The 245,714-nt window shown below is 34.8% G+C and overlaps 17 protein-coding genes, 3 long non-coding RNA genes and 1 pseudogene across 30 annotated transcripts; 11 read left to right on the top strand and 10 right to left on the bottom strand.

The window, feature by feature from the left end:
• The first annotated feature begins 22,367 nt into the window (after window positions 1–22,367).
• On the top strand, window positions 22,368–23,029 carry LOC147398649 (uncharacterized). The gene is made up of 2 exons (XR_015179767.1): window positions 22,368–22,533; window positions 22,819–23,029. It is a non-coding gene; the product is annotated as an uncharacterized LOC147398649 (long non-coding RNA).
• Window positions 23,030–24,298: 1,269 nt separating this feature from the next.
• LOC147398648 (uncharacterized) lies at window positions 24,299–24,884 on the top strand. The gene is made up of 2 exons (XR_015179779.1): window positions 24,299–24,578; window positions 24,667–24,884. It is a non-coding gene; the product is annotated as an uncharacterized LOC147398648 (long non-coding RNA).
• An 11,800-nt stretch (window positions 24,885–36,684) lies between these two features.
• Window positions 36,685–45,779, top strand: LOC147398647 (phosphopantothenoylcysteine decarboxylase HAL3-like). The gene is made up of 3 exons (XM_086447909.1): window positions 36,685–37,034; window positions 41,982–42,362; window positions 45,409–45,779. The coding sequence occupies exons 2-3, from the start codon at window positions 42,018–42,020 to the stop codon at window positions 45,694–45,696; spliced, it is 633 nt and encodes a 210-aa protein (XP_086304035.1). The 5' UTR covers window positions 36,685–37,034; window positions 41,982–42,017; the 3' UTR covers window positions 45,697–45,779.
• A 1,037-nt stretch (window positions 45,780–46,816) lies between these two features.
• LOC147398646 (adenine/guanine permease AZG2 pseudogene) lies at window positions 46,817–48,592 on the bottom strand (annotated as a pseudogene).
• Window positions 48,593–54,129: 5,537 nt separating this feature from the next.
• On the top strand, window positions 54,130–55,888 carry AZG2 (Xanthine/uracil permease family protein). The gene has a single exon (XM_086447908.1). It carries the CDS (start codon window positions 54,156–54,158, stop codon window positions 55,797–55,799), a length of 1,644 nt encoding a protein of 547 aa, XP_086304034.1. The 5' UTR covers window positions 54,130–54,155; the 3' UTR covers window positions 55,800–55,888.
• A 2,785-nt stretch (window positions 55,889–58,673) lies between these two features.
• On the top strand, window positions 58,674–67,794 carry LOC147398644 (two-component response regulator ORR26-like). Of its 4 annotated transcripts, none has more exons than XR_015179968.1 (6): window positions 58,674–59,068; window positions 62,474–62,626; window positions 62,952–63,341; window positions 63,495–63,571; window positions 64,636–65,892; window positions 67,677–67,794. XR_015179968.1 is itself a non-coding variant. In XM_086447907.1 (6 exons), exons 1-6 carry the CDS (start codon window positions 58,942–58,944, stop codon window positions 65,687–65,689), a joined length of 1,719 nt encoding a protein of 572 aa, XP_086304033.1. In that variant the 5' UTR covers window positions 58,674–58,941; the 3' UTR covers window positions 65,690–65,991. The 4 variants fall into 4 exon arrangements, 2 of the variants coding, with proteins under 2 accessions (XP_086304033.1, XP_086304032.1); XR_015179969.1 differs by lacking the exon at window positions 67,677–67,794 and adding an exon at window positions 65,998–67,646; XM_086447907.1 differs by lacking the exon at window positions 67,677–67,794 and having other exon boundaries at window positions 64,636–65,599; window positions 65,682–65,991.
• Window positions 67,795–67,895: 101 nt separating this feature from the next.
• Window positions 67,896–72,438, bottom strand: LOC147398643 (protein WVD2-like 7). Its single transcript, XM_086447905.1, has 9 exons — window positions 72,116–72,438; window positions 70,991–71,527; window positions 70,294–70,902; window positions 70,150–70,208; window positions 69,853–69,927; window positions 69,354–69,456; window positions 69,158–69,229; window positions 68,746–68,856; window positions 67,896–68,488 (listed from the first exon to the last, which is right to left on the bottom strand). The coding sequence occupies exons 1-9, from the start codon at window positions 72,185–72,187 to the stop codon at window positions 68,264–68,266; spliced, it is 1,863 nt and encodes a 620-aa protein (XP_086304031.1). The 5' UTR covers window positions 72,188–72,438; the 3' UTR covers window positions 67,896–68,263.
• A 2,636-nt stretch (window positions 72,439–75,074) lies between these two features.
• LOC147398642 (Galactose oxidase/kelch repeat superfamily protein) lies at window positions 75,075–91,420 on the bottom strand. The gene is made up of 20 exons (XM_086447904.1): window positions 91,181–91,420; window positions 90,866–90,952; window positions 90,673–90,741; window positions 90,344–90,476; window positions 89,924–89,970; window positions 89,750–89,836; window positions 89,518–89,579; window positions 88,120–88,162; window positions 87,931–88,011; window positions 86,882–86,998; window positions 85,870–85,975; window positions 85,273–85,336; window positions 83,492–83,534; window positions 82,437–82,682; window positions 82,180–82,341; window positions 80,686–80,811; window positions 79,147–79,299; window positions 76,819–76,905; window positions 75,566–75,634; window positions 75,075–75,472 (listed from the first exon to the last, which is right to left on the bottom strand). The coding sequence occupies exons 1-20, from the start codon at window positions 91,310–91,312 to the stop codon at window positions 75,365–75,367; spliced, it is 2,022 nt and encodes a 673-aa protein (XP_086304030.1). The 5' UTR covers window positions 91,313–91,420; the 3' UTR covers window positions 75,075–75,364.
• Window positions 91,421–92,420: 1,000 nt separating this feature from the next.
• LOC147398641 (peptidyl serine alpha-galactosyltransferase) lies at window positions 92,421–99,854 on the bottom strand. The gene is made up of 8 exons (XM_086447903.1): window positions 99,330–99,854; window positions 97,609–97,779; window positions 96,755–96,998; window positions 96,464–96,664; window positions 95,246–95,721; window positions 94,286–94,450; window positions 93,931–94,174; window positions 92,421–93,450 (listed from the first exon to the last, which is right to left on the bottom strand). The coding sequence occupies exons 1-8, from the start codon at window positions 99,638–99,640 to the stop codon at window positions 92,836–92,838; spliced, it is 2,427 nt and encodes an 808-aa protein (XP_086304029.1). The 5' UTR covers window positions 99,641–99,854; the 3' UTR covers window positions 92,421–92,835.
• A 6,685-nt stretch (window positions 99,855–106,539) lies between these two features.
• LOC147398640 (C2H2-like zinc finger protein) lies at window positions 106,540–117,348 on the top strand. Its single transcript, XM_086447902.1, has 10 exons — window positions 106,540–106,753; window positions 111,267–111,292; window positions 111,970–112,054; window positions 112,162–112,371; window positions 113,862–113,981; window positions 114,510–114,567; window positions 114,662–114,735; window positions 115,723–115,811; window positions 115,898–115,970; window positions 117,011–117,348. Exons 1-9 carry the CDS (start codon window positions 106,643–106,645, stop codon window positions 115,965–115,967), a joined length of 843 nt encoding a protein of 280 aa, XP_086304028.1. The 5' UTR covers window positions 106,540–106,642; the 3' UTR covers window positions 115,968–115,970; window positions 117,011–117,348.
• Window positions 117,349–119,293: 1,945 nt separating this feature from the next.
• Window positions 119,294–131,875, top strand: EMB2423 (telomere length regulation TEL2 family protein). Its single transcript, XM_086447899.1, has 13 exons — window positions 119,294–119,514; window positions 119,791–119,819; window positions 119,970–120,072; window positions 120,265–120,442; window positions 121,564–121,761; window positions 122,087–122,247; window positions 124,763–125,039; window positions 126,339–126,553; window positions 126,791–126,889; window positions 126,972–127,501; window positions 127,925–128,694; window positions 129,199–129,397; window positions 131,337–131,875. The coding sequence occupies exons 1-13, from the start codon at window positions 119,340–119,342 to the stop codon at window positions 131,499–131,501; spliced, it is 3,099 nt and encodes a 1,032-aa protein (XP_086304025.1). The 5' UTR covers window positions 119,294–119,339; the 3' UTR covers window positions 131,502–131,875.
• A 1,686-nt stretch (window positions 131,876–133,561) lies between these two features.
• Window positions 133,562–135,090, bottom strand: LOC147398638 (small heat shock protein, chloroplastic-like). The gene is made up of 2 exons (XM_086447900.1): window positions 134,742–135,090; window positions 133,562–134,246 (listed from the first exon to the last, which is right to left on the bottom strand). Exons 1-2 carry the CDS (start codon window positions 134,992–134,994, stop codon window positions 133,780–133,782), a joined length of 720 nt encoding a protein of 239 aa, XP_086304026.1. The 5' UTR covers window positions 134,995–135,090; the 3' UTR covers window positions 133,562–133,779.
• A 3,503-nt stretch (window positions 135,091–138,593) lies between these two features.
• Window positions 138,594–142,875, top strand: LOC147398637 (small ribosomal subunit protein bS21c-like). Of its 4 annotated transcripts, none has more exons than XM_086447896.1 (2): window positions 138,594–139,129; window positions 142,854–142,875. In XM_086447896.1, the coding sequence occupies exons 1-2, from the start codon at window positions 138,624–138,626 to the stop codon at window positions 142,858–142,860; spliced, it is 513 nt and encodes a 170-aa protein (XP_086304022.1). In that variant the 5' UTR covers window positions 138,594–138,623; the 3' UTR covers window positions 142,861–142,875. The 4 variants fall into 4 exon arrangements, with proteins under 4 accessions (XP_086304022.1, XP_086304020.1, XP_086304021.1 ...); XM_086447894.1 differs by lacking the exon at window positions 142,854–142,875 and adding an exon at window positions 141,624–142,833; XM_086447895.1 differs by lacking the exon at window positions 142,854–142,875 and adding an exon at window positions 141,383–141,589.
• Window positions 142,876–145,418: 2,543 nt separating this feature from the next.
• Window positions 145,419–149,920, top strand: LOC147398636 (26S proteasome non-ATPase regulatory subunit 6 homolog). Its single transcript, XM_086447892.1, has 8 exons — window positions 145,419–145,609; window positions 145,710–145,824; window positions 147,450–147,540; window positions 147,645–147,790; window positions 147,891–148,110; window positions 148,181–148,289; window positions 149,063–149,231; window positions 149,449–149,920. Exons 1-8 carry the CDS (start codon window positions 145,474–145,476, stop codon window positions 149,621–149,623), a joined length of 1,161 nt encoding a protein of 386 aa, XP_086304018.1. The 5' UTR covers window positions 145,419–145,473; the 3' UTR covers window positions 149,624–149,920.
• Window positions 149,921–151,239: 1,319 nt separating this feature from the next.
• Window positions 151,240–155,437, bottom strand: LOC147398635 (Myb domain protein). Of its 2 annotated transcripts, none has more exons than XM_086447897.1 (4): window positions 155,246–155,437; window positions 152,604–152,711; window positions 151,774–151,838; window positions 151,240–151,648 (listed from the first exon to the last, which is right to left on the bottom strand). In XM_086447897.1, exons 1-4 carry the CDS (start codon window positions 155,369–155,371, stop codon window positions 151,498–151,500), a joined length of 450 nt encoding a protein of 149 aa, XP_086304023.1. In that variant the 5' UTR covers window positions 155,372–155,437; the 3' UTR covers window positions 151,240–151,497. The 2 variants fall into 2 exon arrangements, with proteins under 2 accessions (XP_086304023.1, XP_086304024.1); XM_086447898.1 differs by having other exon boundaries at window positions 151,240–151,645; window positions 155,246–155,413.
• A 10,195-nt stretch (window positions 155,438–165,632) lies between these two features.
• Window positions 165,633–175,130, top strand: LOC147398634 (zinc finger (C3HC4-type RING finger) family protein). The gene is made up of 8 exons (XM_086446749.1): window positions 165,633–165,933; window positions 166,480–168,009; window positions 173,384–173,717; window positions 173,810–173,895; window positions 174,031–174,149; window positions 174,272–174,321; window positions 174,420–174,494; window positions 174,599–175,130. Exons 1-8 carry the CDS (start codon window positions 165,810–165,812, stop codon window positions 174,999–175,001), a joined length of 2,721 nt encoding a protein of 906 aa, XP_086302875.1. The 5' UTR covers window positions 165,633–165,809; the 3' UTR covers window positions 175,002–175,130.
• A 2,892-nt stretch (window positions 175,131–178,022) lies between these two features.
• On the top strand, window positions 178,023–180,257 carry LOC147398633 (uncharacterized). Its single transcript, XR_015179966.1, has 2 exons — window positions 178,023–178,461; window positions 179,752–180,257. It is a non-coding gene; the product is annotated as an uncharacterized LOC147398633 (long non-coding RNA).
• Window positions 180,258–186,076: 5,819 nt separating this feature from the next.
• LOC147398632 (putative carboxylesterase 11) lies at window positions 186,077–189,359 on the bottom strand. Its single transcript, XM_086447891.1, has 2 exons — window positions 188,396–189,359; window positions 186,077–186,889 (listed from the first exon to the last, which is right to left on the bottom strand). Exons 1-2 carry the CDS (start codon window positions 189,262–189,264, stop codon window positions 186,352–186,354), a joined length of 1,407 nt encoding a protein of 468 aa, XP_086304017.1. The 5' UTR covers window positions 189,265–189,359; the 3' UTR covers window positions 186,077–186,351.
• A 7,014-nt stretch (window positions 189,360–196,373) lies between these two features.
• Window positions 196,374–204,302, bottom strand: LOC147398631 (serine/threonine protein phosphatase 2A 57 kDa regulatory subunit B' theta isoform-like). Of its 4 annotated transcripts, none has more exons than XR_015179965.1 (4): window positions 204,008–204,302; window positions 202,048–203,780; window positions 197,973–198,403; window positions 196,374–197,881 (listed from the first exon to the last, which is right to left on the bottom strand). XR_015179965.1 is itself a non-coding variant. In XM_086447889.1 (4 exons), exons 2-3 carry the CDS (start codon window positions 203,275–203,277, stop codon window positions 198,044–198,046), a joined length of 1,590 nt encoding a protein of 529 aa, XP_086304015.1. In that variant the 5' UTR covers window positions 203,278–203,780; window positions 204,008–204,302; the 3' UTR covers window positions 196,374–197,881; window positions 198,032–198,043. The 4 variants fall into 4 exon arrangements, 3 of the variants coding, with proteins under 3 accessions (XP_086304015.1, XP_086304014.1, XP_086304016.1); XM_086447889.1 differs by having other exon boundaries at window positions 198,032–198,403; XM_086447888.1 differs by having other exon boundaries at window positions 196,374–198,403.
• Window positions 204,303–209,595: 5,293 nt separating this feature from the next.
• LOC147398630 (Zincin-like metalloproteases family protein) lies at window positions 209,596–226,048 on the bottom strand. The gene is made up of 20 exons (XM_086447887.1): window positions 225,803–226,048; window positions 225,336–225,457; window positions 225,091–225,254; window positions 224,329–224,419; window positions 223,725–223,904; window positions 222,236–222,316; window positions 219,469–219,549; window positions 218,808–218,900; window positions 216,573–216,653; window positions 216,340–216,502; window positions 216,111–216,231; window positions 215,920–215,992; window positions 214,102–214,209; window positions 213,439–213,536; window positions 213,302–213,347; window positions 212,404–212,500; window positions 211,146–211,219; window positions 210,946–211,050; window positions 210,014–210,094; window positions 209,596–209,893 (listed from the first exon to the last, which is right to left on the bottom strand). The coding sequence occupies exons 1-20, from the start codon at window positions 225,924–225,926 to the stop codon at window positions 209,783–209,785; spliced, it is 2,094 nt and encodes a 697-aa protein (XP_086304013.1). The 5' UTR covers window positions 225,927–226,048; the 3' UTR covers window positions 209,596–209,782.
• Window positions 226,049–228,140: 2,092 nt separating this feature from the next.
• LOC147398629 (AUGMIN subunit 6-like) lies at window positions 228,141–241,435 on the bottom strand. Its single transcript, XM_086447885.1, has 13 exons — window positions 241,185–241,435; window positions 241,051–241,107; window positions 240,830–240,924; window positions 239,285–239,435; window positions 238,540–238,665; window positions 238,248–238,407; window positions 232,696–232,756; window positions 232,284–232,602; window positions 231,984–232,109; window positions 231,336–231,497; window positions 230,969–231,218; window positions 228,923–229,411; window positions 228,141–228,679 (listed from the first exon to the last, which is right to left on the bottom strand). The coding sequence occupies exons 1-13, from the start codon at window positions 241,398–241,400 to the stop codon at window positions 228,639–228,641; spliced, it is 2,253 nt and encodes a 750-aa protein (XP_086304011.1). The 5' UTR covers window positions 241,401–241,435; the 3' UTR covers window positions 228,141–228,638.
• Window positions 241,436–245,714: the final 4,279 nt, after the last annotated feature.

The raw sequence follows: 245,714 nt of genomic DNA, 5'->3' as shown, positions 1-245,714 counted from the left end.
TCTGGACGAAAGATTAGATTAAATTGGATCAGGGATTTGATTTCAGGTTTAATTTGGATCAATGAATTACAATACCAACGTGGCTTACATATTAAATATATACAGAGAAATTAAGAACAATCGAACAGGGTTCCGTACATTTTCCTCCGCTTAAAACCTTGCTTCTGTCTCCCGAACAGCCCACGCGGATGATGGAGACGAAGGCTTCTTCTCTTAATCCGAATCGAATGAGTAAAAGGAGAACAAATCGTAATCTTGAAGGTTCTCTCCATTACCTTCTCCACAACGACCCCGATTTGGAAATCGAATCCTCTGTGCGCTCCACCATTGTTGCCTAGCAGAAGCTCGATTCGAAACCCTAACTCTCGCGAAAGTGACTCTAATAAAGATGCCAAATGCCTCGGAATTGATCTCCATCTCTCCCTCTCTCTCTCTCTCGTTACTGTAACTTTTGGCTGGGTACCTATTTGGGCTTTTTATTGGGAAAAATAGAAAATTAGAAAGTGAGGTTTGGAAAATTGTAACGAACCTCTTGGTTCGGAGTAATTTGAAAATATGCTGAACTATGACGTTCAAAAAGTAGAAACGAACCTCTTGGCTCGGTAATCTGAACGGAGTAATTTGAAAATATGATGAACTATAACGTTCTAAAAGTAGAAACGAACCTCTTGGTTCGGAGTAATTTGAAAATAATGACAGTTTTGGACTGGTTTGATTTGATTTGGATCAAGTTGTGATTTGGTTCCAGGTTTAGAGAATGGAGAACCGATCAATTTGGTTCATATAGAATCAAACTAAATTTACAATCAAACCTTATATAATAAATAAATATATTTATATATTTATTATGAATTATTTTCTTGGTTAGGACAGACAAATGATTATATTAAGGACATTTTGCAAAATAATTCCATAGGTTTAGGTTTATTGCAAAATCGTGTCACTTATTTTTTTAATATGAAAAAGGTCAAAATGTCACAGTAATGTGCGTGAATTGACTAAAATACATGTTATTAACTTTTCAATATTTTCAAATTCCCCCTTGTCTTCAACACTCTAGATTGAACCAAAGAGAGTGAAGAACCATATCCATCTCTTTCTTCACCACATTTGATATCTTGGATTGTTTGGAACATCCTCAAAAAATGAAGAAAAACATGGTAGAATCAGCTCCTTATCACGTTCTACCAATCCCTAATCTTCTTTTTCCTCAAGAAGCGAATAAGAAGAGGTTTTTCATGCAAGAGTTCTTTCACTTTTCTACTTTTTCAAACAAAATACCAAGATTAATTGTGTTTTGAAACAAATGAATTTGTTTACTCCATCTTCTAGTTTCTTTTGTATTTTGGTTGAAGATGAGTTCCAAATGAAATTGAGGTTCAACAATTTATAACTATACATTGAGGTTGTACGCATCAAACATATAAAATCGTCGAACTTTGATTGTAACTAAATTTATCTGAAATTTGTCGAAATTATTTTTAAAGATTAAAACACCATCTTCAAACATTGCAAAGTTTGGCTCAAATAATGATCTCAACATTACAAAACATTATAACACTCATTTAAACAATTTCAATAGTTGTTTACAATTATGCTTAGGCTCATATAAAATTTTAAACCCCAAAAAACTATAAATCTAGTTAAAAATTTATTGCCACCTCAACTTTTACTTATTACAATTATTTTAATTATTTTTCAGTGGGTGTAATAAGTAAAAGTTGGGGTGCCAATAGCAGCTCTCAAAATATATTCAATGGGTGGCACATTTTATGCACATGTATTTCAAAATTTAAGTTGATAATATTGTAATAGTTGATGTTCAATTGATTGACATACGTCAAGGTCTTGCTTTTAAGTGTTGAGCCTCACTTACTCCAAATTTATTGTCAAAAATAATTCAAGTAAGGGTTTCTTTTACTCATTTTTTATTTTGTAAAGAAGGATTTTACAATAAATCAATTCGCCAATTGTGCATACATTTAGAGTGATTTTAGAAAATCAATTAGTAAAATTAGTATTGAACCTCATCAATTTTAAGTTTCGAAAAAAGCCTATGGCATAATCATAAGTTTCATACAAACCTAGGACATAATGTTTAGATTTCATACAAAATTTTGCATTATTATGATTATTTGTATTTTTGGTATAAATAAATAAAAAAAAAATTGCTTCCACATTAATAACCAACTTCGAGATTCAATTTCAATGTTAGAACCATTGTCAAACCTTAACTCTATGGATGAACTCCAACACTTGATACGTCAAATCAATACATAGATGAGTTGATTGTAAGTTGTGATGATCTAATTTTTATTTTTTACTTTTACTTTTGGTGCATGAGCAATTAACATTGAAAGATTTGAGGTAATTTTCCTATCGTTTTCCACATTCTCTATAGAAGTTATTATACATGAACAATCCCAATCATAATCACCGATTTGCAGGGATACCTTTAATCAAGGAAAAGAAAATAAAGAAACTAATTGTATATGACAACACATTACAGAATGAGATTGAGGTGTTTAAGGAAACTTTCCAACTGTTGTAGAGGGAATCTTGGATTTACTAGTCATGTCTGAGTCACTATGAGTTGTCACTGAGTCAATTGATTTGATGACCGAGTCAACTGGTTTATCACACGCCTGCAAGCTAAGAGGCCGAGAACGGACCATAAGCTTGGATTTTAGACTATGAAACCGAGCTGGAGCTAGACCTTTAGTTAAAATGTCGGCAACTTGATCGATTGTGGTGATGTATCGAAGGTCAAGTTCATTGCGAACAACTTTCTCGCCGACATAATGGTAATCGACTTCTAAATGCTTCGTTCTTGCATGAAAAACAGGATTGGAAGCTAAGGAAATGGAACTGACATTATCACACCAAATCAGCAGCAGTGAGTGCAAGTTGCCGATATTCAGACTCTGTGCTTGATCGGGAAACGGTGGATTGTTTCTTAGAGCTCCAAGAAATGAGGTTGCTACCAAGGTAGATGCAATATCCACCAGTTGATCAACGATCTACAGGGTTACCGACATAATCAGCATCAGAATATGCTTCTAGTTTTAAGTTTCCAGGTTGAAACAACAATCCTTCATTGATTGATCCTTTAACATATCGAAGGATACGTTTAACCGCTGTCCAATGCGAGGTTGTTGGTCGATGCATATGTTGGCAAACTTGATTGACAGCAAAGGTGAGATCAGGACGAGTTAAGGTAAGATATTGCAGAGCTCCTACAACACTTCGATACTCAGTTGGATCATCAAGAGGTTCCCCATCAAATGGTTCCTTCTTTTTGCCACTTGTAGCAGGGGTGCTGTATGGTTTAGCATGCTCCATATGAAGACGTTTCAATAGATCAATGGCATATTTGGTTTGTGTTAGGTAAAGTCCCTCTTTTGCAAATTGAGCTTCGAGACCAAGAAAATAGTTCAAGCGACCTAGATCCTTCATAGCAAAATTCTTGCCAAGATCAGAAATAAGTTGTGAAATCTGAGCGATATTATTTCCAGTGATGAGAATATCATCAACATAAATCAAGAGAATGATAAACTCTTCATCTTTATGATAAATAAAGAGAGAATAATCCGCTTTTGACTCAATGAAGCCAATTGTCTGTAGATAATCAGAAAAGCGTTGAAACCAAGCACGAGGTGCTTGTTTCAAGCCATAAATCGATTTTTTTGAAGCCGACACACATGAGAAGGAAAATTAGGATCTTCGAATCCCTTGGGTTGGCGCATATAAACTTCTTCATTAAGAATGTTGTGAAGGAACGCATTTTGAACATCGAGTTGTCGGATGGGCCAATTTTGATGAATAGCCAATGCAAAAACCGTACGTATAGTGGTATGTTTCACCACGGGACTTAAGGTCTCTGTGTAGTCCAACCCTTCTTGTTGGTGAAAACCATTTGCAACTAGTCGGGCTTTAAATCGCTCCACAGATCCGTCAGATTTTCGCTTAAGTTTGAAGACCCATTTATTAGGGAGCACGTGCATATGAGGCTTCGGAGGAACAAGAGACCATGTCCCTGATTGTTGAAGAGCACTAAATTCTGCACACATAGCCTTCCTCCATTCAGGTTGCTTAATGGCCTGACTATAACAAGTTGGTTCAAGATGATTGTCATTAGTAACAGCAGCAAGTGCATAACGGGGGTTAGGTTTGCATTTTCCAGTTTGGGTTCTAGTTACCATGGGATGTCTATGTACTTCATTTTGGTTGGGTACTTGTGGTTGAGAAGAGATGGGAATAGTGGAAGCTGAAGAAAGTATAGGAGAGGTGTTGTCATCAATAGGTGAGTGGGTCACGTGGTTAAAAGAAGATGAAAAGATTTCTTCAGAGTGAGCATGTTGATTTTGAAAAGATGAAGAGTGTGAAGGGGTTAAAAATACTGGTGAAGACGCTTCCATAGGCTGATGTGACATGGGCGAAACCTGCATATATTTAAATGGAAAAGTAGACTCATTAAAAATCACATGTCGTGATAGATAAACCCGTTGATTTTCCATATCAAGGCATCGATATCCTTGATGTTGAAGAGAATACCCAAGAAATACACAATGTTTTGATCGAAACTGAAGTTTATTTTTGTTGTAAGGTCGGAGATAAGGAAAACATGAACATCCAAACACACGAAGGGTGGAGTAATTTGGAGACTTGTTAAACAACTTTTCATATGGTGAAACATAGTTGAGTTGTTTTGTTAGAAGGCGATTAATTAAATAGACAGCAGTATTAAATGCTTCAACCCAATATTGAGGTGGCATACCGACTTGAGCTAATAAAGTAATTCCCATGTCTGCAATATGACGATGTTTTCTTTCTGAAACACCATTTTGTTCAGGTGTGTGTGGACATGAGAGACGATGAGAAATGCCATGTTGAGTAAGAAATGATTGAAAAGGGATACTTTGGTATTCACCTCCACCGTCAGTTTGTAGAGATTTTATTGTACAAAGAGATTGAATTGGACATGAAAGAAGATTCTCAACTTTTGCTTTAAATTTAACAAAGTAATTCAAAACTTCATGTTTAAACCGCATTGGAAATATCCAAGTATATTTAAAAAAATCATCAACAAATACAACATAGTACTTGGACCCTTTTATGGAGTAATGCGGAGATGTCCAAATATCCGAATGTACTAACTCTAATGGCATAGAAGAAATTGAATTTGATGAAGAAAAAGGTAATTTAGTACTCTTCCCTAAGGGACAAGAGTCACAAAAGACATTATTCTTAACAGATCCTTTTATGAGTAGAGACTTGGTTAACGCCAAATGGTGCAAGATTGGAAAAGCGGGGTGACCCAAACGTTGATGCCATATGGGAGTGGCAACTCGTTCACCAATAAAAGCAAAGGAACATTTATTTGGAAAACCTCGGGGAAGTCGAAGGGGATACAACCCATTGTCACTCTTGCCGTGGAAAAGCGTCTTCTCCGTTTTGGTGTCCTTCACAAAAAAATCATCAACACGAAAAACAAAGTAACAATCATTATCACGTGAGAATTGATGAACGGAAAGTAGATTTGAGGAAATAGATGGGCAATGTAAGACATTATTAAGACGAAAAGGATAAGAATTATGATGGAAAAAAGTATAACCAATATGACTAATCGGCAAACCTATACCATTCCCTACTGCAACTTGGTCTGTACCATGATATTCATCATGCAAAGCTAGGTTAGAGAGATCTGAAGTAATGTGAGTAGAGGCACCACTGTCTGTGACCCACATTTGTTCATTTGATTGAGTACTCTGCGAGGCCACCATGGCAGCCAATTTCTTCGTCAGAACACGTCCTTCATAAGAGTAGTCCATCCTATGACAACAATTAATGCAGAGTGCCCTGATTTACCACATATTTGGCATGTTGGACGAGCTTGATTTGGAGATTGCTGTGGTACAGAAGATCAGAAAGATCCCTTTTGATGTGATGAAGGCTTGGGGTTAGGATTTCCCACGTTGGAAGGACCTATTTCGAGTTGTGGAAAGAGCTGTTGTGGTCTGTTCGGTGTGAAGAGTAATTTGTTCTTCAAGACGCATTTCAACACTTAATAATAATCCAATAAGGTCATCAAGAGATATTAGTGTATCTCTAGCTTGTACCGAGTTAACCGTGGCTTCGTAGGCAGGTCCAACACCATTAAGAATGAGTGTGATGAAGTCATCATCATCAATAGGCTTTCTAGCAAGAGCAAGATTGTCGGCAATATTGCTCATTTTGTCGACATAGTCATTAATAGACAAATCTCCTCGCTTTGTAGTTTGCAACTAATTCTTTAGTTGCATGATACGTGTTCTGGATTGTGAAGCATAACCCTTTTCAAGAGATCTCCACACATCTCGAGATGTAGAGAGACGCGCAACAGTAGAGAGAACGCTAGGGGTAAGTGTAGCGTTGATCCAACTCAGAAGAAGCTGATCTTGTTGGTGCCATAACAAATAGCTTGGATCAACTGTTGGAACTTCATTCCCGTTTTGATCAACGAGAAATTTATTTGGACAGGGCTTTGTTCCATCGACAAAGCCAAGCTAGTTGTTGCTTTTAAGGACTGGAAGAAATTGTGCTAGCCAAATAACATAGTTTGTTCGATCAAGCTTGATCGAAACAAGATGTGAAATATTTGGGATAGGTGAAGAAGCAGCCATGAGAAAGAAGATTTCAAAAAAAAAATATTTATCAAAGTCACTAGAGGTATGGCTCTGATACCATGAAAGATTTGAGGCAATTTTCCTGTCGTTTTCCACATTCTCTATAGAAGTTATTATACATGAACAATCCCAATCATAATCACTGATTTGCAGGGATACCTTTAATCAAGGAAAAGAAAATAAAGAAACTAATTGTATATGACAACACATTACAGAATGAGATTGAGGTGTTTAAGGAAACTTTCCAACTGCTGTATGAGGTGTTTAAGGAAACTTTCCAACTGCTCTAGAGGGAATCTTGGATTTACTAGTCATGTCTGAGTCACTATGAGTTGTCACTGAGTCAATTGATTTGATGACCGAGTCAACTAGTTTATCAAACATTTTCCATAATCAACAATGGTTTGACTAATTTTTCATTGCCTATTCACCATTGTTATTTTGTGTTTATGTTGTTATAAATAGTTGGCAGTTTATTTATTTATTTAGTTTTGAGGAGAGAGGAGAGGGGGCGGGGGGGCTATGTTGTTGTAAATAGGGAAAATGATCTCCTTGATGCATTGTTCTCAAATTGTTAAAATTTCAAGGACATGTCTAAAGAGCATAGAGATAATTTCAAAGCAACATGTTTTGGTCATTTTTTGAAATGACAAACTTGAAGTCAGTTTAAACGTTTATTACGGTTTTGCTATTTAAGCATAAACCAATGCTCACATTTTGTATTAGTGGGGTAGATAGGAAATTTAAAGTAGTTGGTATAGCTAGTATTTTAAGGTAGAAATGTATTGAAAATTGTGAAATTCCTGTCAAGGATGTGCCAGAGGGCCATAAGACCTTTAGGGAAAGTTTTTTTTTCCCAAAATTACAATGAGTCTATAAGGATGATATTAGTCGAGCCTTGGAAAGTAGTGACCTTGGTGGTTTTAAAACTCAGTTTCATGTCTCGTCTAGTCTAAGCCCAATACCGAGTCGTCTCGGACGAGTTTTCCGATACATTTGAGATGTCTCGTGAGACAAATCAAAAAATTAAACATGAGTCTAAATCTCGGTCAAAAAATGACTTTGTGATTTGGTCTCGTTCAGCTCCAATACTGAGTTAACTCGGACAATACGTCTCGGTCTCAGACGAGTTTAAAAACCATGCATTGGCCCTGAAGATCACGTTAGACTATCCCTTTTGTTTATACTGAATACATTTTTGTTACCAAATGGCAATGAAGCGGTGCAACTTCAATATGTAGACTTAGTTGATGACTAAGATGCTTTTAATAACTTTCCATGGGGGGTGGTAGTTTAAAAAGACCTCGTCGTTGTTGCAATGATAACAACTTCAGAGGTCATTGACAAAAAGACCTATAATATATATTGATGCGTTTACCCCTTACAGGTAATTCACTACATTTTTTTATGAATTTATAGTTTAGAAATGAATTGTGTGCTGAAGCTTTATAAATATTCAAATTTCTTTTATGTAACAGGTTTGGGTATATGAATGCATACCCGACTTAAGGCCCAAGCTCAATGAAGGACATACATGACCACTAACTATTAAACGGTTGCCGAAAATTTTCTACCACCTTGAATCTGTACAAGGATCATTTGAAAACGAGGAACTTCATGTATCATGAAAAAAAATGTAACTTACATTTAAATTGTAAATAAAAAACATGAATGTTGACTGGGAATCAATCATTGTACACAGGTACTTGCAGATATAGAACTCACTGAAGATGTTTGTGGTAAAGAAATTGTTAAGGATGTGTTGGATTTTGACTGCTCAAAAATTGATACAAAGATAATTAAAGATTACCATATACCAAAACATTTAAAGTGGAGAAAGTTTAGTTAAATTAATATTATTATTTAAAATTTGTTCTCATTTTTCTAAGTTAAGTTATTTTCATTACATTGCTAATAATTATATTACCCATATTTTAAGAAGGAAAATAAGAGCATGGTAAAAAAATAAAACGTGACAAAGGAAAGTAAGTTTGTGAAATAATCATAATAGCAAAGACAACACAATCGCACAAACACACAAGAACAATCATTATTTTCTCATAAGTTATACAGCTCTAGATATCTTTATTTATACAATTGATAGTTACCAAAACATGTAAAACTCCTCAAAACCAAGGCCTACAAGGTGTACCTTCCCCTCTGTCTTCCTCCCCAAAAGCTCGTTTAACGGAATCTCATCATCATTGTCAGAATACTAAGCCAATGTACCAGTCAGAGATAGATCAAAATCGGGGATTAGAATCTCGCCACGATATTCACCACTACATCAGGCTAACCCATATCACATATCTGTGATACCATGGATAAACGAGTTGGGATGTCACCAAGATCGCTTGGAGGAGCAGAAGATTTGATGATGTTCATGTCATAACAAGAAGATCTGCTATGGTAAGCGTTGCCTTCAAGACTGAGTCAAAAACAGGACCTTTAAAGTCAAATGTAGCCATACGAGGAGGAGAATTCTCCATTCTTCTAGGAAATCGACATTTTACCTCTCTAGATGTGCTCGAGAGATGGGATTGGCCCCCAAAAGTATCATTAGCAGAGCTTGAAGGGTCATTAAGAGGAGAAGATTGTGACTGGATGTGGTCACGGCACATAGGCCTAGGCTCCCTCTCCTTCCGTTCATATTTCACACCTTTGCCCTTTTCTTAATGGCGGTCGTGGGTCCCCCGGAAGACACTTCAAATGAGTGTTGGAATCAAGGACCTCATCTTCCAAAAAAACATGCTCATTACATATCATAGCAGCATAATGACGATATTCTGATAATACTCTTTAGGTAAGAACGAGATGAAGAGCTAAATAGGTCGTTGCACTTCTTATTAGGATAAAACAAAGATGATTCAGACGGACGAATAAGTTGATGCATGGGAAAAGACGAGTATGATCTCAAAGCCTCGCTTACAGAAGGCGCCGTGCGAAAACCATCGGCATTCCTTGGTCAAATCCGAACTGACATGCAAACCGATCCGGATTATATGATAAGGGAAACCATATGCCTTTAACGGAGCTAACTACCAAAGAAGGTGCAATGTAAAGCAAAAATGTAATCTCAGTCCACTCTAAGGAATCCCTCGCACAAAGATTGATCGATGCACTAGTATCCAGATACACATCAGTTGAAGATATACCTTTAAGTGTGCATCTATATGGACAAGCTACAAACGAAGGGTATGAATCTAAATGCAGGGCCAAGTCGATGTGACTTTTTGTGTTGAGCCATCGCCAGGCCCTAGAATTATCAATAGTAGCGATTAAGCCAAAACTCAAAACACATCCTCTTCTAACAAACTTGTCAAAATAAACCAGCAGGGACGCATATGGTTTGAAATGCTCCCACAACCTTCAATTTCCTTGATGCAATCAAGGCATCAACCAAACCCACACGATCTAACAATTCGTGTTTGCAATTGTCACCCACTCTCCCCATAGGTCAAAAGGATGGGCATATGAGACCAAATTCGTTTGGGAGGCGGAGAATTCATTGCAAGCAAGGGGAAAGCATGTGGTCAAAGAAGGATGAGGAATCACTTCACCCCCGTCACCTTCGTAGGAGAGAAAATTCCAATCGTGTTTGGAAGGAGGTTTTCCAAAATGAGTAGAAGAAACATGATCGAAGAAATTGTCGTTACAACTAAAGGCATTCTTCATGATCTTGTTCGAAAGATTGAAGAAGGAAAGGAAAGCCTACCTCTTGTTTGTCAAAGAGGGGACCCACTCTTCGTGTGACGTAGGATACTTATAGACATGGGGTAAATGAAATTAGTCTTAACAACTCATCAAACTCTAAAGCTACATACACCAAGCCACCATAAGTATACTTATCTATTAAGAATATAAGGTGTCGTGCCTATCCTTCAAAGCACGAGTATTCAGGTCGCTCTCATTAACCCACACTCTTGCTTGGGGACTTATGCCCGATACTTTCGTAGAAAAACATTTCGCAAAATGAATGCACTATTTGCATCCTATGTAAGGCGTCGTACGCCTCCTCACAACCCAAAGAGATAGTGAGTCTTATTCAGAGACCTGTTTGCCCCCTATACTTTAGAAAATTTATATCAAGTATACATCATGTGTATCCTATTTAAGGGCGTTGTGCGCCTCCTTATAATTCAAATGATTGTGCGTCTTATATTAATAAGAGAAAATCATATGTTTTCGAAAGAGAAATAAGGGAGTTTTAAAAATAAAGAATAGGATAAAAAATTTTGACATTTCTAAAAGGTATTTCAATTAGAAAGAGAAATTGACCAATTTTAAAAATATCATTAGGAAATTTTTTAAACAATTTAGAAAAAGGAAAGGTAAAAGCTTTATTTTTCAAAAGAATTTTTGTTCTTCGAGTACTAGTATTGAAATATCTTCTTCTCAAATTTCCATACTTGTCATATTTTCCCTTTCTGGTCTAAAGTTCTTTAAGAAGTATCGGTGTTACCTTTTTTCTTATTTTTCCAAAACTTTGTTGTTTCCCTTTGGAAAACGTTCAAGTTTCTCATTTTATGATTTAAAAAAATAGTACTCCTTTTATGTTATAATGTCTTTTCAAAAGTTTCAAAAATTCCCATTCTTGATATTTCAAAGGTTTCGTTGTTTCTCTTTTCAAAGATGGTAGATTTCTCTTTTATAATAGTCCAACGTTCTTTCAGAAGTGTTATTGTGTAACCATTTCTTTGCTTTTAAAATGCTTTAAAGCATTCGAATTCTCTTTCTTAGTCCCAAATGTTTTTCAATTATCAAAATTATGTTTTATTATCTTTCAAAAAATGCTTTATTATCTCCCTTTTAAAATCATTCGATTTTCTTCGTCTAAGATTTTCAAAAATGGTAGATTTGTTATTCGAGTTCCAACGTTTTTCAAAAGTGTCACTATGTTCTTTACTTTTAAAAACCTTTTTCTTTTCCTTTTTCCAAATCGTTTAAAAAATTCCCTAATGAGATTTTCAAAATTGGCCGATTTCCCTTTCTAGTTGAAACAACTTTCTAAAATTTTGTTGTCTCTCTTTTGAAAAGGAAATGAGTTTCTCTTTTCAAAATTGGTTGGTTTTTCCTCTTTAAATTCTTTCAAGTTCCCTCTTAGATTTTCGAAAATTTTGGACATGTGTTTCTAGTTCTTACGCTCTTTAAAAGTTCTAGTATTTCTCACTTTTAAGCATTCGAATTCTCTTTCTAAGTCCCAATTTTTTGTCAAATGTCAAAATTATGTTTTATTATCTTTCAATAAATGCTTTGTTATTTCCTTTTTTGAAAGCATTCAGTTTTCTCCTTCTAAGATTTTCAAAAATGGTAGATTCGCTATTTGAGTTCCAACATTTTTCAAAAGTGTCAATGTTTCCCATTCTTTACTTTTAAAAAGCTTTTACCTTTCCTTTTTCTAAATTGTTTAAAAAATTTCCTAATGAGATTTTCAAAATTGGTCGATTTTCCTTTCTAGTTGAAATACCTTTCAGAAATGTTAATTTTTTCCTATCTCCCTTTCTTCATTTTTAAAGCTCACTTATTTCCCTTTCGAAAACATTTAATTTTTTCCTGTTGATATTTTCTAAAATGATAGAGTTCTCCTTTGATATTCTAACTAACAATCTTTCTAAAGTGTTTTTTTGTCACCCCTTCTTTATTTTCCAAAAGAATTTTTATTCTCCAAGTACTAGCATTCAAGTATCTCCTTCTCAATTCCCATACTTGTTAGTCCCTTCTAGTTTAAAGTTCTTTAAGAAGTGTTGGTGTTACCTTTTTTTCTTATTTTTCCAAAACTTTGTTGTTTTCCTTCCCTTTGGAAAACGTTCAACTTTCTCATTTTATAATTAAAAAAAAAAAAAATGAGTACTCCTTTAGTGTTCGAATGTCTTTTCAAAAGTTTCAAAAAATTCTCATTGTTCATATTTCAAAGGTTTCATTGTTTCTCTTTTCAAAGCAATTGAGTTTCTTCTTGTAAAATTTTCGAAATGGTAGATTTCCGTTTTATAGTCCAACGTTGTATTAAAAGTGTTTTTGTGTTACCATTTCCTTGTTTTTAAAAAGCTTTTATTTCTTCTCTTTTAAATTTATTCAAGTTGCACCAAAATTTTGAGTTTCAACGTCCTTTCAAAAGTTTCCCCTTACCCAATTTCCATTTTTCAAAAGTTATTTTGTTCCTCCTCTTGGTCACAATGTTTTTTAAAATTGTCAAAGATATGTTTCATCATGTTGCAAAGAATTTTTCATTTCCCTTTTTAAAGCATTCACTTTTACCCTTCAAAAATGGTAGATTGTCTGTCTATTCTAGCATTTTTAGAAGTTTTAATTTTACCCAATGCGATCTAGGATCTTCGACACCACCTCTTTAGATTCCTTAAGTTTCTTATATCTCTGTTTCAGTGCTTTGGGATTATTTATTTATTTAAAAAAAAAAAAACAGAAGTTTTACAATTGACAAGGAAAAGTCTTATTGTCTTAGTCTGCCCCATACCATACACAACATACACTCACACATGACACACACGCAATAGCAGCAACACAATGGGACCAGTAATTTTGGCCTCATACATACATGAACCTTTGGTACCTTTCCCTTCTTTCCCTTATATTTGATTGGTTGGTAAACATTCTTCAAAAAATACTTCTATTACAATTGCTTTTGGCATATAACCAATTCTAAAAAACAAAATCAATTCAACCAATAATGATTTCTGCAAGCCCATACAAGAGAGATTCTTTTTTCTAAAAAAAAAAAATGAAAGTGGTAGCCCCTCATGTTTAAAAGAATACATATTTGATAGGTTCATATTTAACAGAATGTTAAACCAATTATAGGTATAATACTTCAAAACAGAATATTAAACTAATATAAATTGGTTTTTTAAATTGGTAAGCATGAAAATTAAAAGGTAGATCACCTTATTTCAAACTCGATATTATCTAGTTTTTCGGTATGACTTGTGCCCTAAAATTACGTTGCTCACAAATGTACGAGATTTCGATAGCAATCCTGATTCTTGAGCGATACCGATGGAAATTTAAAGGATTGTTGTTTTGGGAGGGATAGAGGCTGCTGATGAACTGTTGCTTTCTATGTTTTGTTATGCTTCTCCAGACTGAAGATGATCAGCGTTGCCATAACATCATGTGTTTCTGTTGTTTCCACACCAAACTGGAGATTGATAATTTTTTCACACATCTGGAGAACAAAAGTTGTTTCTAATTAATAAAAAGTAATAAAGGGACAGCTTATATTGTAACAATAAAACCATTTGCCACTGAAATAATTTTAAATTACAACAGCACTACCAGTGAAAGAGTTTTACTCTTATGCCTTTTTACAAGCTATATACAATTGGAATGATTTTGGTCAGACCTTTCTAAAGGATCCATTTTACAGTTTTATCTGTAAATACCATTTTGATGACACCTTGACCATGTCTCTGATTACCCAAATAACATGCAAGTTATTACGACACCATGAACAGTCCCCCATTAAGCTATTAGCTCAATCCCATCAAAAGCCATAGAAGAGAAATTAAGTCAATTTTGTTGACAAGGAGCACTTCATCTAAGAAGTAATCGATACAAACTTAAGTGTGCAAATCTTTCGAAAATTTAGTGGGGAGTCGGTACTTGTGGAAAAGCATGTATTAACATGGAAAAGCAAGCAAAGATAAGTAAATACACTTACCTGCAAATTCCCATATTATTTATCATCCCACCTTTGAAATAATTGAAGAACTATCTTGTAAAAGGAACTTTTATATGACATTTATTCACCCTAAATTTGGAGGATTCCCATATCTTTCAGCACAAGGAATGAATATGAACTTTTAAAGATCAACATAAACATAGAGTCCAAATAATTACTACAAAAATGCAATGAATTCTAAAAATGAAGGTAAAAACGCACAAACATTTGTAGGATATAGCAACACTTATAAGTACTGCAAATCTGTAAGTGAACCAAGTTGTGCAATCAGTTGACCAAACAAACCCACATTTCCAAGATCACTAAAACAAGACCTGTGAAGATAATCACATTCACCATAAGCATTTAATATTGCAAAAGTTATGGACAACCTCCTTTATTTCCTTTAAAGGTTGGAACCAAAAGGAAGAATCATCAATTGAAGGAACTATGGACTCATTCGAACCCGTTGAAAATACTAGGTCAGACAGTATGTAATGACCTGAAAATCCTAAAATGTATCTCAAGAAAAGAATTTTAGATCCGTGCATTGATTTAAAAGTATGGATTTTTAATTTTTATTATTTGAGGAAAATTAACTTCACCAATAGATTTAGAAGGATCGAGAAACATACTTTAGCCTGTAAGCACGCATAAATCTGAAGTCGATTGAAAAAATTATCAAATCCTCGAGTTTCGCATTAGATATTTTTCCAACAGGTAAACGACACCTTAGAGATGTAATTTAAGGAAACTGATTATACCATTAGATTCGTGTCGAAAAATCACCTGAAATAGAATATAAGTTTGTCCAATTCGGCATTCGGGAAAAATAATTCCCAAAATCACAAATATGTCCCAACTTAAGTTATATAAATATCTAAATTCTATTAAAAAAAATCATATTTTTCTTATTCTTCTCTCCAAACAAATTTCAACTCTTTTCCCTAGATATTTAAAACTCAGATCTACGCCAAACGAGAATAATCCGAGCTTAGCCGCAGGAAGGAAAGTTGTTCCTCTCGCCGAGGGTTACGCGTGGACGCAAAAAAATTCGATTTTCGTCGGAAGAAAAATTTAGAGATTGACCGGAGGCGATTTTAAACTCTGTTTAACCATTGAAAATAGCTTGAAGTAGGTTGCCGTCCCTTCTACCTTCTAGTTATGCGATAATTTCATAGAAAATCCATGTTATTGTCGATAAATCGATCGTTTCATTAAGTTTATACATATTTGAATGATTTGAATCATGTTTGCATGCTTATTTATGATTGGTTTTAGTTCATTTGATGTAATATAAGCATTTTATAGTTGGTATAATATTTGGATCGATTTTGGCCAAGTTTCGACGAAAATTCAAAAATTCGAAAAGTATCCGAATATTAAGTTTGATTCTAATTTTTTTTTTGTTGCTTCCATATAGTATGTATACCCATTTCCTACCTATATTTCATTAAAAATAGTTAAGTATTACTTTAAGTTCTTTAATAAATAAATAAATAAATAAAAAGAAAGAAATAACCCGTTTAAATTTTGACTTTGAAAAAAATCATTTTTTCAACACTTAGTCAAATTTTCACAAATTTCCAGCTTTTACGTCTTATGATTTTATCTTCATTTCCGAGTCTTTCAACTCAACCAAAACCATCGAATGGAATTGGTTGATGCTCTATGGATTTCAAATTTCTTTAAAGGTAAAATTGCTTTGATAGATATGTAGGAAATTAGATGATAGATTGATCGATTTAATTGATGGATGGATAGAGAGAACGTATGTTCTCGACTGATTGATGGGACAGTTCCTCTAGTTCTACGTAGTGGTCATGCCACGTAAAACGTGATAGATAGATGGAGGGATGAAATGGTTAATGGATGAAAATGACAAATAACTGTCACTGGAGGGCACTACCATACTTTGTTTGTATTTTCGATTAAAAGAAATGATATATTATATACAAAATAAACTATTTTGTTTACCAATAAAAATTTGTAGAAAACTCATAAAGAGTGACGTGTTGCTATGTATCCAGAAGCGGCGCGTCAATCTAGGATTGCACTAGATGTCATATGTTTTTCGATAGTATAGGATACCTTAGAGCATATTACAACTTATGAGATCCGGGAATTTCTCCTACTTATTTCTTGGGGAACGTTGTATGTAAAGGCGGTCTCTGTATAGTGTAGAGTTAGGCGGGGTTCACATGCATTACCTCTTGATAAGCTTCGACGCGAGGGGTCTCCTGCGCTAGTTAGTGATCACTTTTAGTCTGTAGTTGTCAAACTGTCGACCTCACCGTTAGTTGAACTCAATATTGGGTTCTTGGTCAACGGCCAGTCTGAACCGGATAAATGGTCATCCAATCATGGTATGTTAGACCGGCCACAAAATCAGATTATAACGATGGGATTCCACATCGGAGGTTAAGTTTGGAATATCGTATTGCCATAGCCAAGGCGGTTATATCGGCGTGTTCCTCTGCTCTCTTATCGATTACACCGTCATGTTCTTATTATGTATCTTTTCCTTATTTTGTAATAATTGATAGATGTTTTCATTTAAAAGACGCATATGCTACTTTAAATGATTGAAAATGATAGATTAAAGTTATTATAACTGTTTACTAAGTATGCTTAGACATTTATCGTATATTACATTATGAAAACTTGCATCATTTAATTGTTCTGATGATTACTCATGCATGTATGACTCGTTGTTAGAACAACGTTCATCCTGCTGAGTAACATTCCCTTGTTACTCACCCTATCCTTCACCTTTCAGATTATTCAGCTCTTGAGAAGCCGCTATTTAAGGAGTCTTTTGAGGATGTCCCCGAAGTGGATCAGATTGATGTCTTGCCGTCGCCATGTCTTTAAGGACTAGTAGAGGATCCTAGCGATTTTTGGTTGTAGATAAGAAACATTTTAGTCTTAGAAATTTTTGTAATTCCATATATTATGAGACTGATGACTTGAATGATATCAGTGTTTGATGATTGTTTCCGCTTACTTTAGACTCTCGTATAGACGTTAGTTAAATGTTTATTCCGCGGCGTATATTTTCTTTTCATAAGTATTATTATTTGTGAATATGCTATCAGGTTGTGTGATTGATTACCTCACACCTCGAGATTCTGACTGATGAATCATAAGGATTCGTGTTGGGATTTCGGGGCGTGACACAGTAATAGAGACTTAGAATCGCATATCGATTTTTATCCACCTAGGGAGCTCGACGAACATGGTGTACCTCAATCTCTAGTTGGTACAAAAACAACAATTACGAAAGATGAAGATAATGACTGGTTTATGGACTTGAATCTTGATGATTTGCAGGATTCTCTTACACTATTTGGAGCAATGCCTACGTTAGATCAATCATATCACGATTCTCAAGCCCCGATTCTCCGCATATGAAGCCTTACTAGTCTAACATGCTATATAGGAAGATTTGAATCAGATTCTTTTGTTTTTCCCCATCTTAGAACAGATGGGGTCTACAAAATTCCGTAAAGCAAGACAGGATAGGTAGCAATGAAGATTAATTGCAATCCCATTTATAAAAAACTTTTAAGAATGCAAACATATATACAACATAATTTCTTTTAGAGAGAATAACCCAATAACCACAGTTCTGGTTATGAATGGGTACTTGAAGAGCTTCACACATCCCAAATAAATGAAGTCCAAGATCAAGTCACTTAATAAAGCAACTCTTCTTTCAACACTTTTGTATTGTTCTATGCTTTCGCTTTTCGTAAGGCATATCCATAGAACCTCCTTTATTTCCTTTAATCTGATTAACAGATTTTATATCTATCAAAAAAGAAAAAGAAAAAAGAACTTCAAAAGGGATGCCAAACTCATGTCAAACACCACACTATTTTAACTATACATGCTTGGTCCATTATGTGTCCTATTTCATCTAGTAATTAACACTTTTAACATAATTCATGCATGCCAACATCTCCTCAAGTGGAAAATCCAAGTTTCTTGTAAATATCATTCAAGAAAGCAGTGATATTAGATGGAAAAAGGATGGCAGCATAAAAGAGGATACATAAATGGCACTATTAATCATAATTGGTGCAGAGATCTATATTTTGTGAAGTTCTTCACCATATCCTTGGCTTCAGCTATTCAAATGTTTCATCAAAAATGAAATATGAATGGATCAAGAATTCATCATATTTTGATTAATTATAAAACTAAAACTTAATCCTACAAAGAATTCTGGTAATTTTGGTGAGGTAAAAACTAGAGCAATCTATAAAGAAGAAGAAAGGAATTATAATATGTGCAACATGATTTAAAATAACTGCACTGATGGGAAGTGATTGCATTGATGCCAACAACAAAGACATAGAAACTACTAATCAAAAAACAAAAAACTCTCAAATCTACCACATCTCAAATCAATTACACAGAATCTGAAGTTTCAAAATTATACCTACTAATTGAGTAATATTGTTTATCTCGATCTCTAAAACCACGGAATTTAGCTCAAATTCAAGCAACTTCTATTGAAAATCTCCCCCAAATGTCCTACAGCAAACGTAGCTCATTCTGCGATTTGGATCATAAATCTATCGAATTCGACAGGGAAAAGAAATAGAAGAAATCTTATTATAAGAATCATACCTCATTCTGCGATTTGGATTCTCTAAACCTCAAAGAGCTACGAAATCTACGATTTCGATTCTCAAAACTTCAGAGAATGTGAAAAGGAGATGTGAAGGGCAGATTTCAATTCTCAAAACTCTGGAAAATGTGAAGAGGAACTTGATACAGAGAGAGAGAGAGAGAGAGAGAGAGAGAGAGAGAGACAATGATTTGGATTCTCAAAACCTCAAAGAACTACGAAATCTGTGATTTCGATTCTCAAAACTACAGAAAATGTGAAGAAGAACTTGATACAGAGAGAGAGAGTGAGTGGTTTTCACAAATCTGTTGATACAGGAGAAAGAAGTTTTTTTTTTGCGAAATTTCGATTTATGGCACGCAGGTTGTTTTCTATAGTGGCGCCTATTTTGGCCGCCACTAAAAATGGGTCGCTAAAAGATGCTATTTTTGTTGTGAAGGTTGTTCCAGAATATCTTCAAGCCTCTTGACCTCCTAGAGACCTTCATTGTCAGGGATGTGAATCCAAAGCTCAGATGCTTGGGTGGAGGACAGTGTGTCATCTAGAGCCTTCATGGCCTCTTGGAGCTTAAACCGAAGAGCTAAGGATCCCTGAGAAATGCAGATGGGTCAAGCCTGTGGAGGGCACATTTATTCTAAACACAGATGGGTCCTTCAGAGGCAATATGGGTGGTGATGGAGCCATCATCAGAGATAGCAGAGGTAATGTGGTGAAAGCACTGGCTGAGGTGACTCAAGGCAAGACAATCCTCTTCCATGAATTGCAAGCAATCCTCGAGGCCATGATTATGGCTGGAGAGGAACTCATTCAAGCCCTAGAGGTCAGGCCTGACTGCCAAGTGGGCATTGCCTGTATCAAAGGGAAATGTATAACTCCTTGGAAAGAAGAAAGGTTAGTGAAAGAAATTAAGACCAAGGCCGGCCTCTTCCAAAGCATTGGCTTCAAGTTCACATTTAGAGAATGCAACCGAGTTGCAGACTTCCTTGCTTCATTTCTCCCTTCTATTGGTAGGGTTATTCTCACCCATACGGATATCCCTAGTTATCTTATGAACATTATTTGTAAGGATGCCTCCCAGCACAACTATGATAGATTGTAATCCCTTCTGTTCTGGTTGGGGGTCTACCTAACCCCCCTTCAATCTTTAAAAAAAAAAAAATGACAAGAAGAGGACTTTTTTAGTTGGTTTAAAAACATAGATTTCCTTTAAATTAGTACGAACCTTCCTAGGATTAGTACAAATTTTTTTTGTGCTAAGTTGATGAACCAATAAAATGTTGCCACGTGTATTGAAAAAACACTTAAAAATCCAAACTCTTCACTATTCAGAAAAATTTTCTCCAACAACCAATCACGCTTGTTTTTTTTTTTTTTTCAATACACGTGTCATGCCATTGGTTCATCAGCTTAGCACATAAATTTCTTAACAACAAATTCGTACTCGATTTTTTATAAAGATGTTTTTTTTTTCTTGGGAATCCCTAACATTTTAACCATCTATTAATGAAGAGCCTCAACCCATGGAATTTTCGACAAGAAAAAACAATCCTCAATAGGGAGCAAGAATTTTTAAGGTTTATTTAAGAGTCACGATCCAAAGTGGTGTCCTGTTCCTATAACAACATAAGGTATTTATGTCATGCATTTTGGTTCGAGATTAAACACATTAGGCTACGTGTCATGTAGAAAGTGGCTTGGTTAGGAGGCGATGTATTTTAAACTCCTACCAAAACTTGCCACGTGATTCTTATTTAAATCCTAGCACTTTTCTAGACTTAACCTATAGTTTAGGTTCTCTGTCAACATGATCACTGCTGGGGTCTAAGGAAAAAACAAATTGTTTAGTACATGGTTCGTAATATTCCACAAACTCAATACTAATCATACAAAGAACTGGTTTGGTGCTTACCAATGCACTATTCCATCTACTCAGAAGAAATTTGATAACATAGATTTAGAGGACGACAATTTGCACTCATTGAAATGGCTCATTTCACTCTCTTTCTTGCGGTACCCACCATAACTTTAAAATAACTATCTGCATACACCTATTTAATATACTTGAACCTAAATTGCTTATTTCACCCACCCAAAGGTATCAAACCATTTATTCTTCTTCTTCTTCGCATCTAAAAAGATTTCAATGAGAATTTTAAGTTTTGATCTTACTTTTTTTTCTTCTCATAAACACATTCAATCAAGTCAAATTCATTCACATGAAAAAGTTATGTTCGATAGGTACCCTACCGAACCTATTTTGTAATGTTCAATAGGTACCTATCGAATTTACTAAAACAAGTTGGTCTGAACCTACAAAACATAACTGCCAAAAAATCTTTAAGTTCTTTGATTCAAAAGAACGTGGGTTTTTTAGTAAGTGCATTATAAATGTATTTATTATGTAAAAGAGTAATATACCTTTTTTTTACTAAAAGACAAAATGGGCATGAGTACTATTGGAAAAAAAATGTAGTTGATAATACTAACATCCATTACTAATAATACCCATGCCCTTTTTGTCTTTTAGTGAAAAGACAAGGGTATATTGGTATTTTATATAATAAATGCTAATGGCATTTAATTTTTGAATTTAAATTCCTTATTTTTAATAAATATTTTGGCAATCAATGCCAACATAATAAATGCACTTATCAAAGAGAGAGTTATTGACAAAATGCAAACCTAGCTGTTGCATTTTAATTACAAAATCTCCCTTGGAGTTCTGACAACTCTAAGGGAACCTTACTTTATGAAGTTTGTTGCCTAGCAAACCTTGGAGTCGTGATCCACGTCAAAAAATTCAAATTATTGCGATTAATTTGTTGCTTAACATACCTTGGAATAGACTCTAATCACATCAATTTTTGGCATCCAGAAATATAATCTTATGACACTGGGTTATATAGGGCAACATTCTAAGAACTTCAAAAAAAAAAAGTTAATTTTCACCGTTGAATTTTAGTTCTAAATTTGGGAGTTTAAATTTGTAATAAAATTGTGACTGATAGGTCTACCCAATAAATCTCTCTTCATTAAAAGCGTAATAAATGCATTTACATTTTACCTTACCATTAATCAAATATAATTTTTCATTTTTGGTAGATTTGCCTTCCATATCTAGGCCAAATCTTCATAAATTCACTATGGTTGGTATAATACAAATTTGCTGTTAAGAAATTTCGGTGCTAAGCTTATGGACAAATGGAATGACACCACTTGTATTAAAAATAATACAACCAATTACGCTTGCTTTTTTCAATACACATGGCGTCGTTCCATTTGTCCATCAGCTTAGCACAAAAATTTCTTAACAACAAATTCGTACTCACTTCTAATTTCTACTATATATTTCAATGTAGAGCAATTGAAACAAATCACACAAAACTGTTCTCCCTTCTTTTAACTCTTAATTACTTGCTTTAGGAAAGAAAAATAGAGAAAGATGAAGGTTGTTGCTAGCTTGGTTTTCTTTATGATTTTGATGATGTTGTCGTCGGATACTGTTCGTGGTGGTACGACTAGCCTTCCTGAACAAGACAAAACATGTCCATATAGTATGTTTTTTTATTTTATTTTCCTTATTAAAGTTGTATGAGATTATTATTGAATAATGCTGAAGCGACCTTAAGATTGTACCTCCAATCATACATCCTGATGTGAAAGTTGTCAAACTATAGATGCTTTTCACTGAGATACAAGTTAAAAAATCTATGGTTCCTACACACTTTCACTTCAGGATGTGCGATATGAGGGACAAACTTGAGGTCACTCCAGCACAACTAATCATTATTATTAAGTTTTTAATCTTAATTTTTATTTTATTTTTTCTAATTGTGCAGCTTGCAAGGGATGTAAACGTTGTATGTGTATTAGAAAACAAGGGCAAACACAATGTTTTTGTTGCAAAATCAATACAGCAGTGGAGGCAATGATTGGTCATGATGTACCTATTGATAATCATCATGATTAAGAAATCAATATATTTGTCTGAATTTCATCCATCTATATAATAAAATCAATAATAATAAAGTTGAGTTTTCTCTTCCATGATCTTGATCTGTCTATGTTGCTATGTTTGCTTTTTTTTTTTTTTTTGTTTAATATATATTTTAAGTGGGTCTCGCACTAATAAAGGGAACATGGTTTTTCTATTGCCACACCAATCCATAGGTAAATCATCAAATAATCATATTGAGGTGGCGGTAGCCAAAGTTGGTGTGGGAATAGAAGCTCTCCTTTTAAAGTAGTAATGGATGGGGAAATCCCAATCAGCATCTAGGGATGTAAATTTTTATTCGAAACCCGTTACCCGAACCCAAAAAGAGGACATAACCCGAACTAGACTGAAATTAAGCCTGAAACTGAACCCAAATTGCTAATAACCCAAAAAATTCAAAAAAAATTTAAATATTCCCCCGACCCTACTTTCTATCTCTATGGATATACAATTGGCAATCAAAGAAAATGTTCTTTACATATATATATATATAGATGATTTGTTCATTTGACAACAAAGGAACTATTTTATTGTAATAAATAATTATCAAATAGAAAAAAAAAACTCTATCTTAATATTTGATACTTTATAAAATAGGTAACAAAATACTTATTTTATAGTAATTACCAATACAAAAATGTTTCTATTTTTATATTTTTATACTTTATACAATAGAATAACAATTTTTCTTTCTTTATATATATACATATATGTGTGTGGTTTGTAACATTGAGAATAAAGGTTTTTTGTAATAAATAATTACCAAATAGAAAAAAAAAAGTTTCTATCTTTACAATTTTTTACTTTATATAACAAGAATCACAATAATTATTTGATAGTTGTAATCACGAGATTTTCGAGTTCGAAAATCTCTATTTGAATTTGAAGTTGTCATCATTCTTTTTTAGAAAAGGGTGTGAATGAGCATCCGTAGAGTACTTTAAAAATTCGTTTTTATTAGTAGTGACTCTCGCACGATAAGCGTATTGATCCACCTAAGATCTAGGTAAAGGAGTTTATGTTAAGGAATAGGTAAGATGTTAGGCACCCTATTTCCACTTGAACTGATTTAACTCGTATAAGATGAGATAACACAGATAAGTCAACTTGGTATCCTTGGGAAGCCAGAAACTGTATTTTAAAACCATAATCTGGTATGGGTACACATTTAATTCACTCTAAATAAAAAATAATTATCAATTTTTGGTATGTTTACCTACCATAGTCTGCTATGGGTACATTTAATTCACTCTAAATAAAAAATAATTATCAATTTTTGGTATGTTTACCTACCATATCTTGGCTAAATCTTCATAAATCCACTATAGTTAACGTGCACACAAGAAATCTTCAAATGTTAGAAATCCAAGAAATTTTATTCTCATTTCATTTATGATTCCACTTCAAATTTCTACTATAAATTTCAATGTAGATCAATTCAACCAAATCACTCAAATTGTTCCCCCTTCTTCTTCTTCAAAGAAAGAACGATGAAAGTTGTTGCTAGTCTGATTTTCTTTCTGGTTTTGATCGGGGTGTCGTTGGACACTGTTCGTGGTGGCACGATTGACCGTCCTCACCTCGTTGGAGATTGTTCATACAGTATGTTTTTTTTTCCTTATTTAAATTGGAAGACTATTGTTATTATTATTAAGTTGATAATCTTAATTTTTGTTTTCTAATTGTGCAGCTTGTGGCGATTGTAAACGTTGTATGTGCTACGTAAAACAAATGCAAAAGCAATGTTTTTGTTGCGAGTCCAACACATTAGAGAAGGCAATGATTGATCATGATGTACTTATTTATAATCATCATCATGATTAAGAAATAAATATATTTGTCTGAAATTTCATTGTTCCATGTAGTAAAAAATAAAAATAATAAAGTAAAGTTTCTCCATCCATGATCTATCTAATCTATATGTAGCTCTGTCACAATTTTTATTTATTTTTTCATTTTTTTACATGGATCTCGCACTAATAAAGGGAACGTGGTTTTTCTTAAAACTCACAATCGCCCCCCTCCCTCCCTTCTCAAAACCCATCTCATTCCCCAACAATTTATTATCGATGGGGTCTTAATGGGTTGGGTAAGAAACTACCAAATGGATTCATTAGGTATTTTTTTAAAGAATAATCTTGAAGTGACCTCAAGATTGTACCTCATAAGTCATATCTCACTTTCCTGATGTGGAACTGTGACACGTGCGAAAAAACATCTAGCACGACTTCCACACTAGGAAAGTGAGATTTGAGGTCACTCCAGCATGACTCTTTAATTTTTTAAATAGTATGCATTTTGAGAACATGTGAGAGACAATGAACGTGAGCCTTTCTTTTGGCTCACTATCTCATGGATGTTTGTCCAACTCTTTGATGAATCTACTATCAAAATCCCAACCAGCATAGAGAGTTATTGATCTCATTGAAAACAGACTTACCGATTGAAAGAAATAAAGAGACAAAAGTAAAGGTTTGGATTGGATTTGGAAAATTATTTGAAAATTGAAATATCACTATTCAAATTACCGAGCGGATCCTCTACAGTTATTTTTTCCTATAGTTCCTTGTGGAATTCCCACAGTGGAGAGGCCATGATGAAATAAAAAACTAATACATCAAGGGCTTAGATCTGAGTTTAAAAAAAAAAAACCTCTTCTTTAACTTGATCAAAGACTTTAAAAATGAACTGTCATTGAACTCCAAAGATTTTAACAGAGGGAATTCGATGTTGCTACCATGTGGCGCTCTCTCAACTGCCTAACTACACTACAAGGAACTACAAAAAAAAACTACAGAGGATCCGCTCCCTTTAAAATCCTGGCTCCGCCCTTGCTCACCTTGATCTATCATGAGAAAATAAATTAACAAAATGACCAAAATAACCTCATCTTCAATATCTTGCTAGAAAACCTAAAAAATTTATCCAAAAGATCCACATTGGCTTCAATCACTTTAACATCTAAAGTTTTTCAAAAAAAAAATCTTCAACCTATTGCCAAAATCTTCAACCTTTGAAAAGTAGGAGGTATATCTCTGTCAACTCTATAAAAAAAAAAATCATAAGTTATCACATGTATGTAGAGCATAAAATTTTATGAACTCTCACATTTTTTTGAAAAAAATAAATTCAAAATTTAAAGGTGGGCCAAAAACACTGATTTGTTTTGGGTTTTATTTTTCAAACCCAATCTGGACCACTAAATGAAGAGGGCTTAGGAGTCATTCGAACCAACATGGCTCAAAATAGTGAGTTTGCTTTGTCCAAAGACCCACTCTATGTTACTCAATTCATTGCTACTAGTCCAAACCACAAATAGTTATGAATCGAACCAAGTCGCAATACAATTCGTATTGTGTTTGTAAAATATCAGGCGGATCCACTGAATTTGATTTGGTTCAGCGAACCAAACAATTTTTGATTGGTTTAGTGAACCAAACCAATAGTGCTTAAAATGGATTAGGTTCGGACCAAAATGAGTATATCCAAATCTAGATTTGGATTCAAATTTGAATCAGACTCAGATCATATTAATTTAAACCATATTCAAACCATTTTTCTTTCCCTAAATCTAGAACCGGATCTGACCTGGCCGAATTACTTAATTTGAGTGCATTGGTCGGATAATTTTGAACCGTTCAACATTTTTTTGTTATATTTGTTTTCTACCTGCTATACTATTCTATTTATAAGAGTTCACATTATATTTAAGTTGTGGAAAAAAGATATCTTGAAAAACATAAAAATATAATTTTCAAAACAATATATCATTTGAATCTAGGAGGATATTGGGATGGATCTGGATCCAACTCAAGTCAATGAACATCAACCCATATTCGACCCATTTTTATTTTGGTCTACTCTAGGGTCCAAACCTAGCAAATTCATATTCAGATCACTCGGATTTTAGATAGAATCTGACCCATTTTATGCCCAACAAACTAATTTATTAGATTTTTTTTTTCATTGTTTATATTTACAATTATACCTTTACTCTGTTTGTTTTTTACACAATAAATGCTAAGAACATTTTAATTTTTGAATTTAAATGTCTTATTTATAATAAATACTATAGTTTTTCACACCTTGTCCCATAATAATACCAACATTGTCCCTAAGTTAACTGCCCATTGGGTCTAGGGTTTTGTTCTTGGGCTTTTACCCCCCAAAAGGCCTTGATACCACGTAAAGTCGGTTTGCCCCTTATGAATACTTCAAGCACCACACTCCTGGGCGATATAGGACTACACCTTTCACTCTTGTGTCGTGCTACCTCTAGGAATGGGTTACTACATTCACCCCTTAGTAAGGCACGCGCCCACGTGTGCATGAGGCGATCCCCCCACCACGCAAGCATTATGCTCTGATACCATTTGTCACATCTCGACCCACAACAGTACCAATATTGTCCCTGAGTTAACCGCCCCAATGGGACCAAGGTTTTGTTTTTGGGCTTTTACACCCAAAAGGCCTCGGTACCATATAGGGTCGGTTTGCCCCTTATGAATATTTCAAGCACCGCACTCCAGGGCGATGTGGGACTAAACCCCTTACCCCGTGTCGTGCTACCTCTAAGAGCGGGTTATTACATTAGCAATCAATGCCAATATAACAAATGCATTTATTAAAGAGAGAGTTACCCTGCATAATATAGACCTAAGTGTTGAATTTTAATTACAAAAACTCCCTTGGAGTTTTGATTACTCCAAGGAACCTTACTTTATGAAGTTTGTTACCCGCCAAACCTCACTTTATCAAGTTTGGTACCTAGCAAACGTTGCAGTTGGGATCCACGTCGAAAAATTCAAATTGTTGCGATTAATTTGTTGCTTAATATACCTTGGAATGGATTCTGACTGCATTAATTTGTGGATCCAAAAAACATGATAAGATGATATAGGGTTATAAAGGGCAACATTCTAAGAACTTCGGAAAAAAATAAAAATAAAAAAATTAATTTTCACTGTTGAATTTTAGTTTTAAATTTAGGAGTTTAGTAGCAATCCATTTTCAAAATGTACAATCAAACTCAAAAACGTCTTTCTTTTTAAAAAATAAAAATTCTTTGAAATCTGAGTTTTTCCATAAAATCTGGAAGTCTTTGGTGTTGGATTGCTAATTTGATAATCCATGTGGACCCAACGACTCTTAGTAAGATTTGAAATCTTTCTAAGTTAGTCATGCTAGACTAATTCATATGGTAAGGTTTGTTCAATTTTGTAACAAAACTGTGACAGATAAGTCTGCCCCAGTAAATCCCTCTTCATTAAAAGCACAATAAAGGCATTTACATTGCACCCTATCATTAACAAAAAACAATTTTTCATTTTTGGTATATTTGCTTTCCATATGTAGGCCAAATGTTCATAAATTCACTATGGTTAGAATAGTACGAATTTGCTGTTAAGAAATTTCAATGCTAAGCTGATGGACAATTAGAATGCCACGCGTATTGAAAAAGTAAGCATGATCGGTTGGTGGTGTGATTAGCTTAGCAAATTTGTACTTACTTCTGATTTCTTCTTTATATTTCAATGTTGAGAAATTGAACCAAATCACTCAAAACTATTCTCCCTTCTTCTAACTCTTAATTACTTGCTCTAGCTAAGAAAAATAGAGAAAGATGAATGTTGTTGCTAGCTTTGTTTTCTTTCTGGTTTTGATGATGTTGTCGTCGGATACTGTTCGTGGTGGTACTACTAGCCATCCCGACCAAGACAAACCATGTTCATATGGTATGTTTTTTATTTTATTTTCCTTATTAAAGTTGTATTAGATTATTATTGAATAATGCTGAACTGACTTCAAGATTGTGCCTCAAATTGCACATCCTGACGCGAAAGTATGTAGGAATCATGATACAAGTAAAAAATTATATGATTCCTACACACTTACACGTCAGATGTGCGATATGAGGTACAATCTTAAGGTCACTCCAGCACGACTCATTATCATTATTAAGCTTTTAATCTTAATTTTTATTTTTTTTTATTTTTTCTAATTGTGCAGCTTGTCTGGGATGTAACCGTTGTACGTGTATCTTCGGAAGAGAAGGGGAAACAAAATGTTTTTGTTGCAACACCAATACAGCAGTGGAGGCAATGATTGATCATGATGTACCTATTGATGATCATCATGATTAAGAAATCAATATATCTATCTGAATTTCATCCATCTATATAATAAAATTAATAATAATAAAGTTGAGATTTCTCTTCCATGATCTTGATCTGTCTATGTTGCTCTGTTTGCATTTTTTTTTTTAAGTGAGTCTCGCACTAATAAAGGGAACATGGTTTTTCTTTCGAGTCTTGATAATATGGCTCGTCAGGTGGCATACTCAATCGACTCCTTGATGTGACAAATCCGGAACCATAGATCTATACGTCTCAGGAGACACGATTGCACTTCCCCATAAAAAGTGTATCCCAAGGCATACAGATCTACAGTTCCTGAACTTCTCCACGTCAAGTGGCATACTCAATTGACTCACTGATGTGGACAAGTTCGAAAACCGTAGATCTCTCTGTCTCAGGATACACTTTTTTTTAAAATGGGGAAGTGCAATTATGCATACTAAGACGTACAAATCTGTAGTCCCGAACTTGTCATGTTAGTGAGTCGATTGAGTATGCCACCTGGTGAGTCATTTTATCAGGACTCATTGATTTTTGAGGAGGAGAGGCCAAATGTCAATCTAAAACAGAAGGAGTCGTGATAATATGACTCGCCAAGTGGCATACTCAGTCAACTCCCTACGTGGATAAGTTCGGGAACCGTAGATCTATAAGCCTCAGGATACACTTTTTATGGGGAAGTGCAATCGTGTATCCTGAGACGTATAGATCTACAGTTCCGGATTTGTCATGTCAAGGAATCGATTGAGAAAGAAAGAAAAAAAAAAAAGTACAAGCTTGGAAAACTGTTTGCAAATTGAAATATCACTTTTCAAAATGATAGCAAACCCCACTCTAATATGTCATGACTCATGAGAAATTAAATTAACAAAATGACCAAAATAACCGCATCTTCAATAATTTTCTAGAAAACCTAAACTTAATATCTGAAGGATCCATTGGCTTCAACCACTTTAACATCTAGGGTTAAAAAAATGTGTTCAAACTATGGCCAAAAACCGATTATTTTGTCTACAACATCTGGGGAAAAAATAATTTAACGTCTTCAAACGACATTTGAGTCTACGTCATGGGATCAATATTCTAAGTGGGAATCGTCATAGGGATAACTTAAATTGACCTAATTTTTTTCGGGGGAATGACGGCAAAGATCAAAATTTAAAACTATGTACAAAAAAGTCTCCTCTTAAAAAATATGAACTCTTTAGTACCCAAATATTATTCTAATAAGGACTTTTGAAGTTAAAATACTGGAATTAGTCTTTTATGAGGTTTGAAGAAACATGGTTTGAATGTCCATCGAATCCACTCCAAAAATCGTGAGTCAAATCAAATTAATTAATTTTATGAATATTTAAAAATATTTTTTATATATATTTTAAAATAATAAAATATTTATTCTTGTCCTCCATAATTATCATATATAACCTACTAATTTGGTCAAGTTTTTTACCTAACTCTATGCATTTTTGTGTTAGCTCTACAAGTTGAATTGATTCCATCGAGTTTTGGGCCAAGTCACTAAAAATCCAATCGAATGAAATGCAAAGCACAAAATTTGATTTTTTGAGTTGACTCAATTGGATTTGAAAATGACTTGGCTCAAACTTGGAGGAATCAACTTCTTGAGTGAACTTGATCGAGTAAGATAAAAAATACATCGAGTTAGGTCAAATTTTGACTGAATTATTTGTTCATTAATATTTTTGTGAAAAATAAATATTTTATTTATTAAAAATTATTTTTGAAATAGTATAAATTTTATTCGACACATTTGAGTTGATTTGCGAGTTTATGAGTTGATTCGATTCGATGGACATTCAAGTTGAGTTTTAAAACCTGGGAGTACCTCAAATATTCACCAAAAAGGCATGGGTAAGCTCTCAAACAAATATATTTTTTCAAACCTAGTTGAAAGGTAGGTAATTCTGGTATAACTTCAAAAAGTCCTTAAGAGTCCGTATTTTTTTAAGAGAGGACTTTTTGGTACATAATTTCAAAATTTTGGTATTTGCCGTCATTGTCCTAATTTTTTTCCTTACAATCTCGCACGTATAAAAGATGACCTATGACAAGCTCTTTCGATCGATAACCCATGGATCTTTAGCCCATCAGTAGTTAGTGTACCAACATATGAAAATTTAGTTTAATTAGTGATTTCTTATCTTTGGATTCAAACATGAAGAAAAATAGTGGAATCTGTCTGATCTAAAACCTACTTTAGTAAAAGGCTTAAAATATTCGGACCTATAAGCAGTTAATGCCTATGGGTCGTGAGTTCGACACCTAGTATGAGCATTAATTCCTCAAGGGCCACCCGCGAGGGTCCACCCTCACTTACCTGGTGTGTGTGATGTGTGGGTGTTGCATGTGCCCCAAGACTAATCTTTGGACAAGACCATGGTTTATGGACAGGTCAAAGCCCAAATACAAGCCTGGTCCATTGTCTACAAGGATACTTGAGTATAAATAAATAAAAACAAAAAAGGGTTGAAATATATGATTAGAAATCACCAATAAGACAAATGTTTGGTATATAAATCCATGAAAGGATATGCGGGTTAATGGCCCAACAAATTACCTACTGGTCAGTCATGCCAAACCCACAAGAATAGGACTTTTTTGAGTTGGTTTAAAAACACATATTTCCTATAAATTAGTACGGACCTTCTTGGATTAGTAAAAAAAATTTGAGTATGCATTTGTTGTTAAGAAATTTTTGTGTTAAGGTGATGAACCAATAGGATGTTGTCATGGGTATTTAAAAAGCACTTAAAATCCCAACTCTTCACTTTCAGAAAATTTCTCTCCAACAAACCAATCATGATTGTTTTTTTCAGTACATGTGGCATCATTCCATTGGTTTATCAGCTTAGCACATAAATTTCTTAACAATAAATTCATACTCAAATTTTTCTAAGGATGTTTTTTTTTCCTTAGGAGTCCCTTACATTTCAACCATCTCTTAATGATGAGCCTCGACCCATGGTATTTTCGACAAGAAAAAACAGTCCTCAATAGGGAGCAAGAATTTTTAAGGTTTATTTAAGAGTCGTGATCCAAAGCGGTGTCCTGTTCCTATAACAACATAAGGTATTTATGTGGGGCATTTTGATTGGAGATTAAACACATCAGGCTACGTGTCATGTAGAAAGTGGCTTGGTTAGGAGCCGATGTATTTTAAGCTCCTACCAAAACATGCCACGTAGACATCGTTCTTGTTCTATAAGAACGGGACATTGTACTTGGTCCTGATTCTAATTTAAATCCTAGCACTTTTTGAGACGTAACCCATAGTTGAGGTTCTCCATCAACATGATCACTACTGGGGTCTAAGGAAAAAAACAAATTGTTTAGTACATGGTTTGTAATATTCCACAAACTCAGTACTAATCATACAAAGAACTTGGTCGGTGCTTACCAATGCACTGTCCCATCTATTCGAAACAAGTTTGGTAACATAGGTTTAGGGGTGCTATTTGTACTCATTGAAATGGCTCATTTCACCCACTTTCTTGTGATACCCACTATAACTTTAAAATAACTATCTACACATACCTATTAAATATACATGAACCTAAATTGCTTATTTCACTTACTCAAAGGTATCAAATCATTTTTTTTTTCGCATCTAGAAATGTTTCAATGAGAGTTTTAAGCTTTGATCTTACTTTTTATTTATTTATTATTATTATCATAAACACTTTTAATCAAGTCAAAGCCATTCACACGAGAACATTTTGTTCGATAAGTACCTATCAAATCGATTTTGTAATGTTCGGTAGGTACCCATCGAATTTGTTAGGTAGGTATTTATTGGATTATTAAAACAAATTTGGTATGAACCTACCGAATAAAACTGTCAAAAAATCTTCTAGTTTTTCGATTTAAAATCATTGTTTTAAGGTTTTAACAACAATTCTCCATCTTCCTTAATGATTAAATGCAAAAAAAAAAAAGCAAAAGAAATTTCAAAGAAATCCTAAAACCTAATCTCCATTAATTATCACAAAACTCAGAAGGAAATGAAGAAGAAGAAGAAGAGGAGGAGGAGGAAGAAGAAAAAAGTGGGTTTTTTTATTTTTGTTTGGTATGTATTTTTTTTTAGTACAAAAACCACTTGAGTGTATTGAGCCATTTCGGTGTGTGCAAATAGCCGCCCCCATAGGTTATTATGTTCATGAACAAATTTTGTACCACAGGTCTTGATGTAGTTTACTTTTTTTTTTTTTTTCTAAAGAGTGATGCTAAATGCACACTATTTTTGCTTATAGTGAAAAAAAAACAAACTTTCTAATTTGATCACCTTGTGACATTCCAAAACATGATCCGTTGCAATGGAGTTGTGAGGACAAAGTTATATGAACTTAAAAAAAAAATTAAAATAGTTATTTTTCACTATTGAATTTTATTTTTAAATGTGGGTGCTTGGTGGCCTTCCATTTTCAACACATTAGATCAAGTTCAAAAAATAATATTTTTTTAATTCTTTTTTTTTTTAATATGAAAATTTTCATAAAATCTAAAAGGTTGTGTTGTTAGATTGTCAATGTGACAATCAATGTGGGCCCAACGACCTTTTTTAAGATTTGAAATCTAAAAATAGTAAATATGTAGGCAGTGGGCAAGAGAGAGAAGTTCTCTCTATTTTTGATATCATTGCGCGATGTGTCAAACATTTGTTGGGTGTAAGCCAACACGTCATAGGAGGTTGGCTAAAAACAGCGTACATTTAGTGGGTGTTTGCTTCCGTTTCAAAACGCAACGTTTCGCACTTTTGCATTAATAATCTGCGTTTTTTTTACTGTGATTACCGTTTAATAAAAAAAAAAAAATTGCAAAAAAACGGCGTCACGTTTTTGCGTTTTTAAACACAAATATTGAAAGCGGCTATCAATCGCTTTTCCAAATTGCGTTTGCGGGAGATTTTTTTTACCCAAAAAATAGCTCGTGAGAAATTATCGAAATGTCCCTCATACTTCGATGAATTTACAAGTCATATCCTCATCGATTTTTTACTCCTTTCTTCTCTACAGAGGCTCTCACACCCTAACAGTAACCCTCACAGCAGCCATTACCGTTTTATTGGTAGCTTCGATCGACGACGATAAGCAGTTACCGTTTCTAATCGACGGCAAGCACGCGATCGAAGATAAACATTGATGATTTCGTTGGTAGCTCCAACGACAAACTTAGACAACCCTTCGACAACAACCATTACCATTTTCGTTGGTAGCTCCGATCAATGACAAACATTGATGATTTCTGATCGACGGCAAAGCGATAAAATCAAAATCCTAATGTAGTTTGAATCGAATCAAATATTATCGGGTATTCTAGATTCTTGGTGGTGTTGATGCTTTAAGTCACAATTGTTTTAACACAATGTTGTTGTAGTTGTAGTTGCTTTGTTAAAAATAAAAATAAATATATCAATCAGGTTCTTTGTTTGGGAATAATTCTGTTCGTAGTGAAGGTTTTGTTAAATTTGTGTTGAATTTTATTTGATGAAGTAAAATTTTGGTTTAGGTTCAATCCAAACCCAAGACCCTTATAGTTGTGCAATTGCCTCAAGCCCAAGTTTGACTAGTGGGCCTAGAATCTGCATAATTAGGGTTTAATTAGGACTTTTTTTGAGTTTAATTAGGTGTTATTAATAAGTCAGGCACGTGTGTTAATTTTTGTAGGAGTTTTTAATTTTATTTTGGAGGAATGGATAAGTTTATAAATTGGGATGTACTCATTATATTTTGTAGTTGAATGAGAATTTTTTTTGGGTTCAAAACCTTGTATGCCAAGAGAGATTCTTCATTGAGTGATGTGAGAATCTTTAGTCTCTATAGTTGCAAACTTGCAGGGCATGTTGATGTACACAAAAATTTGCCTGATTTTTTCAGTCAATGTGTTTCTAACTTGCAATAGTTTTTAAAGTTCAATGGTTGATCTGAAAAGACAATAAAAATTTTAAGTGCTGATTTGACTGAAGTGACTTTAACATGTGATTCTCAATACAATCTTGAAGGTGTTCGGGATTTGAGTTTGTGAAAGAAGGACAATCTGAATTTGCTAGTGAATACGTCTTACGTAAGTATTTGCTTCCTTGTTGTTTCTTCATCTTTACTTGATTGAGAACTTAAGTTGCTTTTCGTCTTGTGAATCTAGTAAACTTTCTTGTTTGACAATGTCATTAGGGTCCTAGTTATGATACATGCTTTGTACGGTTCTATTATTAGATGAGCTATAATTTGGATATTTTAAGGAGTTGTTTCATGCAATTATGAATAGGGGTATTCTGGTAATTTTTGATGCATTCTAGGTGCATTATGTTGAATTGCCTATCATGCAGGTATTTTGTTTATTAGAAAATTTTCATATGTCCATTTTTAAGAGGAGATGTTGCCGAAATTTCTATAGAATTATAAAAATTTTATAATTTTTTAAAGAATTATAAATTTTTTAAAATTAAAAATAATAATTTTTTTTATATTTTAAGATAAATTTTTTAAAATTTATATATATATATATATAGGGTCCCGTTCGGCACCCTAAGTTTTACCACACACTTTAACAAACGCGTTTTGTCCTACATGGGTTAGAAATTTCGGAATGAGCTGATTTTTGGTGAGGATGATCTCTATGGTGAGGAGATCATCCTCACCAAAAATCAGCTCATTCCAAAACTTCTAACCCCATCAAAAATGATTACAAAAAAATGGACGGTCCACGATTTTTCAACTTGTAAACATGGGGCTAAACATTTCGGAATGGGCTGATTTTTGGGGAGGATGATCTTCTAATCATAGAGATCATCCTCACCAAAAATCAGCCCATTCCAAAACTTCTAACCCATGTAAGACAAAAAACGTTTGTTAAAGTGTGTGGTAAAACTTAGGGTGCTGAACATTTCCCATATATATATATATATATATATGTATTTATTTATTTATAATGGTATTTTGATCATTTTACCTTAATACAGTAGATTTCAGAAATTGTATCAAACAACAATTACCAGATTCTGGTAAATAACACAGCACTTTTGTAAAGCTCTATCAAACAAGCTTTTCAGTGTTTCAGTTTTTGACAACAGATTCAAGAAGCTATATCAAACGGGCTTTAACATTTCTCTTTTTCAAATATTATTACACTTTAAAAAAAATGTATGTGGGTACTTGCCTACCATCTTGGACAGATTGCAATCCGATACTTAAAAAAAAAAAAATCCTTGCTCTCCATTAGGTTCATTTCCAAATTTTCTTTCATTCCTATGTTTATGCAGGAAAAGAGAGGGGGAGAAGTCTTCTTCAATCTACTCTTCTAACGATTTCAAGATAATAATTTGTTTTGCTTGTAATCATCCCTTCTATCATTGGATTCCTTTGATCAACTCCTCTAACCGAATTTATGAGCCAACCTAAATTAAAAATAATAAAATATTTAAAAATGGAGGGGTAATTTCTTCATTTAATAATTATAAACTAAAAGGTCACTAAGTCAAGATTAATGATTTTCAAACTAGAAAATCTTCACTTGCTCAACACTCGGTTATGAAAGATGTGAAATCGTGCTACCTATTAACTATGTCTCCTCAGAGAGGCCTTTGAGAGCGTTAAATAGCGAGTTACAGTCGCTTGATGCCCACTCATGTATGGGACTTTGAACTCACATTCTGGATAAATCAAATGTGCACTTTCATCTTTACCTTTATCGTTGGGCCAACTTTTATTAGTTACACCCAATTAAACACAAATAAAAGCAGATTTGTAAACCCTAGAGACCTGAAAAACCCAAAGAGATGAACTCAAGGGCTTCATTCTAAGCGATTCCAACGAACATCCAATAGATTCGAGGGCTCCATTCAAACATCCAAGAGATTTGAAGGGCTCCATTCATGTTTTTTTTCTCTCAAATACCCAAGGAGGTACGTTCTAGTGTTTGAAAACTTTATCAGATTTTTTTTTGGAATTTTGAGTTTGGGGTTAGAATTTTCTGAATCTGAAATGGTAATTTCTTGATGAATTGGCTTTGTTTGATCTGAATTGTTGATACGTGAATGATTTTTTGTTTGTTTTTGGCATTTAGTTTTTGTTGGTTTGTTCTTGATTTGAAATGATAATCTCACATAGTCACATCATGTGTTGTCGATCTGATTGGTGTGATCCTTATTTGAAATCTAAGTCTTTCATTCATGTGTGATTTCTTAGGTAGGGTTCATTATGGACATTTTTAATCTATGAATTTGAGCTTTTGTTGTAAGGATTCAGTAAAAGCCCATATTTTCTGTCCAAATATCTTAGCTAGGGCTCATTATTGAGATTTTTAAACTATAAATATACTTTTTTTCTTAGAAGGATTTAGTAGAAACCCGGATTTTTCTGTCCAAATATTTCAGCCGCATCAAGATTCTCCTTTGAATTGTAGAACTGTTAGCTAAGTTCATTGTCAACATTTTTAAACTGCAAATAAAGCTTTCTCTGTCCAAATATTTCAGCCATTTCAAGCCTCTCCTTTGAATTGTGGGTCTCTGAGTTGGGTTAGTGGGTGGTCAACCACCCATATTGTGAAATGCATTAAAAAAATTTGGTGTAGCTTAGACTGTCCCATTCACTTTTAAATTTTGGTCGTTCGATCGTCTGAGCATTTGGCAATGTGTTTGGGAAACCTCTTCGAATTGTCACTGTACTTTTTCTCATTGATCCATTATGCTAAATGTCAACCCTCATTTCTTGGATTTTTTTTTTCATTTATTAATTCATGGGTGATATGATTTAGTTGAAAAGCTTCACGGTTAATTGGTAATTAGTCGATAGTATATGGAATTCAAGCTTTACAGTAAAGTCTAGATGGTTTGACACCACTGAACTAGCTTAGGCTTTAGTTCCCACTGAACTAGATGGATTCTTTTCCTTTCAAGGTTGGATGTGGGAGTAAAAATAAGGAGTACCTCTAGACTAACTCTCTCTCTCGCTATATATATATATATATATATAGAATGATAGATAGATCTCTAGGAAAATGTGTTAGCTTTGTTGTATTGTTGGCATAGGACTTGAAGGTCATTGTTAGCAAAGGAGTTGGCTTTGTTAGATATAGTTTCTTTGGGATTTTTCCAAGTTGGGTAGAAAAAATAAATAGCTTGAAATTGAGGTTGAATAAGTTAAAAATAGTTTATCCGGTAAGTTTATAGCTTTGGCTTGATGTTGAAGGAAGAGCCTCTAGACCTTTAGGCAATCTGTTTTTTATTTTTTATAGTTGTACGGTTAATTACTACATAGTTGTTATAATAATTTTTTATATTGTTATTATTGTAGTTGCTAGATGGATAGAGAGGAAGAATTGGATGATTTGCTTGATGATATTAATTGTTTTCATATTTCTGTTCAAGAGTGGGATCGAAGGCACCGTATGGCTGCACACATGGTTTGTCTTGTGGCTGCCTTTGTGGTTAAGCAATCTGAGCATATAAACTCAAAAGATTACTTGGGAATAGAGGATTCAATTAGAGAGGTTGCATTGGCAATCAACAAAGAGAATGAAATTCTTCAAAAAGGAGTTGAACTTCTTCAGAGGAGTTGAGCACGCGTTTATATGGAGGAGGATATTTTTGATGAGTTGGTTAGGTTAGGAATTGATTCAGAATTACTCGATCGTACCTACTCTTTCCTCATCGAAAAACCAGGAAGGATAAGGGTGTTTTTTGGTATCCCATATGAGAGACGTGTGTTATACCTGAAGATGATGCTGAATTGTGTTGGAGATTCTTAAGTTGTTTGCTTATGTCATTGATATGACATATTAGATGTTTTTGGTAAAGTAATTTTGTTTGATTAGTTTTTTTTTGTGATGTAACTGAATTATATAACATTGGAGATGTTACTTTGGGAATGCTTTTTTGGATATATAGACTACTTTTTGAAATAATTGGTTGGAAGTCAATATATATGCTACTTTTTCTTTATTGGAAGTCGTTATATAAGTTTTAAAATTTTATTTTCATAAATGTTGGTATGATATTTGGTTGGAAGATGAATATTTATCATGTTCTTTATACAAATCTTAGATGTTTATATTTTATACCATTGTAGAGGTAGAACTTTGTTTTCTTTGGACTAAGAAGGGTATAATAGTCATTTGACTCAAAATAGTATCTCTTCTCTTATGACTAGTCGATAACCAAACAGGAGAAACTTAAATTATTCTGTTCTTTCTCTTGTCAATCCTAATAGGGTGGAGAGACACTAGGTTTCTCTTCTCTTAATGAGTTTATTTTCTCCTCTTCTCTCAATCCGAACATAATGTAAATTTCTACTGCACCCTTCTACAAATCTCCTCCAAAAGCAAATTGTGTTTAACAATTTCTAGGGTTTTTGGTGGAGCTTGGATTTGGCAAAAGCAGAGTAAGTATAAAACCCGAGATGTATCTTCTCTGGTCTTTGCGATCACTATGTTTTGTTTGTTTATCACTTGATCTGTTCAGATTCTTTCAACATCTTCTCCAATAAACAAATAATGGAAATGGGTCCAAGGGTTAAGGTTAAAATATTTAAATTTTGGTAACTTGGGTTTCTGGTATATATTCTCAAATGGTTTCGATTTCTGTTTTCCTTGTTTTTCTATTAGTATTATGGTTTAATTAATTGTTCTATGCTTTTTCAAGAAAAAAAAATTCACTTTTGAATGTGAATCAAAGTTCATGGTTCAGTTTTAATGGACATTATAGCTGTTTCAGTATGAAGATGGGTTGTAAGTTAAATGAGGGTCAAATAAGTACGTTTTATTTTTGTTTTGTTTTGTTTCATTTTATTTTAGAAAAAAATTGAATTTGAAATTTAAATTCAAGTTTGAAAATACCGTTTGAAATTTTAATTTTAAAACACTATAATGGCTGTTATTTTCAATAAGCATTAAAATATAGTCATCTTTTACATTTTATACCATTAGTTTTGAAGATGTTATGGTAAATAGATGTTGTTATAATACTGTTATTTTCGGACTAAAAAGGAGTGGGTGGGCAAACGGCCCCGTGGGGGGTACATAGAGTTTAGGTTGCAAGGTTGATGTGTTGGAAGAAGAAGATGAAGTCGTTATGTTTGTCTGGTCATTGTTTTGAATGGGCATTGATTATAAAACACATTGACGGGCCACCTCGTGATTGGGGCATTGTAGTCAATCACATTGCTCGTATGATCTTGTCTATGTACCATCAAAACTCACTTGCTCTTTGAAATACACATGGGCAATTGCAATCCACACGATCTTATGTGAAGTAGCGTTTGCTCTTCAATAGGTGGAACACCCCTTATCATAGCTAGAATATCATACCAGTGTGGTCATTGTATCCATAAAATAAGTCACTTACTTTGGGACAAGTAGTAACTTATGGGCAATGTTTCCACATGTCATTGTAATTATCCATTGGGTATTTTAGAAATACACTCATGTTAAATTGGTGATATTAGGTTTGCCCTTTCAAAATGCAAGACCAGGTGATTAGGTTTACCCCCCTTGACTGTAAGTCATCGTTGCTTTTTTTGGATGATTTAATAGTGAAATTTTACTCTAGTAATTCAAGTATTTGAAAAAAATAATAATAATAAAAATTTAACCGTTAAATCATCAAGAAAACGCAACATGTAAGTCAAGGGGGTATACGTAATCTTGCATTTTGCAGGGGGGTAAACCTAATATTACCAACCAACGAGTTTAGGGCACAGTGGCCAAGGCATCCCTCTAAAAAAGGGTGAGGTATTGAGTTCAAGACCCCTCGTTGGTCACCCACAGGGATTTATCCTTGCTTACCTGGTATGTGTTGTTTTTGGGGTATTGTATGTACCCGGGGGGGTACTCTAAGAGGCCAGTTGTCTCACCCGTGCTAGTTAGGCCTATGGATCTGGAACCCCCGTCATAAAAATAAATAAATAAAAGACCGTTATCATAAGCTTTGCACTGCTTCGATTATGGTTTCATTCCCAACATGTCAACAATATATATATATATATATATATGGGAGCGGTTCGGCAGCCCTAAAGTTTGCCAAGTTTTGTGCCAAACATTTTTTGTAAATCACTTTTGATGGGGTTAGAAGTTTTGGAATAGGCTGATTTTTTGTGAGGATGATCTCTACGGTGAAGAGATCATCTTCACCAAAAATCAGCTCATTTTGAAACTTATAACCCTTGTTTACAAGTTGAAGAATCGTGGACCGTCTAATTTTTGTAAATCACTTTTGATGGGGTTAAAAGTTTTGGAATAGGCTGATATTTGGTGAGGATGATCTCCTCATCATAGAGGTCATCCTCACAAAAAATCAGCTCATTCCAAAGCTTTGATCCCATATTTTGAAAAATGTTTGGTAGAAAACTTGGCAAACTTTAGGGCTGCTGAACCGCCCCCATATATATATATGTACATGTCCTAGTCATTATTAATTAATTATCGAGCCTATATATCTTTTACCTTTTCCGTGTATAGAGTCAGCTTGAGTCAAAATTTTGTTCTTTTATATGAATCAGCTGCAACTACAATCCACACTACACATTCCTCCCAATTACGGATTAAGTTCATTTGTAGAATCCTGGGTTGCTCTACAAGATGGTTTTCCAAATTAGTTCATACATTAAAACTATTATTTTCTTACTGTTTTTCAAAGTCTTAGAAGTAACTGATTGCTATGATTTTTCATTTTCAAATGGGAAGTATTGGAAAATCTTCATTTTTTTCTATTGTGTATTTTCGCAAGTTTCTAAATTGCAATAAGATATCACCTTTGCAATAAGAACACTACAGTATAAAGTACAATATATTATATATTTTCTAAGCATATGTGATTGATCTACTATTAAGAATATCCCTATCTTTGTTTCTCCAGGTGTCCAAGAGTGGTGGTGTTCTTTCTGAGTAGGTTATGGATTGTATGGAACCTGTTAATTCAGAAAAAGAACCTTTACAAAATAATACAGTGCCAAGGAAACCCCGGATTCTTTTAGCTGCCAGTGGAAGTGTAGCTGCAATAAAATTTGGAAGTCTGTGCCACAGTTTTTCCGAATGGGCAGAAGTTAAAGCAGTTGCCACAAAGTCATCTTTACACTTTATCGATAAAGCATCCCTTCCTAAGGATGTACTTTTTTACACTGACGAGGATGAGTGGTCCAGTTGGAACAAAATTGGAGACAGTGTACTTCACATTGAGCTTCGCAAATGGGCTGATGTCATGATTATTGCCCCCTTATCAGCAAACACACTTGGCAAGGTAAATTTCTTAGTCCTTCTTTTGTGTGTTCTGTACCATCTTAACAAGCATAATTTAAAAAAGAAAGAAAGAAGGAAACTACAAACATTGTATAAATTCTCAAAAGATTAAAATAAAAAGAATTAAGGAAAAACAGTGTGGGCTTGTTGTAGGGTTTTTGAGGTTGGATGACCATTGATACGAGTCAGGTACTTAGAAACTCAATTTTAGGTCTGTGGACATACAATATACTAATTTGAGCCATCTTGCGAATACAATATGAATCGACTAAGGAAGGAAAGTAACACTTTTGATATGGTATTGTATGTTTGACAAGTCATTGACAATTAATAGTGACAAAAAGTAGAAATATAGATACCTAGGTTTAGGATTGCAACCCACCATAGCTACTAATGTGGTTCAACTTATTCAATGTGAGAGCACTCTAATGAGTTGTCATGCATGTCCCCATATGATTTGTTTATCCCACAGTATAGATTTCTGAATTGCATGTGCAGCTTAACCATTGCCTTAATGTTATTGGCTGTTTTGTCAGAAAATGAGTCAAGTTGTGTGAAAACCAGGTTCTGGTTTTCCCTCCTAAATTGAGTCAGTTCAGCCTACTTGGACTCACCTTAACGAGGTCTGCAGCCTGGCCTGAGTGTTTTTTTTTTTCTTGGTAAGCTGTACTTGAACCCACAACCTAAAAGATGCTTTGCAATGTGTCAAACCAACTGAGCTATGGGTCTAAGCCCTGTTGCCTAGTCATGCACATCCCCTTGTGATTCATTTTCAAACCACCCCCCCCCCCCCCCCCCCCGGATTCATTTTCAAACCACCCCCCCATGTGGAACTTCCCCATTGCCATATGTTAGTCATCGATGGGTGAAATTCATGACCCTTCAGAAACATCACATGCTAAGTCTGATTTAGAGGAAGCGTGTGAATCAATAGATTCGATTGATAAACTAGCATAGCTTGAAATAAAATAAAGCAAAGAGCTAAATTTAATTAAGGGAGAAAAGAGAATTGAATTTCATTTTTGAAACTCCTTATATAGATAACTCTATCATAACAACTTAGAAAACCTTCTAAAAAATTAAGAAGTAAGTTTCATAATCTATTTATAACATAATAGCAACTTTTTAATCCTACTATAACTTGATTTGGATACTTATAAGCACTTTTAATTATAACCTAAAAAATAAAAACGAATTCAGAAAAAATAAATTAGAAACTAACAAAGAATGCTCCTAAAGTAACACTATGAAATAGAAATCCTATTAGAACTAGAAAATAGAAATCCTATTAGAACTAGAAAATAGAAACAAATTCTACTAGAATTAGGAAATTACTTAAGACTTTCTAACTAGAATTGTAGATGTCCTACATTAGGCACCTGTTCTTAAAGAGAACTCGTTCTCAAGTTGTTCTTGAAAACTTTTTTTCTTCCTGTTCTTCATGCATCTCACACTCTAATTCACTTGCAGTGATATCCAATCTTCAAACTCACTTTATTGTGGCAGGTCTTCCGGTTTCGAAAAGGTGAAAAGTGAGTGCGTGCATGGGGAGGGGGGTGAATCAACGTCATAGGAGGTTTTTTTGGTGGGTTGAGGGGTGGGATAGGAATCGATTTGATCCAGAAATATATTCTTAAATGTTGATTTTTGGAGGATATTAGGTGTTGAGTTTTTTTTTGGGAGGGTGTAGTAGGATAAGGAAGGGTATGGGAGGGTTGAGCAAGCGTGTAAGAGTGTTGTAGAGGTGGGACTACAAGGTGGAGGGAATGGGGGTTGTGTGTGGGTTGCCACACAGTTAGATTTGCCCAATTATGGGTTTGGCAAGGTGTTTTGGGGTTGGGGAATGGGATTATTGGAACAATTTTGATGGGATGGTGGTGGAGGATAAGTTTGAGGGTTTGGGGAAACATGGGATGCAATTTGGGTAAGATTGAAATTTTGGGCAGAATTTTGAAAATCGGTAGGTTTGGCCTCACTAATTGGTACGCTAGGAGCTGAATTGAGGGAGGGAATGGTAGGATCCTTAGGGTCTTTGTCTCCAAGGGTTTTCTTACCTTTCTCCTTCTCAATGATGTTGAGAATCCCATGCCTTGAACAAGGGATTCCAATTTAACCATAATTCTTGCTTCAAACTTTTCAAATCGAGCTTTAAATTGAGCTTTTACATAAGGTTTTGTGACAAAATCACCTTCACCAACTATTTTGTGGATTTTAGTAAGAACTCTGATACCTCTTAACTTAGTTGAAGCGCTTGAATCAATAGATTCGGTTGATAAACAAGTAATAGCTTGAAATAAAATAAAGCAAAGAGTTAGAAAGTAATTAAGAGAGAAACGAGAATTGAATTGATATGTTGGAATTGATTAAATTTCGTTTTTGAAGCTCTTTATATAGATAACTCCATCATAAGATTCATAACAACTTAGAAATCTTCTAAAATACTAAAAAATAACTTTCTTAATCTATCTTTGACTTAATAGCAACTTTCTAATCTTATTATAATTCAATTTGGACACTTATAAGCACTTTTAATTATAACCTAAATAATGAAAACAAATTTAGAAAAAGATAAAAACTAAACAATAATTAGAAACTAACAAAGAATAGTACTCCTAAAGTAACTATGAAATAGAAATCCTACTAGAACTAGAAAATAGAAATCCTATTAGAACTAGAAATAAAAACAAATCATACTAGAATAAGAAAACTTCTTAGGACTCTCTAACTAATATTGTAGATGTTTTACATCAAAGTCTAAGAATTTTATCAAATTTGTAGCCAAAAAAACTGAGTTGAATTGAACAGGTGGATATAACTTTTAGACCTGTAAAAGCATCCATCGATACCTATCTAATTCCTCCCATGTTCTTTTCTAGAATTTTATGCTACATTGTGATGTTCTTTACCATCTTTTTTCTTCCATAACTGGTTTTACCCCTCTGTGAGCCTGTTTATTTTATGGTTGCAATGAATCTTGAAATTTTCAGGCATGGAAGGTTGATTCATTTTATACTTTTATATTTCCATGTTTTGATTTCCTTCCCTAGATTGCTGGGGGGATGTGTGACAACCTGCTGACATGCGTTGTGCGAGCATGGGACTTCGGTAAACCGCTCTTTGTCGCACCCGCCATGAATACCTTCATGTGGAGTAACCCTTTCACGGAGCGACATCTTGATGTCATCAGCAAGCTGGGAATTTCTCTGATCCCTCCCATGACAAAGAGATTAGCTTGTGGGGACTACGGCAATGGTGCAATGGCTGAACCGTCTCTCATCTACAATACCGTGATCTCAAATCTCAGTTTCAAAACCACTTGTAACGGTTTTCAGTAATTAGTGTTCTTGGTTGGTCTTCTGATGATGTAACCACAACAATATTATTCTGATATATACAGTTTACAATATTTGTTTTTGTGGCTTCTAGTTCATCTCAAGTTGCATTCTAATTCACATTCATTACTTTTTAAAGTTATTTTCTTGTGTTACTGAGGCACTGTGTTAAGAGTTGAGCTGAGGTCCACATGTTGCATTGCACGTACTCAGGATGCACATGGTATCCCATTGATCTGGACTAGATCCGCAGAGACGTAGCTGTGGACCCCATCTCTATAACAATTTCCTTTGCATTAATATAAGTTATCGTTGCACCAGTACCATTTTCTGTTTTTGCACGCAATAATGGGATCTTCGGTGTGCATTATGTGCATATGTTCATGGATTTGATCAAGCCAATCGATGGCCCCTTCTATCAAATTTCAAATTAGATGATATTGTTTAAAAATATTGAAAGCTTTATTTTACCATTTTTTTAGATAGGATGAACTAGATTTTGTTTCTCAATTTTACATTAACTAAAAGTAGATTTGAGATATTTTGTCAAGTATTTGTCGATATTATCCATTGGCCAACTATCATTTTATGTGTCGACCCCAATATTTGCATAGAAGGAAATTAAGAATAGCGGTCAAATATCATTAATACTTAGCCCTCACAGACAAAATCCTGGCTTCCCCCCTAATACCTGCCATTCGCTTTGTTGTTCTCTCATATATCATATCTACATGGCATGTGTGGATTGTAGGTCGTTTACTGTTATCGTCATCGTTGTTGAATATTTATTCTAGAAGTGGTCGGGTTGCTATGGGGTCTTGGGTAAGATGATACAAAAATAAGGACTGAAAATAGTAACTTAGCCTTTTTTTTTTCTCACACCATGTAAAGAGAGCACAATGGAAAGCTGTAAACCATTGTAGGTAGGAACAAAAGTTCCAAGGAAAACCTTATATGTTGTAAAGATACAACATATTTTCTTAATTTTCTTTTTCTAGGAATTTTTTTGAATAAAATTTCAAGCTTGTCAGCAGTTGATATTGGTCTCTTTTTATTGAAAATCTACCAAACAGAAATTATTTAGAGTAATCAGACGTAAATTTTAACAAATTCTCTGTGATATCTGAAGACTTGGATTTGAATCAAATTTATTCCACTTGTGCAATATTGTGATTTTGTTAGAGAACCACATGTACCAAACAGAAGAAATATCTAGATAATTACAATGATTATAGACTCAAACTACATCTATCAAACAATCTCTGCCTTTTGGATCAGAGGTAGTTCTAGCAGATCGAAGATGCTTGATTTTGAACATCACCCCCTCCCCTTCTCATATTAAACCATCTTACTGACCCCATAACATAATCATACAAGTGAAGAGCCACATAGAGCCCAATCCCTCCAATAATCCCATATGTTATAGAATAAGTAAGTGGCATTAGCAACATAGTAATAAAAGCAGGGACACCTTCCTTAACATTAACCCACTCTATATCCTTCACCACCTTAACCATCAACACCCCAACCATAACAAGAGAAGGCCCAATGGCCCATGGAGGAACATTGACCAAAAGAGGAGTAAAGAACAATGACAAGAAGAAAAAAAAGCCGACGATCAGAGCTGTTAATCCTGTTCGACCTCCTTCTCTAATCCCCGCCGACGATTCTACAAATGTCGCAATCGGTGATGTCCCGAGTGCCGATCCTACGATTGAAGAGCTTGCATCAACCATGAATGCTAAGTACTCACCTTCAAAACCTCCCTTTTCATTAATAAACCCAGCAATTTCAGCCATAGAATACAATGTACCTGTGGTTGCAAACACTTCTACATACAACAATGTGAACAAAGCTACCCAAACCTCACTCTTGTTGAAGTCAGTAAAGCTAATAGCCCCAGCTGTGCTTTTAATTGTATGAAAATCTATGATTTTCTTGAAGTAATTATAATTTTTGTCACCAAGAGGGGTACTAGGAAAAACTGTTACATTAGTGCCCCTAAACCAAGAAACTAATGTGACAAAAACAAGCCCATAGATCATACTACCTTTAACATCATTCATTAAACCATAAGACATGATTAGGAAGCCGACTACACCAAGCCAGAACGTTGGACTCTGAAGCTTACCATCGATACACTCACCAGTAACCGGGTTCGTGCTGGAGCACGCTGCGAGGTCCACCAATGTCGAAGAACTTGGCCCAACGAGGCCTAATCCTACATGTGCCTGAAGGCCTGTAAATGCAATGAAAAGCCCAATACCTGCAGCACTGGCAAGTCGAATAGAACGAGGTATCAGTCGAGCGAGCTTTGCACGTAGCCCAACTCCAGCTATTACGAGAAACGCAACACCTTCGACTAAAACTATCGCTAGTGCCGTCTGGTATGTCATGGGCCCGGATCCATGAAAGCCCACTAAGTTGTAGGTTAAGTAGGCATTAACCCCCATGCCAGGGGCCAGTGCTAGGGGCAAGTTTGCTAAGACACCCATTGCAAAACACCCAATCATAGAAGACAAGGCCGTGGCCACTATAAGGTCACTTTTTATTTGATCTAGGCAGTTTTGGTACCCTACATTTGGTTTGAATTTGCAACTTGGGTCTGGGTTTTGTTCTAGTGTGGTAGGGGTGCAATCAGAGATAGTGCACGTCCCACCGGAATCTGCGAGGATGGTCGCATTAACGGTGATGATGTAGGCCATCGTAAGAAATGTAGCGGTGCCCGCGCATACCTCCCTAGTAAAAGAGCTGTTTCTTTCATCTAATTTGAAGTATTTTCCAACCTTGCTATTAGAAACTGCATCATTCAAACCTTTCTCCATTCTTCTCCATTTCTCTCCCAATCTTGAGTAAAACTCACTACCCATCTTCTCTCTCTATCCCTATATCTATCTATCTGCACATACATATAAGTATTTTAGGGCTATTTAGTACTATTTCATGTCAGATTTGGTCATATAAATTTTGGCAATATGAGTTGTTTTGGGTGGAAAAAACTTTCCATTTATACTTTTATTGCTTAACAAATTTAATTTCTGTCATCGGTGGTTTAAGTTCAAAAAATATTAATGAGTTTTGATCCAATACTATACTGATGATCCTACCGAGTAACAAATAAATAAGTCATCCACATGGTTAGTTCTCATTTGTTATCAATTTCCTATGAAATACACTTCAACCAATGAAAATGAGACACAAGGGATCTGTACCATTGACTCAATAAGAACTTTTGTATTGGATCAAAGGCTGTGTGATTGCGCCTTAATTGAAAAAGATTCGAATAGCATAGTTTTAGGAAAGAATAATGCTGAAGTAACATTAAAATATACATCGTGACGGACATTTCTGATGTGGATGTGTGTTAGAACCGTAGATATTTTTCATCAAGATATGAGTGACATCTCGATGAAAGCATCTATGGTTCTGGCACACATTCACGCCAGAAATGTCCCCCACTATATACATTTCAATGTTACTCCAGTGCGATTCTTTAGGAAAATACTATCCTCCAACCAATGTTTTAGAACTCTGACCGATCATTGACCCATTTGATTGACCTAATCGATTCAAAGTGGTCCGACCCATAGGTCAAATCCATCGGACCCAAAAATAAAATATTAAGTAACTATTTTTATTTCTTCCTAAAATCAAGCAACTTCAACTTTAAAAACATGATCCAATGCCATAACATGTAATTTAAAGATCTTAATAACTAAAAATATTAAAAAGAGTATTTTTCACCGTTGGATTTGGATTTAAATTTGAAATTTAAGGATTAGTCGTTGTCCATTTCAAAGTATGGATCAACCCGAAATTATATTTTAAATATGGTCTAAAGTATGAATTTTAGAATGTTGTAGTGTTATTTTTCCAACATGACAATCTATGTGTGCCTATTAAATAAAACATTTCTAATTTTGATCATTTTCCATTAGTTTATAATACAAGGGGCATCTCGAATAGCTTGGTTAAATTGGTAGAACCGATCGGGCTAATTGATTCTTACAAAATTGGGTTTTTTCAGTTGACTCGATTAGTAGAAGTTGACGGGTCTGATCCGATCAGTCGGAACGGCCAGTCCAGCCCAATTTTTAAAACACTGCGTAGAACAATTGCACGAGACTGGTAGGTGTTAATAACCTTGAGATTCCCAACTTTGATAGATCCCTAGAAATAAGGAACTAATCCCTAGACTATAGAAAAGTAAAATTCTTTTATTTTGTGGGTGATTTAGATATACCCCTCCACTTTTTCTTTAATATTTGAAATGCCCATCATTTCAAACTGATGAATACCCCCTTGAAAGCTAATAGTTTTCTATTAGAGTGGAAAAAATAAGTTGAAGATGACAGATTGAAGACGATGTCGATTTGTCCTAAAGGTTGAATAGAATGAAGATTGCCGATTTTTGGGTCGAGGTTGAAGACAAGAATATTTTTTGTTATTTTCTATTGTCATCACTTTGAAAACATAAGGAGATATCTCAAATATTCACCAAAATATGGAGGGGTATGTAAAATAATGAAGATCAATTGATTTTCTTAGATGATTATATAGAAATTAACAGAAGATGGTAAAGCTTATCTAATGGAATCATAATCTAATCAAATCCCTAATTTTATTCTAATCTTAATTTATCATAATCTAATCAAATTCTTAATATTAGTCTAATCCTAATTCTAATAGAAAATGATTTGGTGTATCATGATACACCTTATTACCATGTATCATACCTAATACTCTAACAGGGTAGGTCCACATCAACCTTTTATAATTATATGACATAAATATCCCCTATTTGCTCTCAATTGAATTAGAAATGAATAATTATAGTGTTAGATGAAAAAAAAAACATCCAACCCTAGTAAGTTTTCACCATCCATATATCGAAAATCGGATACTTTGGAAAGTTCTTTCGCCTTTATTTTATTTATTTTGTAATCTGTGAAATTTTTTTTTTTTTTCAAGTGAGGATTATTTAAAAAACAAACAAATAAAGAGCATTTCATGAAAAGATTGTGAACATTAGAGTTCTAGGAAAAAAAAAAAAAGGATTTCTTAGAAGATTGAAGAATATTGAGTTCTTCACGATGAATATTATTAGAATTTCCATAAAACTTAGTTTTTAATGAAATTGAAAATTGAAGATTGAAATAGAATTTTCTCAACTTTCAAACTCAACATGTGAATGATACTTGGGTTTGGGTTTGGATTTGGGTTTTGTGACATTTGTCGACCATATAAAGGGAAATATTTATGTCAAATTAATGTTAGGTTGATAGGATGATAGTCCGTTACTTTAAACTTGTCATGCAATAAGAGGAAAGTCTGGTCAATCGAGATGGTTTTGGTCTGAATTTTTTAAATTTTGTTTGAGGTGTCCACAATGATTGGTGACTTACATGATTTTTGACACACATTTTAAGCTAAGAATCGGTTTAAACGGACCAAAACAAGAGAGCTACTATTGTCACACCAACTTTACTAATCCCACACCAACTTCCTATATAATTAATAAAGAATTATACACAGTTGGTGTGGTGTTAGTAAAAAATGGTGTGGTGTTAGCAACTCTCCAAAACAATTGGAGAAGGCTTTTCATTAAGTTGAAAGTACAGAACTACTTCTATGTTAAAAGCAAACCAATCAATAACAAACTTTGAATTGGAATAGGTTTGGGCCCACCTTGAAAACTTGTTTAGAGATATTCCTTCCTGTTTTGGTGAATATTTGATATACCTTCCTATGTTTTCAAATTGATGACATGCCCCTTGATAACTTTTTTCTTCTTCTTATAAACTATTGCTAAATGACCTAAATGGATCTTCAATCTCTAAACATTTAAAAAAAAATCGGATTTTCTTTCAAAATTTGTCATCTTCGAATAAATATTAGAATTATAGAAGCGGATTCATTGTGATGGCTAAAAGTTTAGTTTGTAGTGGGGATTTTAAAAAGACTAATGATGTTTTTACTTGAATTTTTTCATTCTGTTTGTACTCAGCTGATGTGGCAAGGGGACAGAACCGTTAATACTTTCCTTGTGTATCCCGAAGAAAATGATTTATGGTTATGTGTCCTTGCCACGTCAGTTGAGCATAGACCAAGTGAAAAAATAGTCAAAAAATCACGACTCGTTTAAGAAGTATCGGCTACAAATTTAGCCACGATTTTAGGGCTAGCAATGAGTCGGATAATATCTGTTTACCCAACTCATCCTACCTAAGTTATTCAGGTATGGGTACAAATTTTTTTATCCGTTTAAGAATTCAGGTAAATTTATCCGTAAGTATTTTTATCCGAATATTTTAGGATCGCATATGGATATATGCATAATTCAAAATTAAGGTTTTTCCATCATCTTCATAATGAGGTATATATATCCAACTTGGATGTCTACTTGAAATTTGGATACAAGTCAGATACAGATATCCTTTAAACGAGTGGATAAATAGTCGGATGTGGATGTACTTTGTATAAGTGGGTAAAAAATAGGATATAGATAACCGGATATAGAGTTGGATAAGGAAACAGAAATAGTTTCATCCGACCCACACCCAACCCATTGCCAACCCTACATGGCTTAGTGGGAATGAAAATGTGATATGGCGACCAAAAGTGTTGTGCAGCTAAAGGTCAAATTTCTTGTAGTGCAAAAGACTTAACTAAACTTGGTCTTAAGTATTGTCTTGTAAAATTTTCTTTAGTTTGATTAGTACATATTAATTACATTACACTCTAGAAAACATTTATTTGTTTGATTAGTAAACATTTTTCTTATGAAGGAACCCTCCTCATTACAAGACACGTGATATTTTAAATTTATTTCACACCCCTAAATTTGGAATACCGTACCACATGTAATCTAATGGAGAAAGTTTCTTCAAAACTTTGAAGCAAACTGCCCCTCTTCAAAATTTTAAAGTGGGCTACCCGCTTCAAAGTTTTTTTTTTTTCTAATTCTATTAAATTGATATTTCACTCTTTTAAGTGTAAGAATTTAATCCATCTCTAGTTTTAGAGAGATTCTATTGCCACACCAACTTTTGATAATGCCATCCCAATTCATATATAAATCACAAAAGATTTGGCATACATCTTGGGGTGGTGTTAACAAAAGTTGGTGTGGCAATAGAAGCTCTCTACTTTTTATCTATTAACTTCATATCATCCCCAAATAGTATTTGAATGGATCTCTCCTCGAATATGATTAGTTAACCCATCATTAACTAATGTTTAAAAAAAAATTTAAAAAAAGTGAATCCTAAATCTAGTTGGCCTAATTTTAAAACCATGGTTCACTCAAATCCAAGAAAGGTGTGAATTTAAATTTCTTAAATATATGAAGTTTATTTATATTTTTTGTATATGAAATTGGATTTGGGTTCTCATATTGAGATCGATCATATGGTAAAACCGATCCAATAAGTACCCAATCCGTTTCTTATTGGAATGATTCCAAATCCAATCTGATCCTTATTGCATCGGTTCCAGATCGAAACCAATTCGATCTAGAACCGGTCCATTGACATCCCTAGAGTTAAGACATGCACACCTATAAGATTCGTGCTAGAGTAACATTGAAATGTACATAGATTCTCACATTTCTGATGTCGAGGTGCACACAATGTGAGAATCAATGTACATTTTAGTGTTACTTGACCTTCATTGCCTATACGATAATGGGTGAAATGATGGCAAACGAATACAAAACCCTTAAAAGAAGAGCTTTGTCCCTCCTATTAGAAAACAAAATAATAACACAATCCTTCATCTCTCAACAAATGCCTGCATATTAGACTTTCCTTTTCTGCTCTCTTTTACCTTTTTTTCTTCCCCAACTCTCAAAAGAAGAACCCTTAAACCCACAACACATAAAATATCACATCTTCACGCATGCAAGAAGTAAATTTGTATATAAAACTGCCCATTAACCTATAGTGTTAGAAGTACTAAATCTATAATATATAAAATATAAGAAGGAATCTTACAAGTAACGAGGAGGCATGCAAGTTTTCGAACTAAGACTAGTGATCCAATAGTCGTTCTCCAATAGAATCAAACAATAATGGTTCCTTCATTCCTTTGTGTCTCAATTTCATTGGATAAAGTGTACTACATTGGGTATTGGTAGCCAATGAAAACTTGCCATGTGGGCAACTTTGTTGTTACTTGATAGGATCACTAGTATTGGATCAATAGTCTTGAACAAATTCAATGAGCTTTATCTTTAAAGCCACCCCTAGTTTTGATATAAAGGAATTAAATTTGTTATCCTCATAGCTAGATATGGAAAGATTTTCCTCCCCAAACAAAAAAAACTCAATATTGTTCAATTTAGATGGACCAAATCACACATGAAATAGTACTGAGTAGCCCTATAAAGATATGGAGAATCTCTCTTCATAATTCTATATAACAGTGTATTTGTGAATGAGAGAGAGAGAAGACAAAAAGGGATGGGTGGTGAGCTTTGTTCAAAGTTGGGAGATGGGTTTTGTAAAATCTTAGGAGAGAAATGGAGAAATATGGAGAAGGGTTTGAATGATAGTGTCTCTAAGAGTAAAGTTGGAAAATACTTCAAATTAGATACTAGAAAGAGCTCTTTTACAAGAGAAATACGTGCCGGTACTGCTACATTTCTTACGATGGCATACATCATCACCATTAATGCGACCATCCTTGCAGAATCCGGTGGGACGTGCACCATCGATGATTGCACCACCTCATCCACACTACATCAAAAACCAGACCCAGATTGCAAATTCAAACCAAATGTAGGCTACCAAAACTGCCTAGACAAAACCAAAAGTGACCTTATAGTGGCCACTGCCTTGTCTTCTATGATTGGGTGTTTTGCTATGGGAGTCTTAGCAAACTTGCCTCTAGCCTTAGCCCCAGGCATGGGGGTTAATGCCTACATTGCCTATAACTTAGTGGGCTTTCACGGATCCGGGCCCATGACTTACCAGACAGCATTAGCCCTAGTTTTAGTCGAAGGTGTTGCATTTCTTGCAATAGCTGGGTTCGGGTTACGTGCAAAGCTCGCTCGACTGATACCTCGTTCTATTCGACTTGCCAGTGCAGCAGGTATTGGGCTTTTCATCGCCTTTACAGGTCTTCAGGCCCATGTAGGAGTGGGCCTCATTGGCCCAAATTCTTCAACGTTGGTGGATCTCGCTGCGTGCTCCAGCACAAACCCAATTACTGGTGAGTGTATCGATGGCAAGCTGCAGAGTCCGACGTTCTGGCTTGGTGTAGTCGGCTTTTTAATAATGTCTTACGGCTTAATGAATAATATTAAGGGTAGTATGGTCTATGGGCTTGTTTTTGTTACATTAGTTTCTTGGTTTAGGGGCACTAATGTAACAGTTTTTCCTAGTACACCTCTTGGTGACAAAAATTACAATTACTTCAAGAAAATCATAGATTTTCATACAATTAAAAGCACAGCTGGGGCCATTAGCTTTGCTGACTTCAACAAGAGTGAGGTTTGGGTAGCTTTGATCACATTGTTGTATGTAGAAGTGTTTGCAACCACAGGTACATTGTACTCTATGGCTGAAATTGGAGGGTTTATTAATGAAAATGGAGGTTTTGAAGGTGAGTACTTAGCCTTCATGATTGATGCAAGTTCTACAATCGTAGGTTCGGCACTCGGGATGTCACCAATGGCAACATTTGTAGAATCATCAGCTGGGATCAAAGAAGGTGGTCGAACGGGATTAACAGCTATGATCGTCGGATTCTATTTCTTCTTGTCATTGTTCTTTACTCCTTTATTGGTTAGTGTTCCTCCATGGGCTATTGGGCCTTCTCTTGTTATGGTTGGAGTGTTGATGGTTAAGGTGGTGAAGGATATAGAGTGGGTTAATGTTAAGGAAGGTGTCCCTGCTTTTGTTACTATGTTGCTCATGCCACTTACTTATTCTATAACATATGGACTTATGGGAGGGCTTGGGCTTTATGTGGCTCTTCACTTGTTTGATTATGGTGTGGGATCAGTAAGATGGTTGATGAAGATGAGGAGAGTTGTGGGTGGTGTTCATAATCAAGTGTCTGCTGCTGGTACTACATCTGATCCAACGACTGAGATTGTTTGATTGATGTAGTTTTGTACTCCTTTCTAGATTTTTATTTTGTTTAAGGCTTTGTTTGGTTCACAGTGGTGTTTTGAATTTTTGTTTTTATATGGGAATTTTGAAAGCCTGGAATCCATTCTTTTATATATATATATATATATATATATATATATATATATATATATATATATCACAAAAAAAATGAAAAACTATTTTTATTCATTTAAAAATATTAAAAGCCGCTTCAAACATTTATAATTTTATTTGACTCATCAATTGGACTCACATATTTTAGAGTTGACTTGGCTCGATGGATGTCAAGTCAATCATTTGAGTTTTAGGAGCGAATTCGAATATTTTGAAAGTAAGACGTGGAGAAAGATTACTCTCAAAGTATCATTCGAACAGAAAGAGCTGGTCATTAATTAATAAACAAATCTATGTTTTAGAACTTGAAAACTTAAAGATTGACATGGGTATGTCGAAAAGATATTTATTAAATCAATTAATTATTTAAAAATAATTTTGATATTTTGAAATTTAGAAATATACTTATTATTCATTTAGGAAAAAAAACACATTAAATATGACACATAACTCTATCAGGTTCTTAAACCAACTAGGACAAATTTTAATGTTGAGTCAACTCAAGGAAAGCTATGAGAAGAAGAATTAACATTAGCACTATATATTAAGAATTGTGATGAATGCATGCGGTAAATCATACGCAGTATGTATGTTGTTGACGTGACAAACCACAAAACCATTGATCGTTTTTTTCGGGATGCACAAGGAAAAAGATCTGATGTTCTGTGCCCTTGCCACATCAACCACGTGCAAATCGTGTATGATTTACTTCATGCATTCATGATTATTAATAAATTAATCCAAGAGTCATGATAATCTGTCTTGCCCATGTGGCATACTCAAAATACTCTCCTCACATGGCATGTGTTAGAATCATAGATTTTATACTTCGGGATACATATCTGTACATCGTCATAAATATGTGCAGTTGTGTATCTCAAGGAAAAAAAGACTTATGATTCTAACACATGTCACATCAGAAAAATACTTTTAATATGCCACGTGGAAAAGTTAGAAATCATTACTATTAATCCAAAGCAACTCTTCCATTTAGGATGTGTTTGTTCAAAATTCTAATCATCCAACTTCTCTTTAAGTAACTCCAAAAGAAGATGATAGTGGGAATTTCTTTTAGGGCCATTGAGAAGCTTTTGAAACCCTTACTTTACTACTTTTTAAAAAGCAAAATCCGCTCCAGACACTGTTGTATGAAGTTGAGACATCAAAAAGGTAATAAAATCAAATTCTCTATTAAATTAAACTTAGGACCACTTCTTTATAACCATGATTACCATTAAATTATACTAGATAGGATGAATCACAAAAATAAAAAATAAAAAATAATAATGGGGTATAAACATGCATAATAGTCCTCTACATTAAATTTCACTCTAGGTTCAACTTGCCTTTTGATCAACGAGTTTTGATTTTATCAAAATCAGCACTGCCACACTTTTGAGTCCCGAAAGAAGCAACACGGGAGATGGATACATAGGAACTCACAAAACACAAGGGTATTCCAGTGAAAATCGCCATAAAATGAAGAATCATGATAATCTGACTACCCCAAGTGGCAAACTCAATCGACTACCTAATGTGATAAGTTTGGGAACCATAGATTTGCGTTTATCGGGAAATACGATTTTCTCGAGATACATTTTTTATGGGGAAGTGCTGTCATGTATCTCGAGGAGTGTATATCTATAGTTCCTGAACTTGTCACGTCAGGGTAGTCGATTGAGTTTGCCACGTGGGGTAGTCAGATTATCACAATTCTAAAATGAATTTCCACGGACATCGATTGTAGAGCATAATAGTGTGTTATAATTCTAAAGATTCAGTGATTAGCATTTTGCACCATTATCACCATGTGTTTCTAATGTATTGGTCAAGTTCGTATCACTAACAATTAATTTGTTCTAAAATACTAATCAAACATATTAAGGTTAATTATCATTTTTTTAAATATTATAAAAAAATCTTTATTAAACCTTGTCATAATGACTTTTCTGACGTATAATCTACATCGTCATTGTTAAGTAAGGCAAAAGCGCACTTATGTTCCAATTTGTAATTTAATTATACTTATAACTTTGGTTCCTTTATGATTGTGACTTGGCAATAATTCAATGGAAACCAAGTAGTTATCCGAAAAAAAAAAAAAAAAAGAATCACCCCCTAACTTCATATAGTTTAAGAATGCTTGAAGTCTAGAGCTATTGAACCACTTGATGGGTCACACTAGATAAAATACCAACCAAGTCTCTACTAAAGTACACAAGTGAGATGCTTTAAACATGAATAGACATCCAACGACTCATGATCTTGAAGTGGGCAAATTAAGAAAAAAAAAATGAATAATCCATACTTCCACTTCTATTATTTTAAGGTTTCTTTAAATCAAATTCCCTCTTTTAGTGAGTACTAAGTACATTCCACATTCCTTAACCATAATTATTATCAATCCTAAATTTCTCACATTGCATACAACAACCTCTTAGACGACAACACGTTCGTAGCCTCTTTGATTAAAGTCATTTAAACATGATTTATTAAGGACTAAGATCTTTATCGAAAACGCATTTCATTACTACTTGTAATATTAATAAATTGTGTGGCGACATGTATACGATGTAAATGATTTGATGATGACATTAGTCAAGATGTTGATTTGACGACAAATTGACAAGTGTCGATCAAGTTGTGTCGTATTTTATTATCGTGTCGTATACTATCATTATATCTTTGCCCTTATGCTTATATAAGCCAATCTTTTTTAAAAGGATTTGGCACTTCTCTTGCATTATTTTCAGTGCTAACATCTCGACTTTAGACTCTTTTTCCCCATTTTCACCGAAGTTACTTGAGCACTTAAGAGTGGTGAAGACTAACGTGCGCCGTAGGCACTGTTAACTATGCGGCGCCAATACCTGTAATTCAACTTCACTTCTTCGCGCAAACCCAAATAACTTACTTTTAAAAACTCACTCACTCGCTCGCTCTCATTCTTCTCGAACTCAAAACCCTAGCTATTGCTTCCTCGTTGAGAAATTTGAGATTTTCGATTGATTTTTCGATGGAGAATAGATTTGCTACTCCTCGAATCGATTCATTTCCAGCTGGTCTTCGTGTTCTTGTCGTTGATGATGATCCAACTTGGCTGAAAATCCTTGAAAAAATGCTTAAAAGGTGTTCTTACGAAGGTACTTTTATATTACAATCTCTGTCTGTGTGTTTGTGTTTAAATTGGTGAGTTTTGTTGGATTTGTTCTCGTTTTCGATGTTTTATCGCTAAATGATAGTTCTCAGCTCATATAATTGATTAGATCAATTTGATTTGACTGAAGGAAGAAAAGAAAAATGACTTCTAAGGCTAGAAATTTGATGCTGTAGTTTCTGCTTATGTTCTAATGGAGGAACAGGATTCGTTTAGCTGAACCCAAATCTTTGGGATAAGGATTTGTTATTTTGATTTAGTTTCTGCTTATGTTGATTTTTGTGATTTTGTTTCATGTAAATTATGCGCTTTTAGTATTTAGTGTAAATGTTTGATTTGAAGTTGCGTCAGCTGTAAACATATGTAAGGCGCTTGTAGCTCCACTTTTGAATTTTTATAATTGGTCTTTTCTAGAAGGAATCATCTTTAATTGAGCGATAATGCAACTTTGGAATGAAGGAATATTGAAAAGTTGACGGAAGATGAATAGTGTAGTATTACTGTGATAGCTACTGAATGGAAAGATTGTGATAGAGAGCATTGTAGTAAAGTCTTGTTTTTTTTTTTTTTAATCTTTTTTTTATAGGACAATGATGGACTACCTGTGTAGGACACTGCATTCAACACTGAGTTGGACAGTCCAGCCGTTGTTTTTTAACTTGTATCTCGAAGAAAACAAATCTATGGTTATTTGTGCGCTGTCACGTCAGCTTAGTGTTGAACATAGTGTCCAACGCAAGCAATGTAGCACGACTCTTTTTTATATTCAGGAATAGTAACTGATTCAATAAATCTATGGAGTCATTGAAGTAATTCACTTATTTTGTTATTAATCAACGATCTTATATAACTAGAATGACCCTCACGAATTGCGGATAATGGAAAATTGTTGATGGTGCCTTGCTAAGTTGGTAAAGTAAATGTTGATACCAGGGGTGGGGCCAGGATTTTTATGTAGGGGAGGGGGGGCAAACTTTGATAAGGTTGAAGAACTAGAAGATGAATGGATTTGGGGAGAAAATTCAAGTATTTTTTTAGAGATTATAGAAAAGGACATCTAGGTCATTTATCATTAGTCTATGAGAGAAGAACCAAGTGTCCAAGTCAATGGGTAAATTCATCGGTTTCATAACACAAGTATCTCTGATATTCATCAAAGCTTACATGCCCATTGACTTTCGTTTTCTCTAATAGAACGATGCAAAATGACATTATTACCCTCATATTCAATGTGATAAAAAAAAACCTTTTGATTTATCTTCTTGAAACCAGTCACATTCAACCCCTCGGGAAAAAGTTTTTACAAATCTTCTTCAACCTTTAAATCTAAATAATAAGATACGATTATTAAAGTAGAAGATAATGAGATTTTTTATAGAAAATTGTAGAATTTTCTACAAGGGATTAAGGCAATTTTCAAAATGGTGGATTGAAGATGAGATTAAATAGATTTAAAATTAATTTATTTTAGAGGTAGATGAGGTTGAAAATGTCCTGTTTTAGGGAAAAAAATTAAGGTTTTATGGTTACATGTTGAAATTGGGGGTATTTTAGTAATTTTTGTTAGTCTATAAACTAAGGACAAGGTCAAAGGGTATGTCATCACTTGAAAACACAGGGATGTAAATATTCACTAATTTGTTAGAAGGGTGTCTCAGCCATCCAAAATATTAAAGGGGGAGGAGTTGGACAGCAAATCAACAAGGTCATAGGGGGGCATACCATCAGTTTGAAAACATCAAAACATATCTAATTTCATCAAAACTTATAAGGGTGTGTCTCAATGATCCAAAAATTGGAGGGGGGGGGGGGGGGGGGGATACAGTGAGACGGGTTTCCCATGAGTTAAAAAACACAGGGTCATCTAAAACTAACATCAACACGTAAAGGGGTACTTAAGAATATACCAAAAATTGAAGGGGGGGGGGGGGGGGCAATTGCTCCCCCTGGCTCCACCCCTGGTTGATACCATGACCTGGGTTCAAAACCCACTTTCACTCACTAATTACTAAGAGAGATGCTATTGGCACCCCAACTTTTACTTATTACACACCAATTAAAAATAAAGAAAATAATTAAATGGTTGAGAATAAAAAAAAAATTTCTGGTGCCAATAGAATCTCTCTCTCATTTTTTTCCCTAGATATTTATTTTTTGGGCTTAAGATTATATATGAGCCTAATCATAATAGTAAACAATTGCTGAAATTGTTTGAACGAGTGTTATAATATTTTGTAATGTTGAGATAATAATTTGAGCCAAACCTTTGTAATGTTTGAATGGTGTGTTTTAATCTTTAATTGGGGTGTGATAAATAATTTAAGAAATTGTGGTGTAATAAGAAAAAGTTGGGATGCCAATAGCAGCTCTCATTACTAACCACAAACCTGCTTGCTTATCAAAAAGGAAAACAGGGAAGGGGGGAATCATTGGTATTGTATTCTAAAAATAAGAATAATTCAGTTGGATAGACCTTGTCGATGTTAACCAAGGGTTGGTCTTATTTAATTTTGGATAGTAATTTTTGTATGGTACCAAATGATCCTAAATTCATTTTATAACATTTAACTATTAGCATACATGATTTTTCCTATCATCTTACTACTACTATTCTCAACTTAAAACTTTCCTGTGAATTATATTTTAAGCTTATGCAGCATTTCCAGGAATTACAATGTTCAACAATGCAGTTCAATGATAAATGGCTGCTCGCTAATAGCAGAAATTGTATAGCTTATGGCTAGTTTGTGGGCTGTTGCCTTTGGAGTCTAATCACATGTAGCATGGTTTCAAGCTGAGCTATACAATTTTCCATGTTTAGGATGAGCAGGACTATGTTTAGAGCTTGCATGTAATAACTTTTTATAATTTCACTTCAAATAAAAAAGTTTCCCTATGTCAGTGGACTAAAGTTGGAGAGAGTACTTGCTTGAAGTACAAGGTGTGAACAGTGGGAAACCGCATATTTCCAACATCATTGAGAGGATAAGATTAAGCACCAGTAAATATTTTGACAATATGTTCAAAGTAGAACAAAGAGGGAAAATGTGAGTTTTCGTTATTGGATTCGAACAAGTTTGCAACTAGCAAAGTCATCCAAGTGATGGTGCAAGCCCTTCAAATTTTGATTTTATGTCATAGATTTTGTCAATCCTGTACTATCCGATGGCGATTGCATCCTTAATTTATATTTAGGGTGAATTTCATATCCCCTCGTTACATGGAACTTTGTTCAGTGAATGGATCTGAATATTGTGACATGGGGCCCATTTGTTTCTTTTCTTCAAAATACTTGCACTTCACTGTTCACTTTCCACTAACCATGAGACAATACATTGATGTCCATATTTCTGATACTTTCCCATTTTTTTGTTGCTTTTTTGGGTTGCAGTGACTACGTGCTTTTTAGCTAGAGATGCTCTGGGCATGCTTCGTGAAAGAAAAGGTGGATTCGACATTGTAATTAGTGATGTAAACATGCCTGACATGGATGGTTTCAAACTCCTTGAACATGTTGGACTTGAAATGAATCTACCTGTTATCAGTCAGTCTCTATACAACCTTTGAAATTCTGGCTTATTCTCACTTTTTTTCTAGGTCAGGATCCGATAACTCATGGGAAAAAAAAATAATACATGATCTCAACCGTTTATCACAAAATCCAATGGTGAGATTATCCTCGAGATAAGTATCTCTGAGATGTGTGTAATGGGGATATGTATCAATCTCAGCCATTGGATTCTGTGTTTATACTGTAGAGATCATGTGTTTTCTCATGACTCACTGGAACCCGACCCTTTTTTTTTTCTTTCTTTTATATTCCTTGAAACTTTAATTTTTGACTGGATGCACTTTATGGATCTGTCCAGTGATGTCTGTTGATGGGGAAACAAGTAGGGTGATGAAAGGTGTTCAACATGGTGCATGTGATTATCTTCTTAAGCCCGTACGAATGAAAGAACTTCAAAATATATGGCAGCATGTATTTAGAAAGAAATTACACGAGGGGAAAGACATTGAAAGCCACGAATGCAATGAAGATATTCAGAAAATTAGTAATAGATTAGATAAATTTGATGATGGCCTCTTACTAACCAGAAGTGATTTAATCTCAACAAAGAAAAGAAAAGATACGGAAAACCAAGAGTATGATGACCATGATTTTAGTGATTCTTCAGCTGCAAAGAAGGCTAGAGTAGTTTGGTCTGTAGACCTTCATCAGAAATTTGTCAACGCCGTAGATCAGATTGGGTTCGACAGTGAGTTTTAGTGGACTTCCTTTTGATCTTCTGTGTCCTCATATTAATTAATCTTTCTCAGAAGTGTAGCTGTTTTATCTTGAAATTAGATATTATGATTTGTGTCTCTGATAAAGCTTGTAAGATATATGATCAAAACTATTTTTTGTGCAGAAGCTGGTCCTAAGAAAATACTCGACTTGATGAATGTTCCATGGTTGACAAGAGAAAATGTGGCTAGCCACTTGCAGGTAGATATCTCTATAAAGTAGTTGACTGATGTTGTTGCTAAACAAAGTGTGATACACTGTTCTGTATCTCTTTTAAATCAAACATGAATTTTGCTCGAATTTCATATGAAAGTTAAGTCTTGTTCATGTGGACTACAAAAATTTCCTTCCGTATTTAAGATAAAAATTTATTGGTTAGAAGTTCATCATGCTTCAGTAGATTGCAGCCCCAGGTTTCCTTGACATGTTGTAATCATTATAATTATAATTTGTTCCTGGATCAATTTGATAGCTGATACTGGAGACTTTTTAAATCAGGCCTCTTGGTAGACTGTGGTTCTCAAGATGCAAGTATAGACTCAATAAAATGAATTAAAAAAAAAAAAAAACATAAATACTTTTTCTGTAATTTCCCAAAATACATGTATACCGTATCATCTGTTTTCTTTTAAAATGAAGATCTGTGCTGCTCAACATGTAAGTGGTGAATAGTGGCTCTGCTGGAAGAACCAGAATCCATTACAGGATACGTGCCCAACCAAGGGCAAGAAGCTCATATCAAGTGAAAGATAAGTATGCTGCACGCATCAACAAACAAAGAACCCTCTCTATTCCTAAACTGAAACTATAAAGTGAGGTTCATAGCAATTTGTCAGTCCACTTGGAATTTACTCTTTGTGATACTCATTAATGTCTTCTTTATTGTAAAGGAACTTATTGAAAAGCAAAATAAACACTCTAACAAGAATAAAAGATAAGTCGTTTAATCAAATTCCTCCCATATAAATACTAAATCATCAAAGCAGTGTCCTCTAAACTCTGGGATGATGGACATCAAGAATGACCTCTAACATAGCCTTGACCAGCAACAAAGACCTTAACACGAGACAAGATTAGGAAGATTGGTGTACTTAGAAATACAGTATTATTTCTCTGGAACATAAAATTATTTTTTATCATTCACCACAATTATGTAGAAAGTGAAACCATGCACATCCCAGCTCCTTGAGCAAATTAAACACACATTTTTTCAATTTCCATGCATGTTTGAGGCAATCTCTTTGAGAAAGATCGGCATTGTGCAGAAATATCGCCTCTACTGGAGTAGGATGCAGAAGCAAAATGAACCCAAGACTTCTTCTGGTGCAATAAAGCAACAAGATTTCACTTCTAAGGATCCTCCTCCCAGCTTTGGCCTGCAGAGCTCAATCATGATGCACCAAAACAATTCAACTAGCTGCAGCTTTGGATTCTCTGGCAGTAAAATACCTGTCCCAAGTTTCAGCCCGGAAATCCAGGAAAATGATTTGGAGAGCATTGTTACATTCTTGCCCGTATCAGAATCCAAACCCGCTTTGACTGATGATGGTCCTTATCCCCAGAAGGTGAGTAGTGGTTCTGGAATGAGCCTCACTAATTCTTTTGGGTCACTGAGGCCAGATGTCAGTTATACATCGTTTGTATCCAATATCCCACAGAACAACTCTTGGGGTGGAGAAATTCCGATGATGCAGTTCCCACAACAACCGAAAGAAGAGCCCAAGACAAATGGATTCGTACATCTGGTACTGCCCGGCACACATCATGACATACAAGCAGATAAAGCAGCCCCCTCTGAAATCAAGCCTCCTTATAATGAATCCAAAAGCAACCATGTCAGAGATTTGTCTTCAACAGGAAGCACAATAGACTCATTTTCTGTTCAAGCCAAGATTGATATTGTAAATCCTGAAGCTTTTGGGGACAGGTCCACAATTACCCAGTCGATGAATCTGAAAAATCACAGCTTTGATCAGAACTTCATACGTAATTGGGAATCTCACGAACAACCAAGAAGTGGACCTCCTTTGGTGTCTTCGCGTGAGGCCTTACAACTCTGTTCACTTCAAGATTATGGTTACATCGAAAATATTGGGCTTAACAACTTAGAATCTTTGGACTACCATGATCTGGAGTACATTACTGAATTTCCAAGCCACGTGTACGATGGACTGAGTTTCAACTCTGACTCTCTCTGCGTCTCAATGGAGTACCCAATTATGGATCAAGGTCTATTCATAGCTTGACCCCCACTGACTTGAGTCTTCTCTAGAGATCAATAATTAATGAATGATATTGCTCTTTGTACTAGGTGATTGATCATCCATACTCTGTGCCTATGCTACATGGACTGGGATGTGTCATCTTTCTAACAGATTTAGATAGATGTTGAAACGTGTACACTAGTTGATGCTTTGAGATGAGGCCTTATTGGCAGATTGCATAGTCCTATGTGGCATCCCACAATACATGACACCTGGCAGATCATACAAGTTCCCTGACATGACGGTAGTTGAATGAAGGTACATCCACGGCATCTAAGCATATCAAGCATGTTGCTTTAATCTCCAAGTTTCAAATTGGAACTGCATAGTTAATGAAATTATAATTTTTTTTTATTACACAAGGTACATCCACGGCATCTAAGCATATCAAGCATGTTGCTTTAATCTCCAAGTTTCAAATTGGAACTGCATAGTTAATGAAATTATAATTTTTTTTTATTACACACGCATACACATTATGCGTGCTTGTAGAAAAAATGTGCATATATACAACTTCCCCTTGAGTACATGTAAATCATCCGTTATTTTCTGGAATTTCTAATTCAGGATTAGCCGCTTAACTTCTTTCTCGTTCTCAAGACAGAGATTTAAAATAGCAAAAGTGACGTTCGCACCAGCTATACCTTCATGTTTGCAATGTCTTTACTGCAATTTGATAGTGTATTTATATAGGTTTTGCCTCTTGACTTACTTTGTTGCAAGTTGGGAAACTTCCGTGGGGTCAGAGCATGCAACCGTAGGGATTAGTCCACATCCTGAAAGAGATGAGGGATACCCAACATTATAAATAATAATATTTAAAAAAAAAAAAAGGTTATAAAAAATGGTGTATTTTGATAGTTTAATATCAATTATGATGCACCATACAATATAAAATTGAACTAAGTGTGGGTAGCAGTCCATAGTTAAGTCCTTGGCTCTCTTTCTTAAGGCAGATCTTCTTGACTTCCTTTATAGTCCTCTTTCTTTTTCAATAAATTTATCACTTATAAAAAAAGGAACAAATAAGAATATTATGCAAATGCCAGCGAGCTTAGTTAGTAAAGTATTTGGGTGATGAGACCATAGACCTAAGTTCAATTCTTGCTATAACCTAGTAGTTACTGATCTCATTGAAAATAGACTTACCAAACAGAAATAGAAAATAATAATAATAATGATAATGTTAGATGAAGAAGACTAATATGAGAATGGCCCTTTAGTAACAGTACAAAAGGCCATTATACGGGAATAATGATTAATGATAGTGATTATAAACTACTTGTAACCTAAAGGGAAAACTAAACCTAATATTTCGGCTTTATATCAAGCATTGTTAATGTCACATTGAGAGAGAGAGAGAGAGAGAATGATGTAGGACATCTACATGTAGAACAGATTGCCCTTCAGAAGAGAATTTTCATAACCAAATCAACCCACCTAGATCTGGCCGAGTTGACTCAACTTGACCAAGTCAAATTTACTTGACCAAGTCAAATTTGTTTGACCAGCCTAGTTCAAGTTGACCAAGTTGGGTCCTTACTTAACTCAATTTTGATTTCAGTCGTACATGTTTAGTTTATTTCAGTATTAAGTAATTTAGAAGTTGTTTAGTTAATTTTTTATTTCAACTTTAGGAAATTTCTATTTTGTCTAGTTTCTCATTTGTTTAGTTTCTAATTTCATTTTTTAAGTTATAATTATAAGTGTCCAAATTGAATTATAATCGATTTAGAAAGTTGTTATTCTACTATAGATAGATTAGAAAGTTGCTTTTTAGTATATCAAAAGGTTTCTAAGTTGTTGTGATAAAATTATCTATAAAAGGAGCTTCATAAATGAAATTCAATCAATTCATTACACAACAATTCATTCAATAAGTTTTCAGTTTAGCTATTTCTCTTGTTTCAATTTATTTTTTCTGGTTTCTCTTCTTTTCCAAGCTTGAATCTATTGATTCAAATTGGTTGTTTTGTGTACCATCGAACACAATCTCTCAATTTATTTTAAATCTATTGATTCACACACTTCTACTACATCAGAGAAGGAGATTGTTCTTTGCACCAAGTGATCTGAATTCAAGTCTGGAATGCCAGTGGAAGTAATTCCCCGACAATTCAAGGGAATGGCTCCAGTAGAAACATAACCATCATTAGAGGTGAGTCTTTAATCTTTATTAGCCGTAAAGACGATAAAAGCTTACATCCACATCATGGGTAAAATGTTTAATCTTGATCATTTCTTACTTACAGGTAAAACACTTCAGAAACTTCATAAATTTGGAAAATTACTAAATGATAACAAGCCAAATACATGACAACTTCAGGCCATTTTCTCTTCAAGAGAGAAAAAAGAAAAAAGAAAAAAAGAATACAACTCGACAGTGACAATACAATAATAGCTCGATGCAACTGTTCCACAATGCTTAAATGCACCCATTACCAAAAACAGATAAGAGATTCCTACAAAGATATATACCCACTAAACAGATGCCACCTTCTCTGCAATTTATCGAAACCCATGTCTTTTTCGAAGGTAAATCAATCACCAGTAGGGACGCATAATGAGTTCTTTAACTGTGTTGCTCTGCTCCATTACAATCTCAGATGCGAGACACGTTGTTTATTTTTCAACTCTGGATCTTTGAAGAAGCATCATTCTCACGGGCTTTCTTCTTAGGTAGTGAAATGACAGAACGAGTTGGGGTTCGGGTTGTCTTCTCCATAGCATGCTTGGAGCCATCACTCTTTGCTGAAGGCCTCCTAGGAGGCAGAGGGCTTGGGCTTGTGTCCTGAACTGTGCTGGGACAGGGCTTCCTTCCAAGCTTGGGGGATCGAGGTCGCGTCAATGGAATCTGTAAATCATGATCGACACTTGAAAAAAAAAACATATACAGACAGACAGATGAACTGAAAAGTACGAAAGCACAAGTAAGATACTACGCACAAACATTTGAGTTCATATTTCTTGAGGACCTAATATTTCACAACCTAAGTGGGTAGTAGTAATAGACTCCAAACATTATAGCAGATTACTCCTTTAATGGTTTCAGCATAATCAATTAAAAAGCCCGACTTTATTGTAAGGGTTTACATGATGAAATAGACATACCTTCTTTTTCTGATTCTTTGGTGATTCTGATTGGCGATAAAAATCTGGCATTGGCTTGGCCTTGAAGCCAAGGCTCTGCCGCAATTTTTGAAGTTCAGTTACAGCTTTGTCCTGCACAACAGGAAGATCCAATTATAATGTGGGTGTGACTTAAAAGAACTCCATTTTCAGTTACATGCAGCTCCCCACCCCCACCACCCAACAAAAAAAAGAAAGTTGAGGAAATTTTGGCCTAATCGGGGCATTTTGGCCAAACCACCGAACGTTTTGATTTGTAGGTCTATACAATTGATTGCCCTGGTCTCGGCATTAGTTGTCTCGCCAGGTCTTCCAACCATGCTCATAAAGTGTCATCCAGTAGCGATCCCAAAGTTAATCACATCAGGACTAAAATAAGGCTTGGTATAAACACCTTAGATTTTGCTTGAAACTGCATTTTTTGTGCATCCTTAGCATTGAATTTCTCTTCTAGCTTCTGAAAGTACTGTGAAAGCAAATGACGAAGTAAGTCAATGAAGTTAAAATAATAATAAAAAATCTATTAACATAAATGAAAAAAACCCATTGATTTCTCAGCTGAAAAAGGAATTACAGAGTTAGACCTTTACCTCTTTTCGTTTTGCTGCTCTTTCATCACTCCTGAAGACAAAAGAAGAACATACACTAGGGGACCATGCTTTGTTCCCAGAAGTGCTTGAAGACTTGGAACGACTGCCACACAAACAATTGTCAGAACTTGTAGTTGTTGTTAAGTGGACCCTGGATAAACATGGTGAGGAGGAACCAAAAGTAGTATTTACTTTACTTCCATCTCCAAGTTGGCAAAGAAAATCTCCTAGGCCAACTTGATGATCCTAATCAAATGGTAACATATGGTGCTCAAGTAGCACACTTTGGTCACCCACTGCATGTGTAGGTTAATCAGAAGGCGATTTGGGTGGATGCATCTTCTAATATTATAGAGTTAGTCTTCGGAGTGAATGAGGTTTCCTAGGATCAGTATCCATCTCCATGTCTAACCGTGAAACACGCCTATATTCAAGTTACACAATTCTGTAGTTTAAACATGAAGCACGTTATGATGATTTAAGTAACAAAGCTTCTTACTCGACAGAGAGGGATTGCCATTTCAAATCCACTTTACTGCTCCCATGGACTGTATGTCCAAGTGGTGTTCCGGTCCTGTAATGATGAACAATGAGACAATAAGTACAAACATTTTTGCACGGTTAGCGTAGAATAAGGAACTCTACATCATATTTAAACATATTCATACAAACTCTACTTCAATGCCTAAGCAGAAGAAATAGTTCTAGATAGAATTGAATGGTGAAATAGGATCTGTGTTGCCAACCCCATATAGTTGGGTTAAGGCATTGGTGATGATGATGATGATGATGTTACCTTCTACGTTCTGACTGAGGAGTAACTGGAGGAAGCTTTGGTACCCCATTCACAGATGCCTGCAGTAAGCAAATGAAATTCATTTTAGCACACTAGGAATGATAAATTCTGCTTAATGTGAACAACATTCATAACAATGCGCACCCTAGATGGAGTTCTTAGAGGAGTTGAGCAGTCTTTAGATGTCTTAGTCAAACTGGCAGAAACTCTTGAATTCCCAATTTTCTGTGTAATTGATGACGATTTTTTATTGGTTTCGCTACGAGATGGGGACGGAGCGAAATTGATTGACATATGAAGCGATTTTGGAGCTGATTGCTTTGTATCCACCGAGTCTTTTGCCATCTTTTTACTGTTTGGGGTGGGATTATTTTCCTTCCATGGAGTTCGGGGTCTGGCAGGAGTTGAACAGTCTTTAGATGTCTTTGTCGAACTAGCAGAAACTCTCAAGTCCCCAATTTTCTGCGTAGGTGAGGATGATGATTTATTGGTTTCATTACCACGAGATGGAGATGCAGCGAAATTGATTGACATATGAAACGATTTTGTAGCTGATTTCTTTTTATCCACCGAGTCTTTTGCAGTCTTCTTACTGTTTGGGGTAGGATTATTTTCCTTTCGGGGAGTTCGGGGTCTGGCTGAGGTAGATGGGAGCTTGGAAGCTCTATTGTAAACCGATGATTTTGCAGAAGAAATGCTTGGTTTCGTCTTGGTTGTTGAAGCCGGAGACTCCTGATTAGTAGCAAAACTCTCCTGGAATAGTACCTCACACCCGTAAGGTTCTAATGAAATTAAAATCGTAGAATGGAAAACAAGAACCAGGGCACTATTAAAAAAATACCTTTAAAGGAGGCTTTTCAATGCGCTTTGTTGTGGTCATCTTCTCAACGTCTTCGGGCAGATTCGGTAACTCGACCGGTTCAGAGTTCTCCACAAGAACCTCATGTTTTTCTGCCTGATTTACTTCTTCCATCGTTTCCGCATTAGAATTACACTCATTGGCATCGGTGGTGAAACTCGTCTCAGGATTGGGGACCTCCACGTTCCCTTGTTGATCATTGGCCACATGGCAGTGTGATTCATCCAAATTTAAATCTGGGGTACCACCAATGTGAACATCATCTGTTTCTGGTTCAGTGACATTATTAGCTGAGGCATTTGCTTGATCGAGCAAGGCCGCAGCCTTCTTTTCGGCAATTCTTTTGTAATGGGCTTCAAAGTAAGCTTTCTTCTGAGCGACAGAGCCAGGTTTGGAGGATTTCTTGACCTCTTCTAAGTACCTGTTCTGATTGAAGGAGGACCATTTCTCCCAAGCTAAGGACTCTGACATGAACCTTCCGAAGGAGATTGATTCTCCTAGCACATGAATTGGGTTCCCCTGTAACACAAACATTTCTCAAGTTCTGAGAGAAGAACCTCCAATTCCAATTCCTAGTAAGATCAACCTCAGAAAAATATAATTATTATAAATAAATAAAAAAAACTTTTTAGAGGATATCTTATGAGCCATAAGGTTTTGTTGTGAACATAATGAAGTTAAGAGACACCAAGTTATAACAACCATTAAAACCTTAGGTAACAGAAAACAAAGTAGAATAGAGAAAGAGACACTGATTAGATAAACCCAACAAAAGCAAAACTAAAGAAGAAAAACAAGATTTTGAGAACCTATCAAAAGCTGCATTTTGGAATTTGAAAACCCTAATCAAGAAAATGAGAAAAGAAAGAAAGATGCAAAAGAAAACATAAAGAATCAGAAATTGAGAAACCCATCAAAGAAAGGTGGAGGAAAATAGGAGGAAAGGCCATGGGCAGCCTCAAGAATGAAAATCGTAGTAGAAAGAGATAAATCTCAAAACCCATTAAACATTCCACCAAATCAAGAAAAACCCATTAACATAAACATGAAATAGAAAGATGGGTAGTAGGTATTTTCTCAACAAAAAAAGAAAAATCTTCAACTGACCTCTTTGGTTTCTTCATGGGAAGTGTCAGAAACATGAGAGAATGTCTGCATGAGACAAGCTGATTCACCCATGTCTCTCTCTCTGCACAAGAGAAACCAATAACTCTTATTATTTTGGACTCTCTCTTCACCTTCTGTATTTCTCCCTTGAATCTCAAAAAGAAAATTCCTTCCTTGAATCCCTAAAAAAACATTCACACTTTGAAATTTGAATCTTCAAGCACTGGGTCCTTGTTGTGGCCAGAGAGAGAGAGAGAGAGAGAGAAAGATGAGAAGTGCAGAAAAAGGAAAGCTTTATGTGGCTTCTTTGTTGTGATCAGAGGTGGGGGGATGGATCTCTTTCCATCTTTGAAAATCACTAAACTTTTCTACTTGCGTGTTGGTGTGGGTCCCACTAACGTCTATTTTTTCTCTGATTTCTATCTAAAACATTTCAAATTTGTGGCCCATCTCTCTTGGTGGATCTAACGTAGATGATTTTCAACCATTGATTTAGAGTCAAGTCAATATTTAGAAATCACCAATAACGTTTAGTGTGGGCCAAACCCATAAGATTGGTTGGACTGAATGCTTTCGACACGTGGCATAACGACACCTTTTTAAACCTTCTCAAATGTTGAGGGTGAATGATATTTAATAGGTTAGATACTCTCTATAGAGAGAATCTCTCTTTTCTCTCTCTCTCTCCTATAATTGAATGATTAATTTGAATTTGAAAAGAAAGGAGGAAAGAGGCCGACAAAGCTGTCTTAATTGTGGAGAGCTAGAGATAGTATAGACGATTTAAAAGGCTTTTAGTCTGCGTGAACGTTGGTGAAATGTAACCAAAACGAAATAAATAATAAATAATTCCTATAAATTAAAGATTTTAGGTGAATTTTGAGAATATTTTTTAAGGAAAAAAGATGAGGAAAAACCCAAAGAGGTCATTGTATTGGAAGGTGGGGTACTTATGTTATTTATAGAGAACTTCTATTGTCACTCCAACTTTTCATATAACACTCCAATTATAGGATTAAATAAATGTCTACCAACGGAGTTACTTTTAAATTGGTATTTTACGTATACATATTGGATTGAATCGTAATAAGAAAGTTAGTGTGACAATAGAAATTCTCCATTAATATTACTTGCATTATTATTTGAGTTGTGCTCATATCGCACATCTTGACTTGAAAGTGTGTAGAAATCACATATGTTTTTTGCCTTGTATCTCAATGAATAGCATTTTTTCACATTAGAATGTGTGATATGAGATACAATCTTGAGGTCCGTTCAGCATTATTCTTATTATTTTCCAAAGAAAAATGTTGGAATGACATAAACGAAGACACAAAGGTGACAAAATGGTGTGGTGTTGTGCACATTACCGTAGATGCTTTTCAAAAAAGCATCTACGGTAATGTGCACAACACCACACCATTTTGTCTGAAAAGCATCTACGGTAATGTGCACAACACCACACCATTTTGTCACCTTTGTGTCTCGGTTTGTGTCACCTCAGCACAACTCTTTTCCAAATGATTCTAAATGATCCGGTGGTCACATATTGACCATCTTATATGGGTACCAAACAGATAAGAAGAGAGACCTTCACATCCTTTGGAGATTCTATAGACAGTCATGTCTCTTAACAAAGATTGAAAAGTGGTATTTTCTTTTCAATATTCATGATTAACTTTTTCTCAACAATGAAAACATATGAGAGAGAGAGAGAGAGAGAGAGAGATTGATTTTGCTTTTGATGTAACACAAAGAATCATCAATGAGATCTTAAAAGGGTAGTTAGAAAGGAGAGAGGGTAGAGATGTAGCAACTTGAACTACCTCTTGTTAAAACATCTCCATAACAAATGGGAGCTGCTACGGGTAGTTAGTACTTTGTAGTCCTCTCACGTTTTATTTTGTTTACCATCCATTACTAACACGTGCATCGCACATGATGTTATTGGCAATTTGGCTTTGTTAACACACTACATACACTACTTAAGCTCACCTACTACAGCAACCAGTACCTGTCTCGATAAGATTATTTCCAATGAATGATGTAAGGTCGGTCCCACCAAAAATAAGTTTGATTGCTGATTCTGATTGCTCAAAATCTAATGTCTGGAAATCAACATTGAGAATTATGCCCAAATTCATGGACAGAAGTCACTTGCAACTGATTTTAGGTGTATGTACCAAAAGGTGGGTCCATCATCATCATTGAATATATGTTGAACTATTAATTATAGTGAAAGATGTACGATGATGATTTACACAGAATAATGGGCTTTGGACCACTCAATCATTTCCCCTACAAGCAAAATATTAAAACAAAACATGAGAATTCTAGAAATAAAACCATAGATCACTGTTGCCATACCCCAACTCCAGCAGAGGTTGGGACCATGGTGGTTTGGTCCCCCCACCACCGAGTCCAGTTTGAACCAAACAATCCTTCACCGAGTCAAATTGATACAACATATTTAACCCAAAGAAATTAACTTGATTTTCTAAATAATTGTTTTTTTTTTTTTTTTGAATTAATAGATGCATAAAATATCATTTAATATCCACCACAAACATTTAGTTTTTAAAAAAATTATACATACATGGAAGAAAGAAAAGAAAAACTGATCCAATTCACAGAGGCAAACTAGGACAACTTTCCAAGTCAACTCAAACTCAGGCCAAGTTGTAAAGCTAACTCGTAAGATCCCCAGGTTTTAAAAGTTGAACCTGATAGCAAGATTTGGTACCAAATAAAAAAGAATAATGATGAATGCACGCGGTTGGGTACGCGACTGATGTGGCAAGGGTACAGAACCGCACATCTTTTTCCTGTGTATCTCGATGAAAAGGATCTATGGTTCTATGCCCTTGCCATGTCAGCCGCATACCGTACCCAACAACCGCATACCAAGTCCACGTGCTTTCATCACGACTCAATAAAAAAACATGCATTCCAGCTCACATGGATAAGTGTCAAAAATTACCATAACACCCTCATGTGCTAACTCACATTGCCCAATAAAGTAGTTGCTTAGTATTCCTCATGATATACAAAAATCTGCTCATCTAAGGATAGCATATTGATTTTAAAACAAAACGGCTTATAATATTAGAAGACGCCATAGTTTGAATAATTTAACTAAGCTAAATTGTGGCCCCACCTGCACACAATGTGCCACACTGACCTGAGGACGTTATTGGTGTGTGGGGGAACATGGGTGTGTAGACATCCATATTTTAAAAACTGATGAAGCTACCTTTGTGAAGCATGTGCCCTGTTTTTCTTGATGCCTCTCTTTCTTGAACTGGTCTCAGGCCCCTCGGCTTCTTCAGCCTTCTGCTCAGTCTCTAGTATGGCCAGCTGAAATCACATGGAAGGTAAACATATTATTCAAGTAAAACCCTAAATAATTAATAAGTCATAAACTCTTGAAAGATTGAACTGAAAGATCACCTCATCAAGGATTGGTTTTAGCTCTTTGTATCGAGATTCAGCAAGATCAAAGCCATCCTTACGGAGCTCCTACAGTTCCGATGTAAAACAAGATTAGATAAGAGAATAAAGCTTGACAATAACCATTTATCACTCTCTTTTTTCTCAAAATCCCATTAACACAATTGGTACAGATAGGTAAGAAAATATTTCATTACTTTTCGAGGATGTTGTACTTGTTTCCCTTCAATCCGGAAGATGTGATGATGTGATGATGATCAAGGAAGTAGGCCTTCTAAAATGTGTCATATCAAGTTATAGAGAATGGATGGCCAAATTCTAAAATCCCAACAACCTAGATCTCACTAATTTCTAAGAGGCATAACTCTTACTCAAATACTTGCTTGAGAAGAATGTTGTCAGCAGATGATCTTAGTTTTGTAGCTTTGCGAGCTCAGTGAGGCCCTCTCTCGCAAGCCCTCTTTATCTTGTTTTGTTTTGGCTGTTTTTGCAACCCTAGTACTAACATCTCATTTTAACCAATCAAAAAGAAAGGTAGTCCAACAAAGACTTCTAAATCCTCTGTTGATACAAGGCTTTCTTACAACATAGGCTGCTAACATGGTGAATATGGATGAATACCTAGCTTGGCAACTTTGACATCACCCTTGTCCTCTCCTTGCACATGACCTACCACGTAAAGTATTTTTTCCCCTATAAAAGACATCTCTTTGAATTATAAATATCTATACTGAAAGAGAAACAAATCTTCTTTTTTATTCTGCCACTTGGCTGGTGACAATTGGGCTGAAACTTGCAATAGGAAGAGGGGGTGAGGTGCTCCACCAGGTGGACCCCTTTGGTCCCACCAAACCACGCTGCCATACGTTAAAATCCATTATTCTCAGGGATGAAGGTCATGGTATCTGGCCAGAGTTTCATGCCTCTTATAGTTTACAGTTTTGTTTTGATTACAATTTATGAATATGACAAAGAAAGATGAACATACCAGATCCCTGAAAAGAACAGTATAGTATTGCACTAATTCTTCAGACGATAGTTTATACAACTAAGAATCGCAGATTTTTGTTAATGGCAAAGAAGAATGGTACAACTAGAATAAAAGGTTCAAGTTTCATGACTTCACAAGTTTAATATTCAGAAAAGCTTCAAAATGCAAGCTATCAGACAATTAGACAACTCTACAAATTACAGGAATGATAATATGGCATAGTTATATAACGGGCTTCAAATCTTCAAGAGGGAAAACTCACCTTTCCAGTGTGTTGAGTGTGTTCATGCGCAGCCATTTGCCAGTACAAATTTGTTCGTTTGTAAAAATCCCTCAAAGATTCTCCAGGCTTCAGAAAAGATGTACAGGACAAACAATTAATTGACTATAAGCCATAGGTATCATAATAAATACAGATTCCACATCTGAAAGCAGGTGCAACTGGGAATACATGCTCAAATAGGCACCCCCATGGGTAATACCATTTTCCCAATCAATATATGGAGATCTTGGCATAAAGACCCAAACCCTAGGAGCAGGAATTAACATGTTACTTCCAACCCAGGATTGTATTAAAAGTAAACCACAAATAAACACATCACCCACTACATGTAATCCATGACTAGCATCATTCAGTATTCACAGAACATGATCAAAAGTAATAAAGAATTAATAAACAACTCATTTGTGACCAGTTTGTCGAAAGACATTTTCAGAAAACCTATGCATAGAGACTTGCAAAATGCCAGCACCTTATTATATAAGCACAAAAGACTCATGAGGCATAAAGCTCATCCACTAAGATTTGAAAGAAAGATTCCCCTGCCTTCACCTATTTTAAGTCTCAAGTCATAGGGGTGTAACTTACCTGCTTATGTTAGTGGTGGCGTGGGGCGTAACTTACAGCCTTGAGGCTTACATCACATGCTTTAGGCAATTGAAATATGACTCGCTTCATTTATCTAATTCACCTACCAATAACTTGTAACTATATGCGTCATCAAATAAAAAACTTGTAACTATATGATATAAACATATGGTACAAGCTGTTTGCAAAATGCATCTAACATGAGACTGTTTAGTGTCAAATCTAATTTCCATCCAAACTTTCTCTCAGATGATGGATACGTTGCCACAAACAAATGTGGCAATGAGAGAGAGAGAGAGACTTCTAGTACTTTGTTGACACCAGGAAGCATTGAAAGGAAAACCATATTGGCGTGGGAAAGCAGGCTAATCTGGTGGGAAAAAAGGATCTATAATGCCGTAGTAACAAAAATGATACGAGGGGAAGCTTCTGAATGCATGCTGTAGCACATCTATCAATACAATGAGTAATGACAAAGGCTAATATTCAACAAGACAATAGAAATATTGAATGCTACTGAGCATTCACTAAGGTCCGATTAATACAACATGCATCTGACTTCCTTTAATCCTATTTGATGTTTTGACACTAATTTGATGCCTTCTGGATCTTTCTTTTTTTTTTTTTTTTTTTTGAGTGTAAATTTTATAAAAAAAGAGGGAGAAGATGCAGAAGGAGGCTGAGGAAGCCCCCAAGCAAGAAACCTAAAAAAATGCAAAACAAGCCACAAAACAAAAAAGAACAAAAGAAGCACTAAGAATCACATAAAGAGTCCCATCTGAACACAAAATCATCGAAAGAGGACCCCGAGAATTCATTGATCAACTTCGACCAAAGGTAGAGCAGCCCCAAAATCTCCATAAACACAGCGTGAGAAGTACTTTCCTTGCTCTGGAATACCCTCATATTTCTCTCCCTCCAAGACCCCAAGTAATAGCCAAAGGAAGAATAGCCCAAAGGTATCGTTTTCTATGAGAGAAGATATTTAAAGTCCATCCTTCCAAAAGCGAGAAGAATGATTGAGGGAGAATCCAAACCATACGAAAAAGGGAGAGAAACTCAGACCAAATACCCCGGGAAAAAAAACAGTGGATTAGGGTGTGATTAACAAATTCCTCATCCTTCAAGCATAAGGGGCAGAAGTTTGGAGTGATCCAACTACGCTTTATCAAATTATCCAAGGTAAGAATCTTCCATAAGGAAAACAAGCCAGACAAATTAGGAAACCTTGGAAGGGACTAAAGCCAACCAAAAGATGGGTTCCAAAATAAAATTATCGAACGAAGGGAGAAGAAATTTGTAGAAGGAGTGAACTGAGTATCTCTTGTCCTTAGCTAATATCCATTCCCTCCTGTCTTGCGCATCCACCCTGAATTGGACAGAATTCAAAAGATATTGGAAAGATGTTATCTCACAGTCATTGAAATTCCTTCTGAAACCCAGGTCCCACGAAGTGATACTTCCATTGCGAATCGGACATTGCTAAACCAAACAATTCTTTTTCAATGAACAACCGAACAATTCTGACATAACGTTTTCCAGGTCCTTAAAGTTTATCAAAAATAATTTACATAGTCTCTGATTTAGCATGACCATATAAAGTTATACAATTGCAGTAGTTTATTAACAAGAGCATGTTTCACGAATGTTACCAGAAGTATAATCAAGCAATAGAACTCTCCATTAAACAGAATTTCCAACTAAGTCGTAAACCGGAAATACCATGGGAGTCCTCTGTGAATCTGAAAGGCCAAGATTTGCTCTGATCTGCTCAATCCTGGCTCGTTTCTCCTTCCTGCGAAGATTCTTTGCCTCACCCTTTAATATGGCAACAGCATCTCCCATTGCAAGTGATTTTGCTCCATTGTTCCTAGTCTTTTCATGTATGGCCATGAAAAAATTAAGAAAAATCAATTGAACTAACCTAGCTGATTTCAAGAAATTTTGAAAATTCATAGCAGAACTATATAATAATATGGTTATAAAGATAGAGATAAAACTTCAAAGTTAATCGGATCAGCAAAGCTTTTCAAGCTGTTTGCCTTTGTTGATAGATAAATGCAGATTCTATTAATGTGGTCAAGATGACGAACAAAGAAGATACAGAAAAAGAGGACCAAGCCTTACAAGGGGTTTATGTGACAGACCCAAGCCATTTGCCTTTACCCTTTTAGGTTCAACATGCAAATTTCAAGATAGACTTTGATGATGATTATACAATATATAACTTATCAGGGGAAAAAAGAAAGATACATCAACTTGATGTCCCGGCATGCATAGCCATAATGAGGACACGATTCTGAATGCTCAATTTCTGTCATGTAAATAAAAAAATGTAGCCTGGATAGCTTTCTACCCAGAAAATATAAGGTTTTGGGTTAGATCCATCTTATGAACCAAAAAAAGATATACTCCAAATCTGCACCCATCCATCTATAACGATTATAGGACTCTCAATAAGCCTAAAGCAAGACCTTAGAAAATTGGATTCTGCACCTATACAAGCAGAATGACCTGACAAACATTGATTATTTGTGTTCAAGATAGTATGTTCGCCATTTTTTCATGCACCACCATTGGCGTACAGTAATTATGCAAGGCCTTTATTTCATTTCCAATAATCCAATAAAGAGTTGCACACGATCAAGATGTCAAAAAATGTCAGACTATTTTAGGCTTAAAAACAATTGTTATTTCCCATTGCCATTACATGACAAACAAACACAATCTAAGGCCGGCTATCATTGAGAAGGTTTCTTTCTCTTCTGAGTCAGCTTTGAAAAAATCCTTCCTTCCTGGGAAGGCAGAAGGCATTGGAAGAAATCCACTTGTTTGGTAAAAAACAGTATTGAAACTGAATAAATAAAAACGCTAAAGTTGAATTAATGAAAAGCAAAGTAAGATCGTTTTTCTTCCTTTCTACTGTGGTAAATTATTCTTTCACAAGTAAACTGGAATCAAGCTTCCTACTCAAAAGCCGGGACCTTCAAATTTGAATGACTCGTGCAAAAGGTTGAACACCAGATAGCTTTTAAGTTTGAAGAAAGCAACTAAAATGGAATCAAATTGAAAATATGATCCTGCCCTGCAACACACTGCTGCATCTTTTTATGGTCGTGGCATTTCCAAGTACAGACAATGGATAAACAAGCACATCGCTACCAAGGAAAAATGTATCATTTCCACACCGCATAATACAGAAAATATAATAAAAATGCATTCATGCATGCTGTGGCTGTGCCTTGAAAGTGAGGGAGGTACCTCCACATCGTCGTCATCATCATCTGTCTCCTCACTGCCGCTTCCGCTATTGCTTTGTTCACCATCAGAATCATCCTCTTCATCATCCTCATCTTCCGAAACTTCTAGCCACTCAGATTCAGATGCCTGTCATATAGAATGACAAGAAATCAAATACTGATGCTCCCCATGCCCCAACCAAATTCAATACATTGCTTGCGGGAAAAATGGAGAACAGGTTTGTGAAATATGATAATGATGGACTTCCAGGTTGCTAAGCTCCAAAAAGAGCTTAATACTTATTCAAAACACCAAGTTTATAGCAATAGGGCTTAGTTCTAAGAAGCAGGGTGGAAGAATCATGGTTCAAAATTTCATTCTAAAGAATGCTCCAGTCAAGGATAATAAAAAAACTTCAAGACAAAACACACATTCTGAATATTTTCAAACATTAATCGAATCCAGTATTTAAGAGATAAATATTATTTTAGAAAAAGGCATATTTAATTTATGTCAAATATATAACACTTTTTCACGTTTATATGCACTGAAAAATATTGATATGACGAGAATATACTAAGTTAGATTCCATTAAAGTATGTTTAATGTTTCAATACGCTATCAAATACCCGTATAAGCAAAATGTATACATAAATTGGAGAAACTTCTCAGTACCATATATTTGCCAAGATTCAAAATTTCACGTCAAGGTAATGTTCCTATCAAGGAAAAGATGTGGCATAGCCCAATCGGCGCAATCAAGACCCAAGCTAGGATTGGTTATGGCTTGGTCACGGCCTGGGCTAGGATTGGTCATGGCTTGATCATAGCCTCAGCATAGCTTTGGTTGGTCTGGCCACTTGCTAGGACAGCCTGTGCATGGCCATGGAATTGGCTGGAGTGGGTCTGCCTTTACTGGTTAAACAGGTCTGTCATGAAGACCATGATGAAAAACGCTTAAAACAACAATGGAAAATCAAAAACCATCATGATTTCGGTATCTAAGGGGTGATCCGAATATTCATTGGTCAATGAGCCTGTTAGTCAATCATATGGATACAAAATAAACTTGAAGAAGCTTAGTTACCCAACTTGGGAAGTACAGAATCAAGTGTTAATATAATTGCCAACAAGATTTGAGGGACAGTATATACTTTTTCATGAAGATTCAAAAGAAAAAAATGCTTGTCAATATATTTATATTCGATTGCATTTTTTTAGTATTTGAGTGCACTTTCAAGAACTTCGGTAAAAATTACAGGAAAGTCGATTTTTCTGGTTTCATGTTGGTTTGTCTCGGAATGTTTACCGTGACATTCCTCTAAATCATTTATTCCATAAATGTTCAAAATCTGGAATGTATCGGGCAACAGTTTGAAATAAAACAAAATGAATAAATAATTTGAAGGTGATCAGTGCTCTTCATCAAGACTTTCTTTTAGCTCTTTGGCATCTAAAATAACCAAGAAAAACTATGAGCATCTTAAGCCTATCAGGAAGTGAAATGTAACAAACCGGTATGACACACTTCCACTCATCAAGTTTGCTGAGATTTAGAGTGTACAGATCATCAAGCGTAATTTCTTGATCTCTGACTTCCATCATGCCCCCATAGATGTACAATGTATCTCTTCCTACCACCATGCAAGAATTAATGCGTCCACAAGGCTTCACTACCTAATAGTTGCAATATTTTCACAAATCAGATACAAAAGAGAATAAAGGCATGCACACACACACACACAAAATCATGTTCCATCCAGTGCACTAACCTCAGGTGTAATGCATGTTTGTGGATCTGAATTAACATTACGTTCTTTAGGTTTTCCATCACAAAAAACTAGGTTCCTCGTCATATGATGAGTTATTTCGTCAGTACCACTTTCCATATCTGGTGCTTCATCATAACTTTCAGAGTACTCATCTCTTTCGTCCGTTTCTTGCTTTTCCAAACCACTTTGAGTATTATTATTTTCGAAAGAGCAGCTATCAGATTGTTGGTCTGACCTCTTTTTTATCTATGGGAAAAATTCAATCAGAACAGAAACAAAAAAGTCAGTGCAAGTAAGCAGAAGAGGATTGGTATGAAATTAGAAAAGCATAAAACCAAGAGGCATATAAAGGGGCCTTTTACATGGATAACCCTGGCTTTCAGCATGCCTGTAAAATTGTCCCTGAATCTCCCCCTGCATTGTCAGGATTCTTTGAAGATCTCACTTACCAATAACAAACCATGAATACAGCTCAAAACTCAAATAATAAGGTCAACTTGGCATGGAAAGAGGCAATTTCAACCTTGAAACTCCCACAAGTGAAAAGAATTAAAGAACATGTAATTATGGAAGATCAAATGTTAAAGGTTCTAAAAGAGCAAGAGCAGACCACAAAGGACTTGGATTGAAGTGAAGAAAATGGATATGACCAAACCTGGATTGATACAAGACATGGCTTTAGAGTTTAGATAGAAAGAAATGAACATGATTCTTCCAACCAAACATTGTGGTGATGATTGTGACCTTTTACCATCACATGTGAAAGTCACACGGTCAAAATTATCTTTTTCCATGCTTAAAGTAGGCACTAGTGTCACAGAATTTTCAATTCCCTTCATGAATAGGCCTGGTTAGGAGAAGATCTACAAGGAGTCTGAATGATGTAGGAGGAGATAGGAAAAATCCTTAAACAAGGCAAAATATACAGTACAGCCAACAAGGGTAACCTAAAAATCTAAACACACCTGGGAAAAACTGTCAGCATTGTAAACAAAAGGTTGATCAGATATTTTAAATAGTGTCCATTCAGTTAATACATTTATTCACAGGAATACCTTATCTTTAGTTGATTTCCCCTTCCGAAGCTCCAGTGGGTACCTAAACCCAAAGTAAGAATGAGACATACTTTCCAAGGAACAAGAACAACAGATTAAGCATTAACTCGTCATAAAAAATAAAAAATAAATAAAAAGAGATTAAGCATTTATTTCTCATATGCAGATTGTCTTTTTCCATTTTATGAAAGCCGCCCAGCTATGGTATAATAAATTTAAAAACATAGGACAAACAAAAAATTGAAAATGTGTAATTATGTTCTAACCAATACAAGCAATAACAAGTTAGCCATTTCGATAGGCAAAATTGAAAATCTGTACTTGTTCATACCAATACAACAAGAAAGCCTTATCCCAAAGATTTCATATCAGCTAAATGAGTCATGTTCCTCCATTCCATTCATTCTAAAGCCAAGTCTTGTGTTACTGAAAGTGAGTTCGTAGCCCAAACCATCTCAGCTGACTTTCTCTTAGTTTACCACCTATTGGATATTTGGAGCTACTCCTGCAGTTTCCTGAAAACTTTCGTTTCTAATTTTATCTTTCCTAATGTGTATAAATTTGTCAACTGTACATTTTGTATTGTTCTGCCCTTTTAATGGGTATCATGATGCCCCACAAGAATTGTTTGTTTGCCCATGCATGTCTGGGAGAGGTTATCAATTTGAACATCCATCAGCAGGTATCTGGAAATTCTTGTATTATATGCTTGCTCACTCAAGAAGCAAGCATATATTACGTACTAAGTATGTAAAAAATTAGATCCATAAAATGGTTGCTCCAGTGTTCTTTCTACTGCTACAATCATTATCATCATGAGATTTTTTTTACTTTCAACTGTATCTGGAGTCAGATCTTTGGGCACGTCATGTATCTTCATATTTTTTCATACTTCATCCATCCATGTCATTTTCAGCGTTCCTCTTGCCTTTTTAGTTCAAATTGAACCAAAAGACTCATCAATGCTGTTGTTGTTGATATTCTTTGTAAATGCCTACACCATCTTAAACAACTTTCTTTTATTATATCTCCTAGAGAAGAGACTCCTAAATTCCCTCAAATATGCTATTTCTGATTTTGTTTTCCTAGTCTTACCACTCTTCCATCTAAACATACACATCATTGTTATCTATAATTTAAATCATTTAACTTTAACAGCTTAACTCCAGGTTGCTTATTAATTTGGGAAGGGCAAAAATGCAACATGAAATAATTAATGACTAAACTCCAGAAAGATAATTTATCATTGCATTCATTTTAACTATATGTTGCCAGAAAGATAATCAGCCAACATAGTTTAAAAAAATAGCAAATGTTGCCTGCATCATCAACCATAAAGTAGAAAAGAAAGAAGCAAAACAGAAAGGGGGAAAAGTGCAACTGCAATGCACCATCTGAGACTTTGTGAAACAATCGTGATTTTTCTTGAGTAGCAAACCTTTTTCCATCAATGAAAATGACATTTTATTATATGAAAAGAGAAAAAAAATATCTGGGGAATAATGTCAAGAACATACGAGGTATTTCAATATAAAAGAGTCCATTTCCTTATTTGTACTCCTAAGAGGGTGTCTCTACAACATTCTCTGTTATTATTGATAAAAATAGAAGTTTCTTAAGTTGGCAGAGTTGACAAAACCAACAGTTATTGAAAAGTTTGCTTCATTGAGTGCCAAGAAGTAAAGCAGATGTGCATCCAGTCAGTGGAAAAATAAGACAATATTGAAATACACTTGGAAAGCAACTAATTTCTTGATGAATAACAAGAAAATGGAACACACCATCGATGGCTGTCTAATTGGAACCCATAAAGCTCATTCAAGAACAAACTCATCATAACATCTCCTGCACAACACAATATAAAGCTACTATGAGGAAAAACAATCATGATAGCAGAGATCTCAACCCTCTAAATAGAAATTTTAAACAATTCTGGTCCAACACTGAAGAAGCCCTAAAATTAAAAATAAAAATTGTGTGCATGTGTTCAAAAGCATGCGTATACATTTTGCAAGATTTACATCTCTTTGTTGTTGGTTGGTCTTCTCAACCCCCCCATTGTTCTTTTCAATAAATTCATCTTTACGGATCAAAAAAAAAAGATTTCCATCTTTTGAGGAAGTAACTAATCTTCCGAGTTCTAGCGGACAAAAAAGTGTGCATTATCATTCAGGAATAAGGCTTTAAATGAGCCTTTCATCACTTATATATTGCATGCATGTATGACATGTCTTAGATTTTCTTGGCTTCTAGAAGTTGGGTCTGTTAGAAGCTAAAACCGAATTGTTGGAACCCAAGCTTACAGAAGAGATATATTTGGAAAAGAAGCGCCCAAGTTTAAATAATCATGCATTTGGTACAAAATATGCATAACTAACCTTCAACTTCCATGTCTACCACACCTCCAAACAGCAAAGCCCGCTTTTTATGTACACACATAGAAAATCCAGCACGAGGTCCAGGAGGCATCCCACTCTTCTTTACCTATTCACAAAAGGAAAATATAATTCCATCAATGGAAAGTGATATTAGGATCAGAAATCTTGCATGACTAGGCCATGTGCATAAGAGAAGCAACTCGTATAGAACGTAGAAAGTCTCTTTTTTAGGTAAGTAAAAAGAAGGGGGTCGAGGTGACTCCCAATGGGGAGTACAATAAGAAACAAGACAAACTAGAAAGACCAAAGGAGTAAGGTATGCTCCCAAATTGTAAAGAGCATTTGAAGTAGGATGCCAAAAAGGTAAATAGAATTTTGTATCAAGGAGAACTGATTTTTTGTGAAAATTTTACCTCTTCCAAACAACCAAATGTTTTCTCATCCTTTTCACTAAACCAGATGAAACAAAATATGCACCCCCGATGAAAAAAAATGAAGCGTAACAAGTCAAGCCATTTTATCAGCTGGAAAGATTCAAAATTAACAGGAAAAATCTATTTGCCAATACGAGCTAATATTGTGTAATTTGAGCAAATAATGAGAAGATGTGGTAAGTTTGTAAGCTTAGCATTCCTAATCATGCATGCAATGATTAAACGGACGGAAAAAGTAATTAACATTTTTTCTCGATGATATAGAAGATGAAAACAAACATACAAAGAAAAAAGTTCATTGAGAGAGAGAGGCCGTCACAAATTCCTTTTTCTGAATGTAATAACATCATATTAACATAGCCCAAGACATTAAACGCATAAAAGTTCATTGAAGACAATAAAAGGATATATTCCCTACATTGTCTTGCAAGTTGGCTGTGTTCACCACCATGATAAAATTTTCTATTTAATTCATTTCTGTTTCACACAGGAAATCATTTTAAATTGAGCACCCTTCAGAATTCAGTGAAAGCCGAACAGCAGAGAAGAATTAATCAAAAAATTAAAATTAGTCAAACCTTGTTCCATTCCCAAGACCTTGGATCAAGCGACCATATGTCTGAATGAACAATGCCTTTCTCAGAGCTATTCTTATCAGACGTTATTTCTTTGGAGTAGCCCCCATATAAAAATATCTGCACCACAAAGAAATTCCAGTTAAGCCAATAAAAAAAAACAATCCAATAAAGAAGAACATTAGAAATTGTTCTTCCAAGAGAAATTCAAGAAGATAAACCAGATATAGAAATTTGTAGAAAAGAAGATTATATAAGCATGTTAATGAATACAATTTTTTCTTTTTCTCTTTTTCCTTTCCTTTTGATAAGTTGTTAAATATAAAAGGGAGACATCTAATAGAAGATTTTTAAGCGGCCAAGCTAATGGCAAGCATTTGCATTAGCCTGTCCTAGACCTCACACTTAGTTTTCTCACTAACATTCAGATCATTAGAACACATGAAAACTACAATCCAATGTTTAAATAAACACCACCTGCCAAAATGATGCATTTTCCACTCTTAATGATACCAATATCCTAAAATAGCCTGTCCTAGAATCTCACACTTGGTGTTCTCACGAACATTGAGGTAATTACAACCCATAGAAACTACAACCCAAAGCTGTTTTTTTTTTTTTTTTTAATCGATAAAGATAATTTTATTGAAAAAGAAAGAGAACATGAGGGGTCGAGGAGACCAACCCAATACAACAAAGCAAACAAATCAAAAGAAAAATGAACAAATAACAACAGAGAACCCCAAACAACTGTTACACAAGCGACAAAGAACAGACCCTATCCCATCTAACCACAAAATCTTCAAAGAAATAACATTTTCCTCTAAAAATGATACTGATATCCTAAAATATTTTTTTTCCAAATACTCAGTCCAAGCCCCCTGGTGGTTAACTAGTCAGCGCCAATTTACAACATATAACACATCTTCAACAAACCTAGTGCATCGACAAAAAATTGTACAAGTTAAAAGTTCAAAACCTAGAACCAAAACAATCCAATAATCAAAAGAATAAGAGCATAATGCAACAACATGGAGTCCTGACTAACTCACCTCATCTTGAAAAACAAAAAACTGGAAACCACTCCTGGGACTTGGCCACAAGCATCCAGGCCTGGGTTTTATTTCTTGCCACTACAAAGTTCCATTGCACTAAATTAACAAAACATATAGAAGAAAAATCAAACGGAAAATCAATTGCACACTGTTAGGTGATCTACCATAAGAGCCAAGGACATTCACCTTGTATTGATCCAGATCGAATACATGCAAATCATTAAAATATCTGCATAAATAACGCATAAAGATCCATCAACTTTTGAACTTCAAAGAGAAATCCTGTTCAGCACAACATTTTTTTTCCTGATAACTTGCAAAAAAGAACCAATTATATTTACTTTTATTTTTGGAAAAAAAAAAAAAAAACACATGAAAGAAAATTAAAACTTAATAAGATTAAACAATAGAATTGAGGACATGTAATGCAATAGCAACCAAATTTGGCAGCACAACTGGAAAAATACCAAATGGCATCCCCTTCCACTTGCAACTTACATAACTAGTTTTAGTTTCATCCAAATTCTGAGACCCTTCGCTTGAATGATTTGAGATAAAAATTTATTATTCATGAACTAAAATATCATCCTAACTCTTTACAATTGGTTTGTATAATTTCTTTTCTACATATATCTTACTATATTTAAAACAAATCTCACATGAAAGGTCAAACTTCTTTGGCAGATACTAATCAGATAAAGAAAAAAAAACGTCTTTGGCAGATAACATCCAAATCACAATGATCTAGACCCTACTTCAATGTCTCAATACAATTAATATGGCTCATCTGACAATACCTCAACAAAAGAGCAAAGTTGCACAAGTGCCCCACATTGATAACTGACGGGCAATGATATGACCTAAGATATTGAAGTACAGTGAAACTGCCACTTCGAAGCTCCATAATACCAAGCACCTTCAATGCTAGATTGGTCAGAACTCTTGGTTAATGCATGAGTTCATCATAAATAAAATGACAAAATTGAATAAAGCATAATTCGGTAATATCATTGAGGTCAAATATAATATCCTGTGTAAAACCAGATTGAAGGATAACTTCCCTCGTAAAGCAATTTTAACAGAAAATGTGGAAGAGAAGCCTAGAGTCAAATGGCTCAAAGAAAATCTAAGAAACCAAGTTCTTTTATGCTAGAAGAAGACCAGTGACACTCATGCCTTCTTGGTCAACAAAATACTTAAGGAACCCCCCCCCCCCCGGGCAAAATTGTCTCCTTAACCTAGATAGTAATAACAGTGTAGATGGAGGTATTATTGACCAGAGGAAAAAAATTAATAAGAATAATAATAATGCAATGATCCAGAAAAATACACATATTTGTAGGTCATGAGAGCCTAGGGAGCACTGGACATACCAATGTCAAGAAAAGATAGAACTATACCTATATGCATCAAATAAACTTGTAAACATTTAAAGAACATTGAACCACACATAAACATGTTATATGTTATTTTTTAGGAAGCCACATATTACATAGCAGGGTTTAGAATTACAACACAGAACCTATAAAAAAATTAAGAAACTTTTTATAAAAATTGATGCTTGATAAGGACCAAAAAAATTACCTCACTTCTCTAAGAGTGTCATAGAAGCCACCAAAAACAATAATCTTATGCTTGTACAACACCTGTAACATGTGACAAAAGGAATATAAACAAATAAGATATGAAATTGAAAAAGGAATTATCGAAGTCATATGGTACTCAAAATCAGAGTGAAGATTTCCTTAGGAAATATATCACAAATACAAGTACTAGAAAGTATGTTTCACAAGATGACAAAAATACCAGAAAGTACCATGCGATGACCTGAACGTGGACTCGGACACCCTTTTAAGTTTAGTTGCTCCCACTGATTTGTTTTCAGGTCTAGCATCCAAAAGTCCTGAAACAAAGAAAAGCCACTGGCAACATTGGAGGTCTGTTCTTCATAGAATAAAACCAAAAAAAGAAGAAGAATGCAATTGATTACCTTGTAATGGTGAAACCGCTCCTGATTCGGAGAAGTAAACTCACCACCTGAAATTATTTTAAAAAATTATTAAAAAAAAGTGGTAAAGTCCTAGTGTAACCCTCTCAATGCATAAGGAACATAGTGAAAAAATTCTCTGATTTTCTGAAAAAGTCGTGGTAAATTCAGATTCCTTCAATTGGCAATATAATCCCAACTTATTCGCAAAGCTTTGAAAAATATATTTCTTATATTATATTAAATATGAAAATTTGTAATTTTATTTAATATAATGCGTAATATATAAAATATACATTTTAATTAACCATAAGCAATAGTATTTTTTTCAGATCTGTTCCTTGACTTTCCCGAATCCCAACTTTGACATTATGAGAAAGAATAGCAAAATCAATTAATGAGCACGTATTCTGATTAATTTACCAAAGATATAAAGATAGTTTTTCCAAGCAACAGCCTGGTGAGCACTACGAGGTGGAGGACTGTTAGGGCTTGATATCAACTTCCACTCCTGCTTATCAACATCATACCGGTAAAGATCACCATACACAAATGTCTGCATCAACAGAATTCAGTACAAGTTAGCAAAATCTACATTTGGGTTTTCCTGAGAAACAATAACAAATCAAAACCATCGTCGGAATTTTACCATGAAAAAACAATAATAAACTAAAATTTCCATCCAGGTCTTTCCAAAAACCAATAAAAAAACAAAACATTTATGATCCTTCCACAGATTATAAACTCCTAACCTTGTTACCGTTGTAGAATTCGCCTCCGTACAGGATCAATTCTGTCTCTTTCAATGGATTAATCGTAAGCTACACAGTTTTTGTACATAATTATAAAACAATTCTTTCAGTTACAGCAGAAATATTCAAATCCAATTAAAAAAATGAACTTTACTTCGAATTACTTGAAAGAACTAAGAAGTAGAGACCATACTGAACAATTCGATCGAGGAGAAGGTTTCGGGACATTTTCTTCAACATGAACTTCCTTCTTCTTGGCTTCTTCTTTTTGTATACTCATCTGTAATCGAAGCAAAACCCAAAACACCGAATTATAAATCTCCATTAACTAAATTACAATTTTTCCACTCCAAACCTTAACAATACCATTAAAAGATCTCAAATTTCAATAATTGTTCCCCAAAATTAAGCAATTGATCAAAAAGGATGGTACAATGGATCGAAACTAGGGGTCTGAATTTTGTTTACGATTGATTGATTTTCGATCAATTACAAAAAGGAGTGATACCAAGATGGCGTCAATGTCGTCTTCTTCGGAGATCTTTTTGTTCTCTCTGCGAGCTTTCTTCTCCTCCGCTTTCGCTGTTTTTCTCTCTGTCTTCTCTTTGCCTTTCCCAGGCTTCTTCGTTTTCTTCCCCATTTTTTTGCTCTGTGTGCGAGTGTTCGAGAGTTTAGGGTTTAAGCAAGCTTTTCTAGGGTTCTACGTATTAGCTTTATTAACTGTTATGGAGGTTGGCGGGTGAGGGAGGTAGGGCATCTGGGCATGACATGGTACGGGTCAAACCCGAAAACGACCGACTCATACCCGGTTTCGATTGTCAAAGTTCGAACATGACCCGTTTTGAAGTATGGAAAAATTCTATTACCACACCAAGCGTTTATCATAGATAGCTGCTATTGCCACCTAACTTTGGCTAATGCCGCACCAATTCCTATGTAAATCACCTCAGAATTGCATAGAGTTGGGTTGGCATTAGTAATTTTGATGTGCCAATAGCAGCTCTCTTATTATAACACACCAAACACAAAATCAAACTATTTTCATTACGGCTTTTATTCCTTGAAAAACTGTTGAAGTGACTGTGCAGGACATTGCGTTCAACACTAAGCTGGCGTGGAGGTTTGCACAAAATCACAAACACTTTTCTTCGAGGCACGAGTGAAAAGCATCTATGGGTTTTCAGTGTTGAGCTGATGTGGAGATGTACAAGAAATCATAGATGCTTTCTTCGAGATACAAGTGAAAAGCATATATGATTTGGTACACACCACCACGTCAACTCAATGTCGAACGTAGTGTCCAGCACAGTCACTCCAGCTCAACTCTTCTTCTGTTTTTTCCTCTTAGAACAGTGAGAGGGAAAAAGGTTGGGAATGATTTAACTTCCTACATGGTCAACACTAGGGGCTTTCTAATATATTGGTTTGGTTCCTATCATTTAGCATTAGAACACCACTACGTCTCTAAGTTCAAACTCTAAAAAGAGCAACATTAGCAGGGAGAAACCCATGAGAGAAAGACAAAATGTCGTAAAATAATGTCAATCGTCAATGGTTTCGGTTATATTAGTAGATGCTATTTGAAACATTCATTTTTTATCCATATCAACATTTCTTATAGAAGTTATTATGTCGACAATAATGTCCACACACACAATCTATCATTAAGAACCCATCTTAAGAGGTGGACAAATAAATGATAGGCTAAATCGAGGATGGTAGATTCCAATACGAGGACATGATACATGGAAGAGAAAACACCACTAAAGTTTTTTTTATTTGGGTGGAATCTTCTCTTATTTCTCCTACAAGACAAACGAAGGGTTATAACAAGACATGAAAAATGTCGTAAAAAGGGTACAAGCCTGATCCAAACTCAAAAATTAACATTGTACATCAATGGGCATTTAGAACTCAGTAATACTACAACTCTTCAGACTATTGGTTTGAGTGCCAAACTAATATCGAAACAACAACAACGTGAGTTGAGGACATGATCTCTCATCATTTTTATTCCACTGTGTTCCAATTGCTCAAAAGCTTCATACTGACTATATTTTCTTCTTTCTCAAAAGGACCAAGGTTGATCCATCATCTTCCTAAGAACATTTGAATTTCCTCCAGACTTTTAACATTTTAAGGACAATCAGCACTATAAATATGTCAGTTGTGTACATTTGTATTTAATAATCCAGAATAAGATGTTCTTCTCTTATTTCTATAAGCTTTACTCTTGATCTTCTCCCGTTTCCGGGCATTAAAAACCACTGACATGACCGCTAAGAAGACCATGGCAAAGAAAACCCATAAAGCAATCATCCAAAACTTCAAAGAACTAAAGAAATGGTCCGCCGCAGTAGCAATGTTTGGCACGGGATTACTTTTGACATCATCAAATCTGCCAATTTTACGTGTCAAAATTGGTTCCTCTTCAATATCCTTGTTCAAGGTAGTTTTGATACGAGCATCGGTGCAATTCCTCCTCTCGTGATGCAAATGGAGAGCTTCATTTATCGTCCTTGCACATTCGATGCTCAGTTGGTCCCTCTGCAAGATGTTCTCGTCAGTTGAATCAAGTGTGGAAGGATTGGGTGGGTCCGGGAACTTAGACCAACACGTATTGATCAAGTCAACGTGCCTCCAATTGGCTTTATCGAAGCTCCAGTTTCCAACACTAAACTCCAACCCATAGTGGAACACCCGATACTTGACGCCAGGTTCGGGGATGTAGCCAGGATATATCAATATCTCTCTGTTTATGAGATGCCTCAAATTCAACTGCATGAGAAACAGCAAGAAAACAATTCTTAAATATTATAGAGCTGCTTTCAGCACCCCAACTTTTATTTATTACACCCTAATTTCTTAAATTATTTACCGCACCTTACTTAAAGATTAAAACACACCATTTGAATATTACAAAAAGTTTGGTTCAAGTTATTACCTAAACATTACAAAGCATTATATCACATTCAAACAACTTCGACAGTTTTTTACAATTAGGATTAGGCTCATATAAAATCCTAAATCTAACTAATGGAACTCTAAAAAACAACAACAACAACAACAAAAAGTAAAATTTTCTATTACCACCCCAACTTTTACTTATTCTTAGTCATTGACTCTTTTTTTATTTGAGGTGTAATAAGTAAAAGTCAGGGTGCCAATAGCAGTTCTTAAATATTAGATTAGATGTGGAAGAACTGATGTTAAATAATACATTGCAAATAAGCATCAACTTCTCTATAAACAACGTACCTCCGCCGCACCAAACGAATAACCATACATCTCACTGATCCATCCAGCTTCGTAGATATCCCCAGTTATATCTTTTGAATAATGAGCTTTGTCAGCCCGGACTTCCTCAGTTTTATGCAGCCATAGTAAAGCAAACTTACGAAGATCATCTATGTGCATAATGATCACACCACCAACCTTGTCGCAAGCATTGGGATGGCGGGTATGGAGTTTTGCAAGCTCATTGTCGCATCCAATAAGGTAGCTAACATTCATAAAGAGAAATAAGACTTGTAGCTCTTTTACGCAGATATACATAATATATACATACATAAGTATGCTTGTAGAGAGAGAGAGAGAATCATTTTTGTCTTACTCATAAGGGGTTGAAACTGGTCGGCCACGTGCTGCATTGAACTCCCACGGTGTAATTGGACCTCTCAATATCATGTCAGCATCAAGAATAACTATGAATTCTGCGTCGATATCCGCGTGATTAAGCCAATGAAGAACAGCTGCTGGTTTATTAATTGCTGGGTACCTGAAGTAGCAGAAACGAAAACAAGGTGTTTATTTTTCTTTTTTTTCTTTTTTGTGTTTTGCTAGAAGGTGGCATGTGCAAACACACATGTATCAGAAGGGTTTATTTGTAATTTAAAAAATTAGTTAAAGGGTTTTTGAAGATTACACAGTAAAAAGGTTAATTTTGTAATTTTGGAAAATAACCAAGAAGATTATAGCGCTGTGGAATTGCAATTTTCTTGGTTTTTGACAAAAATAACCCTAAGTAAATTAAATTTAAATATAAAGGTGGGGACATTTGAGATACAAATTTTGGAGTCAAACCACTTCTACCAGGCCTTCTCTCATTATAACATTAAAGATTTATATGAATGTAATTAATCTTTTATTTACTATTAGGTCAGCATGGGACTGAACCCATGAACACAATTCGCATACAAACTCCACCCAGTCCAACTGAGCCATGAGCTTTAGCTTTTACAAAATCATAAAAGAATCAGCCTGACAGGTTTTTTGTAAGGGTAAAGATCATGTCAGGTACACGCACCCCAAGGATTAGCCCAGCACTCTAAGAGGCCTGGATGCCTCGGTTTAACAAAAAAAGATCACGTCAGGCAACAAAGTTTTCACTTAGAGCTAGCATGCTAATATTACAACTATAGCATTATCTTAAGGTGGAAAACAAAAAAGAGTCAGAGGTTCGAGACCTGAATAAGCAAATTTTATTCACATAGGCTTGGAAGAAAGTACTAAAGTGAACGAATGCTTCGTCTATAACAGAAAAGATTCATAGAAATTAGGAAAATTGTGTTACCAATCGCCTGTTAGTGGATGTCGGCTCATTGATGGAACGTTATGAGTAGGAGCTAGATCATGGCCAGTATATCGCTTCAAGTCTTGCTCCGTACAGCTCAGAAGCCTTGTGATATTGCCAGGCTGGCGGCTCAAGTGGAAACTGTGGACAAGTCCTACGGTTTGCCAATCAAAATATGGGGTACACTCGGTGGAGAAAATAGTATGGATTTTCGGATGCAGCATTCCCGGTTCATCAAAAGCCGGTTGATCTACCTCAATTTTCTCACTTTGCGTACTGTCACGAGTTACAAATTTTGGCTGAGTGAGTTGAGAAAAAGTTTTGCTCTTTAGAAAGCTCAAGTATTTTGACCATGTCGGCTTAGGGCACCCACTTGACACATGGTGTAATAGAAGACCCTCATTTAAAGTGTTAATACATTCTATGCTCAAAAATAGGGCCCGTCTTTTGTTTGGATCAGTTTCCATCAACTGCACCTGCATAAGAATAAAGCATATTAAGTTTAGTTATATCAAATGGAGAACCAAACTTCCATAGTGTTAAAACCTGAGTATTTGGCTCCACTATGCCTCTGCTATACTTTATATGAGCCTAATCATAATTGTGAACAACTACTAAATTGTCCGAAATGAGTGTTAAAATGTTTTGTAATGTTGAGATAATAATTTGAGCCAAATCTTTGTAATGTTTGAATAGTGTGTTTTAATCTTTAGTCGGGGGTGTAATAAATAGGGGACCGACTAGTTGCACACCACTAGTTGTTGGTTGCACACAACCCTTAAAAAAATGGTTATTTTTATAACCTATATTTTAACCTACTAATTGCACCTCATTACAGTGACCTAGGGTTTAAGGCTTATTCACCTTCTCCTGACTTCATCTTCTCAACTCTATAAATTGTAATGTAAACATGCTTGCTATATAACTAAGAATTTCTTGCAATAACTATTGAACCAACAATAATTTTTGTAGGCATAATTGAAGAACAAGGAAAATATAAACAATGAAGGAGTGAAACATTTTCTTTATTATTTTTGGAGTGCAATCATCCAAATGGAGTGCAAAGGGAAAATTTTAGGTGATGGAGTGCAATGGGTAGTAGGTGGTGTGCAATTAGTCGGTCCCAATAAATAATTTAAGAAATTTGGGTGTAATAAGTAAAAGTTGGGGTGCCAATCGCAGATCTCTCTTTTTTAATTCTTATAGTCTTCTACATACCTCTCTAGGATAAGGAGGCTCTGGGAAGAGTCGACCACAGTCATAAACAATTCCATCCTCATGGTGATCTAATTTACTGAAAGACCAATTCCCAACCTGAAATGGCAAACCATAGTGAAAAAGTATAGGCTCAACTCCTTCCCTAGGGGTATAACCCGGGTAGATCATCAAATCATCATTAATCTTGTGGCGAAGCCCCACCTGACCAAGCAGACCACAACCAAATAAAGATCTAGCATTGCACACCAACATCATAATTTTCAAAAATAGAAGAAAATTAAATACACTCACTTCTGCTGCACCGAATGAGTATCCATACATTTCGCTGATCCAACCCCTTCCATAGATGTCACCAGTTAAATTTGTTGCCCAGTGGGCACGGTCCTCCCGTACTTCTTCCGTCTTTGAAAGCCACATAGGTGCCAATACTCTAAGGTCGTCAATATGCATGGCTAAAAGCCCACCAACCTTGTCACATAATTCTGGGTGCTTTGTGTGTAGTTTGGCAAGAATATTATCACATCCAACCAAGTATCTGAACAAGTGGTTTAAATTATAGAAAGATTATATTCGACAAGTACAAGTGTATAACTCTATTGAGTTTATTTATGTCATGTACATACATACATCTATGATAACCTAAATGCCAATCTTTAGGGTATGACAAATTAACTCTCTGAATGTGGGTCGGATTCTGACTCTCAAACTTGATCAATACAATACAGTCATGAGCTCTCCAATGATGCCCAGATTCCCTTCTAATGATAGTGCAGCATTAAGGAAACCTCCAGCTTTGGAAGTTAAAAATCTCAGAGGGAATGAATACTTAGCCTAAGACTTAAAAAAGATTAAAAAAAGGGTTCCAAATAAGCTGGTTGTGAGTACTTATAAAAAAAATCAAAAATAAAATAAAATAAATTGTTTGTTGGTTTATCAAGACAAGAAGATTACTTCATATTCTGACCAATATTGACACAAGACAAGCAACTATCTAGCTTTCAATTCAACAAGAAAATAGTGTCAAACATAAAAAAGACATGATCTACTAAACAACCAAGACAACAAAATAATAATAACAACTGAACACTTAATTAACAAAATGCAATTATAGTACCCATAAACTAAAGAGAAGCAAATCTTCATACCCATAGTATGCAGCAACGGGCTTGCCTTTCTCCACACCAAGCTCCCAAGGTATAATTGGACCACGGATGATCATGTCGGCATCCAAAATCACAACCCAATCGACATTATTCACTTCTTTGCTATGTTTAAGCCAGTGGACAACTCCTGCAGGCTTATTAATAGCAGGATACCTGCCAAAAGCCCAAAACAAATAAAAGACTTCACGCAAGAGTTACAAAGAAAATTTTGGTTTGAGAATTTTTTTGAAAGAAAAAGAACGTAATTACAAATTTCTTGATCTGCTTTCCTTCAATCAAATATACAATTTTTTTTTGGTTTGTTTTGGTATCTGGTTTTAGGTGCATATATAGTGTTAATTTGCTGTTAGAGAGTGGTTTGCCTAATATCAGCACATATAAATGAATTACAAAATCAAGAACCCAACAACAACACAAACAAGTTAAAAGGAATATTTTGTTAGACAATAATGCTGTGATATGGGCATAGATTGAGCATACCAAAGATGATGATGCTGAGATGGATGAGTAGAAAGACAAAAGAAAGATGAGACTCCGCATGTGCCACATAGGAGGCTTAACAGACTATTTAGAAGGAATGTGCAAGTTGAAAGCAAACAAGCACCCATTTGGTGATCCAATCCAATCCAATGCAACAGCAATAACCCATTTCTTAGCATAATAAATAATTGAAATTTTGGAGAAACACACAGTCATGAACCAAAATTTGAGCAAATAAATAACACAAAACAAGAGAAACAAAAATAAAAACCAAGAAATTAAAAACCCATTTGAGATCATACAAAAATTAAACTTAGTTATAATAGAATGAAGTATTTGTAATTTTTTTTTTTTTTTTAAAGTGACAAATTAACTTACCTCTATCAATTTCCTCCAATATTTCAATTGTGCATTGATATCGTTTTAATGAGCAAACAACTCGAAATAGTTTCACTCTTATTTTAATGAGTAAAAACTTGTAGTTCTTGAGTTTTGATTTTATCTTTCTATCTATAAGGAGAAAAAAGAATTTTATACACGACATAAATCTTTGCAATATACAATTTAGTGTGTTGTACCGCACAATATATGCTTGTGGAGATTAAAATGATAAATGAATGAAAATTATCTAAAGTGAGAAACACAAGGAAAAAAAAATAAAAAAAATCTTTCATCGTTGCTTCACATGAATACAAAATTTTCAGACATAAGTGAAAAATATATTCCTCAAAGCTAACTACGGCTTAACTGACGTCACTACTGATATCAGGTGGAGTGTAGTCATGTTCTGGCCTACGTGCGCAGGAGCGCACTTACGTTTTCTACGCGGGGAAATGTGAGTCTGTTTTGTCCACTTTCTCCATCCCCCTCTATCAAAATGATCAAAAAGGAACTGAAAGTACTTCTTATTCCCGTGTTCGATCTCTTCCATCTCGCCAATCCAACGCAATGGCAATAACCCATTTCTTAGCATAATAAATAATTGAAATTTTGGCCAAACACACTATCATGAACTAAAATTTGAGCAAATAAATAGCAAAAAATGAGAGAAACACAAATAAAAACCAAGAAATTGAAAACCCATTTCAGATCATACAAAAACTGAATTACAATACATAATTAACCAATAACAAAGAAAATTTATCAAACAAATTAACAGAACAACTCAATTAAGAACATATAAAACAACTAAAAAATATATAATTAAAAACAAAAAAAAATACCAATCTCCAGTCTTGGGATGTTTGCTCATTGAAGGAACCTCTAGAGTGGGAGCCAAGTCCATCCCTTTGTATCTCTTCTTCTCCTCATCCGTACAACTAAGAAGCCTTGTTATGGGTCCGGGTTGCTTGGCTTTTTTGAAGCTGTGAACAAGTCCAACGGTCTGCCAATCGAAGTAATCTTGGCACTCTACAGAGAACAATGTGTGGATCCTCCATGGAGCCTTCTGAGTTGATTCCAGACTCAACCCACAAATACCCAATCCCAAAAACAAAACCAAAACCAGATATCTCTCCATGAGAGCTGGTTTCATGGTTAAATTTCAAAAGGGTTTCGGTGCACAGATCTGAATTTCATGGTTTTGTTGGTGAGACAGAGAAGTGGAGAAGACGAATTTGAAGATTATGGGTCAAATTTGATTATTTTAAGATTAAAATGGATTTTAATAATATTTTAAACGTTTTCTTTGTTTGATCGTCGATGTCTCCAAGTTCCGAATTGTGAATTTTTTTCTTCAACGTCGCTGACACAAACTTTTGGTTATTTCAGATTTTTCAGTATTAGATTATACTTACAAGATATTTGTATAAGCTACTTTTACCCCAATAAGAACAAATCTCAACCGCTCGATTTAGTGACTATTTTCTCAATTTGGTAAGATCATCATGAGTGATGGATAAATATAGTTATATTGATGTTGACTTGATTAAGAGGTGACCATATATGGATTGTCGAACGATCTAGAGATTTAATGTTTAATTAATTTTGTTATTTATGGACTGGATGGTGCTGGAAGCATTTTAATATTATACTACTGTATCAAGCATCTTATAAAAAAAATTATTCATTTATAGATTTTAAATAAGTCAACTTAAAAAAATAAATTGAAAATTAAGGAAAAGATGAGTGTTGAAACGAATACGTATTCTACATGTTTGTGAAGGGATTTATTGCTACGTGGCAACTTTGCTTTGGCCACCTATCCTTAGTTAATACTCCCAAATACAGAAGAGGTTAGCAATAATTAATATAAATTTACTCGAAAATAATTGATATATGTTTAAAAAAAAAAAAAAAAAAAAAGGTTATTTTTGAAAAGAGATTTATCCGACCTAACTATTACATTTTAGTTAAATTGATCCACATTAATTGGAGGCATTCAAAAACATGATCTGATGTCTAAATGACAAAATTCCAAGAACTTTGAAGAAACAAAAATTGGAAAAAAAAAAAAAAAGTTAATTTTCTTAGTTGATTTTTAATTTTAAATTTGGAAGTTTAGTAGCCATCCTTTTCCAGCATCTTCGATCAAGTTCAAAAAGGTTTTTTTTGAACTTATTTTCTTTAAAATCCAAGTACTACCATAAAATCTAGAATGATGTGTGTTGGATTGTCAATTTGAGAATTCATTTGGGCTTGATGATTCTTAGTAAGATTTGAAATCTTAATAAGTTAGTCATGCTAGCCTGATTCACAAAATAGGGCTTGTTTGATAACAAACTCAATAAAGTAAAGGGGTTTATATAATAATAAAATTGCAATAAATAAGTCTACTCGATAAATCTCTTATTTTTTTAACATGAGATTACTGTGTCCAAAGAAGTTATTTCCTAATTACGTCTCCTAAATACTCCCAAATGATAACTTTTGGATCTCATTTCTATCATAAGTGCATCCAAGAGATGTTCTTATGAAAGATGTGTTTTAACACATTCCCAAACAAGGCCTTAACCCACCAAAAGCTTCAAACATGGCAACACCATTTTGTGATCCATGGTTTTAAATCCTTATTTTACGACTCGTCTTCCTCATGAATGATCAAGATGACTTGGGCAAGTTATTTTTTCTTCGAACAATTTCTGATTAACTGAAAAGAAAGACGATAAAAGACTTAGATGTGGAAAAAGAGGTTGAACAAGAATTGAAGACCAAAATTGTGAAAGAAAAAAAAAACAAAGGTGTGTAAGGAGAAGAATTAATTAAAGAGCAAAATTGGCAAATAAATAATAAATAAATTAACACCATGGCTTCCTTTTTCAAGAATTAAAGAAAATAATGGTCAACATTTTTTTCCAAGAATATTAACTACTGCCCAAAATGATCATCAAAGTCAAATTAAATGATTTTCAAACTACAACCACTCAAAGGTGTGCCTAACTACATACCATGCATCTAGTGAACAAGGATTTATCATCTTTATGCAAGTCAATTCAGCAAATAATTAGTTCCACTTAACCCAAGTAGCTCAAAGTATACAAAGTTGGGTTGGAAAATCTTTAATATTATGTGATTAACAAAATGCCAAAATGTAAATACCATTATTATTTTAAAATAATAAAAATTATTTTAATTTTGATTCATTTTTTATTATTTTTAAATATATGCATGGTAAAGTGGAAAAATGGTCATGTGTGAGCCCAAAATTGTGGCACGCCTTGATTTTAAGATATTTCAAAGTCTTATTTTCATTTTGATATTTATTTGCTTTTACTCAGATAATTGGCGAATTTACTATTTTAGGACTTATTTTGATACAAAGTTGAAAGTATACGGTAACTACGAAAAAAGTAACTATGAAAAAAATAATTTTAAAAAGAGAATTTCAATTTGATTTATATATATATGTGTATGTGGGTGTGTGGGAATCTTATAAATGATGAAAGTGTTTTTCATACTGAAAATTCTTCAAAGCATCTTGGGGTTACCATTCGATTATGTAATCTCAAAAAGTGATTCGAAAGAGCTATGTTTTAATCTATACTATTCTTGAATGATTTGATTATCCATCCTTCAAAGTTGTGGAAGTAGTAGTTTTTTTCCTTCTTTTTAAGTCTCAGATCAACAATTTCTCGATCAAGAAATCAATGGATTTGGTTTATTGATCAAAAGATATAACATTTGTGACCTTCAAATATAATATTATCTTAAAAATTACGAACAAAACTATATTTAGGTTTAAGGGTTAATTATATTATATCATGTTGAAAATGGATACCTTTATGAATTTGAAAAAAGTTGGCATAATGCTAGAACAAAGCACAATTTGGTAAAAATAAACAAATATTAAAGCTGATATATGATCACTCCGATAAATATTTTCAAAATCATGATTGTGGAGGGATAAAATCGTCTCCCATCCGAATCGTTTATTCGCACCATTAACACTCATTTCAATGTAGACATGTGGTATCATTTGAAAATGACTCTATCTTATTAGAGAAGAATCTCAATTTAAAATGATTATTTCCCTTTTATATAATTACTAATCTAGATAAGGGGTAATTGAGTCAATTGTAATTTAATTATGATTATGACTCTTTTTATGATTTTTCTATTTAAAGGTCTTGAGGTCATTGTAGAAAAGGGAGGAAAAAATAGAGAGATGGTGAAGAGGCCATGTAATATGAGATTTATAGTGAAACGACTCCCTGAACTTGTGGGCGTAAGCATGTTTGTCAAATCACGTAAAAAATCATTATCTTCTTTATTTTTACCATGTTCTTTCTATTATTTTATAGATTTAAATGATGAAATCATGATCAAGGTCGATTTATCATAAAACCGACACATACATTGATTGTTGGACCCATTTTGGTATAAAACCTTACATGCAATAATAAGGATTTTGGACCATCGTACATGCAACACTAATGTAGAGAAATGTTAGTGGTAACTAGGAAAGATAACATATGAAATGCGTACAAGCATTGAATATAAATTATATTAACAAATAAATCAATGAAAAGTTGATTGGAATGAGTTGATCACTAACAATAAAGATTAATGAAAATGTTGATAACGAACAAGATTAGAAAAACAAAGCATTGACAATGAGAGCTAGACTTGCTAGAAATTGAGGGGAATAAGAAACTATTTGGAGAGTAATAAAATGAGCCGAGGAAAGGGATATACATAAGAAATATTTGTTGTAAAAAATGGTCAATATAACAGTAGTTCGATTTCGTTATTTGTTACATTACAGATCCCAATCACTTATTTCGTTCTTTAGACCAACAAATTATATGCAATTTTTTTTTTTTAATCTAAAATTTACATCCTTTCATGTTTCAGCCACAACTTAATGTACATTGGAGTAGAGCTTGTGAAATAAACGAAACAATAAAGAAAATAGAATAGCACACAAACACAAGGATTTGCGTGGTTCCACGGTGTGCCTACATTTGCGGATCAGATCAAAATCTAATCATGCTATATTCTTTTAAATTTACAATCCTGGAGATCTCTAAAAAAAATGAGAAGAGGAAAATGTTTCTCCCTTTTCCATAAAGGAAAATCCTATAGGACTTTTCCCAATACAATACATATATATACCTTTGGAACATTGTCCTTGAACCCCAACGTGGGTCTAGTTGAGAAGCCTAATAATTCAAGTCAAGTCTACTCAGCATTAGAAAAGCTACTATTTGATTTTTTTTATTTTTTATTTTTTAACTCTTACACATCATAGTTAGGTTCAAAATATGGATAACTTGAGGAAATTTTTCATAAAATATAATTTTATATTTATTTAATCTAAAATCTTGTATGTAAATAAAATTATTATTCTTTAGAATGCTAAAACTAACAAGAGATTATTTATAGGAAAAATTACTTAATAGACCTTGTGGGAGAGATTTCTTTCTAAACGATCCTTAACTTTTGGGCTGTGACTTGATAGTCCATTTAGTAAACTTTTTATTTCTTAGTAGTCCTTGTAGCTCATCTCTCCTTAAGATATTTTTGTAATACCCAAACTGCATTTTTCTCATCTTATTCACATATTTAGATTTTTCAACGTTGATTGCAATCATTTTTGACATTTTTTTACTGTGAACAATGATTGGTGAATCATATAATTCTAATGTTGAACGAATACGCCAGAGACAACGGAGTACACAAAGCTAAGCCATGTCGAGGCAATTGAGTTGGTTGATGTATTTTTTGATTTAGTTTGATAATTTATAATAAAAAATGACGAAGTTAGGATTCCAAAGCTTTCATTGTAATTTTTTATTCGAATGTCTGTTTTGCAATTATAATATATGTATTTTGGTTATTTTGAGAAGATTATTCAGTAACGAAGTCGAAAAAATTATATATATATATATATATTTTGAATCACATTTACAATGTCAAGCTCACCACTTTTTATTGTCAAGTTAAACACTTTATCATTGAGTTCGACATTTTTAGGAGCTGTTGTGGCTGATATATTCTTTGTTATAACTCAGTAATAAAAAATTGTTGGATTCAACCATTTTTAGTGTCGAGTTTGACAATTTATTATTATTGAGTATAAACTGTAGAACTCAATAATTAAAAAATAAAAAATCAAACTTGACAAATTTTAAAATGATTATTTTTAATAAAATTTTCAAACTTAACAATAAAACTTGGTGAGCTCGAAAATGAAAATGTTGAAGTCAATAATGAAAAGTGGTGAACTTGACACTATAAAAGAGATTTGATTTGATTTTATTATTATTTTTTTTCATTTTTTCAACTTTGTTACTAGATAAATCTTCTTAAAATACCTAAAATTCCCATGTTATAGTTGTGAAACGAACACTCGAATCATAAGTTACGACGAAATCTTCAAAAATGTTAGAATTCCAACTTCGTCAAATTTTTACAAATAATTAGAATAGATCGAAAAATACATCTAAATGTTCAAGATTAGGAGTTTATCATCTTCGTTCACAGTAAAAAATCATTGAAAATAATTGTAATAACCCTTTAAGAACCTGAGTATGTGAAGAAGATAAGTAAAAAGTAGTTTGGATGCTCAAAATAATATAAGGAGAGACGAGGCTGAGGGACTATTAAGAAAGAAAAAGGTTTACCAAATAGACTGCCAAGTTACTGTCCAAAAGTTAGGGATTACTCATAAAGAAGCCCCTCCCACACAGTGTATTAAGTAATTTTCCCTTATTTACAGGATAATTTGTTAGTAAAATAATTGTATTACATGTGTGAATTGTAAAATTAATGCTAGAAATATATTATGAGGTATCTTCATACTCATTGTTGAAGCATTGTCCTTGAAGATTTAAGGTTGGCTAAACACGTATTCCTTTATTCTAATTGGGATTGTAATGTGCCTTTGTTGAATGCGTCCAAATCATCTCAATTGATTTTCTCTTGACTTAACCTTTGGAGCTATTTGTATTTTTTATATAAGGATTGGGATCCGTTGATTCTTAAGAATGACTCGTTTAAAAATCATGATCTCAACTCTATAAATACAAAATCCAATGGTTGAGATAGTATCTTGATAACACAATCCCGAGGATAAATCTCAATCATTGAATTTTGCATTTAAATGGTTGAGATCATGCGTTTTTTTTTTCATAACTTATTCTTAGGAGTCAAGGGATCCTAATCCTTTATAGAATGTAGTTATTAATTCTAATTTCACCTTTCCTAATATTTCCCCTCATCCATATCAATATTTAAAAGTTTCTTTAAATGGGCTTATGGAAACCCTTTAGTACTTTGCTACCATCTAATTGGAGAAGAGTTGCCCAAACCTACTTAAAGACCTTTTTTAGATATTAAGCCCACTTTCCTTCAAAAGTCACAGAACCCTTGATGTCTTAGTTCTTCTCTTATTGATCTTACATCAAATTTATCAATATTGCACATTAGTTAGTCACTTGTAATTTTTCTTTTTTCATCTTTTTTTCCTTGAATTATAAACAAACTTCTTTTTCATCTTCCTTTTATATTAACCCTAGCCTTATCTACCACCCCAATCCTTGTGTTTGACCTATGAACTCCCTAGTTTTAGAATTTGTCTACAATCATCCCTAATTGCACTCCAATTTGTTACTTTACACCTTGATGTGTAGAGATCTTTATTTACATATATTTTACACATTTAAGAAATACATTCTTGTATTTCCTTAACCATTTTGAGTGTGCATAGTAAGGACGTAACACATAGTAAGTAATTTGTTTCTTTAAGCATCCATCTTCACGATTTTGGTAAATATTAAAGATCACTATTAAGAGTATGAAAATTGTGGTTTGGTTTTAATTGTTTCTCAGAAGAAATGTAAGGGTTTTGGCTAAAGATGAAGGCAAGGACATTTATGCAATTTTTTAATAGTCTTCCAGAGTAAACCAGAGACAAGGGGCATGTTAGACATCCACCAAACATGGAGGGGCATGTCTAAATTTCCCATATTAAAATGTCCAAAACTCCAATTTCCAAAGCCATCACCTAAAAATCTATAGTGGAAAGAAGGAAAATTGCAATAAAACGCAGAGCAGGAGAGCTGGAGAAAGTCGAAGAATTTTTAATCTTCGAAGGATGAAGAAATCTATAGCGATCAGCTTTCTTCTCCTCTCCTGTCTATCTCTCTGCCTCTTTTTCCAGAGAGGACGAGCTTCTTCGCCCCCTTCTGTTCTACATAGAAATCAGGTATTTACAGAGAGAACCTTTTGTTTTAGATCTATATAGTTTCTTCTTTTTATCCAATAATTTATTGGGTTCATTTTTTTGATCTCTGGGCGTCCTTTACGAGTTATGGTTAGTTATATAGACCTGTTTGGAGCCTGCCCATCTATTTTTTTTCTCATAAATTTGAGCAGAAGTGGTGAAGAAGCAATGACAGAAATAAGTTGAAAGGGGTAGTGGGAATCTTCAATTTTCAACTACAAAAACTTGAAATTTGATATAAAAAAAATGTGGTTTAAAGAAATGGGTTGTTCACGAAGTTACAAAATTTGTTGGGTTTTTTTTAAATATTTTTATAGATTTTTTTATTTTTATTTTTATAGATACAGATGATTTTATTAAAAAAAGCAAAGAAACTATCACGACAAAGAACAAACCCTATCCCATCTCGCCACAAAATCCTCAAAGAAGACCCCCTTAAATTCCTCATAAAGTTTGCTCCAAGTGAAAAGAAGTTCCAAGATCGATAATACCAATCGATCTAATGAAGAACCACATGCCCTAACAATTCGCAAAAGGGACCAAGAACCACAAAATTCGTTTTGAAGACGTAAACGAACTTCCCCAAGCTAGCCAAGACTCCAAGATCAACTTAACCGAGTAAGGAAAGTAACATGCTAAACTGAAAAGGGATAAGAAATGCGACCAAATGTGGTGGGCCACTTGACAATGAATAAGTAAATGGTCCACCGTTTCCGCCTGAAATCTATACATACAACATTGATTCGGAAAAATAAATCCTCTTTTAATTAACTGATCCATAGTTGGAAGTCTTCCTAAAGCTGCCATCTATAGAAAGACTGAGGTCTTAGGAGGGGTTTTACCACCCCAGACTAAAAAATTGGGGAAAGACGAAGCGCTCCTAGGAGTGATACCAGCATACAAAGCTTTCACCGAGAATTTCCCCTTCCTCGTGCTGCTCCACAATCTCTGATCATCTGAGGAATCCCTTATATAGCTATTCTCCACCAAGCAAACTAATCTCCCTAACCACCTCCCAATCATTAAAAGTTCTTCTAAAGCCAAAGTCCTAGTTTGTCACCCCATTTATGAAGTTGTTGACAAGAGAAATAACTTGATTTTTTTCAAGGACAGAACAAAAAGATCTGGGAAAAGGTTTTTAAGAGGACTTTCCCCACACCACCAATCCTTCCAAAAACACACCTTACTCCCATTCCCAACTTTAAATTTCACTTTTTTCTTGAATAATGGAAGTCTTCTAAGGATACCCTTCCACATCCCACACCCTGTAGCACCTCTAGCCAGCCCACTCTCCTACCTATTCCTACTCACACCAAATTTATCCACAATAACTTTCCTCCAAAGACTCTCCCCCTCCTCCCCAAACCTCCAAAACCATTTCCCCAATAATGCCGAATTCATAGAACCAAAGTTTTGAATACCCAATCCCCCATTTTTCTTAGGCAAACAAAGCTTCCTCCAACTCACCCAATGATGTTTCTTCACCCCCTTTTTGCCGTGCCACAAGAAATCTTGACAAATTCTCTCTAATTGCACTTCGACACTTCTCGACACGGAGAACAAAGAAAAAGTGTAGATTTGAATGCTGGCCAAAACACTTTTAATGAGAGTGATTTTTCCTCCTTTAGATAAAAATTTAGCTTTCCAAGAACTTAATCTCTTGCCCATCCTTTTGAGCACTGGATTTCAAATATCTTTGCTAGTGTACCCCATTCCTAATGGAAGGCCCAGATATGTAGAAGGAAGAACCCCCAACTGGAACCCCATTGAAGTTGCCGCTACTCCCCCCTTCCACCTCTCCAACCATGAACAATTTACTTTTGCGAATGTTCACCAGAATACTGGAAATTGCTTCAAAGCACCCAAGAATGCCACTTAAGAAACTCAATTGTCTCGGCGAATAATCCAAAAAAATCAAGGTGTCATCTGCAAACTGGAGATGCGAAATCGCAATGCCACCCACCTTAGCGGAGAAACCTGACAACTCACCTTTGTCCGTCGCCTTATACAACATTCTCCCCAAAGCCTCCATGACTATCACAAACAAGAAAGGCGACAACGGATCACTTTGACGAAGCCCCCTCGAGCTCTTGAAATACCCTGTTAGAGATCCGTTAACCAAGATCGAAAAAGTTGAAGTGGGTGATGATGGATTAGTTTGATCTTCTACATACGTTTAACCTCAACGACAACGAACAGGATAAGTGGGAATGGACAAGGGCTAAGGATTTGAGATTTTCTGTCAGGTCTTTCTTTAAATGGCTTTCTTTCGAAGCTGAGCGACCCTTATTGGGCTCAATCACTTGGTCCAGGTTAGTTCCGTCTAAAATATCTTTTTTTGTTTGGTTGGCCGCCCTTGGTAAGATTCTTACGCTGGATAATTTGATTGTGCGGGGTTGGATCATTCCCAATGGCTGTCCATTATGCTTGAGTGATGGAGAATCTGTTGATCATACTTTAGTCCATTGTTCTTTTTCTTATAATATTTGGTCAATCTTCCTTGGTATGTTCGGTATGAACTGGGTCCTCCCTCGTAAGTTTTCTTCGGTGTTAGTTGAATGGACCAATAACGCTTTCCACATCAGAAAAAGGATCCTATGGGCTATGCTTCCCTCGGCTATTGCTTGGGGAGTCTGGAACGAGAGAAACAACAGAGTGTTCAACAACAAGAGCAGTACCACTCGTGCAAGATTCTTGGAAATTTTGGGTCTATTATACATTTGGTCGAAGCAGAATATAGAGTTCGCGGGGACTACCTTCGACGATTTTGTTTTTAGATGGGACTCTTTATGTAATCAGTGATGTTGTTTTTGTTTTTTGTTTTTTCTTTGATTTGCTGTTTTTTGCTTGTTGTTTGTTCTTGAGGCTCTCTCGGCCTCTCTCTTTGTAGTTCTCCTTCTTTTGCTCAATATATTATACTTTTCAAAAAAAAAATGATGGATTAGTTTGATAGATGTCAAATAGAAAGTTATGGGTGATGATGGATTAGGTTGTTTTTTAGAATAATTGGTATAGTTTTTTTATATTATGTGGGATTTTTATTTTTTATTTTTTGTTGGGTCTCTTAGTTTGATAGATTTCAAAGAGAAAGTTATGGGTGATGATGAATTGGGTTGTATTTCAGAGTAATTGGTATGATAGTTGTATATCATGTGTGTTGTGTATGTGAACACCTTTGTGAAGTTCACTTGGTAATTTGATCAAACACCTATTGGGTATTTCACAAAACACTTTGTATGCCACACCTTCCAAGACCTTGTTTGATAATGACAATGAAGGATAATCCAACTAGTTGTAGCAAATGCAAAGAAGATAAACAACCATACAAAGAAAAAAGTAAGAACACAATACCCACAACACGAGATTTTACGTGGTTCACCCAAATGCTACGTTCAAGGAGGTATGGGCGTTGGAGCTTGATTTCACTATGAAGAAAACGGGGCAAATTGATATAAGGAACGCACCTCTATCTCTTAGTTTCACCTTTTTCTAGATCTCAATCTTCCTAAACTTCTCAACCTCTCCTCTCTTGGGTTTTCTCTCTTTCTCTACTCTCTTTACTAGAAAAGACTTAGACTTGAAGTTAGACTTCTTACAACAAAAGAAAACAAAACCCCTTTTAGAAGCACCACATAGTGGGCCACTTACATAAGTTACAAGCCCAACCCAAATAACCTTGGACCGACCCAAAAAATACACACATTTGAACCAGGCTTAACATGTTTTGAGCCATACTTCAACAATGTGGGGCTAATTCAACTCCATGAATTATTAATTTGCCTTCTATGTGAGAGTTTTGGAAGGTGAACCACTAAAAGCAATTGTATTTGTTGAATCAAGTTGTGTAAAACAAACATATATAAACATGAAAGGTGGTTTGACCTCCGGCTTTTTTCGTCAAGTAAGATGAGGATTGGTTGACCTGATCATGATCTATTATTTTCCAAAACAGAATTTACAATCATTAGATTCATACTCAATGGAAAAACCATTATTGAGTAACCATATCCATGGGTATCTGCATGTTGGTGTTTATCTTTACATGCCCCAATACTCTCTTAATCTTACGGTTTGCTTATTAATGCTTGAAGTGGGAGTTAGTTCAAATTTGTTTAACGAGGAAGTTTTATTTGTATAAGCATTGCGGATAATTCGTCCTTCTATTTACTCATTGATTACTCTTCGTGTCGGTCACCTCATCCCCAGTTTTTTTTTTCTTTTTAAAAAAAAAATTGATTGCATTGTTATCTTATTGATGATCATTTACTACTGTAGGGCGCTCAATTAGAGTTACTGATTGGTATTATCAAACTGTATTGGTGGAAATGTTTGGTATAGTTTTATTCTTATAGTCCTTAGTTTCCACATTCCTTACTCTTGTTTGGAAGTACTCCATCCTTTATCTTGTCTCCCTGACCTCCGGATTTTGTTCTCTTGTGATGTTAATGAAATTGATTCTCCCCAACATAACATTGTCATTTGTCTTATGGTACAGGAGTTTCAAGAAGCCGTAGGTGCAAGGTAACGTGATATCCAAAATTTATATATGGCTGAAAAATTGTAATGATTATTGTTAATCAGTATTTTCCAGAAACTTTTGATGGATTCACTACTAGTGAGGTTTTGATGTTGAGGTATGTTTCCTAATAAACGAAGATTTAGAGAAAAAAAGAAAAGGACATGAAGGAGGAGTTAAGAAGAGACTTTAATAAATATGTTTAAAGGCTATAGCTGGTTAATTGACACCTTACTCGATATTGCCAACAACTTCAGAATGAATTCTTCCCATAGTGATTAGTTGCTGTTAACCATCCAACTACTCCAAAAGACCGATCTGTTGGAGAGGGAGAGAACTATGAATATAAGAGGGTTATGGGGCTTAACAGGGGTATGACTCACCCGAGAGTGGAGGAATATATACACTCAACACTCCCCCTCACCCAGAAGGGTGGAAAGAATCGAACCCGTTACCCATATGACCTAGCTCTCTGATACCATGTTAACCAACCAACTACTCCAAAGACCGTTCTGTTGGAGAGGGGGAGAACTATGAATATAAGTTGGTCACGGGGCTTAATTGGGGTATGTCACACCCGAGAGTAGAGGAAAATATACTATCAACACTTGCATTAGAAGTTGCATAGAATTCTCTTCTCAATAAATATCCATGTTTATATTTAAATTATTTTATCATTCAGAACCCTTAAGCAAGACCAAGAGCATGCTCATGAAGTACATTGTTCCAGAGAAAGGAGTAGGGCAGCATGGGAAATTATTGAGAAGGTATCCAGAAATTGATGATTTCTTGGAAGTAACCATTTCAATACATCTAATCCATCAGTTCAATGTTGTCCATTTTTTTACTTAAACTTATCAATATTTTTGTGCAGTATCTGATGCCCTTTGTGGAGCAAGAGAAGTATCAAATTTCTCCAAGGTGTAGACTTCATGCTGACAATGATCTGTTCAGAGATCAGGAGCAGCACAAAAACCATGTGGATATAAATGAATGGCAATGTGGATACTGTAAGAAAAGTTTCCGTGCAGAGAAATTTCTTGACCAGCATTTTGATAACCGACACTACAATTTACTGAATGTTGTACGTGGATTCTACTTCCCTGTTTTGTGTCCCAGCATTTACTTTTTGATTTCTTTTCTCTTCTGTTTGAGAAAATATTAGTTAGTTGAAAGCTCATGGATATGTAAAGAGAGCATCTGACCTCCTACTCAATTAGGATAAGAAGATTGACACTCTACTTTGTGTACCATCTTCATTCTATATAAGTAAATGTGCACATGTTCTTTCTTTCCTAAAAAAATGCAGACTTAATAATTAGTTGAGGGCCCTAACATTATATTTAAATGGGTTTATATCACCAATGGAGAAATTATTATTTATTTTTGGGATTGCAAAGGAATGTTTTTGGTTAAATCTTTCTACCATTCTTCGGTTCTGTCGTCTAGATCCTCCTTCCCTGCTCCAATTATTTGGGGTTCCAAAGCTCTTTCAAAGGTGCCATTTTTTTTTCATCTGGACGGCTATTTTAAGTATGATTCCCACTGTGAACATCCTCATATCTTGGGGTATCACTTTTGTGGACTTTTGTTTCCTTTGCAAAGCCAATGATGAACTTTGCAAATCCTACCTTCATTGTAGTTTTTCAGATCCATTTGGTCAAATTTCCTTGGTCTCATGTGCAGCGATTCGGTTTTCCTAAACTCAGTTCGTCACTTTTTCCAAAGTTGGAGTTCACATGCTGTCAGATTTTGCAAGAAAATTCAGTCGGGCTTCCTTCCTTTTCCAGTGTGTTGGGATATTGGGTAGGGGTCTTTGATGGAGAGGATCTTGATTTCAATGAATTCATTATCAATGTTTTGGTACAATTGGATCATGAATTTAGGGTCTTTTTCTTCAAGGACTTTATGTCTAGGTGGTATTTTGTTTGCAGTGAGGTGTCCTAGTTGTTTTTTTCATGGCTTGTGCCATGTTTTTATTTTTATTTTTAGTTTTCTGTCAGTGTTTCTTTGGATGGTCTTCTTGACCTCCTTCTTTGTATTCGTGCCCTTATCTTTTTATCGATTAAATTTTCTTTACTCGTCAAAAAAAGGGGAAAAAAAAACTAAACAAAGAGAACGAAGATGGAAAGAGGATTAAAAACAGAAGCAAAAGTAAATTCTAAAGGGGTTACCAAAGAAAAATGTGATCCAAAGAGTGAAACTGCTGTAACTGTCAGGAAGTGGTTTAACACTTTGCAAAGCAACTTTGAGGTCGTGGGTTTAAGTCCAGCTTACCCATCAAAAGAAAAAATTGTCAAACTTTTTCCTCTATTTGTAACACTTCAGTGGCTGAAACATTTCTATTGACTAGCAGTCTTGATTCAAAATCCTTCTCTCTTCTGTCATTGGTTTTATGCATACTAATTCACATATTCTTCTAACCTTTGCCCCAGTTCTTTGTTCTTGATTTGGATTCATACTTTTTCCTGTTTAAATTTTTGGTTCTAGTCTAAACTTCACTTCTTTTGGATTTCTCACTATTGCAATAAGTTTTATGGACATTCTTACATGAATAACTCTTGCTGGATTCAGAGTCACAGCAAATGCTTGGCAGATTTATGTGGGGCTTTGCATTGTGACCTTGTGATGGAGTTCAAGGCCAAGACCAAATGCAATCCCGCAGCTGCTTCAAGGAATCGTCATCTATGTGAGGTTTGCCTCTGATTACTATATCCCTTGTAATATCAAGTACTATGATTTGGCATAATTCTATGTTGATCCCTTAACCTTTTAGTAATTTCACTTACCTCCCTGGTTAGAAATGTTGTTAATGTTCCAGTTCTATTGGACCATTTTCACCCTCTCATTTCATATTTTCATTGTAAAAAAATTAAATTAAAAAAAAAATGACCAGGCTGAATAAAACTTTACTTTGGTGGTTCCTCTGTTCCCAAATCTTAATGGAATTTTGGTGGTTCCTCTCCTTTTTCAACTCTTAAAAAAAGGGTAAAATAATAAAATATATATTTTAAAACTGTTTTATTGACCAAAAATAGACGAAAGAGATCTAAGTGAATCCGTTTCATAACTTTAGGGAGGTAAGTGCAATTGTCAAAATGTTGAGGGGTCAATATGGAATATGGAATTATGTCAAACTATAAGGGATCAGAGAATAATTTACCTTATCAAGTATTGATCGCTATGTTTGCCTTCTGTTTATATTCTGTCGTTTTGATACAGAGCCTTGCTGATAACTGTTTTCCCATCAGTGAGGGTCCTTCAGCAAGCCGTCTTCATGGTAAAACTTCATTTTTTTTTATCTTTCCATTATCAAAACTCATTGTTGTTCGTCATTATTATATGATACATTTCTAGTGATTTTGTATTGGCAGAACTGTTCTTACGCCAATTCTGTGATGCCCACACTTGCACTGGAGGGAAAAAACCCTTTACCAGAGGAGGCAGAGTAAGTCTCTTTCATCATTTATCAGAAAAAAAAAGAGTCAACTTTCCTACTTCGATAAGTTTTAGTGCTCTGGGTAAGTGTTGTTAACCGACCATGAACCAACTACTCGAAAAGAACAATCTATTGGATTGGAGGTGAACGATGAATATAAGAGGGTCAAGGGACTTAACTAGGGTATGACACATCCGAGAGTGGAGGAAAATATACACTCAACACTCCCCCTCACCCATTAGGGTGGAAAGAATCGAACCCGTGACCTATACTAACCTAGCGCTCTAATACCATGTTAACCAACCAACTATTCCAAAAGACTGACCTGTTGGAGAGGGGGAGAACTATGAATATAAGAGGGTCACGGGACTTAACTGGGGTGTGACACACCCAAGAGGAGGAAAATTTACACCCAACAAGTGTAAATTACTGTTAAAAGGAAACCTGGGGTAAATTTTTTGGAATTCACATTTTGCCTGGTCATGTAAGTATGTGCACATGCAAGTGGTTTGAGACCCATTTTTCCACCATTACATGAATTAAATTCTAGGTGGAGAGTCTATGATCACTTTTCTTGACGGGTGAAAGCTGATATGAACTCACTTTCAACAACAAAAGACTTTGTTCAGTACCGAATAGAATGGAGGAACAGGATTTGTTTAGCCAACCCAAATCTTTGGCATAAGCCTTTGTGGTGGTGATGGTTTTATGTAAATGTGATATAAATGGGAGTCAACCATACTGTTCAGAGCTCCCAATCCCGTTTACCAGTCAGACAGTCAAGGCTGGTCCATATTTTAAAACACTGAGATTAACCATCTAAGTAAAACTTTATCTTTTGGGTGGTTTGAAGAAGTATAGGGGATAATCTAGAAGAAAATAAAAAAAGATTTTTCCAAGGGTACTTTCGTAATCTCACCCCTAAGTCACATGACTGATACCATCGAGGAAGCTTTTCTTGATTGTTTGTATGCCACTGTGGTTTCATCTGTGCAGAAGCATACGAACATGTTCTACATGGCCATCTCCATATTGACTTTGATGCTGTTGCCTATATTCTATCTTATTGTCTACCTATACCAGAGGTACCTATTCTCCACCTTTGTTTTTTCACCTCACTTCAGATTTGCTTACTTAATGTCGTAGTGATACTTGTGCTTGCACATTGCAGGGAAATGAAAAGAGGCATCCAAGATCTGAAGCGCATCTCACAAAGTAGACACAAGACAAAACCCTCATAATTGGTATTCATTTGCTTGACTCGATCACGCCTTGTTTAACCATTTTTTGAAGCCAATGTTTCTGCCTTTCTGATTGATTGGGATTTTGTGCTTGAAGTAATAATACCTGATATAGGTAACGAAGGTGACAGGCGGATTCAGAGTGGGGGCAAGTGCCCCCACAAGAGTTTTCAAATTCTATGGATTAATGTGCTATTGCAACAGATTTTAGCGGCGGATAAAGAAATTTGCCACTATTGCCCCCAGAAATTTTTTTTCCACTCTTAGTTGCCCCCACAACTATTTTTTTCACTCTTAATTGTCCCCATAATTTTTTTCTACTCTCGGTTACCCCCACATGAGCAAAATCCTGGCTCCGCCCCTGCAAGGTGATCAAAACATCTAGTTAGACCCAGTTAGCTGACTCCTTTTGATGGCTTGTGGCCAAATCTATAAAATAAAACATAATGGTGGGTCCCACTCTCTTTGTCTCATCCATAAAAAACGTATCTCAAGGACATGTTTTACCTTATCTCTTCTTCCTCTTTCAAAAATATCCCTTACTTTATTCTCCTTCTTCTTTTACTCTCTTCCAATATTACACCTCCAACTTTATTGTCTTTCCTCTTCTCCCCCATTTCCTAATAGTACCTCTCCAACTTTATTAATCTTCCTCTTTTAATTCCTTATCTTTATTAAAGGTATCGGGCCATGCTGTTATACTCTTATGAAGCTTTGTTTGACTTGTTTGAACCACATGTACTAGTAACTCGTATCCGTTCTGGCTTAAACCATGAAATAATCATCTTTTCTTTCTCACTCACTTGGCACTTTTGTTGTAATTTATGAACCATTCTCATGGTTACCGATGTCAAGAAATTATGGTGGACATTTTGAAGAAAATAAAAAATATATATTGAGGCAAAAACCCTTGACTAGAATTGTCTTTTGCATGTTCTACTTGATTGCTTAAATTTCACTTTCCAGATGCTTCAATAATCTTTTTGATGACTAGAATTACTTGGTCTTGCTCCATTCATGAACGAATTGTTTATTTGGCGTAGGTTACTCTTTTGGAATCAATGTTGTTTGTCCAGATAAAAGGCAGGGGATATGCTGGAAGAACATGGATCTACTTGGTTCGTGAGTATCTCATGTCATAATTTGAAGCTTGCTTATTCAGGGTGGAAAGGCCGTCTTTTCTTCCTTCTCTTGTCAAACCATTGTTTCCTTTTAAGAATTGGTCTTCGAAGGTTAAATTAGAATGATTTGCATTAAAAATGCATTTCGAAATGCCAAACCCAGTTCTTGGTGCCACATTGAGGCTCTATTGGCAAGAAAAAGATCAAAGATGTATACTAATTTTTTCTGAATAATAATAATGTTTTGATTTTGTGATTGAGAGGTGCCTTTTGAATCTTTTTTATGCACATTTCATTTTACACGACTATGGGTGTCAGAAACTATAACAGGCATGTAACATGACAATTTCCATTTCAGAATGCTTGGGAAAGTAAGGTTTGACAAAATATTAAGGTTAAACATCGTATCTAAATTCCAGAGGTCTTCTCATAAGCTCTCATGTTTCAGATCTTCTGTACAAACTATTTATATTTATATTGAATAATAATTTAAATTATGGGTTAGAATCCTTATTACTCAACAGGTGGTTGTTGGTGCAGCCTCACTAAACATTCGCTTCCAAAGTGGGTTGGTGGATTTTTGTTGTTGTTGCATTTGTTACAACTCATCTGCACTTGTTCTTGATTTCAGCTTGTACAGAATATGTACCACGATTATATGAGGACACATTTTTAAATGCCCACAGTTCAATTTATTTACTGAAATCATGCTTATTGGATGGTTACTGTTGAGGCTAGAAAGTCCGAGGGAGTTATATATGCATTTTGTGTGGGCAAGAAAAAGAAGAGATACCTAGTCCAAAGCCATGATATTGCATGTTACTGCGCTGTCTGTACAACTCGGACTTGGGGTCATCTCAATCTTGAAGGTGACCAAGTGAAATACTTATCATGTATCGTTCATAATGTTGACTTGTTTGAAATTCAAGCCATCAATCTGGTCTGATGTTTTGAAAGCCATCTTGGTCTTGACTAAGCAAAATGGTTATTGTGAATTATCCATCGTTTTGTGTCGTCTGGATGTTAACTGTTTGGTAATCTACTGTATAAAATTTGCTAAATAAGTTCAGGGATCCCTAATATTTTAGAACTTTATTTGATGGAGAGCTTAAATTTGTCCATTTTTTTTTTTTTCAGATTTTTCTCTTTAAAAAGAAAAAGAAAAAAAGACGAAAAAAAAGTTCGACTCGTTTCAAAACGAGATGATTCTTCTTAGTCATCCCGGTGTCCATGGCTGTCAAGTGATGAGATGAGAATCGGGGTTTTAATTTTAAATCCCTAACTTGAGAGTCATGCAGCGGTTACCATGAAGGTGTGGGCTATTGCCACCCACTTTTTTGTTCGCTACCCCTATTGTACTTGTGGGTGTATGCAGTTAGTTTCATCAATCGATTTATTTTAAAACAAACCGTAACCTATCAAATCGTTCGATGATTTTGGTAAATGCATATTGAATATTTTCAAAAAGATTCAGTAATAACATATCAAACGCTTTTTTGTATTGGATCTCGTGCAAGGAATTATTTGGTATGTAACTACCAACCTAAGAATGATAAATTTGAAAGAAACATGTTGAAAAAAAATACACTATCATTTAGTAGGAACATACTGAACAATTATTTAAATGGGTTTCCTATATGAAAAAATGCATTCGATATGTACTATCAAAATAGTGCTGATTAATTCGGTTTTGATCTACTGAAGGTATTGAAAATTTTGAAAAAAAATTAATAAATGATGTAAACGATAAAGGTAACCTCGATTTTTAACATGGTTCATTTGCAAAACAATTAAAAATATTTTAAAAAACAAAAGATGATTAAAATAAATAATAAAAACTCACTTCCATATATCATAATGCTTAATTATATCAAACAATGCTAAAAAAATATCAGATTTTAATGAATAGTATCCTCACAAATGGATCAAAACACGATTGTTTGATGAATCTTTGAAGAAAAATCGATTGATTATATGAATTCGACTAAATTTTTATAGGATTTAATATGCTTCGAATAAGTAGGAGAAAAAAGTTGCGTTTGTTTATTTATCAAAAAAAAAAGTTGTGTTTGTTGAGGGAGTGTTTGGTGGGTGTAAGCAGTAAAACATTATTGCCATTTAGAGTTTAAGTGGGTGTAGAGAGTAAAAAAGTGGGTGCAAATAGCGCACCCATACTATGAGCAAGGGAGACAAACTACTCTTCCTGTTTCGCAAATTTGCTGGTGTGACCGTGTGAACATTTGCAGTAACAATGGAGGAGACAACGAGCCAAAGAACTAGAAGAAGAGAACTCGAAACCAAAATCATTGAAAAGGTTGGAAATACGATATCAGCCATTAACGATGCGAAGCACGTCGACCAAGTCATCTGCGCTCTTCACTCCCTCGCTGTTCTTCTTTTCCCTCTCGATTCATCTCTTCTATCAGGTTATCCGTACTTCAAACCCTAATCACTTGAACTTCATCTTTTTCCCTAGGGTTTTCGTATTTTTGTTCATATTAACTTCAGATTATTCTTTTGTTAGATTCAAACATGTTTATGCAAATTAGTCTTTGATCATATTGGTTTGAAATTTAAGGTGTTTCATGTACTAAAAATTCATGCTTTTTGCTGTCTGAGTTGTTGTTGTTGTTGTTTTATTTTTTTTTACTGCAAAGTTTTCTTTGAGAATTTCACTAATTCATCGTTTGTTCGAATTGCAGGTAGCATTGATCACCGCTACAGAGACCAGGTTTGTCTTTATTTATTTATTTATTTTTTTTTTCTTTTAATATTATATCTTCTGTTAGAAAATTTTCGTTTTAGTTTCAATTACTGGACTCCTGACTCATTTTTGCATAAATTCGACACTGAAGTACATCAATTTTCCGAAATTCTTCAGTTCCTCTCCGTCGGTGTTTGTTCAGCTATGGAACGTGATGAGTGGAGGCAGGTTTTCTATCAAGGAGCTGCATTTCCAACACTGGCTAGGGTTTTAATATATCGTAAGTTTTTGTAAAACATATTTATGCATTTTATTGGTTTCTTTGTAATTTGGATAATTCTCCTTCATTTAATCAAACTTTGGAAGAATTACATTGGAAAAATAAGAAAATAAAAAAAATAAAAAATCTAATTGTTGGACATTTTGTAAAATTTTGTGCTCTTGCTAATAGTATTTGTTATTGCTCATGCAGATGTTGCTACCAATTGGTTAGCTTGTTTTCCTTTTTCGGCACGGACACATATTTATGATTCTTTCTTTGTTAACGGGCCTTCGATTGAGGTTGTCCAGGCTTTAGTTCCTGGTCTTCTGCAAAATGGAAGTAGAAACGAAGATGTTGACCTTAACGCCGTCTGCTCCAATGCAGAAAGGTATCTTGCAAGTACTATATAAATGTTTATTGGTTATTGGATATATTTTCTTTTTCTCCCTTTGAAATTGGATTGCAAAGACTGGTTTATTTGGATAGAATGTGGATAGAATATAGTTTTTTTTAATGACTATGTGACAAAATTACACAAACTGAGATATATACTCATGTATCGATCGTGCCTTTGTCAATTGTTAACAGTAGATTAAAATAGTTGAACATGGAAGACAAAAAATTTAAAAAATCATTATTAGTTAATTGTTAAAATAAACATATTAAATTACAAAATAATGTTTGTGATTTATCTGTAGCATGTTTTTGATTTGATGATATGATCATTGCTCACTAATCTTCGCAGATTTGAAGATCTCATGGTTAACAGAAAATATATACTTGATTGTTGCTAATATTTTATGTAGTGACTGGATTCTTGATGGTCTCAGAACCCATCATTTTAGAATAGACATCATTGTCTTGCGTTAGTAAGTAGGCAACCGTGTATACAGGTGTATCGGAGTGCCTAACACCTTCCCCAAGTCACAACTGAACCTCCGAACTTAATATCTGATTTATAAAATTTTCATTGGAGTCAACTCGTCAGTGAAATCAATCCGACTAGCCATTCACACCTAGTTAAGTTGATGAATTTGGCAACCCTATATCATGTTGCAGTCAAAACGTCAAGAATCCGGTCTCTACATTTTGTTTTCAAAATTTGAAGATAGAACATTTGTATCATGGCTAAATTCATAATCTCAATAACATTACTTATGTTCCAGATTAACAATTTTTTATATATGTTTCTATTCCACTAGCGCTTTTATAGAATTGGATATTTATTACCATAAGGTGTTAATACATGCACAAAGCGAAATACATTTTATAAAATGAAGATCACATCATATTCTCTTCTCTTTTGTATGTCGGTATGCTTGGTGTCCTTCCTTGTTTTTTTCCCATTTCTCCGTCTTCAATGAAATTGTATACCTTTATGAAAATGGAGTTAAAGGGTTCTCTTCTTTATTTGGTTTTTTTTCCTTGATATATGATATATTGCTTTGTAATATTTACTTACAAAGTGTCATCTTTTGATGGACCATTTTCTCCCTACTTTCATGACAGATTATTGGTACTTTGTTTGCTTGAAAATGATGGAGTACTTCAGATGGCCAGGGAATTTGGTGATTCTTCTAGATCTGAAGAACGAAATAGTGAGAGGCTCAATCCTGACAGTTTGATCTTCATATCTAGGGTTGCACAGTTGCTTTCATCTATTCCTGATAAATCACGGATGGATGCTCCAGCTGCACTTTATTCACAGTATCCTCGATGCTTTTGTTTAAAGTATTGCTTGAAAATTTACAACACTGGATTTTCTTGGAAAATTGAACTAAAATTTGATTCAACCATCTTTAAATGTTTTTTTTTTTTTTTTGATAGGCTGACCATCTTTAAATGTTTTACCTTTGTGTCTTAAAATTATCCTCAATTCACTCAAAATGGTTATATTCATTTATAATAATTAATAATACATTCAAACGTCTTTGCAAAGAATTTCATGATCCATTTTGCATACTTTATTCAACACCCTTGTATCACTTTTCTTATTCGTGATTTAGTGTTGTTCTTCACAGAAATATTTTAGCTTGTTCTTCAAGCAGATTATTGTTCAGCTTCTTGCTGGGGCAGAAGAAAGGGCTCTAGAACTATGTGATAAAACAGATGAACAGGGCAGCAGTGTTATGGATGGAACCTTCCTATTTATTGGGGAAACATTTGCTCGCATTTGTCGGCGTGGGTCTGCAGGTAATTATGTATATAGGGTGGCGTTCGGCTCACAATCTTATTCTCACAAAAGTCTCACAACACGTTTGTCCTATGTGGCTTAAAAGTTTCGGATTGGGCTGATTTTTTGTGAAGATGATCTCTATGGCGAGGAGATCATCGTCACCAAAAATCAGCCGAATCTGAAACTTCTAAGTCCATCAAAAGTGGTTTTAGAATTGTGAACGATCGATTTTTTACCACAAAGTTTGTAAACCACTTTTGATGGACTTAGAAGTTTCAAATTCGGCTGATTTTTGGTGAGGAGGATCTCCTCACTAGAGAGATCATCCCCACAAAAAAACAGCCCAATTCATAACTTTTAAGCCACATAGGACAAAACATATTGTGAGAATAAGGTTGTTAACCGAGTGCCACCCATATATATTTATATATATAGCAGGGAGATTGAAATATGATGTTCCACTTTAAAGTATTTCTGCTTGCATGAAATTGTTTTATGAGAACATGGAAGACATAGATGGAATGACTACTGTTCTCTTTGCTTCACTTTAATTTGATACAGACAGACCATTAGGGTATTGAACTATTGATAACCTAAACTGTGCTTCTTTCATCCAGAATGGGTATGACGTGCCTGAAATCAAAGCCTGAAGTCCATTTTGTCATTTCCTTCCTCTCGTGCTATTTTATTTTACGTTTTGTTAGTTTTCTTGGGGAGGATTTTTTCTTATTTCTTGCTGCGAGGCTATTTCCTATTTGTTTTTAATTTATAATCGATGACTAGTAACTATTTTTTGAGACGTGACAATGTCCTTTGTATTGTTGTATTTTCATTCCTTATATGTCTGTCAGCTTTAACTCTTATACTTAGATTTACAAGGTACTTTGTATTCCAAGAACATGGATTAGGAATGATCCTTTTGAATACAACTTGACTCATTCCATGAAATATTATTCTATCCTATAACTAGCCAAAACTTCACATTGTTATTATGTGTCATTTGGGGATACAAGTACCTCATTTGAAATTCGTTATCAATGTTAGGCATATTATCTTTTGGTAGCAAACATGTACGTCAAAAAAGAAGGATGAACATTCAGTTACAAACATAAATGCAAGATAGACTTTTTTGTTTTTAGAAGAAGTGAATGATAAAAATACGAAGGCTTTAAGGTTGTTTTGGGGGAGAGTTTGACCACATAATGTAAGCTAGTCGTTTTAGATGGTCATGTTAAAAAACTGAAGGAGAATGGGTGAAAATAATAGAAACCAAATAATATAGTGGTGGAATCTGAAAGAAATAAAAATGATATCTTTTACAAATAAATTGATAAAGGAAAAAAATATGGAACTTAGAGGAAAATACTACAATGAAGTGGGATGAAGTAACCCAGCATATTAAGGAAGTAGTGAAAGCGGTTATTGGCTAGCTAAGTTATTTAGTAATATTTTGAAGACTAAGAAAAAGGCCAAATGAATTAAGTGTCGTTGTACCAATATATAAGAATGATGGAGTCATTAAATAGGGGATCAAACTTATGATTCACACTATGAAATTAAGGAATAAATGATGGGACATATATTAGAATAAGAAACAAAGATATTAGATAACTAACCTGGTTTAATGCCGGGGAAGTCAACCTTAGAGGGATCTTGCTACTTAGAAAAATGATGAAGAAGTTTAGAGAAACGATGGAATATCTCCACATGATTTTTATTGACTTAGAGGAAGCATAAGATAGAATACCTGAAGAGTTAATATGTGGGTATTGGGAAAGAAGTAGTTGAAAATTGATATAATAAATTATTACTAAAAGGTGGTTTTTTTCTTTCCAATTTGTTTCCTCAGTCCTAGCATTTTGGAGCCAGATAATATAAGTTTTGTTTATTTAAGGTTTCCCAATTTGGCTTCTGATTAGACTGGTAGAGTATTAATTTACAGCTTAGTCCTCAAGTCTGAAGAGATAATATGATGCTTCTTCGCCAAAGAAAAGGGGAGAGTGAGAGTGGCTCTCATTACTCCTGTTACTTGTAAAGTAATACCTTTATAATTTAATTTTTCGAAATACTCTTTCATTTTCGAAGTTCAAGAAGATCACTGCATTTAAACCTTTCCTTGATTAGAAGAAACTGCAAACTTAGTTTACTCGACTTTGACTATTGACTCCTACCCACAGATATTCAACTAAACAGGTGTTTATTTTGACATATCTGCTGCATTTATTCAAGTCTGCTTATTTATATCCTGTGCTAGTATTTTGAAAATTTTGCCCTACATTTAAGGTACATGGTCCTTATAGAACTTTAGTGGCAATTCTGTGACAATACGTTGAACAATTTAAAGAAGTAAACTCTGTTCTGAAGTATTATTGTATAGCATGAAATGAAGATAATATAAAGTGGTGAAGCATTGGCCTCTTCAATTTTAATCTGCTAGGATTATACTATGATTTCTCTCACAGCTTTCTTGGATTCATTCATTCAAAGTAGTTGTTTTCAACACTAACAATAACGATTGACTCCTACCCACAGATATTCTGGTGGTTGAAATGGTCTGTCGAATTCTTAAAGATGTTCGGAGCTGCTTATCATCAAATTTTGATACAATTGGTCCTAATATGATTGAATCAAAATTTAAGTCTCAATTCTGGCTGAAGATGGTGGAGGCAATGAAAGACTCACATGCTGTGGAAAGATTGTCTGAACAGTTGTTACGTCTGCTAGCTACTGAAAATGCAAGTGATGTTGAAGCTTACTGGACTCTTTGGATTCTATTTCAACAAACCTTTGAACATCAAGCATCAATCAGGCCAGTCGATGCATTTCCTGCGCCTATTCTTTCATGCAGTAGAGAAATGCTATTTGGGATGCATAATCATAGTATTGCTTTGCATGTCTTTCAAAGCATTGTGAAATTAAGTAAAGTTGCAACTGATGGCCTGTTATTACCCTTTCTATAGTGTGTAGAAGTAGGGACAAACATTAGGTGTTGTACAATAGCGCGCATAATAGGGATGGATAAGTGGCTGCTCCATCTTAGTGTAAGCCAAATAATTCAGTATCATTATGGTAGTTTTATTTAGATATTGATTATAATCAATTGTTTGAATTAAGAAATGATTTAATCAAATGTTCGAAAATTCTAGGCTCGATCACACCTATTTATTTTTTGGATTTGATCATCAATTTGCGATCTGGGTTCATAACAACTGGTCTTAGAGCCAAACATTTGGGTCTCTTGATTCAAACTATCATACTGTAAAACTATAACCACACATCGTCGGTTTCTGCAGCTGCAAATTAACTGTTAGCATGTAACCCACCATTGTTTTGTGCATCATGATAATAATTGACACATGTTTATAGCATGGATTTTGGTTGCTTAGTTTGGTGGTAGGAGATTTTGGAATTAGATAAATTAATGGTTAAGGAGAGCTGAGAATGGGGGGTAAATAATTTAGTGGTTAAGCAGAAATCTCATGAATGAGGAGACACTCAATTTACTTAGCTTGTTAGCCATCCCCTAATGGTTGGGATGAAGCTAAAATGATGGTTCTTTGGTCCAAAATTTTATTGAAGTTTAATTTTCTTTCATTCTGCATTTCTGTTTAGTATTAGTAAATATATATATGTATGTATGTATGCATGTATGTATTTTGATTCATCAGTGAGAAAGCAAAGATAAGTTAGTTAGGCCATTTATCACTTTCAATTGGGTAGAAGGCATTTATGTTCTTTGCTTCTGACAGCTGTTATTAACTCATAGGTGTGTTCCCCAAGACCTGCAGGTCATTTTGATGATTTCCATACTAATCTTGTGTGCACTCGTGGATTTTCATTTTCTACTTCATGGTCTTGAAAGAGAACACAGCAGTTTTGAGTTTGGATGCAGTTGTTTGGATATTTGTAGAGTATGGCGTTAAGGAAATTCTATATTTGAAGTTTGTCTCACTTTGTTCGTAAATAGTGTCAAATTTTTTGTCTTCTTTTCTTAGCGGTAGTTAGAAGCACAGACATATCCCTGCCATTTGTTGGTGAATAACAATAACTATGCTAAGTATACCTTCAATTGTATCCTATATTGATTTTCATAATTTTTGTTATTCAGGTCTATGTTTGTTGACAAGTTCATACTCTGGAAAGTTTTTCCTATTTGTTGCCTGAGATGGATTATTCAGTTTGCTGTTCTTGAATGCCCACCTGATGCCAGTGGACTAACAAGGGGTCAAAACGCTCAAGGCCTCTTAGACAGGGTTCAGCATATGGTTGGGGTTTGGTCCAAGCGTGAGTTCGTCCAAACAGCTCCAATGGAGCAGCAAGCTTGTATCCTTTTCGCTTCATCTCTCCAAATATCTTCAGCTTATCTATATACATCCTTACTTTATTGTCTACTTAACCTAAACAAAAGTACTTTAAAATACAGAAAGGAAACTTAAGATCTTCCATATTTTCCTTATCGAAAAGATATCTGAGAGTGATTTTTGAGACACTTTTTTATCTACGCATTATATTTCATTTTTTCATTTTTCAAATTATGTAGCCCCTTCACTGAAAATTCAGATGTAACTGCGGCTGTAGGACTTTCCCTGGAAAAGATGTCCAAAGAAGAACTGGAAGGAACCAAAGATGTGATGCACTCAATTCTTCAAGGAGTTAGCTGTATAATTTCATTTTTACCTGTTTAATTGACTATCATGTAGTGTGAGTGGCTATTTCTTATATTTATCCTCATTGCTGGCAGGTAGGCTGGAGAGCCCAATTCATTTAATACGAAGAATGGCTAGCTGTGTTGCTTTGGTGTTCTCTAAAGTAGTTGACCCGAAAAATCCTCTTTACCTGGATGAAAGTTGCAGCAGGGAGACTATTGATTGGGAATTTGGGTTTACTAGCAAAGCTGATGGGATTACTTCTGCTTTACATCACACAGAAAAGGCCAAAAATGAAGTAAAACAATCTTCTACCTCATTGCCTGAGGAGGAGGTCAATAATACAGCAAATGACAGAAGTCTCTATAAAGTGAAGAATAAAAAAAAAACTTTGTCCAACTTCAAGTTGGTTGATCCAGATGAGATTATTGATCCAGCAACACTAAATAATGAACAAGACTCTGATGAAGATGAAGATGATGATGCAAGTGAGATCTCTGAAACAACAAGTGACTCATCTTTACAGCCATATGATTTATCAGATGATGATACAGATTTGAAAAAAAATATTTCGCAGCTAGTGGACATAATTGGAGCATTACGGAAACCTGATGATCCAGATGGAGTAAGTTCTTAGTTTCACCATTAGTACAGACCATAAGCATGTTATCCAATAACACTCCGGGCCATGGTTTCTGTGAAATCCACAACTCAATGGTCCGTTCTAAGAGATCTCTTATGCCAAAAATATATCCAACCAGAAATTGTAACAATCCAATGTATCCATTTTGGGCAGTTGTTAAGAAAAGAAAACACCAATTTGTAGAAAGGATAGTTATGATAATTAATGTGACAGGTTTTTGGTGAAAAGATAATGGAATCCACCATGTCAGAGGTCACTACATATGTACTTGTATGTCACTAGTTCTTGGTAGGCGTTACTTAGGTCTATGCAACGTGCACTTTGGATTTCCTCTAATTTGTAAAGATGGTAAGACGAGCAAATTCTCCCCAATTATTATTGGCTAAAAACCTCTTTCCCTTGCAGGTGGAAAGAGCATTGGATGTCACTGAAACTCTAGTAAGAGCATCACCTGATGAACTTCGACATGTATCGGGTGAGCTTGTCAGAGCACTCGTGCAGGTTCGTTGCTCCGATTTAACAGTTGAAGGAGAGGAAGAATCTGCAGAAGGAAAGAGGCAAAAAGCACTGATCGCATTGCTTGTCACGTGTCCATTCGAATCTTTGGATGTCCTTAATGTACTACTATATTCACCTAATGTGGATATTGGACAACGGATCCTGATACTCGATGTCATGACAGAGGCAGCACAGGAGCTTGCTGATGCTAAATTTATGAAAATAAAGCATCAGAAAAAGGACCTTATATCAGCAGTTTCAGACACACAGCCGTGGTACTTACCCACAAACAGAGGGCCTCCTGGAGCAGGCCCTTGGAAAGAAGTCTCAGAAAAGGGAACTTTATTAAATTGGTCTTATCGGTACGAGAGAGAACTTCCCTCAAAGTCCAGTCAGATCAAGAGAGGGAAGTCACGTAGATGGAGCCTACGATTGGCACAGACACAAGAAAACCAACTTGAATGGTCAAAAAATAAGTTTCCTTTATATGCAGCAGCATTTATGCTTCCTGCTATGCAGGGATTTGATAAGAAAAGGCACGGTGTTGACTTGCTTGGTGGGGACTTTGTCGTTCTCGGGAAACTTATATATATGCTTGGTATTTGTATGAAATGCACAGCTTTGCATCCAGAAGCATCATCTTTGGCTCCTGCCCTTCTCGATATGCTAAGCTCTAGGTAATGAGTGCCATGGATATGTTAATTTTGAGATCTAGGTACCCATATCATATACGCCATGGAAGGCCTAGGAATGCCACATATAGGGCTGAAACCATGCATTTGATCTATTCCAGCTAGGAAATCTATGCCAAGTGTCGACTTGAACAGATGACCATATCCATCCCATCACAATATTTGGTTGATACCACGATCTGGTTTCAAAACCCGCCTTCACCTACTAATCACTGACCACTAACCCACTTGTCTATCAAAGAAAATAAATAATATGGTGAATTGTCCAGGAAAACGTCCACTTAGAAGATGGTTACAATATGGGTTGGGTTTGGCACAACAGATTTCCTTGGTGGACTCATCAAGTGGTCTGTTTCTTCTCATTCTGCATCCATGCCATGTCTACTAGTAGGCGTGTCCTCAAGATCTATTCAGTTGGGCACCTTTGATTGGCTTTTGATGTCTAGGTCTTATGGACATCTGAACTTATCAATTGTCATTTTTATGCAGGGAGGTGTCACACCACGCAGAGGCCTATGTGAGAAGATCTGTCCTTTTTGCAGCTTCATGCATATTGGTAGCACTTCATCCCTCATTTATAGCATCTGCTTTGGTTGAAGGCAATCCTGAAATTTCTAAAGGGCTTGAATGGATACGCACGTGGTCCCTTCATGTTACTGAATCGGACACTGATACTGAGTGCTCAACAGTAAGTATCCTCATTGCTAAGTTTCGACTGTTGTTCTTTCCATTCACATTTCCTTGTTCCCTTTTGGCTGCTTAGTATAGTTCTATTTGTTTGCTTGACAACATTTGTAAGGATTGCTGTTAACGAATAACAATTCCTGCTTGAAGTAAGGCATGAAACTTTGTCAACATATTCACAAGCCTAGTTTTTTTTTTTTTTGATAAGTATAAAATTTTATAAATGAAGAAGAGAAAAGAAGGAGGCTGAGATAGCCCCCAAACAGAACAACAAGCAAAATAACAAAAGAACAAAAGAAAAAGAACAAAATAAAAGGAAAACAACACTACTGAAAGCTAATCACAAATGTTCTCCCAATTAAATAAGAAATCTTGATAGCGCACTTCCTCAAAGGCTTTGTTCAACTTGGACCACAAGAACAGAAGTCCAAGAATCTCTAAAATCACTGTGTGGGATGAGCTCTCCTTGCTATGAAAGACCCTGTTGTTGCGCTCTTTCCAAATACTACCTAGTTTCTAAATACTAGGTTGTATTTGGAATTCATATTGTGCCACAAGTAGGCTTCTAGTGTAACAACTCAGGTAACTTGAGTGAAAAAAATCGGTCATATCTGAGTTCCACTTTATTATCCTTCGGGTAGCCTTCCTGTCCTACATGATCAATTGATACTAATGTTAACCAACCAACTGATCTGTTGGAGGGGGAGAACTATGAATATAAGATGGTCACGGGGCTTAACTGTGGCATGACACATCCGAGAGTGGAGGAAAATATACACTTAACAACTAACACAATCGTAGTTCCTATTGTCTGTGAGTGGACATTCGAAATTTAGTATCTGGTTTTGCATGATCCCATGACCTAGGTTCAAATCCCGTTGGACCAACTAACACTTTGCTTGCCTAGAAAAAAAATGTGCATTTGCACATGATCTATGAAGTCTAGTATTCCTTGAGGGTATAATTATCTTTATATTTAATTTAACCAAGAATAAATATATGGAAAAGATCAATTAAAGAAACTTTTAGGGATTTGACCCTCATTGACATTTGCAACCCCACTTCTCTCTCCAATTTGAGTAACTTCTACAATTGTGGAAATATATTAACTCATACCACTTAATTGAATCCCGAACCTGTGTAGGTCACAATATAGTGAAAGTTTTTCATGGGACTTCAAAAATCTATTTGCATGTTCTTGTCTATAACTGATTTGTTCTATTACTGTCTTTGAAAAATGAAAATAAGCCCTAGTTACCTGCCAAAGCCCATATTATACCATTTCAGGCAACAAAGAATTCTTTGGGTATGACTCTTGGTGTAAGATTCAGCCAACTTTCTTCTGAGTCTCTATATAAGAAAGTGTTTCCTTAAATCAAATATGACTGGATCATTCTCTCAACTCAGATAATATTTCTCTGGGATACAGAAACATGTTTCACCATTCAGACACCCACTCCCAATCTCAATATGAACTCTATATACTACCAAATGATTTTCATTGATCTGTTTTAGGCATATCTCAGAAGCATAATCGGGTTCAAACATATTTGAGGACTCCATTGGGGCATAGAGGCCAGAGATGCGGAATCATTCTTAAAAGAACTAATTGAGTTTGGTTTGAGTGGAATTTGAATCAAGGAAGCACCGGCCTTCAAAGGATGATTGGCTCCATCACATTAACATGGTAGAGCATAGGGCTTGGAGCCATACTAGGTCGTGGGTTCAAGTCCAGCTTACCTATAAAAAAAATAATTTCATGGATCTACATGCACATTAAGGCACATAAAATAAAGTTAATTTACTTGGGTCTTATTTTATTCTATATTATACATGCAATGTAAATTCCATCATCGATTGAGTTCATTCTTTTACCGATATAACCGAGCAATTTTCTTTAAGCAAGTTCTAAATCATGATCAAGTGAATGTTTAAATGTGTAGATGGCTATGACATGCCTTCAGCTTCATGCTGAAATGGCTCTTCAAGCTTTCCGTGCGATTGAGTCCACAGAAAATACTTTCAAGACAAAAGGCGTTGGCGTGGCTTCAAATCTATTAAAAGGCACAATCAAAATCCCCTCCTCACACATTGAATTTTCACTTTGAAGGTTATCTCTGCCGGTACAGCCTTCTCTGTTTTCTATATCATCCATCCTGTAATGATGCAGTATTTGCTGATATCTTTATTTCTCATCCTGCTAGGAGTGTGTAATTATCAATTTTTGTAATGGGTTGAATGAATTATTAGGCTAAATTATGTATCACTGATGGTAGCATTCGGAGAACTGGGAGTGTTAATGATCATGGCAGCCATTCCTTTTGTGCAGTCTTACCTACCTTCACATGGGCATGGGTGCTTAGTGTTATGGTGTCTAGCACAACAATCTCCAATACAGTAATGTTAACTTTTGATACAGTAGATTTTCTGTAATTTAGTGTACATGAAGGAAACTTTTGAGTTATAAGTAGTTGTTACTCTACATGATCTATTCTCTTAATATTACTTCATTTTTGAAAAAAGTTTGGAAAAACTAGTTATATCTCGTATGGAAAATGTCTGTGAGTGTCAGTCATGTCAATGTGAAGGGACGACAAAACTTAAAAATTGGAATTGCCAAGGTATCATGTGTAAAATACCATAACCAGAAATAATCACCAATTAGAATAATACATGTGCCAACATATTTATGTCAGATTCTAAGATACATGTATAGGCCCACGTGGAGGAATCAGTTATGTTGAAACCAGTTATGATCATGTATATCAAAATAGTATGAAAAACAGTTATAAAGTGTGGAAAAATGAAGCAACCATATAGTGTTGTAAAGGGAACCTCCAATGTGGTAGTTATTTACAAAATTCATAGACAAGATACTGAAGAATAATAATAAAAAGTATGCATTGAAAACCTAGTAGTACTGATCACTGATCACTGATTTGAATGCTGGACCATTGTTAGCAATTTTCCGTTTAATTCTTAAGAAATTCATGAATTTTTCGTTTTTTTTCATTGTACATATTATTCCCCAGATTATTGAACTGTTTAGAATAATTCATGGACTTTAAGTTTGAGAAAAATAAAATGCATTTTTTTTTTACGAATTTTACAAATTTTTATAAAACTCGGTGGAAAAAAAAAAAAAATTTGCCACTATAAATTGTTGTAGGTTGCTAAATGTAAACTTGTAACTATAAATTGTTGTATGTTGCTAAATGTAAACTTGTAAGTTGTGACGTGTTACACAAGACTTTGAAGCTGTATACTTCAAAATTTTGGAGTAATCCATCTTTTTAAGAGACAAATGTTCCTTTTATCTTTAAAAGACTAATGACATGTCCCTCAACAATTATTTGAGATTGAATCGTGCTGGGGTGACACAAAATTTACTGTGATTCTCACAATTCTGACGTGGACATGCATACGTAACCATAGATAATTTTTACTCGTATCACGAGAAAACACATCTATAATTATGTGCACATCCCACATCAGACATGTGAGAATTGCAGTAAATTTTTTTTGTCTTTTGAACATTTTCCTTTTGAAATTACATCCTAAATTTTCACATTGATGATTTTTTTCAAATTAATTATTTATCCATTGATTTAAATCTTTTTAAAAAATCAATAATCAATTAAACAATAACCTCAATGTCCTCATTACCATTATCATTAACACCATCAATTTCCTCAGCACCATCACTATAAACATCATTATCGTATGACCGAATTATTTATTTTTAAAATTTTAAAATAAAATGGATAATACACAAACAAAGCATATGTCGCATATTTTCTATTTATAAAAATTTTGGCCAAATTTTAGAACGGATTTTTGCAATCCAAAATTGAGTAGAGCTTAAATTTTTCACGAATTAAATTTTTACTGTAATTCGAATTGCTAATAAAGCATCTAAATTAATTATAGGAACTCAAACGAGTCAAATCATCAGGCTCAGACGATTCAATAATTGAACCATGAAAAGATTTTTCATCCAAGCCTGTGTGATCATATCTAGACCACACACATTACTCACGTTGTCACTTTTGCTTCAACGCTCTTAGATGTCTCATAAATGAAAAACACAGCAAGTGAACAAGCCAATGTTTATTTATAGGGGAAAAAAAGAGAAAAAAGATTGCATCTCAAGGTTAAAATTGAGGTCTATGGAGAAAAATTAAGGTTCTTGAATAGATTTTGAAGATAAGAACATTTAAGTCATTTGATTAGGTCCTCAGAGAAGACCTAAATCAAAATGCTTGAAAACATGGGGAATCAAATTTCAAAGAAATAGCTGACTTAATAATTATTAACCTTGATCTTACATCTCAAGACACTTATTGAGAAAAAAAAAAAAAAAAAAACTCTCTATGTCCACTCACTCTACTGAACATCAATATCCAAAATTTTGGAGGAAGGATTAGCTTTAGGAATGGTGATATACAACACCCCATCTTTCACCTCAGCCTTTATCTTGTCAAACTCCACAATTTCTGGTAAAGCAATTCTGCTACTATACCTTCCATGGCTCCATTCTTCTTCTCCTTCTCCATTCTCTGTTTTTTCTTCCTTCTTGGCCACCTTTTCTGCCTTAACAACCAACATCTTCTCCTCTACCCACACCTTCACATCTTTCTTAGTCATACCAGGCATGTCAAACCTCATCTTGTACTCCTTTTCTCCTTCTTTTATCTCCCATGGTGTCCTCCCTCTCCTGTAACCTCCAACATCCTCTCTTGGTACCACAGAAGACCAATTGTTTGTATAAGCTAATGGGTCTTCTACCATTCTCTCCATTGTTTCCATCATCTGTTGCACTGTTCTTGCATTAGGAAACCTGTCCCATAGCCCTGTTCATATAAATCAAATCTTAGTCAAATTACACAAACTAGCAGAACAAAGCACACAAACAGACACCTAAAGTGTCAAAATCAACCATCTGTGTCTGGGTTTTTAATTTTTTCTTGAATTTAAGAATTATTAAAATCAATCTTCAATATTAAGGGTTTCTAATATTTTTCTTGAAGTTGTAAAATAATAAATGTATCTGGGTTTTTAATCTTTTTCTTGATTTTAATTGTAAAAACAATGTAAGGGTTTTTATTCTTTTGTACTTTTAGATTGTAAAAAATAATCAAAAGTATATGGATTTCACATAACTTTTCCTTGAATCTTTGAAATTGTAAAATAATCAATGTATTGGATTTCTACTATTTTTTCTTGATTTTTTGAAACTTATGAAATCTAAGTAATTGTGTTTCTAAATATTTTCTTGAAACACTAATGTATCTGGTTTTCTACTCTTTGTTTTTTTTCTTCTTGAATTTTTGAAATTAGTTACTTACCCACTGGTGCAACTTGGGGAACTCTCTTCTTTTGCTGAGTTTGTTGGGGCTTGCCTGCTCTCTGCAAGTGATCAAGGTTATCTCTTCCTTCTGCTGCTCCTGCCATGGCCTTAATACTTCTCTTATTCAAATCTCTACCCATTGTTTTAATAAAAAATGGGGAAAATCTAGTGGAGGTAGGAGACTTGGAAACATTGTTTCTCTCAGCTGAGAAGGGAATAGAAACACAAACATTTGATAAAGATGAAGCCATTTATCTAATTTCTCAAAGAGGTTTATAGCTAAAAAGATTAAAACAACACAGAACACAAATCAGATCAAAGAGGAATGGAGTCTCCAGTAGTATTTCAAGGGATGAGTGGACATTTCTGGAATGTTTGAGAGGGTTGTTTGAGTTATGGCTTCTAGACAACTCTAGAGGTTCTACACAGGTGGAGAGTATTCTTTATGAGAGAATGACTTTTCTGGTACAATGACGTTGGACACAGAGTGTCCAACGTATGGAGATGAGAACATTTAGTTTTAATTTAGAAATTTAAATGAACTTTTTTACAATTCGATTTTCCTATTCAATAAATAAGATAATTCAGAAATAACTTATCCAAATTCAACCATTTCAAAGGAGACGTGATAGAAATGAGATTTTTGTGTTTCAATCGTTTTGTTAGAGCATCTCCAACATGATTTTAAAACTCCGTTTTGCCTCTTGTTTTGTTCATGCCAGATATTGAGTCGTCTCAGATGAGATTTTCGATATGTTTGAGACATCTCGTTCAAAAATTTAAAAAATGAACGTGGGGTATTAAATCTTGTTCGAAAAATTGACTTGCCCGTTCGTTTTGTTCATGTTAGATTTCGAGACAACACGAATGACACATCTCGGTCTGAGATGAGTTTTGAAACCATGATCTCCAATGCAATTACCTATACATGTACCCACACCCATATTCAATTATGGGCCATTTGGTGTTTATGACTATGATTAGCCACTTTTGGTATTCATGGTCACTGGGTATGCACTCCAATCGTGCTGCCCAAAGATTGTTAATCATAAATATTTTAATAAATTTTTTTCTTTTTTTTAAATTCAGTTCAGATTTAATTCGGTCTGAAATTATAATATTTTCAACTAATTGTCTGAATTTTTTCTCTAAAAAAAAGATGGGTCAATTATGTGCAAGACATATTTTGGGCACTCAAAATTTCATGACCCAAAAAATGGTGTGGGATGGGTAGTGCATTAGAGGCACTCATTTTGGACTCCACTACTCAAAACAACAGTTGAGAAGGGATGGGAGAAGGGATGGGTGGAGGGAGAATTACTATGTTTGGAGTTGCCCTTAGGGGTGATATTCTCTCCCTCTCACTTCCCAAGCATTTTCAAAAAGAAACTAGATGGTTGCACGTGCAAGCACATATCTATCAAAAGGGTTTATTTATAATTTAGAATATTGAATAATGGGTTTTTTAATATTATATAATAAATGGATATTTTTGTACTTATAAAAATTAATCATCATTTTTATAAAATGGTGGGTAGTAAATTTCTTGATTTTTGATCAAAATAACCCTGATTAAGAGTGGGGACACTTATGGGTTTTAGAGCCAATATTTTCTTGTAATGGGGTAAATTATAATTAATGATAAAATTGAAGATGAATGATTTTGAAAATAAATTTTGACGTTTTTTATTGAAAGTCGAAAAGAATATATAGGTCATTTCCAATTAGTCTATGAGAGAAGTCCCAGTCAAAAGGCAATATCATCTTCATAAAATTTGAAGGCGCCAAAGTTGGATGGAGGTGGGGGCAAATGACGAGAGAGGTGAGGGAGTGGAGGCAAATGAAACATGTAAATAGTTGAAATTACAGGTATCTCTCCACTGCCTCCTCTGGATGGAGGAACCTAATTTTGGATTACGTATACACCTTATTGTTAATTTATTGTTTTAAACTTGGATAAATGAATATCCGAGAGAAGGATATGATGCATATTTGTATCTGACTCAACACAAACTTTGAATAAAATAATAATGGATAGTATTATTCCAATTCTTAATCGGATAAAAAAATGTGCATTTGAAAGGAATGTTTTTTTTATTGAGTGGTGATAATCTAACTCCCCCATGTGGCATACTCAATTGATCTATGCGGGTGTGCCAAAATCATAGATTTCCTTTCATCGAGATACACAAGTGCACATCCTCCTAAATATGTGCAGTAGTGTATCCCAATAAAAGGAAATCTATGATTTTGGCCCATCCCATATCATAAGAGTCGATTGATTATGCTACATTGGGAGCCAGATTATTATCACCCCTTTTTTTTCCTCTCAAAACTTCGTTCTTATCTAAGTCTGAATTTTTCAACAGAGAATATATATTTAAATAAAAAAAAGGGTAAAGGAGATCCAATCTCATTTTTCTTAATTTTTAAGTGAAACATTTGTTAATTTTTTATTATAAATTAATAGAGCTGTTATTGCCACACCAACTTTTACTAATGCCACAGCATTTCTTAATAAATCACCCAAGTATTGCATACAGTTGGTGTGGCAATAGTAACTCTCCAATATAATAAGTTGTCAACTACGTGGACTGCTATGTCACTAGTCTTAACTGGCTCATGTGTCGTTATTTCAAGCGATTATCTGCATTGGACGTATCTGGCTCATCCTCACCCTCACCCTCGAGAGGATAGGGGAGCCATCATTTTTAAATATTTATATATGATTAATGCGACATCGGGCTGAAACTTCTTACGGCACGTCTTGACATGAAAGTGTATAAGAATCATAGATATTTTTCGTGAAGACACGAGTGAAAAATCATCTATAATTCCTATCTAATTTTCCGTCAAAAAGTGCGGATGAGGTTCCAGGCCGAGATCACTTTAGTATTATTATTTTTCTTATTTATTACATATACCTCATTTTTATGTACATTACTCGGAGTGTAAAAATGGGGTAAATGAATAATATCCGGCCTGTTTTCAGTACCCTCTTTAGTTTTGAGAATTGTTATTGGCACTCAACTTTTATTTATTATATTCCAATTAAAATTAAAGATGAGGTGAATCTCCATTTTGTGTGTTGACTATGACAAAATTTCAAGTTCGTACATTATTTATTTTAATCTAAAAAATATGCATTCATCATTTTTATAACCTAAGAACTTGTGAGTTCGTCACTTTTAATATCTACAAATTCTCGTAGATATTCAACGAATTCTTTGATTACAAAAGTGATGACTTCATTCAAAGTGCATGATTTGAGAATTAAAATGAATAGTATCCTGAAATCGGAAATTGGGTGTAAGTGATTGGTTGAGAATAAGTGTGTTTGATAACAAGTTTGATGTTTGGAGGGAGGTGGTCCATTTTTTTAAAATTCAGACTTTAAAAGTTTTATTTCCATTTGTTTTGGTTCAGATTTTAGAATTAAAATTCAAAAATTTTGAATCAACCATGGAGAGATGCTGGATGAAATTTTTGAAGTCTAATTTCTAATTTCAAACTTTAGATATTTCTAGACTCCAGACTTCAGTCTTTAGAAGTATTATCAAACATAACGTAAAAAATGAGTTCCCAATAGAAGTTCTCTCATATTTTAAAAAAAATATTAGATATTTTTTGGACTTTAAGATTTTATACAGGAAATTGTTTGAACAAGTGTTATACTGTTTTGTAATCTTGAGATTATAATTTGAATGAAACCTTTGTGATGATGTTAAGGGGTGTTTTAATAATTGGGATGTAATAAATAATTTAACAAACTGGGGTGTAATAAATACATGTTGGGGGTGCAAATAGTAGCCCTCTTAATATTTATACTGGACGACAAAAAAAAAAAAAAAAAAACCTTCACCATCTCCAGATTTCGGCCATGTCTGCTTCGTCTCTCTGCAACTTTCTTTCTTTCCTAATTCCATTACATCTCTTTGAAACCAAACAACAACCAACCCAACTCATCCCTTCTTCTCTCTCTTCTGATTCTTCTACTCCCCCTACTCTCTCCTCTTCTTCTACTTCGTTCCAGAGCCGAAGAAACAGAGATGCTGTTCTGCCATTAATGGCAGAAGAGGATTCTTATTCTTCTAAAGATCTCATGTCTGTAATCTTCCCTTCTCTCGCCTACTCTAATACCCTTTTCTTCAAATCCGCCTACAACGTTCAGGTTGTCGTTGACGAAGACGAATCCGAAGAATCCCTTCTTGGAAGGTTTCGAAGGAAGGTTTTTTACTCTGGAGTGATTCAGGAAAGCAAGAGGAGGAGATTTTTTGAGACCAAGCAAGAGGAGAGGAAGAGGAAGGCTAAAGAGGCTGCTAAGAGGAAGTCCAGAGAGAATGCTCGGAGGAAGGCCATGGCTGGTGTTGGGTGGAATCGAAGAAGGTTAGGATTTTAAATCCAGTCCAATATTTTCTTCTATTTTTTTTTTTTTGTTTTGTTTTTGATCTGGGTTTTGCTTTGTTGTTTCTGTTTTAGTGTTTTTAATCTCGTTTGCTTCACGGGATGTGTTAAAGGCACCCCGAACAATTTTTTTTTTTTTTTGTTGTCTTATATGGGTTAAAAGTTTCGGAATGATCTCATTTTTGGTGAGAGCATCTCTAAGGTGAGGGTTCAGAATGGGCTGATTTTTGGTGAGGATGCTCTATATGGGGAGGGGATCATCCACGATTCTTGAACTTGTTTTGATGGGGTTAGAAGTTTCAGAATGGGCTGATTTTTGGTGAGGATGATCTCCTTGATAAGTTTGTGGTCCCAACTCAAAACCAATTGATTTATGAGTGTCCAGTGTGGGACCAAACTCAACATGCCCCCACACGTGCCGACATGAACTGGGTGACGTGGAGGAGCTCAACACACCCCTGCTCATGTGGACATGAACTGGGTGACGTGGAGAAGAGAAAGGTCTGCTCTGATACAATGATAAGTTTTCTATTTTTTATTTTTGATAAGCAAACATTTTATTAATGAAATCTTGGTCGGTCGAGGTGACCAAACAAGAGCAAAACAGATACATTATCTCAGTTGTTTAAAATGCAGCACACCCCCTCCCATGTAAACACAAAATCCTCAAACCTAACCCTCTAAATTCATTATACAATTTTGACCTTAAAAACAACAACCCTAAAATGGATAGCACAAGAGACCGAAAATCTAATGTTCTATCCTCGAATATGCGTCTGTTACACTCCAACCAAAGGCCCCAACAAATTGCAATATGAGTAAGACGCCAAAGTATCCTTTTGGGGCCAGAGAAGGTACTCCCCACATTCAACCATGATTTGAACACCATCTTTACCGACCTTGGTGTGCATCCGGATACCAAACAGATTGAAAAAATAATTCCACATCTCAGTTGCCACTTGGCAATGCAAAAACAAGTGATCCGTTGAATATCATGATCAGTTTAGGGTCCAACTCAAAACCAATTGGCAATGAGTGGAGATGCCCAAGAGCTTATAAGGAGTGAGACAAGACGATGAGTGTGGGTGCCTTTAACACGTTCCTTGCTTCTGCTAAAATACTCCAATCAATTTTTTTTGCTCTTGAGTGAAATCGATCAGTAGGAGATGCTAACTTGTCTCGTTCTGTGTTTTTGGTGATGTTTTGATTTGTTCTTTCTGTTTTACTGTTTTTAATCTTTGAGGGTTTGCTTCCCCTTCTGCTAAAATACGCCTCTGCAAACTCGACAAGTAACCATTTTTATTGTTTTTGAGTGAGAAATTGATCAGTAGGAGAGACCAACTTGTCTCATTCTGTGTTTTTGGTGATGTTTTGATCTGGATTTTACTTTGTTCTTTCCTTTTTGCTGTTTTTAATCTTTTAGTGTTTGCTTCCCCTTACTGCTAAAATTACGCCTCTGCAAACTCACCCAGAATCCATTTTTATTGTATTTGAGTGAGAAATCGATCATTACGAGTTACCAACTTGTGGGTTCTGTGCTTCTCAAAGTATTTGTCTATGAGCATTGTGAGGTTTGCTTCACCTTAGTTTCTAGAACCGAAAATCTTCCAAGAGCCCCAGAGATAATAAACCCAACCCACCACATATATGTTTGATTACATTTAATGGTGTTACTTCTGATTCTGATGTATAATTGTGATTGAAACAAAGGGTTATATTTTGTTATTCTCGTCACTGTTTTATTCCATTACCAGAGGGTCAAAGAAAGAACCTAACCCGGATAAGGAGGAAGTTAAAAAACCTGTGAAGAATGATGAAGAAGAAGATAATTGGGAACTTCCAGAAGGAGATCTTCCGTATTGATCGTCGTTTGCACTACCCATTAACATCTAGAACTCACTTTTTCCAATTACAAGGTTTTGTTTTTTCCTGTAAGTTTTGTTGAAGAGTACTGCTGTTTTTGTTTTTTTTAGGTGCAACATCATTCCATCTGTTGTTTAGGATACTATCAGCAGTTTAGAGTTGTGTTGATTGTTTTGGTTCTGATCTCTTAGCTTTACCTTAATCTGCATTACCTGAATCTGAATTTTTTTTTAATAATGTTTATAAGGTTCTAATTTTAACTGTTAAGTCAAATGCGAAGCATGTTTTATTTTTTGTAACAAAAGGCATTGGGTTTACGCTAGTTTACTTGAGCTTTTGATTATCTTAACTAGTCTCCTTGTCTATAATCAGGCACTGGAGTACTTTTGATTCACAATTTACACCTGTAATCCGTGTTTACAAATTACAATTGTTTTGGGCTACTTAGTAGAAGTAGAAATTGGAGTTCAACGGACTTCTGCTCTCTTCTGCTAAAAAAAATGGGAAGGAAAAGAAATAGAGAAGGGTCACTCTTACCCTATTTAGGACTAAAATATTTGTTCATGTTCATGCTTTAACTAGAAGCTTATACTCTTGCCTTGGACTTTCTTAGAAGACAGAAATGGATAAGAGCATGCATGGCCGGGAGAGGTATATGGGGATCTGTCTTACATGCTCTATGCTTAACAAATTAAGTGGTGATGATGTATGATACTTATTATTTGCTTAATAAGAGCAATCAGGTTGTGTACAATGGCTAGGATATACTTCAGGAAAGGAGAAATAAAGCTTGCTTGTACATTTGGATAATATGGATTGTGATATCTAACTGCTATATATCTTCTGTCAAGGCATATCCTTTAGAGCTTTCCTTACTAACTCAACCCACATCATCTTTGGTCTTACCTTCATCTTTTGAGAGTGTTTAATTTGCACCAAAGCACTCCATATCACTCTTGTGATTTGTCTTTGTTGTTGTACACTACATGCCCTAGCTTTCACAATCCATTTCTTTTATTATATCCCCTATTTGGGTTACTCCCATACTCCATATACTCTTGTGTCTTCATCTATAAGCTCCCTCTGGGCTACACTCATTCTTTAATCATGCTTCTTGAACCTATACTCAAATCCTTAAAGCATAGCTAGTCTTATAGCGCGGACATGGTGCCATCTTCATTTCTCTCACTACTATATTGTTTAAGAAGATATAACTTTTGTTTGTTTGCATGTATGGAGTCAAATAAGCTCTTTCATGGCGTTGTTTCTTGTCTTCATCTTTTTACCATTATTGTCTTCTACAATTTGAAAGTGTGACTTACAATCTCATGGTATTATATAATATCCACAAATTCTTTCCAGCAAATTGTAGTTCTTCTACACAGGAGCCCAAATACTGAATTATTCATCACAGGCATGTTTATGCAAGATGTTCCATGGCACTATTTATGAGTTTCTAAATTGATAACTGCGTGACCAGAGAGAATCAATCACCACCATCATGAAGTGGTTCTCAAGGTAGATTTGCATTCCCAGAAACCTTTTTTTTTTTTTTGTGTGTGGATAAGTTTCCCATAAACCTTTCTAAAGCCATTTAGCTCCTCCTATGGAAATGGAGGCACTGGAACACCACTTCTACCCCAATCTCCCAGTGATGGATGTCGATCCTCACTTGTCAGAAGATAGATTACTGGTCTGGTCACCCAACCAAATTTTTTTTTTCTTATTCTTTCGAACCCTTTTAGAAGCACTTTTCAACATCTGTTTTAGTAATTGGTAAGTGTTACTTGGTTTCAAATTATGATTTGGTAAATACTTTTAGAAGCACTTTCAACTTTTGCAGAATGTAGGCCCTTGCTCAAGCTGTTCTCTTTTAAGTCAGGAAATTCGCTCTTTCATTGTTCAAAGCGTGGCGAGTGGGGTGTGGCATTGAGAGCCACTTCCCTTCTTTGTGTTGCGGTTCAAGATGAAGGTGCAAGTTGAAAGTGATGAAGTAAAAAAAAACATTTCGAATCGGAATGAGTTTAGACCAGCATTTCCACGAACATAACAAAACTTAAAACTTGATATTTAAAAATAATAATAATAATGACTAAATTTTTCTTGCATTGCTTTTAAGCTATTTAATAATTGAAAAAGTCGAAACATATAAGTATCAATATGTCTAAAGAAGTTATTTTCTTGATGGAGCCTCGTCAAACTTTAGTTTTGCAATAGTTCTTTCATTGAAGTTAAAATTCCACAAACCTAAAGAGGTTCTTTGGCAGCTAATTTCCAACAATAACTATGGTTTTGGTGATTACAAATCTTTCATTGATTTTTTTTTTATCACCGTGTATCCCAGTAGACAGTGGACTGGGTGTGCCCTCGCGGGTGGCCCTTAAGGAATTAATGTTCATATTAGTTATCGAACTCATGACCCACGGGCATTAACAGCTTATTGGTCCCAAATTGCCATTAAGCCAACCCCTCGGGTTTACAAGTTTTAAATCAATTATATAAAAAAATCCCTTTAGATTTGGTGTTCAAGTCAATCTGGAAGTGGGAATGCACGGTTCTTCATCGGGTATCGTACCAGGTTGGGAAAGGAAAAGACTTTTTTCACGATCTTGCCTTGGGCAAAAATTCATTTTCGAGGAGAAATTAATTTTGCACATTTTCCATTTGCAATCATACTGATCCCAGGGATCATAAGAGCTCCATTGACTCAAAATTCTTGCTTCTCAAATGATCAGTGACAACGTACCCAACCCACATGGAACAAGATATGTTCAATGGCCTAAGAACTGAAGAAACCTACCAGAAAACTGATTAGAAGAATGTTTGATTTTTTTTCTCAGTGGTAAAATTGGCAACAAGAATTTTAAAATATTAAAAAAACAATAATAATAGTTGCTAACACGCATAATGATAAATTTCCAAAGCTCGTAGCATTGGTCGAAGGGGGGATCATTTCACTTTTTTTACTTTGAAAAATAATATCAAATTAATTCAAGAAATGAAAGAATCAATAACTACTAGAAAGAAAGACTAATCCAATCCATAATGAAGTACAAGACAATACAACATTTTCATTACTTGACTAATCATTAATCGTTAGAAGAAGCAAATACAATGGGTCACTTACCATAACTTTGTTGATAACAAATTTTTCTATGCATTTACTCCAACATCGTGTTCATCTTGATGATCCAATATTTTGTTCTTTTGGTGGGCCAAAGTGATTAAACAACAAGTTGAGAAGGATGTGTCATTTCTCACGTCCCTCCCTCCTTGATAGAGTTTGTAAAGGGTGTGTGTCCTCTCTTCTTTTGCCACTTGACTTGATTTGTTTCTTCAATGAATTTGTTACCAAATGATAACGAACTTGTTCTTGAAATATTAAATGCCAAGAACAACGATCAAGATTCCATCAACGGGTGCAAATATAAAAATCTTCTTCTGATTGTCGTGACATTTCTCCACTAGACCCATAGTGTGGACTAAGAGGGTAGTTTCACTTGTCATTTAAGAGAAAAGGGGAAACATCCGCCTTAAGAACCATCATAAATTAAAGACTAGCACATCTAAAAAAAACCTCAATAATAAAATGCTTGATGCTATAACTCTAAGTGGGATTTATATAGAAAACTTTTTTCCTTAAAATTTTAAGGAAACAAATGTAATATGTTAATTACAAAAAATATAACAACTTGTCATATATTTTTCTATTAATAGTCTTCTTTTTTTTTTGTATCATATATTGAACTAAACATGTAATTTTTGATAAATTTCCTTTTTTTAAAATTTTTTTTCTTGCAAGTTTCCTTATTTATTTATTTTTATAATGACATGGAAAAAATTAGACAAAATGACCAAATGACACCCCAATTAAAGATTAGACACACTTTCAAACATTACAAAGTTTGGCTGAAATTATAATCTAAACATTAGAAAACACTATAACACTCAGTTCAAACAATTTCAGACTCATATAAAATCTTAAATATGAAAAAAGAAAAAGAAGAGAGGCACCCCAACCTTTACTTATTTTCTTGGGTGAATCTCCATTTAATGAGGTGAATATGAAAATTTTTCGAGTTTGGTACTATGTTCATTTTAATTCTCAAACATATGCCTTCGTCATTTTTATAACATGTGGACTCGTGAGTTTGTCACTTCTAACATCTATAAATTCGTAGATATACTAACAAATTCATTCATTGATTATAAAAGTGGTGAATTCTCTCGAAATGCATGTTTGGGGAATTAAAGTGAACAGTATAACGAAATCCGAATTTGGACATAAGTGGGGAACGTTTGGGAAAAATCCCTATTTTCTTTATTTTTAATGAGGTGTAATAAGTAAAAATTGGGGTGCAAATAGCAAGCAGACCATCTTCACTTCCTCTGCAAGAAAAGAACTAAAAAAAAGCAAAGAAACGCAGGACTCTGAAGAACAAGAGAGAGAGAGAGAGAGAGAGATGGAAGGTCAAGAAGGAAAACAGGAACCCCAACTGGTGCTAGCGCACAAGCTATTTCTCCTCACTCATCCTGATGTTCAAGACATCGAGAAAGTCAATCTCAGAGATGAGGTCTTCTCCTTCGTTAAAGCTGACGGTACCCATTGTTTCTTTCTCTCTCTTTCACATTTACATTCCCCATTTTGCGCATATCTTCTCTTGTTTTTTACCACATTGTCCACTCTACTCCTTTGCAGACATGGCTCCGCTTTACGAAACCCTAGCTACTGATTCAGTCTTGGAGATGGATCAAGTGGTTTTGGAATCTATGCGTTCGAAGATCAACGAAGAACTCAAGAAGCTAGACGAAAAGTGAGTTTTCTTTTAAACATAATTTTGGATTAGTCATGGTTAGTTCGTGCGTAGATCCAAAATGTTTATTTTTATGGATTGTCATCGTATCTACGTGTTTGATGCAATCTTAAAAACATTATAGTGTTTTAGATTTTGTATTGATACATGTTTCGCTTTTGGTGTGTTTTTGGACTACTTGAATTTTGTAAATTAGGGCAAAATTTCGTTATAAATAAGTAATTAGGATTTAGGATTTAACCCACGTGTCAGCATGCAAATGGTTTATGTTTTGCACACCATTGTAGATTGTGAAAATTTATTGAAGGATGTAGGCCTTTTCTTGTTGGGCATGTAGGCATGAAACGTAAGCATAAGTGACATCTTCAGCTTCCTTAATTTTGGGAACCACTGATGACTTTGGCATCCTTGTGCCCTTCGCCATGATATGCATGACCCTTGTGCGCCCATATACACCACCGCATTTATAATACCAGCTATGCTTTATGGAGTTCAATGTGTGTGTGTTTTTTTTTATTTATGACGGGTGTCTGGACCAGAAGGCCCGATTAGGGGGAGGCAACTAGCCTTTTAGAGCACCATATTGAGCCCAAATCCCCTGGGTACATGCAATACCTCACAAACCATTCATACTAGGTAAGCTAGGAAAAATCCATGTGGGTGGCCAACAAGGGGGCCCAACTACACCACAACACCAATTATTATGGAGTTCAATAAGCATTATGTTAATAGATTGAGTGTAGCAGAGATGAAAATGGTGAAATGGGCTGGCGTAAATACTAATGAAGATAAAATTAGAAATTAACGCATTTGAGAAAAATGTAAGAACAACTCTAACAGGTGATAAACTAAGAGAAAGCCTGATTGATATGGTTTGGGCTTGTTTGATGAAGATCAATTACAACCCAATTAGAAGGAATATGGAAGTTGAAGGCGCTCAAAGATATGAACACTTCTTCAATCAAAAGACGCAACTTTAGACAAAGTTGAATGGATGAACATGATTTGTTTAGCCGATCTCAATTATTTGGGATAAAGCTTTGACGATGATGATTAATATTTTGAATGGGCAAAAGCTTAATCGTCCTATAGGAGAGCATGTAAGAAATGAAAGTGCTTGTTGGTATCGAGGTTTTCTAGCTCCTTTATTCAGGCAGACTATATGGTAAGTGGTTTAGTTTGGATTATCTTCGTTCCCGGAGTTTAGTGGATTGCCTAAATGATGCTGGGTTTAGAAGGATGACCTTATCTCCCAATCTTGCAGATGTACCACTGGCGATGGGTTATCATTTAAATGTATTTGGCAAGTTTTGAAGGTGTGCCATCTCGGTCAGGTAGTAGTATGTTACCGTAATACCAGACTTGGGGATCAAAACCCACACCCCACCTTGTTGTCTATGCCTATCAAATATACATATTTGGCAAGGTTCACTAAAAAACTGAATATTTTATGAAATCAAATTTGGAAGTCCCAATTTGTACTGAATTGTTGATACTGAAGAAAACTTGGGTAGCATATTTAAACTCTAGTGTAATGGTTTTTATGGGTTCTTAACAATGATGGTATATCCGTATATGAATGAAAGTTGTTCACATAGTGAATATATCTGATTGTATTTGTACAGAATTGTTGATGCTGAAGAAAACTTGGGTGAAAGTGAAGTTCGAGAAGCTCACTTAGCTAAATCCTTGTTTTATATTCGAATCAGTGACAAGGTATTTATCCATTTTCACTTGTCAAGCGTTACAGACCTTTCTGTTACTTCAGGAATCCTTTCTGATGAAAATTTTGACACCTTGCTTTCTCTCATGTGCCCCAGGAAAAAGCATTAGAGCAGCTCAAGATAACAGAAAGCAAAACAGTAGCGGTGGGGCAAAAAATGGACTTAGTGTTTTACACACTACAGCTCGGTTTTTTCTACATGGATTTTGATCTCATTGCCAAAAGTATTGATAAAGCTAAGAAGTAAGATGTGACCTAGAAAAACAATCGTTTTGGATACAGTTAAGAAGTAAGCTAATTTGCAATTTTTGATGCCCTAATCATCTACACACATGGATGGCAGTTTGTTCGAGGAGGGAGGTGATTGGGAGAGAAAGAACCGATTGAAGGTGTATGAAGGCTTATACTGCATGTCCACTAGAAACTTCAAGAAAGCAACTAATCTATTTCTGGATTCCATCTCAACGTTCACGACTTATGAGCTTTTCCCTTATGAAACCTTTATTTTCTACACGGTCCTTGCAAGCATTATTTCTTTGGATCGAGTTTCACTAAAACAAAAGGTATTCAGCTTCTTATTACATGTTGGCTCTTTGTACTTGGTGTTGATGTTTTACTGTTAAAACATGGCAGGTGGTGGATGCCCCAGAGATCCTGACTGTGATTGGAAAAATCCCATATCTTTCAGAGTTTTTGAACACTTTATATGAATGTCAATACAAGTCATTCTTCTCAGCATTTGGTAAGTTAACATATTATAAGTAGGACAAAGCATATGCAAATTTGGTTGGGACACTCCTAGAAATGAAATACTAGATGAGATTAACAAACAATATCGAAAGAGATTTAGGTTAAACTACACATAAAGATAGACAAAGTGGTAATGATGTTTCCCATATAATTGGTGATGGATGGACAAAGTGAAGGGCTTGTGGAGTGTTATGCATGGTTCTAAATCTCGTTTGATACTGAGATGACTTGCCCGAATCATCTCAGTATCGTTCAGTGACGATACGGATGTACATGGTGTCTCAATAATCACATTATCTCACGAGATAAACAACATGTCTCGGACGATATTTTGAAAAATCGGCTGAGTCAACCAGGATTTTGTAGATTTTGATTAAAATAATTAATTTTTTTAGAATTTAAATATTTATTATGTAAATAAAATATGATTTGATGACTAAACATTTTCTAATCTACCTTATTTTATTAAAAAAATTGCAATTATTTTAATTTAAATATATGTAAATCAATCATTCTAAACCAAGTTAAATGGTTTGTCTCGTCCGATACAAGTTGACTCGTCCATGGACGAGATGAGATGTCAAACCAAGTTTTGAAACCGTGGTGTTATGTGATCGACATATACCATTCAAAAGTAAAAGGTAAAGTTTACAATACAATGATATGAACAGCCGTTTTTATGGAGCTGAACATGTTCATAGAATAGGTGTAGCAGACATGAAGATGTTGAGATGGATGATTGATTTTTTTCTTTTTTATTTTCAGCTGGTTTGACTGAGCAAATCAAATTGGACCGTTATCTGAATCCCCATTTCCGGTATTACATGAGGGAGATTCGCAAAGTTGTTTATTCTCAGTTTTTGGAATCTTATAAGAGTGTTACCATGGAAGCCATGGCGAGTGTGTTCGGAGTGACCGTTGACTTCATTGATTTGTAAGTGATCCATCTTCAGCTTCCATCTCATGGTTATCTTTATTGATAACATTTGGCCATTTGTTTCTACGCTTGGGCTCCGAAGGGTGTTGTTTGTAAGGTCGGATTTATGGACTAGTGTCTGATCTATTTTATCTTAATGGTTATAAAGTGGGTCTTAAAATTTAACTGGCACTATCTAATTTTGCTAATCTGTTTTTCCATTTTTTGTTTTCAGGGAACTGTCACATTTCATTGCAGCAGGGAAACTTCACTGCAAGATTGACAAAGTTGCAGGAATTCTTGAAACAAATAGGCCTGATGCAAATAATGCTCTTTATCAAGCAACTATCAAGCAAGGAGACTTCTTACTAAACAGAATTCAGAAGCTATCTCGTGTGATCGATCTTTAAGAAATTTAGTTTGTAGCAGTCGTCATGCCTTGTGCAAAATAGTCTTCCTCAAGCAAAGCGAAGGAACTCATCAAAAAGGGTCTACAAGGTCTCATGTTTTCGGTCAATGAGACAGACTGATATGTGTTGGCTTGGTTTACCCAATTTATCAAGAACATTTGAAGAGGTTTGGTTTACTATATTTGTTAAGCAATGCTCCAAGTAAAATTCAATCTCCCATTTTTGGGAGGAATAAGCAATTACTTGTATACCACACTTTGGTTCATTTTAGTAGCTTTTCTGATTATGTTTTTTACAGTTGATGCAAGTGATTTTAACAGTTTTGGTGAATGTGTAGAATCACCGGAGAAGGCTGAGGGTTTGGGATGAGCTCACCCCCTAATCTTCTTGCAAGAAGATTGTGGATGATCCATTCTATCAAAGACTGGTGTTGGAATGGTTATGGTCTGTCACTGCCCTTCATCCGAAGGAAAATACAAGTCCATTACCTAATAAACTAAAGGATCAAGCTTTTGCCATTTTAGTTCAGAAAAAAAAATGTTGATTATTGGACAGTTATTAGGGTTTATGTTGATAAGTAACACAAGTCTCAATATCAACAAAAAGAATGTGATCTGGCATCCTGATAAACATACTTGACAAACAAATACACTGCAGGTGCAAAATTGCTATAAGGGAGAGCTTTCTAAAAGACACTGATTTCCAAATTAGGCCTTATTCCTCCATGAAAGTTGCTTGGGTGGAATGGTCTATGCTCACATTTATACTTTTATAGGTCACACAAAATAAACTTGAAAACCTGTGCTTCTTCCTTATAATAAAAATACTTCGGGGTAGAATATCATTCCCATGCAAACTTTTGATTATGGGGAAATTCTCAAGAAACTATAGAAGGGTAAAATTATCATTTCGACTCAAAATTTATTTTAGTTTGAAAAAGATAAATCCACTGTTTTCGAAATTAATGCATTTTACGTAAGTGGAGAACAGTTTACTATTTTATGTGCCGTGTATGATGTATGGAGCTCAATATATATATATTTGATAACGAGGTACCCAGACCCGAAGACCTGACTAGGGTGGGAGGCAACTAGCCTCTTAGAACACCATATCTCGCCCAGATCTCCTGGGTACATACAATACCCCTCAAACCACTCATAGTAGATAAGCCGGGAAAAATCCATGTGGTGGCCAACAAGAGGGCCCAACTACACCACGACACCAATAATTATGGAGCTCAATGTTGGGCATCAATGAGCATTATCTCACTAGATTGAGTGTAGCAGAGATGGAAATGGTGAGATGGATTGGTGTATAATTACAACCCAACTAGAAGGAACAAGTACTTGAAGGCGCACAAAGAGCAAGTTTAAGACCCAAATGAGTGTGGATTGAGATAGTGAAAGTTGATATTGAAGCAACTAATCTGTTTCTGGATTCCATCTCGACTTTCACGACTTATAAGCTTTTTCCCTTACGACACCTTTATTTTATACACGGTCCTTGCAAGCATTATTTCTTTGGATCGAGTTTCACTAAAACAAAAGGTATTCGGCTTCTTCTCATTATATGAATGCCAATACAAATCATTCTTCTCAGCATTTAGTAAGTCAACATACTATAAGTAGGACAAAGATTATGCAATTTTATTTGGAACACTTGGAAACATGGAAGTACAATTAGTTAAGATTGACAAAATTATTAGAAGACACAGATTTCAAATTTGACCATTGATCCTCCATGAAAGGTGCTTGGGTGGAATGATATATGCTCATATTTATAATTTATAGGTCACACAAAATAAAGTTGTAAACCTCGGAGCTTCCTCCTTGACGTACGTTGAAAAATTGATTAGCAAGAACAAAAAATTTCCATCATTTTCTTCTTAGAGGTTCTCGACTAAGCCCGTGTTTCTTTAGGGTGTTGATATAATTCCTCATGAGAGTGAACTTGTTGCTTCCAAGATGATAGAAATAATCCCATGTGTAGATTCCAGTTTTATGCAAGTCGTCAAAAATTATTCTGCTAAATCACAAGAAGACCACAATAGGAATTTATATAAATATGCTGTTTTGAGATTTAAAAAAAAAAAAAAAACAAAGAAAGGAGGTATAGTAAATAATAGTACCAAGAAGTTCCTTTTGGACTACCTTAATCCGTAGTTTCCTACAAGTTCCGCGGACATGATACCGACATGGCTCCGCCCAAATATCACCTGAGCAATAAAAGAGGGTTATTTATGCCAGAGATTTCATCGGGATGATTGAGTGGCATACTAACGACCATGGAAATTATTTATACTTGATTAGTTTGGTGGTCATCCAAGTCAGTAATATATAGTCTCTCACCAAAACTAGAAAAGATTCGGCAAAAAATGATCTCCACTAATATATCATCATCATCGTTGTCGAAGCCTTACCCCAAAAATGTGGATAATGGAATCAATTGATTGAAGGCTTGTTATAAGGTTTTGGAATTGAGGTCACTTGTGAATTGGATAGTACTAGGTTTGGTTGGTCAAAAAATTTATCTAATGCTTACTCACAAAAATTAAATTAAAAGAAGTTCCAAGGTCTCAGTAGAAGCAAGAAAAATACTTAGTCAAGGCTGAACAAACAGGAAACCCAGTAGAAGCATTACATGTGTTGCACATTCGGAGGGGTTGTGACCTACCGTTTAAGGGTTCCTAGATCTCCCTCCCAGCCCAAATATCTACCTTATCAGGTGTTCCAAACCACCCAAGCTAGGACATTGTTGTACCCTCAAATAAAAACATCAAACAGTTCATAGAAGAAAAAGGACGGATAATAGATTGGATGGGTAGGATCATCGATCCATCAATGGTGGGTCTGGACTGCTATAGATCTATAGAAGTTGGCAATCCATGACAAGGGATCCATAGAGGAAGAACTAATCAAGGAAGAAGCAAGCAACAAAAAGACAGTGCATGTTTGTAATAGAGGACTGTTGCAAAAATCACCTTTTCACCCCCCACTGATCTAATTTTGCTGTCAACAGCAGGGCTATGTACACGAAGAAACTCAGCTGAAAAATTGAATTTACTTGCATCCGCAAATTCCACCTCCGCCTGAAATGAAGGGTTCAAATATGACAGATATGAGAAACCCCCGATACTGGGAAGCATAGTCACCAAGGCAGGGTTCGGGAATAAGTTGGCAAAGGGAAAATTCAATAAAATCAGGAAATATCAGAAAAAAGTCGGGGAAAAATCAAGCTAGGTTAGGGCTATGTAATTGTTCCTACTAGCGGGTGTTTTCATATTAAATCATCAAATTCTCATGTTGATATCATTTATGCATCCATCCACAACAAGTAACCACAGATTCATAACGTATTCAAGGTTCATACTATTCAAAATATAAAAAAGACCTCAATCATGTGTCCAAATTAGGATTCATTAACACATCAAAAACATCAAATCAATGTCATTCTCATTTGCATCCTCACTATTTTACGCGCTATTCGTGATTTAATCTTGAAGTTCGTGATTTAATTGTGAAGTTCATAAAAGTCACGTATTATTAAAAAAGTCGTGATTAAATCAATGAAGGAAAAAATCATGATTTAATCACAACTTTTTCCATAAATCGGAGACTTTGGTGACTATGCTGGGAAGTTAGCTTTCCTTTTTAATTGATTTGTTACTAAAAAAAATAAAAGAATTCTAATGAAGATAATATTCAAGTGGAAGACCTTATGACACTAAACTCATATAAAAATTGGGTTCTTTTAACAGACAAAATGGTTATGAATCCAATGAGACCAAAAGAGTTGTCACAGATCTCTACCCCCCGCTGCCCCCCCCCCCCCCCCCAACGTTCCAATGGTGTTAGGTTCAAAGAAGCCATGTCTGACTGGAGGATTTACAATGGGGGCACTTGCCCCCACAAGAATTTTCAAAGCTTTTAAGAATTTATGAGCTATTGCAACGGATAATAGCAGTGTATAAAAAACTCAACTGCTATTACCATTACAAAACTTTTTTCACTCTTAGTTGCCCCCACAAAAGTTTTTCTACTTGTAGTTGCCCCCATGTGGGCAAAATCCTGGCTCCGCCCCCGTGTCTGAGAAACACCGGGAAAGCCTCGTAGTTGCAGCTAAAGGAAACAACACCATTACTCAAAAGTAGGGAAGAAAAAAAAAAAAGCATTGAGTGCCTTCATGCATTACCTTGCATATATTTTTTTATTTGAGTATTTACCGTTCCAAAATTTAATTGTTAAAGATATCACTCCAAAGTTACAATACACGAGTACTTTATTGCAGATAGTTTCAAATCATAACTCAAAAGTCAAAACCATCCCAAATTTAAAGAAATTCAGTATTTAAAATTTATTCATTATTTGGATATTTTTCTGTTTTTCTTTTCCCCCCTTTACACTCCCCTCTTTAGATTACTAAATCGATGCTCGTGGGATTATGGCATGTCAATAATGTTCATTTTTATGATTTATTATTTATATTGGTTAATTGTTCAATGCTACAGCCATGGCACCAATGTGCAGCAAATGAATATACGGACAAGAATAGATAGTACAGAGAGGTTTAAAGAAGGCAGTATTAGGCAGTTGCCAGGGTTTGCAACATCATATTGAAGGTGTACGTGGGCTGACTCATGCAGCCGACACTGGTTTTGACAATTTCAGTTACTAGTGGTGTACCAAATTTTTTTGGATAAGGCTTTGAGGATGATGATGATGACTCACTAGTGGTTGTGCAAAGCTAACCCTTGCGGCATGCACCAAATAACAGATAATAAATCTGGTTGGAAAGCAGTCATGTATGGGGAAAAAAAACCCAAATTAATTGTGCAAGGGATCAACAATTAGTCAGATATCAAGCTAGTAGAAAGAATTGTTCATTTATAATCATTTTGAATACTTTTACTACTTGTACTCTCCCCTGATCCTCAATAAAAAAAAACCCATCTTCAATAACATGAATGCAATATAGATACATGAGAAGTAATTCTAAACAATAAATAAACAGAAACTAGAGATTGTCTATGGTTAGTTCCTAATATGTAATTATACTTGGAAAACATAAAGAGCCTAAACTTGGACGCTATGATTTTACAACTTGAGGTGACACATTATAAAAAAACAGGAACCCATAAATTTTTTTCTTGAAAATCATTGATTATGTTAAAGATCTCAAATGAAATTGTAGTTATAAGTCCATCCATGTACAGGAAAAATTTAATAAGCAGGTATTAGTCCTCTTTGCCCCTAGATGAAAGCTTAGAAATATTTCTTCCTAGTTGTCCATATAGGGCTCTTGGGGTAGAGAAACATCACATTTACATCCTCACCTAACAAACCCACATCCCTCAATCTCACAAAATGATAAATAAATAAAAGTTCATTTGCTTTGCCCAGAAAATATATATATTACAAAAAAATTCTTGAGATGGATAGTAAAAAATTCATCTTTTCTTGAGATGGGTATTTGAAAATTGAAGTGGGTGTGATTATATAATTGAGAAACAAACAGAATCAATCACAGGAAAGCTCAAACAAAAGGACTATATTGTTTAATTAACAAAAAAATCGCCTTTTTTTTCGAAAATTAAAAATGTACAGAAAGAGGAAGAGATCGTACACACTTAGGGGGATGGAGAGAGAATTTGGTTAGGCGGGGAGGTTGTGCTGTGGCGTGGATGCTTCGAAGAGCTCTCTGCAGCGGATGCACTGTTCGCGACACCATATCATGCGCACGGAGGAGCATTATAGTGTATGAAGTTCAGCCTTTCTTATCATACGCATTGTGCGAAATGGCCGACCTTTCAATAGTGTGCACGGATCGTCTAGATTTTGAGGTGACTCAGTTCAAGACTCAATAGAACCAACTCTCTCACTAAATTCATAAATATGACCCGAGGGTATACTTAATGTTTTGGGAAAATTATTAAAAGACCCTGGCAGAGAGGTTTCTTTCTAAATAATCCCTAAGTTTTGGGTGGTATCTTAATAATCCATTTAGTAAAAAAAAATTCTTAGTAGTGTATTGTTTTCGAGCTCACCACTCTTTATTGTCTAGTTCAATATTTTTATTATCAAACTCTATACTATCTGATTAGTTCGTTTACTTGGTTTGAATTGGGGTTTTCGATTTGTGGTGTGCCACTATTGAACGAACCTGATTCGTAAAGGTAGTTTGTGGCAAATATTTAGTTATTCATTTTAATCTCAGAAAAGAAGACTTAGGTCAAGGGAGCATATCATCAGTTTAAAAACAAAAGAGGTATCCATAATATTTATCAAATCTTGGGACTTCTAAAATAAGAATTATCTCTAATATTGAGCAAATCATGGGAGCATACCTAAAATTCATGAAAATAAGGGGGTTCGTCAGATTAACTGTAACAAACCCATTATGAACCGTATACCTCGAACTGGTTCAGTTTGTACCAATTCATGATTTGCTACTATATTAGCGAACCCGGTAACATAGGTCGAGCTCACCACTTTTTGTTGTCGAACTCGACAATAATTAAACACGACTTAAAAGCGTTGACTTCTTCGATAATTATTGTCGAACTCAAAATAATAATATTATCGAACTTGATAACATTATTGATGAACTCGATGCTTTTAACTCATATTTAATTATTGTCAAGTTCAATAATATTTTCATAAAAAATTTGTCGAACTGAATAATATAAATGTTGAACTAGATAATAAAAAGTAGTGAACTCGACATTAGAATGTGATCCATATTTTTTCAGACTTTGATACTAGGTAAATTTCTTTGAAATACCAAAAATGCATGCATCATAGTTGCGAAATAGACACTCGAATCAAAAGTTATGACGTAACCATCAAAATTTTAAGAATCTCAACTTTGTTTTTCATTATTTTAAATAAATAAATAAATGAAAAAATATTTAAATATTCAAAATTATGAGTATATGGTTCTCCATTTGACATTCACCATAAAAAAATGTTTTAAATGATTGTAATCGCCTTTTAAAAACCTAACGATGTGAACAAGATGAGAAAAATGGTAGTTTGGGTATTTCAAAACCATTATAACAAGAGATATTCAGGGACCACTAAGGAAGATATTTTTACTAAATGGACTATTAAGATATCGCCCAAAGCTTAGGGATTGTTTAGAAAAAAAAAACTCCTTCGCCAGGGTGTTTTAAGTATTTTCCCTAATTTTCCGTGAAGACAAAAATATTTTATCATTTATTTAAAAATAATAATTAATTTAATTTGACTCATTCAAGTCAACTTGGGAGTCATTGACAAGTCTGAGTTTTTTGGATATTAAAACTAGGGATCAACTAGTTGTTGGTTGCACTCTAACATTCAATTTTTTTTTTAATATTAATTTTAAGCTACTAATTGCACTCATTATGGTAATCTTATGATTTAGGGGGTTAATTCATTTTCCCGTGGTTTCGTCTATATTCCTGGACTATTTTTCTTGTGATTTATTTTGCTTATGTTCTCTTTGGCACGAATTGAAGGTGACGGTTTTTCAATATCTTTTTAGGCTTTGTTTATATGGGCATGTCGGGGAAGAAGAAGAAGAAAAGGAGTGCAATATTTTTTCTGTTATTTTTGGAGTGTAATAATCCAAATGGAGCCCACAGGGGAATTCTTAAGTGATGAAGTGCAATTGGTAAGAGGGTGGTGTGCAACTAGTCAGTCCCTAATGTTGTGTTTGGATTGAAAGAAATTGAGAGAAGAAAATATAAAATAAAGGAGTGTCTCTCCATTTTAGAGAGAAGTGAAGAGAAAACAATGTGAGTTTTCTTTCTCTCTAAAAGTGGAGAGAAATGACGAGAAATCCTTTTAAAATATATTATAATTTCAATTCTGCCTCTAGATCTCTTTTAAGATATTTTAAAATTCCAAAGTTGTTCCAATTTCTCTCTTGTCAACCCAAACAAGAAAGATAGAGAGAATTTCTCTTCTCTCCAGCTCTCTCAATCCAAACAAGGAATACAACTATGGTTCAGATGAAGGGAAAGATTATTGTTTTCATTTGTGATTCTTTGGATCCGGGATTGATGATTTTAGTAGTTTGATTTGGGATTTTCTTGTAGTGCTGGAGTGATTGCATGAGCCACTGTGCCGACGTGGAAGTGCGCATAGAACTATAGATTTTTTCACTCGTATCTCAAGGAAAAACATCTATAATTCCATGCACATCTCCATGTCAACATATTGTCTAACACAAAGTCTTGTGCAGTCATTTAGCATTTTCCTTTCTTGTAATTAACCCAAGTGTGTTTAATTGAGCCTAAAATAGTGTGTTACACATATTTTAGCAGAGCCATTCTCTATTGGCTTTTTACGACACTACGTTCAACATTGCATTGATGTGGTAGTGTGCAAAGAACCATAAATTTTTCACTCATGCCTCGAGAAATTCTCACAAAGAGAAGATAATCCAGTAGGAATTAAACCAATTATCAAGAAGTGTACCGATCTCGAAAATTTTACATCTTTTGCCAACAATTTGATAAAATGCCAAAAATTCTTTTTTTTTTTTTCTCTCTCTCCTAAGATCCACCTAGCAATTGAGATTATTTCAAAGGCTACTCCCCATCCATTAACACTCCAATTCGTAGATTCATCATGTTTAATTAGACTAGTAGGGGTTCAAAAGAAAGAAAAAGAAAAAGAAAAAGAGAAAGAGAAAGAGAAAGATGATTGATTCACAAGCTTCTGTGCATCATAGGTTGAATGTGAAATTTCAAATGCCAATATAATTTGAGAGATTTAAGAAAGCTGAGGTCTTTGTCTAATCTCCCAAGTCTCTCATAGAATAACCTTGCATTGAACCTAAATAAGAAAAAATATATGTAAGTCTGAGGGGGGTGGGTCCTATATGAATTTCACTGAACCAATGAAAATATAATTGAAGAGGCACTTGCATAGGTTAGGTACACTAAGTGAAATTTTGAAAATTTTACAGGAAAACTCGAAGGACCAAGGGCCATGAATTTTAGAAACCAAAATTCGATTGTCTGGGGCCATCGTAATTTGTGATGTTCCTTAGATTCGACGATCTAGAGTCGACGAATTTCTCTTATTTTCTATTAATTTGACAGTTTTAACCCCGTTGGAAGAAAAAATTCAATAATGAAAATTTTGACATCATGATTTGTCAAATTTTACGAAATTCGATGGCCTTGAGCTATCAAATATGAGTTTTTTTCATGTTGTGGTAGTTGTATTTCTCTTCCCCGCATATTTTTGGAAATATAAGTGTTAATAATCCTAAAAGATATAGCTGCAACATGCGGGTTGGAGGATAAACTAGGCTCAACCCAAGTGGTAGAACTCTTAACCCAAGCTCAACTCAACCTGACCATCGGCCTAGGCTCACTAACCCGAGCTCAACCCAAGCTTGATCTTTTAAAATCGGGTTGACCCGAGTTAGGTCGAGTTGAGTAATTTTGGACTGACTGACAAGTTGAACACCCCCTAATTTCATTTTAATTAATAAATAAATTTTATATCTTAGAAAAAAATACAACATAAAAAATAAAATCACATACAACCTCCAAATCCATCATTGAGAGAATATTTAGACAAGCCATACTTAATCAAAGTCCACATTAATAATATCTAATTTTCCACAAGTCATAATAATAAGATGAAATCAAAAAATTTATATAATTACTATAAAAATATTTGTACATTAATCACTCATTTTTAATTCATGATGATCTAGTCCAATCCTTTAGTAGCCTCTAACATGCAGTAAGATTTGAAAAAGAAATTGATCATCTCATGAGCCCTCTTAACTGAGTCAAATCAAATACCTGAAGTAGAAAGCAAATTGTTCCATTATAGTGGAATAATTGCCAACAACAACATAATGAAGGCATTTAATCGATATAAATCGATCAAAAAGCTGACTCAAATCCAATATAGCACCTATGGGTACATAAGAAATGTTTATGAAAAAAACTCATTGTGTCGGTATTTTATAAAATTTTGCTCCGTTGCATCATCACTAACTACCAAGTGAAGCTTTCCAAGCAAATGGGTGCAAAAATTAAATGTAAGGAGTAGAAATATAATTTTATACAAAATTTATTGAACAATTTACCGATATGGGAATTATTCAATCTATTGTGAACTATTTGGTAAAATTTCTTACAATTTTTTTTCTAAGATCCAACCTGACAAGATTATTTTAAATGCTAGTCCCAATCAATTGACACCAAATTAGTACATCCATCAATAGTTGGATTGGAGGTGAGAGGAAAAGAAACATGATTGTACATCGTTTGTTCAAGTTCAATATGAAATTTCAACTTTCAAGATGCCATTATAATTTTTAGAAATTTTAAAAAGGTGAAGTCTTATATCTATTCTCCTAGTCTCTCATTGAATAATCTTTCATTGAACCTGAATAAGGAAAATAAAATGTTATATACATTCTAGGGTTTGGGTCCTACTTACTATGTGATTTTCAATGAACTAATAAGACTGGTATTCTAATTTCTCTTTTTAATGAGGAATTAAGTTTCTCTTTTTTGAAAATAACAAAAACTAGAAAGGAAAAACCCACTTTCACTGATTATGTAACTGGTATTTCTCTTCCCACATATTTTTGGATATTAAAATGTTAATAACCCTAAAAGAGTTATTTTAGTTATTTTTGATATATATATATATAATATGTGGAAACGTTCAGAGGCCCTAAAGGGAGTCAAACATTGTGCCAAACATTTTTTCAAAATAGGGTTATTAGTTTTAGAATGGGTTGTTTTTATTTTTGTGAGGATGATCACTATGGTGAAGAGATCATCCTTACAAAAAATCAGCTCATTTTGAAACTTATAACCCTAGTTTACAAGTTGAAGAATCGTGGATCATCCGATTTTTATAAAATCACTTTTGACGAGATTAGAAGTTTCAGAATGGGTTGATTTTTGGTGAGGATAATCTTCTCATTATAGCGATCAGCCTCACAAAAAATCAGATCACTCTAAAATCTCTTACCCATACATTGAAAAAATGTTTGGCTCTCTTAGGACTTCCGAACGCCACCCATATATATATAATGAGATAAGGGAGTCTTTCAAAATGCCTCCACAATACATTTAGAGAGATTCTATAGTCTCACCAATTTTTGCTAACGCCACCCCAATTCATATGTATGAATCACCAAATAATTAGCACATATTTTGGGGTGATGTTTGAAAAAGTTGGTGTGGCAATAGAAGCTCATTATATTTAAACTTATTAATTAATAGGGTACTTATGGTCAAAATAATTTGTTGCACCCTATTGCAAATTAATTTGTTGAACTTTCAATTTGTTTTTTCCTATTATAATAATGAAAGAAAGTGAAGTTGAGGATTATTGAGATGGAAATTTTCTTTAGAAAGAGACTCCCAAATTATATCTAAACCTATTAATTAATGGGGTCATTTTTGGATAGAATTTTGGGTTTGATTTGATCCATTGATAGTCCTACAATGTAAGTCAAAATCAAGTTTGAGAGACTTCTCCTTCTATTGGTTTTTCGGCTTCCCACTTCTTCGAAACACTTCTCAAAGGTTTTATGAAACATTAATTCAAACTCCAAACTTACTTTTAAATGTAAGAAAAATTGTCTTTGATCCATCTGTGCTCTTCTATTTATTTATTGAGTCGTGCTACATTGCTTGCATTGGACACTAGGTTCAACACTAAGATGACTTAGTAGTGCACAAATGACCATAGATTTATTTTCTCGAGATACAAGTTAAAAATCAACGACTCTCTATGTACTGCCAGGTCAGCTCAGTGATCAAGCATTTTTCTTATTTATTTATTTATTTTTGGCTGTGGTTACTATTATGGAGGTTAAGTGACTAGTAACAATGGTGCACACCTTTAAATCACAACCATTCAATTTATAGACTTTGTCTTTGAAGACAAAATGTCCACTAGTTCAAGTCAAATTGAAAGATGGGTCCTGATGATTCTGAATAGACTCCACATGTAAACTTTACTCTCTTATCATAGTTTGCTATATATATATCGTCTGCAATACTCCAATCTTTGATGTAACCTTTGCTTTATCAAACTTTGCTTGTGCACTAAAAAGCTCTTTGGAAACATCAAGAGTTGAAAGATATAATAATAATTAAAAAAAAGGAATATAAATCTAAAAGGTTGTGTGAATGACAAAGAATATGAGTTGGCACTTCAAGGATAACAAAAGCTATATATATATATATATATATATAAAATAATAAATTGATTCAAACTCTTCTAAGAAGGTTGGAAATCTTGAAACAATAATTTCTATTTTATTAATGGTATTTAATAAATTATTATTTATTTGATTTATTTTATAAAACATTATCTAGTTGTTTGCAATTTAAAAGATTTTATAAAATAAATCCAACTAAAATTTTGGAGGGAAGTGGAATCCTTCTTAAATTTTTTAAAATAATTTGTGGAGACTCAACTTTTAGGCATGAGTTCAGAGTTCCACATTCACTAAAAAGAAGTCTCCAATTATTTTGCAACCTTGATTCTTGTAAGGGGAAAGGAAGACATGGATGTGTCTTGAGGATTGAAGTCATGTATCTAATGCTTTTAATTAGCTTTTATCAAAGAGTTGTGATAATCTGACTCTTTGTTCTATGCGCTCTGTGTACATTCCCTTCATAGAATCGAAGATCCTTTGTTTTGGGATACATAGGACAGATTTTTATAATTTTGTTTGGTTCTGTGAAGAGAGCAACGTATAGAAAAAAAGAGTTAGATTATTACGACTCTTTTTTTAATTGATAAATGTATTATTGATCCTTGAACTTGTTATTGAATGATCGATGGGATTGATTTATGAATTGCTATACTTAACTGTATCACTTTGGGGTCAAGGTATTTGCTCCCCTTATGATCTCGAGTTCGATTCCCACTGATTAGTAATATTTGGTGGTCATGGACTACAAGATTAAAAACCCTATTTCAAAATTCTTGTTCGGGGAGGAGGGACTAGTTGGTGCGCGCAAACTGGCCCAAATACCCTTCTTTACAACAAAAAAAAAAAAAAAAAAATACTTGACTATAGTGAATAATATTTACTTGAATTGGTTGTTGAGTTCTTGATGACCATCAAATGGTCACTAGTTTTGATCTTTCCTTATTTTACCACCAATTGAAGGTATTCCTACCATGGTTTTTAAATTCATCCGAAACCAAGATGTATTGTCCAAGTTAACTCGGTATCAAAACTGAACGAGACCAACTCACAAAATCACTTTTTAACCGAATTTTACATCTCACGTTCAATTTTTTGAATTATCTCACGAGAGGTCTCAAACGTATCGACAAGCTCGTTCGAGACGACTCGATATCAGAGCTGAACGAGACAAGACGCGATATCGAGTTTAAAAATCATGATTCCTACACTTTTTCGAATGTTTTTAATTTCACTTAATTTTATTTCTATTAGTACTCCATATGTGTATTAGCGAGCCTGCACATCTTTGAAATAACTTAATTTATTACCATATAATTATTTAGTAGTTCTTTAACATTAATCTCCATATATAAATCATGTATAATTGACCTTATTAATGATTGTTTTCATATAAAATTTTTGATTGAGACACATTGTCACATAATTATCAATCTCTTAATGTGTAAATTATTATTTCTCATATCTGTATTCTTTTAAATTATTAACAATGGTCACATCAATGTACTTCATAGTCATTAATCTTTACTAGATTATCTCTTGTATGTCATATTAGTCAAGTTGCATCCCAGATACTATTTCTCGGTTCTAATTATTATTAAAAGAAAAATTAGACTTGACAACCTCTTTCTAAATATCTCCTTTTGTGTGGGTCACGTTATTCATCATTTCTATGCTTTTAATATACAAGACATCCACCTAATGTATTTATTTAGAACCGTAATCGAAAATAAGGGGATGAGGTAATTGTATATGATAAATATCAAACATTATGCCAAAGATTAAAGATACATGGTCTTCATCTCATTCTTATTATTGTCTTATAAAAATTTTCTTTTAATTTGATCCAAATCATTGATGATGTAATACTCAACAAATATCCTCTATAATATAATCATCCAAATATACAACAATTTAAGGGAAGTAAGATCTTAATTGGGTTGGAAATTTATGTTAGAGTCGTGATAATTTGACGCCCCCATCTGACATAGGCCTCTATCACTATGTGAAAATTGAAAATTTCAACAAAAAAAATTGACTAGCCAAAGTTCACAAATTTTAGATACTGAATTTTGACGGTCTAGGATTATTGAAATTCTAGATAGTCCTAGATTTGACGGTTTAGAGTTGTCAAATTTCTCCTATCCTTCATTAATTTAATAATTTTGACTCGTTGAAAAAAAATTTTGATAATGAAAAATTCGATGTTAATTCGACCCCTTTGTCCATTGAATTTTATGACATTTGACAGTTCAGGAATGTCAAATTTAGACTTTTTTCGCATTGTGTATCACAAAATCGTAGATCATTTGTCTTGAGATACATAAGAAAAAGATTTGTGATTCTATGTATCCCAATACAAATGATTTACGATTCTGTGATGGGAGCATAAGTCAAAAGGAGGGGGTGTCAGAAAATCACTACTCTTTATTTTAAGTCCTATAAATGCCCATTTGGATCAATTAATCGATCGGGTCAATCCTAATCCATTATGGTAAGGAATCCAACTAAAACTTGATCTGAAGTCAATGGAGGGAATTTCACATTAAGACTATCTACATGAAACTAAAAAAAAAAGCGCCAAATCACATGGGAAGACTAGACATATGAAGCAAGGTTGGGTTCTTAAAAAAAAAAAAAAAAAAAAGTAAAGAAGAAAAAGAAGAGAGAGAGAGAGAGAGAGAGAGGAATAATCCCTTTGAAGAAAGCTACCATCTTTATCCCTTTTGTAAGTGACTTAAGTAGATAACTATTAGTATAGCCAGTTTTTCTAATAACCTTTAAATGGAGAAATATTTGATTGGCTTAGTATCAAGCTAAGTATACGATCTCAAAGGTGACGATGATCCTGTATGGCAACCAAACACCATATTATATGCTTTCTCTTCATCAACCAAATACTGAAATACACATAATTAAAACTACTTCATCAAATTTTTTTTTTTTTTCTTAAAATAGGTCTACAAATCTAGTGGTTCTGATCATTCCATCATCATGATCTGATTATAGATGATGTTGATAGTTAACCCAATGATCGTACACATAACAAATGGGTCTGGATTGGGTCCACAATTAACACCACTCCATTTTATAGTAGGAGTTGCTATTGACACATCAACTTTTACTTATTACATTCCGATTTGTTAAATTATATCTCGCCCTAGTTAAAGATTAGAACATACCTTAGGAACACTACAAAAGTTTGATTCAAGTTATTATCTCGACATTATAAAGCATTATAATACATTCAAACAACTTCAATAATTTTTTACAATTAAGGTCATATTCATATAAAATCCCAAATCTTACTTATGGATATCTACCAATAATGAGAGAGAGAGAGAACTTCTATTGGCACTCCAACCTTTACTTATTCATAATTATTGACTTTTTTTGTGTGTAGGTAAATTATCATTTCATATGTTGAATATGACAAAATTCCAAGTGGGTTATAATGTTTATTTTAATTTTCAAAATTTGTTTTTTCAGTGAATTATTTACTTTTATAATCAATAAATTTATTGATAAAATATCAATGATCTTATTGTATCAGTGATCTCACTTCTAATTTATCGATTAATTCACTGATTATAAAAGTGACAAAATCATTGGAAAAATATATTTTGAGAATAAAAAGGTAGAGCATACAAAAACTGCAATTTTTTTCATAAGTAGTGCATGTTTCGGGAAATATCTTTTTTTTTTTTTTATTAGTGTGAGATAAGTAAAAGGTGGGTGCCAATAACAGCTCTCTAATTGGTGAAGCACAAGTTACCATGAACGGACCACAATATAAATGAGAGATCTTTGGTCCTTTAAGTGAGATCTAATACATTATCAACCGCATATAAACCGACATGACCGGTCTTAAGACCTTGTAGCCCTCTTCATCTCTCTTGCATCTCTCCTTCTTTGTCTGGAAGACGAAGAAAATAGAGAAAACAGACAGGCCCAGAAGAAGAAAACTCATGAATTTGCAGAGAATTAATCAATGAAGGATCGTAGGAAACGCGAGGTGGTGTCATGGAGCAGATTCTTCTGTTTCACAGTCTTTGTGGTCTTATCTTGCGTCCTCTTCACTGGCTTCACCTTCTCCACTTTTCATCTCTTTGGAGGTAACTTTAATTTTCTTTCTTGTTTTAATCTTTATATATATATATAAAATTGCTCTGTTTTTCACCTCCTTGTGAATTATTTTCTATTTGGTGTTTTTTATTTTATTTTTTTGTTTAAAAACACAATCTTTTTTCTATTTCTGGGTTCCTCTGAGAATCAATAATCTCATAGTCTCAGTTTTATTATCGTTTTATTGTGTGTGTTGGGTTGTTGGGGGGGGGGGGGGGGCGGCGTCGGTTTTGAACCATTTTTATATACTTCGGTTTCTTCTCGAAATTCTTACTCTATAAAGGATTCAACCAAATTTGTTTTCTGGGTTTTCAATTTTGTTTAATGGGTTCTTTCTCTATTTTTAATGTTCTCGATTAAAACCCAGTTTTAAATTCACTTATTCTCTTACTTTTTCGACTTTTCACTAAAAAAAATTATTATTTAATAATTCCAATCGTTCTTCATGTCTCTTTTTGTTTAATTTTTGTCTTAAAAATTCATTTTTTTTATTTGAATAATTTCATGATTTTTTTTTTTTTTAATAATTCCAACAGAGAATTTTCACCCAGTTTTGATCTCCTCATGGAGAAATTCAGCCATGGAAGCAATCTCAGACGACTCTCTCTTCTCTCCAGAGATACAAATTAGAGAAACTGTAATCTTTCCAGATCAAATCCTAATTTTCCTAAACTACCCTTCAACATCCTCCTTATTTACAAAAGAAGACCTTTCCTGCATTTATTTCCCGCGAAATTCAACAAAATCTCTGTTAAAAGTCCCCCCATCGAGGATCGACGTACAGAATCCCAATCACCAGATCGTACGGTGTCCAATCCATCCACGTGGATTCACAACCTCACTTTCCTTGAAATCCAACGGTCACCTCCCAGTAGGGCCCACTTATCGATGGGATTCTCTGGTGTACGAAGGACTAATCGACCGAGACAACACCACCATCGTCTTCGTCAAGGGCCTTAATCTACGGCCAGAGAGACTATCTGTTGCCTCGAGATTCGAATGCGTGTACGGTTGGGATTTCAAGAAGCCCAAGTTTCATTTGACTTCGGAAGTTATAACGGTTGCTCAGGAAATTATACGTTGTAAGACCCCTTTGAGTGTTTTAATTAACCCTCAAAAGTCAATTAAGGTCTCCATTAGGGTTAAAGGTAAGGGCATCTTACACTCGGTTGCCCGGCCGGAATCTAGGCTGGAATCTGACCCACATGCCCGGAAAACCCATGAGATGTGTGTGTGCACAATGGTGAGGAACCAAGCTAGGTTCTTACGAGAGTGGGTCATGTACCATGGACGAATTGGTGTCCAACGTTGGTTCGTCTACGACAACAACAGCGACGACGAAATTGATAAAGTCATCAACTCGTTAGATGGCTCGGGTTACAATATAACCCAACACATTTGGCCTTGGATCAAGACCCAGGAAGCGGGTTTCTCGCATTGTGCGTTACAAGCCCGTGGGTCATGTGAATGGGTTGGGTTCATTGATGTGGATGAGTACCTACATTTATCATCCAATCTGTCGTTGCACGATGTGCTCCGAAACCAATCAGTTGGGTTTGATCGGGTTGGTGAGTTACGGACATTGTGTTATAGTTTTGGCCCATCGGGTCTCAAGCGGGTACCCACACAAGGGGTGACGGTCGGGTACACTTGTCGAATGAGTAGCCCTGAGAGGCACAAGAGTATAGTGAGGCCTGAAGTATTGAATTCTACATTGATAAATGTGGTGCACCATTTTCATGTAAGTGATGGATTTGGGCATTTAAATGTAGATAGAGGGGTGATGGTGATTAATCACTATAAGTATCAAGTATGGGATGTTTTTAAAGAGAAATTCTATAGGAGAGTAGCGACTTACGTAGCGGATTGGCAGAATGAGGAGAATGTGGGGTCCAAAGATCGGGCCCCAGGATTGGGGACGAGGGCAGTAGAGCCATCGGATTGGTCGAGCAGATTTTGCGAGGTAACTGACACAGGTCTCAGGGATTGGGTGTTGGAGTTTCTTGCAGACCCTCGCAGTAAGCGTCTCCCATGGCAGAAGGATGGTGAAAAGAAGTCAGGGAGATAATGGATTAATGGGTTGAAGATAATAAGATTTAGAAGAAGAGGAAATATAGAGAAAAGTTTGTTGTAAGAGATGTGCATTAGTTTTTTTTTTTCTTTTTCTAATTAATGTAATTAAGATAGATGAATTAAATATTTTGATATATTCTTTTGTAGATAGACATGATTATAATCATAAAAGGATGAAATTTCAGTTTTAACTTCTATGTATGTTCTTATTATATTATCTCAAACGTATTGGGCCATGTGAAGACACAAGAGTCTGTTTGGTTCGAGGAGTTGTACTCTTGCAGAGTTGGGACTTCTAGGCTCAAATCTCTGAAGTTCAATTTTTGGCTCAAATCTCTGAAGTTCAATTTTTGAAAGTTGTTGGTGAGAATTCATAATAACTCTAGAGTTTGGGTTGACTCTAAGAATTCACCTTAATTGGAGTTGTAGAGAGCTCTAAGTGGAAGCGGTTCCTCTTTAGCACACGGTTCATGTAGCAATCCTGTGACACACTTTCAATAGTTGAAAGACTGCCACATCAATGATAAAATTAGATCTCACAGCTTAAAATATGTGGAGTTCAGTAACTGTTCATTTTTAAAGAGATGGATTTCCATATAAAAAAAATTTGTTTGTTTTTTTTTTTTACTTGTAAACGGATCTAAGTCATGACAACAAGAGGCTGAAATGATATTTTTTTATTTTTATTTTTTTAATACCTCTCTCTCTCTCTCTCTCTCTCTCTCTCTCTCTCACTCTTGTCCTTTGAAAGTATGTTACAAGATTGCTACAGGAACTGTGTGCTACAGAGGATCCACTTTCACTCCAAGTCTCCAACTCTAATACTTTCCTAATTTAGATTATGTTTGTATTGGAATTGTGTAGATCCTTCACAGTGCATTCGCAACGTTCCAAACCAATGCCTTTCCTTTCAATTTTACATGAAATTTGCTCATTTAAATGTGTTTAAATATGATTTCTTTATTTTAATTTTTTGCTTCAATTAATCTTCAATTAATCAATTTTTGTAATATTTTCTTCAAGGTGTTACGTTTTGTTCTTGGAAAACATTTGTTCAAAATTAATTGCTTAAATTGTAGTCATCAACCCATTGTTTTGAACTATTGAACTTAAATTTAATCTATAAGTCATTTCTTACTCTATAACCAAGCTTTTGGGCCAATATTGATATTGCTTATGTGGACCCCTAGATCTAATAATGTAATATCACACAAAAAATAACAAAGCAATCAAGAAGGACAAGATTTTACTTAGATTAGTTATCCTGAAAGATGAGAATTTCACTATATATGATAGTAATAAAAAACCCTTTTAAAAATTGTAAATTTTTCAATAATGATATTATCAAAAATGAATTGAGTCGCTGGATAATCCAACATTTTAGTAGCTCGTTAAACTATCCAATAGTTTAAATAAAGACTAACTTGTTGGGATGTTAAAGCAAGCTATTAAAATGCTAGACAGTTCAACGTTTTTATCATTTAAAAGGCATTTTTGATCAAAACAATGTATTTTAAGCACATTAAAATGTTGGACTGTCCAGTAACTTAATTCATTTTTTATTATTATAAAAAAAATTATTTTTTATAAATATAAAAATATTTAACCCCCTTTTAATAATTTTCTCAAAATTTATTAATTCCACTATTGTTATTCAAGTAAAATAGATTTTTATTAACAACCAACATTTCAAGAATTTTGTAATATTAAAACATAATATATTTTTTTCCAATATGATATAGCCATCTTTGTCGTTTATTTATTTGTTTGTATCATGGGTGATGGGGCCCATGCTGCGTGTATGAGCTCTCAAAATAAGCCAGCTTGTTACAAATTTTGTCTTTTAAACACATGTGCATCTAGATAATCATATCAGGACAACAAACTAAACTTCAAAACCTACAAATTTTAAGGATCATCAATTGGATCGGATCAGACCCGAAATATAATCCTTTCCGATCCAATAACTACAGGTTTGGAACAAGGATTTGGCTGCAATTATGTGCTTGAAATATATAAATAAACATTATTTATTTTTATTTTATATATATATATATATATAATCAAATTGGATTAGATGAGGTTTCATTGGAAAATATCACTTTTGGGATTAGATTTAGACTTGAAAATGACGGATCCAATTGGGTCTTATAAATTTCTTATCGGATCTGTACTGATTTGATCCCAAACCAATCCAAGCTGGTCCGATCCATTGATAGTCCTACATACAAATTATATATGAATAATGCTGAAGTGATCTTAAGATTGGACCTCACATCGCACAACCTGATGTGAAAGTGTGTGGGAATCATAGGTGTTTTATCTCGAGATACGAGTGAAAAAACATCTATGATTCCTATTTGTAACTTGAGAGAATTGGTAGCAATGAGAGAGATGAGAGTTGAGAAATAATTTGATGGGAAAAAGATCAATTTTATTCAAAAACACCACTTGAAGTGGCATTTTTTTTAGGGATAATTTGATAACTCGAGCAAAACATCACTTCAAGTGGCATTTTGGATTCTTAATGGTAAATAAGAAGAAGGGTCATTTTTTTTAGTATTTATTTACGTGGATTTTTTTAAGGCAGATTTACCAAAACATGCACAACATTTAGGGAAAACAACTTGAGCCTACATTTTAGTCAAGTCAAACTAAAGCAAATCAGGCTTATTCTTCAAGACCAAGTCTAGCCCTTTGGCACATTTGAAGGTGAGCTGGATTTTAGTCAACAAGAATCAAACCATTTCAAGGTCACGTAAAATTGAGTTCAAAGCGATTCAACTTCGGATGGGTTAGCAAGCGTAGTAATAAAATTTAGGTTTTATAATTATGCAGAAGTGATTCTATTCGATTAATTCGGATAGAATTTAGAAAGTTTCGTAAAAAAAGTCAAGAAAATTTAGGAAAACATACAAATGTTGTGTTTGGGTTTCTTCAAAAAATTCCTCATCTTTAATCCCCATAAAAATGGTATCAGTGAGATTTAAATGTTTCAAAAAAATGAACAATTATACAAAAAAAAATTCGAAAAAAAACCGAGAATTTTGTGATTAAGTTAGCTAGTGACAACTAGGATAGATTGTCCAATCCGACTTTGAATCGATTGGGTTTCTAGATGGTGACAAAATGGGTTTTAGAAATATTTGAAAACAGAAAGTCACAATTTTTATGGTAATTTATAATTAATATAACAACTCATGTGATTTTGATGGATTTATGTTTTATTTGTGAGCATTTAATATTTGTTAATATGTGCCCAAACAATGCATGTTCAGGTGCATTAAATACATTTTGGGAATTGATTTCCATATCAAAACTATCTTTAAAAACTAATTCTCATCGAGATGGGTTAAATACTTATTCATATTTTCTTTTTTTTCAAAGGTAACAAAACTCATATTTTAATATATTAGAATTCGTTGGTGCTTACAACATGGGCATCCCCTTTGAGGTAAAGGGGTTAAAAGCGAAAAAGAAAAAAAAAATTAGAAAGATAGTATTAAAAAAATTGAGATTAAGGGGACTAAAAATGAAAAATAATAAAATGAGTTAAAGAGGAAATGTAATGAAATTAGAAGGATGAAGAGGAAAAACAATAAAGTGGATCCTAGAAAAATTATTACTCTATGGGATATTTATCTACTCGCAAAACTGTAGTTTATGGGACGTGTAGGCCCCCCATTACACAAAACTATAGTAACTTCGTTATGTTTTACTATATAGATATGCCAAGGGCCCATGTAAAAATGTATTAAATATACTTTCAAAGAATACCTAAGATGCTCTCAAAAAAAAAAAAAAAAAACACTACCAAATATTTATTTGCAATGTGTATTTAATGCATCTTAACGTGTACTCTTAGGGCCCATGTTAATAAGATCCTTTATATTGATGTTGATATTTTTATAAATATCAACAATTCTAATGATATTTTTGAAAATTTCTAGCCTCCGTCCAAGGGTTGAGGCACTCCATCAACATAACTATTGGGATATTGGATCTCTAGGAAATCTGTTTTTTTCATCAAATCCCAATGGTCATGTTGATAGAGAGTCTCAATAGTGGGTTGAGAGGTAAAACATAAATTGGGTGGGGTTTTATCTGAAATCCAAGTGATCCAAATTTAGCGGGTTTAAACCCTTGGAGTAAATCCGAATAAAAAAATGGGTCATATATGGATTGATCATCGATGTCGCTTGATCCGAGTCAGATTTGGGTCGGATTTGGATCCAATCTTATATCTAAATGATATACCAGTTTGAAAATTATATTTTTATATTTTTCAAATATCTTTTTTCTACTATTTTAATATAACATAAATTATTATACAATAAAAGAATTATAATAGAAAAATAAAATAATATAGTAATTAAAAAAGAAATATAGCCAAAAAAAATGTTGAACGGTCAGGTCTGATCTTGATTTAGTGAAAGCAAAATGGTGGGATATGGTTTTAGCTAATAGAATTTGAGTCTGACTCGAATCCAAACATGAATCTACCCGGATCCAACCCCTTTTAAACCCTAGTGAGAGGCTAAAAAAAAACCCTTAAGTCACCTATTGCATTTATTACACATAAATTTAGGGCAAAGATTTTGTTTATCTTTTGTAAAAAAAGATTCCTACAAGAATTATGGTCAAAAATAAGATTTTGAGCATGCAGCATCCCAATGGATATAATCACTCAAAAAAAAAAAAAAAAAAAAAAAAAATTCCGACATTATTCTACCTCGTGAACACATGCTCGAGTGTTCTTCTTCCCCATTTAGATTTAGATGTGAATATTTTGAGGCTAAAAAAACTTGCTCGATAGATTTCTCTACACTAAATGACGTACAATGAAAGATATTATTGGTAACTCAAGCTTTTTCCATCGGAGAACCAACTCCATGGGTATGTCATATATGCATTTTCATTTTATTTCATAATTGTTGACATGGTAGAGACATAAGTAAATGAGAGTTGGGCTGAAACTTCTCTTCACAACAGGGGAGTCGATTGAATATGCCATGTGAGGTAGTCAGATTATCACGACTCTAAAAAAAAAATCAATATTTTTAAATTGATCTAAAGTGTTGAAAATAGATAGCTACTTACCGAACTCTCAAAACTTAAAAATTAAAATTCAATAGTGAAAAATAATGTTTTATCAAAAATAAATAAAAAAAATCGAAGTTCTTAGAATTTTGTCCTCCTGTGGCATCTGAGCAATTTTTAATGACAAGATGTGAGCTCACAATCCTTAGTAAGATTTGAAATCTTACAAATTTGTCAGGCTAGACTGACTCGTTTAAAATTGAAACCTAGGTCTCCTCAGTACGCACCAATGTCCGAGATTATAGCCGTTACACTAACTCGAAAAAGTCGACCGTTGCTACTCTGTCAAACACAAGCGTCTTTCTACTGAAAAAATTCTTCATTCCACCAAACTCTACAAGAAAGAAAAAATGGCGACAAAAGAAATCCAGAGCCGTCAAAATCCAAAACACCCACCGAAAGAGTCGGACTCAATCCAAAATGGCGGAAACCCGGACACAATTCTCAGCCCTAGATTCCGATCGGTTGCTGCCATGGCTGGTTGGGATGAAGAAGCACTTTTGCTTGCAAGCCTCGTCGTCGAAGACACTCCAGAAAGAGAATCAAAGAACAAGAAACGCCTCAATTTGCAGTTCAAGTCCCCGCCAATAAGTTCAAGAAGGTAAAATCTAAAATCCACCATTATTTTCTTTTATTTTTACACTTTTGGGTTTCTACATTTTGGAAGCTTAGTTGATAGTTTTGATTTCTCAGAAAACGCAGAGTTCAGAGACAGAGTCCTACTTCCATCCCCATTGTTGTTCTTAAACTTGATGATGATGATGAGACCATTGGAGAAGGTAAGATTCTTGTCAGTTTTTTTTTTTTTACATCTTTTTTATTTTCTTTCAAATTGAGATTCTATATTTAGAATGGTTTCCAAAAAATGGGTTGTTGTAAAAATCGGATTTTAAGGTATAATAATAAATCTGCAGAGAAAGATACAAAGAAGATGGAATCGAAAACCGAAACGAACAAAGAAAAGAAGACAGAAAAAGAAGGTGGAGATGCTCTTCCATGTATGGATCGACTTAGAGAAGAGCTTTCGTGTGCGGTAAGGCCTAGACTTAGGTTATCCAAGTTCTTGGTTTTGAATTCGGATTCAACTAAAAATCGATTTTTTGATCTCTTCTTTGATTGGGTACTAACCATTTATTATTTTTTTTTTTTTTGCAGATTTGTTTGGAGATTTGCTTTGAACCGAGTACCACTCCTTGTGGACACAGGTAGAAATCAAACAAACCCAATTGTTAAATTGATCAATAAACCTCTATTTTTCCCCCAATATTTGAGTTTATGTGTCTGAGAGAGTTTTAAATTTCAGCTTTTGTAAAAAATGCTTAAAATCTGCTGCCGATAAATGCGGAAAGAAATGCCCAAAGTGCAGGCAACTAATTAGGTATGAAAATTCATTAAAATCTGAGAAATTAATCTTCTGGGATTTTTTTTTTCTTATTTAACACATAATTTGATTTTAACAAATTTGCTTATTTGAATTTACAGCAATGGGAGATCTTGCACCGTGAACACAGTTCTTTGGAACACAATACAACTTCTGTTTCCGAAAGAGGTTGAGTTAAGGAAGGCGGCAGGAGCCATAAACAGTCGTGAATTTGTGCGTCGAAGTCCTGAAAAGGAAAATTATAATATAAGACATCATCGAAGCACCCGGTCTTCTACAGTAATGAGCAGAGATGATAGGGAAAGAAGAAGAAGACAGGTGCCAAGTCAAGCTGAGGATGCTGCATTGGCTCTAAGATTGCAGAGGGAAGAGTTTATGGTGGAGACTTTTGGGCGAACTAATGAGCAATCAAGAGCCACCTCTGTTTCATCTGCTAGAGCAAATCTGAGAGCAATGGCATCAAGAGCCATTAACCTTCGTATTAGAAGCAACCGACAAACGTAGCTTAACATTTTGTTTTCTAACTTTGGTTAATTGATGAAATTTGTTGTTTTTTTGCATGTGTTGTTTGGGAAGCAAACATGTGATTGTTAATGTAAGTGAGAAATCTCATTGTTATTTCTTTGTAATCTATCATGGAAAATACTCTTCAAAGACTCTCCTGTTGGAAAATTATCAAGGAATTCATAATAATTGGCCAAGAACAAGACTTTGATGGAATTTTGATTGCGAGTGACTGCAACTTCAAGAAGACAATCAATCATGACCAATAATGTTGTAGAAGCCATCTGAAGGTTGATATCTAGAGCAGCCTTGAAAGATTTTGGGGTCAATGAGAATAATCATAGCATCTCCAATTTGTTGATGACACCATAGTTTTTATGGATGGTGGTGTCTGATAAAGTTGTTTAATTTTTTGGTGGTCTTTGTGTACGTTTGAAGTGGTCTTTGGGTTGTTCATGAACTTGAGTAAGAGTATGATTTTTGGAGTAAACTCTATACTAAATATTTTTTTACTTTTGTCGAATATCTAGGTTGCCAAATGAAATCTTTCCACATTTCTTATTTTGGTATTTTTCCCTGCATATTAACATTTGGGATCATATCCTTGAGTGCATATAAGAGGTTGGGATTGTGGAAAGCTAGATATCATTTTAAAGGCAGTGTGAAAGTATACTTGAAAAAGCTCGTGATAGTTGTACTATGTTAGAAAAATTCAACCATTTGTTAGTTCATTGTGAAGTGGGGTTAAGTAGGTGTGGGCTATTTTGGTGTGGATACAGCCTCTAAGGTTCAAGGCATGTTTGTTGAATTGGGAGCTAGCTTTTGTTTTTCGAAGATCTCTTGTGGTAACTTGGAAGGAAAGAAACACAAGGAATTTTGAAGGAAAGTCAATTTCTATTCAAGAGGTGTTTTTTTTACGATTATCGGTTTTTTGTTCTTTTGGTGTAAGATCTTCAAGGAGTTCAAAGAGATCTTTTTTTAAGATTTCCTAGTTCGTTGGAAAAATCTCTGACATTTAGGTTCCCTTTTCCTGCTTTCTGTTTTTCTCTGTCTTGGTGGGTCATGGACATTTGGGATCGAACAAGATAGTTTATGTAGAAGGGTCGATAATGATAATGCCAAGTACAGAGAAACTGCTCATGGGTGACAGATGAGGAAACGAGAATATGAGATCGTCCTTTCCATGTAACCTATGGAATGGCATCTACAAAGTGATTATAGAATTTCATAAGTGCGTATTCAAGATTGGAAAAAGGAAATCAAGTGTGTTTTAGGGAGGATCTATATTGCAATGATATTCTACTGCAAGTGAAATCAATAGGACTGCTCTCAATGTCTTTGAGTAAGGGATGCTGGTAATTAGCTTTATGGACCATGCAACAGTTACAAATATTCTCTAGAAAACTCTACAATTATTTACAATTCTGGAACTCTCCTAAGAAATATGTAGGACTTATTAGTATGCTTTTTATTTATATCGTGCGTATCCCCACCCTTTGGGTGAAACTAATCTCACGGTCACACACACCGCCCCTCGCAAAGTACTGCGTGCAACAGATTGAGTCAAGGGTCAATTGGACCCTGGAGGGTGGCCCCAGGAAATTCATTGCTTCGTGGGGTTTCAAACACTTGACCTACTCTTCCTGAGGAGCTTGTCAAGGCTGGGCTTGCCGCTAGGCCAACCCCTTGGTGTTAACTTATTAGTATCATATACTAGGTTCAATGGGCAACACCACTAAAGTCTTCTAGACTTCCAAATGTAGTCTGCAACGCTCCAATACTTTCCCTACAAGTCTAGCTTCTCCAAAACTTGTAGTAGTGAAGTCGTTTGTTGCACTATGAGTCCATTACAAATGCCTCAAAAACATAAGTGGATCAGACCTCATTTTGGCATACTAGATTTGCAAGAAGAGGGACGACCTATTGAATGAATGAGATTTTTACAAAGAGTCGTGATAATCTGACTGAGGCACGTGGCATACTCGATTGACATCCCTGACATGACAAGCTCAGAAGCCATAGATCTGCTTTCCTTGAGATACAGAACTACATTTTTTTTTTTTATGGGGAACCATAGTTTTGTATCCTGGGGAGAGCAGATCTACGATTTCCGAGCCTATCACATGAGGGGTGTTGATTGTGTATGCCTCGTGGGTAAGTCAAATTATCACGATTCTTTCACGAATGATGTTTTGCTCACAATTGACTCAGTGTGTGCCACGTCAAGCATGCAAGGGTAGTTTTGTAACTAACAATGGTACTTTTGTAAATTAGGGATGCCATTCAATACATGCGGGTTCATGTATCCCTGAATTCTGAGAGCTCCGCGAGTAATTTTTTTAGTGTGCAGATTTTCACTACTTCTACTCACATTTTTTTCAATAATTTTCTAAATTACCCCCACTTCTACTCTCTCTCTCTCTCTAGTGTAATAGTATCATCTCTTTCTTGTGACAACTTACAACCACATCATATTTGCAAGTAGGGCTGGCAATGATTCGAAATATACTCGACATCTGAACCAGTCCAATCCAAAAACACAAAAAAATTGGATTTTCATATCAGATTCAGATTAAAATCTTAGATCCAAAACAATTTTGAATTTGGATGTACCTCAATCCGATCTGAACAAATTTTAATAAATTTTTTATTATTCTTAATTTCATATAAATACATAGATAAAACGTTTTAGTCTTTTTTGGTTTCCCTCAATATTTGTAGGAAAGTAGATATTTTTAAATTTTTTTGAACATCGATATTTGAAAATAAGGCATGTGTTTGGATAGAATCAGTTTTGGATTAAGGAAGAAATGAAATAGATTGGATTTGATAATTTTATAGGAGCAGGAATATTTAAATAAATAAAAAATAAAAAAAAAGATTAGTAAAAGAGTGGTACTGATCAGATACTGAACAAATCCATTGCCAGCCCTATTTGCAAGGGATATTATGGTCATTCAAATATAATCTAATATATTTGTATACGAAATATATTCTTACTAAATGGTCAAAACTGCTTTTCATGTACTTCTTAAACAGTTATCAACCCACCAACTTTTACTTATTACACATCAATCCAGATGTAAATAATCTCAAAAGGATTGGTTGTCTTGGAAGTAAAAGTTGGTGAGACAATATAATTCCTCTGTTTTTTCATAGAAGTGATTCTAGTGGAAATGCTTTTTGTAACCTAAGGACTGCTCAAATGAGGCCTATATGTTAGGGTTTCGGAATGGCTGTATCGTACTTCGTACGCCCATCCAATTTTCAGGTTCCCGCCCTTTTTTACGAGATGGCCTAGAAATTAGGGCAAAAGTCTCTCTCTCTCTCTCTCTCTCTCTCTCTCACACACACACACACACACAGATGTTGGGAAGGATGAGACCATGTTCGCTGGATTGCTTGGAGTTGGAGAGACCTCCTTCGAAAATTATCAAAGATGATACTCTCTCCATCTACGGTAATTCTCGATTCTTCATCTTTTATTTCGTCTTTAGTTCATATTTTTTTATTGATCCTTTATTTCATATTTTTATATTCAAATCGTTTTGATCTTTTCTCTTTATCTTTTCCAATAACAAAAATTCAATTTTTATTTTTTTTCTTTAATTTTGATTTCGGTGTCTGATTTGAAATGTGATATATTAATGTTATTTTAGTGGTTTTTCTGATCAAATTAATAGAAATTCAATTGGGTTCTGTTCTTTGCTCATCTGTACTTCAGAAATGCTCTGCCTTTGTGATGTTATTTTGAATATTGAAAGAAGGATTGAATGTCAGTATTCCCATTGTTTTTGTCGAAGTGCTTAATTTATGGAAAATCATTGTTCGATTTGATGGACTCCTCTAAAAATCAATTTTTCGTAGATACGAAAAGAAAAAAAATTCAAGCTTGAAAAGAAAAGGGAATTCTAATGATTAACACCATCTAAGCCTTATCTCGAAACATTAGGATCTAAAACTTTAATCTTATTTGTCATTCAACCTTGTCTAGAGTAATATATTTTGCTAAAACATGTGCCTTGAGATCATTTATTACTTCTTGTGTTCATGTAGGTTTTGGCTTTCTTACCCTTTTTTTTTTTTTTTTATATAGAAATCAACTTGCATGAAAGGACTCCTTTCCATTAGTACATCGTTGTTGATCTTCATTTCATATGTACAAACCATGTCAATTGTCTTGGCTCTTTATTTCCTAATAGTGGCTAATCTTGAATTTTCTTAATGTGCTTAATTTTTGTTACGCCTTTCCTAATTCTACTGCTTGGCCGTCTCAACATCTTCATCTTTGTCATGCTCATTCTATAAACATGTTATACCAACATTTCAGCTTCATAAAGCATCTTGAATTTTCCTTCTAGTTTAATGGGCTTACATTGGTTTTGAATATTTTTAAGGGTGAATTACCATTTTGTGAGCTGAAAATGAGTTATTTACGATTCCGGCTAACAGTTCAATTTAATTACCAAAATGTGAATGATCATTTTTTCGTTAGTAACGAATTCGGAGGTTTTTAAAGTGACTATTTCCAATAAGTCACTTTAAAACTGCGAAATTTACATTTTAAAAACCTCTAAATTCATTATTGTTCACGTTTTGGTAATTAGAATGAACAGTGAGCCGGAATCTTAAATTCGTCAAAAGTTGATCACTTTTTTTAAAGTACCCCTACTTTTAATTTATAGAATATTAGTGGTTGGGGAGTACCTTATGTTGGTGCTCCATGACACATCTTGTAAAAATTCTGCAGAGGCTACACTGGAGAAGCTCAGACTTGGTTCTCAACGTGCTCTAACTTTGTCCTCTGACAAGGCAATGGAAATTGATGCCCATTCTTCTGGAAGTACTTCTCCAAGCTCTAGTGATGGTCGATCTATCTCCAAACAGCAGGTGGAAGTGAATTTGTGTAATTATTTCACTGTTTCCAAATCTGATCAGACCCACAACCTCAATGTTGCCGCTCTGGATTCCTAATACTTGGGCACGAGACTTTCTTGCAAATATCTATGGCATTGTTGTATTATTCAGATAAGAGAATGGTTTATATGTCCCAGAAAAATTATGATATTCTTGGTTGACTAAATCCTCCCATTGTAGCAGCGCTGAGCTGTGTATGTAATTGTAACTCCATTGAGTACCTAAAAGGAGATGGTTTTTCAGCTCAACCTGTGTCATTTCATTATGTTGTGGTATTTACAATCAACATTTATCCCAAATATTTGGGGTTGGCAATATGAATCTTATTTTACCACTAAATTGTCTCCCTATTATACTCATTCTTTGAACAATTTGTTTTTTCTTTTTCTTTTTTGTTCAACACTTAGTTCCATACGGAATAATGTGGCTTTACTATTGTTCTTTTACCTTGGTTGGTCAGTACACTTAGATTGCATAATCCTGTGGAAGTGTTTGTGTATTTTATGGGGTTGACATGATCTGAGGTCCTCTTATGCTGTCTCAGATGCTTGCACAAAGCGGACTTGACCAATTGTTTGATAGATCTTACCTTGTAGATTTATTACTGTGATCACCTAATCTGAAGATGTTCTTTTGGATCATTTGCCATTTTCTTTGACCTATTTGGAGGAATGTGAATTCATCAGTGGTTGTCAGCAAATGAAATTCATATAATACAGGGTACCCTGGAATCAATCTCATGAGTGCAGTGGGTAGATCATCTACGGGATGGAATATTTGGGCTTTTTCTTTGTTAAATGTTGGTCACATTACGATCTTTGAACTATCCAGTCTTAAGTGCAGGCCCTCCTGTTAGATGGTGGATCCATAGAAGAGCTGGTCAGGGACTTACCTTTATGGTTTTTTTTTTTTTTTTGATGATGATTTTAAATGTGTAAACACGGACAGGGGTTTAGTGTCTGACAATTCTAATGGATTTGCAAACAGGCAGCTTCTCACAATGTTCCAATAATTGAGTGAATCCTACTATAATACAACTTGATTTTCTGTAAATTTATGTCAAAGTGTGAGCTCATTTATACCTAACAATGAAGTTGACATCCAAGAAATTATTTGTTTCTGTATGAACCATTCCAAAAACAAAGAGGGTTTGACTTGGTTTATTAATTTTTAAATTAAAAACACTAGTCTAAATTTTTGATGAGGACAATTCAAGCACATCTAGAACTTTCTTTAACTTGTGAATCCCATTTAACAGGACTTCTTGAGCCATATCTTCAGCTTAACCATGACATACGTCTTCATAAGGATCCCTGGTCGATGCATTCCCACTTATTGTAGTACTCAGATCGCTTTACGTGCTTCATTTCCAAAGAACGACCTATACTTCCAACATTATAGAATACTAAGATAATACTAGATTTTCAGTAAATTAATATCAAATGATGATCGTGGATGTACCTAACAATGAAAGCTACATCCAAACATTAACTACATCAAAAATTTCAATATTTAAAGCTTATTGTAAGACATTCTGGTACAATACATATCTGGTCAATGGTCCGGCAACAATTCTGTGATTGATGGTGGGTCCCCAGATTGTCTACCATCAGATCATGATCCAACCATCTTGGTCTTCCCATGGGAGGAGTGAAGGAGAGTTGAAATTTCTTCTACTAATTAAAGCTATATATTTAGTATGATCTAAATGGCCCTTGTGAAGATGGTAGAAATCACTCTTTAATTATCACCAAAAACAATGACCAATTGGTTGACTTCATTTGTTAATTTATTGTCTATATGAACTGAAAAAAGAAAAAAAAAACACATCCTGACTTGTTCTCAAGTATTTTCTTAATAAAGATCTTACATGAATGTATTCTGAACATACAGCAGTGAAATTCGTCGTGCGGTGCTGGTTGAAGACCAACCCATGTCTGACATGAGGGCAGGTCTTACCCACCCAAGTTACATCCAAACTCTTATTGATGTCTGCATTATGATCTAAGCTAAACAATCATGGGCTAATCATGGTTGTTGAAGTTATATAATAATTTTAGCTTTAACATTATAGTTATATGCTCAGTAAGGAAAGCTTAGGATATCCCCCAACCTCTATATAACTATGACAGTAAGAGAGTCATAGCCAATGCAAGACAGTTTTGTGGATTCTCTACTGACTTGACTTTTCTTTTTCTTTTGAATAGTGTCTCTAGCTGTGCTTCTTTCTCTCATTCTTGTTATTTGAAGAAATGACGATCGAAAGGCCATTGATTTCATTTGCATCAGTTTGCACAATTGTTCTGATGTTGGTGTTGATGGGTATATCAGAAGTGGCTGCGGATGAACATCACGTGCATGGAAAGGCCCCAGCTCATGCTCCTGCTCCTGCTCCTGCTCCCAGAACCAACCCTGGTAGCGGTGGCGTTGGTGGTGGTGTTGGTGGTGGCAGCTCTGCCACTTCTGCTTTCACGCCTTCATTTTTCACATCGACTGTATTCGCCTTGATTGGGTTCCTTTACCTTGAATTGCTCTCTTTCTCCTACTAGTTGAGACTGGGAAAGAGGGAACTGGTCTTTGGGTATGTTGAATATCTGTACATTTCTGTGTGTATAAAGGACGGAGGGAGATTGCACTTGTGGGCTGCGCGAGTGCGCACTATTCTGTTTGAATTTTGTGTGGTGATTTGTTTGATAATAATTTGGTCCCCGATGGGGCAGCTGAACAAATTTTAGATTTTTTGTGTGAGGTTTTCAATGCTTAGTTGTATTTCTGCTTAAATCATTTTTTTTCACTTCAATTGTAGTTATGGTAATTGGTTTCAGATAAAGAAACATATGAAAACCTATAAAGTTACCATCATTGGGACTTAAAAGCCTAATGATCTGAAGCCCCCCACCTTGACACTATTCTCACCATTACATAATTCATTTGGCATGCAGAGGGTAAAGGGGCCATCAGATGCACTTGTTTTCTTTTTTTGGTTCACTTTTCTCAAAGTCTGCAGTAAAAAACCCATGTACCATGCATAAAGATATTCATAAATAAAATATGGCTCACTGGTCCTGATGGTTTTCAGAGTTACATCGCTATAAGCAACAGAGAAATGAAGAAGATTTTGTGAACATGGATATTTCTATGTACTTTGGATGTAACTATTTGCAATAGAACATGTCTGTATGACCGTGTCGTATAAAACTTTATACTAGATACAGGTTTTGGTTCTGGCAACAAATAAATTTATTTTTTCGAAAGTTGAATGAGTCAGTCAGGTGGCATTGCTAAGGAAAAATGTTTCAAACTAATTTTCAGTGTTTTTAAATTCAAATCAAATGGGTGATAAAAGAGTTGAGACGGTATTGGCATAGCTGTAGCATAAATGTGTTATCTTGAAGGGTCTTGAAAAGAAAGGAAGCTAATGTAATCCATTAATTTCAATTCATTATTCATGAAAAATAATACATTATACAGAAAGAATATGAATAAAAGAATGGCCTTGAAAACATTCCAATGTGAGCACTGACAAGAGGGATTCCTCTCCTAGTTCATAAAAATCCTACTCAGGAATTTTTTTTTAACAAAATAAACAAAACAAGAAAGAGAGAGGCAGACAGATTGGCAGAAACAACCTACTCACTTCACCCGATAAACGAAATTTATGTACACAAAACTGCTCCTACCATCACTTACATCTACCTAGTAAGAGAACTCATCACCTCGAAATGAGATATACTTCTTGACCCAAATCGCAATGTCCTCAGCACAAGCCTGGGACTGTTAAGGAGCATTTTAAGGGTCGGGTGCATTGACGTTCACCCTCCGAAGTTCCTCTGAGTACAAGATGACCTAAAGAATGAAGTTTCAAGAATAATGACCTTACCCGAACCTTGAAATTCCAAGATATTCATTCCAACATTACTTCATTTTTGTTGCAATAACACCACCTTATTGGATGAAGAATAATGTGTCTCCAAATTAGCAATGCAACACTAACTTTATGGGTAATATCCCCACAAATCCCTCCATCTTAAAGGATAATCACAATTTTTTGAGTATTTATAGGGTCATCATAATATAGATTTTATAAGTGATAAAGCTGTTTTTTCGGATCATATGTGTTGCAGCCGAAAACAGATGCTAAGGTGAGTAGTGGGTGAAGATGGGTTCGAACCCAGCTCTGGTCTCTGCGTAACAACTCTCATAGGAAGCAGAACCTTTGCAAGCAGGTATCTTGTACAGAGAATATAAATTGAGAAATAAAACTCTAAGATAATACTTGATTCTTAGTAAATTAATGTCAAATCGTGATCTCAGTTATACCCAACAATGAAAGCTACACCAAAAACAACAATAATTACAACAGTAGTACATTGAAATTTTCGATATTTATAGATTATTGTACTTCACATTCTTGTACAACAAGTATCTGCTCAATGGTCCGGCAAAAATTCTGTGATTGACTATTCTGTGGTGGGTCCTCAGATTTTCCACCAACCATGATCCAACAGTGTTGGTCTACCCCTGAGAGGAGTGAAGGAGAGTTGAATTCTTCTACTAATTAAAGCTATATATTTATTATGATCTAAATGGCTCTTGAGAAGATGACAGAGACCACTCTTTAATTATCACCAAAAACAAAATAACTTGGTTGACTTCATTTGTTAATTTATTTCATCTATGTAAAAAAAAAAAAACACAATTTGACTTAGTCCTAATTATTTTAACGAAATTCATCATGATGGACTGGTTGAAGGCCAACCCATGTCTGACACAAGGTCAGGTTGAGCTCACCCAAGTCTCATCCAAATGCTCATGGATGTCTGCTTTATGATCTATCTAAGCTAAGCAATCATGGGCTACTAACTCTTGAATTGGTCACAGTTTGAGAATCATGTCATTGGCTAATCATGACCGTCGAATTTATATAATAATTTTAGCTTTAATATTATAGGTTATAGGCTCATTAAGAGAAGGCTTGGGATATCCACTCAACCTCTATATAACTATGACAGCAAGAGAAACTTAACCAATCCAAGACAGTTTCTTGAATTCTTTAGCTCTAATATGCTTGACGACTTTGTTTTTTTCTTTTGAATCGTGTCTCTAGTTGTGGTTCTTTCTCTCATTCTTGTTATTCATAGAAATGACAATCAAAAGACCATCGACTTCGTTTGCATCAGTTTGCACAATTGTCATGATGTTGGTGTTGATGGGTATATCAGAAGTGGCTGCACATGAAGGTCACATGCATGAAGAGGCTCCAGGTCCTGCTCCTGCTCCCAGCACCAGCCATGGTGGTGGTGATGGCTCTGCTGCTGCTGCTTTCTTGCCTTCATTTGTCACATCAACTGTATTCACCTCAATTGGGTTCCTTTACCTTGCATTGCCCTCTTTCTTCTACTAGTAGAGACTGGGAGAGAGTGGAACTGATCTTTGTGTTTGTTGAATATCTGTAAGTTTGTGTATAAGGGAGGGAGATTGCTCTTTTGGGTTCTATGAGTGTGCACTGTTCTGTTTGAATTGTTTTGTGATTATTTTCGTTAGATAATAAGTTGGTCCTCGATGAGGAGGCCAAACAAACTTTAGATTTGTCGTGTGAGATTTTCAATTCTCAGTTTTATTTCTGCTTAAAACGTTTTTTATTTTACTTCAATTGTAGTTCTAGTTATTGGTTTTGGACTTGGACTGAGTTTGAGATCATGGCATAAAGAAATTTGTGCTACATGTTACAACGGTAATGTGCCTATAAAGTCACCATCATCGGGATTTACTTCGGGCATGAAGATCCAAAAAAATCAAATATGTTAAACATACCAAGTAACGGCATTATACAGCCAAGCACAAGAAGCATCATCCAACAGGAAGAAGCAATAGAGAAATTAAGAAGATTTCTTGAAAATGGGTATTCCTACATAACTTCAGATTTTTTTTTTTTTTTTTTGATCAGTAACTTTAGATATAACTATTAGCAATAGAACATGTGTATGTGTGACCGTGTTGTATAAAACTTTATACTAGATACAGGTTTTTTTTCTGGCTACAATTTTCTTTTTTAGAAGTTGAATCAGTCGGTCAGGTGGCATTGCCTTAGGAAAATGTTTCAAAGTAATTTTCAAATCCAGATTAAATGGGTGATAAAGGAGTTGAAACAATACTGGCATAGCGGTAGCATATAATTGTATCTTGAAAAGAAAGGAAGCTAATGCAATCCATTAATTTTGATTAATTATTCATGAAAAATAATACATCATACAGAGAGAATATGAATAAAAGAATGATCTTGAGAACACTACTCGGATTTTCTTTTTACAAAATGAACAAAACAAGAAAAATAGAGAGAGGCAGACAGATTGGCAGAAACAACCTACTAACCTCACCCGATAAAAAAATAAATTTATGTACAGAAAACTGCTTCTACCATCACTCCATCTACTCAGTAAGAGAACTCGTCGCCTCGAAGTGAGATATACTTCTTGACCCAGATTGCAATGTCCTCAGTACAAGCCTGGGCTTGTGGTGTCTTAAGGAGCAAGTCGAGGGTTGCAAACCCGTGCACAGCATCCTTGTACTCAAGGACGGGTGCATCAACGTTCACTCTCCGGAGCTCCTCTGAGTATGCAATGGCACGATCTCTCATCCAATCATGTTCTGCCACAATTGTCAGTGTCGGGGGCATGTACTTCAATGGTGGCTTCCGCCCGGAGATAAGTGGGTTCGCGGCTGGGTGGTCTAGGCTGAACTCCTCCTCGGGTAGAAAAAGCTTCCACGCGACTACGCACATGGCCTTGTCATAGAAGTATGAGTTTGCCAGTTTGATCTCTGAACGAGTGGGGACTTTTCCAATGAAGAAGGGGTACATCAGGACTTGAGCCACCACCTTGATGGGATCTAGAAGCTTGCCTGCTTCAACTGCCTTTCGAGCCACATAGTCGGCGATATTAGCACCACAGCTTACACCGAGGAGAACACATCTGATTCATCAACATCGAACCATGTTATTAAGTATGCCAAATAGCATTTACATTTTACAATTTCAACAACAAACTAAAAATAAATAACTAAATAAAAGGTATGTAATACGTGTTACATTGCCAGTTAGACAACCTATAAATGTTTCTGTCACAGAGTTTAGAAACCATGAAAATTTGGATTGACCGTACTACAATTAGTAGGTCTCCTGTAAACACATTTCAGAGCTCCTGATATTTCAGCTTAATTTAACTTTAATCAAGCTCCTATTCAAACATTTGTAAGCACAATATGGAAGAAGAATCCCATAATTTGTTAGTTTGGGTTGCAAGATGATTGGTGCCTTGGCCAGCACATAAACTGAATAGATGAAGTCTGGATTAGAATGAGAAACTATTCAACGGAGTGGCCACTAAATATCACTGCCCCATTGTACATATTGGGTCTAAACCTAGATCCCCACCATCATTGTTGTGTTCCATTTGAATAGTGGTGGCCATCATCCAGTTGGAAGAGCCCATTTTCTCTATTTCAATGTATTTGCAATTTTGTTGTCCATTTGTGACATATTTTCCCATTTGCATCACACATCCAAAGCTTAATGTTTTTTTGCAACACCAAAGAAGGCAACGGAACCTCTTGTTTCAAGAATAATAAACCAGGAAACGTGGAAGCCTCAGAGAAAACTCAAAAGCTTCTCCTTAGGAGAGTGTACATGCCAAAAAATGGGCTAATAAAGATATCCAAAACAACCAAACCCCCTTTACAAGGATAGCGTATGCTTCATTTTTCAGATAACAAATGGGAAAAGCAATCCTCCAATGAATTCACCCTCAATGAAATAGTTATGCTCCAATGGTGACTTGTCATCTATGCATCCAAATGAAAAACATAAAACCTATTAATCACCGCTAAGACTCAATGCAACATTACTCACTTGAGAAATTTCATCATTCAACTTACCTAACTAATGAGATGGCTCGACTCCAACTAAAGTTGCAATGCACATTCTGTAGATTCTCATCCCATATCTTGAGAAAAAAAAAACATGTTTTCGCATACTTAAACCAGTAACCCAGACAAAGAGAAGACAAACCATGGTTTGAGTCACCTTATTGATTATATTGTAACATTGTCCAAAGATCACAAATGACTTATCCACTACACACAAACAGGAAATTGCATCCATAGATTAAAAAAGTATTTGGTCTTCAATGACAATAGGATCTATTCCTTAAAACCCAAGAAGAACATTTGGTATTCCATCCTATCTCAATTATGATATTTTGAGAGCTACTATGCTGTCAATCTTTGTCATCTTTATTATATCATATGATGTCATTTTACCATAAAGATAATTCATCAAATTATATAAAATCCAGTGTTCAAAAAAGAAAAAAAAATGGGTTTCTTCATATTACAAAAAAAACATGTAGCACTAATAAAATGTTTGCATGAACAATTCAACCTGAGAACCAAATCAAACACATAGGGAATTAGAATGTAACCTGGATGGATCTCCATGTGCAGCTAACCAAGGCTCCACCATAGATGCACCAAACGTATCCACAATACGCTGATGACCATCTGACCTCCTTGTATCAGTACCACTACTGCGTGTACTCCCAAGTGATTTACTACATTCAGCCAAATTCGCTTGTTTCGCCAACCAATTCAATACCTTCAACCCATCTTCAAATGCTGCTGGATACCGATTCTCTGGTGCAAGTCTATACCCAACGGCGATCACAATAGCATCACACAATTTCGCAATCCTTTTACAAAAGAAATCATTAGCCACAGAATCACTACTTCCGGAAATAAATGCTCCCCCATGAAATTGCAAGATCACAGGCAATTTCCGACCTTTATGGTAGTGATTATCCATCAATGGAGAATACCCTCTATAAACCCCATTTTTCTGTCTCAAATTCAAACTCTCTACATCACTATTGTCATTGTAGCTGCTCCTACAAGTCGGCTCTGTGGGACTCATGGCCTCAACGGTCCCAGACGCGCCATAGCTATTTCTACGACGATTGAGATTAGATGTTTCAAATTTGGGATCAAAAGGTGGCTTCAAAGAGTTCCTAACTCTAACCCTAGATTGGGATTTGGAATCATGATCAGACGTGGCTAGAGAGGTCTCTGGGAGGAAAATTCGGATGGAGAAAGCCGTTAAGGGATCGATGTGGATGTCTTTGGTGGCGACGCCATCTGCAAAGGTAGGGTTAACAGCGGTGACGGCTTCTTCAGGTCTGGAAGTGACACCGAAGGAGTTATTATCATCTAATGGAGTTTGGATTCGGTTCTGTAATCGATGTTTCAGATGAAATTTGAAGAACACACTGTAAAGCTTTACAGCCACGCTAGGCATCTCTCTGTTAGAAAATTAGGGTTAGGGTTTCAATGTAAATTAATGGAGATTAGGGTGAGTTTTTTTTTTAAATTTAATGTAGAAATTTCATGGAAACTGCTTTCAAAAGCGTGGGAGACTCAAAGAGTTCCATTTGAATTAAAAAGGTCTCCTATTTGAATTAAAAGAACGTTAGAAGGATTTCTGTGGAGAGAGAAGATTCTGTACTTTACGAGTAAGTTAAGATTACTAACTTCAACCTTATTAGAGGCTCGGGCTTCTTAACAGGCTGGCCCATGTTAAATATAAGTAAATAATAGCGTGCGCCAGACGTTTATCATCCGCTTGCGGCGTACCTTAGCGCTTAAAACGCATTATTTGAATTCCTTGCTTCTTATTTGGCGGCTAGGCATTCTAGAAGCATTATAGCCGAGTAAGAAAAGCTTCATAGAAGAGGAGAGCTGCTACTACTGGCACCCCAACTTTTATTTATTACACCACAATTTCTTAAATTATTTCTCACCAACCAATTAAAGATATTATAACATACTCTTCAAGCATCACAAGTTTTAGCTCAAATTCTATCCTTAAACCATTTACTTATTTTCTTTATTTTTAATTCGAGATGTAATAAATAAAATTTGGGGTGCCAATAGTAGATCTCTAGAAGAAGCTTTCTTTTATTTGAGTCAGGTTCAATGGGTACCCATTTAAACCGAACCAAAATTGAAATCGATAGCACAATTTTAGGTCTCTTTTTATTGGAACCTATTAGTATTGGGTCTCTTGGAATCAAACCACTTGAGAACCAAAACTGATAAGAAGCGAGAATTGAAAACTATCTAAAGAGAATTTTTTTGGCTGATCTAAGTCTAGCTCCATTAATTTGAGAACTAGATCTGATAAGAATGACAACCAAGAAAAATTAATTGTTCTAGGTTTGATTCATATAAGAATCAAACCAGAACGAAGCGCTCCCACCCTTACTAAGGCTTGTGGAGTCCATGTGGATTGTCACGTTGGCAAAACAACAACGTAGCTTCTGAAGTGTATGGTCTAAATTAGATTTAAAAAGGCTAAAAAATTAGTCTGTCAAATGCTTTGAAAATGAACGATCACTGAACTCCAAAATTCAAAATTCAGTTTCAATTGTGAAATTTAAATTTTCTTAGTTCTTAACTTTGTCCAGAACACACATCAAATTGAGAACATCATTTGTGGCTAAAATGGTCGCAAAACTATATCACATAGTGATCCACTTAGAACAAATTTGATGGGTGATCGACCAATTGGATAGTTATAATAACTTTGAAAATCCTCACATCGACCCATATCATGGTTGGGTTGGGCCAAAAAAATAACTTAGGCCCAAGCTTGGCTCGACCTATATCAATAAATTCTTAGTTATTACCAATGGAATTCACATGCTCATAAGTGCCATATGAATAATTTCTTGTATTCACATTCTTTGAAAGTTTGTCACCATTATTAATTCATTTTACATCAATTATGCATGACTAGTTCACTAAGTGTATATATATATTCTATCTTTAGCTTCTCTCATTTGGATTCACTTTGGGTTTACAAATGAAAAAATTACTTGTAATTCTTGAAATATTAGAGGAAACCAAATATATAATAGGAAAGAGATGAGTATTTGGTGAATTTAAAAATCCAATTATTCAAAAATTCATCCTAATCCTCTCAAGTTGATATTTCACAGTCAGACTAACCTTACTAAGATATACTTATATTCATGTTTTGGAGTCCCAAAACATGATACCATGCAAATTTGCTCATATTTGCAAGTAAATAGCAAGGCTATCACTCAAAGTGTAGTTTTTTTTGTTATTGTAAAAAACAAAGTGAAACGGTTTTCTCAATATGACATGAATCTATGTATCTATAAGATTGATATCAATGATTAATAGTCTGGTTAATGAGGTCAAAATTGCTATGTATTTGATAATTCAATTGGATAATTCAAGAATCATACTCAAATAACTGATAAAAAAAAATTTATACTTGAATAAATATAACAGCTTACAAGTTTTACTTATGTTTTTGGTATTCGATAAGAAAGAATCTTTTTTTTTTCTTTTTTTTATTAATAATAATAATAACTTAGCATTTGGAGCAAGAGAAAATTGGATCCGTGCAAGGTAATAGATCAACAGTAATGATATTTTTATAGTTGGTGATAATATGACACGCTTTCTAACACACACCCCTATCACAAAATCGTAGATCATTTACCTCGGGATGCATTAGAAAAAGATTTATGTTTATGCGGATCCCGAGCCAACTGGTCTACGGTTTTAGGGCGGGGCATACGGGAGGGTGTGTGTCCCAGGGGCATTAGAAAATCATTACACATATTTTTATCTTACGCATAGTAATTTTACATTGTTAACGTTAAAATTAAAATTAGTTAAGATTTAATATGAGCCTTCAATTCATTCAAATATGGTTTAGTTTAGGAGCAATCATATGTTTTTGTATATTTTCTCTAGAAATAAGGAACAATAACAGATATTAAGGTCATGCTTGGTACACTACATATCATTCACATTTGTAAATAATTTGCATTGCAAATGTTTTCCAATAAATGATTTACTATTCGTAGATAAGCATTGGGAAATCTCTTGTGAATCTTTTTTAGTGATCGGTTGATCTTAATAATAATAAATTTCATTATGAATTTGTAGCCTGAGAAACAAATATGTTCCTAAAGGAATTATGAGTAACGTTGTTCAACAGATTTCTTTCTAGTCAAAGTTTGACAATTATTTGGAAATTGACGTGCTATTAACAGCATGTTCAATCATGCTCATTGACTCATACATTATGCTCATTGATCTCGTTGGTACGAAGCGTTTCTAAGTTGGTGTGCTAAGTTGAACTTTAGGAAATTAATCAGAAAAATCAGGCAGAATAACTTAGAATTTGACTTTTATGGTGTAAATGGAACATCAATCAAATTTACTTCAAAATAATTCAATTAAAGTTGGTTTACAACTACTTCCCCGCATCCACCCCTCATCCACACTCGAGTCTCACTCCTGATATGTAACTAAGATCTCAAAAGTAAATTAAAATGATGCTCAACATATGTTCTAAATAAACCCACTTAGGAGTACAAGGTGTAATTTACATTTAAATGACCAAAGCAAAGAGATTTACCACGTTGGATCTATGTTTTAATCCAACAAATGAACTGATTTGTGCGGAAGTAAGTTGCTTTATTGGTCTATGGAACCAGACCCATATATATATATATATAGACCTTATCAAAGGCTTTGAAAATGAACGATCATTGAACTCTAAATTTCAAATTTCAATGCACAACAAATTGATAACAACATTTGTGGACCAAATGAACGCAAAAATATCACATATGTTTACGGAGAAACATATTTTGATAAATCACATTCTGTTTTATTACCAATGGAATTTACATGATCATCGATGTTTTATGAATAATTCCATGTATTCATGTTCTTTGAAAGTTTGTCACCATTATTAATTCATTTTGAATAAATTATGCATGACTGGCTCACGACTAATTCATAGTGAAGATTATCTCTGATATTATTAGTGTTTATATATATAAATAGTCTATTTGTTTTGTTTTTCATTTGCATTCTATGTTGGATTAAAAAATAAAAAACTTATTTGTAGTTCTTGAAATATTGGAGAAAATCAAATATATAAACGGAAAGAAAGGAGTATATCATGATTTGGCAAATGCAACTATTCAAAAATCCACCAAAACCCTATGGTAATAAATTTCAATTTGACATTATAAAATAAAACATTTCAGTATAAAGGAGTCTAACAAATGAATTAGTTAATAAGAAAGACCGCAAATGACGTGGAGTTTGATAAATCATCAGCTTGATTTAAAAAGAGAATTCTGACAAAAATTACTCAATACAGATAATTTTGTTGGTTAAGGCACACAGACAGACGTAGCCATATGTAATAAAAATATTATCTCTTTCACTAATTTTTCTCAAATTAGCAAAAAAATTTCTAAAGGACCATATTAGCCGTAATTGAAACTGGAAATCCCAAAAATATGAGCAAAAGAGTTCTTTGAGAGGATGAAAAAGAGATTTACCCCGCAAATTTTGTTACAATTGGAGTTCCCAGGAATTTATGAAGTTTGTTAACCTGCAAATTTTAGTACAAGTGGAATAGTAAACCTAAATGCTAACCTTTTTTACTGCTGAATTTTACATGAAATCAAGATGGTTGTTGTGCTTGATTGCCACTTTAATAATGTACATGGGCACAAGAACCTTAGAAAGATTTCAAAATCTTATTATGTTATTCTGATTCATAAAGTTACATTTGTTCAAGTAACAAACTTGAGAAAGTAAAAGAGTTTTTGAAATAAAATTGCACTAGATGGATCTGGCCCATAAATCTCTTATAAAAACAACTCTCCATCAACAAGACATGTTTCTTGCATTTTTGGAATTTTTTTTTTTTTCAAAATGATGTTTGTGCACTAAGATGTACTAGTAAAATGTACACAATTATCATAAGATTTTCCAAAGAATAACAAAAATTTATTTGATGGTCACTAGTAAAATGAGTAAACATTCCTCATATTTGTATACTAATGATATGGTTGTCACTTTTAAACACCTTATTTTTGCACTCGCCTGATTGACGAACTCTTCAATCTGATTGTTACGATTCCCAATGGCGGACAAATATTCTAAAAAACAAAATTTATTCGTCTTTGAATATGTTATAAAGCTTAGATGAGGTATTCTATGCAAAGAAACCTTGAAAACCACACTACGGTAGAAAAATGTGACTTGAAATATAGAAAATCATCATTTTATGACTAAACGAAGTCTTATGAGAAAAATGATCAAAAACTAACCAACTTACCAAAATACCACTAATGTTAGAACACCCTTAAAGGCCACATTAGGAAAACCTCTTTTGAACACATCAAATAATAATCTGAAATCAAATAAACTATTTCATCAATTTCAATAAAATTACCAAAATACTCCTTATGAGGCCCACACTCATTTAATCAATTTTTCATGCAAAAATTGATTATAAAACATCCCAAAACTTCAAAAAAGACCTCCTAAAGTAAAAAATTCTCTTTGAAAGTAAAAGTCATCTTTGAAGGCAAAATGATAATTTTTCAACTCTAAAATTAAAAAATCTAAAATCAATAATTAAAAATCTTAATAAATGTAAAGTAAAATTTTAATAAATTAAATTAAATTAAATTCTTAAACAAATAAATGCAATTAATTAAATCCATGAGTCCAATTTCAAGTGAAGGTCCATTTATTCAAGTGGGACTCACCAATTATATAATTAAAGAACTATGGGGTCTAAGAATATCAAATAATTAAATAAAGAACCTTCCATAGAAGGTTTCCAAAATTCACAAGATTATATTCTAGTCAAATATAAATCAAAACCACTTGAAATCTTATTTAAAACCATCTGAAGATAAATTAATTAGAGATGGACTCTATCTAAAAGAGACCTAATATAATTCAAACATTATCGATAACCTCTTTAAAGAAGGAAACCTGACCACAAAATCTCATGTCTTCAAAAATCATAGGAAACCGATGTCAAAACCCTAAATTTGAAGTCCCAATTCAATACTCATACCCTAAATTTGTATATGCTTCTATTACTGCTTCCAAGCTCATCTTACATCTTGGAAGCAGTAATAGAAACAGATACAAACTGAGGAAATTCGCACGAAGAACACTCACCGTCAGTTTCTAAGAGAACCAATCGTTGTAATCAACAAAAAAAAAAAAATTATCTTTATATTAGATTTAGACCATTTTTACAATATAGGTCTTTAAGAATAATAGAGACTCACTTTCGCTGAACGAGATTAGTGTATAACACCTTTCAATCCCTTAACCTGATCTCTGTACCTGTAATATATATGTAGATTTATGTTTTATCTGTTTAGAGTCATTTTTGACTCCTAGATTGTAAAACAAAGTGGTAATCTCTCAGAGAGATTTTTTTCAAACACTAAGGGTATGTTTGATTGCATGGAAAGTCACTTTCCATGGAATTTGAAATCCATGGAAAATTAGTTGTAGAAAATAGGTAGGGTTGGAAAATCAAATTTCATTGTTTGATTTCACTTGGATAAAATCATGGAAAAATATGAGAAAAAAGAAGAAGAGGAGAAGGAGGGGGGGAGGAAGAAGAAGATGACGAGGAAGAGGGAGGGGGGAAGATGTGGCGACGAAGGTGGCGGCGACGGCAACGGTGGCGGTGACGGCAACGGCAACGGTGGCGGTGGCGGTGACGGTGACGGCGACGGCGACGATGGAGGAGATGGCGGCGACGGCAACGGAGGTAAGTGAGGAAGATGGGGGGAGAACGTGATGGTGGTGGTGGCGGAGGAGGTGAGTGATGAAAAAGAAGGAGAAAAAGAAAAATAAGAAAAGAAAAAGAAGGTGGTTGGAGACGGAGTCGACGGTGATGGTGACGACGGTGACGGCGATGGTGACAACGGCGATGACGACGACGGTGAGGTTAGTGTAATGATGGTGGTGGTAGAAAATAATTGAGGATGGAAAATATGTATGGATTTCATTTTCCCACCCATATAGGTGGGAAAGTGAAATCCATGATTTAGTGGACTTTTTGAATGGGGTGAAAAATGAATTTCCATTTCCATGTGCAATCAAACACTTGAAAAATGTCATTTTTTATGGAAATTCATTTTCCACCCTATTTTCCATGTGCAATCAAACATACCCTAAGTGAATCTACACTCACGGATCAAGGCGCTTTCATCACTCCTATAAACTCATGCTATCAATCTATCTATCAGATTGATATCCGTTATTACAGTCTTGTCTATAAACTCAAAATTAAAATTATCAAGTATTTGATCATTCAATTGAATTAGTTAAGAATGTTACAAATTTTACTTATGTTGCTCGTGGTATTTAATAAGGAATCTTTCTTCTATAGTGAAATAACATTGCTTTCAAATTTAGGCAAGTAACGACCCTCTCATATTTGACCATGGAGAGTGTCCTCAAATTCTGAGACGTTAAAATTGGGAGTCTTTGAGATGTTAGTGCCTAATTCACCATACCTGGTTTTCTTTTTTTCTTTTTATATTGATTAGTTCTTGGATTAGAAATGTGGAGCGTAATAATTGAGCATTTGGATCCAAAAAATTGGAACGAATTTCGACACCAAGAATAATTTTTGCATCTTTCCCTATTCTAATTATGTAAGAGATTAAAAGACAACCCCATAAAAGTCCAAGGTAGTGGATTAACAATAATGATATTTTTATATTGTACTTAGCAATTTTACAACATTAATGTTACATGCATAATATCATATAAAAACAAGATTAGTTAAAATTTAAGATGAGCCTGCAATTCAGTCAACTATGGTTTAGTTGAGGAGCAATCTTCTGTTTTGAAAATATTTTCTCTATAAATAAAGAAAAAATTACAAATATTAAGACTGGTTAGGATCACACTAAATCCCCCAAGCCAAAAAATGCTCTACTTTTTTATAATTTACAAGGGCAAAAGTCTAATAACTTCGTAAACTGCACACATGTACACATGAGAAAAAATTAAGACTCAAAATATATATATATACCTCTACTTTACAAGTAAATAAAAAAATACCTCGAAGTGGAAAAAAAAAAAAAATTCCCATACAATATATATGCAATTTTTGCTATATTATATGCATGCAATTGTAACAAGAAAACAAATGAAGAGGTGTAAATATGCAATGGTGGGTGTATGGACTATGCTTCATTGTGTTGGAATAAGCACATGGTGACCATCCTTAAAACTGCCAATGACAACCAATGGAAAGCAAGCATTCATCTATTTTACGGTGCCAACTTTAGTTAGTTGTAAGTGGGTAGGTAGCTAAGAGGATGAAAAGGCTGCTAAAGTGAAACACGCAAGTTTATAGCTGACAAACAAAGGATTTGCAATTCTTGATGTATGGAGTGTTTTGGTGTAACCTGTACAACAGGCTTGTACCATGGGCTTGCAATCACTGGGTACGGTGGGACGAGTAAAGGGTCAAGTCTTGAACAACGAAGAAACCATGGGGATCACATAGGGGAAAGAATTAGTATGAGTAGCGAAGCAAAGAAACCCAGTGTGGAAAAACAATATGGCATCCCATTCTTCCAAATTCATGAAAAAAATTGAGTAAGAGAGTGAGTCCAATACCTTTTTTCTTTTTGTAATATTTGTCCATAGAAGCAGTTCATATAATAATAACATAAATTCAAGAGATTTAAGAAAAATTCATGCCAAGCAATGGTTTCACCTATTAAAGCAATAATGACATACTGGAGCTATACAATAAAATAAAAAAATTAAATGAAGAGAGTACTTTAATTAACATTCCAGAACAAATTGAAACTAAATTCAAGTATGGTGATTCGGTAGATAAGGTACCTGTGACTTTAATCTCCTTTAGAACATCAATTATAAAAAGGCGACAACAACTAATCAATTCTTCCCACTATGAACGTGAAGTGCAGTAGCTTGTAAACCATATTGGCTTTTCGTCCCACATATATACAGAGTATAATTCAGTGATGTTTCTTCACCCTTGGGACCTGACAATCCAAAACAATCAATCATAAGGTTGAACACTCATGACAACGAATAACAATCCATATGAGCATTCCACCTCCCAAAGCACATTACCCACTTTAAGACTCTCATATCCATTCAGAAAATTGAGAACATTGGAACCACAAATAGACCTTTTTTGTGTCCTAGCCCGAAGATGGGTGAGACGGCGTTATGTGGCGAACAAGCACAGCTTCATTACTCGATGCTTTTGACGTGGCAATCTCTTCCAAGCGCTTCCATGTGGCTTCACGTTTTGCTTTAATCTCCTCCTCTTTTCCTTCATCTTCCTGAAACTTGAGAAGGCACTCCTCAAATAGCTCGGGATCGATATCAGAGAAGATCTTGCGGACATTAAGTGTCAGGCTTTGGACAGCTTGGTTCCAGTGGTGTCTAGCAGTTTTCTCCAAGGCAGGGAAGATAATGGGTAGTATAACTTTGCGGTTTTGCTTGATTAAGTTCTCAATATGATCATTATTCCATAAAAATAAAGCCCTTTCTGCCACCTATAGACAAGACATGATCAATGAATTAATCAGTGTACCTCTCTGGTTTGAACAACTTCTTGTGACTTCTTTTAAATATAGATATATAAAAAATGCTCGATTTGAAAAAGTTGTAATAAATAAAATCAGTTAAGTAAGATTAACTACGAGGAGAATGTAACCGTAGTCTGTTTGCGTACATTCAGTTGTGAGATTTCCATTCTTATTTTTGTCATTGCACATACTAGCGGATGGCATGTCAAATCACATGTCACACAAGAACAAGTAAATATGAAAGCGAACAAGAAACTCATAAATTCTTAAGAGACAACACATTACAAAATGAGAAAACATGTCAAGCAATCTTCTTAAGTGGGAACCATCTGAAGGAAATCAAGCAAGTCAAGAAATGTTGGTTGTTTCGAGCAGTAGTAGTATTTTACCAACCTTTTTCTTTCATCTGTAACATGTAGGCCTCATCAACCCCCATTTTGTATTAATAAAATTATATATTAAAAAAATAAAAAAACATCAGTTGTCATGTGCATCACAGATAAAAAAACAAATGAATCACTATCACCAAACCTTATTCCAAGTATATGGGGTTTGTTTGATTCAAGTGTCCTCATATCTGCTCTCAAATACCTAAATTAATCTTCTTATTTAAGTAAAATTAGTGTACTTGTTGACATGGCTGTTTTAAACTTTACTAGTTCAATTGATTATGGTTAACTGGTATATCTGCGCTTTTCTTGACAAGTGCAATCTTATATAACAAGAGAAAAAAACATGAGGTGGTCAGGGAGACAGACTTATGTAGGGAGCACAAAAAGCTAACAAGAAGAAATAGCAACAAAAATAGGACACATCCATGCATCTTAGGCCACAAAAGTATGAAATCTTTGACAGTGAGGATAACAACATGTAATGACTTCTTCCTATCAAAGCCGGTCCTATTTCTCCCTTTCCAAAGATAACCACAAATCATGAATGGCATAATTTCCTATAAGAGCCCACCTTGAAACACAAAAGCCGAGGCACGCCAACTTTGAAGAAAGTAGAACACAAATTGGTGTAGGATCCAATAAATTCCAAGGAGGCTAAATAAACGAGACCACACAAAAGATGCAAACTTATCGTGGATGAAGTGGCGGTTTACAGATTCCTTATTGGCTTTGCACATGGAACAATAATCTACAATGATACTCCCACGAGATAATATGATATACTATTCAAAAAAGAATCTTGTCTAAAGCAATGGACCAGATAAAATTTGTCACTTTTGATGGGATATTGGAGCCCCCAAATGGAGGCAAGGAAGGAAAGGAGGGAGTCTTTGATGGTCAATTAGGGTTTATTTAACCAAATGTTTTCTCCCAAACAATGATCAAGCATAAAAAATAAAAACTAAAATAAAATGCATCCATACACTCTGGCTATGTAGCTTATAAATAATTGAATGCCATAACAAGCTTTCTAAGACAAATAAGTGACATGCAAAACATATTTTTTATGGGGAAAGATGTGAACCTCATGCACCTTTCCATAGTGCACCATTTCTCAAGCACCCCCCACCCCACACACACACACCAATGAACACAGTGCAGTTAATGAAATCCATATGTACCAGAGTAGAAATCATCTTAAAAGAGTATGGCCATTGAATTGCCAAAATTAGTATCATTGGGATAAGATAGTTGCTTGTTGACAAAAGCTGCAATAAGATAGAATAAAAAGGATAAAACTGCAGACAAGTAGTAGGCTCAACTCAAATGGCAGGCCCCAAAAGCGAAAGGAGTCTCTATGAACCCAGATAAGTCTTGTGAGTTCGATCACAAAAGGTCCAAAGGTATTTTCGATTAAGAGGAAGCTTGATCACTGGAGATTCAAATGTTTCATAAGACAACAAAATTGGATCTTTGACAGATACGAGAAATTGGTCTTATACAATAGGGCTTGACTGAGCCAAGTAGGGGGGAGAGATTGGAGCATGGTAAAGAGAAGTTAAATAGGGGGGAAAAAGAAGATAGGCTCCACCAAAGAAAGGCTTTGAGAACGCGGGCCCAAAATAAGGTGGGCTTGGCTAATGAAAGGCCTTACAATTAGAAAATTCCAATTTATACTTACATAATCATCATCACGGGCATGTGAGGAGACAGCAAAGTTACTTTCCCTACTACTAACTATATCACAACATGTGATTGGTGATGAACTTATCAAAAAAAATATACCAATGTATCTCATGCAACTTTATACAATGCATCAAATTCTTTGACCGGAGTCTTGGACTCATAATGTAAAATTCTGGACCTTATGCCCAAGTAGGAAAAAGAATTATGCCTGTGTAGTGTTTCTCTTACACCAAATTGTTGATCCAGACCTAGATAAAGGAGGAGGGTTACGTCAGCTTGGCAACCGGTCTAAATTTTTTCCAGCTCCATGAATCTTGATTCTACAAATTCTAGGGACAAGGCCTTCAATATTATGATGATTCCAAGTGGAAAAAGGACTTAAAACAAGTTTTCAGACACACAGTTGAATAAAGGAAGAACTTTTCTTGATACATGAATTACTTCACATCGGGCAATGCTATTTGTTGTATTGTCTGGTGACTGTGCTAGTTGCGATTATGGCTTCAGAAAAGCTTTTAATGACTGAGAATTGGGCAAATTGAACATATTGATAATGGCTGTGAATAAGGTGGTTCTTAAACCAAAGATTGGGAATAGTTAGATTTGGGAGGAGTCCAAGAGTGGGTTGTTCCTCAGTGAACTCTCTTTATAGATCACTGCAGTCTGGTGAGGGTCAGAGCTTTCTGAAGTGTACTGTGTGGGGGCCAAAAGTCCCATCAAGGGTTGCCTTCTTCCTTTGGACTGTGGTGCTTGATAAGACTCAAACAACGGATCACCTGATTTCTAGAGGTTTTTGCATGTCAAATTACTGCTATTTGTGTAAAAGGGATGGTGAATCCGTGAGACTTCTCCTATTACATTGTGTGGTCGGGATTCTTCATTTTTTTATGGGTAAGCTGGACTTGAACCCATGACCTCAAAGTTGATTTGCAATGTGTTGAGCTATTGGTCTAAGCCCTAATATGGGGATTCTTTTTGGTGCTATTTGGCATCAGTTGCGGTTTTCCCAAGTCGTTGATGTCCTTATTTGAGATGTGGTCTGAGTTGGGGTCAGGTTTCAAGCTATCCAAGAGATTTCTTTGGTCTTTTCTTCCTTTTGCAGTATGCTGGGGAGTGTGAAAAGAAAAAAATCGACAGATTTTTATGGAAAGAAAAACAATGTTCATGATATTGTGTTGTCTGTACTTTCTGGAGTAGGATTTTTAGAGAGTTTTAGGAGGGGGCTTTCTGGACAGGTGGGAGTGGATTTGTGCTCCAATGCCTGCTTAAGTTCTTCTTTTTCTGTTGTAAATATTCTGTTGGTCAACTCGACCACCTTTTATACAATATGTTTTTACCTATAAAAAAAATATGATGCAAAGGGTATTGTTAAAGCGTGTCATGAAAGAAGCTTCGTATACACAAACCAACTGTAAAGATAGCACCCGTAGCAGTTGCCAATCAAGAAAATTGCAGCAAGTGGAAGATATTTATAAAATCTTTATACTTATCCCAAAAAACAAAAAAAACAAAAATCATTCAGAAATATAATACCTGAAAGTGTGAACTGCTCAAGCAATGAGCAATCTGGCGGAACAAGGGAACCATACAGCGTTGGAACTCTGGTGCCTGAGTAGCCTCTAAAACCTCCTCCAATTCTCCCAAGAACATGACCTCCTTTGAACTATTTGTAATGGGCCAATATTTTAATAAACCCCTTATAACAGTATCGGCAAGTTTGCAGTCTTTCTCTACAAATTGTGTAATACAGTAAGATAACTGCTGATGGTACATGGGTATGCATTTTGGTTTGTGAAGAGGAATCAGAGCCCGAACAAGGAACAATTTGTGTTCTTCTTTCAGTGGCAAAGCGAACCCATTGATTATACTTCCCAAAATCTCTAATAGCTCAGCAATCCCATTGTGCTTCTCTGTCTCGAAAATAAAACGATAGAAGATGTTATTGATAGCTTTCCTGATGAATGGACGGTGTACCATAAATTTTCCATAGATACGGTGAAGAATCGTTTTCAAGTACTCCCTCTCTCTAGGGTCTTCAGAGTCAAAGAGATCTAACAATCTAAGAACAAAAGAATGATCGATGTATCGCTTGGCCAATTTTGCATCCGTATCGGGGGATGCCACAAACCTAAGAAGGAACTCATACACGATTTGCAAGTGTGACCAAGCAGGATCCATGGAAGGCTCCTCTTCTTCCAAATCAAAGGCTTCCAAAACCTTATTCTCACGTGGTGGTGAAGTGAAAGTCCGGAACAAATTGACAGATATCATTTTCGTGATGTCTTGCATAACGGTTTCCGTGAATTTCCCATTCGCCGAAGTAACATAATCCACAAGTTCTAGCAATGTTTGTCGCTTGATTTCCTTTTCTTTCAGATTCTTCGTTGGATCAGTAAAGTCGAATAAAACACAACACATATTCAGCTTTCGGATTAACAAGTTTTGCTTCTCAGAGCTGGGGACATCCCTAAAAGCAGGCAACGCTTCATAAGAGGAAGTCGCCGAACTCCCATTCAACTTCAAATTAGCTATTGGCGGAAGTTTATTTCCATTATTCAAACCAGAATTTGAAGTAGAATTAACGGCAGGAAAGGCAGCGTTGCTTGGGTTCCCAGACCCAGACTTGTTACTTGATAGATCACTGCTTCTTGAACTGGTAGAAGAATTTGAAAATGGAGCAGAGTTGTTCCCCCCTGATTCCCGATTCTCAGCCGACTTAGACGGCTTGCGAGGGAGCTTACCCAGTATTTGTTTGATCATCATTGTGAAAGCCCGGACTCCAAAATCCTAAAAAGCCGGCTATAAAACAAGGTTCCAAAGCTCCTTCAAACCAAATGCAATTCCTTCAACTGACACAAAAGATCCAACTTTTGATTCAAACAAGAAAATCCAATTTCAGGAACCCATTTCAAATCAGTAGTCAGCAATGGAATGAGGTTTAGGTCCACCCTTGAAGGTTCTTCCCTGCTATTTCATACCAATTCTCTACTTTTTCTTAATAAAGGGGAGAAATTTCCCAACCTCATTTGGGGAAAAAAGATTAAACCAACTTCAATGAAGAGAAATTCCAGATATAGAACCCCAGATCAAGCAAACTCTAGAATTTTCCACCAAAACAAAAAACCCACTCTGTTTTTCCCCTTCTCAAGGACACCCAAAACTTAGAAGAACACTTTAAGATCAAAGAGAGGACCAACTTTCAAGTTTTCAGACTTCAATTTCACAACCCCACAAACTTCTGTCTTATCTGTTCTTCTGTTCTTCCACTAAAAAAATAAAAAATAAAAAAGAGATTCCTAAATTTATTAGCTTTTCAGATAGATCAAAAGTTTACAAGATCTGGGTATGATCTATAACAACCCAAAATAATAAAAAATAAATAAAAAAGGATATAAATACAACTAAACCAACATGCATATATGGAAAGATGAGAGAAAAAAGAGAACTTTAGATGAAAAAAATAAGAGGAAATGAGAGTGATATTGATACTTACAGATAGGAAGATGTGAGCTGGTCCTGATTGATGAGAAAATTAAGAATAAAACCAAGAAAAAGAAACTCTGGATCTTGAGATAATTGTCTGAAACAAGTAAACGCTACCAACTAACAAGGGGTTAGACAGATATCTCTTTTGTTCTTGTTTTTGTTAATTTTGTTTCAAAAAATAAAAAATCAGATTTTTTTTTCTAGGACACCATTCTCTCTTCCTCTGTTTTTCTTTGTTTGGTCTTCTCAGAGGTAAGAGAGAGAGAGAGACAACTCACCCATACAGCCCTCAAAGCATGTACAAAATTAGACTTTTAGATTATAAACAGGATGTTTGAGAAATTAAGAAAGAGTTGAGATCTCATATGGTGTACCGTTTCTATATATACGAACGGTGTCTACGTAGCACAATTTGATTAGCAACTAAACATATTGGCTGCTTGAACTGCTTCATTACGAGCCCAAGGTTTTTTAAACACCAACTAAAACATGACACGTGTAAACCTAACCTATTTTTAGGAACCGGAGACCGTATTGGATCCTGAGCCATTAAGATAGACTTTGATTTTACCACACCAATAAACTATTTCTATACCCCAAAATTTATGTGTGATGTATAAACTAGGGCCGGCTTTTGATTTGAGGCCAAATCGAAACTAAACTGTCGTAGGTCGGTTCCATTAAATGAGAACCGGAACCAAACCAAATTGTCATAGAACCAAATCAACCCGAATCAAGTTAAGGTCGGCTTGGTTTGCTTTGATTTTATGGATTGTCAATATCTTAAACATCTAATTGAATTAAAATATTTTTAATGAAAATAAATAAATATGAATATGAAATCTCATATAATGAGACATTAATCTATCTATCAATAAAATAAAATCATTTATGTATCTCTTAAAAAAAAAGTCAATAATTTTTCCATCAATTAAAGAAAGTCGTTAATTTATTGATCCGATAAATGTCATTTATCTATCTATAAAAAAAATCAATTTATTCATAAAAAAAAATGCATATTATTTACTAAATAGATTAATAATATTTATTCATAATTTATATGTAGGATTCGATTTTCGGTTTGGTTTAGTTCTATACAAGGCATGAATAAAGAATCGAACCAAATTGGTCAATTCTCTACTTTGTTAATCCGAAATTGAATCCAAGTTCATTATAAATCGAACCAAAACAATCCAAAGCTCTCCATTTGGTTCAATTCTTGACTTGAACCAGACCAAGTTGCACTCATAATATAAACAGATAATATTCCACAAATAGGTATCCCATGAACTCAACTCCTAAATTTTTTTAGATATAATATAAACTAAGATTTAGCTTTTGCTTTAATTTAATAAATTGATTTACTTTTAGCGGTATTAAAGGCACCTAGCTACTTAGCTGAGACGGGTGCCTAAGCTAAGTTACTAGGTGCCTTTAACACTGGCCTAAAGATTCACCCCCCAAGATTTGAAAATCCAAATCTTGGGGTGTGATAATAATTTTGTAGAACCCTTCAAGTATTGATGAAAAGCATAAATTTTTTTTTTCTTTCAAATTGATGAAATATTCCTTAATTATCGTCTTTATAAATAAAAATAAAATTGATTTTTCCCAAAAGAATTCATCGTCGAAGGAAAAAATTTGTTACTTTTATCATCAACTTAAAGATTTCATGTCCTTCAACCATCAAACATCAAGAACAAAATAGGATTTTGGGAGAAAGAGAGGTCGAATACAAGTTTGACTAGGGTTCAATAGGTTAGTTTATCAACCAAAGTCAAAATGTAGGTTATCCATTTGAAAATACAGGGTGGTATCTCTAATTTTTATGAGAGCTTGGGTGTTTCAAAATTACACTTTAAGGTTGAGGGTCCCTTTTGTCTAGTGGTGTGTCTTTAGGTTTTTTTTTATCTTTTTCAAAATCTTCTAAAAAAAAGAAAGAACTTTTTTTAAAGGTTGTGTACAGTTATACCATATCGAAGTTGTAATATAACAGCTCAAAAACAAATGTTGAAAAGGGATTTGGATTTAAAACTATTTCCCCCACCTTGTCTTTTGCTTTCCTGCTTTTCCAATGTTCTCCTTCTTTGCTCTTTATTTAATTTTCTTTTTCTTTCCTCTCTTTTTAAAGGAAGATTAAGTAATCTTAATTAATAAGCAAACTCAAAAAATGAATTACCATGACGGTTGATTGTTGAGAAAAATGATCACTCATACATAATTATGGAGGATGTTTTTCGTTAGGCAACAAGGGGAGACACGTGATACCTAGGGATTCGAATTAAACACGAAGATCTGAACCAACTCTCTAAGGGTAAGTTCGGTGATTCAATCACAAATCAATCATGGGTTCAGACTCGGTTAATCGAAAAAATATTGAGTCAATGACACATGATAGAGCTGTTCAATCAGATAAAATCCCTAAAATGCAGGGATTAGATCAAAAGTGATTAACATCTTAGTGAGAAAAAGTCTCAAGGAAAAATGAATGTATGAAGATGGGATATTAACTAGATACATTCCAAAATCATCAATTAAGATCTCTTTCTTGGATAAGGGCAAAATCAGTGATAAGTTCTAAAGAGATACTAGAGTTTTATCCCTATAAATAGATGGACAAAGGTATTAAAAAGTATAAGTTCTCTTCCCTTTAAATTTTATACAAATTTTATATTAAGATTTTGATTTGAGCATCAGAGAGGTGTTGTTGCAGTGCACCCAAAGGCACGAGGAGAGGAGATCGTGAGGTATCGTCACAAATCTCAAGATACTGCAAGTTTTTGCATCCACAACAACAAAACTTATCCTCCACCTCTTATCATGAATTTCTTTCTCAGGGGCCCACACAAAAGGTATTAATTTTAAAGAAAAAGTCGGATTCTCTTAGTAACGAAGTTTGTAAATAATATTACAATTAAAATTTAATTTTAGATTTTTTGGAATTTTGTCCAAGTAAACAAAATATAATTATAGAATGATGAAGTTGTTCACAAAATCACTGTATCATATTAATATAAGATCTAAACAGTAAAAATACAAATAAATACCAATTCATAACTTCATCGAGTGATCGGATGGTTAGGATTGTTACAACGTGTGCGATAGACCATCCACGATTTTGCCATGTATTTAAGGATCTGAAAGGTAACCAGCCATCATCATCATCAATAAATCAATTCTTGTTCATTGGTCAATATCCCAAGCATTAAAGTCTTATCGTGATTATAAAGCAATTCTTCATCATCATCATCGTCGAGTGACTTATCTCAAATATTAGTGTTTTGGGCTTGGCCGCCCATTATTGTGGGTCATTGTCTTTCCAAGACTTTCTAACTTGATTAATAATAAACTAAAACTGACTCGAAATTCACTCGTTTGACGTGGCATGTGCACAGAACCACAGATATTTTTTGTTGTGTATCCCAAAAATAAGATCTATGATTTTGTGCACATACCACAACAAAGCAAGTGAATTTTGAATCAAGTTATTGTGACTCTTCTACCCTTTTTCTTTGACTAATGATAAAATAATGAATGTACGTGGATGACGTGGCAAGTGCACAAAATCGTAGATATTTTTTCCTTGTGTTTCCAGAAGAAAAAGATCTATGATTCTATACACTTGCCACGACAACCAGTGTATGTTTTAGCACGTCATTTTATCACGATTCTTTTTCCTTCTCTTTCTGGTGATTTAACCATACCCCATTTTTGGTAAATATTTGTATACCATTTTTTTCAAATTGATGACATGCTCTCTTGACATAGGTGTACTTAATAGACTAAGAGAAAATTACTTAAATGCTCTTATGTACCACCTATATTGAAAAAAGAAAATTGTTGAAATGACAAAAAATATTTACTGCGATTCTCACAAGTCTGACGTGGGATGTGCACATAACCATAGATGTATTTCCTCGCGATACATGTAAAAACCATCTACGGTTATTTATGCATGTCCACGCCAGAATTGTGAGAATCACAATATATATTATGTCACCCCACCACGACTCGTGAAAAAAAAAACTTGAATTTCCTTCCCAAAAACCAGTAAAATTATAACTTATCAACCTTAAGATTCAATCTACTACTACCTTCAAACCTCAAGAACAAGATATGAATATTAGAGAATTAGAAATGAAATTTTGGGAAGAAAAATCAAGAACTCTATCTACAAGGGGTTGGGGGGTTTAGGTGAAAATGAAGTTCAATAAATTAAAATAATTCACTAGAAGTTGAAGATCATAGATTTTTAGGAGAAAAATGGAAGACTTTTAGCTAGAGGTTGAAGATGAGGGCATTTAAATCATTTAGAATAGTCTATAAGAGAATACCAAGGTCAAAGAGAGCATGCCATCAGTTTGAAAATGTAGGGGTATCTCAAATATTCACCAAAATATGGAGGGGTATGTCTAAAAATTGTGGTCAAACTAACTCTACAGATCCATGGGCTTTTCAAGCAGAAGCCCAATTCCAACCCGCCAATATTTATGAAGACTGACACAATTAGTGGTCCTGGGCCCACATGCCAAAAACCCTAAAAGACGCGGCACAATTATCACTACACGTTAACGTCTTATGTAGCTTTTAGTCTAGTCACGTCTGTCCACCAAAGCTTGCTGTAGTGACACATCATGACCGTCCATTTGACTGGATTGTAACGCAGACATCATGCTGACTAAGCAACTCTGACCATCCAATCACGATCAAGAGAGAATATTTGGTTGGCAATAAACAAATAATGTCAGCAGTTAGAGGAAAAAAGTCAATGGGTCGAGGGCAATATCGTCAGATCAAAAAAATCTTAGTACCATACAAGAGTTGGTCGGTCTACAACCCAAACACCCCACTTCAACTACTACTTTGGGTGGGGACCGGAATACACAAGAGTTGACTTTGAATAGAGACCACTAGATGGGAAAGTTGATCGTGCAATCTTAACCGCACGATCAAGATAACCGAAATGGATCCACATAGGAAGGTGAAGAATAAACATAAAATCAAGATTGAAATACCAGTAATAGCTTCAGGACCAATCAACATAGATTTCATGTGATTGTAGAACCCTCAACCTGAACTCAACTCAATCCGACCATTGGGTTTGAGCATATTAATCGGAACTCTACCCATGATTGAACTTCTAAAATCAAGTTGAGCTTGGGTTAACCCAACTTTTGACGGGTTGGGCTCTTCATCTTAAAAAAATCTGTGATATTATATATAAACATCTATATAACAATAGATTTAATTAGAAAGAAAAAAATAAAATAAAAAGAATTTTTTTCCTTAATTTTTCAAATATATTTAAGAGATAACTAAAAAATTAAAAATTAAAATATATATATATATATGTTTGACATATAACATCGGGTTCAGGTTGAGTTGAATTGCTTGAACCCTCAACCTGAATTGAGTTCAGTTTGAGATATCCTAGCCCAAGCTCAACTCATCTTCTACATAACTCAACCCAGGCTCGTCCATCTATTGGGTTGAGTTCGGATTAGCTCGCCCAAATTGCAGCCCTACAAAGATGTGAGCTCAAGACCCTTAGTAAGATTTAAAATCTTACTTATTTAGTAAGACTAGACTGACTCATTGGAAATTCCAACAGCATCCTAAGGATGACCTTATGCAAATCTTAAATAAGATTAAAACATATTACTTTATCAGCAATTAGTTAACAAAGAAAGAAAATACATAAAAATTACAGAAGGGGGAGCTACAAAATTTTGCCAAATGTATTATTAGTGGGCTGGGTCGATGACGTGAACCCCTCTCATCATCACAAACTAGTGCTGGTTTTGCTATCGATATATGCTTGAATCGATGGTTCTCTTCCCAAAAAGTCTGATAGAATCTCGATGGGTTCCTTAGCTCCCCTGGGAGCCAATACCTGCGAAATTTAATCACTTTTACTCGTCTTACACTTAAAAACATGGGATTACAATACAAATTTTAAGTTTGGTTAAAGAGATCTTCTCAAGTAGAAAATGAGCCAAATGAAGTTAATTACCTTATTCCGGAACTGCAGACCTACATGGTTGTTTAAAAGACCATTTTGAAACTTCGATGCAAATATATCCGCCGCAAATACCTATAGAGAGCAATGGCAAGTGTCAATTATTGTTATTCGCAGGATTGGACAGGATAAACATTAGGGCTTAGCATGGGTTAAGATTTAGCTTGGATGTGAGTATATATTCACATTCAGATCCAAATTTCTTCATCTGAATCCGAATCCGTATACAAATTTGACTCGGATTCTACTAGATGAATCATGTTGATTTCACTTAATCCAGATCCGACCTGACCAAATTGCTTGATTCGGGTCGGATAATTCCGGATAGTTCAACATTTTTTCTTCTCTACTTGTTTGTTAAAATTGTTATAATATTCTATTTTACCATTATAATCATTTTATTTTATAAATATTTAGGTTATATTAAAGTAGTAGAAAAGGGTATTTTGAAAAGAATAATGGAGTGATCTCAACTCACACTTTGCTGATACAAAGGTGTGTACGGAACCATAGATGCTTTCATCGAGATACGAGTGAAAAACATGTATGGCTGTGTGCACACCACCACACCAGCAAAGAATGAATTGAGGTTGCTCCAACACAACTCTTGAAAAATCTAAACTATAATTTTCAAAGCAATATATAATTCAAATCTAGGTGGATGGATCCGTATTCGATCTGAATCCGACTCGAATCATGGTTCATCAAACCATATTTTATTCGTATCTACTCCAAGCATTCAAAACCAGTGGATCCGCATTCGACTCGGATCCGACTCGAAACATCCTAAATCAAACCATATTCTGATATTCAACCCATTTTTTATTCGGATCTACTCCAAGCATCCAAACCCGCTAAATACGGATAACATCCAACCCATTTTATGTCCTAATAAACAAGTAGATTCAAAATGTTGTGATGCTAACCTCGCTCCATATATGACTGTAGCAAGCAGCTTCATAACCAATCACGAACCGAGGAAAACAGGAAGCTGGATTGGATCCTTCTAGCATTGGTAACCCTAACATCACCTAAAGAACAAAAGGGAGATCTTTGATGCAAAAATTCTACCCATAAACATCCTACAAACATAAAATCAAAGTTGCAAATGAACTGCCACACCCACCTTTGGATGGAGATATTTGAGTATTTCCAGTGCATCAACATTTTCATTGGAATGCATAATCTGGTCAAAAAGGCCTGATAATCCACAATGACATATAAGCTACTAATCGTAGTGAAAAATTCATTTTCATCATATAAAAAGAACAACTAAAACTTGGCTCTTTCAAAAGTTCCACCAACACATCCAATCAAATAATAGCATCAAGTTCGGAAAAAAAACAAAAACATATAAAATAAAAAATATTAAAGATTATCAATATTTATCATACATTATACATTTATTTTACATCATCAAAATCATCCATTGCGATTGACAATGATTGATTTTGTAGGGAGAAAATCAAGGTTTTTTTTTTGTCATGTAGAAATTTTTTATCAATCTATGAAACAAGATCAAGGTCAAGGGGACTCGTCAATTTTTTATCATAAGAATATCTAATCTTAAATATTAAAATGTATGTAAACGTTGATGCGGATGTTCTTCTGTTTGGTAAGGTGATTCAAGGGGTACTTTAGGTATTTTATAAAAATATTTCTTATTATTGTCCTTGGTTGGATCTCGGAAGGAAGATGTTTGATAAATTGGGTCTTTTGTGGTCCAGAATTTCTGTGTTGTGGGTGTGGGTGTGAAAGTAAAAAAAGAAAAAAAAAATTGTAAAAAATCATTCTGATGAGAAATTGAAAATCTCAATTTTTTTATGGGAAGCGACCTCTAATGGTGTCTCAAGTGTGAAAATGCACTATAATGTTTTAATTTTTTTTGTTAATAGGTTAGTCAAAAAATTTGTGGTGTCTAGGTTCTAGCAATCATTGTAACAAAAATTGGCGTACTTTTTGAAAAAGTCGCATTTAAAACGCGTATAGTATGGTAATCATTTAAAATGTTATAAAAACATCGCATTTTTTTTTTTTAACATTTTAAACGATTACCATACTATACGCGTTTTAAATGCAACTTTTTCAAAAAGTAAGCCAATTTTTGTTACAATGATTGCTACAACCTAGACACCACAAATTTTAAAACTAACCAATTAACAAAAAAAATTTAAACATTATAGTGCATTTTCACACTTGAGACACCATTAGAGGTCGCTTCCCATCAAATAAGAGATTCTACTGCCACACCAAATTTTACTAAGAGCACACCAATTCATATGAAATCACTACAGAATTAGCACACATCTTGGGGTGCTCTTAGTAAAAGATGGTTGGCAATAGAAGCTCTATAAGTTTATAATTAATTCTGGGGGGTGACTTACAAAGAAGAATTTCTTGCTTCAATTTAAGTGCCGAAAAGGAATCTCGCCTTCTTTTGAGTGAGCTACACATTTCATCTGTGATGGGTTTAGTAATATCCTGCAAATATTAAATATTACTTTGAATTAATAAAATGTATCTAAAGCCCATAAAAAGCAATATTCCAATATTTGATATGCAGTTAGATTTGTGTCCAATTAAACCAAGGTAACTTGATCAAGTTCACAGGGTAAAATCATAATTGTCCGATTCACAATCAAGACTACCGTTTCTTTTTGTATTAATAGGTAAGGAAGCGAATCTTGTTAAAAGACTGAAAAAATGTGTGGGTGGGAGCTAGAATAGTTTCCAATATGTAAGAATTGTGAGATAAATTTTAACTACCCAGTGTGCCGGTTACTACAATGCCCATTCTATAAGTCCCACTACACAAAATTTCTTTGTCTACATGATTTTGCTTTAGTCAGTTACTACTGATTGACGTGTTGAATAGCTCAACCATTATATAGCCATGATGTGTGTGAAAGAGAGCCATGAGGCCTTCTTTGTGCAAACTAGACTTTGGTTATTCCATATTTATCAGTATATCCAACATAATTTTGCTCCCACTTCACATAAAAGGAACAAGTCACCTTCAATTTACTTGTCAGAAGAAAAAGAAAAAAAGGATCCCCTCCTACTTCATATTTCTCGTTTGGAAAACTTTAAATTTAATTATGACCAAGAAACTGAGAAAATGAATTTGAATAATGTCAATATCACAACAGAGGCAAGATTATAAGACAATAGAAAATTATAATGTGCCTTCCAAGGTTTAAAAAATTCTTAAAAAGAAAAATAAACTAAAAATCTCAGGAATTTATTTTAGAACTTGTGGGAAAGATATCGAGAAAATGTCACCTGATGGAAACCAGATATCAACTTCAGAGGGATGTTTTCATAGCACCTAGAGCACACACAAATCTCCCATAAGCATTGTGGCAAGATTATTTGTTCTCTAATCAAAATAACGAATATCATAATAGATTTAGACTTACCAGTTTTCTAATAGAAGACCGGGAATTTCAACTAGATCAGGATCAACACGAAGCCCAGAGAATCTAGCAAATGATGCGCGACTGCAAATATGGTGAACCTGAGAAGTCATTATTAACAAAGGGTCATTGCAATCAATAAAAAAAAAAGTCTTCCATGAAAGAGAATTATAAATGAAATCTTGTCACTTATCCAAACTAGAAACAATACTTGTTCCAATAGAATATAAAATGGCATATAATGTAATACGCCAACAACACATTGGAATTAGTGAGAGAAGCAAATACAACAGTGCCTGACGTTAGACTAGACGAAAAGTGTTTCATACAGCAGTTTGAGCATGTGCAACCATGGTTCAACATTTCAGGCCGTTTCAAAATGTTTTGGAAGCACATTCCGATTTTAGCCGAAACCGACATGAAACATTGACCCTGAATTATTGACTATTTTGGGAATGTTTCGAAATCTATCAAAATGTTTTAGTTGAGACCATTTCATTTTTTCTCTTAGCCAAAACATTGCCTTGAAACGATATTTTAAAACTTTGTGTGCAACATGTACAAACAATAAACTGCCTGGAACTTATCATAGCATTTTATCAGAAATGAAAATGGCATCTCAGAAAAGAGAGAAAGGATAACTGTTTAAGATAGAGATTAACATACCACGTGACCAAGCTCATGGAAAAGATTAACTACTTCTGAGAACAGCAATAACCCAGGACAACCTTCAGCTTCCTTTTGAAATTGACTAATAAGTAACGCCACTGGGATCTAGATAGAAAAATACGAGGAAATGAATATCCAAATGAGCAATGATCCATTAAGAAAATACTATGCAACTAACACTTCATGCATGCATATGTTGGTGTGCTAATCTTAGGGTTTTTTTGAAGATAGGATTGGGCTTAGGTGATATCCTACCCGACCTAAAAAGAATAACAGATGTTTAATATCTGTAATTGAAACCTTCGACAAATGATAAATGTTGAGCCCATCAGAAAATACGCAAGAAACAAAAAAGACCTCATCAATAGTAGAATAATAAGATGCTAAGAGGTTTTCCACTAATAATGCCCAACTCTTCAGACTCTATTCTTGCCTGATTGATGGACCGAACTGCATTTCTAGCCTGCCATGGTTCTTCATAAGAAGAGTTTGTGCAATATGAATCCTCTTTACATTGGATGATACATAGCAACACAAATGCCTTCCTCTATACTTTGAATACTGGCACATTTCGGCCCCACCTGAATAAGACACCAAGGCAATTCCATTGTGATCATGGAGTAGTCCTTCAAACCCATCAATTTCATCCACCAAGGACCCACCAATATTAAGCACAAAAGAATTGATATTGTGCACAATTCATCTGCAGATCTTAGGTTGTCATACCTAAATAATAAAAAATCATTTTTTTTTTCTGCCATATGAAATAAACCTACATTTTTTGGAGAGAAAAAATATCCAACCCCCCCCCCCTCCGTCTTTCTTTTTTACACAGATATCTATTATTTGTTTATTTTTTTAATTATAATATTCACTTAAAGCGGTATGCCTTACACTTAAGGCCTTTGAAGCACACCGCCAAATCGCTGTGATAAAAGAATTGCTCTTGATAACTTTACGACACAGATCAAGAAGAGCTCACAGGATCCCTTACAGTATGTTTGCCATCTTATAGTACTGAATTATCAGAAAAATATGTAATCCACCCTAAGTACCCAGAGTGTGGAGCGAGAGTGAAAACGGGCACGTACAAGCATTGGACTGTACCCATCAATTTGATAACATTTCCAACATCTACTGCAAACATTTGACTTCGGGTATGTGACTTCTGGCTTCGGGCGTCTGCCTTCAGGTTCTCTGATTTACGATTTCTGATCTCCAATCTGATCTATAACCAAAGGGCGACTCCAGCGACTCTGCAGACCAGGAAGAAGGCCTTCCTTACATATTGTCCTAACTGGAATGGGGGAGCGACTAGCGGGGTGTCCTTGTAATCCCCGACCCATACGTACTGAGGAATCTCAGGGGGCATGGTACTGATTAGCATCCTGGCCCGAAAGACCCGCTTGAGTTGATCACAACGTGTAATGTAAAAATCCTAACAGTTAGCCAGTCGATCCCACGTTAAATGATTGATGAGTAACGGAATGACTTTGCTAGTTTTGTGTTGTGGAGTGTTCGATCTGTCAAGCGGGAGAGTGCTATTTGTCTCTCAGTTCATAGTGATGGTTCCGTTTCAGTAGTGATAGTTTTCCAGTAAGTCAACCGCGCTAAAGATTCTCCAACCAACATCTAGTCATTGGTCATCTAGAAATTATATCCACCCGTCACTCGGTAGATAAAAATTGTTCTGTAACTAACAAACGTCACTGGGGCCACATATTCTATTCGTAGACAGGATAAATGCAACAAAGCTTGAAAGCCAAGATTTAGAAGACTCGCAGAAAACTGATAGATACTTAGAAGGATAGTCACCTGTTGTGCACCATTGGATGATAAGCAACCATTTTGAAGAGCGAGAACACAAGTTTGGCCATATTTTCCTACTCTGTTCAACAATACAAGCGAACACCATGTCATCCTATTCCATATAAATCATACTTAAAAAAAAAAAAGAGAGAGAGAGGAAGGGGAAAAGATTCATGAAGCTTGAGTAATAAATGGACCTGGAGTAAATATCAAGGTAGAGATAACCCAAAAGCTCACTAGAACTTAAGTCCAAAGCAGAAAACAGGCGAACATCACTGTGCCAAACCTCAGCATCTACAATTTCCTCAAATCTTAGGCCTGTATAGTGCCAAAGGAATATCAAAATTCATCTCAACAGCATAGACAATCATAAATACAACAATGACATTCAAAGATTATACATCAAAATCAAGAGTATTAAATTACCAAAGAGGTCTTGGAAAATTTTGAAAATCCCAGAGAGAACCAAGTTGACTGGAAAATATTGTTTTACGGTTCCAAAATCAAGATCAAAATTTTGTTCTTCTGCCCTCTTCACATAGTACAATAGATCTTCAATTCCAAACGGAGGCACCCCTTCCTCTTTCCTCTGAAGCTCCAGAAGATAAGATATCAAACAAAACACAATACAAAAGGACATGGACTAGGCTGAAACCAACCTTTAAATCTTTTAGTGCAGTGAGTTCTCTGGTGGCCAAGTCAGTTAAACTGATAGAAATGTCCTCTAAGAATTCAAATACCTGGAAATCAAAACAAGATGAATCAATATGCGCATTATGGCCTCATGAGAAATTGGAAGATAGAATTGATAGCAGTGTTACCTTGGGAATTTTAATTTCCAAGTTATTGGTGTACCGGCGTGCCGACACAAAACGACACTTCTAGGCACTTGCAATGTATATAGTAGAACCATGTTTCCCTATTTTTTCCTAAAATGAACTAATATTAGTAGCTTGGATTGAATTTTAAAATCTTGCCTCAAGATAATGTTCCTGTCAAGAGAAAAACCCAGACAGTCTTGACCGAAACATTCCATGTTTCGTTCCGGTCTCCGCCAAAACCAGAATGTTTCGCTGCCATATTCTGAAATGGAACGAAACTTTGAATTATGGTGTGGATCACATACTCTAGTAAACTAGGTAGCTATCCAACTCAAAGTCCCCTTCAGGTGTCACAAATTACAAGATCACCATCCAGAAGATATTTTAAACAAGTTTAATATTTGTAGGACACACGCACTCACACACACAAAAAAAAGAGCCTGAATAGAAATCCATGGGGGTCCGCTTGATTTCTTGCAAGAAAATTGTTGTGGATCATTGTGCTACATACAAAAGTGCAGAGATGGTTGACAATTTACAACTCCATTGTTCAGTGCCTAGGGAAGTCCAGAATATGTTTTTTGGGATCTTCGTATATGCTGAATTAGAAGCATGGTGGATCTGTTTTTTTCTAGTTGGCGGACGTATGCCTTTTCTGCCATAGACCAAAGAATTTGGTCTATGCTTCCTTTGGTGACTTTTTGGGGCATTTGGAAGGAAAAGGACAAGTGTATCTTTAAGGGGATAGAGGCAGACATGGAGACCATGATTCTTAGGATTAAAGCTATGCTCTCTAGATGGACTTCATTAGTTGTGAAGGGATATTTTAGACAATTTTATATTTAGATGGAAGTCTACTGTTGTTGGTCACATATTGGTTTTTGTAGAAATTTTCCAAGGACTTCTTGTTTGCTTAACTTGTACGTTTTTGGAGATTCATCCCCTTTTATTTAAAAAACTCTTATTTACCAAACAATTCAATCTTGCATTTTTTTTTATTAGTATCTTGCAATTTTATTCACACCAATAAAAATAAGAACGTAAGTTAATGGTGACTTAACATGTCTCTAAAGTATGAATTGAGGAAGGCATTCCGTAAAACCTTAAGGCAAGACTTCAAGTCCAGAAAAAAAAAAAATACAACTCTAAGCAAAGGTCATTAGAAGAACTTCCCATACTAAACTTGGAAGCTCTAGGAGACAATTGGTTGAAAGTTTTGGCAGGAACCAAGATGGCTTGTCTGAGTCCTCTCATACTCAATCGGGACAATGTCAAGATCTAGTAGTGAATCTTAAAGTACACCATGGTTCAAATTTCCGAAACATTCTGATATTGGCCAAAACCAAAGTGAACTTTGATTCCGAAAAATTGAATGTTTCAGATTGTCTCAAATATTTTGGAATGTTTCGATCTAAGATCGTCCCAGTTTTCTCCTATGAGATTTTAAACCTTGATCACACTGGACAAACTTGTCTTAAAAGGACTTGTCCAGGTCTTCTTTGTATCAAATAAGATGGAATTGTATCTCAGATTGCCTCAAACTTGAAGAACTAGTCTAATTGTTTTGCATAAATGTGAACTTAAACCAGAACATTGCTCTCTTTTTTCCTCTTTCATGATTCAAGTACATTTGTCCAAGTCTAGTCAGTCTCAGACCAGGAGGATCAGGATTACATGGTTTGACAACTTGGACTCGACATCCAAATCATCCAACACTAAAACCAAATTGACTTAGATTATCTCACTATGAAAGGAAAAAAACGAAACAAAGACCGAGTTGCAGCTACATCAAGGACAAGTTAGAGCTAAGTCAGACCACTAAGGATGAATCCCACATCACACAAGATTTTCGACTTGGCAGCTAGCAAAACCTAACTAAGGGAAAACAATTATGTATTGAACAAAGCTTAAGTATGCCATAACCTAAGACCAAGAATTTGAACCATTCTAGGAGAATCAGATATAAATTGCAAAAAATTTAATACTTTATAAATAAATAATAAAATATCTAGATACCCACAATGAACATATCAATGAGAACCATGATTAGAAACCATAAAACATAGTATAAACCTTGGCAGATGACTTTGCCATTCTAGGCTCAAGAGCGTAGTCTGCATAGTTTGAATAGCCAAGCAATCGTGCAACTTTATGCCGTAACTGTACCTGAATGAAATGAGGAGGAGAAGACTAATGTCAGTCCTAGTTTGCATATGCATCCATTTCACGTTGAAAAAGAAAGAAAGCTAGGTGATCTATATTACAGTGAAACTTTATTTTCAAAAACATGATCTTGTTAAATAGATGTTTTGCAGAAATGTGCCAACATGGCTTATTAGGAGAAAACATTTGATATTCTGCTATTATAGTATGCACGAGTCAACCATCTTCATATGAATACAAATACATGCATACTTTCACTTCTACACAGATAGAAATGTTTTTCATAGAAACATTCATACATGTACAGTGATACTGCACAAGGGTTTCCAGGGTGGTCTTCAAGCTATGTGCCAGAAAACATGGACATAACACCTTCTGGAATCACGCAAGACATCTTAAGGCCATATGCCGCAAACATATGCAGCAAAAGTGCATAAGTTCACAAGAATGAGGAATGACAGTAACAAATATCCAAGAACCAAACATCAAAAGTAAACTTGATAAAAATAAAAATAAAAAAACATAAAAACAAGGAAAGTAGCAACATCTATGGTTAATCTAACAGCATTACCAGATTTTCTAAGATGGGAAGATTGGTTTCTCCACATCTCTGCCCATATGCCACAGCTACCCTCTTCCTAGTGGATCCTACCTGCATGAAATACAAAGGAAGTTGTGAAATACAAGATGTATGTCAACCATGACTGTCTTCTCATATAGCTTGATACAAAGTACAACAAATTGATTGCAGGCTCAAATGGGGTAAAAAATAATATAATTGGAGTAAGAAAGAGGCATTAGCATCGAATGCTATCATAAATATGCATTTGGTGAGGGCATACACAATATTTTCAGGATTCATAAACATTTTGCACCATATCAAGGCATTAACAAAAGAAAATTAATTGAACACAAAACTAATTGTTCATCGTACTGCATTTGTTGGACAAGAAAATTGTATATTTATTAAAGAGGAAAAAATTAAAGGGTTCAAAATTCAATCTTTCGAACATCCTAATGATCAAGGTCCAATAATAAAGTAAGATTTGATCTTCAAAATGACATCTTGAATGCCCTCATCTCAATCCTCACACTAATTAATTGTATCCTTCTATATGGTTCCAAACATTTTCCAAAAGTTAGACTCCTTGAGATTAGAAAGCACCCAAGTACCAACCTTGAAATACTATCAATTTGGTAACTCAATAAAACCATATTTTGAAAGCAACTCTTTATTAGGAAATTGAAACTTCAGGAAAAAGAGATACATATCTAGGATAATTTTCAATACTTATTGGGAAATGACTGGGGTTTCTGAAAAGAAATATAATTTTTGGAGTCGTCCTTTTTTGTGGTTGGAGGAATCCAGGGTAGGATAGCAGAGTTTCCAAACTCTCTAATGGATGCAATGTGTGAGGTATTTTCAAGGAATGTAGAATTTCTTTATAGGCATTCATGACAAGGTTGGATAGGGCTCATTTTTTTATGGAAAGTATGGGACTCCCCAACCCCCGAGGAAGCTCATGGTTTGGGTCGAAAAGGATTTTTTTGGAATTTAAATTTCAATAGAAATTTGAATAACAGAGAGATTGACTTGATTTCTTGTTTACATCCTCATATCAAAGATTCTTTCATCTTCCTCTTAAATGAAGATAAAAGAAATTGAACCTAGAGTCGAAATGGTCTATTCTCAGTAAGATCATTTACCTTGCATTGCTTGCTTTTCCTCGTCATGAATTCTCATCTTCCCTTGTTTGGGGTTCCAAAGTACACCTTCTAAGGTAGTTCTTTTTTCTTGAACCACATCCTTTGGTAAAATTATAATTGTGGATCACTTGATGAACAGCAAATAGATTATTGCTGGTTTTTGCTCATTGTGCAAAGCAAGTGGAAAATATTTGAACCACCTATCATTTCATTGCAACCTTGCTCAGGAGTCCAACATATAATCCTCCTTCAATAAGGGAGATCTAATAGGGCATGCTGAGAAAGAGATCATTGATGTTTTGGTAGTAGAAGGTGATTATCGTGGAGGATCCTTCCAATCATGGTGATTTGGAGCATTTGAAAGGAAAGAAACATATAAGTCTTTGATGGCGAAGAAGAGCAATCTCAAGCAATACGCCTTTCAATTGAACAATTCAGGTATGGTCGTCTATTTGTAAAGAGTTCAGAGATTGCTTTTAGTTAGGAACTAATTGTAACTGAGATGGGGCAGAATTTGTCACTTATTTTTCTCCTTCATCGTAGGTTACTCGACCTCTTAGGGCTGTTGTACATCTTTTCTCTCATATTTCTTAGTAGATTCTACTTATTAAAAATAAAAAAACAGAGAAGAAGAAGTTTTGAATAGTGGTGCCAAGAAGAAACACTTCACTTTTTTACAAAATGAAAGAAGTCTATACAAGGATGGATTTGAGGTAAGAGTTAATCAAACTCACAATCTGCAGAAGCTCCCTAAGAAAGACCAGCATGGCAGGGAATGTTGGTGCCTTAGAGATGCATGGGTGTCAATGACCAGCAATGGCTTTTCATTGAGACATGTGGACTAGCTAAAAAACTTAGTGCATGCTAAATATTCCGTTAAGGTTTTTTAAACAATATAAAATAAGACTCTTAGTAATGCATGGTATAGATTCAGTTAAGGTTTTACTCTTTTTCTTTTTAATGCGACAGGGTGTCCCCAACCCCTTTGGAAGTCGGAACATAAATAGGCGATCACGGGTGGGGAGACTCGATCTCATGACCCTTGGGGGGGGACACCCAGGTCCTGAACCACTGCGCTCCACCACTCGGGTGGTAAGGTTTTGCTCACAAGTTACAATTTGCAAACTTCTTTTTCTTTTAGATTTTATGTGTTATTTTTGCAAATTGTTAAAAGAGAGTGCTCACAGTACCGCACATTTTCTTCTGGCCAGCTCACTCCTTGCACAAATTGTGAACAAATAAATGTCATAACTGCTTATTTAGAACTACGAACCAACAACATCTATGTTAAAGTATTAAACATGTAACAAATGTAATTTTATGATTCTGAATTCTTTTTTACAGATTTCCAGAACATTTTTACAATAAAAAGGATTAGATCAAACCAATGAACAAAGGTACAATACTGCAATCCAATCTGCACGGAACAGTGAACCCAAGCCAGTGGTCAGAATTCAAAATCAAATATAGTGTGACACCATGCATCTGCTTCAACAAGATTGATAAACCAAATATATTATTGATTTTTCAGCAAGCAAAACAGTGTAAATATAATATTCAGAGGGACAATATATAGAAAATAAAGAAGAAGAGAAAAGCCAACCTGGACTAGTAAATACACACAGCCCTACCTTACAATGCTCTAATAATGGAGAAACATGATGGCTTCTTAAAGTAATCTTCAATTTATCATTTTCAGCCTTGTCTAAGCTCTGAGGAAAAAAAACATATTTTAAGACTCTCTTTAGTAAATCAAAGGAGTAATGTTTGTACAGAAGAAGCAGCAAACTAATGCTGGTTAAGGTAACATCTCGAAACAAAAGATGCAGAAAATTTCCAAGTGCAAACACATTCAAGGTTCACCACAAACAATTATAAGATGATATAGGAGAGGACCATAAAGAACTAAGAGCCAACTTCTTCCATGAGCACTAGATATTTACACTGCATGTGATCATGAATAGGGGTCATATATTGAAGAAGTCCATGAAAAAAGCCCAAAAAATCACTATGGTGCCAGATCATCAGTTTTTCATTGTGCGCTAGTATATAAACTCCACAGAAGGAATGGTGGAGTAAATGACTAGAAACTATTCGAAAAAGAGTTCAGATTTGGAAAATGGATTTGAGAGTGTTGTGTATCATTAATTGAATAAATGACTTAATGGAGGACATAGCTATAGACAGAACTGAACAAAACAAGATTCATTCTTTTGGACCAAAATAATTGGATAAGGCTTTGTTATTAATTATAATGACGACGAAAACAACAACAACAACAACAATGATGATGATGATCAACCAAAGTAGATCAAGGTTTTTGGAAGGATGAGGTAGTAACAATCAGTAGACATTTTACATGTTTATCACTATCCTCTTTTCTTATCTAGGAACAATCAATCCCTGTCCATAAAAAATTAAAAAAAAAAAAAAAACATTTGTCATCAGTAGTCTACGAATGCAAGGCATGTGTTTTAAGCCAAATTGGACAAATAGATATATTAGAAGCTATCATCTTGAGAAATAATTCATCATTCGCAAACCTGATACCAAAAAATTAGGTAAGAGGCTATGATGATAAGTGAACCACAATAGTTAGAAAAACAAAAAGAAAACATAGAAATTGAAATTCAGCCATACAGAATGACAACAAAGTAAGATAAACATAACAACGACAAGCATAGATATGAAGCGTCTCAAACATCACCTTTGAGAAGGCAAGAAATGCAGGCATGTCCATGAATACATACTATTCTATAATATTTTAATTGCATCTAGATTAGAAGGTATTTTAACAAAAATAGTCAAGAAATATATGAAGATAAAAGAAAACATTCCATATACCAAAAAGCCATTCAAGAACTTAAAAAATATAAGTAGAATTATTAGAAGGAAGACCAACGAACAACTGTAGCTTTGTTTTACAACCAAGTAAAATCATGCATGAAAGATGGAAATGATCCCTCTTTACAAATTATTTTTTATTAAAGAAATCCCTAAAGTGAAATGTGACATTTCATAAACGTTGGGTTCATGTCTAGGCATGATGACACATGTAACCAATGGAGCAAAAACCCTATAAAAGTGATAAAAGATGAGTTGAGAATGAGAATAATTAACCTTGATAAATTTTGGTGGCAGCCCAGCTAGTTCTGTCTCACTGAAGAGAAGAAAGGAACTATCATCAGTCAGATTTTGGATATATCGCATACTTAGATCATCTATTTGAGTTCTCAAACGTTGCACTTCTTCTCTCTTGCTTAAGGTAAGGTTCAATCCATTCCGCTCAAAATCCCTAACCTGTCACTGATTATGGAAGAATCAGTATGCGAACTCCAACATGGGAACATAGGTTCATTCAAGACTCAAGACAAACTAGAGCAATTGAGCAAGGCAGAACATAGCACTAAAAGTTACATAGATGTATTATACGTCATGATGAATATAAGGATACAACTGAAGAAATAAAAGCACCACGTCTATAAAAGAACATAGATGCATTTTATATCATAGACAAAAATATGCACACATTTGCAACAGAATCAAATTATAGATGTAATATTATAATTTGAGATTACTTGATACATCAATTAATTGCTTAATAAACTAACTGGGCTAGATGGGCATCCCACATTTCCTGTCAATAGATAGAAATGTCCATGGAGATTTTAGTGGAGAAAATGACAGTAAACAACATGCAAATGAACTCCTCTTATTTCTATACCAGGCATTGAATATAGCGTTTGACTTCAGGTGTCATCCATTCTCCTCTCACAGAGAAAGCCTTGATTACACGGTAAACATCCTCACGTTTGCTGATCACCTTGCATGAAATGAGGAAACATTAGAATATATGCACAATGAAAAGGACTCCAACCGCATAATTAATGTGGTCATCACAAAAGTAAATCACAAACCAGAACCAACAGCTAGTTTAACAAACCTAAGCTTTTTGGCTTCAAAAAAGAGAGGGGAAAAAAAAAGTTGATGGTGGAAAAAAAAAAAATTTGAAGTTAGGATCTTCCAAACAAGTTGATTAGGGAGCTAAGATATCTCATTGGTGATGCCCACCATGTAGACTGCAAAAGAGGGAAAAAATAAAACCTGAGAAACCATATTGCCCAACCCTATCAAATACCATGTCTGCAACATTTAACGCATTCTTCCACTCCAAACAAGTGAAATTTTTTCAGTTGTCCATTTATAATGGACCCCCGGATCATCCCAAAGCATCGAAATTGAAAATTCACAAATCCTAAGAAGCGAACTCTACATGTGAGTTTCTAATTGTAGTTTACCCCTTACAGGTTAATCTGTTTCCACTTCCAAGGGTAATATCTGGGGTACCCATATAAACACAATCATGCATAGAGCATAACAACCATGCAAGTAAGCATCTTTAAGTATAAAAAAAACTAAAAAACCCCGTAGACATTCACAAAAAGCACTAGTAAAAGCAAGTATTTTTCGAGATAACAAGTTAAACCTGCACATGAGAACATGAGCATCAATTCGACTCTCGGCTTCCACACTGGCTTTGCGAACATCATCCGAAACAGACACCATTTTTGGAAACACACACGATTGAACCAACGGAAACTGTAGTGCCTCTAGCTCTGCTAGAGGTGAAATAACATTTTCATATGTAACCTGTTCAAGATATCACAACAACAACAGTTAATATTAAAGGAAAAAAACACATATAGATAACAATAATAATAATAATAATACCTTGTCGAGAGGAACTGAAGCAACTGTGTCATGAACCTCTTTGGATTTGGCAATTATACGGTCAGATAATTTGAGAATTTCAGATGCAGAGAGGTTGAGTTGAACATTTGAGCCAGGGAGATCTGTATCAAACTCCAAAGATATATTAAACTAAAATGTTGTATAATGGGTTTTGTATTGATTTTTAAAAGAAAATCAAATTTTGACTAATGGGTTTTGATTGTTGTCCTAAAATTAACTAATTTCAAACCCAAAATTAGAAGAAACAGTGTTGGGTGTTAAACTAAAGTTGCACAAGGGGTTTTGAATTGATTTTTAAAAAAAATCAAACTTTGACTAATGGGTTTTGATAGTTGTTCTAAAATTAACTAATTCCATACCCAAAATTAGAAAAAAAAAAGTGTTGGATGTTAAAGAAAGCTTAAAAAGAAGATAAAATAGTAGAACAAGAGCACAAACACAAATACCTTTCTTTTTCTTCTTTTTCTGGGTGTTGTTTATAGCTGTGATGAGGAGATTCAGAGCGATTGCAACGATTGCCGCGCCTCCCGTCAAAGCCAGAATTTTTCTTTCCCTCCTTTCTTTCACCATTTTTTTTCTCTCTCTCTCTCACTGGGCGACAAATGCGAGGGAAAATATATGTTGGTGAGGAGGGAAAGAGTGATCTTTAAAGTCAGAGTACACAAAATGTCAAAAATACACAATAATTGTCTTAAAATAAGTGACAATGTTGCTGTCATGGCTCCGGAACCATGGAGCATTCAAATGACCAAAGGAATTACAAACTGCGATGGGAATAGGAATCCCAAGGAATATGCTCTCATCTCAGCCATACAATGAATTTGTCGGTTGATCTTAAACATCACTTCAGCCTTATGGATGGTTGATGATCATTGGATTCTTTATTTTTAAATTAAAAAAATAAGATTATAATATTTTAAATTTTACCTATTAATATGTATGTGAGTCATGATTTTCGGACTCTGAAAATTTTCACTCGATTTGTACTTTGTACTTAGCTGGCATGGCAAGCACACAAAACCATGGATCATTTTCTTCAGGATACATAAGAAAAAGATCAACATTTTGCGTCCTTGCCACGTCAGTTGAGTACAAATAGAGTGAAATTTTCGAATTAGAAAATCATTAGTATATGTAAAAATGTTGAAAGAGTTAAGACTCGTGGACAATGAGGGTTCTAGAGAATTTTAATATATATCTTGAAATGTATTAATGAATCTACATAAGAATATTTCTTTTAATTTTAAAAAGTTTACTATTTTCATGAGAAAAAGCCAAATAGAGGTGGTTATAAATGCCCTCACTTTTATATTTAAATTTAATATGATCATGGTCATTTTGATAATATAAAAAAGTCTTATATTGCTTATCTTTCAGAATAAAAAAGAAATTAGGTAATTCTAAAAAACCTTTACTTAATATTTTAAATTACAATTAAGTCTCTTTGATATCGAAACTGCAGAGATACCATTTTTTTACCCTATAATCTTAAAAATCCTTTAGTCAATATTTTAAACAACAAATAAACCCTTTTCACTATATGTGCATCCAATATTAGAGTATTGATAATTTGACATACTTTTGATGCACGCACCTGAAAGCATATAATTTATTTTATAAAAAAAAAAGAATTTCTCTCTCCTATCTATGATGAAAAAAAGAAACTTTCAAATCTGATCACCTTGAGACATTCAAAATCATGATCTAATGAAATAGGGATGTAGAGGATAAAATTATATAAACTTAAAAAAATTAAAAAATTAAAAAAAATTCACCTTTGAATTTTATTTTTAAATTTAGGTGCTCAATAGCCGTCCGTTTTAAACACCTTGGATCAAGTTCGAAATATATATATATATATATATTTTCATGAAATCTAGATGGTTGTGTCGTTGAATTGTCAATATGATAAATAATGTGGGCCCAACGATCCTTTTTAAGCAAAGAACATGCAAAAGAGAGACTTTCTCTCTTTTTTTAATAAGTTGTGTATTTCCACATCAGCATGCGTCAGATGCGTGTGTCAAAAGTACGTCAATTTATCAGCACTCATATTTTAAACAACAAATAAACCCTTTTTTAATATATATATTTTAAACAACAAATAAACCCTTTTTTAATATATATGCGTTTGCACATGCTTCTAGTATTAATTAATGTGAATTTGACTCACCCTTTCTCATTACGATAAATACCTATATTGAAGTAACCTCAAGATTGAACCTCACATCACACATCTTGAAGTTGTGAGGTTCAATCTTGAGTTCACTCCAGCATGACTCATAAAGATGTTGAGAAGATCATCCATCAATTTCTAATACGTTGATTCGCCAATTTGCCACATTGGATATGGGATCATTTGATACTCCATACCCTGGGGAGTGTAATATTAAACATATTTAGGAAATCCTCAATCAATTTTTAATATGTCGTTCCCCCAAAATTTGCCATATTTGGACATTAACACTGACAGAATCATCGACAGATCAAACTCACATAAATCTCCCAAGTTGGATGATTTTTGTTCATTTTAATCCGATTCCAACGAAAAATTCTCAAATGACAAGAAAATGTAGCTACAAGTTGATAACAGAAACGAAACCAAATGAAAAAAAAAAAAAAAAAAATCAACACATCCTGATTCAATCTTCGGATTAATCCACTTGCACCTATATCTGGTACCATTGTAGAACCATCAACAACCATTCAATCTTTATGGTTCTAATTTGTGGTTGTGGGCCGCACTGCCTGAAAAGTGACAACCACTACTGATCACAACAAACATAACAACCATGATGTAGGATAGGGTTCATAACTGAGATTACATTATAAGGTTGCAGATTTTGTTACCATTTTACAGAAGAAATTTTCCTTTCTTGATAGATATACATTCCTAGAACTACGAGCCCTTAAGGTATGAGCCCTCAGTGACACATTACATGCAGGTTCCCTAGGGCACTAGATGCACTAATGGTTGCTGGACTCCCACCACTACATGTATTTGATCTAGGCGATCGATTGAATGTTATGCTCTCAGCTGATATCCCTGCCCTCGTGATCTCTTCAAATGAACAAATATGAAGTGAAAGAAAGTAGAGGTAATGAAGATACAAGGAAGAAAAAAACAAATCATACAAACAATACGTCGTTCAAAGAATATGAATATCTTGACAGCATAAGACACAATAAACCAATTAAGGCCACTTTGCGCTCCACCCCTAATCAGATTGCTTGAACCAGTGCCAAAAATCTTCGTACGAAAAAATATCCCAAACTTCAGTTTCAACTCTCCATTAAAGCGGCGTCGGTTTCTGACAATGGTGCTGCAATGATGGGGGAAAAAATCACCAAGAAGTCTTAACCCATAAACAGAAAGTGAATGAGATATCCAAAAATGATTTGACCTCTCACTAAGGACAATCCTAAACAACATATTATGGCATTTGTTTTGGTTGGTCCAGAAGGAGCCGGAGAGGGGGAGGAGCAATGCAAGTTATGAGAAGGTTAAAATCATCCCACTTGGGAGCTCTAAGAAATTTCTAACAGTTTAGGTTGAATCAACATACCAAGCAAGTCCTCGTACGAATCTTCTTCTAAGAGTGATGTCTCCATTAGCAAAGGAGGTGAAAAGACCATCATACCCTGAGCTTCCTCCATCCCATACAACTTTCTCTCTCCATCCAAATCTGAATATTTTGAACCCATGAGCGAAAAAACCCCATTAACTTGGCCGCTATAGTCGTGAAATGAATTAGTGTCATTCAACACATTTGGTCTTTTATCATATTTTTTGCTACTGACTAGGCCATCAGAAGCTGTATTCTTGAGTAAGTCGGTTTCAAGTTGAGATACAAACGGTTGTTTAGTCCTCATTGAGACCAATTTTGTTTCTGGTACATCATGGGAAAATCCAGTCCCTGAAAGAGGTACAAAGAAGTGTTCTGAGCAATCATTAGAATAATTGTCCTGTGATGATTCCATGTTGCAAGATTGCCTTGAGAGAGCAGCTTCCCGGACAGATCGCTTTACGTTCTGGACATAAGATTTGTCACTTTCTGCACAAAATAAAAAAATTAGAGACTGAAATTCAAGACAAAATTATTTCATGACTTCTCAATAAACACTCCTTGGTGAATTTGTTAGCACACAAGGAACCAAGCAGCCATTGCAGGGGACAATCCGGGGATTCCTAAGATGTGAACCACAGATGTGAATGGGTCAAATTCTTTTCAGGTCTTCTCAAAAATCAAAATTGTGAAAGAAGCTCTTAGGATCAGGAATAAACAGATCTTGGGTATATAAGAAGCATAAGGAATATCATGAAGCAAATCAAACTTGTACAAGGGCACAGCCCATACATAGGAAATAAGAAAAAATAAAAGGAGATATCGAAAGGATTTAAATGAACTTAATAAGAGAAATTCTTTGGTGAGAGAAATCACAAGATTTGGTTGAGAGAAGGGGGTCAAAATACGAAATTCTTTCACTAATCAACCACTGCCTGAAGAACAAAGAGCATCCAAAGGAAATTGATGAGCCTTTTGTTTGAGAGTTTGAAAACATTTTCAAAACCAGCAGTAGCCATGATGAATGTGTTTTTTGCAGGAGAATTGTACTATCAAGTGATAGCGGAGAAATAAATAGAATGATCCCTCAAAGACCAAGGAATACATTGATCAACGTAAGTTTTATTGTCAATTTGCTCACAGAATCTGGTTTGCATCTCCATATGCAATCCAAACCGGTAAAAGAGCACATTTCAGCATGAAGAAATGATTTGAATAGTTCCATAAAGGGCCTTTCCAATCAAAGTAAGATAATATGGTTCTTGCTATTATGTCCTCTATCACAATATGAGCTATTTGGTATCATGGGAAACTGAAGAGATTTTGACAATAGGAATCCAGGTACCCATGGGGTGATGGACATGTTAAACAAAGCATGGGTTGCACACATTTTTAGCTTCTGAAAGTGAAAATATGTGGATGATACAGGATAGAAAACATCTTTAGTTTAAAAGTTTAAAAAATAAAGAAGTGCAGCAAACAGGAATACGAGCAGGTTAAATTATATTTTATGGGGCTTGGAATAGTAACAAGAGAATGAATGGTATAGCAGTCTTTGCAAGAAATGACAAAGGTTTGTTTCTGGATGGACGGGCCAAAGGAATGAAAAGTCAGATCCAGTAGAAGAGGCTGAAGTTAGGGCAGGGATGATGGCAGTGGATTTGGCTATCAAATGAATTACTTTGATGTCATTTTTTAAGGTTTCACCCAGAATATCATTGTATCCATGAACAAGCACGACTTAGATGGTAAGTGGGTATGGATCTCACTGCTGACATAGATTGGAATGAATCTACTAACGTCGAAAAATCTCAGGTCATGTACACACCTTCTGCAAAAAAAAGGTGGTGCATCGACTCACCCAAGAGGTTAAAAATAGCAATCAAGAGGTGCTTTGAGAGTCATCATCAACTAGTTTTATTTCCAATATTTTGAAAGAAGGTGCTAAATGTAAATCTTGATTAGCAATGGAATCAAAACAACATTATCCAAAAATAATAATAATAATAACAATAAATCATAACTGAAAGCTGAATTTTTGCAGACCTCGAGATGGATTATCCATGGGATTGGACTGGTGCGGATCCAGTAATTTCCCTTGTGACACATTTTCTACCTTGTTGACTTGAGAAACTGAAGTTTGTCGCTTTTGTGTATTGGAAGTTTTCCCAGATGAATTTGGAGTTGAACTAATTAAATGTGGGAGTTTCAAAGCAGGTGGACAGGCTGAAACCTTCTCCAGATTAACATTTGACAATTTTGATATCACCTCGGAGACCTCGTCGGTGCTATTTTCCTGTTGAGTTCAAGAATTTTTCACATACATGATTTCACTTATTTCAAGATTGAAAACAAATGGCCATTGTGCTAAGTTCACATATTATTTGATATATTTCAGTCATAGAACTCTTACCAATGTCCTTCCACTGCTTTGAGCCTGGAAAGGTGAGGTACACCTGCCATGATGATTGGTCAAGGGAGGAAGAGTGGAGGAAACACTGTTCACTTCATCCGTAAGCTCTGATATAGATTTCTGCATTGCGGGGGCAACTTCCTTTAGTTGATTAATGAGCACCTACACCACAGAAGTTTCAATTAGGGAGTGTTGCAACGTGAATTATACCACAATTCCAATACGGGATATCAATCTCAAGAAAATAAAATAGAAGATGACCATTCAACAAAGTAAAAGTTACAGAAAAGAGTGATAGAGTGACCACCTAGATCCATAGTAGCATCAAATGAAAAGAAAACTGAATACATGGACAAAATCATTAAAGTAAATGATCTTCGGAAGAAGATCATTCAACAAAGACGTTCCAAAAAAGAGCAATAGAGTGACCACCTTCAGAGCAAATAACTTAACCAATAGAACAAATAACATTAGCTATGACATAGAAGTTGGTACATTTGTAACAAGCGTGAAGATTCAGTAGAGGAACATAGGGTTACTTCAGCCAGGCTAGAGTTGGCACCAAGCCCAAACCCACATATGTGGGCCAAGTAGTCGCACCCCAAAGAGAATTTTTGTGCAGGCTTAGTTATAATACAATCCTATTACCTGTATGCTAGTTAAGTGCTGCCGATGTTCTGCAAGGGTGGCTGCCAAAGACTCAGCATGGTCACTAGTGCCGCCATCATGTGCACTTCGTAGAAGCTCAGGACCCTCTCCATCATTAGCCTTGGCCTACAATACCATCAAGACATCAACTTTGTCAATCTATTACCATCTAAAAGTTAGAAGCTAATTAACAAACCCGAAGATTGTTGCTTAAGAAAAATTCCAGAAGATGCACCTAATTCATAGTAGCCATTCACAAGAATCAAATAATGTCCATAACCACTAAGGAAAATTACATACCAGATGGAGTGACTGCTTATGGATACGTTGTAAAGCATGTGTCCAACGCCTGAGAACTTCTGCTATATCAACAGTGGGGTGAACTCTTCCACTTCTATCGTCCACATGAGAAAATGTTTCATCATTCACTTGTAAATGAGTTGAATCTGAACTGTTTTTCTGTTTCTCTCTGCCTACATTGCCAAATGATCCATTCATCGGTTCCCGGTCATTTGCATGAGCTGAAGCCCTATCCGGCTGAACAGATAAAACATCTTGATAAGGAACCTGAGAACTTTGATCCATAGCTGCAAGCAAAGATGATCCAGAGATGCGGTACCTAAATAAGAGTACTATATGTTAATAGCCTAGTAGATTAATGCCATTGAGGAGACAGAAAACAAAAAAACATGAAGAAGAAAAAAAGGATTACCTGTGCTCACGATGAGCTATCAAATCCTCAATAGGGCCTGAAGCAAGAACTTCATGTTGACCTGTTAAAAAAGAACAATTAACTGAGAGCAGTTAAAAAGAGATAAAGCTGGAAACTGGAAGCCTGCTGGAAAGAAGACTTGCCAGGAATTTTGAAGTGAATAATGAGTCAATTGATGAATAAGGAGTTATTTGGATTGTTCCTAGAAATTTTCATTTTCAGTCTTTTTTGGATAGACGGTGGTTAGTGTGTAAGTAGATAAGAGGTTGAGCAGAGATATGTTGTAATAATAGGGACTAGATAGCTAATTTATTATGTTTTATGGGTTTATTTGTTATTTCCTTTATTAGAAGGAGTAGCTTGTAATTTTCATAAGTTTTATTATAAAAGGGATGAGGACATGAGACAAGTTATCTCATTTTCCTCTTTTCATCTTTTCTACTCTCCTCTCTCTTCTCTTCCTCTTCCCTCTCCTAAGAAATCCTAGAACAAAGTCAATTTTGTATCAGAGCCTCCCGTAAAAGCTTCTAAAAAGCAAAGAGGAGTTCTCCTCCTCAAATAATGGCCGTATGGCTTGGGTAGGGAACCATTTGACCTATGAACCCTACAAATTTGTATCCCTCCTTCTGGTAAGTTGGTAAAGGATGTTTTATTAGTTTTATTGAAATTGGTTGGTTAGTTTTTGGCAAGGTTTTGGGGGTTGCTTAGGAGATTTTTTAGAAAAATAACTGAAAAATCCATTTTTCAACTTCATGGAGTGCACGTATTGAAGAAGGTGTTGGTGGTGTTTTTTGTTGGTTGTTTTTGGTGAGTCTCAATTTGTGGAAATCGCCGAAACTCTCCATTCTCGATTGCATGGAGAATCGAAAAAGAGAGATCGAAAACACCCCTTATTAGATAAGCCCCGATTCTCTTTTCTGTTTTGGGTGATCTTATTTTTCGGCTTGTATGTATGTTGCGTTGACTTGGTCACCTTTCGAGAGTAAATGGCTTCCTCGGGCTCCTCCGAAGTCACTTCACATGGGAATTCTTAAGTTCAAAGTTACAACGATAACCCTTTTCTTCAAATTACTACAGTTAAGTTGGATGGCACTAACTATTTAGAGTGCTCTCAATCAGCCAAGAGGTACATTCATGATCGTGGAAAGGCGGGGTACATAAATGGATAGCTTCTTCAGCCCAATTCAGAAGATGTGTTGTTTGAGAAATGGGATTGCGAGAACTCCTAGGTGATCTCTTGGCTCTTAAATTCTATGCATCCATCTATGAGTTGAGGCCTTCTATTCTTGGAAATGGCTAAGGATGTATGGGATACCGTGGCTCAGACCTACTCGCAACTCCAGAACATTGCTCACATGTATCAACTTCGCCAAGAGATTGGTAATCTTCGTCAAGGGGAGAAGACAATAGCTGCTTTCTTTTCTTCCCTACGTGTTAAGTGCGAAGAATTAGACCATCGAGTTGTTCAGTGGGAATCTCCCAAAGATGGTCAAGTTTAGAGGCGATTACTGGAGGAGGACCGTGTGTTTGAATGCTTGGCGAGTCTCAACACAGAATATGAGATGGTGCGAGTGCAACTCTTGAGCAAGAGCAAACATCCCTCTCTGACTGTGGTGCATTCTATTGTTCCGAGTAAGGAAAGTCGTCGTGTTGTTATGCTTCAGCCACATACAAAAGATTGTTCCGCTCTTACATCATAGTAATGGGAAAAAGATTTACAAATGTGATTATTGTGGGAAGACCGGTCACTCCAAAGAGCGTTGTTGGGATCTACATAGAAAACCTCCTATGAAGCTTGTCAAAGGAAGTGCCCACCTAGTGACTGCTTCTACTCATGTGCCCTCTAGTTTGGTTGATGTGTCCCCTATGTCTCATGAAGAGATTGAGAAACTTATAGGGCTTCTAGCTCGCCTTGATCAATGATCTTCTTTTGCATCTTCGGCGCTTGCTCACACAGGTGCTTTGGCATCTGCCAATTTTGCATATGTTTTTTTTTCCTCCGGATCATTGATTCAAAAGCCTCGGACCATACGATTGATAAGTCATCACTTTTCTCGCCCTATAATCTATGTTTTGCTAGCGATAAAGTGTGGATTGCAGATGTCTCCCTCTCCTCCATTTATGGACAAGGAGTCATCCCTCTCTCAAACACTCTATCCTTATATTCAGTTCTACATGCTCCTAAATTGACTACCAAACTTTTATCTATGAGTAGCTTGACTAAGATACTTAACTTCAATGTTACATTTTATCCCTCTCATTGTGAGTTCCAAGACTTGACAACGAAGAGGAGGATTGGAACTGGACGTGGAACTTATCGCCTCTACTTTTTGGATTGGGCATCTTTGTCCCCTTCTGCATATTAGTCTTTGGTTTTTAGCTCGTTTGAAGCTAATATCTATCTGTGGCATGCTTGCTTAGGCCACCTATCTCTTGGGTCTTTATGTGTTTTGTTTTTGAAAATGTTTGCATCTATTTCTTTTCAAAGTTCATAGTATGAAATCTGTCAGTTGTCTAAACATTGTAGAACCTCCTTTTATCCCCATAATACAAGAAATTTGTTTCCTTTTCATATTGTTTATATCATACTGATGTATGGGGGCTTTGTCCTACCGTTTCTCTGAATGGATATAGATATTTTATTACATTTGTGGATGATCTTACACATGCTACATGGCTATATTTACTGAGGTCTTGTGATGAAGTTCCAAATCTTATCAAGAACTTCCATAAGATGGTGTTGAATCATTATGACACTAATATTAAGATCTCCAGGTCCAACAATGTTGTTGAATACTTCGAGAAGGAGTTTGAGCACTATTCATCAGAGCACTTGTCCTCATACTCCCTTGCAAAATGGCATCGTTGAGCATAAGAATCATCATTTACTAGAAGTTGCATGTGGACTCCTCATGACTGCCACCATGCCTAAGATATATAGGGAAGATGTTGTTCTTACCGCTGCCTACTTGATTAATCGCATGTCATCCCAATTTATTGGGCTTAAGACTCCATATCAGCTCCTTCATCCTTCTTAACCTCCCTTCATTGTTCCTCCCAAAGTGTTTAGGTGTCTTTGTTTCGTCCACATGTTGGGTCTAGGTCGTGCCAAGTTGGATCCTAACGTTGTCTGTTGTGTTTTCTTGGGCTATTCTCCAACTCAGAAGCCGTATAAAGATTTTGATCCACTTACATCTTGTTGGTATGTCTCCACGGATATCACCTTTTTTTAGAATGTTCATTTCTTTGGGTAATCCGCTCCCACATCTCTTCAGGGGGGAAATATGATGAGCCGGATTATGATGTGTCTGAAGAGTTGTGTCCTCTCCCTGTTCTCATTCTTGATGTTCTCACCTTCCCGTCAAGTAAGCCTGCAATGCAAACGCATCACGATAAAGTCTATATGCGACGCAAGGGAAAGGAGATGACCATAGTAACACCCCAGCTCCAATCAGAATCCTCGGAGTTAGATGCTATCTCTCATCCACCTCTTGTTCTGACTGATCTTGATGTTCCTATTGGACTACGCAAGAGTAAGCGTAGTTGCACTTCTTATCCCATCTCTAAGTATGTGTCATATGCATCTTTATCTCATCCTCTCGTGCCTTTACTATTGCTATCACCCCTATTTCTATCCTCTTTAGTATTACAGAAGCTTTTTCCTTCCCCAAGTGGAAGTGTGCCATGCAAGAAGAAATGGATGCTCTCTTTAAGAAAGACACTTGGGAGCTAGTTGATCTTCCGAAGGATAAAAAGGTAGTTAACAAGCTGAGAATGTGCGACATTTATGCCACGCTTGAGGGGCAGTGTTGTAATAATAGGGACTAGATAGCTAATTTATTATACTTTCTGGGTTTACTTGTCATTTCCTTTATTAGAAAGAGTAGCTTGTAATTTAAAAAAAAAAACTATTATAAAAAGGATGAGGACATGAGACAAGTTATCTTATTTTCCCCTTTTTATCTTTCTACTCTCCTCTCCACTCTCTTCTCTTACTCTTCCCTCTTCTAAGAAACCCTAGAACAAAGTCAACTGATTAGAAATCATGAGTCATAGTATCAACACAAACGATCTTCCAAACTTGGCAACCAAGACCATAAAGAGCATTAACGGCTTGTATTGCCATTTCCAAGCCTAGACAAAGAAGGGTTATGCTTAGGTTGACAACCGGCATAAAATATCTCCAAACCCTTAGCACAGATCCGAACTTGTTGATTCAGTGGATGACAATTAGGTAAATAATTTTGCACATGTGAGCTTTAGACTTAAATTGACAGTACCAAGCCAGGAGCTGTGTCTCGTCAAAAATCAATGGAAAATTGTGTCGAGTTCTTTAACCTACCCTAAATCTTTGAGATAAGGCTTTGATGATGATGATAAAATTTAACAAAAAAGAGATTTCAAAGGTTAACAAAACTATTCCAATAGAGGAGAACAAAACCAAAAATATAGAAATCTTGAAGATACTCTCGTTACAAATCATCTCCCCCTACACAGTGTCTTCAAAAAGACACCCTTAAACTTCTTGAAACTTCACTCCAAAAAAAACAGATATGCTAAAAAGCTTATGATGACCAATTGTACAATGTGATCCTTCCCTTCAAAAGCATTGTTGTTCCGGCTTGCAAATGCCCCAACAAACAGAAAAACTGATCAAGCTCCATAGAATCCATGAATTAAAGGTAAAAGCCAAAATCTCCACAAACTTTGAAAAGGACCTACAAACCGAGCTTGAGAAACACTGATGGCTGTGGAAAAGGGAGGAAAAGTGAGACCAAACTTCATACCAGACTTTGCAATGGATGAGTAGGTAATTAATAGATTTACCACAAGCTTTACATTGTCATCAGTAAAGCCTTATTCCAAAGGTTTGGAGATAAGGTTTGGTAGGAAGTATTGTAATAAGGTTGTATTGAGATACACCCAATCTTATTTATGAAGATTAGGATAGATTTGATGAGATCATATTAAATAATGATTTAATAGGATTAGATTTAGTTTGTGATTATCCAATCGGTTAAGATTTTCTATATTTTCTATATAAACCCTCTTATGTAAGCGATAGTCCCACATCGCCTAGGTATCAAGACCTTAGGTTGTATATAAACCTGGGGCAATCCTCACCTTATAAGCCGGTTTTGAGAGGATGAGTTAGGTCCATGGGCTTCCACAATGAAGAACATACATTCACCCCCGAGCAATGATATTGGTCATCTCGACCTCCGTCTTTATTAATATATTTATTTTACGCATCAAAAAATATATATATACCCCCACCCCCAAAAAAAATGTGGGTTAAATTTTGTGCCAAACCTTGTGGAAATGGAAATATTTCGTGGAAATATGTCAAAATCCAATACTATGATTCTAACTATCCAATCACTTATTTTGGAATGGTCAAAAAAGGAAAAAAGTATGTGTTAACAGATGCGCAATTGATATTTTACCAAGAATATAACTAGTTAAGGTCATAAAACCAAGGTGATCTTTTGCCAAGAATATAAGCAACTAAAACAAGACAGGATTGGAAGGAGTGATAAGTGTGCACATACTCTCACGAGCTAGTAAGGACTCCCACAAGCGAGTTGCCTTGGAAATCAAATGTGATTTCTGATTTAAGGAGCTAGAGACACGGTCATCCCATAGTTCCCCATCCAACTTCGCTTTGTTTCTCAAATCCTGTAGTTTTTCAAGCTCTTGTTGCAAATAAGCCTGTGTTCCAGGTTGTAGAGGGGGGAAACGTAAGAAGAACAAATATAAACATGTAAAAAAGGCTGATACTAGTAAAAATAAAATAAATAAAAAGTATGTTGACTCAAGAGAACATGAAAAGTTACCCTTTACCTCTTCAGCACAAAGACCACGAAACTCAGCAGTCATTTCATGAGCCAAGTTTGACCACATAGCTTGTCTATTGACAGCCATATCTGCATTTCTAAGAAATTTCCTCCTTTCAAGTGCTATCCTAGCCTGTTTAACATCAACAAAAGCTAAACAAGGTTACCAAGGGTTTTGTAGTATTTAATTACTACGAAGCAGACAGCCAAATTGTATAAACAAGAAAATCTACAGAAATAAACCATGGGTGAAAATTTTAGAGAGCTGCTATTGGCATCCCAACTTTTACTTATTACACCCCAATCTCTTACATTATTTATCACCCCAATTAAAGATTAAAACATACTCTTCAAACATTACCAAGGTTTGGCTCACATTATAATCTCAGCATTACAAAACATCTCGTTCAAACAATTTCAGCAGTTGTTTACAATTATGATTATGCTCATATAAAATCCTAAACCCAAAAATGAGAATCTAACAATAAAAAAATGAGAGAACTTCTATTGGCACCCCAACTTTTACTTATTCTCAACCATTCACTTGTTTTCTTTGTTCCTAATTGGGGTGTAATAACTAAAAGTTGTGGTGCCAATAGCAGCTCTCCAAATTTAACTTGGGCAATAGCCAACAAAAATCACGTGGAAGATACCAATCAAAAATAAAAAGTCTAACATATTTAATCAGAATGAAAAGGAAAAGTTAAATCAGAAAGAAAACTAGATATTGAAATAACAACCACCAAGAATACCTTTGTAACAGGAAGTAATGTGGCTGCATGCGAAAATGCTACATCTGTCAAGGAAGCAGGCAGGGGATTTGAAGCTACATCAGCCACAAACGTTCGTCTATGAACCTCTCTTAGAGCATGCAAAGAGAGTTGCCATAAAAGCTCAACGAACCTGCAGTCACAATATGGAACTTATTTTGCAATACTGTTACATCAATCACTACTCTTCACCGCAAAGAATAGAGGATTTGGATGTTGTGCAGCTCAAAGTGCCACAGAATTCAAAGAAAATGCATACATACACCAACTACAGGCCATTTTCAGATAAATACACTCGATATTTGCATCAACTTAATAATGGTAAGCTTACCAAAACGCAGCAAGCGACAATAGAAAGCAAATTATTGGAAGGTCTCCCATATTTTCAGGACTTGTGCAAGTAACAAGTCATAAACTAAAAATAAATATGGTAACAATAAATACAATGAATCATAATTATCATCTTGCGTGTATCCTAAATATTGGATTTGGTAACAAAACCCCTATTTCACCACTCCACTCTATCTTGGGCAAGATCTTCAATCAGGACATGTATCTTCGTATATTTTCTTCATACCTTCATCCATGTCCTTTCGGCCTCCTTACCAAGTTTTAGATCCTTCAACTTCCACCAAAACACTCCTTCTCACAGGTATTGTTATCGGTCTTCTTTATAAATGCCTAAACCATCTGTAGTAACTTTCCTTCATTTATATCATATTCCAATTGGTGATGTTCTTTGATTCCCTTTTAAAATTTTACCCTATATCTATCAAAAAAGATGTTCTTCACTTCCCTTAAAAGTTCTCATTTCTATTTTTATCTTTCCTAGTCTAACCAACCATCCATCTCAATGAAATCAAGATTTTCTGGGAGAAAGGGACACGTTGACCAAGTCATTAATGACCTCATGGCTAAAAAGGATACATAAATATGAGCAGTAAGAGATTTTTTAGAAGATGAACCCATTGAAAAATGTTGTAAAGAAAAGTATACTTGAACAATTTAAGTGATAAAACAAAAAATTGAAAACTCAAATGCTAACTATAACATATTATCCCAAAATGCGCGCAATGCACCACATTCATGAATAATGAGATACAAATTCCCAATCAAAATGAATATTGGACATCGTTTCTTTCTTTGATGATCTTCCTCGGTTAATTTAGAATTTATATAACTATAATTTCACAGAAGAATTTATAGAGTGATCTCACTCAATCAAAGAAATTCCTATATCCTCTCATCGAGTAAAAAGAATGAAAGATAACCACATATATTTCTTGAGCAAACAAAGTTGAGTCGACACAGTGCTGTTAGTTAAGAAAGCATGTTTCTCGTCCTTGAATCATTTATAGTTACAATAAAGATGCCCAAAACCAAACTCTAAATACCAAGAAAATACTTTTTTTAAAGCTAAATTTCCAATTTTCGAAACCTCTCTATTTCACTATCACCAAAACAGAGGAAAATCAGATCAAAAATGAGAAAATTTACAGAATATATAGGTGGGGGAAAAATACCAACCTCGGCCCACAACAAGTGGCGAGTGATGAAACCCTCGAATTACTCCTCGGCAACGCTCCTTGCGATTCCAGCTCGTTTATAATTCCCTGCACAACCTGAAAAAATACAACAACATATAAAGAACAGAAGCATCGCTCAGCATTCAAATTAAACAACATCGAAAAAATTGAATCTGAAAACTATATTCAACCATAAATCGTAAAAAAAGTTTAAATTTTTACCTTACGAAAGTCCCTCGATTGCGCAGAATCAAAGATCGGCCAAACCTTGTCGAAATCCTGCAAGATCTATAGATTCAAAAACCAGAAAAAAAAAAAAAAAAAAATCGAGATATTTACGGATGAGAAAACAATACTTTTGCCGATTGAATTGGGCCTCTTAGAGAAGATAAGATGAAATAGAGGAGTTGTTCGCCCAATTTAGGGTTCGAGTGACGAAAGAGACCGACACGAGGAGTACCATTGTTGCCACCAACGCCGATTATAGATGGATCGAGCCCTAATAACAAACAGTTGGTGTACATTGCACTCTCTAATTCTACTTCTCTCTCCTTCTCTCGCTCCATTGTCATCTCTCTCTCTCTCTCTCTCTCTCTCTCTGTGAATGTGAACTGAAGCATGGTTTTAAAACCCGGTATCTCACCTCTCCCCCATACTGAATGACTCATCCGAGTCATGTCATCTTGGACGAGTCAAGTCATTTAACATGATTTAAAATTATTCAAATAATTCATTTATTTAGTATTATAAGGGTCATAATAATTAGGTGAATTAGAAGATGTTTGATCACAAAATCTTTTATATAATTAATAAAGACTAAATTTATTAAAAATTAAATATTTTCAATAAAATAAAAAATTATGTTCACAAGTGCAACTTGATCATATTTTTAAATGAAGACGGGTTTTAAACTAAAACATTATATCGACACTTTACATAGATAGGCATGAACTTTAACCAACTTAGCAACTTAACATCTTCCACCACAATGGTTTTAAATTTCGTTTAAGATCGATATGATATACAAGGTGTCTCAACATTCATGTCATCTTACGAGATAAACGAGATGGCTTAGATGATATTTTGAAAATCTCAGTCGAGTCAACATGAGTTTTATAGTTTTTTATTAAAAAAATTAGAATTTAAATATTTATCATACAAATAAAACATAATATTATGATTAAATATCTTCTAATTTATATTTATTTATTAAAAAATTATAATTATTTTAATTTAAATATATTTAAATCGCTCAATATAGATCAGAGTTAAAAGATTTGTCTCGTTTAATTGACTTGTCCAAGACATCTCGGTCTCTTTCATGGACAAGACGTCAAACCGAGTTTTGAAATCATGTTTACAACGAGTTATGATAACACCTAATTATAAGAAGATTGACAATGGTACCACCTTGAATTTTTTCAAAATAATTGAATGTTTTATTATTTTACCTTTTAGTGCAGATATTCAATAACATCTTTGTATTAGAGAAGTAAAATCGACTATACGAGAGGGGTGAGAAGTAAGATCCAATATAGGGGTTAGTTGTGATTTTTTGACTTTTACTAGTATATCTAAGTAAAATATTCTCTCCTAATAACTTAGTAAGATTTTAAATCTTACTAAGGGTTGTGAGTTGACATTGTGGCATCCAAAAACATGATATGATGTCAGGATGTATAGGAAAATATTTGCATAAATTTGAAAAAATATATTTTTTCACTATTAAATTTAGGTATTTAATGGCTGTTCATTTTCAAAATTTTATATGAAGTTCAAAATATGTTTTATTTTATTTTTGAAATTCTTCTTTTCTGATTATAAGTTTTTTTTTATGAAATCTAGAAGACCATAGTGTTGGATTGCCAATATGGTATTCCACGTGGGCCCAACGACCCTTGGTAAGATTTGAAATCTTACTAAGTTAGTAAGAAAAGTGTTTTTCTGGGAGAATTTGAAATCGAAAGAGCGAAACGACGCTAACGTGCGGGGTGTGGAGATCCCGTGACAAATTGATGCCGGCGCATTGGTGACGTTGGATTGCTTCGCAACAAACTGATGGCGAACTGTTAAATGGGGAATGATAATATGGTTCACCAACTCATCGTATTATATAGTTTCGGGCTTTAAATAGAAGATTTTGTAACATTTTCACATCAACATGGTGGACCATTAGTGGTGGTGCATTTATTGAATCTCGAGGATTTCTGATCAGATTGGTTTTCCAAAACCCACACGTGCCTAAGTTGTTGACCCAAAACACTTTATTCATCATTTGTGTTTCGTTAAAGTGAAGAGTATGGTATGATGGGACATTGCCTTTGGTCTGGACTCGGTCCTCCATGGTCAAATCATTTAAATGTTTTTTTTTTTTAATTATTTATTATAATAAATTTATATTTGATTACTAATTATATTCTCTTTTGTTGTATGTGGATGAGTAGATGCCCCATCACAATCTAATGTTTTAGATCACAAATATTCAAATCATTTAAAAATAATAATAATAATAAATCTGCTATTGCCACACCAATCAAAGAATTGCACACATTTGATGTGGCATTAATAAAAATTGGTGTGGTAATAGTGACTGAGATTTACCTTGCAAATCTAACTATTGCATTTTTATTTAAAAAAATCCCTTGAAGTCCTGACAACTCAAAGGGAATCTTATTTTATCAAGTTTGTTACCCAGCAAATCTTATGATAAGATCCACGTCATAACTTTCAAATTGATTTGATCAATTTGTTACTTGACAACATACCTTGAAGTGGATCATAACTGCATCAATTTGTGGGTAATTATAACATATTAGAAATCAATAGATCCAATTGATTATCACAAATATTCAAACCAATTTGAGGGATCTTGTCATAGTTATATCTTGCAAATAAACATTGTGAGAGAAACTTTGATCACGCTTTCGTTCATCAATTTGATAGTTCTAACTTCTGTTATTAGATTTAGTCCTAGTAGGTTAAAATATAAAATCGGCATGAAATTAATTGATTCGTAGTTCAATTCATTCTGGGTACATGGTTTTGAACTGATACCCCCACATTTTGGTTAACCTTAGAGATACTCCCTATTGTGGATCTTTGAACTTATGACTTGTCACCTTGACTCGGGTCTTCTTTTCTAAGATTAACATAAATGGTTTAAATGCTCTCTACAATTTAAATTTGTTCCAAAGTGATAAATCATGAATCATAATTCGAACCAAGCGAATTGATGAACCATATAACATGGGTTCTAACTACTTGTATTGTATCTCTAGATTGGATCACAATCGTCCAAAGTCACTGTGATAATAACAAATCACCAACTTGTTTTTGTTCTCTCTCAAGATTCGAGAGGTGTTCTCTTCCTGAGGTTGTAGCTGGTCTAGGTCTACCTTAATCTGTTGATCTTTCAAAAAAAGAAAAAATCAACTTGACTTGTGTGGGATCATGGGTTGTCCAAACAAATAACTGGTGGTCCTCTCAATAAAGTGAAAGTTAAGACAAAAAAGTATCGTTTCGTTTCGTAGAGGCGAAAACAAGTCTTTTAAGTGATAAATTATAAATAATAAATTTTCTAATTTTAAATCAGTGACAATCATGACCTTTACTTTTCCAAATGTTTTTAATTATGTCAAAAGAATTTCTAGAATATATTTTTCTTGAAAAGAATGTTTTGAACTATCATTGACTCAAACGTGCTTTGACCTTTGGTGGATAATTAACTACCGCGATTAATGCCAATCACAAGTTGTCGAACCTAGCTGTAAAAATCCACATTTTGTAATTTTTATAAATAAATATTTTTTTTCGATCTCAATAAAAGTTGGCCCGTGATATTATCACACCATAAAAAGATGAATAAGTCCCGTAAGTATGACAATATCATGACTTATAAAAATCCCACTTCCCTTAGTGCCTCTATAAAATTCCATAATGCTCATGTTTCATGATTGATTTCTCGCTTTTATTGAATATCTTTTGAATGGTATCTTTTTAATCACACAATTCTATTTTGTATGCTTTTAGAAAATAGAATACGGTGGATTTGATCGAGTGAATCATTGATTCTGACAAATTCAAAAAATGAGCGAGACGTAATAGTGATAAATTTCCTAGAGATTTTGATGAAAAACAAGAAGTATAATCTAATGATTTAGGCCACGATCATCAATTAAATCAACAAGATGATGGATTATATTCAAAGTAATCAAGACCTACGATCGGTGTGGCCCAATAAATCCCACCATTTTACATTGTTTTAGAAATATGGAAACCTTCAAATAAAAGAAAACGCTCGTGATATAAGAAATCTTAATCTTATTAGGTTTCTTAAAAAGGAAGATTTTCTTAAAAGGAATTAGAAGGTGACCTTAATGAGTATGAAACATTCTAATAGATAAATTCTCAGCCCTTCTGCTCTCATCTATAAAAGGGGAAAAACACTCCCTTAATACATAACGTCAATAAACGAAATGGGTTTTCAAGCACTCTTTGTTTCACACAGGAATTAAAGGTATTGGGTGATTGAGATTTTGGTTATACCATTAATTAGAGAGAGAGAGAGAGAGAGATTTACTAAATCGATTTACGCTATTGGATTTATTGGAATTCTTGATTTATGCATTGACAGGCAATGACGAAAGGTATACTCTAATTTTGCTTAGTTATCATGATTAATATTAGTGTAATATTTTGGTTTGGATTAGACTCAACGATCTTTACAGACATTGAGTTGGTGATTATTATTTGTTTTTGCGCATTCGTATTGTCATGGATTGTGTATTAGACCCAACAATTCCAATTTAAGAAGGAATTCAAAAATCCTTAAATATGTGAATCAAAATAACAATAATGTGTAATTCTCAAGAAAAGAATAATCTTCT

Source organism: Akebia trifoliata, chromosome 7 (assembly GCF_017979445.1).
Source record: "Akebia trifoliata isolate Shusen 1 chromosome 7, ASM1797944v1, whole genome shotgun sequence".
In the NCBI taxonomy this organism is placed as follows: Eukaryota; Viridiplantae; Streptophyta; class Magnoliopsida; order Ranunculales; family Lardizabalaceae; genus Akebia; species Akebia trifoliata.
Note: the sequence above shows the minus strand (reverse complement) of the source record. Positions and strands in the feature narration are given on the sequence as shown.

Coding starts and splice junctions, on each gene's coding strand:
- LOC147398647 (XM_086447909.1), top strand. CDS start 42,018: ATGGATTGTATGGAACCTGTTAATTCAGAAAAAGAACCTTTACAAAAT. Junction 42,363..45,408: donor CAGCAAACACACTTGGCAAG/GTAAATTTCTTA, acceptor TTCCTTCCCTAG/ATTGCTGGGGGGATGTGTGA.
- AZG2 (XM_086447908.1), top strand. CDS start 54,156: ATGGGTGGTGAGCTTTGTTCAAAGTTGGGAGATGGGTTTTGTAAAATC.
- LOC147398644 (XM_086447906.1), top strand. CDS start 58,942: ATGGAGAATAGATTTGCTACTCCTCGAATCGATTCATTTCCAGCTGGT. Junction 62,627..62,951: donor AATGAATCTACCTGTTATCA/GTCAGTCTCTAT, acceptor GGATCTGTCCAG/TGATGTCTGTTGATGGGGAA. Junction 63,572..64,635: donor ATGTGGCTAGCCACTTGCAG/GTAGATATCTCT, acceptor GGCATTGTGCAG/AAATATCGCCTCTACTGGAG.
- LOC147398643 (XM_086447905.1), bottom strand. CDS start 72,187: ATGGGTGAATCAGCTTGTCTCATGCAGACATTCTCTCATGTTTCTGAC. Junction 70,209..70,293: donor CTCTAAGAACTCCATCTAGG/GTGCGCATTGTT, acceptor TGCTTACTGCAG/GCATCTGTGAATGGGGTACC. Junction 69,457..69,852: donor TGGCAATCCCTCTCTGTCGA/GTAAGAAGCTTT, acceptor TTTGTGTGGCAG/TCGTTCCAAGTCTTCAAGCA.
- LOC147398642 (XM_086447904.1), bottom strand. CDS start 91,312: ATGGGGAAGAAAACGAAGAAGCCTGGGAAAGGCAAAGAGAAGACAGAG. Junction 85,976..86,881: donor GGTCTTGGGAATGGAACAAG/GTTTGACTAATT, acceptor TTTTGTGAATAG/GTAAAGAAGAGTGGGATGCC. Junction 76,906..79,146: donor ATTCACAGAGGACTCCCATG/GTATTTCCGGTT, acceptor TCTTTTCTGAAG/CCTGGAGAATCTTTGAGGGA.
- LOC147398641 (XM_086447903.1), bottom strand. CDS start 99,640: ATGAAACCAGCTCTCATGGAGAGATATCTGGTTTTGGTTTTGTTTTTG. Junction 96,999..97,608: donor CCCGTTGCTGCATACTATGG/GTATGAAGATTT, acceptor CCACTTGTTCAG/ATACTTGGTTGGATGTGATA. Junction 96,665..96,754: donor ACTCATTCGGTGCAGCAGAA/GTGAGTGTATTT, acceptor CTGCTTGGTCAG/GTGGGGCTTCGCCACAAGAT.
- LOC147398640 (XM_086447902.1), top strand. CDS start 106,643: ATGAAGAAATCTATAGCGATCAGCTTTCTTCTCCTCTCCTGTCTATCT. Junction 111,293..111,969: donor CAAGAAGCCGTAGGTGCAAG/GTAACGTGATAT, acceptor TTTATCATTCAG/AACCCTTAAGCAAGACCAAG. Junction 114,736..115,722: donor CCTTTACCAGAGGAGGCAGA/GTAAGTCTCTTT, acceptor TCATCTGTGCAG/AAGCATACGAACATGTTCTA.
- EMB2423 (XM_086447899.1), top strand. CDS start 119,340: ATGGAGGAGACAACGAGCCAAAGAACTAGAAGAAGAGAACTCGAAACC. Junction 119,515..119,790: donor CGATTCATCTCTTCTATCAG/GTTATCCGTACT, acceptor TTCGAATTGCAG/GTAGCATTGATCACCGCTAC. Junction 121,762..122,086: donor CCAGCTGCACTTTATTCACA/GTATCCTCGATG, acceptor GAAATATTTTAG/CTTGTTCTTCAAGCAGATTA.
- LOC147398638 (XM_086447900.1), bottom strand. CDS start 134,994: ATGGCTTCATCTTTATCAAATGTTTGTGTTTCTATTCCCTTCTCAGCT. Junction 134,247..134,741: donor TCCCCAAGTTGCACCAGTGG/GTAAGTAACTAA, acceptor TTATATGAACAG/GGCTATGGGACAGGTTTCCT.
- LOC147398637 (XM_086447893.1), top strand. CDS start 138,624: ATGTCTGCTTCGTCTCTCTGCAACTTTCTTTCTTTCCTAATTCCATTA. Junction 139,130..140,901: donor GTTGGGTGGAATCGAAGAAG/GTTAGGATTTTA, acceptor TTCCATTACCAG/AGGGTCAAAGAAAGAACCTA.
- LOC147398636 (XM_086447892.1), top strand. CDS start 145,474: ATGGAAGGTCAAGAAGGAAAACAGGAACCCCAACTGGTGCTAGCGCAC. Junction 147,791..147,890: donor AGTATTGATAAAGCTAAGAA/GTAAGATGTGAC, acceptor CATGGATGGCAG/TTTGTTCGAGGAGGGAGGTG. Junction 148,111..148,180: donor GAGTTTCACTAAAACAAAAG/GTATTCAGCTTC, acceptor AAAACATGGCAG/GTGGTGGATGCCCCAGAGAT.
- LOC147398635 (XM_086447897.1), bottom strand. CDS start 155,371: ATGCTCCTCCGTGCGCATGATATGGTGTCGCGAACAGTGCATCCGCTG. Junction 152,712..155,245: donor CTCTCCATCCCCCTAAGTGT/GTACGATCTCTT, acceptor CCTTCATTTCAG/GCGGAGGTGGAATTTGCGGA. Junction 151,839..152,603: donor GATCAGTGGGGGGTGAAAAG/GTGATTTTTGCA, acceptor TTTATTGCTCAG/GTGATATTTGGGCGGAGCCA.
- LOC147398634 (XM_086446749.1), top strand. CDS start 165,810: ATGAAGGATCGTAGGAAACGCGAGGTGGTGTCATGGAGCAGATTCTTC. Junction 173,718..173,809: donor CCGCCAATAAGTTCAAGAAG/GTAAAATCTAAA, acceptor TTGATTTCTCAG/AAAACGCAGAGTTCAGAGAC. Junction 174,150..174,271: donor GAGAAGAGCTTTCGTGTGCG/GTAAGGCCTAGA, acceptor TTTTTTTTGCAG/ATTTGTTTGGAGATTTGCTT.
- LOC147398632 (XM_086447891.1), bottom strand. CDS start 189,264: ATGCCTAGCGTGGCTGTAAAGCTTTACAGTGTGTTCTTCAAATTTCAT. Junction 186,890..188,395: donor GCACATGGAGATCCATCCAG/GTTACATTCTAA, acceptor TTGATGAATCAG/ATGTGTTCTCCTCGGTGTAA.
- LOC147398631 (XM_086447888.1), bottom strand. CDS start 203,277: ATGATGATCAAACAAATACTGGGTAAGCTCCCTCGCAAGCCGTCTAAG. Junction 198,404..202,047: donor TGAGCAGTTCACACTTTCAG/GTATTATATTTC, acceptor TCTTGTCTATAG/GTGGCAGAAAGGGCTTTATT.
- LOC147398630 (XM_086447887.1), bottom strand. CDS start 225,926: ATGGTGAAAGAAAGGAGGGAAAGAAAAATTCTGGCTTTGACGGGAGGC. Junction 219,550..222,235: donor CATTATTAGAGCATTGTAAG/GTAGGGCTGTGT, acceptor TATTTCATGCAG/GTAGGATCCACTAGGAAGAG. Junction 210,095..210,945: donor ACAGTCATATATGGAGCGAG/GTTAGCATCACA, acceptor TGCTCTCTATAG/GTATTTGCGGCGGATATATT.
- LOC147398629 (XM_086447885.1), bottom strand. CDS start 241,400: ATGACAATGGAGCGAGAGAAGGAGAGAGAAGTAGAATTAGAGAGTGCA. Junction 239,436..240,829: donor GCCACTTGTTGTGGGCCGAG/GTTGGTATTTTT, acceptor TTGTGACTGCAG/GTTCGTTGAGCTTTTATGGC. Junction 238,666..239,284: donor CATTACTTCCTGTTACAAAG/GTATTCTTGGTG, acceptor GATGTTAAACAG/GCTAGGATAGCACTTGAAAG.